General features: G+C 35.3%; 14 protein-coding genes across 19 annotated transcripts; 8 read left to right on the forward strand and 6 right to left on the reverse strand.

Annotated features, from left to right (window-relative positions):
• Positions 1–24,286: 24,286 nt before the first annotated feature.
• LOC110374840 (uncharacterized) lies at positions 24,287–26,514 on the reverse strand. Its single transcript, XM_021332736.3, has 6 exons — positions 26,413–26,514; positions 26,226–26,292; positions 25,696–25,916; positions 25,246–25,386; positions 25,094–25,174; positions 24,287–24,550 (listed from the first exon to the last, which is right to left on the reverse strand). Exons 1-6 carry the CDS (start codon positions 26,455–26,457, stop codon positions 24,287–24,289), a joined length of 819 nt encoding a protein of 272 aa, XP_021188411.3. The 5' UTR covers positions 26,458–26,514.
• A 39,570-nt stretch (positions 26,515–66,084) lies between these two features.
• Positions 66,085–70,029, forward strand: LOC110374703 (uncharacterized). The gene is made up of 9 exons (XM_021332535.3): positions 66,085–66,196; positions 66,483–66,709; positions 66,845–67,183; positions 67,280–67,420; positions 67,633–67,737; positions 67,833–68,072; positions 68,406–68,628; positions 68,731–68,923; positions 69,128–70,029. The coding sequence occupies exons 1-9, from the start codon at positions 66,085–66,087 to the stop codon at positions 69,189–69,191; spliced, it is 1,644 nt and encodes a 547-aa protein (XP_021188210.3). The 3' UTR covers positions 69,192–70,029.
• Positions 70,030–70,558: 529 nt separating this feature from the next.
• On the forward strand, positions 70,559–74,081 carry LOC110374146 (pyruvate kinase). The gene is made up of 9 exons (XM_021331734.3): positions 70,559–70,790; positions 70,959–71,185; positions 71,291–71,617; positions 71,776–71,922; positions 72,043–72,153; positions 72,255–72,497; positions 72,696–72,918; positions 73,072–73,261; positions 73,417–74,081. Exons 1-9 carry the CDS (start codon positions 70,679–70,681, stop codon positions 73,904–73,906), a joined length of 2,070 nt encoding a protein of 689 aa, XP_021187409.3. The 5' UTR covers positions 70,559–70,678; the 3' UTR covers positions 73,907–74,081.
• Positions 74,082–75,581: 1,500 nt separating this feature from the next.
• LOC110374639 (pyruvate kinase) lies at positions 75,582–78,879 on the forward strand. Its single transcript, XM_021332440.3, has 9 exons — positions 75,582–75,746; positions 76,047–76,179; positions 76,293–76,516; positions 76,708–77,037; positions 77,168–77,314; positions 77,397–77,498; positions 77,583–77,828; positions 78,078–78,300; positions 78,529–78,879. Exons 1-9 carry the CDS (start codon positions 75,708–75,710, stop codon positions 78,717–78,719), a joined length of 1,635 nt encoding a protein of 544 aa, XP_021188115.1. The 5' UTR covers positions 75,582–75,707; the 3' UTR covers positions 78,720–78,879.
• A 16,210-nt stretch (positions 78,880–95,089) lies between these two features.
• LOC110374115 (protein AAR2 homolog) lies at positions 95,090–98,649 on the forward strand. The gene is made up of 5 exons (XM_021331702.3): positions 95,090–95,387; positions 95,781–95,983; positions 96,310–96,570; positions 97,412–97,538; positions 97,626–98,649. The coding sequence occupies exons 1-5, from the start codon at positions 95,185–95,187 to the stop codon at positions 98,038–98,040; spliced, it is 1,209 nt and encodes a 402-aa protein (XP_021187377.3). The 5' UTR covers positions 95,090–95,184; the 3' UTR covers positions 98,041–98,649.
• A 153-nt stretch (positions 98,650–98,802) lies between these two features.
• On the reverse strand, positions 98,803–102,680 carry LOC110374127 (MKI67 FHA domain-interacting nucleolar phosphoprotein). Its single transcript, XM_049838800.2, has 8 exons — positions 102,489–102,680; positions 102,348–102,413; positions 102,091–102,268; positions 101,096–101,193; positions 100,728–100,789; positions 99,834–100,307; positions 99,476–99,630; positions 98,803–98,973 (listed from the first exon to the last, which is right to left on the reverse strand). Exons 1-8 carry the CDS (start codon positions 102,567–102,569, stop codon positions 98,897–98,899), a joined length of 1,191 nt encoding a protein of 396 aa, XP_049694757.2. The 5' UTR covers positions 102,570–102,680; the 3' UTR covers positions 98,803–98,896.
• A 1,514-nt stretch (positions 102,681–104,194) lies between these two features.
• On the forward strand, positions 104,195–107,032 carry LOC110374651 (PCI domain-containing protein 2 homolog). Its single transcript, XM_021332473.3, has 3 exons — positions 104,195–104,616; positions 104,763–104,931; positions 105,140–107,032. The coding sequence occupies exons 1-3, from the start codon at positions 104,401–104,403 to the stop codon at positions 105,946–105,948; spliced, it is 1,194 nt and encodes a 397-aa protein (XP_021188148.3). The 5' UTR covers positions 104,195–104,400; the 3' UTR covers positions 105,949–107,032.
• Positions 107,033–107,125: 93 nt separating this feature from the next.
• Positions 107,126–194,223, reverse strand: LOC110374820 (uncharacterized). 2 transcript variants are annotated; one of them, XM_021332710.3, is made up of 14 exons: positions 194,064–194,223; positions 172,039–172,123; positions 132,096–132,121; positions 127,265–127,301; positions 118,582–118,638; positions 117,055–117,269; positions 115,279–115,398; positions 114,418–114,543; positions 114,025–114,177; positions 110,624–110,825; positions 110,183–110,316; positions 109,755–109,884; positions 109,377–109,467; positions 107,126–109,000 (listed from the first exon to the last, which is right to left on the reverse strand). In XM_021332710.3, the coding sequence occupies exons 2-14, from the start codon at positions 172,115–172,117 to the stop codon at positions 108,865–108,867; spliced, it is 1,506 nt and encodes a 501-aa protein (XP_021188385.3). In that variant the 5' UTR covers positions 172,118–172,123; positions 194,064–194,223; the 3' UTR covers positions 107,126–108,864. The 2 variants fall into 2 exon arrangements, 1 of the variants encoding a protein (XP_021188385.3); XR_002429449.3 differs by having other exon boundaries at positions 108,858–109,000; positions 109,289–109,467.
• Positions 194,224–198,105: 3,882 nt separating this feature from the next.
• Positions 198,106–206,055, forward strand: LOC110375132 (cell division cycle and apoptosis regulator protein 1). The gene is made up of 15 exons (XM_021333135.3): positions 198,106–198,950; positions 199,767–199,924; positions 200,024–200,249; positions 200,359–200,657; positions 201,069–201,321; positions 201,618–201,771; positions 201,897–202,165; positions 202,285–202,455; positions 202,673–202,912; positions 203,222–203,457; positions 203,557–203,659; positions 203,769–203,886; positions 204,172–204,407; positions 204,689–204,804; positions 204,885–206,055. Exons 1-15 carry the CDS (start codon positions 198,300–198,302, stop codon positions 205,081–205,083), a joined length of 3,429 nt encoding a protein of 1,142 aa, XP_021188810.3. The 5' UTR covers positions 198,106–198,299; the 3' UTR covers positions 205,084–206,055.
• Positions 206,056–206,497: 442 nt separating this feature from the next.
• Positions 206,498–211,354, reverse strand: LOC110375139 (abl interactor 2). The gene is made up of 9 exons (XM_021333147.3): positions 211,187–211,354; positions 210,595–211,037; positions 210,271–210,459; positions 208,996–209,120; positions 208,487–208,562; positions 208,312–208,379; positions 207,489–207,614; positions 207,274–207,370; positions 206,498–207,146 (listed from the first exon to the last, which is right to left on the reverse strand). The coding sequence occupies exons 2-9, from the start codon at positions 211,025–211,027 to the stop codon at positions 206,983–206,985; spliced, it is 1,278 nt and encodes a 425-aa protein (XP_021188822.1). The 5' UTR covers positions 211,028–211,037; positions 211,187–211,354; the 3' UTR covers positions 206,498–206,982.
• A 403-nt stretch (positions 211,355–211,757) lies between these two features.
• Positions 211,758–220,095, forward strand: LOC110374711 (uncharacterized). Of its 5 annotated transcripts, none has more exons than XM_049839024.2 (5): positions 211,758–211,914; positions 217,093–217,300; positions 217,724–217,903; positions 218,005–218,266; positions 219,166–220,095. In XM_049839024.2, exons 2-5 carry the CDS (start codon positions 217,100–217,102, stop codon positions 219,315–219,317), a joined length of 795 nt encoding a protein of 264 aa, XP_049694981.2. In that variant the 5' UTR covers positions 211,758–211,914; positions 217,093–217,099; the 3' UTR covers positions 219,318–220,095. The 5 variants fall into 5 exon arrangements, with proteins under 5 accessions (XP_049694981.2, XP_021188247.3, XP_021188239.3 ...); XM_021332572.3 differs by lacking the exon at positions 211,758–211,914 and adding an exon at positions 216,707–216,978 and having other exon boundaries at positions 217,080–217,300; XM_021332564.3 differs by lacking the exon at positions 211,758–211,914 and adding an exon at positions 216,712–216,978.
• Positions 212,990–216,188, reverse strand: LOC110374172 (striatin-interacting protein 1). Its single transcript, XM_021331766.3, has one exon. The coding sequence runs from the start codon at positions 216,004–216,006 to the stop codon at positions 213,550–213,552; it is 2,457 nt and encodes an 818-aa protein (XP_021187441.1). The 5' UTR covers positions 216,007–216,188; the 3' UTR covers positions 212,990–213,549.
• Positions 220,096–222,677: 2,582 nt separating the features above from the next.
• LOC110374798 (uncharacterized) lies at positions 222,678–225,906 on the forward strand. The gene is made up of 6 exons (XM_049839022.2): positions 222,678–223,374; positions 223,827–224,024; positions 224,327–224,538; positions 224,903–225,111; positions 225,197–225,447; positions 225,756–225,906. Exons 1-6 carry the CDS (start codon positions 223,142–223,144, stop codon positions 225,874–225,876), a joined length of 1,224 nt encoding a protein of 407 aa, XP_049694979.2. The 5' UTR covers positions 222,678–223,141; the 3' UTR covers positions 225,877–225,906.
• Positions 225,907–226,130: 224 nt separating this feature from the next.
• LOC110374742 (homeobox protein B-H2) lies at positions 226,131–231,176 on the reverse strand. The gene is made up of 3 exons (XM_021332596.3): positions 230,493–231,176; positions 229,773–229,886; positions 226,131–227,049 (listed from the first exon to the last, which is right to left on the reverse strand). Exons 1-3 carry the CDS (start codon positions 230,983–230,985, stop codon positions 226,679–226,681), a joined length of 978 nt encoding a protein of 325 aa, XP_021188271.3. The 5' UTR covers positions 230,986–231,176; the 3' UTR covers positions 226,131–226,678.
• Positions 231,177–243,793: the final 12,617 nt, after the last annotated feature.

A 243,793-nucleotide genomic window follows, 5' to 3' on the forward strand; every position in this document is an offset into this window, starting at 1 on the left:
TTCTTTTAGCTGGCAAGCATTCCGGATGCGCTCAGGCAATGGCCGTAATAGTTTAGTTAAGAACATTCTCGTAGCCCCCAACTGCGAGTGGAAACTATAATGAAGTTAACTAAGCGACACTGGCCCAAGTCTCGGATGCGATACAATGCAAATTAATTTAGTTCCTACGTTCGCCTCTTTTTTTGTTTAATTACTTGCGATTTTTTAAGGCTGATTGTCTCGGGAAGTTTATGGGAGTTCTAGCCGGAGTACTAAAAGTATTTTCACTTCAGGCTTTTGCTGGGTAATCAAGAATTTTGTAGGCGCCTTTAAAGTGCTGCGATAAAAGAAATTGGTGTACTGTTTATACAGGCGAGCCAGACTAATTATCATGTTATAAGTAAGGTCGAATACCGTTTTCTTTTCCGTCTATTTTAATCTAAAGAACATAAAAATGGAAATAGACTTAGAATCAGCTACTACGAGACATAATACCTATATGAGTCGGTATAAATTCTCAGTCAATCTAATATCAGCTTAGCAAAATTACCTTCAAATGCCTTAATACCTTTACGTGCGACATCTAAAGAGTGGTAATAAAACACGTCTGTACACTTTGGTATAATTTCTTTATCTCGGCCCCACAGCTCGCTTTCCATTTGTCGTGCTCATCATAAAGGCGAGGGGGGGGGGATATAAATTATTATGGCGACGCGTGTTGTTCTCGAACTTTCTGAGAGCTTCGTGTTTTGTTTTGACCACTAAAATATAAGTTATGCACTAAGTAATGTGACTTGCAGAAAAACTTTGCTGTTTACGCAGTATTTAATTATGTACCTACATACTTGTAATAGATAATCCCAGTCTTTGGATGGAAATCGGAAATTTCTTGAACTATTATTTTTACAATCATTTAAAAGAAGTCCCGCTCATCTACATATATATAAGAAAGTCATGTTAGTTACACATTTTACAACTCAAGATTGGCTGAATTATTTAAGCTGAAAACAAGAGGCGAGGTAGTTTAGACCCGAGAGAAGGACATAGGATAGTTTTTGTCACCATCTGGGACGCGGGTGAAACCACGGGCAGAAGCCATGTAGTATAAAATAAAGAACAATATAGAACTTGAATATCTGTCCAAATAGAGTTAGTTTACATAATTAAGTATTTCATAGAGTAGAGCTGAAGTAATCTTAATAATAAAAGTACAATCTTCATTATTTAAATGCAAGCAATAAAAGATGCAAGACAATTCCACTCTGCAGTACCGCAATTTGTTGAATGTGTATTATTTTCATTACTACAAGTTACTTTGTTAGCAAGTGAAAAAGACATATTATTTTATATAAGTAGATAGTTTAAATTAACTTTTCTTTCAATTTAGAAAAATATATTTCACATCAAATTCTTTATCCTAAACACAAAACCAGTTTTAAAGTAAATTATGACTGGTTTAGGATCACACAGTTTAATTAAAACCGGATTCTATTGCAAACAGCAATATTCTTATATCGTCCCATAGTGCACTCCACTTAAACAATAGTGCAGTCTTTCATTAAACAATTAAATGGACTCTAGAAGTCACAATTCCTAGTGCTACCACTCAACCAACTAATTCTAAGCGCAAATCGCTAGCTAGTACCACCGGTGTCGCGAAGGTACTCTGAAAGCCCCATAAAAGCAACTTTACAAACCATTCCCTCTTTTATTGTAAAAGTTTAATAGAGAGAGGATCTGTAAATGGACCAATCAATACTTTATTGTGCTTTTCTCAGGTCCCCGTTTCAAACTGTAGGAATTGAGGTGGGGGAATATAAGTATATAAGTACATATTCCAAAGTCTCCCTTCTTACAATTGTTAAGAAAAAAGTTGTTTTTCTTTATTGCATTTGTGTATGGAATGAGATATCTTATTTTTATGCGCACGTACAGCCTTGGCCAAAAGTATTGAGCACCCATGACATCTTTCAGTTTTATACGGAATATCAAATAGAAATAAAACAAAACTTTTTTTTTATTTGTAATTTACTATTTATTCATTGAAAATTAATATTTTGTGGGTCCACCCTTTGCCTTCATTACAGCAGAAATTCTTTTTGGTAAACAGCTAACAAGATTTTTACAGTCTTCAGCAGTAATCGCATTCCATTCTAGGCGCAGGTAGCGTTTCAATTCTTCTCTGTTGTTAATTGTGTGGCGCCTAACTTGAAGCTTTAATAAACCCCATAAATGTTCTATGGGGTTCAGATCTGGCGACTGGGCAGGCCAGTCAAGAAGCTCTATGCTTTTTTCCCGAAACCATGTCATATTGCGGGCAGATTTGTGGCAAGGCGCGTTATCCTGCTGGAATTTATCAATATCCATGTTCGTGTCACTTAAATTCTTCGCCCACCCGGCGACGCACAAGGGTCACACCAGGTGTACCAAAAATCTGCAATAAAGAGAAAAATATTGAGTTCCGGAAATTAAAAGAACATCCTCTACGCGTTTAGAATTTAAATCATTTTATATTATTTTGTGAGGGCATTAAATTGACTAACTCACCTCAAAGTTTGATTCGTCTGACCTCACAACATTTGACCAATCTTCAGCGGTGAAAGTTCGGTGTTGTAAGGCCCATTTGTACCGAGCTTTTTGTTGCTCTCGGAGAGCCATGGCTTCTTCCTAGCTTTACAGCCTTTCAGACCAGCTTCCTGAAGCCTTCTACGAGTAGTTCGAGCAGAAATTGTTTTCTTCAATTGTTCTGAAAACTCAGCAGCGAGCTCTGAAGATGTTTTTTTCCTATTTCTTAAAGACTCTCTCAGTAACTGACGATCCTGACGGCCTATGGTGATGCGTTTGCGCCCGGTTCTCGGTCTATTTTGATGTGATCCAGTATCAGAGAATCGCTGAATAGCATAATGCACGGATCGGCGCGAACATTTCACAGTTTTGGAAATCTCTACTTGTGATTTCCCTTGCTCGTGCAGAAGCTGTATCTGCACTCGTTATTCTAAAGAAAGTTCGTTTAATTTTGGCATATCGCAACTATAACACTTAAATCTTTGAAATAAAATACCAAAGGCGCACTAGATCACTGGATATTGTCACAACGAGCGATGGTAGCGACCTAAAAAATAAATTCAAAAATTGTAAAAGACACATTTCTTTGCATTCAGGTGTTTTATTGTCAGCTGCGGCATAAGTCATTGTTTTAAAATCTTTGTAGATAACCGATAAAATAATACTTCAACGATAGATTCGGGTTTCTCCCATAATTACCGTGATCTAGCGAAATTTGTAAGGTGCTCAATACTTTTGGCCAAGGCTGTATGTTGTTCTGTTTTTGTTGGCTTATGTAGTTATGAAAGTAGGGGACCTGCTTGGATTTTGTGTTTAGGTACATTGATTTGCCGTGGTTAGTTTACCTACATTATAAATATGCTTCATATCACATAGATATGTATTTTTTACACAGCTAAATAAGTATACCTACACATTTTACTGAATCCCTTTTGCTTTAATGTCGTAGAATAAACTTCGAATAGTCGTGTTTATTTCACGAGTGTTTTAGCAAGATAATCCATTACCATCTGATGAGCAGTCACGGCAGTACTAAAACAGGAACCTGCAAAGCCTTAATCTACAATTCTACTTAACCAAGCAGGCTTTCAGGTTTGACTTTTCTAAAAAACCTTTTAAAACTTCCACGAAAACAGCGCAGGCTACGTTAAAAAATTAACAGAACCGAAAAATATTAATGATTGCATTATGAGAAAAAAGCGGGAATCTTAGAAGGAATGAGCTTCGCGTCTTTCCAAGTTATAAAAGGTAAAGAAAGAGCTTGCATTTAGTGAATACCCCATTCAGAGTTGGGGAAAATTCAAACCACTGCAACCGCGTATTCCCAGCACTTTACGAATGCAACTCCTTTTGATGGAATCCGTATTTTTTTTCGACAATCAGACTCGAAGAAAGTTTTTTAGTAAGTCAGACCCTTTAGAATGTTGGACAAGGCTTTTTTGAATGTAGGTAGTCACTGTAGTTGATTTAAGCAGTCGTTTTGAAAAATGATGTCTTCAAAAATCTTGGAGTGGAGCTAAAGTAAATTAAATAAATGGTTGGAATTTTAATTTACAGTTAAGTCAGATTTTATTACTGCTGCAATAAACTAAACATTGCTAACTTTTTTTTTGTTCGAAATAAAACGTCCTTATAAGTATCATAAAATTACGGAATAATGCTAAGATATTAATATGATCGTACCCCAGTCACAGCAATCCTTTCACAATACCAATGCATAGAAAATGTTCCACTTTCAGGTATTCAACGCTACCTGTATTAAAACTTAAACCGACAGTTACAAAAGTTCGCTATTATGGTGCTCTAGCCTTTCACCAAATGTTTCAGTAAAATTCTCAAGATCAAAAGACTTTCCAAGTGGTTGCTCGAAATTTCCATTATACTACTTCAAAAAGTGAATTTACATTGCCCTCAGGAATAATTTGTGATTTAAACTTCGACCTCGTAAAGTGTAAGTTTTATTTTTTTATTAAAAATAAAAATTGGTTGTTACAACTTTATTAATTACTGCCTTTATTTCGTTCTATTTCATGTTTTTGATGGGGTTTTAATGAAGAAAATATTAATATAGGCACATTAAGTAACTCAATTATTATTTCAAAAAAATATAAGATGAGCTCTAATCGCATGCTTAGCATACTACATTTTTAAACACCCATAGTAAAACCATATTTCAAACTCGAACTTACTTGGAAGTAAAAACACCGCATTCTATATACGACTCCAACGAACACTCATTGCTCATCACACAAGTACCTACATACAGCACTAAGGCAAAAGCAACAAACAAAAATCCAATACCCTCTAATCAATCGTAAACCTTTTACGTCGTCATTTCCTCTGCCGTCAACACTAGATAATTCTTAACTAACCTTCCATCTCAGTTCGGACACGTTTCTGTTTCGCAAATCTAATTTTTCTCCCGGGCGAATTCCTTTTTGAGAACTATCCGGGACTCGCTCTGGCTCAGTATTGGCAATTCCGACGAATGTTCCTATATCTGTTTCGTTCAGAAAACTTTTTGTTCCGCACTTGTATCGACATGTTGTGACGGCACGAAATATATGATGATTCGTTGCTTCGTATTAAGTCATCGGGCTGGGTTTTATTGCGACTGTCACAAGGTGGCGTGTGGATTACTTTTAGTAGAATAAACAATATTTTTGGTACACGGTGTTCAGATTATTCTCATGTCTTCGTATTTTAAATATTTTGTGTTTTATTAGATTACATTAGGTATGCCTAGATATGGAGTAGGTACTACCCAACTGGACTGTAATCACCTTAATGCACTTCTGGCCAGTATCCAGGCGGCAATTAGCTTAAATTAGTCTTTGTCATATAATTGTTGTCCTCGACTTCATTTTATAACCTACTCCTTATACATTCATGTTTCTGGTATAAAGTTTTAGGTATAAAAAAAAAACTGGGTAGGCATATGTATATTACGAAGCGCATATGTAAAGCTGTATAAAATAATAACCAGGTACACGTCCTACACCTAAATATAAAACCTGTTGTTCTTACGCTTACAGGGAAAAAATATAAAATATCTCATCACAATATTTTCTTGTATCGTACGGAGCGATAATAACTTTATGGTGCGTGTAAAATCCCCAGCAATTTGTTCGGTACATGCTCGAATTCTAGCCCTCATCTCCCAAATGTATCTATATTTATTACGGCGTGCTATGAAGGCCTTTTAAACAAAAAGAGGATGGGCGCCAAAAACTCAATTCCGACGCTTTGCTACAAGGAAAACGGGGAAATCAAGTTAACGCACACTACGACCGACGAATATTACCGAAATGCTGGGTAGATAAAGATGTTTCTGTCAAAACTACATTGTAAAAATTTTATAGAGTTGTTGACAACAAAAATATTATTTGCGTATCCCACATTGTAATATAAATAAAAATGTTCCTAATAAAAAAAAAACAGAATTTTACCAAATCTTTATAACCGTCACAAGTTTTCTTTGCAAAATTGACATGGTGCCTAGTAATTCGACCTCGTTGCTCATAAAAAAAATCATATTTCAAAAATGAGGCAACATTACATAACAGCGCATAAAAAATGTTTTTAATACAGCCCTATGGAAGCGTACAGTTAATGCAAACTAAGCGAACGAAGCAATCCTGATTAAAAAGGTTCCTTTCAAGTACACAACAAATTGGATTCACAGAAAAAACAAGGATTGATTCCGAAATAGAAAATCGTTTTATGATTTTGGGTCCGGCACCTATTGCTTGGCCGATATTCTTGCGCGACCCAATTTGTTTTGCCGTATTGACGACATTCCTGATTGCTGGATCTCTCAAGATTTTATAGTTTTCCAATAAAATAAATAGTAAAATGTTCATTAGGAAATTGCTGATGTCCTAAAACTAAACATAATACGTTGTAATAGTGGATAGTTTGTGCAAAGGACAAAATTGATCTGCAAATTCGTTTTTCGCTTATGGGTTACAGTCGCCTAAGAGATGCAGTGCAATTTGTATATTACTTATCAAAATATTCAATTGTTACTCTAGTAACTTTCCAAAAACTTTTAGTGTAATTATTTGTTAAAAGTAGTTATCACAGAAGCTTACACATTTCAGTAACGAAGTTTAAACAGCGCCAAGCGTTGCATATAAAGTTTCGAATACAACTTTGTCTCAAACATTGCTGACAAAATTATATATTAAATTCCACATGGCATACAAAATATTTGGAATACGTGGCGAAAATGTTTCCCAGCAATATAATGTTCTCGTTGAAATTACAATATTTTACTCAAAACATATTTTTAAATTACCTGCTACCTTAAATTCTATGGAATTAATAGCCTTAACGTAAAAAATTAAAATTTTTAAACGAGGTAATTGACAGATATCTTGATGGACAGATTGTGTTTTTAGCGTACCTGTTAGCTCCCTAATTACCTACATGAGGAAATATCTGACAATTTGGACTGTCATACACACGTTGAAAGTTTAAAGACGTCAAAACCTTATGTTACACAATGGGTGTCAATTCAGTCCCAAGGGTGAGTACGGGTGCAAATGTCCAAATATCATTTAACGGTTATCTGAAAGAAAATAAGTTCCCGAAAATTATACTACTCGAATAATAAAACGCAAACTCATAAGTATCCAAACAATGGTTGCTCTTATCTACATAACGCTAATCGAAAAGTTTTCTCGGCATCGCCCAGTTTTCTTACTGCAACCCGTACAGTATCGGACACTCAAGTTTTAAAAACTTTCGTAAAATATTGAAAAAACTTCCAACGATATCCTATCTTTATAGTTCGGCAGTTAAACTTGTCCTATTGGAAAACATGGGCATTAAAATAGGTAGTTCGAGTACTTAAGCGGAATTGCTTCCGAGGAATATTTTTAAGGGGGAAAATTAGTTTGAGTACTCTGGTAATATATTTGAATATTCTGTCAATTTAACTACCTCTTTATGACCAGACCATTTTGAGAAAGTACCAGAAAATTTGATCGTTCTAGTTTATACATAGATTATCATCACCTGTCCGCTGTGGGCAGTTCTTAAATAGATTGGTTTTGGCATTAGTGCTACTAGACATTTTAGTATTTTCAGGAGAGTCAAAATTGCGAGAGTATTTCAATTTATATATTAATTCTCCAAAAAAACTTCACATGGCAAAAAGATAATACCTAATTGGTTCATCTTCTAACTATTCTCAGATATTCTTTATTACTGAACTTTTCTGAATTTCAACACAAAAGGAATGTATAAATACCACATTATCAAAACAATTTAACATCATAGTTCATGTAACAAAGAAAATGTTTATCTATTAATTGTAAACCTCGAGGCAATAAGTTTTAAATAGAGCTCTCTTTGTAAAGCATTTTTTAAATATATAAAATAATAATCATAATAAAACTTTTGAACAAAGCCAGAGTGCAGCTAGAATACATTAATAATGGTATTACTTTTTAATAAGTTGATTTAAATGCAAAAGCATTTAATGTCTTGTAAATACTTTATTAACCTCATATTAATTTACAAAACGTTTGCATCTCATGAATACACAAATTGTTTTTTTTTTTCATATTTTTTCAGTGTAAAATTTATGACTTTCATTTAGGTAACGCTCATTTGAGGCAACCAATATGGTAGGTAGTTGGTAGCCATGAACAAGAAAAACTACAAACATGTATAGAAAATGTATGGTTATTATAACTACGCATAAATAAAACGTTCTAAGAATCCATATACAAAATATAAAGGCCTTACGATAATCTAATCTAAAACCTGAGCCGAAGTCTTATGAAAGGCACAATACTATTTTTGTGCGAAGTACAAAATCATATTTTCTCCGGCACCCAACTCCGGTACCTCACACGGTTTTCCTTTAATCACCTCGCGACGAAAAGGTCCAACAAATCTTTCAGGTAAACCGTATTACTTAACTAAAAGAGCAGAGGCCGTACGGAAGTGAGGCCAGAAAATATAGTCCATAATTTAATACATCTAAAGGGTAGATATCTTTTTAGGGGTACACGACAAAAAGGCGCTACCCTTATTGAATGGAAGGTCCACATTATTCACACATTATATTCGGACAACAATATAAACGTAGACATAATGGGATTGAGTTTTATTTTCGTGATGTTTAACATTTTTTTTTAGAATGTACTGTGTTGTTTGAACATTGTTTGGGAAATGACAGCACTTTTCATGCCAGCCTTTGATGAGTTTAATAATAGCGTATTTATGTAAAGAATAATTTGTGAATAAACTTTTATATTTTATATTTCAAATGAAATGACTAGGAAGCCTTTTTTATATATTTTGTTTACTTTACATACTACGATGATGCTTTGTTACTAACCGTCTGAGATAACGACTATACATTGTAGTTATTAAGGGTAAAGTATCTACTTGAATTACTACGAAACCAAATTACTTCATTGCTGTGTAAGTATAAGATTAATGGCAAATAATATGTACCTATAACAATGCAGAAAACTCATTATAAAATCTACATGTAACCCTATACGTAATCTTAGCTTAGCGGTACAGGGACCGATTTTTCAATCACACTGGAAAATTGCATTTTCCTACTTTGATGAAGCACTTCGCTATTAATCTTACTATACGAAGACATAATCCGACGATAGGAGCGGTTAAACGTCACAGACTTCAATAAATAAGTGTCGCCGACTGAAATACTGTGACTTGTGAGTCTTTGAAAAACGATATCTTTGTAAAGTTTCTGAAGCAGTAAAACATACTTATTTTTAAGCTCTTTCCTCTTACGATTAAGTCTTCAAGTCACATACGAGTACGAGTTGATTTTAAAATGAAAGGAACTACAGTCCTTTACTTGGTTCATTGTACAACCTGAATGGGATGATAAACTACTGATACACAACAGGTTTATTTCTCACTCACTTCGTAGAAATAACTACTGGAGCTGAGACAAGAATTGTCACGTAATTTCTTGATTTACTGTGGGAGTTTGTGTTGAAAATACATAGAAAATAAATTAAATAATGTTTCAGATGATCGATTTAGAATATGTTTTACATTTCAGACAAAAAAGTGGATGTTGCATAATAAAATCTTCACAAGTTCACAAGTGTTATAAAAAAAAATTTTACTTTCTTAAAGTTATTTAGTCATGTATCTTAATATTCAATTCACATAAAGTACTCTACAAGCCTATATAAAATTTATTTTTACAAAAGTGTCCAGCTATTTGCGCACGCCGATATTATATTCTGATTTGTTACACTCGCCTTAAACTTTGAGAAATGACGGAATCAAAATAAAGTGGAACATAAAAAAATCAATAGGTATATTAAGATCGTAAAAACCTCGAACCTATCAAATCAGCGTGATTTTATGATTTCCATAAAACACGGTCGATTGGTTTTCTTTTGCAATTTTTCATATTGCACCCGGGAAAGTTGGATCAATTAAAATTTTACTCAGCCCGGTGTGAATTCCGAAAAACCTATTAACATAAAACATTCGTTATTTTCAAGGCGAAGAAGTTTTATGGTTTGTAAAATATTGAGGGCATAAATAAAGCGGCTGTCTTGTATAACAGCACGTCCCCGCACCTCGGCTCTACGTAGCGTCGTATTTTATCTCGGATTCTCTTATTCGTGAAAATAAAAAATATGGATATAAAATTGCCAACGTTCACAGTTTTGTATGTTAGATGTTTTCCTGTGAGATCGCTTGTAATTGCGTATAGTTTTTATGTGAGTTTTAGTGTTCTTACTCGCAATTTTCTGATTACTGGATAAATAAGTAACGAGGTTTCAGGTCCGAAATGATGTGACTTGTGGCCTAAAATGCTTGAACTACAATCTGTCCAAACCTTCCTCCTTTTATTTATATTTTATTTCTTTTTCTCGCAAGAGTAATGTCTGCGGCAACGCAGGTATACCCACATATGAATTTTAAAATAGTCCCCGATAGTTTACGTTCGTTCCCCCAAGGAGTTGTAAATCGTTTTTTCACCAGGAATGGGGTTAACGTCACTCGTTTCTTTTTGGTTTTGCTGAAGATTTTTATCAATAACAAGTAATAATTTATGAAAATTACATGAATAGTAACCCAGTGAGTATATTCTGTATCTTGCTTAGCAAGTATTTTAATGTTAGTTGATAATTACTTGCAAAACCAAATATTTTCTAAGAGAAAATAGAAGTAAAGTAAGTAGAAAAGTAAGTAAAGTAAAGATAAGATTCCGTTGTCATAAATAAAACTCCTTCAAAAACCATTATTCCTGGAAAAATTAAGCTTCCTCATACTTACATAAAAGCAAATTACAAACAAAACATAACAGACATAATAATATGACTCACGTAAATAATTCGTTTTTGTACAACACAAAACTTACTAGCCAAACAAAGTAAAACTCTCACACTTCGCCTTTATAAAATCGATAGAAAATTTAAAAGAAAAAGCTTCAGGATCACGATTTGAATGGCCGTCCTATCAAAACAGAGGTTCGCAAGAATCATGATTTTATTCGGCACTGCGATTTATTCCTACTTGTAGTTTGATTTGATTTCGAGATCCGTTTGAAGTCCTGATTTCATTTCATTACAAATAAATTGAATGTTTATAACTTTAGTATCGCCAAATTTCAATATTGGAAACTAGTTTGTAAATTGAAAAGTTTTAAGTGATCATGACAATCTCCTCATTTCCCCTCAAAAAATATTTCTAACCTATTAAGCCAATTGGTTTCTTTCATCAGTCGATTCTATAGGTTTTATTTTAACAACGCTAGACTTACATTTGAAGTGTGTAGGTATTTCCAAATAAAAATCTACGCTAAGTGCCAGTCGCTGTTATATTCAAATCACCTACGGCCCGTGACGAGTATACCAGAGTCAACAAATAATCGTGAAGGATGACCAATATAGAGCAAAATGTATGAAACTTTGTACTGAAGCGGGCCTCAGCGATGCTCTATTATAATGTGGCCCTAAGAAAACAGAGAAGGGCTCGCGAGGCATTCGGCTTTCATTATACCCTCGTAACATGTTTGTCGGTAGTTTGATTTTATTATATTAGGTATGTGGTGATTTTGTTGGTAGAATAATTTGTGGAGAAGTGGTAGGGCACTGAAAAGTTAGCTGCTTCAGGAATAATAACTGCTTACATTTCTGAAAAAAGAATGTATGTTTCTAGTCCGATGAACTCCAAATCGTATTTTTTTCTATGAGACTTTTCTTATGTACGTAACTAAACCAATAATTTTTGTAACTTAACAATTTGTGTCTGACGCAACATTCACGTGTATGCCATAATAAAAAAAAATCTTTTAACTGTTAACCAAACAAGAGCCATCTTATTGCTTCAAAATAATAAAACAAATCTTAAATTGTAACCACAGGTACCTGCCAAACTGAAAACTATTTCCTCACGATCCAATCGTTAATTTCTGACATTAAACTGAGTTGTTAAACTTCCACGACTTTACGGTCTGTGTTAATTACAAAAGCTTACCGTTTGCGTTTACATTGTGTGAAATAATTTGTATTTAATAACAAGGAAAAAAAACATAACATGGAAAGTGAATTTAATTTCATGCAACGCAATGTTTTTTTTTTTTCGAATTGTATTACGTAACTGATAAGCCACACCCGATAAGCTTTTCAATTAAAATTCCCGCTAACTGTTTTAACACGACATTTTCTCATACTCACCGCTTTTCAGATAAACACATCTCTAAGGACCACGCGTGCCGACTGTATAATTACCTACTACTAATAAAATAATAAAGACGTTTATTACGGCAGTAACGTAGCAATGATACCTAAGTATTGTCGCTACTCCTTAGATTTTATGATCTCAGTTTGAGGATACTGGCTCATAAACTTAATTAAGTGCAAACGTAACACCTCCCGAAATGAAATGCCTTGTGTGTCGCGCCTAAGATGTTGGCGCTCTGATTGTGTTATAAAAGTTTTATTGCTTTTTAATAAGGTAATGTAAATATTGTTTTTGGTTGGTGGGGGGGATTAGTGGTTGGTAGGAATTTTGAATGACTTTAATATTAAGTAAATTACTTCGCTTAATAGTAAAAACAATCCGATTTTCGTAAATAGTATGATTTTTCTTTAATTTACCTACATCCTTTTACATTACATAATTATTTTTATAAGATACAAATTTGATGGCCACCTTTTTCTAGGTAAATGTCCTAGATTATTATTATTATTATAACACAAGCTTAATTATTACTGATAAGAATGAGATTAAGATATAAAAACTTGGCTATATGTTCCTCAATTAGTATTTAAACGATTCCCCGGCTGGAAAGAGTCTTGAGCATTTGCCAACAGATGTGGAAGACATCTTGTCTCGTATTTCCTTCGAGATATTAAAATACAGTGTAATTATGTTAGCGTTAACTTGACAAAAGTTAATATTATTTTAGTATGGAACCTGAGGGGCTTGACAAGTGTATTTTAATTTCGTATCTTTCCTGCCTCTGTCCTAAAATTCTTAATGGAAATAAACTATTTTTGTCCTAATATTTCTATGGGACATGCATGAAATTCTAACAGATGTAGTGGTCATACCAAAGTAGCTGTTTGTTAGTGAGCTCTTCAAAGCTAGCCCAAGCAACGCCGTTTGCGGAGTAAGCTAAAGCCAAAAGGATGATGCGGTCTACTTTCCTGGCCCCGAGGCTCATTGCATGTCTGAAAGCATTTTCAATTTAAGCTACACGAAAAAGATCAAAGCAAAAATGTGTGACAAATAAAATTAAAAACTTTTGCTTTAATTTTGTTGTAAACAGAATCCACGGACCGAAATTCTTGGCCTCTCTTGAATGGAATTTAAGATACGGTAGTTGGAATTTCCGAGTATCTAATAACTATCGAGTGCCTAGTTTTAGTGATATTCTATCACAAAAATTACAAAGATGCGTTAGCTTTCAGACTTACCATTGCATTGCGTCAAAGCAAAATTAATTACTGGAAAAGTATTTCTTATGCCACGCAAATAACGTCGAATTTCACTCGCTGAACTTCACTTCTTTCAAACTCCACGCAACAATGTTTAGTTATGAGCACAAAAAGGCACTCGTTCTTTCAAAATTCTAAACCAGCACGACTTGAATGGACCTTTGTCACATTATTTCATTGTATCAACTGCGTCACTGCATAGTCAAAGCCACGTAAAAAAGATGCCAGCAAATGACATTATCTTTAGAAAGTATTTTAATTCGATGAAGGAAGTTCCCGTGAAGTTCCCGTCGGCAATACGTTGTCGGACGATTTGCATTTTTATGAAAACGTTTTACGGGTCGGTCTGAGGTCCTTACCGGCGGCTTGTACGGAATGAGTTTGACTTATTATGTATAGGAGTTGCTAGTTGAATAGTTGGATATTTGATGAGGTTGCAGAGATAAGTCATTTTCGTTTGATTTTGTTAGGTACTTTTTCGTGAGTTGTGTGTACATGTTTTGAAAACAATATAAAGTCAAACCAGCTGTTATTATGTCGACGTTGAAATAAGACTCGTTGTTTCAATTTAATAATACTGCGGTGAAGATTTGATCTTTCTTTTCTAGTTAAAATATCTTCGTTCACCATTATTTTCTGAAGCATTGATGCACGCGGCGAGGTAGACGAAAGTTAATAAAATAAATACAGCTGCACTAAACGTTAAACTTAAAATAATAGTAGCTATTCCAACACAAATAGCAGCAGAATGTAATGAAATGAAAATATGATGAGTTGTTACATTATTCCAGTACTCTTCATATAAATTATCTAGCTGTAACGTTTTCAAACTTTGAAGACATTTTCTCAGTTTAACGTGAGGTATTCTCTTTATTCATCATGCATAATGTTCAGCTGCCATGTTCCCGCGTTGCTTAGAGTTCATTCGTGTTTGCAGGTGATATAAATAATTAAATGAGGCACGCCCATATCCTCAATTCCTGTTTTATGTAATACACCCATAAAAACAGCCGTAAAATGTTACGGTGGTGCATATATTACGGTAAAAAAAATATATAAAAATTTATAAATAAGGATTATGAATAAATCACTCGAATGTTAATTCCCTGTACACAATTAAAGTTAAAATTCAATATTCAGTTTATTCAATTATGATTTCTACGAAATGATTATTGTGCTGTATAAGTACTACACATGATTGAAGCTGAATATTGTATTCAAAGTTCATCGAAACCCTATATAGGTAATTCTGATAATACAGCTTTACAGTATTTCATCGAAGTATCATTCCCTATCAGTCTCTGAAATCACCAGCGTGAATGTCTCAGTTTCGAGATGGAATACTGTTGAAACCGACGAGGCCGCAAGATTTCCAGCCAGTAGCAAAGGCACGTGAATTCCCGCATAAAATGTTAAACATCTGGACGACCGACACGCTTCTAGGACAACTCCTATTCATTCGTGTACTCCTTGCGACGTTTTTTTTTTTCATCTTTTACATTTTCGTCGGCGACCTCGCTGCGTTGACTTTTGTGCCATGTTTTTTTAAAGAGGTTGGATTTTTTGGGCTTGACCCCTCTATTCTTTATAATGTTCAGCTTTTAGTTGAAGACTAGGTACTCACTCACTCATATGAGAAACGCATGTACCATCCAAAAAATCCATAGTCCAATATGAATCTAGCGATTTTTACGCACACACACAAACAAGCAGAGCTTATTAACGGTTAACACAATACGGAAATTACCGCATTCACTAAAGTTGCAGCCGGCGGTAGTGATAAATCAACACTTCCGTACTACTGTATTGCAATTACTGCATAATTATTACTGCGAAATATGAATGGAAACACGATGATATGCAACCTTTGTAAAGGTAATTATTAGCTTATTGTTCGGCAAGAGGAACCGGGACATTCTTGTTGTTTTAAATGTTCGGGTCGAAATAACTAAATGTGTGTCATGTTCTTAATACCGACCATAAAACCAAGATTGCTGCAGCCACGGTTGAAATTAAGATCGTTAACTATTTTAATTCTATCGTATGTCGAATTAACGTAATCTACTACCTAACTTACAAACTCTTCTGGAATCTCGTGAAAACTTTGGTTATATGATATAAACAAACTTTTAAGAAAAACCTCGACGTAGTACTTATCTTCCTCTGACCGCACTTAGCCCTTGTTTTTTCAACGTCTGCTAACTCATGCTTCGAAAAAATTATGAACGGGAAGTTCAAAACAGTCTTAAGAAATTTTTACTTTAATAGTAGTCGACTATTTAAACCGAAGAGCCATGAGATCCCGAACTTAAGCAATTAGTGAGCTCCAGTCAGACAGCAATTAACGGAATATGCTATTCGAAAGCAGAAAAGGTAGAAATAATTCAGCCAATAACTGGGTGCTTGCGAGCTTGACTCGTTAGTTAAATAATTCATTAACTACTAATGACCGAAATATATCAACCACTTGGCGTGCCAAGTACTTGGAGGATCGGCTGTTATAATTAACGTTTGCAGCTGATATAAGTACTCTTAGCGGTAATGAAGACGTGGAGATTGTGGTTGTAACTTTTATTGTATCAGTTTTCGGCTCTCACAGGTTTTTTTAGTACCTAAGAGGTATATTTTCTGCTCATAACTGTTACTAAGATTATGTTTTAGTTTTCATTTAAGAAGATCATTACCTAATATTATTTATAGTTCGAGATACAATGTTTGTTTGTTCTTTAACTAAATAATACCTCAATGATCTAATAAATAGGACAATGTTACACAGATATTCGTTGGTGCAAATCAGACTCTCGACGTGGTCTGTGAATACATTCATCAATCAATCGAGTTGCTTCATTTGCCATTCATCAGTTGCCATATTGAATGCAATTACTTAGGCATGTTCTTTTATTAGCTACAATATATAAATAACAAAAAGAACTAAATAATTTCATGTTTTAATTACTGTTGTTGTTTTCCGTTTCCCTGTGAGCAAACGAAAACTTTGCCTCCATAATTCACTCTGAATACCATCGGAATGTAATTAACTACTGTACCGTGTACTGTAATTAAATTGAGCTTAATGAATCTTGCGTATTTCTCTACAGTTTAATAAAAAAACTACGCATTTTTATATAATTAATTTAAGTTGTTCCGTGGAACAGATTGCGAATATTAAATACGCCGCGTTATTTGTTTGTCAATACATACTTAATTTACAATTTGTTACAGAAGAAGCATATGAAGTCATTAAATTAAGGCAATACGATTTGATCTTACAAAAAGACAACTACATGGTCTGACTTGTACTTGGCACAACACATTCAACACTCCATTCCGTATATAAACTATTGAAGTGTCTTATATATTATCTCAGCTTCATTAGATGGCTAACATTTATGTAATCTAGTAACATTTTACTCATTATAAACTTTGTAGAGATACGTAGCCTATACATTCCTGATTGATAAAATAGCCATTAACGTTAGCGGATACAAAATATCAGATTAAGAATTGCTTCAAATTCGGCAAGTGGTACTCATTTCCTTACACGTACTTCTTTGGTTCACCTCCACAAGAACGTCTGGCATTGCGTTAACTCGAGCCACGTTGAGGATAATCACCAGGAGTGCCGTCTGAAGTGGTTAACTTGTGTGTCATACGCCAGCAAAAAGTGTATTTGTATATAAATAAAAATAACTTTGAACGAACACCACAAAAACTTCAAAATGAATCTATTATGCAGTAATATGTTACACGATAACTTTAAAAGCGTCATTTTTAATGCATTTTTCTTGTAAAAACATCACATTTTCACTTTAAAAACCAACTGTATAACTAACTACACAATTTTATCTTTATAGGTAATATGAATGTAGCAAAAACTTTTATAGAGCACATTTTCTTTGACGTGCTAGGTTTTCTAAAAGCACTGAACAAGAAAAATGCGTGATGAAAATGGAAACTTGTTAGAATAATCGATTAGTCTTCATTATGCTGGGGAATATAAAATTATATCTTTACTATGCACAAAGTTACCTTGGTGATGTTCCACTTACGTCTACTTCAAACTTATTAAAAAAAATATGAGTATTTATTATAAAAGCACCTGTATTTCTTTATGATAATAAAATAACAAATATTTTTTTTGCTATAGGTAACTAATTATTGTAATAGGTATTTTAAGGATTTTGATTATAAATCAATCCCAACATGCTCTCAAGGTAGGTACCACATACCCACTTCTATAACAAGAAACCATAAAACAAATATATAGACAGTAATAGTCTCTTCCCCCTTAAATGTTAACCTCAAAATCATGTCTTCATTGAATTCAACATCTCCAGTGATTTAGCATCGTTATCTCCAAAAGGCAATAATAGAAAGCCCTAAGTGGAACGATACTTAAAGGTTGGACTAAGCGTGATTTATATTAGGCTCGGCGGAGTTTCGCGGGCCCATGTCAAGCCTGATTCCAAGAGTTTCAACCATTAATATTCATTAAAAACCTCAACTTGTTCACGTTTATTTAATTCTATCGGAACTATTTTCTTCGTAAACAGTCAAGTCTGATAATAATGTAATTCAATAAAGTCGAGTACACTTTGTATAGGATAACGCGTCTAAACTTAATTCATTACAAAACAATAGTGTTGTAGCTTGGAGTTTACTAATTTGTTTACACAATGTGTAAGTACACGAAACATGTTTGAAAGCTAGTGTTAGAACGTTTTCTACAAAGCTGTAGTTAACAATAGTATTATTGCTAAGTCAAGAGTCCATCGTATAGGAAGAGCTTGACTTGCGATTTTCAAAGTAAATTCAACATTTGGATTCTTCATGTGAAAAGTGTAAAAAGCAACGAATAAACCTGCACCGCTTTACTCGTTACATTCAATATTCGCTGCACTTCACTAGAAATTCGAATTTCATTCGCCACCGCAGATTCTCCTTCAGATATATTTCAAACACTGGAGATTCGTCCAATCCGCTATAAAAAGTATTGCAAAAAGTACAAAATAAAAATGTCACTGGCATTAGTTTTGATTCAGGCATTTTTTGAACTGACTTGGTGTGGTTTTCTTTGTGTTTATTTAATGTCGTTAAATTGTATTTTTGTAGATGGAATATTTTAACATAAAGTTATAGCAGGATTCTAAACATATATGTTATTCTTTTTACCTTTTTTTTTCAAATCTTTAAGATTTTCTGTTTCGAATTTACTTATTTTTGAGAAATTAAAAATGTTTTTAATACACGTTATTGTAATAGACAGAATATCAAAACCCCAAACTTCAAGTACAGCCGTAACATACAGCTATAATGTGGTCCGGTCACTTCCGCGCGCTTTCCGCTTAGTCTTCAATTTAATTTGATCCGACCCCCGTCTCATCCTCCTGGCAAACCGCAACATGCAATGAACGCTTCTTATAAACTCCTTTCAATCCTGCTTCTCTGACTAAACGTAAAATTGTGCAGAGACTACTTTTCTTTTCAGGTATTATTTTCCGATTTCTGTTTTGCTTTGAGGATTTTGATAAGTACTTTTTGCAGCTCGATGTTGAAAGAAATATAGTTTTAAATTGATGATCCAGAGTTTTTCCGTGTCTGAAGTATACTGTAAATGAGTAAATATCTAAAGGTTCGTAGTCAACTTCTAACTTTGCAACTCATTTAAATTCTGTAACCGATTCCATCTTTAGCATCCAGTTCAACGCCTGCAGCGTTAAAATAAATACTCATAAATGCAAAGTTTTCTTTCAGACTTTCAACCTACCGCACTTCTCCTTTAAGATCGCGAGCCGCATTAAATAAGATTTCTGTTTTATGTTGAATCAGCTTCCACTGCGTCTAGAAAACTATTTTCTATAAGTTCAGTAAATACGCTTATGGACGAGAAGTTTACAAGTTAATCAATCTTATACTTACCTACTTAAGACAAAGTTCTTCTCAAGTTTAAATACTTACGTCGAGTTATGATCGTTTATCTTTCGGTATCTTCATCTACCATGTTTTATTCTTTAGTAATAATAATTCATGATTATGAGATTCAACACCTGATCTAGATAAGTGGGTTTTAGTAAAACGTAAGTCATTATTTAGTACCACTAAAAGTTAAGACCATGAATTTACATTATGGAAAATGTATTTTAAAATGCATTTTCAAAAGTTTATGCAGCACTTTCACAAGACGATTACTAAAATAGCTTTGTTGAAAATGTTAAACATAATGTGAAGAAAATCAACCCAGGCTACCTACCTAACTACTCAAACCAAACCAAAAGTAGGACCTCAAACGAATAATCCGGTTTCCAATAACAGTTTAGTAACATTTCACTAGTTGTCAGCCACACGAGAAGGTATAAATTACCAAAATGCAGAAAAACAATATTTGAGAATGACAAAAAAGACGTATCTTTCGAACACCGAGTCCCGGTCGTCACTAGGGAAATTATGGAATATAAAATATTTGTATGATCGTCACTCCACCGAATTTCGCACGTTGTATTTTTTTCAGCCGACCCCGATAAAAAACTACGTGGAACTATAGGAAAAAGACAAAGTTTTTTGTACAAGGTGCGTAAAATTAAATGAAAATAACTTACATGTCCTGTTCACAGTAACTCAATTTTGGCACAATCCATTTTTATAACGAAAGATCTCACTTCATTCGAACAATACGCTGCAAAATGTTCTCGATATAAAATATTCGTGAAAAACTCGCAAAACGAAACTAAGACAAAAGAGAACATTTGTTGGGTTAGACACACGACAAACATAGGAAGTAAATAGAGCCAACGACTGAGTTAAAACTAAATAAACTAGTTTGAAAGTCGATAGCGGACAACGCACACAACGCATAGACAGTGTATTTGCATTTTTATTGGAACCGTTTAAAGAAACAATGGACGGATCGGTTGAAACGCTTGCCGTTTGGGAAATTCAACAGTTTTTTCTTTTGTGCCGTTTTCAGTATAAGCTTTTATCGATTTTATTTCGATATAATCTGGGCTGCTGGTGTTGTTTTAGAAAAAGTTGTACTCCATTTTGTAGATCGTTTGTGCTCGAGAACAGAACATAGAAATGTACTCACCGCTGTGTTTGCACGTACTCGTTTAAAATACGGCGTATTGAACTAAATCAACGCTAAACAGAGTGACAACTCTTTTCAATAAAAGCTGCCACAGTTGGCGCAAACGTAGTTATTCGATGTTCTTTGGGCATAAATAAAAACTTTTGGGTTAAATGTTTGTTTGATGACATATTTTATTTTCCATATCGGCCAAGCGACAGCCAGCCGCCAGAATGGACACCATAGGTACGGGTCCAATTCATAGCATTTTACATCACAAACCCACCTTTGTTCGCTAGGTATTCTTTGTTACAATATTCTTCTCGATTCAATCATTGCTTCAACATTTATGCAGTGATAAAAGCATACCCTTACTTTTCGTCGTCTTAGAATGAAAACCTCGGAAATGCATTTTTTCTCAATATTTTTTTATTGCATTTCTTGGAAGATAATCGTAAAAAATATCGAATACCAATCCTTATCCTGAAAAGTTATCTCTTGCACTTACGAGGTTTTCACTCTAAGGCGTCGTTTTGGTACTGTCAGGTAAAAGCAGGACATTGACATCACTTGCAACTTTGCGAGTATAAGTATCATTCAAAATCATATGCGACTAAAAATTCTCAATCTTCTATACGAAGCCCAAAACGCAAACCCTTGTTTGCATGTTGTCAGCTTCAAACACGGTCTTTGAATGACGTCACTGACAATGGGAAGCTCTCGACATGACGTAGAGCCATATAGCTACCCACTCTTTTTGGCAGCACAATCCTTCAAAGGAGGATGAAATGAGAGCATCTTAATATCCACGTTTTAGTCTTATTTCGTGTGACATTAGCGAGCCCTCGGCGAATGAACAAAGCTGTGGCTTATTCTGCAAAAGTTTGATGTTTATTTAAATTATTTATTTATGTGAAATATTTAACTTGTTAGTACAGGATTTGATTGTGACATCGGCACTGACTGCAACGAAATATTTCAGTCATTCAACATCACAATGGAATCATATTTCACATAGTTTCGAATATAAAAGGATCACTGAGAGTTGAAAATGGGCATAAGTACAATTTACTCTGTGCTAGTACGTTTATAATATGTTTCATTTATAATACCAACCTATTAATTCAATCACGTGAAACACTCATGGGTGACAGAAACGACTTTCGTTTTTATTCTACATTCATAAAATATTCATATTTTATATATTTTCCGAGACTCATCTTTTATGCAGAATAACCCACGAATTTGGGACGATGCATCTGAATGCAAAGGCTTCTTGTAACAGGATGCGATATCCTTTGTATGAGAATATGAAATGCATTTTAGTCTCGCGTTACGTACCTCCTTACCTTAATGAGGTCTCATGTAAATGGTACTTCATTTGGAATAGATGCACACTCATGCATTCTATAATCTGTTTATACTCAAGCAATTAGTATTGCTCACGTTTCTACCATAATTGCAAACAAATGAGTTGTTTTTAATTAAGTTTGTTAAGGGTGACTGTGACTACGAATGAAGAATGTCTAATTATGTTTTGCAGATTTGATTTTGTTGTTGCTAATGTTTAATTTATTTATGATTTAATTATGGTTTGCGTATAACCGGTGAAGTTATCTAAATATAAAGAAAATATAGACATTGGCGTAATGCAAAAACTTTTTATGTTTTCAATATCTACTAACTGCTACATATCAGCTGTTTAAATAGCCACCCATACTTTCAATTATTGGTTGGTGACCACAACACGATCCTACCTTTTCCCTCACCTGTATATTCTACGTGTAAAATTGGTTAACTAAATTGGCGAAGACTTTGTTTACAGTACGCAGTGCCGCGAACTGGCAATTAGTGGCAAACCTTTGTTTTAGTTGCACTAACAAAACACGCCTCCCGAAGCTGTCAAATGAAAATAGCTGGTACACAGCACAGTTATTTGCTTAACCAATGGATGCATTATTAATACTGCAAACACGTTAATCGGGTTAGACGACGACACGCTTAGGAAATTATTGTAATAGTTTTAATTATGAGAATAAGGTTTCAGATACGAGAAGTACTACAACATTAAAAATATACTTTGTTAACCTAATTTTGTATTTACTGCTGTTTAGTGACTTTTGATACAATGATGTTCAGCGACATTTGGATTGATTGTGTCCAGCGACTTTAGGAATATTAGTGCACATGTACTTTTGAAATACTCGTGTTTAACGACTTTTGTAAATTTCTGGTGTACAGGCTATTTTGTATCCTAGTTGCGACTATAACTTATGGCATTTTATTGTGAACAGGTGTTTTGTCATGTTGATTCTGTTCATCGACTTTTGGCGCTGACTGTACCTGCCTTGATGCGAAATTAGAAATAGTCTTTTACAATTAAATTAACATTAAAACACATAGAAGAAAGTATGTAAGTTTTAAAATAAATTTCGCAAAATATATCTTAATCAGATATTTATTCCAAATGAAACCAAAAAGTTCTGTCTACTTGACTTGTTTGCAAGAACTTATGTTACTAAAACCTTACTTATAGCTAAATAGCCATTCAACCAACATAAAATCACAATCAGCACCTTTTTTTTCCAGGGCACCTCTCAAACAACTAATTCCTCTATAATATCAATCTATGTCTTCCCCATTGCTCGGTATCCCACACGTAAAAGCATGGCGTATATACGAAACGGTGAGTATTTGGAAGCTATTACAGTACCCAGATAGTTCTTCGGTCGGAGCTAGCACCACTAATTTGGACACGAGGTTGAATAGCCCCGTGTCGAGGCCGAATTCTGTGCCAAAAGCTATGCGGGCCAGGCTCTCGTCTTGCCAGCAAATGGCGCGTTTCTCTGTAATTGCGATACATTATGCTAATGTCAGGCAGTGTTGTGTTTTTTTTTTTGGGACCGTTGATGATCGTTGTGTCACTTTTTTTGGATCTTTGCGTACTAAAGCAGATTGCACTAATACATAGATCTAGTATTGAAATACATGAAACGATGATAAACTACTGTTTTCGGAGGATTTTCTTCCCGGGCTGGGATAAAATAAATATTACTCGAGAATAGTCTAGCTTTTAGTTTCGGAACCTTTAGGGTACAAACAAAATAATTACCTCTTATTTAGTCTAATAAAACTATAAATAAAAAACACTCACCTTTATAGTATAAAGGCAATATTTTCCGATACAAATGCAACGTTCTGGCAGTCCTAAGATGCCTGGTCACAGCTAACACTCTACATGGAGGTGCTGCAAAAGACAGTATTCTGGCCGAAGCGCCCGTTGTAGTAAGCACTATTATAGCACTCGCTTCGCTGTACAATGCTGCCAGAGAAGCAGCTAAAGCTACAGTATAGGGTTGCAAAACTGGAGCCTGCATCTGTAACATTTGATTATAATACTCGCTGACCGAACAAACTTCAAATCGGTCCAGCCATTCTCGAATTTTAGTGAGAGTAACGTACAGCAATTCATAAGAAGCGAACATAAGAAGAATGAAGAATCTGATTGGGTTTACTAGGCAGATACCATCACCTATTGGGCACGAATTTTACTAAAGGTAGTCGCAATACAGAATGGGCAGATAATATTTCATCTGATGATTACGATAGTAAGACATTTAAGATAGTTAATAAGCCCCTATTGACCTATTGATATGGAAAGTTAAATTGAGCACTTTAGTCATCTGTATTTTAGTAAGTTGTTTAAAGAAAAACCCTAGGTGTACATATTTACCGGCATACTGTGTTTAAAATAATCCAAATCAGCACTTTCATCGAATTCTGTTGCAATATCAGTTCCTCTTACAAATGCTTGCATGAACTCTATAGGTATTTTTTCAAATCGATCTTTGAAGAAAACTCCATCAAATCGGTATTTAATCACGTCACTAGCTAGGAGTAGCAATTGCCGATCATTAGCAGTATCTTCATAGTAATCATTGATTACACAGGGATTCATGAAAAATACTGGTCTGCGAGACTGGAAAAAACGTACATATTTTTTTAACTATAACACATTTTTAGCACCCTAAATTGAAAAAAAACAACAAGTTCTTTTATTTTACCATCTTTTCTAAATCACAGATAGTTTTGTATTTTAAAGAGGTTCTTATTCTATTGTTACATTGTTACGTATAAATTGCCATATTCTTAGTACAGAAGTTAAAGCAAATTACAAGAAGTAATTAAACTTGCTTCGTTAACAATATTTAGGAGGTAGTCTCCAAACTTGCGAGCCTTTGTTTTTGTTGGGCCCAAATTAACATCCAGGCTATTGGTCTAGCGTCCTCAACTACCCAATAACTTTGGACAACTTATGAATTAACTAATTAGATTCTATTGTGATGTAATTGAATATCTTTTACCTAATTGTAGGTATGTTTTTCACACATACTCGTATGGTTACGTAGGTACTCGTGCACAAGAAACTCGTGCAAGTCAAAATATTTTACCTTAATAAACTTCTATTCTTATCTACTTTAAAAATGAATTAGGTAGTATATGTTACAGAGCACAAACTCACCTCTTTACATTTTCGCAGAACTTCGTGAAAATCACTATACACACTGCCCAGACTAGGATCCAAAATAATGCCATCTGTAAACTAATAAAACAAAAATTCTTTTTTAGCAACAAATGATTCTTTTCCTTTATAAAATCTAATATCTTATTAACCTTAATTAATTCATTAAGGTCCTCGATTTTAAGCGTTGGAGGCCAGAACAAAATTGGCAGGGAAGAAAATTTATCATTTCTTTTCTTGAAAGTACGCAGTTCGTCCGTCGTCATTATATCCTTTAAAATTATTATGTCAACCTGGAAGAAACTTTTTAATTAGATATTTAATACTACGTCTTTTCCTTAGAAATGTAATTCTTTGAAGTTGAATTAAATAAGGAGTAATTTTGCAGGCAGCCACGCAACATTTTATACTATTTTAATGCTACTAAGGTTATTAAACTAAACATATTACCTAATGGGTATTTATTATTGGAAAGAAGAACATGCTATTTTAATTGCATTCCAGTTCTCTCTAATCTCATATTACAAATTATTATAATTCTATTGTTTCCAATTAATAAAATTACAGTACATTTAGTTTTACACGAGAAATTACCCACTCACCCTATCATCGACTTCAATAGGATTATTAGCAGAAATAGTAACAGAGAGACCGATTGGCGTATGATAAGAACTTATTAGTATTTTTGGTACATTTTCTGCAAATTCTAAAGCACCTTTAATACTGTTGAAGTAATCAGTATCGTTTAGTGTCATGTCCACATTGAAGATATTTACTCCAGCTTTTGTGAGGGCGTTAATGTCATATCCGTCGTAGATACCATCTGTAAAAATTATACAAATTATTACTAGCCTGTAATTCTCAACTGCTATCATGCAGGGCCGCCCAAAAAAAAACTTTTTTTAATGAAATAAGCTGTGCCTTTGTACTATCTGTTCTATTTTTCTTCTTGTCTGTATTGTGTGTGTATACATAAACTATTAAATAAATAAGGTGTCCTTTTTTGACAAAATAATGGTTTAACCATTTTACTTAACCAGAATTACGTAAAGAGTACTCATTAGAAGTAAATTCAGAACAATAAGTAAGGCCGTTATTTTGTTTTAATAGATATAACTATGTGAATACGTACTGCACTCGAATATTACGTTAATCGTCTCGTAAACTATATCTTTCGTGCCCATCCAACCAAAGTGAACCTGGAAATTAAACTATACAATTTATTGTATGCTCATTAGCAAACGTATAACGTATTCTGGAATTAACAATTCCCCGTATATATTTTTTTATACAATACAGATGCTAAGCCGAATACTTACACCTTCCCTTCTTTTTGCTGTCTGAAAATGCATCCACCAAACCATTTCACAAATTTGTAACTTCTACTTCGCTTAAAATATTTGCTTGACTCTTATTTTTGATCCACCTGTCGTGACCATACAGATTTTGTACAAAACATTTATTTTTAATTTTCCAAATGGTGCAATTGTAATTACGAATAACAGCTTGTACTTCTTATTTCATGTTAATTTTAATACAACGGGGATTTATACCCCATGATTGAGGTTTGTGGGTACCCATGCATAATGTGACCACATTGAATTAATGTTCAACCATAAGCGACACCTGCAAAAAATACCACACATGCCTTCCGTAACCAATTATGGCACGCGAATCCTCAGTTATTTTAAAGAAACGATATTTTATGAGTTAAAATGTGGCTACATCCATCGTGTACGAGAGAGCACTTCAATTTATGCGCGTAATTAAGTGGAGTTTGCGATGGGGCCCGAGCTCGGCACTTTCCACCAGTAAATGGAATTTACGTACGCCTCCTTTCGAACCTATCTTGAATTTTTGGTTTAAAAATGAAAGGCGAGCGTATTGTTTGCAAACAAAAAAGAGTTGGTTTTCAAGTAGTGAGCATTCAGCGCCCATTGTGCTCCGTTATGTCAAAGAGACTGTCCAATTCCGACAACCGATTTTCTTTACTGATGTCTCTTTAGATATAATAAAATCACTTTAAAGCGAGAACACAGCAACAACGTAATGTTCAAAGCGGCAAAATAAAATTCAGTCGATGTTTTGTTGATATACACTCTATTTTTATTCCACAAATAAATAAGGTTTTAGCTTTCCACATTTTTCACAGATTTCCATTTATTATTTTCACTTCCATTTTAATATGACCGATGTGTATTTTGAATACAGCAATCAGTAAATCCGAGAATTGGTCGGATTTCATATTGCGAATTATGCTTTGAATATTCCAGTTATTTTTAATTAATTTACTTTGGTTCAGCAATTCGTATTATTTGCTAAGTTCGTAGTACCAAATTTCAGGTGGCTTAGTTAATTTGAACGTGCAATGAACCGCTATAACTTATGACTTGATTCCAAAATGAAGCTTTTACTCTATTACCGTGAGAGAAAAGGGTGGACCATAGACGCTGAATGTGCTATATTGCATCAATGTGATAATAATCTAAAAATAAATAGATAATAAAGTGGCAAGTGCACAATTGATCATCCTATCGATTTACTTAGGAATTGCATACTAATTAGGGGAAGCCCGGGCAATAAGCATAGTGCGGGTAAGAAGAATAATTGTTTTTTCCAAAAATCTATAATAGAGGGAGCTTTGGCAAATTTTCTAGACGTGTCGCGTGCGACCAGCGACGCCATGACAGTTCAACCAAAACAATACGCAAGTGCATTTGTTGTGGAAAAAATAAAAAAGAAATTTCGCTGTTTTGTTACGATTTTTATGAAGGTTTGTACATGAAAATTTTGTATAAATCATTAGTTATCTATAAAATGTTTTATTTATCCAATTGCACGTTTATTTAAGTATTATTTGTGAACGTTACTTTTAGTTTACCTACTAAAATTATTTCGAGCCTTGACTTGTTTCGAATATGAGCGCGTTGGGCAAAATGGATATGGGTAAAACGGATACCTATCCGGCAAGGTAAATAATAAGGCATATAGGCAAATAATAAAAAAGACCAAGATTTCAGAGTTAGCAGGCCCCAGCAAGACTAAAACTAAAAGACCCTCAGTCAAACAACAGAACAAAAACCCGAAACCAGATTTTTACTGTTTAGTGTGCGCTGAGAAATACACTGAACTCCCAGCCGAAGATTGAATTCAGTGTAATCAATGCAGAAGCTGGGCTCATGAAGACTGCACTTCTTATGTAGGAGTTGGCAGCTACTTCTGTGATGAATGTGAAGACTGATCTTAATTAATTCAACATTATTCTTTTTGCCCTTGGGGCGTATCCGTTTTGCCCGACCCCTCCGGGCAAAACGAATAATCGATAAGTTTTGTTAATGCTCATTATTAATATAGAAATCGTTAAAGTTTTTAAGTTTATGTGATGGTTTTCCAAAGATTATTAAACATAGTACAAATTAAAAGTACAAGGAGTTCTATTGATTAACAGATTGTGGTTTTATTAATATTATCCCTTAACATATGCGTTTTGCCCGGGCTTCCCCTAATAATAATTTTAATGCTGCCACCTATATTTTCCTACGTGGTATTCTGTGTAGATGTTAGCAACAAAAATACGTGAAATAGAATCTAGCGAGAGCAACCGTCTAAATTACCCTTGTGTTTTGAACTTAAACGAAGCGTCTGAAATTATATTATGCTTAATTTAACAATTACACTGAATGAACCTAACAATTCAAACCAATTAATTTTAATTGAATAGTTCTGTTGCTTGTTAGTTTCAATTACTTCATTTACTGAAGTGGATACTGCTATTCTAAGACGAAAAGCTATTACGCCAGGCTATCCTAAAGGAAATCTTATTTGGCCCTATTAACTTAAAATCCCTTAAAGATGAGAAAAAGTGTAACGAAATTACTGGGTTTTATATCGAGGGCACCACAGAAAGGTCTCAATTTGTAATGAAAGCTAAGAACATTATTATTTTTATCAAAACTAAAATCTTTATGAAACCAAGCATAATTATTTAAACCCTCTTGTATTTTTTGTACACAGACGTCAGACAGTCGTCACTATTCTCTGTCGTACGTAAACCTTCCCCTGAGAGATGCCAAACATCTCGAGCAGAACCTCTGGTAACATGCCATCCATTCAAATCATCAAGACATTGTCTTATGCTAGAAAAGCATCCTGCAAGGAGTCCATCAAAATTATTTTACCTTAAAGAAGCCATTGACAAAAAATCAAAATTATTTAGTACTTCAAGACACTGCCAAGCTTTTCAATCTCTACTAATATTATAATTGCGAAAGTAAATGTCTCTCTCTATCTCTGTCTGTATCTCTGTTACGCTTTCACGTCTAAACCACTAAACTGATTGTAATAAAATTTGGTACAGAGATAGAGTTGACCTTAAAACAGAACATAGTATAGTTTTTATCCCGAACCTTTGAAGAGTTCTCTTGGAAACGCGATATAACCGAACTCAACGCGGGCGAAGCCGCTGGCGGAAATTAGTCATGACATAAATGAATGGCCAATAAGTGGTCCTCAGCGATACAGGTGTGCAGATTCAGGGGACATTGGTGCAGATGAGACATTGCTTATTCGACAACACCTCTCGAACAAATATTTGTCTGATCTACCGGTAGCTTGCAGTTCTGAATGTTTGTGCATTTCAAATGTATGTTTGTTAGCACTTCTACGCTTTGGGAAAATTGTAGCGAAGAAACCGCAATCTTGCAGAGATAGGAGGAAAAATATACACGTTTTTTTTTTATATTTTGCGTAACATAAATGACGATGAATAACAATGTCGGGACTTGTTTTCACACACGGTCGGCTAGCACAATGATAAGTTATTAATTAACTTGTGTAGCTACATATAGGTACACATATTTATAAATATATATTATGATACCCAGACCATGGCCAACAAGCATGCTCATTACAAAAATGTCGATCGAACCGGGAATCAAATCCGGGACCTCAGGTTCGGCAGTCCGGCATGGTGACCATTGCGCCCGATGGCGCAATGGTCACCATGCCAGTTTTGATATTTGACTACGACCTCGATAGGTCGTAGTCAAATATCAAAACTATGTCGTACATGTAACTTTTGTGTCTCCATCATCGCGTGTAATATTACCTACATAAGAACAGTACAGCAACTGTTATAATGAAGTGAAATATTCATCAGCCACCGTCTGGAGACCTAGCTACCACCCGAAAACGTACCTCGGAACTGCCTTATTATGATTTTTAACGTCGCTTTTGTGGAATAATTGTTTTTAAATAAATAATTATACTCATTTTTTAAATAATTTCGAATGAAAATAAAGTATTTTTTCTTTTAAAACCTAAATTAAATATAAAATACGCATTTTTAAGTGTCCACAGTGAGAAACTTCATTTTTAAATATTAGAAAACATTTATTTAGTATTGTATATTAGCGCTAACCAATTTAGCTAGCCAATGAAACTATAAGTACCTATATTTAGTCTCCTAGATAATCAGCGCTCTAGGAGAATGTGTGACTGGACTGACTACGGTCACAGTATGGTTATCACACTGGAAAACTGTTACTGAATTGGAAGCTTCGTGCGTTCATAAGGAAAACTCCGACTAATTCCTATATCTATATCTCCAATTGTCAAAAACAGGATCTTCTGAACAGGTAACTAAGTAACAAAATAACTTAGCATTTTCCATTGAAAAACACATTTAATCTCCAACACCCGCAGACGTCACAATTTTCATAATTCGCCAAATTTCCCATGAGCAGACGCTTCCACTTTTATTTTTATTTAATTAAAAAACTAGCAATTATAGTAATGTACCTGTTTTCGCGAAGTAAAACTAAAGTAAACAGAATAAGCCGACGACGGTTCGAGTCGTTGAATTTTTGAGGGCCCCGTGTGAGCCCGGCGCATATTTCGGATGAAAACCTGCTGCGGTGTCGTATGAAAAAAGAGAACCTCGTTTATATACAGTTCGACATACGTCTGAAGCGACGTGTTTACGACCAGACATATCTCTCGAATTATGATTGCATTTAAAATGGAAAATGAAATGCGAGAGTGTTTTGTTATCTTTCTATTTTAATCTCGTCACTTTGGTATAAAAGTTCATTACAGTCGTCGACGATTAAAATGCTGGTAAGAATATGGTAATGAAATATTCATACTATTTCATTTTTTTTAATGCTCTTATGTTTCTTCAACTGAACTGTACCTATCAAGGAACCTACATACGGTGTTTCCATATAAGTAAACGTTTACGAGAATGATTGAAAAAGCGGTGAAAGCTAAATTCAGTGAAAACTTTGCCCAGATTGCGTTTCAAGTATTCATTGCTTTGTCGCGAACTGCAAAGCTGCAACTTTAAATGGATTCGTATCATAGAATTTTAAGTGAATCTAGTGTACCTGTTTCTGACAGAAACACGTACTAATACAATTTTTCATTGCTAGTAAAAAATATTATATGTAAGAAGACGTTCGATTCGACACTTTAAAAACATGTGCATACTTATTTTTGATATTATAATTTATATTAATTAGACTAAAGCTAATTTAATATTACATATTAGAACAATCCAAATTACCTAATTAAATTACCTATCATCAATTCATTGAAGACCCTAACATAATTTTCCTGGTACGATAACAAAACCATCAGAAAACTTTCTGCAAACATATTCATCCAATTCCAACAAATTATATTCATCCTCCCGTAAAAATGTACCACAAAGTTAGAATGCTTGTAACTTTTAGCTTACGTCAAGTTGTAACAAAGTTTTAATCTCTTATGTTATCCCGTCAACGTGTACTCGTCTAGTAATTGTGTCACGTATAAGCACTTTACATTTTTTGATTACACACCCTGTTTATACGTCTGAGCGAAACGCAGTGTTTCGAGTAGATAATGGAAATGAACTTGCATTTTTTTTTTTTGTTAAGTACTTGGGTAAGTAAAATGTTTGGTGCCATTGTTTTAATGATTTAGGTTTTGTTTATTTATTTTTAAATACCATTTTATTTGAAATAAATAAAATAATATTATATCTAATCAAAATCGAGGTCAGTTATTTAGAATTTTAGTCAGTTAGGTACTCAATATCAATACAAATTATCAAGGATGTCAAATGAATTTAACGAGAAAAAATATTACATTTTTCATTTAGGTAGGTGTCTTCCGCAAATTTTTAAACATTACTTAATTAATAGGTACCTACCTACATGAAAATGTCTACATACCTAGTACAAGTTAGCACTATTCACCAGTTCCCAAAATACGACCAGCGGTATGAAACAAAGAAAACAGGATTCTTATCCAAACTTAACACAGGTAAGAGCCCCTACAAGATTACTTATTAAGTAGATTACCGAGCACGGCAAGTCTGCCCCGACTCCGGAACCCATTCAGGGTTCGTAGACGGGCGATGAATTTTTGAGAGGCCTTCACATCGTGTGTGAGACTGGCGACTGAAAGCTTTTTTTCAGAAAAGGAATCGGCGTCACAGATAATGAGCGAGACAGACTTCTACTCAGAAAAGTACCGTAATGGAATGTTTTTGGCGTTACACGATTATGTTGGGGTGGGCTTTGTTTTAAATTTCGTTTGCGGTGCAGTGTAGGAATGATATGTAGACCACAAACGGAATTTAAACAAAGGGTTCATACGGATTTTTTACCGTTTTTGAGGTAAACAAACGTCTGTGCTAAGCTACAAAAATAATCCGACCAGTGGTAGATAAAAAGTTTTGTTATTCCTGTTTATTCGCTGAGGTCAAAAGCATAAATTCTAGACATTTTCTAGATATAAACATCAAAAGCAAAAGGCTGGTAAAATACAAGGGGATCTTTTAAAGAATTTAAGAAGATTATCGTTATTAATTTCCTACGCGTGCAAAGCCGCAAATATTTATTTATTCATCCTTCTTGCTCCTTATCTCCGTCGTTTATTTTATTTTAGATTTAACGTTGTAGGACGTATTTATCGCTGTCTCTACAGAACCATGTTTAAATATTTTAAACGGGTCGCGTAATGAAGACTTGATAAATAATTGATATTAAAGTACCATGTAGGCACTTCTGTAATGTACTGAGTAACTAACTAGACGTATTAAATATTAAAGCAAACATATTTAATACCTAAAACATAAAATTAATTTGTTTCCCTTATTTACACTCACGTTATCTAAATCTAAGAGAAAAAGGAACTTCATAAAGACATTATAATAAGTTTCCTTCCACGAAATATTATATTATTTGAATATTTTATTTGAATATCAATTTATACCAGTCAATTTCTGTTAGAAGCAGCGTTAACCAACATTGTACCAAGAATCCATTATTGCCATCCTTTTTTCAATAACGTTGTAATATAGTTGTAATAAGCGTTCAGCGAGTTAATTCTAGAAAACCACAGCTTGAGTTGGTGGCAAAGTAATATGCCCTTTATATCAAAAGTGTAAAATAAACAGCGGGCTACGCCTCCTCTGATTATAGTCCATGTTTGTGTTTATCTGTAAAACCACGGGAAATTAATTACACGGGTTGGTCAGCCTTGTGACTGTACAGGAATGTTCAGACAGTAGGCCAAGACTCTAGGATTTTCAAACTCATATTAGAGGTCGTAGATGCAAATATGAATTTATTGATTCAATTTTCATGTAAAACCAATCAACTTAATGTATATTTCACATTTTTTAGCTCGTAAAGCACACACGCAGTCAACCAAATGAATAAAATCCTGAAGATAGAAAAAGGTCTCTTTAGACCCAGTTAAAATATAACGAAAGTGAATGGTGGTTAGGATGCTAAAATAGGTTGTTTAAGATGAATAACTTACTATCAAAACCTAAGTACACATTTTAATTTGTCTTCAGTTGTACTTCTGAAGCTTAACTCTAATGCGATTATAGCTTTGCCCTTATCCGACGACTTGAAAGTTTGCTCAACAAATAATTTTAATGATAAGTATTTACTTAGGAACATAAAAATCATTTCCATGGACAAATCAACGTAAATGAAATACTTTTTATATTAAAAGGCGTGGATTTAGAATGTTTAATTATTTCGTGTTTATGCTGGCAATTATAAAAGGTACCTAATTATCTGTGGAAATATGTAATGTGATGATTTTTCAATTTTTGCAATCATTTATTTCAATTTTTTCAATCAAATATGGCTAGTGAAAATCTTGTCAAAGAAAATGATTCACAAATATCCTTTCCTTACTAATATTATAAATCGGAAAGTGAGTTTGTTTGTTTGTTTGTTTGTTCCGCTTTCACGCCGTAACTACTGAACCGATTGCTTTGAAATTTTGCAGACGTAAAGTTAGAAGTCCGGATTAAATAATAGGGTACTTTTTATCCCGAAAAAAATAGATATTCCCGAGGGAAAACAAAAATATTGTTTGCTTGATGGATGGATTGTAGATGGCGCTGTGTGTCGTTTAAAAAATGATACGATAATGAATCCTCGAAAATGAGGAATTCCCGAGGGATGACGTACAATTTGTTTTATCGTCTTAACTGTTTTTTTTTACATCTACTTATCCTGAAATAACTATAATTGAACGAATTACTAATTGGTATATGTATTAGTTAAGTTATTTAGTTCTTGAGGTATGCGATAGATGGCGCTGGGAGTTTTTAAAACGTGGTAACGATGTGTTTTTAAAATACGTAAGAAGTGGAATGATAGCTTTTTAAAACGTGGTGACGTTGTTTTTTTTAAGATACATAAGAAGTGCAATGATATCTCGCGCTTTAACCTGTAGCTCATTGTTCAATCGCGAGCTTCCCGATAGCTCGATAGATGGCGTTGTGCTTTTCTGTATCGCGTTGTTAAGGTTCGCCGCGAATTAGTCTTCTTAAGGTGTTTTGAAATACCCCAGCGGGGCCCAGCAGGGCCAAGGCCTGCCGGGGCTGCGGGTTGTTCGAAAGAGATACCGCGGCCCCTGGTACATAAAAGGCCTATGACGGAACACGACGATTTTAGTCAGTAATAGTCTGACACTCCCTCACCGCTGCTAACCCACAGCGGGAGGGGTCATTTGATGATTTTACGTCGCTAAAAAAAAAAAAAAGGTGTTTTGAAATCAGTGGGGCCCAGTAGGGCCAGGGCCAGCCGGGGCTGCGGGTTGTTCGAAAGAGTTACCGCGGCCCTGGTATATAAAAGGCCTAGGACGGAACACGACAATTTTAGTCAGTAAGAGTCTGACACTCCCTCACCGCTGCTAACCCACAGCGGGAGGGGTCTTTTGATGATTTTCTTATAGTTGTGATTTATACCGCAATATAACCGAATTCCACGCGGGCGAAGCCGCGGGCGGAAAGCTAGTAAATAAAATAATTCCAAATATTTTAGGGCTTTGTAAATTGTATTCTGCAAAACAGTGACAATATTAACTTTAAGCTCTTTGTAATTACACAAATGAAAAATAAAAGCACACGAAAAACAAATCACAAAATAACGTACTATGTGACAACAACAGACACGAGCATCGAGCATTATCCTTTAAACATACAGCAATGAATAAATACTTACCTACATCAATAGAACCGACACTGGTTGACATCTATTGACCCTCAGCCCATTCATCAAACCGCCATCTGTGGGTACAATCGGGGACAAAAACAAAGGGACTGTGCCAATCACGTCACGCTCTCGCTAAATAATAATCATTAGAGACCGATAAAACTCAAAAATAAGTCTCTGTGGTAGACAGTAACGATGTTGACAAAGGATAGGCTGACAAGATAGAAAAAAAAATTGTTTAACGAAAATATGTATCTAACACAGAATATACAAAAAAAAATGTTTAGATAAATTGATCAGTGTTTTAATTAATTTGTTGGAATGAATATCGGATATTTTCTGCTTTATACAAACAAATTGAAAACTAAGCGTTTTATAACAACAACAATTTTTATAAAATGTGCGGTATTTTGAAGATAAGGTGGAAGGCGCAAAGCCAAAAAATATCTCATTTTCTGTATGACATGTTCTTCAGCATATTACCTTGCAGCCTCAAGACTTGAAGTAGACACAACATGTCTGAACATTTGTATGCATGGTGGTGAACTCTTTGCTGAGTCGAGGATCCTTGGCGTTATTTTTTCCTTTACATTTTATGCTCTTAACGTTTTGACGCGCACTTTCGGCTTTGCATGTATCGTCCTTAATAAGCAGAGATTTCTTTTCGAATGAGAAATTTCGCTTTCAAGGAATTTCAAACAAAATTTCTGCTTTTGATTTGAAATAACAACAAAAAGCTAGTTTTCATTTTATATAAAGTTTGATTAGATCTAAAAAAAAACCCCCAGTTTTGGAAAAGTCCTGATGTGGTGTGGTCAACGAAATACAGTTCAAAACACATAAAATAATAACACACCTAAACTGTTACAAAATTTCATCCACCAAAATTCGAGTATCATGTTACATACTGTTATTGAAATTCACAGCCTAAATTAAATTTGAACTAAACAATTTATCGTACTGATCAAAAATATTTCAGCAATCCTGATTAATTTAGCAGAGTGGTAAGTTAGTTTTTGTCACAAATTAAAATTAATATCAGTTTGGAATCCCTGTCAAAGTCTAAACATTAATCATGATTAGAGTTAGACATGTTATAGATTTAGATAGCTGGATAAAGCCTTCGATATAAATTCGTGTATTATAAGTAAAATGGATCGTTTTTTTTTTTCGTTTTAAATTATATTTTCGAGAAAATCGTGATTTTCGATCGAAAAGATTTTTATTTTAACGTAAAATATAATACAATAAAAGAGTGATTAAAGTTTTTTCATGAGAATCAAACTTGTTTCAGATGTTTTTTAATCCCTTTTCTCGTATAATAAATATTATGAACTCATTTATTCCTTGTGAAAACAAAACCGACTAAAAAAGAGTGCAAAACTGTAAAAATGAATTTTATTATTATAATATGAAAATGTACTTTAAAATCATAAATTATTTATTATGCTTAGAAAACTTTTTCTCTTTGAAGTCTGGGTCTCCATCACAGTTTTTAGTATCTCTTTGGGGAGAATACTTAATTAACTGAATCAAACTTCAATATTATTTCAAGTGCTAAGTTTACAATTCAAGAAACATTATTTAAACTTACAGCTGATACCTACAAAATGTTAATAACTTCAGCGCTGTTTTAAGTCGTATTTAAATTAAATGAAACCTGAGGTTACTTCAACCTTCAAATTAAAGTCACAAAAGTTTAATTGTAACCCGTTTTATAATTGCTAATTTTTAATTTTCTTCTCGAAACGCATAATGAGTCATTCATATCTACATACTTTGTAGACGTACTCGTTAAACTTCTGGAGGCAAGATTTTTTTCTGTGTGAGGGAAACTATACAGATAAATAACTATGTGATTTTCATTGCTTGTGGCTGTATAAGTATGTTATAAAATTTTATAGTTTCCACGTTCTATTAACTCACTTAATGTTAGGATCCTTTCCTGTCACTAGCTTCAGACGCAACCAAAGTCTACCTCAACCTCAACGCAAAGGCAGCCCGCAGTACGACAATCTTTTCATAACAATACATCGGAGGTATATTCACGCTAATTATAAAACACTAAGGGACGTCATTAAAACAGTACTTAAGGAGTTACGATCTACTAAAAGCTTTGCCAAAGCTTTCTGCAGAGAACTGTTTATGCACAATGTTAGGCCGCTGTGAAATAAAAAAGTTAAAATTATGAAGCACTCATTGTAATTAAAATGACGCTTAATAGCGTATTTCTTGGCTATTACTTTTTTTAGGCACAAAAAGCTGTTCTTCTTTTGTTTTGAGGTATATCCGAAATCTTACATACGTTACTATTCTTACCTGTTTCGATGACGGTCTTACTAAATTTTTAAGTCCACTTTATCCAAAAAAAAAACTTAAATATAATTGTGATAAAAGAGATAACTTGAAACATTCATTAAACGAATTTCGTTGGAAAACAAATCGGAATACAAAGAACTTTTAAGCCAGCACTTTCTGACTGACAATCTCCAAAGCAGTACGTCAATCGTCGGTAATCGGCCGCCGTCGGCTAAATTTTGCTAAATCTCTCTATTCTCATCCGTTTCATTTCCGTTGACTTGACCGCATTTGGACTGTTACAGTTGAAATTTCATTTCGGGTTTCAAGTTGAATTCAATTCAAATTGTCATTTAAATATCGTGCACTTGAATTTATGTATAAGCTTCTGTATCTTATGACACTAACTTAACTGAATATGAAATCAATTTTATCCTACGTTAAAACTCAAAATAGGTCTGAGTACTATTTCGCAAAATACATACTTCAAGACCTTTTATTTGATTCCTAAAAACGTATGCACTCGACTTTCACGTGACATGTTGAGATAAGTCGAACCCAGATCAAATTCACACTTGATTTAATCTTGAATAAACATTCCAATGGAATCCCTTCTATCCCATCTCATGCTTATTTAAGGTCATATTATTTTTACTCGAATGGTCGCGACCATTCGATAACTGGTGCTAGACTGTGAAAATGTAGTGCAAATTAATGTTAATGAACAAAATACGCGAAAATAAATTCACGCTATGCGAATATGAACGTTAATCAAAAGTAGAAACAATTTATTTAATTAAATGAATTGCCAGTAATGCAATTATATATGAATGTATTTATTTGATTACGCAAATTGTTCTGATACTGCAGTAATTCAAATGCCGAGCTAATATATTATACTGTAATAAAAAAATATTACGTTATGTAAACTGTAAAAGTCCATTAAAATTAACTAAAAAATACTTGTGTTAACACGATAAAATTTACGTTGGCATAAGCATGTATCAGTGTATTCATAATCAGGTCTTTGTTCTCGAGTTTGACAGAGTCGAGACATCCGCCACTCGGCTCGAGTTTGGCAAGAGTCTTCGTCAGCATGCCCGAATGTACGTACACTTTAAGCTCCTTATTGTTTCTCCACATTATTTTGGATATAACTTTCACGAGCAAGCTATCGATCAAAACTTAGTGTTTGTGTTTATTTATAGTCTGTGCGTAAACTTTTTATGTGTTTTCCTTTCTTACTTACTGGAGATTTTGATACATTAATTTAACTTTTTCATCATTATGATACTATTTTAAAGTGTTATGAATGGACTTTATTTTCCACTTAATACCTACTGATTATTCAAACTTCATAGTACCTACTTAAAAACTGTATTTCTCTTGTGAGTTTTCTAATCAGACACTTAGATAATATTGAATTGGTGAAACATTTATCTCTAAATGTTTTCAGTAGAAGCAGATAAATCTCATTTTCTTTACCAATCCTTCGAAAATCCGTGCCATGTCAAAAAGTCGGTGTACTGTGATCGTGTATCGAGCTATCCCTCTCTGTAAGGACCATCTACACACTGTAGGGCACTCGACCTTCCCCAATGTAAAGGGAACTCTGTTTTAACTTCATCTTCAGGATCCTTCCCTTATTGATTACGTTCAGTCTCGCACCGTTAATTTTGAGTAGCTGCTCCAATAAACAGACTGTAAACAAGACTAGTTTTAAATGTCAAGCATTTGCCAAGTTTCGACCTTTATTGGTGATTAGTCATCTGTGTTAGATAGTTCTTGAAGAAAATTTTCTTGTTTTGATGTAAACACGGTCTAATAATAGTAATTATGATTTTAGCTATCATCTCGATACAAAACGAAAGAGGCCTTTTAAGTATTTAAAACTATGTATTTATGAAGGCTTAGTGAGATTTAAAATACTGTTAGTGTTATAACATATAATATATTTTTAAGGTTAACTGGCGTCACAACACAGTCCATATAAAGCATCATCGCTATGTATTGCCAAAATATTTATCTTTTCGAAAACTGAGCAATTTCAAGAGTCATTTATAAAACTTACCTTTTTTAGTGCGGTCCAAGGTCTAAATCCACACGAACTTATATTCTTTTGACATAACAACGCACAAAAAAGTAATTTCGCAGTTTGAAACTCCATTCCGACGGTTGTCGGTTACAACCGGGGACAACATTTGTTCGAAGCGACAAAGTTAAATAATAATAACGCGGGCAGGACGTTTTACATTACGCCAACACGAAGTTACCCCGACCTGTGGTGGAATCACGTGGAACTACTAAAAGGGTTATGCTGTTGAGTACGAAGAAATGGAGGTGGTATTTTTAGCGTGCATATTTTATTATAAGTACCACAATGAGACAATGTATGGCTGATTTACAAAAGACTTCGTTACCAGAAAGTGCTGTATTTTTTTGTTTTCTATCTATTAATAACAAACAAACAACATTTTTCAATAAACATAAGTGATCACTTATCTCAGTTTTGAAATGCTTGAATAAATCTGAAATTGTCATGATTTTGTGTCAAACATTAAGGTTTTTAATTTCAATCATGTTAAGAAACGTCTATTGACTTACAGAGAAAATAGGCCTATGCTATATATGGACTTAAGCTGATTTTGAAAATAGGCGTTACCAGCCCAGCAAGCTAAATCGCTAAAGCGAAATCTTAAAGAGAGAACATCAAAACCTTCTTAGATCCACGTAAATGTGTAATATTCGAGTGCATTGTGGTGTAACTCATATTATGGCGTCTGAGCTTGTTTATGCATATATTACGGTTGCTAAAAGGATAGCTCGAATTGGTTATAAAACATTATATGGTGTGACATGTCATCGTAAAACTGTGCTACACAATCTCTTGTGAGTTACAAAGTGCACAGTTTAGTAGTGAACTTGCTTGTGATATATGGTTATATCGTTAGTAGTATTATGAGATTTTCTGTTAACAGCATTAAATGGATTTGTAGTGAGCAGTTTAGTGTGTTTGCATTCTGAAACAGATTATAATTAATGGAGCTATTGAGGTATGGAATTTGGAAATATATTTTTTTTCATAGCCCGAACTATCCTACTACTGAGCCTTTCAATTTTGTCTCCACATCCCTCGATCCTTTCATTCTCCCGTGAATTAGGTTGTTGTTTGTTACAGCGAATCGATTTATGAATTAAATCTATAAATCAAAGTGAGGAATCCAAAAATATATAAACTAAAATTACTTCTTTAGTTGCACTACTGTTACCTTTATTTATTTTAGTTTTACCAATACAAAACATACCAATAAACCAACTCGAAATTAAATCAGTGCCAAATACAAGAAAACTTGCCACTTATTATATCTGTATAGTAAAACAATAAATAGCTGTTGAATAATTAATACGCAACCGGTGTTCCGAGTGTTTCGTCCCAGCTTTGTTACTTATCTGTTCTAAGAGTTAGATAATTGGATCAAGATCTGTTGTGTAGAAACATGTGGAATACTGCTGGTAAAGTAGACAAGCTTGAGGTGGGCAAGGCATTCTTATTTGGATACTTATTGTTAGCGATAGTGATATAATAGTGCTTGAGTAGTGTGAACGTACCTGATAAATTGTCTACGCTCAGTTTCTGAAGTAACCAGATAGTTTATTAAAAAAAAATGTTAAAAAACATAAATCAAGTGATATTATTAAGTTACCTACTAGTTTGTTATACGTTATTACATCTGAAATATATTCTTATTACTTCTTTGGCACATGAAGGTTAATTAGGGTTTTAAAATATTTAAAAAAAATGAAAAAAAAAATCTTATCACAACATTTTTCGAAAAGCATTTATGACAGTTATTTTGCTATTTAATTCTTCAGCTGCTGCGTATACAACAAAGCAGTGTGTCAAAATACTTAGTGAAAGTTGTCTTTTCGCGGGCCTATTGTGGAAGCAGTGAATTATCTCAATGAACGCTAATTAAATTTCTTTACGTCTTGCTATGCGGAAGGCGCCCCACAGCGATGCCGTTAATTCGACAAACGAATCGCTTTGTTTGTTCAAGTGATCGTGCTAAATGTGTCTCTAGTAATATAATGCTCTTGTTCGCTGCTAAGATTGAGTGAGCGATGTTAACATTGTGTTTAAGAGGAATAGTGTCCTTATGAGTGAAAAAAATAATTTATATAAAACAAATGAGTAAAAAATTAGTCAAATGTAACAACAATTTTGCCCTAACTCAAAGGTCTGTAACCATATCACTTAAAATTTTAATAACTCTAAAAAATATTTTATAGCTAGGTTTTTTTTATAAACATAGCTATAAAACTTTATTACTCAAATGTACACATATTTACACACAGCACTTAAAAGTTACTTAAACTTATAAACATACAATTATATGAATTGAAAAATCTTGGGACACATTTCAATGGACATGTGAAAATATTAAGAGTTATTCGGTGTACGTCTAGACGCCTATATCCCAAGGGATCTACCTAACTGCGGTCTAGACACTAGTCCTTTGGGCTAGGCATCCTATTCTTTCCATGTCTAAAAGGTAATTAGGTATTCATTAAGCCGCCAGCTTTTACACACAGCTGCAAAATAAATGCAACTTTGTTGGTAAATAATTACCATGATATTTCAATATTTTTTTTTTTCAGAGGACTCATCATCATGCCTAGCCTTTTCCCAACTATGTTGAGGTCGGCATCCATTCTAACTAGATGCAGCTGAGTACCAGTGTTTTACATGGAGCGACTGCCTAACTGCCCTCCACAATCCAGTGACCCGGGCAACCGCGTTACCTTTTGGACGAAGACTGCCCGTCAGACTTCTTGACTTCTGACTACCCATAACAACAGCCAAAGATGACTACAGAGAATGACAATCGCAGCCCACCAATTTATTGTGTCTTCCGAAACACAGACCAGAGAACTCTAAACCATAATATTTTTTTCTTAATCACAAGATAATTCTAGTCACGTGCTTACCTATCAACTAAAGATTCGTGTACCCCAGTCACGACTTTAGCTTATAAGTCATTGCACCCCTAGGATGTAAGCCAGTTAATTGTTATTTATATACGAACATTTTTCATAAATACGCCAGATAACAATTAAGAATTGGGGAAGGTGGTCGTGCGATGTCCAAATGTCGCTTTATCAAATTAGCTAGATTTAACCATGATTGTTTTTTTTACTTGATGACCCCTGGGTAAGAACAATTTCTCGCAGATATTTCTAAAAAATCTATGAAACGATTTTCAGATTACCTACACACCAACAAAAAAACATGAAAAGTAAAATTGGTAGCATAGGTAAATTGAAAAAACGTTTGTGCGTTATATTGCGCTTTTATTTATTCTATCTTCTAAAATTCAAACATTTTAGAATATCCATTAAGTTCACAATGAAAGATGTTCCTTCTAAAAATTCAGCAAGAATTTGCAACAATTCACATTTTAAACCTTTTGAAGTCATGGCTATTCTTGCCGAAGTACACCTTTGACCCACTTCCATAATATCCCATTCAGTCCTCAGATTCTACGACTAATTCTTTAAAGTGACGAGGGTTTCGTCTAGATATTTAAATGGAACATTGATTTCGGGGTAAAGGTATCAGTAATTTATGGAGGATTAAAATATCGGGTATTATGACCTATAAAAATATTATTTTTTTTACTACTCAAAATTATGAACTTTAAGACCTTTAATCTTATTAATAAAATCCATCTCATGTCGGATTCTGTTTCATGAGATACATTTCGTAAAAATCAAACTCTAAAATTCGATAACGGTCCTTCGTCAATCTGACATGAGGAAACCGACCACCTTGAAATAGAAAAATCCTGATTCGTAAAAATCGTCATCTCACTGTGCCACAGCTTAAAAAAGTCCCATCCAAAATAAGCGAAGATTTGCAGTCGTACAAAAGTGAAGTAGGGTGTTTTATCAGTGTATGTATTTTTGTTGAGATAGATTTGGTTAAAATCCCTAAGGGAGACGATTGCGGCAAGTGACGTCTTCTAATATTACCATTTAAACAAGTTTTATGGTAATCGCTCCGAGACCGGGAAGCTTATTTTCAACTGAATTTCGGTGAACGTTTTTCTTTCGCAAGTTTAAAGGCGAAAAGTTACAAGATTTCTGATACCAACCGTTAATAGGCTCGGATGTTGTTTTAGAATAATTTAACATTAATTAAAGAAGTTTTGCTTTCAAATTCTTGATTGGTTAATGTTATCTGTTCGATTTATTTGTATAGAAGGATAATAAAGTTTAATATTGGCTTTAAACTGTTTTGGATAAAGAGCTGTACACAATGGCCAGTGTTTTCACATTTTGTAGTGTGTTTTATTTGAAGTCTTTTCACGAGTGTCTATGATCATAAATAATTCAAAAAACAATGCTTCTAATTGAAAAAGTTTTGGCCGGCACCGAAATAAAATTTAATTGCAATTTCTTCATCATTTTATTAATTACGTTAAGATTTTTGGCGAAATGCATTCCTGTTTCCGAACGTTGTATTCCCAGTGGTCCTTTGAGCTCAATAGTTTCCATACGTTCTGAGGTTTACGACCACAGCGCGGACCATAAGTTGGGTAATGTATTAGGCGCAACGTTCCTTAGGGTTCTATATAGAGATTCTTAAAACGTAATGTATAGCTTTCTCATAATGTGGACTGACCGTACAAGTGGGTTATCGGGGTGTTATACTCATAGATTTCGGTAATGGTCTCGGTTACTTGTTAATCGTATTGAGTATTGAGTACCGGGGAATACTTCATATGTTTATTTCTTTCTTTGAATACTCTTTTGCATACGTCGTCGAAGCATTTGTTTCTGATGGATGAATAAAACGTAGGCCTATACCAAGGATCTCGTGTCATAGATGATAACTAACAATGAAACAAACTGAGTTTAGTTATTATAGAGTTATTAGGTTGATATTGACCTATTTTGAAGGTTGACGATTTATTATAATTAACATTATAAAGATACTAATTAAACTTTCAAGCTATAACACGGGCAATCAAATTCCAAGATTTATAACGAACCAGTTTAACTTTTTGCTGTTACCACCAAAGTTTTTTTTGTTTTACGCGTAAAGTTTTTATTGCCCCAACGAGTTTGAACGACTTGATTGTCTTTTACGGGGTAACAAAGGTCTGGCTAATCGTATTATGTAACTATCAGAGTGTTAAACAATGAGGTCAGTGACCCATTCGAAAATAGTTTCTTGTCTCTATCTATATTATTTTTCACTGACGAAAATATGTCTAAAACCTATGAACCTTATCGAGAGTGTAGTGGATTACAACACTATCCTAGATATAAAAATAGAAGTACTAAAGGCCAATTAAAGAGTTACACAAACTTCGATAAAAATACTTCAAGACAGCGAATCAACTGTTGCCCAAATCAGAATACCTATATCATATTCTCGTCGAAGTATATATTATTTTTATTAGCTCACATACACCCACACACTCTCAAATCCAAACACTACAGAAATATCTGCCCTTACTTCTTTAGCAGCACTAAAACTTCGATATTACCTCTAACATTATTAGTTTCACTCGTGCAATTAAGGGGCGTCTCCTTACAGACGTTTCTCCATTTGCTCGAACCTTTCAAGTATTGCCTTGTGTTGTTAAAACCGTAATCGATTCTCTGCATCGAGAACATTGAGTGTTATTGAGGTGTTTCCCTTTATCCCCGTAATGGATTTTTCATTTATTCCTTTGTTTTTTTTTGTCTCTTGCAATGTTTGTCATTTCTCCACCTTTGCAGTTTAGAAGTGTGTTTGCTCTTTCGTCTGGTTTTATAATAAGTCCTGAACTAGTCACTTCAAAAGTTTTTCCGAGAATCTTTGAACTCTTAACGTTTTTAGAATATTGAAACATTTTGTTTTGTTTATATAACCAGATATTTACTAATAAACATTTCAATGAAATTATTATTCAACGTAATGTCTGATGTTACGATATCACGGGAGATAATCCAATAATCTCCTGAGCTGTTTGTTCAATCCGTCTTAACACTCTAAATATCTTAGTAAACTTAAAGGTAAGAAGATTATGATACATTTTAGATGTATAACTTGAGCTGTTGCAGTAAAGAATGAAAGGCGTAACACAAGAAGTTTACATTCACTGCAAAAATATGGTTATACATTTTAATTATACGCTTCAGTTTAATCGTTAATAGTACAGAAACGAGCAACTTTTTAGCTACTACTTGTTAGATCCAAAGCTAAAAATAACTCCAGCACCCCAAATAGAGTTAATAAAAGGAATGAGAGCAGAACATCTCAGCTTAACTTTTTAAACGCCGGCCGCGGTCCTCCCGTGATTTATAGCGGGAGCTTCCCTATCTGTGCCCACAAACTATTTAAATTAGAATGTTGTCTCAGATAGCCATGGACGCCCCGATCTACCCATTGAGTTATATGTTGTTAGGGAACTTAGAAATGAAGGTCTTGGAAATAATCGATAACTTTACGCAATAAAGTGGACACAGTTATGTGTCAGTCGTGTTTCTTTTAATAAGTACTCAATTACTAAATGTATTGCACTCAGCTATTCAAAAAGTCACTTACTTATAATTACCTCGTACCGTATATATTTTCAGCAGAACAACCACTCCTTGCATCCCATGTGCGTTGTAAAGCACAATTAACATATTTTACAAGAAAGTAGCATTAAGCTGACTTAGCGTAGCGTTTTAGAGCCTATCTCCCGAGGTACTGATTTCAATTTCATCATCATAACTTTTTTTGTTGCCCCACTACAGGGAACAGGCTTTTCCTCATATAGAGAAGGGATGAGCGTTAATACCATGCTTGATCAACGCGGCTGACTTCATACTTGAAAGTCCAGGCTTCTTCAAGATATCTTCTTTACTTTATTCATTCATTGATGTCCAAGACTCAGAAAGAACACAGAAAATTAAGTTAAATTGATACTTTCCTGACCTGAAATCGAATTTGCATACCCGTACTTGAGAGGCTGGTACTTTTACCACTGCACCACGAATTACTTCAGTTTGACAGGCAGCTTAAATGGCTCTAGATTCCACCTATTAAACCCAAAAGAAGAACTGCAATCACATTCAAATCACATGAAAAAGGCCTAAAATTGAATTGACGACCACTTCACGAAGGTAGACAGTATGAAACCATTTCTTCATAACCTGCCAAAATCTGTATCTAGACTGGCGAAGTGTACTTAAGTGAAAAGTTTATGCGTTGCGTAATCCCGACATGTAGGTTACGCATTATCAGCTCAGCCGTGTCGCGCCAGATGACTCGACAGTTACAATATAAGCAAAACATAGAACCGCACTCACTGTCTACTTGTAGGTTTGTGGGGACTATTATGTTGGTGCGCGTTTGGTGAAAGAAAATATTTTTTGTCATTAATTTTCATTATATTTTATTTACGTACAAGACAAAAAAAAATACTACGTTTGTTTGATACATACGATGAACGTGCATAATTTCTTTACGTTTAAAAAAAAATGTGATAATTTAAATCCGGCCCTATGTCTAATGTCTATGTCTCTCCATGTTGTTCTTTCTGCATACATATTTAAGGCTTTCAAGATACTTTTTCTAGTAGTTTATTTATTCATCATCAGCCGCTATTTATTATTCAAAAAAACTTGAGGTTTATTTCCTTTTCTATAGCAGATGAGTATGACAACGTATATAAACAAAAGCAATCGAAACTTTATCTCTCAAGGTAAATATCTCTTGCTATAAGAATCGCCACCTCGCCGTACGTGTTTCCCAGGGACGCAAGGAGCACGAACATAAATTCCGGGACGCAAACTGAAGCCAGCTGTTCCGCTGTTTTGGGGAAATAAATACGGATTAGACGCGCCACGGTAAAGCGGAGTACACACTGAACGTTTGAATTATTGATCGTACGGGGTTCAGGAAGACTATAGTGTCATCGGGCGTCGGTGTCTGTCGGTCAATTAGTAGTGTTGTATCAAACTCTTTGTTCTCGTCAGGTAGAGTGTAACTGGTCTTATGGTCGATTGCATTTCAATGAAGAGTGTTTGGGTGGAGACAACTGATGGTCGTAACAGAATATATAAGGTGTGTTGATACGTTTTTGTTTCTTCAAATTGTATCTATTGCTTTCAAAATAGATTGAAGGTAAATAACATATTAACAATATCAATATCTGTAAGGAATATTAGAATACAGTGCGTATTTTTATCTGTCATAACATGGAGTATATAAAGATGCTCGGAGCAGAGACACAAAAGTTTACTAGTTACACATAAAGTTGATGATAGGCATTTGCGAGCGTGTATTCCCAGTTGTTTTGCCCAGCGCACCGACGACAAAAGAGACTTTTATTATTACTTAAATAGTTCGTGCTTCTACGGACTGTATAAAACGAACGTCTTAGTAGAATTATGTTTATAGTTCAGTTGCCTACCCGTCGTTTTACTGAGTTACTTCAGATTGTATAACTTTTGTATATTGTCTAAATGTTAAGAATATAAGGAATATTTGATAAAAATATTGATATATTCCAGGAGTAAGTACACCTTACGAAACTGCCTACCTTATAATCTTTACGTCCTGATCTCAATCTATCCTAAGGTTATCTGGATGAGACCGCTCTTATAAGACCTCGTATTACCTGACCTACTTTTATTGGCTTTAAGACAAAAAAAATTGGTGTACCTAATAAAAATCTACTATATTCTATTTTTAAGTTTCCCAATACCTATGTACAGAATATAATAAGTTTTTAAAAGGTCAAGATACCAACAAAATGAGCTTTATATGGTCCATTTTCCGCCATGGCGGTGTTAAAATAAAACTAAGTATTTGAGACATCGTAGACACGTAGAAGTGCTACGAGCTACGCGGCTACGTGGCAGAGAGATTTATTGCTACGCTCGTAGCCGACACTGAATTGAGTATCGCTAATTGTCACAATAAAGTGTTTATTGGTGCTAAATGTCCGTATTCTAGAAAGATAAAATATTCCATAAAGATTTTGGTGTCAGTCAGCAAAAGTTATTATGGGTACACAAGCTTCGTATACGATGATTATGTCAAACGTATTTGGCCTTGACTGATTATCCAATTGTTATACCTATTGTCTTAGCTAGAAATAAACAATATTTTTGTAGTTATTTCACATCCTATACAAAAGAATTTTATTTCGCGAAATGTAGCCATTTGAAAATTAAGTCCAGCCATGGAAGATGCTAACTAATTTCTTATATTCACTTAACTAATTTCCAAGCAGTATAGCGTAGAAGACAATGTAATTAAACTATCGTTTGGTATTCAGAGCTGTGAGTCAATTTAAAACGTTGAACCTCTTGGACACCTCGGATGCATATTAAATCTGCCGATCTTGTGGGAACACCGATTGATATACTGGATGCTGGAACTGCCATTTGGTAGAAAAAGGTAACTCTGTAATAAATGTTATGGACCATGTGATTAATTCGGGCATTATTTATAATGCCCGAGCATTACGAATGTCTAGCTTTATCGGGCCGAGTGATTAATAACTATCTTAACTTCATTATTTATCACATTGCACGGGCATTATTATATTGCTACATGATCGTTGGGCAATTTGATAATAAAGCTATATTTTATGCGTTGCGAGGGTGGCAGTTGTTCTAATAAATAAATCCTGTTACTTGCTACATATTTCATGATTATTGTTTTAAATTATATGTTCTATTTTAATGGGAAATAATAAGTCTAGCCACAAAATTATTAATTGGACAATTTATTGTCATCTAATTTACTAACTCGGCCTCGTTTTTCTTGATCTCATTTTTCTTGGATCGTTTTTTTTTATGGTAGAATTTAATTTGGATTCAAAACATTGTATTAAAAACTGAACTTAGTGACGAAAACGAATCGCTGCAAAACCGACTCCACGTAGTCTTGTCTGCCCTACCCCTAGAGTGCAATTCAAAACCGCGTAGGCTCGGAGGGGCGAGGCGGCCTGCGAGCTGAGGCGCAGGTAGTTGAAGCGCTCGCCGCCGCGGCTGAGGCTGGCCGGCGGAGCCGGCCAGCAAGCCGAAGCTGCGGTGGTGAGCGTGAAAACCATCTGCGACGATAAGCTCGCATGGGACCGCCGGAGCCCCGCAGCGCCGGAGCCGTGACAGAAGCCATGCTTGCTGCATGTTGCATGCTTACTTCTATGCTCTGTCAATTGATATGGGATGTGATATATTTAGTTTATTTTAAGTTAAATGTCAATAACAATAAAAAAAATGAAATTAAATATTTTTGTATTACTTTGCCCAAAAGGTCACGGGCAATATGTATAGTGCCCGGTCAATTTGATTGTTTGAATAATTACTATCAAATTGCACTCTCATATTGGGCATTATTCATAATGACCGGGCATTATGTATACTGCCCAATTTATCACTTGGTCCATAACATAAACATTATACAATGTTTTAAAATATAATTTCAAAATATGTGCAGATTTGAGGCTTTTTTTAGTTTGTTATATTTGTCTTTTGTGTTTTTTTTAAGGTTATTTGTTAAAATTACCTACAAATCAAATCAAATTTCATTTAGGCCTCAAAAAACACTTATGAATGTCAAAAATATTTGCTCATTCCAAAAGTAGCTTCCTATGGAGAAGAACAGGCAAGAAACTACAAATTATAAGTAAAGTCCAGTATATATACAAAAACTATATGGTGTAAGCAATTAACAACAGACAGTCATTATGCACCAACACACATAAGTTAAACATGGACCCAGGCATTGCTTACCCATACATCTTCCTGTACCTTATTCAAAGCACATCTATTTACTAGCCCTGACACTTCCATTGAATGCGTCTCCGCTACATCGACGGGCACATCGTCTTGCATAGCGAATGACTACAGAAATTGGCGTTGTAACAGAGCTCAGCATCTTGACTCATAGATAAATGAGTATCACAGATTTTACGGGTTAAGCTTAGATTTCCTTGAGGTAAATTGTTTTGCGTTGACCCACGAAGACAGAAAACCAAAAATTAAATAGGTAATACCATAAGATTTTAATTTTATAGTTAAATTAATTTTAAATCTGGAAAGTGACTACAAAGGCACATGTAAAGCAAACTAATTAATTTCGCTACTTTATATAAACCCACAGATAAATTGTACAAAACAGCAGACGCTTTATCTACAAAGAAAATGGAACAAAATAAAAAAGAAACTTAATGCTAACAAATGCAGTCACACTACCATCTCATTTTATTTAGTCCACTTAATATTAAAGCTTTGTACTAAACACACCAAAGAGTCGTATTCAGCGATAGTAATTAATGAAATACATACATACCCGCATGACAGTAACTTCGTGTTTACTCTGATCTCTTTGATTACTCTTAGGGCGGTTGCACAAGTTTCGAACAACCCTCTCCATACGAAGGGTAACAACCCTGAGGTTATATGTTGAACAGAAATTGATTTCAAAGTATAATATATACTATACGTCTTCGTCAATTCCCTGGAGATCTGGAAGTGCGAAAACTAAGCTTGAATACATCCGATTTTCACACGTTTCGACGCCTGAATTAATAATCAAGAACACATTTCAGTATTAATAGTATTTCGCACTGACTCATTTACATGTGTTCACTTAATAGAAGTTGTTTCTAGTTTAAAAATTTACTAGCTTAAAATATCAAATATTTTATTTGAGTCTGGTTTTCCGTCTAATTAGCAAAACTTTATGTTTAAATAAAACCAGTTTCGAAACTAAGTAGGAAAATAAGCTAAAAATAAGTGTAACTCTTTTGAAGTGGCGTCAAGCCTCCAATTTGTCTAATCCCATGTGTAGCAAAAGTTTAATGCTCTTTAATGAAGTAACTCGAACAATTTAAAGGGCTTAACAGCGTTTCGGTTGCTGTTAATTAAATATTTAATGGGGTACTTTAGTATTTATTCTGAGGGCTTCTTATTATGGGCATCTCATTAATCAATGGCATTTATTAATATTCGCTCTTTCTTTATGCATTTCGTACCTATACGCTAAGAACTAACCTAAAATGCTAGCATACATTGACAATATAATCCCCACCACAAAATATAACTACCAGCTCAGAACAAAGGACCGATGCCATATAAAGCACGAAGCAACTAGCATTAGCACGAACCGTAAATTATCTAAGCAACTGTAGGTATTCATTAAAGTCTTAAGTAAACTGTGCGACACAAAGTTCCTGTCAGTCACTGAACTGAGGTAAGTTCTCTGAGCAATTTGTGGCTTCCAACTCGTCTGCCACGCCGTGTCTAGCAAGGAGTCCACTAACTTTACTATACTAGCTTTACGGTTTAGCAGGGATGCTAAGAATTTATTGGTTTGGACGGAGTTGGACTTTGAAATTTTCGTGCTGAGTTGGCTTTGAAAGTATAAACATGGCGGGTAAATGCTGATTAAAATAAATTGGGTACTGTTTTAAGTGGTATTCGTCCAAGAAAATGTTTCTGTTCTACTGGTTTGCATTGCAAGAACTTAATTTGTCTTCGTGATAGAAAAATAGTTCGTCTAATAGCAACCATAATGAACCACACAGCAACCTTTGAAAACACCACAAAAATCCTCAAATATATTGCCAAAATTAACGATCCCAGTCATTCATACGGAATAAAAGCAAAAAAAGTACGTAAATCTCCGAACATACAAGTCAATTTGTGAGGGAGATAAAGTTTCGGGATATATTCTCTTGAAGAATAACATATGGAGTCCGTACAATGCAAGCTATAGAGGTAGTTGTGTAAGCTTCTTTAATGCGGTCCCCGGCACGCTGGTTTGAGAAAATAAGACACCCCGTAGCGGTTACGTAACTAAGTAAATCCTGACTGGCTGTCTAGTATTGGGACTTTTTATTTCACTGACACAAAGCTTGTAAAGAATGGCTATAAAAATCTTTGAGACAAGTTTATTTTGTAATTTAAAATTACTTGATATCTACCTTGGAAATTAAAATTACGAGTACAATTATTAGGCAACATTAGTATCTTAGGTACCGTAGGCATATATCAAGTGCTAAAACTCACAAGACATTCCGCCAATAACTGATGTTGTATAATATTTTTGTAATGAAAAGTAAAAATATTTGCAAATTAGTCTACTAAAGCCAATTTCATTCAATTATTTAATTCCACCACTTATCTTTCCTAATCAGTTAAAAATAGATATTTTAAGTATTTCGCCAAAATCCAGACCTTTATGTGCTACTGTGAAAATTTAATTACATTATGAATTACAAGGTCTAAAGTTGACAAAGTAATATGGCGTATAATTTGAATGAGAATAAACAGAAGCACTGCTCCTGTAAATAAATGACGTAATATGCGAGACTAATAACAAGACGTTTCGTCAATCAGTCAGCGGAATAATATTCACAGCTATGCTTTTGTAGATATAGGTATCTCATATAATCGGCTTAAATTATTTACAGGGTATATTATCTGTTAACACGTATACTTCGATCATTTATTTTATTTTCTACAATATTTTGAACAATTTTGATCGAACATTTTATAGTCCTTTGAATTTTTATATAACATGAAAAATTGTTGTCACAAAATACAGCACTTCATAAAACAGTGACACTACCACCTATCCCACTCATTAATTAAACAGCAAACATTTTAGCAACGCAATCAACAACACTTTGAACGGTGTCCATCAAAACGCCCGAGTAAATTATAAAGCACTATTAAAGGGACTTCACATAAAAGTTATGATGTTGCCCACCGTCCAGGGACCATAATAACCCCTTTCTCCCCCGGTCCATTTTAACGACTTGTATAAGATGTGCAGCTGAGACACACTATGTTATATTTTTCATTGCAAAGTCAAGGGGAAGTTGGGCAACTTTGTACTCGGTTTTACCGGGGCCAAACATTTTTGTAGCGAACTTGCAATATTTTGCGGTGGATTTAATTTAAAACGGACGCGTTTTCAGCATAAAACTTGAAGTTACTGACTTAAATATAGCAAAAATACATTTTTATTCAAGGAAACCTCTTAGACTTTTTAGGTGGAGCTATTTGCGCAAAACCAGCAAGATTACTAAATACTACGTAAGTATTAATCCACAGCGTTGTATCAACGAACCTATGAATTAATATTCTCCTTTGATGATTGGTAATGGAAATCCTTTTCAACGTCTATTTTAACACTATGGAATGCAAATAAATACATGGAAACATAAGTCCAATTACATACAAATGTTGCAAACAAACAAACAGCAAGAAAGCTTAACATTTATTTGAGCAACACATCTCAAAATTCACAGCGGCGTGAAATCTAACCCTATCATATGGTATTGTGGCAATATCTAGAGTAATAAGTTTTCGAGCACGTTTTATATTGCCCGTATGCAGAGATGGTACTCTATTTGTGTCACTTAGAAAACTGACGTACCTCGTGGCGGCACGTTGCTTGAATTATGAAACGGATGCGGTATTAAGTTTCAAGTCGATATTAATCCATCGAATGGATCAAAAGATTAAGCGATTCTTTTATAAGCAGTTTTCATTAAATATAATAATATGATGTGGTCATATTAACATTTAAAAAAAAACCCCCGACCCAAAAAAAGTATGCAATAATTATGACAAAAGGTTAAAAACGCTAAACCCTATAAAAAGCAAAAAATAACTTTTAACACTACGTAAACTAAATTTTGTCGTGTCGGGGGACCGCTCTAATTCATTACTTTAGATACGTGTTTTTTTTTAAACGAATGTTGTAATATCATTTTATTTATGTAAGTATTTATGAAGGTAAAAAGCGGTCCCCCGACACGTCAAAATTTAGTTTACGTAGTGTTAAAAGTTATTTTTTGCTTTTTATAGGGTTTAGCGTTTTTAACCTTTTGTCATAATTATTGCATACTTTTTTTGGGTCGGGGGTTTTTTTAAATTAATAATTTAATTTTATTTCATGCTTTTTAAAGGAGCTCCTTAATTTTTCTTTCTTTCATTTAATTTATTTTATCTTAAGATGGGGTCGCTATATGCGATCTCGGGCAAAGGAAGCTGTTTAACAATCCTCATGACAAACTGGCTATGGGAGAATTGCACAAACTGAAAAACAATAAAGATTAACCTTTAGACATTCTAGATTTTCAGCAAAAATATAAATCGGTTTATCCGTTTCATTTCGGCATTTCAGGGTTTCATCCGCCACATCCCATTTCCAGCATTAGGTTCTCGTCAATCAGAAACATGAAGAGAACTTGTCAAGACAATTACTAAAAGGCAGTTCAGGGTTACGTCTCCTACCTTCGTGCCCTAACAGCAGACCAGCTCAGTGGTTCCAAAAGACATTAGTGTTTCAAATTTCAGATCCCACATATACTTGCAAGTAAACAGAGCGTGTAACATTCCTATCACATCTAGCAAACGAGCTGATGACCTTGAAGACCTGAACCGATTTCCACCAAACATAGCTAAGAACACTCCCGACTGACATACCTTTTAAACAAAAAAAACCGTATTACAATCGGATCATCCGTTTGGGAGCTACGATGCCACATACACACACACACACACACACACACACACACACACACACACACAGACACGTCAAACTTATAACACCCCGTCGTTTTTGCGTCGGGGGTTAAAAACACACTGTTCAATTTGTTCAAATCTGCAATTCTTGTAAAAAAATATATAATGTCTATATTTTATTACATTCAATATCATTTAAACTTTTACCGCATTTACAATATTCTTACTTCATTCTTATCGACTCCCGCAGGTACGGTAGCAAGGTAATTTTATAGTTCTGCATAAACCTGCCCCATTATATAGCAAGCAAAACTACTAGGCCAGTAGTTATCTAGTTAACTAACTTAACTTTAACATACTATAATGAAGGCTTGACTTAGGTATATATTGTATTTCTTCTTCTAATGTATTACCCAACAAGAATTAAACAAAAGCAGTAAAAAAGAACAGAAATAATTTGGCAAACAACAAATATTCAAATAAATTAAGATAAAAACACATTTAATCTCACTTAGTAACATAAGTTGATAACATTTTTACAAAGGTGAACCTAAAAGTGAAAAGAACATTACAATAAAATAGTGTCAATATTCCTTTTCATTCACATAATTCATTGCTCTCGGCTAGCCCGAAATAATAGAGAGGGACGTTCCATCCCAAAATATTGAGGAAAATCCAGCGTTTCGTTCGGAGCCAGAAACTGAATAAGTAATGTTTATACGCGAAACCGTTATAAAAACATATAGGTAGTTGATAAAACTAAAGTAATCTATGCACCCCTAAAAACGTAAAGGCTTTCACAGTCCACTACTAGTTGACATAATAGTGATTTGTGGTCCAAGTTTCCCCGACCTCCCCTCTCTCCCGCTGACACCCAGGAGAAATAACTTGACTCGTACTTTCTTAACGAAATGATTGCCTACGTGTACGTTGTTAGCCCTATTTATTTTGGGGTGGGTTTTATTTACCCTCTCTCCCCGGTGGATAATTCAGTTTCTAAGAATTCCGTATCGACCAACTGGGACGCATAAAGTATTTTTGCTTTCTCAAGGAAGATCTTACTCAGTAAATGGAACTATTTACTTAGTTTTCTTTGGGTCATAGCTATAAATGCTCCTTGAGAGATATTCTCAGGCACATCTTAATAAATACGCATAGAATAAAATCTAGCAAAATATCATCGTTATATTTTTAATTAAAATGAAAACTTTTGATTTATATCTTCAATTTTTAAAATATTTTTCAAATATAAAAATAATTTACTTTAAAATGAATGTACCTGAACTTTACGAGGACTGAAGAACTTCAAAAGCGTTTACAGTTTCTCAGAGTTATTTCAAGAAATGTTTCATTTGGTGTGTTAAGTGGCTCGACCGCTTACTACTTAGCACTTCGTGGTCTTCAAGTGGCTATGTTAACTTCCTTTAAAATGTTTTATGAAAGTTTTGAAAATAGGAAAACGGAAAAAGAATACTTAAATTCAAAGAAAATAATTAAATGGCTCATCAAATTAAGAGCACACTGAATTATTTTCTTAATTATTTCCACTTCACTCAGCCACATCGTCTCATTTCGTGGTTTGATTACACTCTTGATAAGAAATTAGTTGGCTATGCAGATTTTTTATTCAATGTCCAAAATTTGCAGTCAGAAACTCACCTATCTAACTTCTAAGCGGAAGCCCTTCAGCCATGTAAATGGCCGTCATGTTCCGAACAGACAACATGTCGCCATTATCATAATATATCTAATTATCACTCTGTAAACTACGTCACACCGATGCATCATCACGTTATCAACCTGTCAGTGCTTAATCATATGAATTATTACTAAGATTCTGACTAATATATCATGTAAAAAGACCAATAAGATATTCAAAATTCACTATCAATACAAGGGCTATTAAAATATTTCATCATCATTCCCCGTATCTTTTCCGAAATATGCTGGGGTAGACTTCTTCCAGTTTAACCGGATGCAGCTGAATACCAATGCGTACCAGTTTACAAGGAGCGACTGCCCATCAGACCTCCTCAACGCTGTTACCCGGGCAAACAATACACTTTGGTAAGATTGTCAGGCTTACTAATTTCTGACTACCCTTATGTTTAGTGGTAGCCGGGATCTACATTTTAAAGTGCCCTCTGAAACATAGTCAACGATGTCCAAGAGACGCCTTGAAAGTACTTAGAAAAGTTCCATTGGTACTTGCCTGGCCTGAAATCGAACACACTCATACATGACAGATTGGTTCTTTACCCACTAGGCCACCACCACTTTTCACACAAATAAATATGAAGAAGGCTATGAAAATATTGTCATAGCTATTTATGTCCCCAACATCATATTGCTTATCGCACTTGCATAACTGCATCCTATAAACTTACACGACGAATAATGTGTCTGTCCTCTAATATCTCAACATGAAACAGAACGGCTTCGGCGAACAGTGTACAGAACAGATCAAATATGACGGATAATCGGCACACACTGAGATTAGCAAACACGGTCGCTATTCCGCACTCGGAGCCGTATGGACATAACACTCGACTTCTTCTATCGGAAATCCACAGAGTTCACGCATCAGGTACACTTGAGTGTCAGGCAATATTGACCGCCGTCACTGATTCTGCTGAAGTCCCTGTTTAGCTATAGATTTTTGTTTAAATCCTCTCGATATCTTAGTCTAGTAGAGCGTTAAAAAGTGGTCATGTTTTAATACCTCTCTTCATTCATTTATGGCTGGCTATTTCCGTAGATTCATTCTTGATTTGTACATATAATTTTATTTCGAGCATTAGGTCTCTTGTCGACCATCTGCCTCGACTTTTGAAAAGTCACTAAAACTATGGATACAGCATTTGTAGGATAAAATAAAAGGGAGAGTACATTAGTACATAAATTAAGATAAACTCTGTTAAAGTTGCAAACGTTCCTTACAAGTTTATATACCAGTATGCAACCGCTTCTCTGTAAGATACGCGGTATTACTTTAATCGGATTAAAACTTAGTGATTAATGAATATTATCATTGTACTGTGTCACTTAAGGGATCTGATTCAAGCTTGATACGAATTAACTTAAAACTATGTGACACAATGATCTATTATGCGCATGTAACATTATATACATTCAAAGTATTTCATCCCAAAAAATATATAAATGAAATAAGAATAAGGTCAATATGGAACAATAAGTAGATTACAGACATCTTTTTAGATGACCTTTTCATCAGAAACCATTAAAAAGGTCACCATACATCTGTACTCATCGATATTAACATATAATAAAGGCGACATAACCATATTATAATTCTCGTAAAATGTACGTCTATCGCCATAATTGTCCATTAGTTTGCGAAGCAGCCAATTACGCGTCCATTAGGCGCGAATCTCTCTAATAGCAATTTCGCCGTAGAAACTTAAGAGGCATCGTCCTATCACAGTGAATAAGATATAGTAAGGAAACTCCATAAGAAAATAAGTTGAAAATGGGTAAGTAAATTATTGTATACATTGAACTTACGGGGGAAAAACATAGCTTGTTGTACTATGCCAGTATTATAGTATAGTGCATTTATTCAAATAAAACTTTCAGCTTTGTACAAACTTTTTCGCAGTGCATACGCGAATGACCAAACAAAAGTTTTAGGTGTATAGGCTACAATAGTACAAAAGGCTCGACAGTTACGAATTTTATACTGAAAAATTAAAATAAAAGCAATTTGGAGCTCTACCCATACATGTGTCAAAGTGCAATGTTTTAACACCATGAGCTTCTCAGCATTTTTGCTATGTCACGTGACTTAAATGAATTTGGTTTACTGTATTAATCTATGCTGTGACTGAAATCTACTACGGCGAGTTTCGTATAATGAAACAAGTGACGACCCAGATAACACATTTTATTATGGAGACATAGTTTCAATAATATGTTTTCACATCATTTGACACCTACTTAATTATTTTCTCCATTCGATCCTGTATTTATTTTATTGTTGTTCATTTTCAAATGCAAACCAACAACCCGTTGCATAAATTCAAATAATAACCAGTGAAAACGAACGATGCAAGTTTGAATGTAACGGTCGCACCGCCATACTGTTTCTAACTTAAAATCCATTCGCGTCAACCGAACAATCCAGTTATGCAATTGTTTAATTGGTTAACAACCGGCGAAACATTAGAATAAAGTTGCATTGATTCGACAGTGTTTCAATTCAATTTAAATTCTGCAAAATGTTTGCTGCTATAATTGGGGTTTGTAAGTTTGGATGTTTGTGATTTCATTTAATAATTTGCGCTGTTCACACAAAGGTCACTGTATGTTTAGGTGTTTTGAAGGTCCCTGTATCAAAGTTTTGGGTACGGTTATCGTTCTTATGGTAATTTGGCCTTGACGCTCATGACGTAAGAAATTGCATTTGGGACTGCTGTAGTTCCTTGAATAGGCAATTAAAAATAATTAAATAATAGTCATAATATGAAAGTAGGTGAAATAAATATTTCGTCAGAACTATCTCTTTACAAAGGGAAGTACTAGTCCTATGTATTTTGTACACAGCTATAGCAAGACTAATATATGCAGCCATTACCAACCCTTAAAGTTTTAATTACAGTATATATGTTCAAACACGAGGTCGTGAGAGCAAGTTTGGCACTAAACCTTTTGTTCCGTTAGCTCAATCGTCTGTTATATGTTGATACACATTACACGTACCCTGAACAGCTTTTAAGAACATTATTGTGAAGTTGAAGTTGTTATATCCTAGAGAATTTTGATAACATATAACTAGACGTAATATGAAATAAGATTTTTTTTTTCATATAGACTTTTCACAAGTTATCTTCCATGTAATTGTAAAGTTTGCTCTTTGAATAGAAATCAATGTCATAAAGGTCACACTTACTAAATAAAATACAATAGAAAAAAAACTTTGTACAACAACAGCACTTAATTCTAAATTCACTTAGCATAAAACAACACCTTTCCAATGGATAGAAGTGGATAAAAGTTTGCTTTTATCCAATGAAAAAGAGCATCCAACAATACTTTAGTGGAACATTAGCCAATAGGCGTCAATACAAATAAATAGTCTCGGAACACATTAGCGAGCTAAGTGCACAACTCCATTATGGGCCTTACACACTGCTGTCACATCGTTTTGACCTATTTCTGCGATGTAACTGAATTATGTATACTTTGCTCTACGTTAGTTTATGAGAACAACTTTTGGGTGTTGCTATTTCTCAGGTTCTGTGGGATTTCAAGTTTACTTAATTGAATTTCTTATCATTATATCTATCATCATTAAATCATCTTCTAGTTTTATACCTAGGCGTACTTCATACTTTGAATCAATATTTATTCAGAACTAAAGTTAAATTATGCAGAATTTGGAAGATATCTCTTTAAAGCAACCTTTCCACGATCCCTTTTCGTTTAAAGAAGGATTATTTTACGTCGAAAAGAGTTCACTGGACGTCAATTACTGTTATTCCATCGGTTTCAGTCCATATTGGATTCAATCTAACTGTCACCACCTGATTGAAAGCCCTGGCTGTCCACGTGAACGAAAACCCTGCAAATATTTTATATTCTATGTACCTATTCACGGCGTGCTCGGAACGGATAGCTCGGTCACCAATTCAAATAGGATTGGTTTCTTGTTGGAAGCGTTTTTGGGGTCAAAAATATACGATTTTTGGTACGTAAATGTTAAAATTTTTCGAATTAAATGGAAATGTGTGCATATTTTTACTTTAATGTGATTTTCAATTTTTATTGCAATAGTAGCGGTTCTCACGGTTTCCCGGATTTCGGATTCTACTTCCCGCATATGGATAAAAAAGTAGTCTGTAAGTCGTTTTGAGATTAGGTATTTTAAAAGCTAAAACTGCAATTGGCAAATACCTTTTTTGTATACTTCTTCATAAATAAACAAAAGCTCATATAAACTTTTCTTAGCCTTAACTACGACAAAAACCGCTCATATAAAACTACATACAAGTTGGACCTAGCCAATAAAAGGTGGAGACAAGACTTTGCCTCGACGTCCCAGGGGTTGCAAACTTTTGCACGGCCCGATGATATCAAACCAGTTATTCCACCAGGAGTATCGTCTACAGTTATGGAAAAAAAGATCCAAACCTCCTTTTGTAATCAAACTTCAAAAGTTTCAAAAGTGGATGTTAACAACTATGTACATAGTTTTGTTACGAAAAATTACGGCGTACTTACTAACTTCACTCGCAGTTTTGCCCGCGACCCGAGGAACTAGTTCTGGCACATGGATAAAAAGTAGCCAAGATGTCATTCTGATGTATGAGCTTTATGATGTAATACTTTATTTATTTATTTATTTATTTATTTATTTATTACACTCTGGAGGACTTACAGCTTAAACTAACTAAAAATAGAAGCCAACCTAAACTACGGAAAGCCAATTACAAGTCCTCACGTATAGCAACAGACTTACAATTAAGAAGTGAGCATATCAATATTTACACAGCCATTACAGCTTATTATACAAGGTAATTGCAAGGATCAATTAGTATTAACTAGAAACCTTTAGTTAACAAACAAAAAGTACTAAATAATAAAAATATTATAAACATTTCTAAAAACTAGGGAAACAATCAAAGTGCTACTTAAAAAACTTTAGGCTAATGCGTCTTCTGGCCGACGCCACGCTAGTCGTAAAGGGATCAAAGTCATACTGCTTACATATATTGTTGAACTGTCTACCCGCTCGTATAATAAAACTATTCTGTCTGTAATTTGTTGATGCTAGAGGCACACGTAGGGGTGGGTTATTGCGGAATAATTTTTGCGGTACATTAAAGTAAAATTTAGATAGAAGTTCGGGGCTGTCAATATAGTTATTGAAGATTTTTAATACGTACAGAAAGTCGGCAATCTCACGTCGATCTTTGAGAGGTAATAAATGATATTTCTTGCAGAGTCGAAGATAATCGATGGAGTGATAAGGAATTTTTTGATGAAAACAAAGATATTTAATGAAGCGTCTCTGGATGTTTTCTATGCGGTCGATGTACTTGTGGTAACGTGGGTTCCATATCTGAGACGCATACTCAAGCTGACTTCTAACAAAGGTGCAGTACAGAATTTTTAGTGTTTTAGCGTTATTAAAGCACTTAGAGAGACGCATGATAAACCCAAGCAATTTAGAGGCTTTTTTGATAATAATGTCAATGTGGGTGTCAAAAACTAATTTACTATCTTGATACACACCTAAGTCACGAATGGTATCGCACCTTGGCAAAGTCTGGCCCGATAAGATGTAGGTGGTGACTAGAGCGGCACGTTTCCTAGTGTAAGTAATTACTGAACACTTAGATGGATTCAGATCGAGTTTATTAGCCCTACAGTAGTCTTCAAGACGGTATAGATCAGCCTGAAGTGCTAATCCATCTTCAACCGATGATATTTTGGCAAAGATTTTCATGTCATCGGCGAAACACAGCAATTTGGATGATTGCAGGCACAGATCGATATCGTTCACATAGATCACAAATAAAAAGGGTCCAAGTAACGAACCTTGAGGCACTCCGCTAGGCACTGACACCCAACTAGATATATAATTATTAATCACTACAGCCTGCGATCTATTATTAATATATGAGGAAAACCACCTTAACAGGTCCCCACGAATACCTATAGAGCTTAGCTTCTTGATCAAAGTGTCATGATCAATACGATCGAATGCTTTGCTATAATCAGTGTAAACCACATCGACCTGGCTACCATCATCCATAGCCTTAGTAATAAAATCATTAAACAAAATGAGATTAGTAGTTGTAGACCGTCCCTTCAAAAAACCATGCTGGAAGGAGCCAAGCGAAGGCGCAAGAGCAGGGTATAACTGATTATAGATAATACGCTCAAATAATTTAGCTATAATGCACAGTTTAGATATGGGCCTATAGTTAGTAACTTCAGTTTTAGACCCCTTCTTGTGGACCGGTGTAATAAACGCAGATTTCCACATTCTGGGGACAACACCTTGAGATAAGGATTTGGAAAACAGAATAGAGATAGGTAATGCAATCGCAGATGCACATTCAATAAGAAATTTAGAAGATATTTTATCAGGACCAGCTCCTTTAGATGGGTCTAGACTGCGGAGTAGGTCGGTCACAACATTAATTTTGATTTCAATGTTAGAAATATCAGAGGGACTTACAGTAGTGTTTGTGGAGGAAACTGGGGCTGTGTTGGGACTATTCATAGAACTGGGCTCGAGAAAAGTGGAAAGGAAATAAGAGGAAAAAGCCTCACAAATGGAATCACCAGTGAGTAATAAATCATTATTGTATTTTAGTGTACTAGGCATAGCATTAGAATTGCAACGATTTTTAACAAATGTCCAAAAATATTTAGGGTTATTTTTAATAGATGCTTCAGTTTGATTCAGGTAAGAGTTATAGCATGAGGCTTCCATAGTCTTGACTCTTTCTCGTAAGTACTTATAAGTTAATTCGTCGGATTTATTACCATAAGTCTTGAATTTTTTAAGATTTTTGTATTTTTCCTTGATGGTTCTAATGAGCGATTTACTGAACCAGATGGGGTAGGTATTATTACGAACAAGCTTCTGCGGTATATACTTATTTTGTAAGTCCTTAATAGTATCTATAAAGTACGAAACTGAGCCGTCCAGAGATCGAGTCGAAAACTCTTGTTCCCAATTGACTGCCAAAATTTCTTTATTAATTAATACAAAATCGGCTTTGCTATAAACATATCTTAGCCGCGGTGCATGGTCCAAGGAAGGCATTTCAAACAAGTCGATATTGACTAACAAGGCGGGATGATAGGGATCAATAGTGACTAGCGGGTCAATGCACTCAGTAACACAGGCTAATTTATTTGAGAGGACCAAATCCAACAATTTCCCATAACTATTAGTCACTCCATTGTATTGTTGAAGACCCAGAGTGCATAACTCGTCGGCGATACATAAAGTGGTTCTTGCATGAAAGACAAACAATCATCCAATATTCCATACCCATATACAGGGATTCTCTTTCACGTTTAAGCTAATGAAATTGAGCACCTATTAATGTGTAGGTCTGTACTAAATATTATACACGTGATCCATTACAATGAATGTGCTTCTCGCTAAAGGTATAATTGTCACAAAAATATCTTAACACCGAGCTTATCAGATTACCACAATTAATAAAGATAAATAAAATTACTTTCTTAATAAATATTTATGAGGATAATTGGTACAAATTAAGACATTACCGGGAAATTTTCTGCGGGTAAAATTAGAACGGCTAATATGAGCGTGCGGGAGTGCCATTGTAATTGCGCAATAAACGATAAAAGGGTGACGTCACGGGGCAAGGATAGGATAACATATTTTCTTAATTACTGTGTATATTTCTTGGTGATAAGTAATTTTTGGTGGATGCAGACTCCATCTTAAGTTAATTATTATTTTATTTTGAGTCAAAAACAAGAGTGTGAAGTTGTGCCTATTTCAATATAACTGTTATACGATATCAAAGTACATAAACTTCAAGAGCATGTTTTCTGCGCTTTAAGCTCATTATGCTTCAAAACTGAGCACTATTAAAAAGAGTTCGACCAAACCCTATAGGTAATCATAACGTTTCACATCAAAAATGCCTCGCTTAAAGTTACTTATAAATCATTATCCTTGAAAATGTAACTCATACTTATTTCAAGATCCCCAAGGAAGTTGTACATAGAAGCAAACGCCTGAGACGTAAATAAATCTTGGAAGATACAAGCGTTCTTGCACGGTCTAACTGAAAATCAACATTGGCGCGACCCTTGTTTGTCCATTAGCTTGCCGCTAACTGTGCAAATAACAAAAGAATGGCCGACAAACGTTGACAATGTTTGTTAGCATTTTGATGAAAATTTTGTGCTTACTTTGTGTTGGGTGTAGTCTTTATCTTGCAGGGAAACGTTAATTTTTCAAAGGGATCCGTGGTGGCATTACAGTCTTTATAGAAAAGATTATTATTTCATATTCATACATTATGTATTTGCATTCCATAATGTTACAATAGATGTTGACAATTTATTTATTTTATTTAATGCTTCTGCACATTTTGTACAAGGGCGGACTTAGGCGTTTTCTACCAGTCTACTTTTGGGTGGTGGAGAAATAGCAGTGGTAGGTGCAAAGGTTATATATTTAGCAGCGTAAAGTAAAATATGTAGAATCACTACGATTGAAACATGTTAATTAAACCTCCATAAACAATTGTATTGCATCTGCTTTTTATATACCTATTTCATGTCAATGCCTATTTCCTAGCTGTCTAGTTCTTTGCATTACTAAACTGTCGGCAAATGACATCTTCATATTTATAAACATGTACAATATATGAACAATTCAACTTTTTTTTAAACGTATATTTTTTATATTTACTTTTTGAAAGCAATTTTACAACCGTTTGAAGGAATTTAAGCCCTCGTGAGTATTTGAACTCTATAAACAAACACAGAATGAATTAAGTACCAAAATAACCGATAGGTACCTATTGATTTAGCTATTAGAAGACTCTCAGTATCCTTCTCAAAAACAAGTTTAATAGACACGTGAACCTTTTATTTTTTAACAATATCAATTATTTCCAGAAAATGAACTATTCATATAAGGTTCGGGACGCGTGTGGACCACGGTTCGAAAGAGCTATTTTAACGGAAGGAAATAAACGGCACTATAATTCAACACCTTTCATTCTCACGTTTTGTAAGTAGTACTGCAATTAAAATACTTACGGCCAGTTTCTTCATCAAAAGTTAAAGTTATGGCTAAAGTAATGTCTAAAGTAAAAGTAACGGTTAAATTCAATTTTTCTATTAGTTTTGCTGTCACTTTAGCCTTGAAAAAACGAATTTGACCGTTACTTTTACTTTAGACATTACTTTAACTTTAACTTTTGATGAAGAAACTGGCCGTTAGTTGAGCTATGAATAGTATCCGTGTAATCGGCATAGCTGAATTATTTCAACTAATGATTACCTTCCTTCCGCAGGCGAGACAGTCATAACAGAATTTGACATAAACGCCTTTATAGAATTGGGTCTAAAGATAGTAAGATTCAAAATGACTGATTTGTCGGAGGCAGAAAAAATTAAGTTACTTTATTTATTGAAAAGGGCAGTTAATTGGTGTTGTGAGAAATACAACGTCTCGACCTGGCCAGTAACTCTTTCTGCTGATGTTCCTAATGCTTGCATTAAAACAGGATCTTTGGAAGATGTAAGTAGGTATAGCCTTTTATAACCCTTTTCAACCTACATATTTCTATATACACAGAGATTTAGTAAATAACCGAGTTTTCGGGTAGACATATATGAAAACGATAATAATTATGAAATAACTCAAATTTTGCAGCAAAAGTGTATGCCTAAAGGAATGGAAATAAGAGAGAATTCCATTGTGAGAATTACATCTGATAAGGAGTTTATAGACAAATGTAACAGTGAGCAAATTTATGTTGACGACCCATATATGTTGCCCTGTTTGGTTCCTGGCATCGAAATAACTATTAACTTTGGATCAATAGTAATGGTTGTTATTGAAAAACTGGATGATAAGAATGTTAAATGCAGAGTCACATGTGGTGGCTACATGCAAAACTTTTGTTTTGTTTGTTTTCGGGGATTGATACATATAAAACCAGCGTTGATTGAGAAGGATTTGGAAGTTATCGAATTTGCAAAAACGCTTAAGGTATTTATCATCTAAATTTATTATCTCTTATCCTTGAGTCTTTGTATGTATAGGTACTGCGGATAATGAATAAATTTTGTTAATATAATGTTTCAGTTCGACATCATAACCATAAATTCGGTGCGGACTGCACTAACCGTGAAGCGAGTCAGAGAAATGACAAAAGAATACAAACCTTTGGTGTTGAGCGCTATATGCGAACAACAGGGTTTGGATAATATTGACAGCATTGTCGATGTAAGTTATCGAAATTATGACTCATAATAAGTAGCATTTTGGGCAACCAAAAAAATATAATAAACTTTCAGAAGCTATGAATATTACTAAGAATCGGAATAGAAGAGTGTATTGATTATTTTGTTTCAGTTTTACTCTCGTAATTTCTTTTAATTCAGTAGTGCACAACTATGTTATTTTGCATACATATATAATTATTAATTTATTTTCAGGCCTCGGATGGGATTATTCTGGCTGGAGAGTTTGTATTTTTTGAAGTTAAAGACAAATATAAAATAATAACTATACAGTTATATGTTAGTGCTAAATGTAGACTGGTAATACTTCATGTTGTTTATTTTCCTACATCATCTAAACAATAAATGTAAAATGATAAAGCCAATAGAAAATTAAAAATTTTATCTATTCGCAGAAGGGCAAGCCACTATACTTATCCGGAAAGATTCTGCAAAGCGTACTCAGAACGGGAAATGCAAATAGATGCGATATTAATGATATTACTAATGCAGTGTTGGAAAGCAGTGGGTTTGTGTTGCGGTCATTCAAAGATCCGGGCAATATGGTCAAAGCTTTACGGACCTTGAGCGACATCTGTTTAATAGTGGAACCTTTGACCCGGTATGATACAACCTTCATGAGACTTGCGATGGAGGTTTGTAACCCACTTGATATGTTAAAAGTTGTCAATGACATTACAGCAGTACAGTTTAGAAGAAGAGTTTCTAGTCAGCAAATGTTGCCTGCTGTTGGTGCCCCAGACTTTTACTGACTGACAGTCATATTTGTACAATCTGGAACCCTTTGTGTACCAAGACCGTGGTAATAACCCTGCAGTACTGTCAGCCCCAGTGGTGCTTCTGCTACACCTAAAGTGGCAAAGACCTAGATAATCCAAGAAAGTGGCCTATCCTCAATGCAATTATGATCCTTTCTAGTAACAGAATATTACAAATAGAGGATTTATTTAAGCATAACTCCTTTTTAGTACAAGAAGCCTGCGACAGCAGCTCAAGCCGCTGTTGTGTCAGCTGTGTTGTTAGCCAGAATCACCCATTCTGCGGTCATCATCGTTCCGACTGTCACTGGCAGGACGGTCAGGCAAGTGGCCCATATGACTTCGGAAAATATCATTATTGCTATCACTTCAAGTATCATAGTTGCCAAACAACTACAGCTATTCAAAGGAGTCATTGCTATCGTTTATGACAGTGAGTGTATTTTTTAACCTCATGTTTACTAATTCGACTACGGCTACTTATCATGTTTAATTGTACTTTCATGTGTGCCCTATTTGGCAATTCTATTTTTAGAAAAGCCACTCACAGGCTGGCAAAATGAAATGGAAGCTCGTTTGAAGTTCGCCGTTTCCTCTGGTCTGAAATTTGAAGTTCTGAACTGTGGTAGCCCCTACGTGGTTCTTAGAAAAAGTTTACCGACCTCCTCTTATTGTGACCAAGTCAGCACTCTCTCAGCTCTCTCTGATACAGATATTGTGCGATTAGAGTAAGTTCTGATCTTTATTAACTACTTACTTACCTTTTCGTACAAAAAGGTTTAACGCCCATTTTCCAGATAGGTATTGAACTTTGCATATATTGAAAATTAAACAATGAAAACCACTGTGAACATTAAAATAAACAGTATAGACTAGCTAGACATCATACAAATGCAATTTAGAAAAAAATAACATACAAATATTATTTTCAGGGTCGAAAGAAGGAAGGAAGTTACTAAAATACAAAAAGAGCTCATCAGTGAAAATATCAAATAATTATTCAGTAACCTATTTGTGGAGTATCAGGACAAGCAAGGACTATGGACGAGCAATTGAAGTGAATTTATATGTACACTCAACACCTCAACCTGTACCTACACTATACATATAAAACTATAGAGGAATAAGGAATAGTTATTTGTTATACAAGAGTGCAAAGTTGTTGTTGAGCAAGCGAAGGATTCTAAAATTGAAACACGAGCGTAGCGAGTGTTTCAATAATTAGAATCCTGAGCGATAGCGAGGGAATCAAAAGAGCACAAGGTGAAAAATCTTTGCACTCGAGTGCAACACGCAACTTTTCATCCCACCTCATCGAGGAAATTACTAAATACAAATAAAAACAAAATGGCGCGCACATATGAGTATCAAATTAAAAAGAAGTACTTATTAAAGTTCATTTATTTGAAAACTCAGTTTAAAAATGAAATGAGGTTAAAAGTCTATGTAAAAACAATAATTAAAATTACTTAATTAATTGAATAATTAATTTAAGCAGTATTTTATTTGTTTAATATGTATTTGTTTGAAAAGTCTTATCAAGATTGTCACAAATGGAGTATTGCACACGATGTTCTAAATTCAAATCACTTTGCCGCTCTAGAGGATAAAAACGGCTTTTGCGCTCAGATATCAAAGAGTAAAACTACTCTTTCCGAGATGGTGGGATGAAAAGAAGATTTGCTTGATTATAATCGATTTACCTTCCAAAAAATTTTACGGGGACTTTTTTTCATATCCATATGACACAACTCAGTGCGCTCCCGAATATTTATTTTTATCAAATCATGTTTTAATGTACATCTTTATTTTTGAATTTTGTATGTTTTTTCAATTGGTATATTACATTCTGTTTATTTTTATTTTTTAGTTTTACTTTTTTTTATTAATTTAAGTGTTTTATTTCCACATTCAGTATCTACAACCAGTTGCACTACTTATTTAATTATAACTGAACTGAGAAGAAGATAACTGAGTTATATTGTAAGAAAAAGTAGGTTTGGTTTATAGTTGCATGGTGCAACCCAACCCTGGAGTACAAAGTACATCAGTAAAAGATGAAAAGTGATGAAAGCATTATAATACAATGTTCGACTGCTTTTGCCTCAAAGACTTTTGTGTATATCTACATATATCTGTGGCGGGCTATATTATACAAACTTGTTTGTTTCAAACAAACTTCCTTGAGTAAAAGCATTTTTATCCAGGTCGGCAAAGTCGTCCTTCGAAACGCGAACAAAACCACAGGAAACAGCTATATAGTATAAAAGAAAAAAAAACATCCACAACCGCCAAAACCTCAACGATACAGAAACCTCTGACAGAAAACCTTCTTTTCTTTTCCAAAGAATTCTCTATGACATATCTATACGTCAATGAGCTTACAGATTTTATAAAATTCTTACTTTGTATTGATAATTTATTTTATTTTCATAGAATAATTTCTTATTTTTACTGTAGTAGATAATTATACCGGCCTCAATATGGATATTGAAGCGGATAATATGGAATTTGGGAACATCGACATCGCAAATGTTAAACATGTAACAGGGCGCCCATTTAGACACAGACGGAGTCTTATATTTGTTACAATTGGTAAACAATAGAATATTCTAGATCGTCTACGTAATCTCCAAAAAGTAAACGCATTGATTGCTTCTGCCATGCATGCATTACCCTGTACATATAGTTCTGGCGTAGCTTCCAGTATAGCTGGAATTACTATTTTAATAGCAGATATAATTAGCGCTTCTTCATTTTCAGCGGATGCACAAATACAACTAGTAGACATTGAAAAAATGATGGAAATGGGCATGAACGTGGCACGGTTCAAAACATCACATAGTACCAAAACTGATAAAGTAAAATTGATAAACAGGTTTGATAGAGCGGCATCGTTTTTGGCTCGAAAATATGGACTACTTGAATGGCCCTGTGCGACTTGTGTTGAACTTAAAACGAGTGTCGTTCAAACAGGACTTTTGGAAGAGGTAATCCTTCTATTAGTAATTTAGACAAATAGTATCGTTATGCCTTCTTTACGCTACACTTGCCCGTTGTTTAAACCATGAATGAGTATTCACGACATATTTCAGGATGTCACGAAATTATACATAAATGAAGGCAGTGAAGTCATACTGACAACAGAAATATCGGAATTCGATAAATGCAACGAAAAGAGTATATTCGTTGATAACCCTTACTTGACGTCCGATGTAACATTAGGAATGACAATTAATATATCCCAAGACGAAATAATTATGGAGTGCATAGCAAAGTACGACAATGCCGTAAAATGTAAGGTTGTTAAAGGCGGTTATTTACAAAATATGGCCTACGTGTGTATGAGGGGTGCTGTAAGAACTCGCCCTTATATATCGAAGAAGGATTTGCATCTTATTAGATTTGCTGTTGAATACCAAGTAAGTAGGGACTTCTATATTTAAGTAAGGACCATTCATCTATATTTTTAGTTGTAGGCACTGTAATATATGAACACACTTGTAAGTATCTGCATTCATGACGACGCTTTGTCGCGTAAGTATTAAAAATTAAGATGCTCACAACTAAATGTTTCCAGGTGGACATGATAATTATAAATTACCCACGAAATATTGCAACTATCTCGAGGATAAAGAAGTACCTTGGATCCAAACTTAAAAGGCCCATTATCATTACTGGTATCTCTACTCAAGAAGGACTAACCAGCATAGATGACTTTGTTAGAGTAAGATTTTCATTTTATTAAATTATCCTACAAAAGATGTCCGGTTACAAACCTAAATAATTCCTTGCCTTTTCAAACTATGACAGTGAAAAGTATTGCACAATCTGTATTTTTTTTCAGGAAGCAGATGGCATATTGCTATCGAGAGAGTTTTTGGCTTATGAAGTTGAACCAGCTTTGTATAATCGCATGGGTCATATACAGAGCATCATTGCAGGAAAATGTCGACAGGTACCTATAATTTGCCCTTATCATAATTTGCAGCAATGGATTTCTCAATATGAATTGCGAAACCTATATATGAACACGATGATTTTGATCTGACTTTTTAGGCCGGCAAACCATTTTACATATCAGGTGAAGTATTCCAAGAAGCCCTATTGACTGGCCAAATAAGCACTCGAGAAATATCTGACGTTACAAATGCCATATTAGAAGGTGCATCTGGTTTCGCCCTCAGTGAATCACCAGATATAAACTATATGTGTGATGCTATGAAAATGATGAACGAACTATGTGCTACTGTGGAACCGCTTTGTATGAATAGGACTGAATTTTGGCAGCTTGTTTCTCAGGTAAGAACAATAGGACACTGTAACAGTGTCTTTTGTTCTTAGTTCTTTGCATACTGATAGACTCTCTCTACGCTAAAAATTACACCCCTTGTATGCCTCGAGACATAATTGATCTTCAATTGTTCTCTTATTAGCGGCATTCAAGCAGTTAAAAAAATGTTATCGTCAGCAACAAAATATCTATTGCCTTTTTTTCAGATAAAAATGCCAGTGAATGCCGCCGAAGCCAGTGCTGTATCTTGTGCTGTCGTTGCTAATCAGACTAATGCTCGACTCATAATAGTGCCGACGGTCACCGGCCGTACGGCCTACCTTCTGAATTGGTTGCGGCCAAATAGTATAGTCATTGGTGTCAGCACCAAAATCAGAACCATACGATTACTAAAAACCTTTAGAAGTGTTATACCGCTTTTGTATAAAGGTAAACGTGATAGTTCATCTACATCAAAATAGGCGGCTTAGTATATTTGGTTGTACTTTTTTCTACCGTTTGTTATTGGTGCAAAAGATAACTTTTGTGGCGAAGGTGATCAATTTTCATTCCGATACAATCTAACTAAACAAAACACTTCAGGCTCACCACGCAGAACGTGGTTCAGCACTGTTCAAGCCCGGATTGACTTCGCGCTGCAGTATGCTGTCGAAAAGCACTGGATTATGTACGGAGATGCCTACATCACCCTAGAAAAGGGAACTGAAGGCAGCTCTTTTTGCGATGCCGTTAGAGTTTGGAATGTGACCATGACAGAGAAAAACACGGTTGAGTGAGTATTAAATATGTAAGAATAAATATCTACAGAGAAAAAGCAACAAAACCATTGATGCGAAACTTTGTGCTAACTAACAAAGTTTTTATATAAAGTATTAAAAAAAACAATAATGGTATGGGTATACATAATAATATAACGTCTATTTTCAGATGCCCCGAATCTTACCACGATTTCGATATCAACTCCTACGCTCCCGTACCTGTAAGTAAAAAGAAGAATAAAACAGACTCCGCTGAAACATTGACAACTGAAATAGTGAAAACTGAAACAGTGACAACTGAAACAGTGACCACTGAAACAGTGACCACTGAAACAGTGACAACTGAAACAGTGAAAACTGAAACAGTGAAAACCACATTGGTGATAGAAAAGAAAGAAATAACTGAAGAAAAAACTACTGTTGATAAAACTGATGAGCTTAGAGTTAGTGAAGAAGATACTAAAGATACAACGGCTACTGTAGGAACAGATGAGGCTAATCTAGAAATTGAAGAGGAAGGAAGTAAAGGGCAAGAAGAAATAAAAGCAGAAGCAGAAAGTAAAGAGGAGGGGGCAGGCGAAGAAGAAGAACGACAAGCAGAAGGAGAAGAAGAAGAAAACTTAGAAGGAGAAGATGAAATAGAAGAGAGTGCTGATTAGAACCAACGAGCGGAACTAATTTTATGCATAGACTCGTGGGTGATTCAATGTTACGTGATTATTTAATAGCATGTGATGTTGGTTCGGCTTAAAGTCCCTTAACGTCTATCATCAGAGAGCTTATTTATTTCGTAGTATATTTTCCATAGCGCTAGTAGTAAACTAGTTTCAGCATAACTTTGCGTGTTTTATTTATTTACAATTTGCTGCAAAAAAAATAGGTATCACATGATTCGTGTATTAACAGATTATTAACAGATTTAATTCGTAAATTCCAGCCATTTCAATATTCCAACAACGTATTAAACACAAAATAGTCTGGTTTAAAATAAACCAAATAGAACTATTCATACACCATAAAATATAAAGCAAGCATTTTCTGTAGTTCAACGAAAAGTGGAATATATTTGACTTGAATATATTTTCGCATCACGATTCGTGAATTTCATTGTAACTCTTGATGTGGGCCTTTGGGAGACGGTGTGAGTCTGAACACAAAAGGTTTACGTATCAGAAGGACGAGAATTTTATAGATTGTGCCTCCCTTGAGCCCGTGATACTATCAGACATGTACGTAACGGTGGCAGCTATAGGAATTGGAGACCACAAGGAAATCATTGAGTACATTTTGTTTACAGGCTTCCGAACAAGTATGGATATTTTTACAATGAGTACTATATAAGGTATGTACTTAGAAAATTCGTTGTATACGAAGTGACTATTGGACAGGATTATTCGTCAATTCATTCCATGGAAGTTGTATCTTATGATTTCAAAGTGAAGCCATCAGAGATAAACTTATGTACCTAAACTTGAAATAGTTTTTCGAGCCTCGCCCGATAGCACCCTGCAATTGTTTAACTAACCCAGTTGAATGATGTTGAGACGCTCATTGATTACCGTCTTCAGCAGAAATTATGTATGATCGATACCTAATAATTAATGCAGACTGAATATTGACACACACGGCATGCTCGCAGAAAGGAATCCTCATAATAACCTGCATTTCTGTAACGGGTTTACAATAAACGTTGAAGTTTGTAAGAATTAATGTATGGAGGCAATATGTTTACTCCTCTGTCAAGGAAAACCACTGCATGGAAATGTGGCTTATGTCAGTTATGGCGGCTGAAACTGTGGGCTGAAGCTAATAAAGCTATAGTTACTTGCTTGTACTATACACAACTATACATCGTTAGACTCTATTCAGAACGGCAACTCTTATTGAATATTTAGATTTACAACCAACACCAAGACGATTATTAAAAGCCTTTAACGCGGCTTGGAATTCTTTCATCGCTTTACGTGTTTATCTTTCTTTTCCCTAATGGTTAAACCACAAATAAAACTCTGCATTGTTTATTTACCTGATCTTTATTTATTTTTGTCAACGTTGTTCGCAGCAGCTGCGGCCTCGGGTACTTGTTTATCATTCAGCTTAACCCCAATTGGAATGGTACTGATCCACCTGACTTTTGTACACATTCTAATCCTTGATTTCCCTAAGGGTATTCGGATTAGGAAAGACTAATCGCTGAGTGTAAATAAACGCCGCGCCGTTATGGTTTTATTTTGGTAATTAATGCAGTGTAAATATATTTTATAACATCAAATAATTTGAAGGGTTACTAGAACCTTCTTCTTTGTGATCAAAAGAGTACAATTTTCTCTTTGACCCACTTAATGACACTGACAAAGTTGACATATTTTTTCAGTATCTGTAAAGAAATTTGTATTAAATTGATTTATAGTTTTACTGTAAAGTTTATAGTTATAATTTATTTTATATACCATTTTAACAATGGTCTGGCCAACAGAACATGATATTAAACTTGCTGAAGTAAGTATTTTAATAAAGTTATTTAGGAGTAAGTACCTTCTGGCCGAGGGCCGTTTCCAAAACCATATATTTTAAATTTTGAATACATAGATCACATTTTGTGATTGATTTAGATGGATTTTCATATGAGTGCTGGATTTAAGAGTTTTTTTTTCATTTGAGTGCGTAAATAGTGTGGTAATGAGTGAATGACAGAAAAAAAGTTAGTCATGCAGATGACGATGAAGCACAAAAATAATAGGGTTACTTGGGGCCCTTTGTCTTGTTTTTTGGGTTGATGAAACTTGATATGTCTTGTAGTATGACGCTATGGAGTTACCTGGGCAGCAGCTGTCGGCAGCACATGCTTACACTCCACTGGACCATGTTCTGAACTTAGACATCAAAGCTCCACCTGCTTGTACGCGTCTTACAGGAATTGTTGCATCCATGGGTAAATAATAATCAATTAAATCTTTATCAATATAGTAAGAATAAATAATATACTGCTGTAAATAGTTAAAAATATATACGAAAAAGTAAATAAATATTGAATCAACACTCCAGGAAAATCAACTTACGACGTTGAAGTTCTGGAAAAGATGATAGGAGCGGGTATGAACACAGCTATGCTTAACATGAACTTTGGTTCAAGAGAAGAGCATGTGGAATGTATAAAAATGTTGCGAATTGCTGCCAAAAACTTCAGCATCAAAATGGGCAAGAACTATCCTTTATCGATAGCTATGAGGCTGTCCGGCAGAAAGATCAGAACTGGACGCATCGCTGAGGTTTGTATTTATTTATTTTAAGAAAAATAAATAACCTGTGATTTGTAAATCACCTTACGACACATCCATATTCAAAATAATTGTCATAAATGCCTATACCTTCTACTTGATGAATTCAATAATACTTTCTGGAATGCAACCCCGAACACTTATTTATAAATTTTCGTTGATAAGCCAACGCTCAATTTCAGACTTTCGGTGAATCGGTCGAATTAAAACCTGGCGAGGTTGTAAGATTAACTACGGATGAAACATATAAAGAACGTTGTTCCACATACACGGTATACGTAGATTTCATGTCTTTCGCCGAACAAATGAATAAAGGAGATTTCATTTTATTGGACAATGAGACTATCATGTTGAAAGTAGAAATGATTTCATCAACAACGTTGACGTGTAAAATTGAACGAGGAGGAGTTTTAGGATCCTACAAAGATGTGTTTGTGCCTAATGTTATATTGAATATGCCAAATTATACTGAGAAAGACAAACTTGATATCGAAATGGCAATTAATAACCAGGTATCTATGATTTTATCTTATTATGTACCTAGTTTAAAATATGTTGCTGCCTACAATGTTCATAGATAAATAATACCTGCACACGGTTAATGGGAAAGCAGTATTAAAAAAAATACTCTTTTGTTTTCAGGTCGATGTTATTATTGCGTCATTTGTAAACACTGCCAGCTGTATCCTGGAATTAAGAGCTATATTAGGAGATAAGGGCAAAAAACTCGCTGTCGTAGCTAATATACAAACAATTGAAGGTTTTCGTAATTTTGACTCCATAATGCTGGTAATTAAATCGCACCAAAGATAAAACTGTAAAACTTATTTTGAGATTGGTTCATATTTGTACCTTATTTTCAAATTTTCAGGAAGCAAATGGTGTAATGATATCGCGACAAGAACTAGGATCTGATATCACTCCAAAGAAGCTAGTGATAGCACAGAAGAATATGATTGCTCGAGCAAACAGAGTGAGTTGAGAGACCCAATGTTATAGTTTATAGCGAATGTGATGATCACCGTGAAATTCCATATACCTTTTTCCTTATTCACAGGTGAATTGTCCAATCTGTGTGAGTGCCCACATTTTGAGTAGCATGAGATTCAAGAAGATTCCTCTACGAGCTGAACTACTGGACATTGCTAACTGTATCCTGGACGGTGTTGATAGTCTGGTACTTTGCGCCGAAACAGCTGTAGGTCAATACCCTGTGGAAGCAGTTGCAGTTATGAGCAATACTTGTAAAGAAGCAGAAGCTTGTGTCTGGACTAAGCAAGTTTTCTATGATTTTATTGACAAGGTAATGTTAACCTTTTCATATATTTAATTATTTGTAGTTTTGATATAATGTTGTAGTATTTACCTCGTAAAGGTCACATTAAAAAAGGGAGACATTTGTAATAGTAACGTGGGTGTGGTATTTCGCGCTTCGAGAGCTAGGGGAACAACTGCTTTTTGTTACCAGTATTATCAATTCCTTATAATACCAGTTAATGGTACTGATGGTTTTATTTCAAATGTTATTATCTATTTGCTTATTCTATTCCAGACGCCATTACCATGTGACCAATCAACGGGCGCTGCAATGGCAGGAGTGTTAGCAGCACAAAGGTCCATTGCAGCGGCCATAATCGTTGTGACCACTTCTGGCAAATCAGCACAGACAGTTGCGAAGTTCAGGCCTCGTTGTCCTATACTAGCGGTAACAAGATACGCTATGGTGGCACGCCAACTTCACATGTGGAGAGGAATTGTCCCCATCATCTACGAAGGTAATTTTTAGAATGCCTACATATTATGGTAATTGAAAATAGTATCATTTTAAATAATGTAACAAATCAGAAGACAGTCAATCCATAAAACTTATTAAGACCGACTCATAAGCATCAGATATACGTAGATATAAACAGTTTATTGATTCTCTAAATTCAATCTAGCTGTGAAAATGTGAAATTCGTACATTTAAATAAAGTTTCCAATTCCGTACATTTATTTTCCAGATGCTCCAGAAACGGAGTGGGCAGCGGACCTCGAAAAACGTGTAAATTTCGTTATCAAATGGTCTATCGAGAGAGGGTTCATAAGGATCGGTGATCCGATAGTCATCGTATCTGGATGGAGACAAGGATCGGGGTTCACGAACACTATGCGAGTGGTTTATGCCACAGCTGATACCATCACCGTATTGTAAACACATTCCTCTTCAATGTGTCAGATAGTTTCATTTAGGTAGTCGCGTATTAAACATCAAAAATAACATTAATGACGAAACCTTTTACATCTATTCGTTTTAGGTGGTGCTTTTAGTAGTATTTACAAGTGTTTTCGGAAATAAAAATGTTCGATCTAGACTCTGAGTTCGCTTTAGCCTGCTTTAAAATTTTAGGAGTGGTCTAGCGTTCGTCCGGCAAATGTCTATTGAGAATTTTAAATTCTCTCTCGAACGTAACGTAGCTTACTTTGACTGAATATCTATGGACCGTTTCAAAGCTTAGCGGAGTGTCCGGGTGACGGAATGACGCTAGCGATCAGCATCAAAGGGTTAACTCCACTTGCTGGCCGACGAGGCAATTTGCAAAGCTCTCTGAGGTGCCCAAATTGAATTTATGTAATCTTGCCTTCACACTACCTGCATACAGCAAAAGAAGATTGCCAACTCTCGTTCCTAACGAAGTTTCAGATGCCAACTAAGTCATTATAAGATGGACATCAATTTCGTACCTCCATGCATTATCGGGCTTAATAATACGTAAGTGACGTAATCAAATCAAGTTTTTATCACTTCAAATTATACATAATGTTAAAGGAACCGCATACCTACCTGTATATAAATTGTTAGATGTAATTATCAAAAATGAAAAGATTTTCACTTACACAAAATGATACCCGCATTGAGCAAGCGTGGTGATTAATGCTCATTCCTTCTCCGTGTGAGAGGCCTATGCCCAGCAGTGGGACGATAAAAAGGCTGTAACAGTAACATTAACAACAATGTTGACAGGTACAGTACGAATCTATGCTTACAGCTGAAGGTATGCCCAAAATATTTTACCATGTTTAATAAAATGTAATATTCCATGACGGTCCCAATTTGCTGGCGGACCACTCCGTACGTAAGTACGTCGTTGCATAGAGATAGCCAATATTGCCATCTGCCGGCCACACGTAACCCACGACTAACGGCAAAAGGTATCCTGTATCAATAAACAGTTTGCTAAAAAGATTGATTTTAAAGTGAACGTAGAGATTAGCACAATTCTCTTTCATATTCCAATTACGAAATTAAACTACCTACTTTTAATCCAAGTTACGTAATACGCAACACAACCACCAAAGTTGTCTATAAAGGTTTATCATGAAGGCAACTGAAGGCCAAGCGCTAGAACTAACAATGTACCTCCCACCAGGGGTCGACCATCCCAGCACATCGTCTGTAACGGATGCAATTACACCCTTAGCTCCGATGTTAGCCGAACGCCGCGTCGGTCACATTGTGACTCCGTACCTAGCACAGGGCAATTTGCACAAAAGGTATTTCCAGTACTCCAGTATCCAATTGGACGCTAAACCCTGATCGGTTCGTTGAAGCTACTTTGGGATGTAAGCGTTTCAATGTGACATTGATATCGGTAAATCCGCCGCGATTCTCGATGTAATTGAAACATAATAGGCTGGATTTGTTATCAAATACTGACATCGAGGGCGCCCATTTCAGGGCGATACGTGTGTCGTGTAATCGTTTTCGTTAACGTTAAATTCGAAATCTATTTCACCGGCATCTACTTTATCATCAGTGTTTAATGTATTTTTATAAGATTCCTGTAACAGGTAATAAAATCCCTGAGAAATTACTCATACAGAACCCCACCAAATAACTGTTTGAAAAGCGTGAAGAAACTTAGTTTGTTATAAAATAAAAATGGTCTTGGCGATCCTATCTATCGGAAAACCAAAAAGGTCTATTAAAATCTTTGGAGCTTTCGTAATCGTAAACGAGGTTACTCACAAAGAAATAACAAGCGAACAAAAGGCGAGATACGAAATAAAAATTCCGGTAATAAAGGTAGCGAATAGCACTTTTGGAGGCATCAAGTCGAGATGGGCGACTAAATTGTAATGTTTACAAGTTAAATTAGATGAACGCTATGGAAGTTATTCATAATGGAGGAAACTCACCTTTTTGGTGTGGTGGTCTCTAAGATTACGCACAATTTGTTTTGACAGGATATTCTGCTTGCTCTTGGCTGCAACCAAGATTTTCTCCCCTACGTACCTATTTGAGTACTTAATTTGATATTCGCAGTCGGCAAATAACGGAATTAAAAATAACTTTGTTTGTGTCGGCTACATTTTCCCTACGTGATTTAATAAAAGGTAGGTCCTTTTCTACCATGCTATGTTTTAGCAGGAAATACATAATAATGATGCAATTACGTTGCCGTACTATTGTTTTGCAAAGTTATATCTATTGTTATACTTCCGAGCTTAGACTATGAAGGTTTTTATGTACTTTGACCTCAGTCCTTTTTAGCCACAATCAATTTTAATAATCCATCCTTATGTAATCATTCATTTTAATATCAGCCTACTGCCGTCCACTGCTGAGCACATCTTCTCACGTGACTGAAATCCCTTGTAAAGCAACAAATTATTGCAACACTGAATAATTCTCCACTCGTAAACAGCAATCAGACGATGTGAATTATTACTAAATACGGTAGGTGTATTCAAAGGAAGCTGGGATAATGACCTCAGTACCGTCTAACAGACTGGCTAAGCCGCGTAATGTAGTAATCAATTAGTACAATGAATAAATTATCGCTACCGGTGGTTACCACTAGTGTTTATATGTATATGTATACCTATAAACCTTGTGGTATTAATAATATACCTTTGGGTATGATGGTAGCAGGTATCCTGAATTATTTACAGAAGAAGCTGTAGATAGGTACTATCTTTGGCTGTTGAACATGTTTTTCCGAATGCATCACTTACACCAACCCATTGCAATTATAATAGGTACAAATGCGGCCCAATTAGACCACCTGTTTGGGATATCTACAATGCCGCAGACTGTCATATTCAAAAAATCACAAAGTACAAACTTCCCTTTAGCGTAGTCATGCTTATTAAAATAATTACCATATTTTTAACAAGCTCGCTGAATCCTTTCTCCGAGGTTATTACCGTACCACCAAGTTAATGAGTTAACCGAGTGCGCAATATTAGGCAACCTTAGTCACATAGGGATCCTACGGTCTGCCGCAGGACAAATTATATGGCAGAAACTTTGCCACGGGGATTTGAAGGATAACTACTCTAACATAAAAGCGATTTTAGCATGCCAGTTACTTAGATTTTAGGTAACTGGCCATTTATAGTTTCAGTAAAGTGTTGTTTCACTCACACGAATGATGTTGAGATATTTAGTTTCATGGGCTAAGAAGTCCTGAGATCTCAGCTCAAGGAATTACTGTGGGCATTCAGAAAATTGTTCGAGAGATGTGGGAAATTATTCCATGAGAACAATTAGAAACGTACTTTATATGATTTCCCAGTGGACTCTAGTAACGATTCAGGAATTCTTCATCTACGGGTTAAGCAGTAGGTACCAAAGCCAGCTTCCGTTAAATTAATTAATTGGCTTCAATCCTCTGGAATTAATAGTATTAAATTGCTCAGTTGTTCACCAATTAAAATTCTGTCTCATATGTTTTAGAATTATAAAAGATCCCTGCAGCTATTATTTTACTTAACCAATGATTTTCAGTGCCGGTTTTTGTGACTCATCATCTCCCATTTCACACTCCAATTTCTTTCCTCCTTAAATCCATGAATTACTCAACACTGGTAGGACCCATAATTGAACAGTCTCAAAGTGTTCATATTCTACTGACAAGAGTATTTTGAGACCTATTCCCCTCAGCATACGATGAGTAATTAAGTTACCAATACGCCCATCACAAACGAACACATAGGAACATAATGATTGCATCGATGTAATGCAATCAATACGCATCCCTTGTGTTAATTTAGATGGTCGGATATCTCTCAGCGTATTCCCTATGAGTTCCAGCGAAGAGTTCCAACATGATTGAGAACGATCATTTATCGTGTGCTCTGGATGTTAAAAATAAAGCTGTGGTCGGATTTTTGTATGGATTATGATAGAGATATTCATTTCACATTAATGAAGATCAGTGAATAAAAATGTTGGTTGACAGGTAACTAAGGCGTAGGTCTGGTGCAGTGGTGTCAAAATTTCAATGTAGGTACCCAAAGACCTGATCGGGAAGTGAGTAAGCGAAAATACTTAAATATCTAAGATACCAAGCCGCAAACTATTATGTAAAACATCCTCTATTCAAAGCATAGACCCAGGAAATTGAATAAAATTTTGTCGAAAATGTCCATTATTTACGTGGTCATAAAACGAGGCCTGATAAGGACTGCTCCGGTTACCGACGACGCTTTATATCACAGGATACAACACTATTTATCTATCCAATATTTCAATGAAGAAACTGTTTTGGAATAAAGGTCAGCGTCAAAGTCTTGCACATTTTTTTTATAAGTAACTGCAAATGAAACTGCGACATACTCTCATGTCCATTATTTTTTCAAATCAGTTACCTACATCCACTATTGGATACAGGAACTGGATGTCCATCTCAATTCTGAATAGCAAATCTATGGATAACAACATCCTTGCTGAAAGGGTGTATAACCTTTTTTGGGCACTTCATCAGCATTGAACGACCATAAAGCAAAACGGCGTTCCCAAACCATCATATCCCGGAACCTAAATTCACACGTGGTCGACTGTACGACCCACTCGACCGAACGTACCAGCGCATGGGTCCCAATGCTTAGTGGGAACTGAGTCCACTATTTCATGGACAGATGAACATTAATTGTGCCTAAATCTATTCACCTATTTGAACTTGATAGCCTTCAGTTAAAATTTACGTTGCTATTTAACATCTCAAAGCCAAACCCTTCTTATCCCTGACTTAGGACTGAGATTACACACGTCAAGTTTCTACCGTCGGTGACTAGGCGTTGACGAATGACTAGGCTTATAGAGGCTTATAGAACGCTAGCATTACCTCCTACTAATCTATACGGGTATAGGTTCTAGATTATATAAATACCAAGATTCTAGAATATTCTGAAACTCAAGATATTTGATATTTTGATTAAAATTCTTCGCTCTTTGAACAGCTATTTATTTTAGAATTCAATTACTTTCCGTTCAACATAAAATTTAAGATTTGAAATAAATAAGACCGTGCTTCTTAATCTTTGTTTATTTACTTAATAGATTTATTTATTACCACACAACAGTAATTGAGGGAACATTATTAGGTAAGAAGATGAATGACAAAATACAAATGAAGCAACCGTAAAGAGTCCCACAAGAAGAATCCAATTACAATTCTTTCTCACATAAACACACAGAAAATGCACCACAAACACAATCAGACAAATTATTCCACATATGTCTGCACATTGTTACATTCCAGTAACTACAGGTGTCCTACAAATTTCTTTTCCGGCGCAATGAACTAACAACACAGGCATTCTGGGAAGCTTTGTGTTCAAGACGGATACGTGTACCGCTCTTATGTGGCAAGGCTTTGAGCCTTATTGTTCAAGATGTTGCTTTATTTAAGGCATTTGCATGCGATAATATCTTCGTACCTTTGTGGATTCAAAAATGTGTTGGAATATGAATTTGTGTAGGTAGACAATGCTGTGTTTATTGCAGATCTGTCCCATCCAAAAAAGCGGTTTACTGTTTGTAAACTTATAATTAAGTATGGAAGATTCAGATTTAAGGTAATGCAGTGGAGACTCAAATAAAAATCCTAGATATCTGTTCGAGATGGTAAAGCTATTATGTTAATTCAAAAAAGCATTTTCGCTCTGACCTCATTGGATTACTGCAGTGAACCTATAATTCGTATGAACACATTTATCCGGGTAACTCGAGTATTAGGATAATACGCGTTTTTCGCAGCAAATGCACGGTCTTGGGTGTTTTTATTTACTTGATTATTTCAGTTCAGTAATTAGGATATCAATCTGTCATGCTAGTATGTCGGTAATGTAATAATCCATTAAATTCCATAGCTTTAATGGTATAAACGATCAAACACAAACAGATATGACTATCCAACATGTTTCTTATCGAAAAAAAGTTGTAAAATTGTAATCCTTGGAATGTAAGCCAAATCTAGAAAAACGCTGTACCTAACCCTTTTCAGACCTAAATCCTTTTGATTTAAGCATTTCACATTTTAGTATAGTCAACACAGCTTTTTGCATTTTAACACGTCACTCAGCCAGACAGGTGCAAAAAGGTAAAAGGACAAAAGGGGATAATAAGGGGGATTGAAGTGGGGGCCACAGAGAGAGTGTGCCCTATCGTCCTCACGGCCGGGCCTCGAGAGCGCGGCTGCGGCTGAGAGGACTCCCTCAAGGCAATTGGGAATGCTTACAGCACGTTTAGTTTGGGATCTTACCAAATATAATATAATATTGAGCTGTATATATTTGTTGTCATGCTACATCGAGCACTTGAAAGTGAAGTCGAATTCGAAGGGTGTTAAGAAGATTCAGGGCGACATTAGATTCCTACTCCATATGGAGAGCATACATCTGTAGGTAAACAAAAAACATTTTGCCGTATTTCGCTTTTAAGAAGCAATACTACGCTATTACGTTACAAGATAATTACTAATAAGAGTTAAAAACAAACAGAATCTGCGAAGAAATAAAGAGCAAATGTTACCAGAATGTGTACATAGATGATATCCTTAATTATTGTGGTCCCGGGAAAAGCTACTCGTATTTTCAAGAGGAAAGGCGCTAATATTATAGCGTCGGCAAGAACGCGGGCTTAGCCTTTAACTACAGTGCTAGTGAGGTACTATATTATGCGATAGTAGGCGTAAAGCAGTTAGCGGTATTCTGGATATCTTAGCACGAACTATAGCAGACTAGATTTTATTATTAAGATTATGCAACTTTTTCTTAAATTGCTAAAGTTATATTATATACCAATGATAGCATAGCAATTCATTTACAAACGAACCCCAAGTATAATGATGAAGGTGACATTCTTGTTATCTCTCACGTGATACATGTCCCCGACACAGGACCCCCAGAAGGCTTTGTCACTCTTTCTATCTTGAGCAGCAATTTTTATGTTCTTTTAAGTATAACCAGCCGTATTCAACCTCAATATTCAAGTGTTAATTCAGCTACAACGGGAACGTTCTCTCTCGAAATACAAAAAAATATAGCTTTGGCATCTCACTGCCGTGTACCAACCACCTAAACTCCCAGCTTCATACATTTTTTGTATAGTACGCGTGAATCGAGCTGCTGGCTAATGAGGCGCGTTACGATACATTCATTTCTTCACGCCGACACTAGTTCGTTAGTCAGCACTATGCAGACGAGGCGTAATGATACGCACGCGTTTTGTCCAACGAAAATGTTTCACGAGGAAATATTCTTTTTTAGAATTTTGTAGGAGTATGGCAGAGCTGTCGTGGTTAGTCATTTTTTTAAGGATGTGGTGTTGTTATAGCCTGGATTAGATAGCTTAGATTCTGGATGAGTAAATGAGGAGATACTGAACAATGCGATACCTTACAAGTTGGATTACCTAATGTACACGTATTAGGTTAAATACATATAATAAATTATATCTACTTGATTGATTGATGGAAAGAGATGATTAAAAATCTAAACATGAACAGCCATTAAGATTGAAGCTTCGGTGCGACAAAGTAGTCATCTTAACCTATCTCACTTCCCCTCGAATCTCTCTAATTCTCTCACACTAGAATCAGCAACAGTTTAGCTTCTCCATGACCCATGGGCAAGTATGTTTGCATTCAATTGATTCTGTCTAGACAATCCAGACAATCGGACATCAAAATTGGCAAACGGCTGTCTCATTGTTCGATATAATTTATGATCGAGAATCAAATTCAGATCAAAGTGAAGAGAGATGAATAAAATGTTAATGTTGACTATCTCAGTGTCCTTAATGTCTTGAGTTATGGTGGACTATATGCTCACTTTACACCATTCTTTATATTGTCATCATTTGCCTAGCCTTTTCCTTAATATGTTGCGGTCGGCTTCCAATCTAAACGGATGGTGCTCAGTACAAGTGTCTTTTAGAACGAGCGACTGCATGTCTCTATATTGTCATATTCAAGCAAAAACTAGACTTGAACTAGTACAAAAATTAAAACAATGTCAACTAACGCCAGGCAACTTAATAAAAAGAGCCACCGCATTACAAAAGCTGCTTCAGCAAATAAAATAATTGTAAGTAAGGATTTATGCTTACTTCCCTGTACACTGCGCACTTCCAACAAATCACCATTACCACTAGAAGCACAATAAAATTAACGTGCATTATATACGAAACACAAAAGGTTGGTAGCGTAAGACTATTTCAGCTCTAATGAGACCATCTACTTTAACATTTGTCCTCAAAAGGCCACCAGTGCAAAAAATACTCAATTAGTGTCTTACAAAATGATGTTACTAATTAACTTGATCGAGTTCTCTTATTCCAGGATTTTATTTTTTTGCTGCACTGACAGTTCAGTGTTAAGAGATTGAAATAAGATTACCTAAGTTCTGGAATCTTTTGGGAAACAAATCGAATTTTCAACATTGAATTTACGGGATTTACGGCGCTGCGTCGACAGTTTATTGAATACTATATCCTGTATGTCGCTTATCTACATGCACATACTCGAAGCGTTTGATTTTGAATTCACAATGTATTTTCTAAAGGATACATAATACCTACCTATATCTTTTGTTTTTTTTTTTTTGTTCTTTGTGTGAGCATCGTCAGAAGCAGCACCTTTGTTCTTTTTTTCGTGAAAGGTGCAATGAAGAATAACATCCGTTCACAATTTTAATACTTTAGTTGAGCGGTTAGTGCTTGGTAGGTAAAAGTACCTATATAACAGAAGACTTTTTTTAGAATATTTAAATATATTTTACAGAAACTTAGAAAACAATCGAACGTCAAATACTATTATATCAAGGCACGATCTTAAAACATTGTAAATTTTCTTCAATGAAAATTCCGGACACAATCGTCTTCTTCCAAGAATTCCAATAAGTTTAACCAGCTTTAAATGTTACAATGTAAAGTTTTGATGTTTGTTAACCAATTCCGTAGTTTTCGAATGAATTGAGAAATTTAGTGCACGAACTTAATCGGAATCAACACGTAGTATTTTTAGTTTCCAGTACCTTTCACGCAAATGAAGCCGCAGGCCAAACTTTTATTTTTTTTTACCAATGAAACAGGGACAAGCTTTAAAGTGGAATCATAGATATAATATTACTAAACAAGATTGCGCACGCTCAAAATATATATTTACGAAAATGAACTCTATTCTAACGCAATAAGGTACTAAATTGGTTGCATAATACACAGAGGCAAATCCGAGCCGAGAGGGATAGTTCGAACGGAGGCTGTTTGTCTCTTTCTAACACCTTGCCAGCATAAAAAAATGTTGTGATCAAAAGTTTTGTCTTCCCAAAAAACAATTGAATCACTTATATTTTTATCTTATTTTAACAATTGTAAGTCAACAAATTAATAAAAATCGCATTAATTTATTCGTATTTATTATTAAAACATAAACAACATAAATTTTTATTTTGCTTTTTTTTTATTTTCTAGCGGTAACCCTGAACATTCTTGGAGCGTAATCAGCATTTAAAATTTTGTTTATATTTTTTGTATTAAATCAATTTAAACTATTAAAATAGTGAAAAAGTGTTGCGTTTATACTTCTAAAAGTGAATCCTATGGGGGTTGCAGTATATCGTTCCACAGGTTAGCTAATATTAACATTTTCGTAAATCAAACAACTAGGGTGCCCATGAATTCTTGTAATGAGTCAAAATATGGGTGATGGATTTTAAAACTGTTGTACTATTGTTATAGCTTCCCAAAAAATGAAGGAAGGCGACATAAAAGGCTTAGCAGTCTATATGTGAAGCAAAAATACAGACAAATCCGTCTTCACTTCGAATCTCCCTGCTTTTATACGGCTAATTCCCGCTAATTTTTAAAAGCAGATATTAGTATCTTAAGGTCACAAACTGAGTAAGTTAAAACTTCAATACCAATCTGTGTTTAATAATCTTAGCAAATTCGGATTTGTCTCACATAGCTTAATCTCATAGTCACCCTATTAGAAAGGGACAAACAGCCTCGGTACTAACTGTTTCACTCGGCTCGTTTTTTGGGTATAGGTGCGCAGTCCTGTTTACTAATATTATGTCTATGAGTGGAATTGTCAGTTTTATTTGTTGCCATCTCGTTCCAATGTTCCAACTTTTCAATACAATTTTAACCCTTTCTAAATTTTCGTTTAGCTTTCACGTTGTAACTGTTTTTGCTGAATTTAAAATTTTAATAAAACTGCTTTTGAGCTTTGTATTTTTGTAACAAAAGGTATTTTGTTATATTGATTTGGGCTGAACGGGTTTTACCTACGCAACAATAAAAAAAAAAGTTTTTGGTCAGTGGGTCGTCTTTTTTCGAACATAGGTAGTAAACAGAATAAAAATGTGCGAAGATTAGAACACTTTGTAATAAGTACATTGCATAATTCACTTACCTATGTTGTAGGAGCGGCAACGTCGCAAACGCAACAATATTTTGGCAAATCAAACGCGGCAAACTTAACGGCAACCTTTATTTTGATCGCTAGCCAGGGTCATTGACACTTACATACTGTCTCTGCTTTACACACGATGTTCTAAATCTGAATTATGAAAACAAAAAAAATCCTGTGGCTAAACCACAACCACTGAATGGATTTGGTGTTTTTTTTTTTGAATTCGTAATAGAACACCATATTTATGTGATAGGATTTAATGTGATTAGGCACACCCGATCAGCCTGCGTTTGCGTTTGTTGGAAGCTGTGTTTAACATGACAGTCCCAAGTTAACTACATATTTGAATAATTTGCCATTTTCTAAAACACAAAAGCTTAGAAGGTGATTCATATTTCTAGTTCTTTTGCTTCAAAGCTTCAACTAACCTACTTCAAACTATGTAACTCTAAAAAAAACTAGGTAAATCGGACTCGCAATCCAGCGAATCCAACCTTAGTGTTATACAAACAAAGCGTTACATAACACCAATCAATCTATTGCTATTGTTACAACAGTCCTCAGAACAAATGGCAGTTACTATTGGGAAACAAACCGTTCGATTCCGGGTCGGATCCGATCCCACAATCCCGCGGATTGTGGACGAATTCAATTTTCTTCGCGTCGATAACTGAAACAATAACATGTCCAACCACTCTGGTTAGAAATACGAGTTTCGAGGTATTATGTACAACAATGTTTCGAAATCCATACATAGTTAGTTGGTGACCTAAAATAATACACTCAGTACCTGTTTGCGAGCAAAGCCACTAATGCAGTCTTAGTACTTAAAAAGTAGAAATTAACTCAAAATTAATTTTAAGTAGTACCTACTGGTATATAATACTGGTATTCCTAAAAGAACCAGTAATACAATTTACCTTCACAGACATAATACATATTTTTTTGTTAACAGAATTTTATTTGTCCAGCAAAACAACTCGTCATAGTCTGAGCAAGCTAGAAGTATGTAGCTATACACCTAATGATCAAAAAGATAATGTTTTATGACAGGTCGCGTGGACAGAACTCCCGGCAACTTTTAATTACTTCTTAGTCCTCTCCTATCCTGACGAGTCATGGTAAGTGTCTACCACTTAAAGAGATACAACTGATTACAGAGAAATATTTTCAAAAATATGAAGCGTACATAGAGCGGACCCCGTCACGAGATGAACGCTAAGAAGAAGAAGAAGAAGAAGAAGAATGAAGCGTACTTAAACTCATCAGATGTCGTTCATACAGAAGAGAAATTTCCAAATCAGTCCAGGTATGTACGAAAAATCGAGTTACAAACTAAACAAATATCTAACAGTAACCTACATAACGCCCACTGTTTGCAGTAAACACAAGTTGCCTGGACGGAAATATAAACGATATTAAATAGATGATCTCTTCATAATTAGATAAAAACAAAATTATGAACTCGTTCTCTGTGCTTTCTGCAAAAGGCACAAAACTTTGCAATAAAAGAATTCCCATAGTATCGAACAGTACCTACTACACTATACGTAGAACCAAATGACTGATTAATACTTTGAAATTAATCAACCCAGTTATTGGATTCATTGAGATGTTTCAACAAGATTATCAATTTTGTTAATCAAATACACCTCCAAATATTGTAACATCAACGGCTGATTTAAATATTTCTTTGATCCTCATAATTTTTCGCAGGTAATTATTTATCAACATAAGTACACAAAAATTATTAAGCTTTTGGATTACCTACAGTTACTATGTGACTAGAAATATTATTACCTATACTCATGATTTTTTTTATATAAAAAAGGTAATAATGGATACATTAAAATTACTTCTATAACATGACTAGGCATTAAAGTTCATGGAAAATCCATTACCTACAGGCACTTCATATAGTTTCCACTTACACATCAAGTGACTCTACCACACTAACACAAACATAATAAGCCGTCCTTCTAGTTACACTGACGAGTCAACAGTATATAATAATATAGAAGTTCTACTGAGTTTCAGTGCAGTGTACTTGCAATGTCTCTACAAAGGTATCTACCTACTAATTACACCATGATCCCTCCTGTGTGAGAATAGGAAAGCGACTTAACATGCCTTTTACTTTCCGGAGCTGAGAAAAAGTTACGACCATCATCATTTTTGATAAATTTCTAAACTGCTGCTTGGAAAGACCTAGAATAGACATATATTTACTAGTATGTAGATAGGAACATGTCTACATAATAATCTTAATAAATTATTTAAGGAAACTACAATATGCATCTCTTTGAAATAATGATCTTTAATTATTTTTCAATTTCAATGCTTAGATCTTTGTTCAATGCGCATCTTCTGCCTACCAGCACATATTACTTAATACATAGTTACTATCAGCGCTTAATGCTTATGGATGGATGTAGGTAATACAAATCAAATCAAAAGTTTTGAACACTCGCACTCCTAATTTGAACTACATACATTGGTCAATCACAGGAGCTGTTCTAATAAATTAATAAAACAATTTAAACTAAAGGTCCAACTCACGTTAATTATGTTAACCGCTTCGAAAGCGGCACGGTCAGTGGCCTAGTTGTTGAAGTTCCAACTAGTATTTTGTTAGTTGGTTACCGTAGTTAATGGCAGTGTAAACTCCGCCTTATATAACCTCGCTAGAGTGAGTTTCGTAAATGGCTAACGATAGTACTGCAACGTTTTTTGAGAATGTTATGAATCTTTCTGAGGTAAGTTGTTTGTACTTACTTTTGGTTTATTACTGCGAAAACAACAGATTTCTTTACGTTTTGATAAATAAAGTAGGAATAGCTCAATGTAAAATAAATTACTTCCATATATATATTTTTTTACTTGAAATCAATAAAACCTGAAAAATCTTTAAATTCTCGTTTTTGTTTTTCATAGGGTTTGTACCTACCTATTAAAAAAATAAGATGAATTGAAAACAGATTCATTTCAAACATTACCAACGTTTTTTTGAAAACTTCATAAGCTTTGGACTACGAGAACGTATCACTGCAAACAAAAAACTAAGATACATAAAGGCAAGCCCATCTTTAACCATTACATTATTCCTCCTGAGATTTCTTCCGTAGAGCGAACTATCAAACTTACATCCATTGTACCCTGTAAGAATTACATCTCCAAGGCTATTTGGTGTTTAGATAGGTCTCTAACATAAACTAGTTGCGTCGCTACTCTGGCTGAGTTAGGGGAACTTTTAATAGTGTTCATGTCTCCCGAGTGCTTCGGAGACGTGCTGTCGATGTACATTAATGTTCAGGTTACTAAGTTATTATATCGATGTGTGCTTATTACGTGGTTCTCTTTGCAGGTGTTGTGAAAATACCTAGCTGAAAGTAAAGTTGCAATAAAGTATGTCTGCTGTAGTTACCCAGGCTTATTTATTTTCATTTTATTTTTATTTTTTTAGCCAGAACTGTCCCACTGCTGGGCCTCCCCATTTTGTCTCCACATCTGTCGATCCTTTGATAGCTCCCACCAATCAGGGTATTTTCATTATTTCTTCTTTTCTTATCTAACATGTAGTAGAAAATTACTGAAAATTACGCACAGAAAACAACTGGAACAATTCCGTCCATTGGGTTTTCAATTTACACTAATGTTACTTCATTCATATTTCAGCTCGCTCGAAAAATAAGGTGCGATTTTTAGCTACGTAGCGAAGTAGGTTTTTTCTCAGTTTTCATCATCCCTCGCGGCCAAATCCTGCTGTCTACGAGCAGGAATGCCCCTGAGACTTCGTATCCTTAAATTTCCGATGAAAACAAAGAATCCGTGAATATAGGTCCGCGAGAGCGAGCGAATGGAAATTTACATCCTAATTTCCCAGGTGTATACCCACTGAGTCTCTATTCGTCAGCGTTATCAAAAATCGGATATATCGAGACCCTGCAGTGTGAAAGGACGGACGATAATTCGATTACATCGTACCTACCAATTGGCAGCTTTTTGTTTGATAAACGTAAGTCCATTCGAAACGCTGCGCTGCAATGCCCGGCATTTTAAGGATGAAGGAATATGCCCAAACTGTGCTCAGGTACTAACTAATAGCTGGTGGTAGACAGCCCATTTATAGAGGAAGGCTTATAGGCTACTTTTTATCCAGGTGCTCAGAGTCTCGCGTCTCTTGGGAGCTCTTGTGGAACTGATTTTAATAAGTTTTTGTAATGAATATGTAGTAATTTGATATCACTTGTTATAAAAATGAAGGTATACATTATTTTTCCTATAATTTCTGGCGTACTTTCTTGCCTTCCTAAAGGGTTTCATCCTACTTTAAATTACTTTTTGAAAATCCTAAAAGCACCCATCTACCGAGATAGGTGCTCTGCAATCACTCCATCAAAAAATTGTGTCACTTCAATTTTCACCACTCATATTGATGAATTTTGAAGCCAGTCAATTTTCGGGAGGCACACCGATTGACGGACAGACACCAAGGAACTAATGCCACTCAAACAATTCCAACATGGCATGGCAGCAATGAAACGCAACGAAGTTTCAAACGTAAACCTGGGCTCACAGACATCCATATTTTTCGGGAAACAGGGAAAACTGCGTAGACGAACGACGTAGGTAGACACATCAAAAAAGCTGCATTCAACGTTTGACATACTTCGCTCTTTCCCTTTTATACGTTTTTTAATGATACGAGGCTTTTTATTATTTGCATTGCCTGGAGAGAAAACAAAACATTTCCAATTAGAAGACAGATACGGTGATAATTAAAACCACAAACTAAAGCCGAAATTCATTATAGTAGGATAGTCTGGTAGGTAAGTACATAAAATCCACTAATTGCAAGCGACAGCTAAACTAAAGCGCTTTTCTGATTGCCGCTCCGTCTCGCCGCCGCTAGTGGTGCTCGAGACGCTGAATTCGTCACCTGTTGAAAATAATTAGTCAAAAAAATCAGTACTAAAACAAAAATGCAGGTGCTGCGTAATACTCAACATCTAGCTTTCTGTGTTAACCTCTCGACGTGAGAACTCGAAAAAATTCAGACTAAATTTTCGGTGGGAATTTTTCAACGAACGCAAACTATTCGAACGAACGAGTGTGCTCGCTCGTCTGACGAAATCACAAGTGGAAAACAAACCTCTTTGGGATCGGTGCAATTTTCGTACATTTAGGGACCAATGTACGTGCTCTTACCGGATTTTAATATCGAGGACATGAGTGGATATGTATAAGTAGGCACCTGCGGTAAATGAGAGTAACGCTAACGAAACCAGTCATGCGTGAGAAATCAATGCTATGAACCTACGCTGCCTACGCATATCGTACACACCTACCTACCTACTTAAATGTAACATATGAAGAGTTTGAAGAACAGCTTTACTTAGCAGGGACTTCTTCCCAAATTCATTCAGTTTAACATTAATGTTACCTACCTACATCTTACCTATACAATTTTGGTAATTTGAGATTTTTTAGAGCTCTTGTTCAGGACGTGTTTTATTTAACACAGTACGTTTTGCTGTACTTTGAAATAAAAACAGGATCTCGCTCAGAACAATAATTATTATTATTCTGATGAGGGATCTCTCGTCTCGCTATGATCTTATCCTTTTTCCGTTCCGACTACCTCGCGTGTCGCGTTCCAGTGCCGCTAGAACAAGAATGCAACAGTGAACATAACAAGTAAATGACATTATATTTTAACAGAAAACTTGTAACAAAACAAAACAAAAGATATTGTGTTGTTATTACAATTAAACAAATAAGTGATTACATTGCTTTTTCTGCAGTTTAGTAATGATAATGTAAGCATTAAATAAATTAACAACTTCACTTCTCTGAATTTAAACCTGGACCACGACAAAACGTCAAGCAACTTGACATTTCCCGGATGTAAACATATTGATTGGTTGTATTTTTATCACATTTTATTGATTTGCATCAGGACATCGGCACAAAATGGACCAAGAAACCGCGAAAAAGCTTTTGGTGGAAGGAGGAACATTTGTGTTCCTTGGAGTTCCTCAAGAAACTCAATTTGGTATCGATATGCAATGTTGGAACACCGAGGAGGATTTTCGCGGAATTAAAATGATACCACCTGGATTACACTACATTCATTTCTCTGGAGTGAGCAAAGGGACCGGGGATGTCTCGCCCAGGTAAGGGTGGATTATAAAAGCTCTCTTTATGTTTATTTATGTTGATGTCAAGGACAACAAAATATTTACATGTTATAAACAGGTATTACCACACCTGCCTTTTCACAATGATTTGTTTTCCAGACCAGATAATACCAGATAAAGGTCTAATCATAGTATAAATAGCAAAGTCTGCCCAGCCATATCCCTATAATGTTAGGTTAGCTTCCAGTCTACTAAATATCTAAATTAAAATTATACCTAGTGTCCTAATTTTGTAATGTCTTTTGTAAACCACAAAGCAAAATAAAACTGGTCTGACAATATCCAGAATTCCATATAACAAGTCAGTATACATTTCTAAATACAAATCACAGTTAAATAATATTGGTTTTCCTTCTGAAATGTTTCCAGATCAGGCTTTATGCACTACTTCCACAAAAAAGAGTTTCTAGTCAAAATGTGGGATAAAAACACAGAGGATATGAGCAAAGACGAGATCACAGAAGAAAGCATTCAACGCCTCAAAGACAATCTGTTAAACTTGGATCGCCATCTTGCACCATATCCATATGAGATATGGCAGAAGTGGAAGCTACTGACTTCGCAAATACCAGGTACAATCTCAAACTAAAATCCAGTTAAAACTTTAGTGTATTATGATGTAGGAATGTTTTTGTACAACAAGATTTAAACATGTACCCCATATATAAAATAATATTCATGTTATTCACTCTTGTAAGGCTACATAGTGCTTTATCATACATTAAAAAAGCTAAATCAAGTTCAAATAATCATAATTCTATTAAAACTATAGTAACTTAGATCTTTAAACAACAATAAAAATAAAACAAAATTATGATCTACATAAAACGAAATTTATCTTTACACCTTCAATCGCAGGCATGTTATAGTCTACATTTATTAATAAAACTGATTACAGCTGAACTAGCCGCAAAGCTATCACCAGAAAACGGTATGATTCGAGCATCGGTAGAACTCCTTTCAATGACTGATGAAGAGAGACCAAGAGGAGTGAAAACTACAGCTTCTATGGAAAGTCAAGATAGTACAGAAGACTCTACGAAAGAAGGGGATGAAAAAGAGGAGCCAGCTGCAGGACAGTCTGATGCTAAACGAGCTAAGAGGATCACTCAAGAAGAGAAAGAAGATGCAATGTTACCACATTTGAAACCTGCACCAGGTAAATATTTGACTGTAAATGATGAATACAAGTTCTTCATGCATTTTATAAGTTTCTGGTGTCAAAGTACCTAGTTAATGTTTACAATCTTTCTGTTTCATTCAGGTAATTGAGTATTAATTGTACTTGACATGCATGTATAGTATAAACTAATTCAAACCAGTTACTTTACAAGGAAACTGCATTAATTTATTTTATTGATTTTCCTGCTTCCTTATCAGACAGATCTTTATTGTCTGGTAGCTAGCTAACATAGCTTGATAGTTTTCATTTGAATTTAAGGTTTTTACTATGGAAGTAATCTGTACATTATTTTAAAGAAACCTAAATCTATATTTACATACTTGATAGTTTGTATTTCTCAAAATAAAAAATTCTGTTGAAATGGCTAAAAAGCAAAGTATTTCAAAGTTTTTCTTTTTAAGGACTACTCATAAGATAACTCTGCCTGCCTACTCATTCAAGTCTTTTGTGGCGATAAATGCCACAGTTGAAGTTCAAAGACTAGTAAATGATCCTAATGGCGCATCCACACATGCCCGGCGGCACGGCCGGCGGCATGACCGGCGGCCGTGCCGCCGGCATTTGCCGCATCTCAGCCGCGGCACGCGCGGCTTTTGGTTGCCGGCGGCAGTTTGCTTGCGGTTTCGATACGGAGTGCAGAGATACTGAATGCAGGCCGCCGGCAACCGCCGGTAAAGCCGGCGGCCTGCATTCAGCGGCAAGGCGGTCTGAAACCCGGCGGCATAAGCCGGCGGCATGTGTGGATGCGCCATTAATATGTGTACAGAAATGTTACTGCCTGCAAAATCTATTTAACCCATTGACTTTGTTCACTCAGGTATGTCCATGAGGTTCACAGAAATACCGCGGGACAAATACCCACCAGGATCAACACCAGAAGAGATTACTAAACATTACTTGGACCAGTCATATTCTTTAGAGCTTATGATTGCACAGCATGACGAGTGAGTATACCTCTTATTATTATTTAACGATATCAACAATATGTCTCTAATATAGGTAAGTCTTAACGACTTGGTTTCTATTTTCAGGCCACTCCATATAATAGGCGAACTCCAATTCGCCTACTTATGCTTCCTTATCGGACATTCCCTCGAGGCTTTCGAACACTGGAAAAACCTTGTCATCCTCATGTGTTCTTGCGATGACGCCATCCACAAGTACCGCAGCGTATTCTTCCATTTCATCAGAACAATTGAAGTACAAATTGAAGAAATGCCAGAAGATTTCTTAGCTGATATTGTCATGAACAAAAATTTAGTATACAAAAAACTTAGAGAATTCTTCCGTACAGCACATGTGAGCAAAGTCGACGGTCGTCTTCTTACAATGATTGAAAGATTCAAGGATAATTTGACGGACAAACTGCAGTGGGATTTTACTGGCTTAGATGCTGATGAAGAAGACGAAAGACCTGTTATAGTACAGCTAAATGAGGCAGAGTAAATTAAGTATAATAATATAGATTTATTAATGTTTAGTTCATTTGACTTGGACTATTTTAAGGACTGCCTTACTGAGACAGTGTGATGACTAAATGGGCTGTACCTACAGCGGACAGCCAATTTCACACAAAGCAATGTATATTTTTAATAAAATTTGTTGAACAAAATCTAGATGTTGTGTGTGAACAAATACAAAACTTCAGTGAGGCTATCTTAAAAAATAAGTTTGATTGACAAGGATTTTTTAAGTACAAATAAATCATTGTAGTTGTTTTGTCTGCATAATGCAGACGAAAACACACTAATAGAACCTTGTTGCAATTTTTTGCTTTCATAGTCAATCAATATTTTACTTCTAAGTACCTATACAATATTCCCTCTAAATGTACCCTTCAAGGTAGATTCAAGTCTATGTAGTTGTGTACTATGTACATTTATATTGAATTTTTAAAATTATCTATCGATAAGTACCTAGTGTCCTGTGAACCCCGCCGCACATATCAATATGTCTCATTATTGCAATATACCCTATGGTAGATTTTCATGGTGGTTTTGTCTATGTAATATCAAATGTTAGAAAATGAAATAAATAGTACTGGTAAAAATATGTGTATATTCAGTTGTACATACTTCCCAAAGGATTCAAAGGTCATTAACCCACAGAGTAGTTAAGTGCTGTCCCCTGGGTACCAACTATCTTTATGCCAAATTAACTACATCTCAATCGGTCTAGTAATTTTACAGTAAAATCAAAACAAACAAATTCAATTTCGCATTTAATTTCATAATAGGTACTAAGGATACATCTATGGGTAAAAAACAACGTTTCTGGAAAGTTTCTTTATTCATGAATACCATTAATGTTTCTTTCTATAAGCTTTCTTCATCGGCTTTTGGCCATGTTTCTCATATTTAGCTTTCTTGGGTGACATATCTAAAAAACAAGAAACATTGGTTATTATGTAAGTCAAGAAATTGCATTCATATATGTAGATTTATGACGGGCCCTTACGAATATGACGTAAGGCAACAAGTGCACATTGTCCGTAGGTAGGGCTGCCATCTCGAATTTCGCCAAACCCGGACAAACATTTAAAAAACCCGCACATTTGGCGTAAATCGCATTTTTTCCCCGAACGAGTACGATTTTGTTCAAACAAAATAATACCTATTTTGTTATCCATTTACTATTAACATTTACTTAAATTCAATGAGGTACTTTCTTACATTAAAAGTGTCCGGGTTTTCCCTGGAAGCTTATAAAAAACCCACCCTTATTCAAAACGAGGACAAATCCAGGGAAACCCGGACGGATGGCAGCCCTATCCGTAGGTCCCTTACCTATTGCAAATCTGGCTCAAGAGCACTGCTTGATTGGTAATACTATGGTTAGTACTTTTAACATATTAACATAGACAAGAAAGAAGGAAACTTACTCCGAGGCATTTTACGTTTAACTTCAACATGCTTCCTTGTATCCTTCTTTTTTGGTCGACCTCTTTGAGCTACTTTTTTTCCTGGTGGCCTTCCTCTAGGTCTCTTTTTTGGGGGTACTTCATCATCGTCATCCTCGTCGTCATCATCATCATCACTAAAATATAATATGATCAATATATATGGATAATTTTGGTAGCTTATAGTTTGTAGCTTGTCAAGCACAGGTAAAATTTTAAAAAGTAATTTTTGCATTCTAAAATTCTACAAGAAAAGTGGCACAAAAGAAACAACTGTAAAGACTGTTGTTCCATTCAGTTATTTTCAAATTAAATATTTATAGTATCAATGAGAATTTACCTATCTGATGGACTTGTAGCCTCATCACTTGCAGCATCATCATTTCCTGACTCGTCTTCTTCTTCACTCGCATATGATGAGCCGCCATGACTTTTATCTAGTAGTTTATCATATTCCATTGAACCGTCACTATCCTCACAAGAATCACATGATACTCTTATAAATTTTGGTGGTAGCACACCAGCTCTCTTCAACCTTTCTTCCTTTTCTTTTTGGGTTTTGTAATCAACATCTTTCTTCTTTTTAGGTTTAGGTTCCGGTTTTTTCTTAATTTCATCATTCTTCTTTACTTCTTTTTTGTTTCTGTCTGGGAAACCAAATCTAGCTTGTTTGGGCTGGATCTCTTGATTACCATCGTTATTTTGGTTTTCTGGCTTTACCATATCATCTATCAGTGCTTGTGGCACATCTACTGGTGCAAAGAAATCATAATTTATTCCCACTTTACTAAGTTTCTCCTTAGTCTTATTTAAGCTGGAAACAAAATTTAAAATGTCAACAGGAAAAATATGTAGCATTAATTTCACAAGACAATAAATCATGGCTTGAATGCAGGATACAGTACTACTGTCATGCATATGTGCAACTGTATGAGTGCAGAGCAGCAAATGTGTGTTGCTATAAATGGCTGGTAACGATTATACCCTTACAACTTACAAATTGCTCCCTTATTTCAAAATTAAGGCCTGTCTGCACTATGGCTTTGCAACCATTTCATACTAATATATGAATACCATTTTTTTTCTAACTCATCTTTACTGTTACATAGATTACGCCTTTGCTGCATGTGCATGAGACTAGTACTGCTTATGCCCATATTTTAAGGTCATTGATTTCCACAAAAAAACACCTGATTCCAAAATTTAATAAAATCTTTGTGAAGAAAAAACTTACTTAGACAAGATTTTGCTAGCCCTTTTAAGTTCTCCAGCATCATCTTTATCTGTATTAAATTCCTAGAAATAAAAAAATACATATTTGAAAAATATTTGTGAGGTACGCTTCGCTACATCACCCGCAAGCTAACCTCCCCACTCAGAGACATTGAATGATTACTTAAGACGTTTCTTTAGTGACGGAATGTCATACAAATCCTTCAGTAAGGAATGGCTTAAGTAACCATTAAATGTCTCTGAGTGGGTACGTAAGTATCACTTAGCTCCTATTTTCACACCACTATCGCTGTTTTATTTAAACATTGCCTTCATTGCTACTACATATTTTATATTAGAACTGCTGTGTGGTTATTGTATAAATCATACCTTCTTTGATGTCAACCTTAACTGACTTGTTGGATTGTTAACACTATTCCAGTGCTTTCTGAATGCGCGTCTTTGTTTTTCAGGAGGTATGTACTCAGCTGAAAAAAAAAAACAAATTATTTAAATATAGGAAAAGCCTGCATAATCACTTGCATCCTGTAACTACTGCCCAACATCATCTGCCAACATGTGACTCTAGCTACATAAGTAACACATTTTCACTTAGTAAGACTGGTTGTCAGACTTAATGGCTTCTGACTATCCTCATATCAGCTTCCAAAGGTGTTCAAATTGCAGCTGGGTCCCACCAATTTACCGTGCCTTCCAAAGAACACCAACTTGTCATGTCAAGATGGTCACCTTTATTATATTTTATTTAGAAAATAACCAATCCCAACTCCTGTTTCTCCTCCAACATGTATCTGTGGTGATCTAAGGGGAGGCCTATGTTCAGCAGGAGACATCCTATGGCTGAGATGATGATGATGAACACTTGTTTTAACCTTATGATTGATTAGTCCACACAGCTTTGACTAAACCACAAACTTACTACTCTCCTCCTCGTATAAGGATAAAAGTAGGCTGTATTATTGGATGAGCTTTTTACATGTAAAATTTTACCAAAAACTTCATTAGTTTTTAGCAACCGTCCACTCACAGCTGCACTTGCCTTCTGAGGTACCTACTACTTCCTAGATATAGCCTCTATAGCTATGTATGTGCAAGATAGTGGAACAAAGTATCAAAACATTCCTGTTTATCTATTTATTAAAATTAGTTCCCCTTTTCATTGAAGATTCATTCTCAAGAATGTGCTCACCTATTCAAACCAAATGTTGCGGCTATGTTTGGACTATTTAAGAAATGGTTTATGTGAAGTTTGCACAAAATCGGTCAAGCGGTTCATCATTTATCACATTGTTTGGGTCAGGGTGTGCAAAGTATGTGCAAAGGATACAGGAATTTTCATCAAAACGTCTAGCTTGTAACATTACCTTTGATTAATCTTTTGCCCATGAGATAATTGTTCATAGTTTCAGCAACAATTTGACCCACTGCTGGCTCTTTAAATTCCACAAAGGCATAACCTTTAGAGTTTCCCGTCCGTTTGGACCTAATCACTCTGGCGTTGGTTACTACACCAAACTGCTTGAAGTACTCTGTCATTTGATGCTGAAATTGCAATTTAATTTTTTATACGTTGTTGGAAAATAATATAGAAAACATGACCTTCTATAAATAAAGAGCTAACCTCGTAAAATCCATGTGGAATATGATAAATAAAGGCCTTTCCACGCTCAGCTTTTCCTTCATTTTTCTAATGAAAATAAAAAATCAACACATGAAGCATGTTATCATAACCCCAATTTAAAAATGAAATACAAATACTCACTTTGATCAGTTTTTTAATACCTCTGATAGATTTTACAAACTTTTTTTGTTTTTCTGAGTCTAAGGCTACATTTTCTTCCATTTTAATTTCCGATTTTTGGAAAAAAACGCTCAGACACACGTGTTTTTATATAAAACAAAAATTTTGATTTACACAATGGACTGTCAAGTCCTTCACGTCAAATGTTGCCGGCTGTCATTTCATTCCATCGACAATATTTCATTCCCTCAAAAAAACCACAGACTAGCAAGAGAGGTTCTCATTCCCCAAACAAAAAGTCACCCCTCCGAAAAAAGCGCTCCCCAGAGATGGTATTAGTCAAGATGGGTTGTGGACGCATTAACAAAAATGAATCTAACTGAAATAAACGAAAAAGAAATATTTAACGAAAAATAAACTATCAAAAAAAATTACTATCAAAATGTAATTCGCTAAATCCGTTGTTCGTATTTCCTAAATAAGCACTTAACTGACGCCGGTAAAGAATCTTGACAGGATTTTTTACACATAGAAATACATATTTAATAAATAAACTACTTGGTATAAATAATGTTTCAATGGATTTTGTTTTTGTTAAATATTTATATTTTTTTAGCCATATTTTATTTTTAAACAAAGTTCTACCGACACAGTGGGAATGGGGACAGCATTGGCCTTAGTTATATGATGATGATGTCCTCCCAGCCGATTATCGGCTATGGCGGCTGTTCTCATTTAAGGAGATCAGCCAATTGCGCAGGACATATTATAGTGCACAAGCATTTGCGCAGACACAGGTGCACTCCCTATTCCTTCACTCTCATAACCCGATGGGACGGCAATCCGACACGACCGGAGAGAGATCAGGCGCAGGACCGACATTTACGTGCTCTCCGATGCACGGGTGTATCAATCACCAAATTCCAGGCTCCGGGCTGCTTTGTGAAAGTCTTCTAAAACCCACAAAGCGATTTGGCCCGACTCGGGAATCCAACCCGAGACCACGTGCTCAGCAGCCGCACTTGCGACAGCTAGACCAACGAGGCAGTTCTTAGTTCTTAGTTATATAAAATATCAACGTCAGATACAAACTTGTACTTCGTCACCGTCACGTCTCGTCGTTTCTGTAGAATTTTCAGTCACTGCGTGCGATACTAATAGATGACTACGAGACGGCTAAAGTCACGACTTTATCGCGTAGTAATCTGTCATGGGTGTATGTATAAAGGCCCCAGTACACGTTGGCCTGTGTTGGGCCAAGCTGTGCAATGCACAAATGTAGGCCACGATCAAATGGTGTTTACACATTGGCGCATGGCTCATTCCTGCCTGGCAAACCACTTGCGATGGACGTCGAAGTAATTAAGGCTTCGGCTATTTATTTGTACACTACTACATATATTTATATTATACTACACTACTATATATATTTATATTATACTACACTACTATATTTACTACTATATTTATTTTTACACGCAATACAAAAGTGTATTTTATCCTCAGCGGTCGGTGACGAACTAAACATTGGCCGAATGTGTAAACACCACACGCCAAGCTGGGCCAAGATTCCTTTGATGTGTGCCCAAAAAACCGACAACTCGCCGAATGCGCGCCAACCTTGACAAATGTCCGCCAACCTGCACCAATACCCCGTGTACACATTGGTGATGGCATGTATTGGCCGCACTTGGGCCAACTGCCTTAAAAAAAATACTTGACATTTCTGCTTCTCCGAAGTCTGTCAAACTGTGTCTGTAGAAGTGAAAATTGTGAAGAGGAAAGGACTAAAATAATAAACATTTAGTTAGATCATTTTAACCATATTTTAGATGTATTCAATTTACGCCACGGTGTAAAGGTGGAACTAAGCTAACAGCTTGCTCGTTCAGTGGCCATGATTTTATAGAGGAACTGTAAATAATTTATCAAAATGTCGTCGTTTACCGGCAGTCTCAACCAATACATTCAATTTGTGGAGCGCATGTTTAGAACCTCTCAAGGGATTCTCCTGGCGCGTCTTCTATCTTTACGAGATGAACATGTTGGGAATAGGAATTTACGATCGAGTGACATCGCTTCTCTTGTCGAGGGGAACTGTGTTGCTCCGCTGGACGAAATTATCATCAGTCATCTGCTGTGTGTTAGAGTAAGTAAAATAGACATAGGCCTTTTATGAAGGAAACATCAAGTGTCGATTATTAGATTTTTCATAAATTATGATGACCAAAACAACACATTCTTGTAAGCCATCTAAATCTAGATGTTACAGACCCGTTTTGTTTATGATTTCAGTCCCTATACATGAAAGACTTCATGGAGGCCTATACTCACCAGAGTGCGTGTGTAGCTGCAGTGGTGAAGCTGTTACAAGCTCAGAAAGAGGTGAACTGGGGGTTACAATTGATGTACACAGTGTGCCTGGATCTTAGGCTTGTGGCACAGAGAGCTGAAGCTTGTTGCCGTAAGTATTTTGTTTGTTAGAAATTTGGTTTAACATGCACTTCAATACTTGCACCTTGAAAATAGTTATAATTATAGATCAATATTTTTATATTTTGATTACTTTTGTCACCACTACTATTAATTTCATTACCAAGTGTTCTAATTCTACCTGGCAATCTCCATGTGGTTTTGTTACCCCTCAATTTATAATAATTATTTATTTTCAGCTCAAAGCAATGGCAAGATACTTGAAAAAGCTGCAGAGAGTTTGCTGGCTTGCTTTCGAGTATGTGCTGCAGATAACCGCTCATCTGATGCTGACACTAAGAGGCTGGGAATGTTAACCCTTGTCAATCAGCTCCTTAAAGTATACTTTAGGATTAATAAATTACATCTGTGCAAACCCCTGATAAGAGCGATAGATTCTTCACCCTTTAAGGACCAGTTTCCTTTAGCTCAACAAATTACATACAGATATTTTGTTGGACGAAAAGCCATGTTTGATTCAGACTACAGATCTGCTGATGAATACCTATCATTTGCATTCCAAAATTGTCATCGAAAGAGTATTAAGAATAAGCGACTAATTCTTACCTACTTGGTGCCTGTAAAAATGCTGTTAGGCTTCATGCCATCTATACATTTGCTGCAGAAGTATGACTTGATGCAGTTTTGGGATCTTGTCTCGGCTGTAAAGAACGGTGATCTGAGAGGCATTGACCAAGTCATGGAAGAGCATGAGAGCTTCTTCATTAGTGCTGGTATCTATTTAATTGTGGAAAAGTTGAAGATCACTGCCTATAGGAATTTATTCAGGAAGGTTTATGTCGCGGAAAATACTCATCAAATTGATATAGCAAGCTTCCAAGCTGCTCTTCAAATAATGGGACATGATGATGTAGATTCTGATGAAACACAGTGCATTGTGGCAAACTTGATTTATGATGGTAAAATTAAGGGTTACATTTCATATCAACATAAGAAGGTGGTTGTCAGCAAGCAGAATGCATTTCCTCCTTTATCTAGTTTATATTAGTTTAGCGAAGGCCCTAGCGGGGCGGAGCAAGCACAAGATTCAGATTAAATATGTTGCATGTATCAGACAGTATAACAGATAGCAATCATACATTTTGGTGTCAACTTTACTATTGAGACTTCGATAGAATTATTCCAAAATCCTTATTCTTATATCTATGATTAAGTATGTTTATAGATTCAATCATATTGATAAACTCACAAATACATTTTCCACATTCAATAAGTAAACTGCCAAAGACTATGATGCTATCTCACATATTGTCTCAGGGTTTGGAAGTAATAGATGGTTATTCCGAATATGGAATTGATTGCTCAGGAATGTCTTGCTCCCCTCGCCATTTATTAGGGCCTTTAGTTTAAGATAGTGTTAGTTAGATGATAGTATTTTTGTACCAATTTTGTACTTTGATACAGTGAAGTGGTAAGTAGACCTGTCGGACAGTTGTAGCTGGCTTACGCACAAGTAGTGATTTCTTTGTAAGAAACAGTGCTTATTATACTGGTGCATGATTATTATTGATAGAATTTAGTAATTTTAAATGTGTATGCCTGCCTACTTTTGTTTTACAATAGCCATTGTATATTCTTATTTTATTCTCAAGTTAGGAATGCTGCTTTTAATGTGCCAAAGAAAATAACTTTGAAGGTGTAACCCATATTCATTATTATGGTGAGCTTTATTGAAATGGAATATCATCCACTCACTTTTACCAAACCATATTTAGATTGGTATTTTACTTGTGAAACGAAAGTAGGCCCACTGGAAAATTTACAACTCCAGTCATAAAGTATAATGGATTTTGAACTACATAATATTTTGTATTGCATGTAGATTATAATGTCGAAAGTTATTATGAATAACATTGTCAATTTGCAGTGTTATAGGCACTTTAAACAGGACTAATGTTGCTGTGTTAGATTTAGTCGCAACAGTTAATCTCAAACGAATTATGTGAAAGTATATTACCCAAATATGTGAAAATATGTGTACTTAGATGTACAATTAACTTTTTAAACATACACTTGTATCAATAGTAGAAATGGTATCAAATAAAATGAATACAGATATACAACTAAACTCATCATTTACTTTTATTTTCTAAATATGTATAAAACTAATATATTATAATATATATGACTTTAACAAGATAATTGTTATTGAAATGAAAGTCGAATGACATTAAAACATTTTTTATTAAATCCACAATATATTTCAAAGAATAATATAAATATAATAAATTTTGCTAACCACTAATATACCGACAATGCTGAATATAATGTAAGTCTTAAGATATAGAACGTGATTCTTGTGATTTAAATTGAAAGTCACAGTTCTAAACTATACATACAGTTACTTAAACATTAATAGATTTGGTATGCAGCTGAAAGTTGAAAGATTTGAAATGTGCAATGCTGTGTGTTCGTTCCTTTATTTTTTATATAAAAATTACGTGCTATACTTCCTGATAATCAGTACGGTTTTAGGTATGATTTGACACCCTTCTGTACTTTCCTTCACATAGCACCTATATTTATTTTTAACTCGATATCCAAAGCTATTTTCGTCGTTTTACACCTCATATACAAATAAATGTTTATTTTTTTAAATATTTTTGTCTATAGATATGTTTTTTAGTATTGATATGCATTTCTTTGTGGTTCTTTGATGATGCATGTAAGCTCTTGTTTTTTCCAAGGGAACACAACATTGCACATTGAAGTACCTTCTTTTCACCGCCACGCTTATGCATCAATGTCAACATGGAAACTAGTAGTTACTGCAAAGAAATTGTAAAATGTCATTGTATCATAACAGAGCTTTATTTGTTTGAAATGCAAACAAGCCAATTTTTTTGCACAGCGTGGCAATGAAAAGGTTTAGAATATTTGGTAGAAAAATATGAAGGAATATTATACTAACTATTAAATATATTTCAATATTATCTTACATTTAGCACTTATATTCATCTACAACAAATCAAGCTAAACGAGAATGTCTTACATGCAAAGCTAACAGATATTTACCTTTATAATGTAGGTAGGTACTTAGATTTTATAATTTAATTGATGTAATATATTTATGATACTGTAATAAGTCTCTTGGGGTATACAATAGAGGATTTTAGACTCGTCTCTACGCAACTTAAATAGTCTTTTAGACTTTGACATCAAAGGGAAGGGGCAGAGATCATCACTGTTATTTACTTTGTCTGCCAATCATAGGCCTCTCTCTCCTAACATCAGACATTAAATGGTCTTACATCTTACCTAATCTGGTCAACTTTAAGTCAACCTATAAATATAGATTTTTTTTCAAGGTTGGGATTGAAATTTCATAAAATATATTTCACATTACTAACCTACCTTAACACGTTTAACTTTTAATACTAAGTTAAAAACAATATTGGCTGCTTTAAAAGTATAAGAGATCAAGTGTTTCTTTTTGTTAACTTCAGGATTATTATACATTTATTTCGATTATTATATGAGTATACAAGAAGATTAGGATATGACGGGACAATAAATGCGTGAACTATCTAAGGAACACCTAGACATAGGTATGAAATATGTACTAAGCTGGCTTACGAAGATACGACACTACATATAAAATCTATTAATACAAAAAGTTTATTTGGACTTTGTGGCACTCGAATTAGCTATATACTGAGTAAACTGAGATATACAATATACCACCACATATCATATTTATTTTAATTATAAATACAACTTATAATGGATAACTTTAAAATTATAATGAGAGTTCTTTAATTTATAAAATTTTAGCTTCGTAACTGAGGAACTATACATAACGTTTGTTTTGTGTAAAATGCAATCTCCAATCAATATATATTCTCAAAAGCTTTCTTAACTAAATAAGTGTCATATCTTCGCAGTTATTTATGTTGTGTAAGTATTAATATTGATAATTTTCTGGGTAACCCGTCGTGTGGTGTGATTGGCCTTTCAGAAGCTCGTTTTTGTACGCAGTAAGAATTTCACGAGACAGGTTCGGCTTTTCTGTTTTGATGTCGTAGTAATGTCCCATAAACCTGTTGAAAATCCATTTTATTAATAAAATATTACGCGTCCAACTACGTCTTAAGAAATATTTTGAAAAATTAGAAGATAGTTTATAAGATAAATTTGAGTAGAAGTATTTATGAAGCTACAGTGGTGATACGCAGTGTAAAAAGATTTAGAACAAAAAGCAACTCCCAAGTCTGAATTATTCTTAAGGGGCCAAAACAAATGCGAAACAATTTTGAAATTACAATTGTATCGTCCAAATAACATTAATTTGTTACAACAAAACCGGTTTAAATCGGTTAGTGACTTACTTCGTCGTGGATTTTTGCTTTTATTCTTGTGTGTGCGAAAGTGTGGCCACTACAGCATTATTCTAGAGTAAATGGATAAAGTGTTTGCCTATTAGCCTGGGTGGCGGCCATCGCGTCGCGGGACGACAGGTACTCCGGGTGATCGCTTATTGTGTCCGTCAGAGCTGCGATCATTAAGTCTGAAACACGAGACAACAAAATATTATATACATTGAATATTAAGAAGGACATGTTTTGAGCACCTTCCCTCCAACCTTCTTTACCTTTCAATCAAGCCTAACTAGTATAATAACTTAGGAATATACGCCCATTAATTATAGCTGATGGATGGAGCACAAAATGGCCGAGTATACCTACTCAAGTTAGCGAAACGAATCTCTTCTTTATGATAAGTTGTGTAATTATTAGGTAATCCTGAATGACTTTAATACTAGTTACTGAAGTAAAAGAAAATGTATTTTCTTACCAAGTACTTTCTTCTCAATAGTGCGCGAAAGTTGTCCCCTCTCCGCCTGAAGCTCAAGGAAGGCCATGAATCGTCGAGTAGCCGACCGCGCGGAAGCAGGGTCTCGTGATAAAGACTGAGAAAACATCATCTGGAACACAGAAAGTAGGTATATAGTCCTTTTATTAAGTATTTACTAGTAGGTATTACTAAACTACATGATATATTGACGATGGCAATGTACAAAGTGTTTAAAACTAAGGGTCGATTTTGCAATCATCAGTTAACTTCTATCCGAAGAATATCTATGGCGGTTTGTCTAATTTTCTATACAGAAGCTGTTGAAACGTTTGAGCATATCCTTCAGATGAAAGTTACCTATCTGGCGGTTGAAAAATCGGCCCTAAGACGATTAGTTGGTAAAGATGTTCTTTTAAAGATCTTTGTACCTTGGCCAGCTGATAAATAATCTCTTCCAGCGTGTATTCATTGTATGGGATGCTAGTTGGCTTATTCAATTTCTCCATAATTTCTTCATACTCTTCGTCAGCGAATTGGCCGTCACGCTCGTATTCTTGTGCTCCTGAAAATTATTTAAGTCAAGAAAATGCTTATCACGTGAACAAATATTTGAAATCAGTCTTTAGACTATGTTAATAGTCTATTCTAGTTTTCAGTATTTGTTGTGAAGATTTCAACTGTCTCACTAGCATGGTTCACGAGATACAGCCTGGTGACAGACGGACAGCGAAATCTTTGCAACAGGGTCCCAATTTTCCCTTCAGTTGCCAAACTCTTAAAATCCTCTTGACATAACGTCAGTCTGCACTAAGATTTTTTTTTACATTCCTTAAACCTGATAAAACTGGATTTTTTTACCAAATACTTACTCAAATTGCTCTGCTGCATCATAGGATCGTAGGTCCTCTTCATAGCTTCGGGCCGCAGATCACTACTGACGGGCAAAGCTGGGACGGGCGACAGATTGTTGCTCAGCTCCCAGTTCTTGTTGGCAATCGTTCGGATGATGTCGGGGCTGCTGCCGAATGGGAACGACTGGAGAGATGGGCTGCTGGTGCGGTATGGGTATTCCTGGAGATTTTAGGAACGAGGTTTTAATACGGCGAAGGTTGTCCATGACCTATGAGTGTAGTAAGGTACTTAGTTGTATCGTTTGGGCCTTAATGCAACTGTAACTCTTTGGATTCAATAAAAGAACACACGAGCTATCAAAATTTATAGATTTTTATGCCTACTCGCAACTCGTAATGAAAATAGACTTGTAATTAATTGTACATCAATGAGCTGAAAGATATTGTGTGCATATCTTTCCCTTTCAGTGAATATTGTAATCAAGTCTACCTGCGAAAAGTCTGAATTCTTGTCTACAAACACACATGGATTTGTTGTTTACACAAACAAGTAAGCAATCTATGTTGTCATTTATATTTTATGGTATCACAAACACTTTTATGAACACTAAAGATTCATTAACACTAGCGAGTGTACCAAATGTGACACATGGGTCTAATAGACACATAAAACGGAGTATTTACGTCTCGAAACGACGTGAGAGCTAAATGAACTCCTTTAATAGGAACCAGTTAATTTTTATCGTCAATGTTTCGGAGATAAAGTTTATGATCGTAAAAGGAGTGATTATTAAAATAATTTGGCGAATATAATAGCAGTTTCCTGAATTAAATTAGCTACCGGAACACCTAAAGTTAAACGACTGAAGTTGTAAAACAGCGGTTTGTAGATTCTACGTAGCCACGTGCTACGCCTTAGCTAGCTCGTAGCAGTGCTACGAGATCCCGTAGCGCATTAAAATAGATAAGCAAAGTGTCGTAAAAAATTACGTTAGTGAAAATTATAAACTTGTAGCTTGAACTAGTTTAGCAGGAGTCTTTTCAATTCTGGTGAAGTGATTAAGCAATACATTTTTGAGATTATGAGTATTATCTGATCAAATAAGATTAGTTGTAAAACGAGATAATAAGTACATATAATACTTTATAAACAGTACTAGCTTTTATACTTTATAGTTGTAAAACCAAAAACCTATTTAAAAACAGCCTAAGATTTTAATACTACTCAAAATTCTCTCCACAAAAATGATTAAAAATTTTAATATCCAAATATCTACAATCTACAGTTAGCAGAATTCTAGCTAACAATATAGGTACAAAGCAGTATCATTTCGAAGTAATTTCCATTGTGACTTAGGTGGGCGTCCCAACGCCTACGCTCACAAAACCAACTTGTTTTTCTCCAAGAACTTGGTTCGTTGATACCGCAAAGCGTTGAGTGACATTTAATTACAGTTTTTTGAGCTTAATACTATAAATAAACGAGACTCGTGTCAGTAGTTACTCAGACTATGTAAACAGAGTTTTAATAAAAGCAACGCTTATGCTTTCAATTTTAATCAGAGCGTAATAAAGTTTATGTTATGTCTTGATTTAATGAATGTCTTGATGTATTCTCACAGTGATGGGGTATTTTTATAGTGTAGTGGTAATTTATTACAAAAACATAAAATTATTAATTTAGCACGGTTCTATCAGAGCAGCAAAGTACACATTATTATAGTTACAATAAATTCTGGTAGTTGCTACTGAAGCATTACTTTTCAAAGGCTTATAAGTTCGCGAATATAATATCAAAAAAATTCAGCAATTCCTAAAACATCCCACATTGCCTTTGCAACATACTTGACCTAATTAACCTTATGAGGCCAAAAAACCCAAGTTGAATCGCCAATATTGTATTCTCAGTCTAACCAAATCAACTGACGTTACCACGTGCCGTCAGCCACTCAACGAAGAGCTTAGTTCCATCAGCTTCGAATTAATTCAGGTCACGAGTCTACACATTCAAATGATCCAGACTCCTAGAAAGGGACAGACCCATACAAGACCTATAGCGCCATCCTACTCACGCACTGATCTCTGGATGACTATCATACGGATAGAAATGGCACTGCGTCACCAACATAAGACCTATAATTCAAACTAAACAGGATTTGCGGAAAACCGCTTTAATTAAACATTGAAAAACTTTTATTCAGTTTTTCATTAAGGAATGCTTAATTGCTATGCAAACTTTTTGTTCTATTAAGCGAATGGGGCGGAATAATAAATAGCTTGAGCACTTTTTCTGTCCTTTTGATCTTGTTTGGATTTTATCGTTGTATCCGCTCGTGGTAAACCTATGTGGTCTTTGTTTAATCACCCTGCAGCGGAAAGCACAGGAATTGTGAATACACCTTCTCGTCGATGTCTGATTTGCATCAACCACAAGTGAAATGTTGATAAATATTGGATTCGGAAAAGATGATTCAAGATCTTGTTTAAATTATTTTAACCAAATTAATTAACTTAACTTTTCACACGATTAAAACGTTATACGTACGAGTATAATTTTTTTTTTTTTTGCCAATACAGACACAAAGCAAGGCAAGCCATATACAATGTTTAAGTGCGTCACTTAAAACTTCTGCTAGATTTCTAATTGTAGGTACTTTTATAACTCTAACGTCCTTTTTACCTGTACACAAAACTTTAAGTGGTTTTTGGCCAATTCGTAACAACAAAGTCGATTTCTACGTTTCGTTTATTTAGACAACTTTGAAATTAGTTAACAAAGTACTGAAACCTTGTCAGTTTTCATTAGAGATGTTTATGAATTTTGTGATTCTGTAGTATATTTTAGCATTTTTTTAAACAAAGTCAGATCGTATAACTGTGAAATAAAATCTCCCTTTTTAAAATTAGGATGACTTTTTAACTTTTTGTTTGAGCAAAACTAATAATATCTTAATCAACTCAAACAAGAAAACGTCATTAAATACTGCAGAAATCCAATCAAAGCTCGTTAAAAAACCAAGCATTCACTTTGTATGCAAAGAAGGTCACGGAAGTTCCCCGAACTTCGACTTTTGCCGATAGCTAAATTAACCTTACTTTAAAGTCTTAAACAACCAGCAGGTCTGATGGCAGAATTTTCTTTAGAAATAAACAGCATCTTTGTACCTACTCAGTTTTGCTATGCCATTTCCATTTTTTTTATAGTGTCTACATACATTATAAAATCTATACTAATATTATAAAGCTGAACAGTTTTTTTGGTTGCTTGAACGCGCTAATCTAAGAAAATACTTGTCCGATTTGAAAAAAACCTTTCAATGTTACATAGCCCATTTATCGAGGATTAATTTTTTATCGGGTTCGTGCAGACGTTCCTACAAAACAGTTGGCAGAAGCTAGTAAATAAATAAGTTCCTTACCTTCGCTTCGGCTTGCTCTATAAGCATGCTCCTCAACTTCTCCTGTTGAGCGCTCTCCTCGGCTGCCCTCAAATTCTGAGAATAGTGCGCTCGCAGGTAATCAATGTTGAATTTGATCTCTTGTAGAAAGCCGATAGCCTCTTCCTTTGACATCTGGAAATTAATAGAATAATTGAATTTGTATTTACTTTTCATTCTTAACAAAGAAAGGTTCAACTGCCCACTCGAACTTGAAACTGTACTCAGCAAAAACATGGTTCGGGCTATTAATCTCATACATAGCTAAATTACCTCTGAGAGAATCGAAACAGATAAAAGGCAAGCAAGTGGTAAAAAATTGTGAAAAACTATTGGATGTCGTATGTATCTTCAAGGATATTTATTATAACTTACCATTCCTTCCTGAAGAAAAGCCTCAATAGCCGTAGTTACGCCTCGCTCGTCTCCTGTCCAGAAAACGTACTCCGCCATATCTAGGGGAGAGTACTGGACGCCCGAGTATGCGGCGTAATGATCCATCTGTTTAACAGAACAAGCACCTTTTTACATAACTGTGACGACAATAAACAGGACTTTTTGTCATTATATGAAAATCATAAGGAGTGCTTTTGTAGGTAGGTATCTGAAATCCCTTGTAAAAATGAGCCTTGCAGAATAAATCAGTATTCAAATGCTGTTATGTAATTTTTGCTTGTTATTTATTCTTTACTGGTTCATACGATATTATTATTCAAAACGCGGAAGAAAATAAGTTCAATTAGATTTAAACGGGACGGCGTCACACGCATACGTGTCAAGTTAAATCCTTTTTATTGAATCCAAATGTCGTGAATCCGCTGGTATGGTACAAATAAAAAACAAAATGGGTTACGCTGGGCAAATTGTAAAAGCGAGCTAAGGGAAATGAGAAGAAAATTAGGTGTAATAGAAAATGTCGACTGAAGGACGCAGCGTCAGAAACGTGCATTGCACACCTGATCTAATTGTTGGTGTTTCAGCTCTTTGGTTCACTCTATGCATGGTTTTAACCGACTTACACAAAAAAGGAGGTTCTAAGTTTGACCTGCATGTATGTATGTTTGTGCGCGATTATTTTACGTTTGGCTGAACCGATTTTGGTGCGGTTTTCAGCTCGGTATGTATCAGACTTCTTAGAGTTATTGAAGTTGGTTTGACTTTTTTGTAAAAAGTTTTCACATGTGAAATTGAGACACCTACCAAAGACTTGAGGTAAATCTATAAAGGTATTCTTACGTTATTCTTAGTTTCCTTGGTAATGTCTGCGTTGAAAGCTCTTCGCACAGCCGTGTGGGGGCCCGTCGGAACGTTGGTTGCTTGTCCCGGCTGTACCAGGCGAGCGGCCCCGTGGAATACCTGAGAAGAAAAATATTTCATTACAACCAGCACGTGTCAACTGTCCAGTCTAGTCTACTGTAGAACTAATGGCACTAAGCTGGGCATAATCTTAAAATTCTCTTCCTTTAAATCCTGCTTTAAAATATCATAATAAAAATGAAGGTATTTAAATAAATGTAAATGGGTCAATACATGAATGTAAAGCAGATCATATTCAATCATTTTTAATTGAAAACACTCGTTACTTAATAAAATGAACAACCCGTTGATTGCATTTGAGAGATTATCCTGATTACATCCGTAAAATAATTACAATCTCATAATCAGATATGTCCGGAATTCAATATTAAAATTAATTAGTATTTCAGTTATTAAATTAACGGTTATGGCATTCTGTATTCCCGTTATTCATAAAATTATTTTTTCAATTCAATTTTTGGGTCGAATGACTTTTTTCTCTAACAGAAAACATCGCTTGGCCTCTAATCTAGCGACTGCCGTCGCTAAGCAATTTAGCCGAAGACGGTTGAAGGCAAGATATTGCGAACAAAGTGATAAATGGTGAGGAAGTAGAAGCAATATGTTCGATGCCGAGGCGTGGGTGTTCGATTCTATTTATTGAAATAGGGGTGATTGTACTAAAACCAGTTTATCACTACAACGACACGATTAACTTTAACTCCCGGTTTCTTTCAATTGAATTCGGTAGATGTCGGTGATTTTTGGTGTTTTGTTTATTTTTGAAAATTCACAGCATACCGTAAAAATATTTCCAGTGATATTTACCTATATAAAAAAGAACTACTTCTAAGTTCGCTTAAATCATGCCATTCATAATTTTGTTATAAGTTACACGATTATAAATCGGGTACTCGAAATTAAGCCACCTTCCCCCGTACCGTACCTTGGCCTTCAGCATTAATTTTCATCCTTAACTTTCCAGTAAGAACTCTAATTTCACATCCTAACCAACCTACTCTTTGGGTTTAACCCCCATGAAACAATATCACCGACATACATATTTTCAATTTAAATTAGTCGTAACAGGAATAAACGTAGACGCAAAATATTTTTTTTTTTAGAATTAACGCAACCTCACATATGGTATTATAAAAATGCTTTGTTTTCTTTTATCACACCCACACGACACTCGATAAAAATGAACGATCGCAGACACATGATCCGATCTAACAATGGAACTAGTACATCTTGATGTATGCAAATGTCATCGGTTTTCCAATAGACTTCCATTTTCATTTCAGTTTACAATAGATTTTCCAGTACACGGCGATCTATTGAAATGTTGAGAGCTCATAGTTCTGCGTTCGAGAGATGATTGAATATGTTCTCGCGGGTACGCTTACAAGGCTCCTTTGTATATGTTGTTAGTGAAGTTTGTGTGGGATGGAAACCTGCATGTTCGTATTATACGAAACTCGCTCAAATTGGCATGAGAGTTGTGTGTTACTCTTACAACAAAGAGAGATTCTCATCCAAATATAACAAGTTTTGGGGCAATTAGGTTCTTTCCAGCAGTGTACAAATGCAATTTGGGTATATACGAAATCAATTTTTTAGACCTAAATGTACTGGTACCTATATATTTTGTAATGCTTACTTATAGATAATGTAATTTTCCCGACTTTTGACTACGTATTTTAGCGTTACTCTTACCTTCGTAGTAACTTCCTCACTCGCCGCGGTAGTGGGTACAGTCGCGTCATGCACGCTCACATGTCCGCCATCTTGTACAAGCACGCGATGAACACCTTCAGAGGGCACGTCAAGCTGCGCCTGAGCGTGCACATGCGGCTTCTCATTCCCTACTGCGTCAGCTGATGCATGTTGTTCTAGCCTTGAAACTAGTTCCCCGTTGGCTTGTACTGCATCTAAAAAATAAATGAAATGTTATCTATACTTCAATACTTACTAATATTATAAAGAGGCAATCTTTGGAACCGCTGGTCGGATTCCTAAAATTCTTTCACTGATAGCTACAATGTTCCCGAGTCATCACCCTCCGAGCCTTTTCCCAACTAAGTTGGGGTCGGCTTCAAGTCTAACCGGAATCAGCTGAGTACCAGTGCTTGCAGCTGAGTACAATGTTCCTGAGTGCATAGGCTATATTCTATCCCGGTATGGGCAGTAGTTCCCACAGGACGCGGGTGAAACCGCGGGAAAACGGCTAGTTCTGAATAAGTTACAACTATTAACTCATGAATAAGTTAGAGAACTACTACTGCAGTTATCGATCGGTCAGTGTCTACTTGCTGTAAGAACTTGACATTTGTTTTGATGACCATGACCTTGGAAACATTTCAGTAACAAAGGTCAAAACTTAAAATGACAATAAGAAGAGCATTTTACATATTTAAATAATCAAATTAACTAATTCAAAAGTATGTTTAGTAAAGAGTGATTTACCGAGTCTTTTGAAAAGCCTCGTTAGTATCAAAATGTCAACACTACAATAGATCTAAAAGCCATGGCCGTGATGAAACAACAGTTGTTTTCCGAGCACAGATAAGGCGCTATTAGGAGCTCATACTCAGCTATCTAGTCTGTGATGCTATCGCTTTTAGCTTTGTTCGCGTGATAACGAGCGTGTCATTGGGTTGCTTTCCGCGTCGCGTGAATACGTTAAATGTTCCGACATAAAGCTTTATAAAATACTCTGTGATGTTCTAAGAGAAATACTTTGAATGGAACACGAGTATGATTTAATATGATTATGTTGTAATGCGATTTGTACGCTTGATTTGAGACAAGTTATTGACGATGTAAGCACATTAAACCAATGTATAATAACTTAGTGTATAATTTTTAAATTGCATTATCATTTTGTTAATAAAAAATGAGAATCATCATATTTCTCAGCTACATCCAGTTAAACTGGAAGCCGACCCCAACATAGTTGCGAAAGAAGGCTCGGAGGATGATGATGGATGATTCTCATTTTGTTAATAAAAATTTAGCTAAATAATTAAATCTTTAAAACAACTGAGTAGGATTTTACTTACTAAAAATCGTAACTGTTCTACAATTTCCAAGAATTGATAAATTCTTACTAGAAGCGACGACGACTGCTAATCTTGACTAGCGCTATTCAATTATTCGTTCTGCAGTTCTCAGTATATTTAATTACCGGTAGAACAGTGATAGAATTAAGCTGGAAATGTAACAATATTAGTGGTTACTTACCAAGTCGGTGATATTCTACGTGCTCGCTATTCATCTCCCCTTCCTTACCGGACTCAGCTGTAATATGATTTAAAATTAGTTTCCATTTTCTGCGGAAAACGTTCGAAAGCTCAGCTCGATCATTCTTTATCGGATTTTGAATTGAAAAATTGATTTATAGAATTGTTCAAATTGACGTTATTGTATGTGTCTTGTTCAATTTCTGTGTGAGATGAAGCCTTTTGTTTGTGTTAGTTCAACATGCTGTTAATATCCGTTTTATGTCGATGATTAATTTCATTTCGAAGTTAAATTCAAAAACAGATATTTATTAGTAAGTAAATGTGTCAGAGTCTGAAGTTTAAAAATCCAGTAAGGTATGTATTGTCAGTAAACAAAAAAATCTGGAATGTTGACGGAAAAGCCGATTTGAGAATTTATTGACACGAATATAGCATACCTATTTATAGATACGCGAGTACATGTATCACATCCTAAAATATTTCACCACCTTAAGTGATTAATTGGCATCATTTATTTGACAGATTGTACAAACCAAACATAATTGATGAAATTATTGCGACAACGATTTACCCGTCAACAGGGAATGTCCCTACTATTTGATCAACATATGTTTACATTTCCATCATTAACCCAATTCGGCCTCAAAGAGGTGAGTGATCGATCAAGTGAGAGGGATGATTGATCGATCATCAATTAGGTATACCAGTTTTCCGAAACATTGTGAAGTAAAATATTCTGGGTTCTTATAGACTGCATGAAAGTAACCTACGAGTAAATTCAGGAGTAAAGGATCTTAAACATTCAATTTGTGGTATATTGTTTACCTATTCGTAAATAAATATGACATAAAAACTAAAATTATAATCGTACATGAAGCTTTTACATTAGCATTTTATTTTTTATTTCCCCTCAAATTAAATATCCTCGTTAACTATACAAAATAAAAAGTACAAAAGCCAATCTTTTCTCACCAATATTAATTGGCGTTCCTGTAAACTCAACACTTTTGAACCCAATTATGGCGTGACCTTTTTCGTACGTGTGGCATGAATCAAGATAAAAAAGCATGGAAGGATAACCAGAGACATAAACCTATCTAATTAAATAAATCTACTGACCCGGTTTAGGAACTTGATCGGCTGAAGGTGAAAGCGGTTTGCTACCGACCTTTATGAATATTTAGAACAAGGTGGTTGGTCTATAGGTGTCTATTCTATCTTTGTGGTCTATTTTCTATACTTTAGGTACTATGTTTGTCTACACTTTTATTTTAATGTAATCTCAATTGTAACAATTAAATTTTTCCATCGATACAGCAAGAAAGTTCGAGTCCAACGATATACCTAAATCTCATTCATTTTAGACAAAATGAACCATACCATAATACCGGTATCGTTATGTAAAAATATGCGGGTCACCACAAAACTTACGTGTATTGTAGCTACAAAAAGTTGCCGTTTGCCTCTTGAAAATCCCTAAGTTGTGTTTACGTCAACAAGGTGTGGGAAATAGGGGGATTGGGGTGGTAGTATGCGGCTGAACCTCCATTTTCTATATTTCTCACACACTAAGTTATTTTTAGCTCACAATACTTTATTGCTACTTTCCTACATTTTATATAGCACTTTCGGTGAATGGGCTATTTTGGTGCGAGAATAGGTAGGTACATTAAGTAGCACTACCGAAGCTTCGGTTACGGCCAACTATAAATATCTCTCTGGAAATAAGTTATAAAAGTGCAAATAGCAGCAAAAAAGGGGAAAGTTTTATAGAAAAAGGATTGATTTCTTGTTACACGTGTTTCAAGTTCTATTATTGTCTGTGGAACACTTCAAAGCTTGTGGTAACGTTCAATTTGTGAAAACAATTGGGTTACAAGATATAGGTATTTGAACAAGCAATAATGTTCAGTAAAACGAAGAGCAACATTATACGAGTACCTATTATCAAGCAATTTTGTTCCAGTATTTTAAAAGTTGTTTTATGTCTGTCCATCAATTTTGAAGATGGCAAGTTGTTCTATTTGATACCTAAATTTTAAATCCGGTAAATCGACAGCATAATCAATCAAAATATCAGATTAAAAGCCTACTGGGCCTATTTTTTTTTTAAAGTTCAACTAAGGATTAAGTTCAACTAATGAGGTCAAACTATGTTCGTTACAGTAAACATTGTTCTGTTTAACAGCAATTAGCGAGCAAATTATGAGTTATTAACGTAATCATTCAACGATGAAAATTGCTTCGCTATGAATTAAATATTACAAATTAATTAACTGGTTACCTGTAGCTGTCATTGAGCGTATAAATTAAATCGGTTAACAGAATCTGCAGTTGTAAGTTTAATATAATTAAGGTCAAAGTTATAATCCTTTGCTTTCTAAGTTTGAGGGCAATGCTCCAGAATTCGCTTTTAATGAGTTTCTAGCTATAAATCATGTATCTAGTCAGACTCTATTCACCTGTACCTAATATCTGTTCATTTCGTCATTAATCAGAACAGTCTATAGTCCATTGTGTATTGAGTAGCTTCATTAAGCATAATGATTTTCACAGTGAATTTTCATTGTACTAAATCATCGTTTTTTTGTATATTCCATAATGACACAAAATAGTTCAAAGAATCAATATAAAGGCATTCCCCATATTCCCAGAAATAAGCAAATGAACATAGTGATAGTTTGTATTGCCAACCATTTTACGGCTAGATATTCCGACTCACTTTGACAAACTTGATTCAATTTTCAACCTCAGTGATTTCATTGATAGCAAGAGGAAGAGCTTATTTACTTAGAATCGATTGTAATATTTTATGAAACATGCTCTAAGTATCAGATAAGAAACCACACGAAGGACAGCTGCTAATCAGAAAAACTTAAACATTATTTCTTGCATTGAAAAGTTAATAGTTAAAATCTCCAGTGAATCAAAATAACAGGTATTTTTAGATCAGAATAAAATCACCATTCCGTGAAAAGCAGCCCCTATTTATTATACGTTCATGCTTCGATTGACCACGTCGCCGCGCGAAGATCGCATACAAATCGCTTTAGAAATAACGACCAAATAACTCACATTTAAAACGTGTAAGATTGGGGTAGAACGAAATTCTTGGAGCACATGCCATGAATACTTCAAATTATACGCATAAGTTCACAGGTATTTTTATCCTTTAGCCGTATAAATCTATTTTATTAGCGGTACATTCTTTTCGTTCCCAACCTTTGGGTAAAACGAAAAAGATATACATACCTATAGGACCTTTCAGCGTCGTAGGTCGAAAGATTGCATGAAGAAGGTTGACATAAAATGGATGTGACAAACGAAGTGATCAATTGGACATTATTCATAATTTCCGTACCGAAGGACAATTTGCCGAAAAGGGACTTGAGACATGAAATGCACATTTAGCGACTTTATGAACATCAGCTTTATATTTTTACATATTATACGAATGCTGTAAAATGTTTTCTATTTTAAGTTATTCTGCTAATACTATTTTTAGTATTTTTACCTTTTGGTCGTAAAGATAAATGTCAAAGGTGCATGAACGACTGCTATTTTTAGTTTTAAATTTTATAAAAATCGTGAACTATTTCTCCTCCACCTAAAGGTTGAATCGTACAGGACGCCTATGGCGTTAACGCCTTTGCACATTGTGTTGTGAAATGCGTCTATAAAGTATAATAAATAAATAAACGTATAAGTAAAATATGCATTGATATAAACGATACAACTTCTTCTGCACCGAGTGTTCTCTTAAAAGCATTTCCATATTGCAACTTCAAACTTCGGTGTTTTAATGATAAAATAATATCTTATGCTTTTTGAAAACTTTTCCAAGTTGTAGTGAGAATAGTAATTTATAAAATGAACAATTTGCAGGATCACATATTTAGAGTTATACCTCAGACAAGTTCTCATTCAATCAATTCAGTGGGATCATCACGAGAATTTAAATAGAATTAATTCTACGTTTAATATGGCCAAAATACAAATTATTTGGCCATTTAAAACTCGAGTACCTACCGTCACAATGCCATGCTATTTTTGGAACAAAACCTCTTCAATCTTTGAATTGAAATAGACTAAATATCTAGACACACGGCAGTGTGTCCGCCAAGTTCGAGCAAAAAAAGCGACACACCGGCCGTGGGTTATATTACACGAACCATTTCGGGCCAAATTCGACCCCCCTATAACTCAAAATCTATTTTATTTACGCATATCAAATTTCTAATATCTGTTGAGACCCCCTCACTTATCTAAAATACAAAATTTCATTAATATACCTATTGTAGGTCTTGAGATATTGACGTCAGAAAATCGCTATTTTTACTATACACTCACTGACTGACTGACTGACTCACTCATCAAAAACCTAGACCACTTCCAACGGTCGTATTGACTTGAAATTTGGCATGGAGGTAGGTCTTTATGTCAAGGTAAAGGAAAAAATCTGAAAATGGCCAAGTGTGAGTCGGTTTCAAAATAATGAAGGTATTTATACCCCTAAGGAACTAAAACGAACTAAATTTATCTATATTTATATAATATATCTTCGAATGGTCGTACCGATCTGAAATTCGTTAGAAAGGTTTGTATTTAGTCAAAGTAAAGTAAAAATCTGAAAACGGCCAAGTGTGAGTCACTTTCGAAAATAACGAATGTGTAACTTTGATCCACGAACATAATATATGATAACATGTCATGTCAGTCAGTTGGTAAATCTAGGCCATTTAGTTATTCTAGTTTATTTCTTTGTAAGAAGCATAGTGCATATTCAAAACTTAATAATAAGAAAACAATAAAATAAACAACCTTACAAAAATAAATGAAATCCCACCCAAAACAAAAATGTGAAAGACTGCCAAGTTCGATGAAATGGGAATACTTCGCCTATAAAAGAAGTGAGATCTGAATAAGTACCAAGTTCCATACACATACCTTAGTTAAAAATAGTTACTTTTTAATGATGTTACTTGGCAAGTTTTAATAGAAAATTAAATACTTGATTCATTGCGTTTAGTAGGTTTATAACAAGGTGTGTGAAAACTTGCCAAGTAACATCATTAAAAAGTAACTATTTTTAACTAAGGTATGTGTATGGAACTTGGTACTTATTCAGATCTCACTTCTTTTATAGGCGAAGTATTCCCATTTCATCGAACTTGGCAGTCTTTCACATTTTTGTTTTGGGTGGTAGAATTTACTCAGACAATAATTTAATTCTTGAAGCACGAGACGAGACCAAACACTGGAAACGCCTTCTTTACAGGAAAATGAGTAGGTAGTAGTAAGTACTATTCAAATAAAACACCTTTTACTACCTTGAATAACTTAGTAATACAAACAACCATATTTTAATTATATCTATACTGTATAAATTTTACCCCTTCTGTTTATTTAGTGAAGCCAAACTTTCTTGTTTACAACTCCAAACAAATAACACGTGTGTTTTATAACAAAAACTGATTTATTTTGCAGAAAATTTTCGAAGGAAAGTTTTTCCTGCTGTTGTGGTTACAAACTTTTCCTACTACGAAATTACAAGAAGCTGCTTATTTCAAAATACGTTACGAAACTGTTCTCAACCAAACATTGGCAATGAAATATGAAAAATGCTTTCAAATTAATGTGATATTAGTGTGATGATACTTTTACACTTTGTAGGACCTAATGTCCTCTAACAACATGAACATCCAGCTCTGGTATAATATTCATGGTCCTTGCAAGTTAACCCATAATCTAATGACAGACTTAGATCCACACCTCTATAGTATTAAGCCCAGTCTCCCTGCTACCTAGCTCTACATAAATCAGTAGTATTAATTATGTATTTCTCACAGTACACCTACTCGTATTAACGTTAAGCCGCGCTTGACCGATCACGACCCAAATGTACTGATTGTGGGCTCTTGGGAAGGGACAACACGTGTTTACACACGGTCAATCAATCATGATTGATGTATGCGTGATACCCGTGTAATGTCTATTTGGACCATAAGTTCAACAGGTGTTAGACGGTCGGTGGTAGGTGGGTTTGTTTCCAAAAGTAGGAATTAGGTTCGGTTTTTAACCTATTACTTATCATTAAATCAATTCGGACCTCTCAAGGACAACCTAGTTTTCCGCTAGTATTTTTTATTATGTAGGTAAATGTTCCAAAAAGCAACGTTCCGAAACCTTTACATTGACAGGAATTTATTAGATGCTATTCTAATTCAAATTGTATTGAATCAAGTAGGTATGTATGATATATTGAGACCACTTTAACAATATGAATATGAGATGAAAGTACGTATCGTCATGTCAATATTGCGGATATATAAAGCAGAAAGTTATTTCATATTTATCTGAAGTGTTTTGTCTATCTGACTTTATATCGGTGCGGTATTCTCTATGTTATTAGGAATATAGGAGTATGCTTTGAAGTATCGACGAATGTAATATAAAACACAGCTGTTTTTCATTTCTATATCGAGAAAATTGTACTTCATTAACTAAATAGATGACTGACGACTTCATTTTTAAATAATCTAACATTGATGCCTTACCTGACTAAAAGACAAAGGACATTGTTAAAACTGGCCTATGAACCAACACGCATGAAACATTTACTATAATTACTAGCTCTTTTAATAATATACATTACATATAATGAAATAGAACGGACACTTGTTAATTTCGAAAACATTTTAAAAAGTATTCACTTCCGTCTTTAGCTTCCATCTTGACAGTTCTATTGATTTTTGGTTCCATTTGAGACTTATTATAGGCAAAGGTATTATAACTCATACAGCCAAGTCTGTGTAACAGCACTCTTAGAGTTTGAAACAGATAAGCGTCAGTATTCTCAATACTTTATATATAATGATTTTTACTTACACAGTCCGATTAGATGTCCCGGAACCGTAATTAGCCATAATGTATCAAAAATCTCGATTGAAAGAGCTGTTTGAAACGAGCATTAATTTCGACACTGACAGTTGATGAATAATTGACAGATGACAACATTGACATTTTGACAGTTATTGCTACATACCGGATGTTTTTATTGACGATTTATTGATGATTATAACCTCAAAACCCGAAATTGTTTTCATTTTTTCAGAATTCTCATAAGTGTCCGTTGTTTTAATTTAGGTTCAATCGAATATATACATTATCTACAACCCAAAGAGTAAATACAGCTTTCTGTTGGGTCTTAGGCGAACTATGTATGGACGACGAACAATGTCCATTAATTTAGATTTCAACAACAGAACGCAGTCATCTGTATTCATGAATGTTTCATGAATAAATTAATTGAATATTTCAGTTGAGGAGCCGATTCACCTTAACTTGTTAAACGGTTGTCAGAAAATAAAAAATATCATCGAGTATTACTTGATTATCGAATCACTGTAAAAAATATTTATCCACATTTCATAAAATGGAAAATACATGTATTTAATGAACGGCTCTGCTAAAGCCTTTTCTCACACAGAAAAAAAAGTTTAAGTAGATCTGGTTGATATGTTAAAAATCTTTTTGGATAGTACTACCGAGCTTGTAATTAATGGGTATAATTTAGGCGGTCACCAAAAATATTTTAAAGACTCTAAGCTGAGGCACCAAATAAAATAAACAACTCCAAAAAAAATAAATTGACTTTATCAAAAGGGCACTAAAGTATATAATGTTATGATCCAAAAAAAATAAAATAACATCAGAAAAATCGCAAATCTCGCACAAATATTATTTTTGGTTCCCAAAATGGATTAATGGTCACCAAATTCTATCCAACTAAAAGATTAATATTACTACCAAAAATCAAAGTTAGTGACGAAAACGAATCGCTGCAAAACCGACTCCACGTAGTCTTGTCTGCCCTACCCCTAGAGTGCAATTCAAAACCGCGTAGGCGCGGAGGGGCGAGGCGGCTTGCGAGCTGAGGCGCAGGTAGTTTTAAGGCTCGCCGCTGCGGCTGAGGCTGGCCGGCGGAGCCGGCCAGCAAGCCGAAGCTGCGGTGGTGAGCGTGAAAACCATCTGCGACGATAAGCTCGCATGGGACCGCCGGAGCCCCGCAGCGCCGGAGCCGTGACAGAAGCCATGCTTGCTGCATGCGTTGCGTGCTTACATTTTAAACGCACTGAGTTACACACAAATTCATATAACAATAAATAAGCGACGTACGTTTGGGAACCCTAGTATATTAATTGGTATTTGGGAAATATTCTAGCGATCGTTAGCTTTTTTAGTCTAACAAAAATGACCAAATTAGGAGTCATGGTATTACATAATTGGTAAAATCTAAGTAGTGACAATATATAATATTTGGTCTAAAGTGTATTTTAAAGGCGTCCATATATTTTTTTAGTAGTCAATAATACGAAAAAATGGTTTTATCTAATAATATTTTTGGAAACGTTATTTGGTGACCATTTATCCATTTTGGTAACCGTTTAGAATTTTTTTGGTAGTAAAATAGGTACTTTTTTGGGTGGCGTTTAAACACAAGCCGTAATTAATTACCTCAATCTCTCTATAGCTATCATTACACGATCCTTTTAACAAAACGAGGGTCTCACCTACAGATTGGGTATTGGATAACTACCTCTACAATAAATCCACGCGTGATTAGTCACACGCTTGTTGTGTAACTATAGGTATGTAGGTATATAAAAAGGGAAACTCACCCATTTTTAGTTTTTCAAGTTGCTCCACTGGTACGTCCTGAAACAAAAAGGATTTAATGTTCAATGTTTGTAAAACTTAATACGTCATTAAGCACATGAAGTTACAGCACATCTTTTTAGTGAGAACGACCTAAGAAACATTTGATAGATGTACGTAAGACGATGTGACTGGAAATAATGATAATTTTAAGATTACGCTTACATTTATCTATACTTCATAGATGCAGGAGACATTCCAAGCCAAGCCCAAATATACCTACTTGGCAAGATGAGGATGATAGACGTAAAAGTACGTATTACTATATTATAAACGGTAAAATTACACTTCATATAAAGTACGCTATATTCAGTTCATATTTGTAGCTGCGTCCAATTAATTAGAGATGTGGTTATCAACGTTTATTTGCGCGGAGCAGTCAGGATATCGGTTTATTGTCTCCCGTAGCTGCGTGGGCTGCGTAATACCGTGCACGGGAGCCTTAATTACTAACTTCAGTACAGAAATGTTAAAGGTCACGCTGGTTAAGAGTTGTTTGTGGTTGATTTATTTTCTACTGTAGATTAATCAAGTAAATAATGCTTTATTTATGGTGTAATCGAATATTTATTTAACAGTTTATGTAAATATTGTTTTACTACTTCAATCAAAAATGAATCATTCTAATTGATCTTTAGTGTGCTGGTGATCAATCAATAGAACAGAATGTTAGAAACTGATTATCTAGAGGTACCTATAATACCTACCTATAAGTACTATTGCCCCATTTGATAAACATTGCGTTTCGAAAACATACATTATATGCAAATTCTGTTTACTTCTCTAGGTCATGATTGCATTTTATCCTATATAAAACGTCCTAGGAATCCTTTGAGAATTAAGTTAAATCTCTGGCTCTCTATTTATATGGCTGACCCTATTCCATGAAGGCTAGTGGCTACGCAACATGTGTTTCTAACCAAGGTCAACTGTCTCCCAACGGCATAGATAATAGTATTTCGAGCTTTTTATGTGACAGAGGATGGTACATATTTTATTAAAGTTGATGCGACAAATCTTTTAAAATATGGACTAAAATAACGAAATTTTGCGCTGGTGTTCGTGTAAAGGTTAACAAAGAATATCAAACCTCGAAATAATCCTGGTACTCTATCTCATAATATTACATAGATGTGATATTTACATCATGTCAGTTTCAGATATTTACATCACATAGGTACTGCCACTTTCATGTCAAAGCCGAAGCAAAAAATATTTTATCATGAAAATAAAAATTTACTAATATTAGGTAGGTATATTATTTCTTGACGCAAATTTTGGAAAAGAACACACTTCGCATTTTTTTATATTACAAATATTACAAGAATGTAATTTATACCTGTATTTTACAACAGAAATCTTTAGCTCAGGGGATAAATAATACAAAATGCCATAAGCGTGTGAAAATTAAATTCCATCTTCATCATTCTAGAAGCAAATAAGATAATTGCGAGGGCCGACGAAAACACCAAAAATATCTTTCGCTAAAGTAATATAATCCTATTTGCATGCTGCGGGAATCGCTGACTTGAATATTAAAGAGCTACTATTAGGAAGGGCCCTTTTATTTTAGGCTTTAGGGCTGTGCTTTAGGGCTTCTGTTATTAATTGTTCTTCGAGGTTATTTTTGAAAATCATATTTGAAGGTCACTTGCATCCCGGTGTATTCTGCCAAAACCCCATAAAAAGTAGCCTATTACCAACTCTAAACGATGGTTAAACGTGAACGTGTTATTTAGTTATTAAACGACTTCATGTATTTGGCCAAAATATTCACGGAGGTTGGCTGATTTTCATAAAGAGGTTTTGTTGCTGAAACTACTAAATTGATTTGAAAAATCAACCCACTGTTGGGAAGCCACACTATCCCTGGGTAAAATAGGCTATATTTTATCCCGTACGGAAAGAAGTTCCCCAGTTCGCGAGTGAAACTGCGAGATACCGTTTCTTAAAAAAAGGAAAACAGAATTAAGCTTGATCTCAGTACTCCCGAGGAAAGATAAGCGTCAAATGAAAGCACTCGTTATACTCGAAGCATTTCAAGTACTTTTGATGCAAATCGAGAAAAAATCTCCGAGCTGAAAATACCAATTCTTTTATACGATCAGTGATAATCCTCATTTTATGCGTCAATTGACTTTTTAAATGGATTCGCGTTTATTTTTGCTCACCTCTTTACTAAATGTATTTAATTTGAATATAGAAACCTTATTAGTACAATAAAAATGAGAAAAACGTTTGAGTATTAAATAAAAGTTACATATAATAAAAGAACGAATCTTTTATCACGAATTCCCAATCACAAATGTGCTATAAATAATCTTTTTAATTCATACATATTCAAATCACACGTATTGGAATCGATTCATCCAAAAATAGCCTCCCAATACCCAAAATCTGTTACATTTTATCGAGATCAATCAACCGTAACTACCCAAAGGAACAATAATTTTATTTTACCCAAAAACGTTTTTGACCTCCAACAATCTAAAATTTTTGCATACCAAATTAAATCCGCGGCGATAAGGACTAACGTTTTATTCAACCATTGAAATAATCCATTCAAAGTAAGTATTAGGCAAACCATAAATGTTAATAGAACGAAAGCAAACAAAACACGAGGTCTCCGATTAACCTTTAAAAAAACGACGAGTAAGATTTTTATTTACCTACTTCTGTGAAAGGTGAAAGCTATTTCAGCTTTTAGATTTTTTTCATCTCCTAACAATGTGGTCTTAAACAATGCTATTGTTATTACACTTTTTCTTCGTCCGTATCTCTGCAGCCATTTAAAAATTGTTTATTAGCGCTTAAACCGACTATTAATGTAGTTATTTTTGGAATAGGTACGAGTACCAGACAGGTCGTGCACACGTAGGTTTGAAGTGCTTATGTGTTCACAGAGTGGAAAAACGATCGGCATAATGAAGGTAAAATATCTCCTTTCGCACGCCCTATGTACCCATTTTTATTACGATTTTTTTCGCCGTGAAAGTAAGACTGACCCTTTGTTACTTATATATTTTTCGATTAGTTGTTTATACTATAAACATATATATATATATATAGGACTATAAGAATATAATTCCACGAAGGACGACCAACTTATGTGCCAAAGTTGAATTATCTAACTTTCTATGTAAAACACTTCAGTATGTAAACAACTAGTTGTGGCAGTCTCGTTAGCTTGCCTGACTCATACAAATACAATTTCATGTTCAAGTAAATACAGCGTGGGTGTATAAAAATGTATGCAATGTGCTAACTTCTAGGTAAACAAGCTTAGGGGGTTTACATAAAAATATTATCTACCTACAGAATGTACTGCTGGCTTTACACGGATGGTAAATGCAATTACCCGTAACAAGGGTAGGCATAATTACCAGACGGCTTTATTCCCTTGACGTAAGAGCGTGTATTGTTTAGCATGGCACGTCGTAAATTAAGAATATTCTAGCTGCTATAAATAGTCGCAGATAAACTTGGCTTAGTATCATAATATTCTGGATATAGGTAGGTATATACGCCATCGTTACCTTAGGGTTTAATTGCACTCCAAGGAATCACTATTCGAAAATTTCACTATGCTGCTTAGACTAAAAAGTACTAAGTACTAATTAGGAAGAAATACTGAGCAAGTTTCAATTGACATTTCTTAGGGATATGATCAAATCAAAATTAAATAGACGCAAAAAATCCACCCCATAGCAATGGTTTGCAAAAAGGTATTCAAAATATGTTGGTTAAATTATATCAAAAATCTGTAAAGAGCCTAGATTTCTTGCTCTCAAGTACCTACGTTCATTCTATCTCAGACTATGAATTATTCAGAACGTATCCTCAAAATGGATAACGTTGAGATTTTTTGTGAGTTATTAAAAAGCTTGCTTCAAGAGATTATATGTGGATATAAAAAATCTGTGCTTAGTTATAGTTGACTGGGCAACCCCGTACCCCTAGGTAAGAATGGTTGTCAGATTTACTGGACTACCCGTAACGACTGCCAAAGATATTCAAATGACAGCAGGGTCGTAATTGTAAGAAGGTATAAACATTACTTTTAATATCTACCCTGCACTGTAATAAAATGAATAGCGGAAGATAAACAAAGAGTTTTCACATGTATACTTAAATTACTAGTAGAACACACACATTCACATTGTGTAGATTGTCCTCAAAGGTACAATTATCGTTTATTGCACAAATGCTTGCAGCTGTTTTTCACGTCTTCGAAGATCCCAAAAGGGAATCGGCGCGCGAACAGTAAGTGACAGAAAAACAGCTGATTTTCCTCTACCTGACTTCGAGATATATTTTTATTCGACTTAATAGAGAGGATTTTATGGGCTTTATATTATAGGAGATAATTTATTGGAGAGAGATTATCAAGAGATTTTACATCGCCCCGGTCTTCAGTAAATCAATAAGTTCTGGAATTTCTGCGATATAAATCTTAATAAAAAACTACAAAGTATCTTAACCATAACTCATTAATCTTAGAAAATGACGTTCGAAATAAAAAATCTTTTATTAAAAATAAAATAGCGCAAGTAAATCGAATTTCAAATAAATCTCTATTTATAAATTGTTATGCTCATAGGAGAAAATATTTTTATTCTAACTAGAAATTAGATTCGCAGAAATCGAGACATACTTCGTCTCTATGATATTTAAAAATTCTGATGTAAATATAGTCAGCAATATTATTGAAGTTAGGTCTCTCTTGAGTATAGTGCCTCGTGGAGGAATATTTTAATATTGGATGTAATGTATAAAGTGAAGGATGCTACTTACCGATTTGCCGCTCGATCCGTCATTGCCTGAAACATAACAGAAAGCAACTATTAGATAACGTTTTATTTAAACATTGAAAACAACAGATGTCTAGCAAGGTGCTAGTAACAGGTAAAATACATGAAATTCCAAGAAGTCCTGAGATGAAATCCTCTATTATTCAGGATCAATTTTAAGTAAAAATGCGACACGTTTTCCACCGACCTTTTCTTGTAGAAAGGTCGCATATAACACTATTTTCCATAACGTATCTAGTTATTTGTTTTATAATTATAGACTTTGTTTTGATGCGTGTAAGGTTTCCAGTTGGTTGCGCTTGTGAGTCCCGTCTTCGCGGTCCACCGCACATTTAGGACGTAAGCTTTGATCGTACACGCGACACTAACTTTCAAATAGTTTGATATCATATTCTATTAATTATTAAGTAGACTGGTTTTATGAAGAACATTGACGATGCAGGTAAAAAGGACAGACAGCTGTGAGACTGAAAATTGCTATGATATATCTAGTCATTTAGCAGTCAACCTCATCATCATCTCCCTAGCCTTTTCCCTACCATGTTGGGGTTGGCTTCCAGTCTTACCGGATGCGGCTGAATTACCAGTGTTTTACAAGGAGCGACTGCATCCAGCATTCAACCTATGTACATTTTTCGGAAGCGAATTTAGTGTCTCTTTTAAGACGAGAGAATATTTTCGCCACCGCTACTGAGTACTCAACTAAGCTAAGTACTATAACTTTCTTTACTTCAATAAATACTTAAGGTTACTGTTATCCCTGAAGCTTTGGCGCTAATAATGCGTGGGTGTTGTTATTGTGTTTCTGTTAAGTAATCTATTTATCGGCGTCTACGCTTATACCTAATAGACGCCTGTGGGAGCCGGCGCGCCATGAACTAAAATATTTTTTTGTTGGTCAATTTACTTAGTGTTATTGGAAATGTCTGCAGTTTTGGCAGTATGAGGAAAACATAGGATAATTATTACCTACGTAAAAAGGTTTCTCTAGACTATCTATTTTTTATATAATCTGTATCGAAGGTAATGTACCAGAATATTGTCTTGACAACCGATGTAGCAGAAATTATACTCCATCTGTCGGTCCCATTACTTTGACAAGGGTCTTCCTTCCGAACTCTTTTTTTTCTTGTCTAACTTTTCGTGATCTTTGTAAGACTGTTCGGTTCCGCATTCACAACAAATCAAGACAAGGCAACTGTATTTATCAATGAGTACATATTTGTTGGGGTAGTATGCTTAATGTATGTAATCTCTTATGGCTCAGCTGTATCAAATATAGGTCAATTTCACACTGGGTTAACATAATTGGAGCAAGGGTAATAGCTAGTGTTTTCATGCCGGGTAAACATGTTGTGTAATTTTATGAAAATATAAAACTATAACTATATTGAATTACCCTCATTACATTTTACCTATCGTCTTGGTCTTATCTACAACTGCCACTGCAGGGAAATGGTAAAGGCTCTATGCCTATCTTTAAAGCTAATTAAATTAACGAAAGCCGCAAGTTATAAGATCTACTATATATTTTTTATGACTTATCTATATATTCGTTTTCAACTCGATAAGTATTTATTTCATTTCTATCTTACGACACAACCACAGACTTAGAAGCATACAGAATTAAACAGTAGAATCTAGACACACGGCAGTGTGTCCGCCAAGTTCGAGCAAAAAAAGCGACACACCGGCCGTGGGTTATATTACACGAACCATTTCGGGCCAAATTCGACCCCCCTGTAACTCAAAATCTATTTTATTTACGCATATCAAATTTCTAGTATCTGTTGAGACCCCCTCACTTATCTAAAATACAAAATTTCATTAATATACCTATTGTAGGTCTTGAGATATTGACGTCAGAAAATCGCTATTTTTACTATACACTCACTGACTGACTGATTCACTGACTCACTCATCAAAAACCTAGACCACTTCCAATGGTCGTATTGACTTGAAATTTGGCATGGAGGTAGGTCTTTATGTCAAGGTAAAGGGAAAAATCTGAAAATGGCCAAGTGTGAGTCGGTTTCAAAATAATGAAGGTGTTTTATACTCGGTGTAAATTTATACCCCTAAGGAACTAAAACGAACTAATTTTATCTGTATTTATATAATATATCTTCGAATGGTACAAAGGTTTGTATTTAGTCAAAGTAAAGTAAAAATCTAAAAACGGCCAAGTGTGAATCACTTTCGAAAATAACGAATGTGTAACTTTGATCCACGAACATAATATGAGATAACATGTCATGTCAGTCAGTTGGTAAATCTAGTCCATTTAGTTAATCTAGTTCATTTCTTTGTAAGAAACATAGTGCATATTAAAAAATCTTAAAGAAAGTACAAATGAGACATTTCTTTAACTAACTTCATCATAAGAAAAAAATAAAATAAACAACCTTACAAAAATAAATGAAATCCCACCCAAAACAAAAATGTGAAAGACTGCCAAGTTCGATAATATGGGAATGCTTCGCCTATAAAAGAAGTGAGATCTGAATAAGTACCAAGTTCCATACACATACCTCAGTTAAAAATAGTTGCTTTTTAATGATGTTACTTGGCAAGTTTTAATAGAAAATTAAATACTTGATTCATTGCGTTTAGTAGGTTTATAACAAGGTGTATGAAAACTTGCCAAGTTACATCATTAAAAAGCAACTATTTTTAACTGAGGTATGTGTATGGAACTTGGTACTTATTCAGATCTCACTTCTTTTATAGGCGAAGCATTCCCATATTATCGAACTTGGCAGTCTTTCACATTTTTGTTTTGGGTGGGATAACAATTTACTGTGTCTCTGTCGAAATGTAGTAGGTAGTTCTCTGTCGTCACATACAACTACATAATACTGAAGCCGCAAATAAATGTCTGCTAGTCTGACGGTAATGAAATTAGTGTCAGATACTGGTGTCGAAATTTCACAGTTCGTGAAATGGCTCTGGTGATGTAAGTGGGTTTAGACTGAATTACACGCAAGTTTATATACGAGTAGTATAAAATGTAACTGTGTAAACGAATGTTTGTTCTTTTTGTTATTTTAAAATGTTGCTGTTTTAGTATAATACAAAAGTTACTCAGTTCGCTGAATAACTGTGCTGGCTAAGCACTGAAACGATTAACAAAATTATATTACGTTATTAACTTATTATCATTTCATTAGTTATGCTGACCTTAAACTATTAGCAGCCAAGGATATATTCAAGCGCCTTGTTGACATTTGCCGTGATCCAAGGGCTGGCTTTTATTTCGCATCCTACGTGGCAATGCTGCCAGCATTCTGGGTAAGGGGTAAGGCAAATCGAGTGATAGCAATGAGGACCAATTTTTTTATGCGCTTTAAGGCTTACAGATTTTGTTTATATTAAAAAAAACATGTCCCGATATTGCTCGTTATCATTATAGGTACCTCTAACTGTAATACCAACTAGTTTCAATATTCCTTCCATTATATCCATTGTGAGAGTCCTAAATACACACCTGTAGAAATTATAAGACCTGACAAACATACCTACCTACATATTTAATTCCCACTTTGTTAAGTAATATAACTAAAATGAGATACCTAAATGAATGCTTTGATTTTTGACCTGTAAAAGTAAATTAGGTTAATTATGTATTTTTACTTTAATTAAAACGTCTGAAGTACCTACTTCATTTCAAGTAGTTAATTAAAGTTTATTTTGTACAACTTATAAAGAATTTAAAATAAGCTGATTCGTTTTGCGACGTTTATTTATTCTATTAATGAGCAGTTTTCCTGTTGAATACTGGGGTACCAGTCTAGCACATTTCAACTTGGTCAATGTTTTGCTGAGTTATCATGTCTAAGAAATAGAGCTGAGAAAACACTTGCTCAGAGTACATTATTTTATTATACTACAAGTTTATATAAAGTGGATTTTTTTTTAATTTTTATCCTTGGCTTAAGGAATTTACTGAACCTATTAGAAACATTCTTTCACTGTCAGAAAGCTGAACTCTTCCCGAGTAGTATAGCCTATATTTTATCCCGGTGCCCGTAGTTTCCATTGAACGCAGGTGAAATTACGGGAAAACTTACTCCTTAATAAAAAAAAAGATATAAGTATTCCTTCCTGGAACCAAAGTAACAGGATACATTCCTGAATCAAACTTATTCGCAATTAGTTAGCAAACTTTCCGAGCAGAATTCTTCTGAAAAACAATACGTCTTCATTGACCTACAGGGAGTTTTATTGCAAATGTTAGAAGGATAAATATAAAGTTTCGTAGTAGTTGTTACAAATAGTAGCTCCACAAGTTGGGCAATTGAGCTGAAAGCTGTTCTCACATATAAATGAGGAAATTAGGTGTTTCTGTATTGTGTGTGTGTGTCGGCGGAGTGTGTTTGAGATTTAATGCTTGATTTACAAGCTAGCATGCAGTGAAACTAGTTTTGATATGCTGATTCAGTGAGAGTTTTTGTTTTGGACTTCGGGTTGTCTGTGTTTTTAATTGATAAAAAATGCATACTTATCATTGTCATGAATTATTTTCTGATTATAAAAGTGTCGTTTCTGTAATAACGTCATTCTTATCAAACGTTACTATTACCTGTAATGTTATTCAATCTAATTTCTGAAATACAAAAAATAAAAGAGTTTATTTAATCAGCACCTAAACAGGTAAGAATGTGCCCTAACTAATTCGTATTTACTTAACATCTTTCAGGGCCACGGAACATTAATTTCATTAGCCATCAGACGCAGAAGGCAGTCAGCTGCAAATAGCACAGACCGGATGTTAGCACAGATATTACCGAGATTGCGCCACTACGCCATTTCCGGTGCGAGAAGCCTTACAAATAGTTCATAGTATTAGTTACTAGCTGGTGCCCGCGACTTCGTCTGCGCAGGTTTAGTATTTCGAACAATATGTTTACAAATTGTAGCCTATGTGTTATTCTGATGTATAAGCTATATTATTGTAAAGTTTCATTAAAATCCATTCAGTAGTTTTTGCGTGAAAGAGTAACAAACATCCATACATCCATACATCCATACATACAAACTTTCGCGTTTATAATATTAGTAGGATATCGAGGTAGTGTTTGCGGAGAAAGTTACGTGAACAGTAACAAAGTTATGTTTTACTACCTTGACATTCATGACTTACAATTATAAAGTTAAATGTTCCGAAGCGGTTAAAATAGTTATTAGTTTAAACGGAACAATGAAGTGTTTGAAAGTTGTTCTATCGGTAGGTGGGTTCATTAAAATGCTAATAGCTTTAGTGGGTGTTATATTACGAAGCTCCATAAGCTTAGCCTTAGCCATTTTTACAGATATTATTTTAAAAATACTTCGGCCAGTTTCATTCCATCAAAAGCCTTTGCTTTTCATCAAAAACATTATAAATAGACAGGACGCCCAAAAGCCAGTAATACAAAGATTAAAAATAGCTCATTCAAGCATTCCTCTCACAAAAATTCAGACATTCTTACAATATGATCTTCCATTCATCTGAATGAAAACATGATCCATAATGTATATCTTTGGTAGTATGTTACATATGACCGTATTTAATCAAAACGAGGCAGCAACTGCACAATAACAAGCACTAGACTATAAATCATCAACATGCAAAATCGCTGAAATCATAATAAGCTGAAAGTACCAGCAACTACTTAACACGTTAGCATTCCTCGTCCTGTTCACGATGACACTAATTAGCATAATCATATCAGCAGCAGACGCGACCGCGGGTCTTTGACCAGATAATGGCTTATATAAAACCTCAGATAGTAACCTGAGCTTTAGTTCAAAATTAGACCCTGAAAGTGTCTAGTCATTCTAGTAATCATTATAGAGAGTGACGAGCGAATCTTTAGTTTGAATCGAAGAAAATTGCATAAAACATATGTGGTATAAATAGTTTGAAATTTAAGTCGATAAAGTTATTGGAAATGGTGGAATTTAGAGAATTTGTGGAAATATAAATATCTAGCAGAATTTTCACTTGGTGATGCGGTTGTGAGGTATTACAAGCTAGCCACCACTAATTATAATTATGTCGACGATATTAAGTTTTGATCAATTGCAAATCTACAGGGCACATTGATGATTACGTGCGATAGCAACTCATAAGAGAAATAATATGTATCTTTATTACCAGAAGCAAGTTCGTGAGAACCCTTCGTCCATTCACACCACGAAAATTCGTGCTTTACTCATATTCTTCTCGTCTAAATATAGAATGACACGACACAAAAGGGACAGGCATACGAGCACTTATTTTTCGTCAATTGTTTTACAGTATCGAGGTCGCAAGTGAAAAGGTTATTATGTCAAACATAAGTGAACGTAGGTAATATCATTTTACCAAAATTGTGTAAAATGTGACACTGCGTAGGAGCTTTGCGAAACGAAACGTAATTCCCACAGAGGACAATTTACAAAAGAAGCGTGGGTGGACATTTCATAAAAATTAGTTGTTGTTTCCTTAACAACGTCGTAAGCAAAAGTAATTTCGACACGAAACATCGGAATGTTAATATTAATTTATTGTGGATATCACGAGGGAGCTTATTTTTTGTGGAAACGTTGCAAGTAATATTTATTGTCTCACATTTTTGTTTCTCGATATCTACGTATATATCTATAGCTTTCGGTTATTCTTCCATTTCCAAAGATTTTTATAATTTGAATTCAGTCTAATGTGAATAACTAATTTAAGGTTAAGTTATTTTAACCATTATGCATGACTTTCAAAAATAGACCACACAGACTTGCGTTTAAAACGTACCTTTCAGAAAAAACGTCGGCCCCTTGGCAACTTTACAAAGAAATGCAAATACACAACATAACTCTAACAATTTACATAAAGTTATATGGGTACCCACTTATTTAAAATTATTTACATGTAAAAAGAGAAGATTTATTAAAATCCTTGCTAAAATGAAACGGGTGTGTGTTCACACGCTTTCTGACTGAGGTCATAAAGGTTGTGTACCTAACCCTTTGGTGAAATTTATAATTAAAGGTCTCACCTATCTGACCGAAATATCACGAAGAAAAAACATAAATATTAATTAGCATTAATAGGATTATACTTGATGTACGACTGCTATAACTCCTGTATTGTACTTGAAACCCAATGAAGTTTAACACTTTGGTAGCCATGATATGAACCCATGCATTGTACACTTCTGTGTAGGTCGGATAGATAATAATTTAGCCTAATTCATCAGCACCAATAACAAATTATGGAAAATAGTATGGTTCGCATCAGTAATTTTAATTAGGTCTAACTTCGTCAAAATGCCTAGAATACTAATTATAGACACGTCTAATACAAAAAAAGAAAACTAAAACAGTTTGACAGTTATCTTTTAGTCTAAAAGAAGATCTACTGGACGTAGTAATTTTTACAAGTATTTACTCTGTATCTTTCTAGGTCACTCGAGATGATCGCTGCTTTATTTTTTCAACAAAATACCATGTCTGTGCTGAGTGAAATTGTCGAAATTGATGAAACGTAATACATAGCACGAATTAATTTATACATATAGGTAAACTGTACAGCCATAAACAGCGATGTTATTTCCTGAACAACAAAATATCAGTAGGCTTGTTAACCTCGCTTGAACAAAACAGTATTAGGTACTTGTTCGGGAAATAAATTACCGAAAATTAAGATTCCTTTCAGAATATTTAGGAATTTTATAAAAATTATTTATTTATTAATCCGATGTTCTGATGTTTCACCTCAACTCTGAGCGACGAACAATTTACTTTATTGACTTCAATTTATTTTGTTATAGGTACCTACGTATAATATCAGAAAGGTTCTTCATTGAGTTAAATTCAGTAAAAGCAAGCAATTAAGGGTATAAAAGTGCATTATTTCGTTATTTCAAAAGTTAGTTATTCTTCTCTTTCAATATAAAAGGAAACTTTGTACTTCCTTTTTGACTTTTTTACTATGTACTTAAAATATTCGTTCAAAATACTGATCTCCTGAAAATGCTTTCGAAAGGATTTACTCAAAACCGCTTTAACCTTTTCAAAAACAGTTTATTGTCGAAAAGGTGTCGAACAACTCTAAACTTTAAATCCCTTGTCGGATGAGCATTTGGATAAATTGTTATTTAATAAGCTCTGGTATTTTAGAGGTAAATATTCCATTTTAAGGCCGTCCACGACTTTAACACTAAAGTTAGAAACAAAATACCCGACTGCACACTAAAAAAAGAGTAAAACAAGCCCCACAATAATATTGATCAATCAAATGCTAAAAACTAATTATGTAATACCGTTTAAACAATACCTATATTAAAATACACTACAATATGTGTTCGTAATCGATAGTTAAATAAACAGAAACTTATTTTGAATACAAATTTACTGAATATAATTTATAAATATTGATGGAAAGCATCGCAGGCGGGGACCAACAGAGGCTTATTTATAGTCATTTCGGTTGTGCACCATTTAGCAGAATTTTCGTTGGTGGCGGTCAAGGTGGTCCCCGCCTGCGATGCTTTCCATCAATATTTATAAATTATATTCAGTAAATTTGTATTCAAAATAAGTTTCTGTTTATTTAACTATCGATTACGAACACATATTGTAGTGTATTTTAATATAGGTATTGTTTAATATAGGTATTTTAATATGGGTATTTTGGTTTTTTAATAATAATTCTTTTATTTATAACTTTTTAGCTGTTTTTATTTAACGAAAATGTTGTAGATGTAGAAGACTATGTACCTTACTTTACCTTACTTTACCTTATGCGTGTGCCCGCATTCGGGCTGTATACTCGAGCATATCCCCCTCCGCACCGCGCCGCGCGCCGCATGCCAGGCCACGCCCTATCTTTTTGCTTGCTAACGCATGAGTTGCTTTGCGTTGACGCAGAATTAACATGTTCCCGTGGGAATTTTGAGAAAAAACGTATCCTATATTAATTACTACCGCATACATATTTTTTTAAAGGGAAATTTAGAAAAAATATCCCGTGGGACTTTTAGGATAAAATGTATCCTATGACACTCCCGTGATCAAGACAAATCTAACGATACCTCATACATCAAAATCCATCAAGCCGTTTAGGCTACAGGAGGTCACAAAGGAACAGACATACATACATACTTACATACACTCGAAAAACATTACCCTCCTTCTTTGGCAGTCGGGTAAAAATGGCTTTCTGCCAGCATTTGTTTTACTTTATTATAATTTCAAAAGCAAGCTTTTACATGTACTTCAACAAATTGCTGGTCAAACGAGTTCAAAACATTTTAAAACTTAGTTTTTATGTTTTGATAATTCCAGTTTTATTGTTATTTTTTGCATTCGCAAATTGTGCACTTAAATGTTAAAACTATTTCTGAGCTTTACTTTAATTTTATATTTCTCGTATATTTGTGGTTGCAAGGGTTTTTATTTTGCATACGTTTAGACGTCACAGTATCTAAATCTATGTTTCTCAAATGAGAATCTATTCGAATATCTACAACATAAAAAAAAACTATTTTCACTGAACTGTTTCCACTAACATCATAGAAAAGCTGGAATGCTTTCTATGATGTTTTTTTTTTATTCATTGTAGTTTCCAAATTATAATTACCATATTTTGTAAGTATACAATACTTAGCATTTGTAATCTAAAAACTCCTGACATTTCGAATTACTTCCAAAAGTTTTGTGCAACCAACCAAGTGTAAGATGATTCACTTATCAAACATTAGGTATTGGACAAAAGAAGCTGCGATATTAAGACAAATGGAATTGTACCTTATCTATTTGAAGCAGTCCAACATTCATTTATCTGCGATGGAAAAAACAGATTGTGTGATGTTGATTATTCTGAGACGAAAGCTCTTGCGGCTTTTCTCTCAGAACCGTAAAATAACAACGAATATATTTTAGCCTTCATTTTTTTCAGTATAATTCTTCAAGCTTCAGGTTATCATGCAAAATAAACGTTGTGGATTTCATGGTTGATAACAATTAGACACTGTCCAGAGAGTTACAAGGTAGGTAAATGAAAACATATCTAGGTCATGTAAAAAGATCTGAAATTGAAAGTGGACATGCGAATAATCCTTGAATAGGTCATGGCAAAAGTTGCTATATTCTAACTTTATATTATTTTAGAGATACTTCATCAATTTTGTTGCACTATATTTTCTGATAGACTCAAGAAAGTAATACCCAAGACTATATAACTTCGGACGTGTAATATAATCAGGAAGAGCACTCCCAAATATGGAATGAATAGGAACGTGCAACGGCTACAAACAAAAGCGTAAACCAAACATAATGTTTGAGCAAGATGACGAAATATCCCTTTCAGAGAGAAAGCCTTGGGGCGACCAAAAAGTGTCCTGTTTCACAGTCTTCCTTGAAAATATATTTGTTTTACGTTTTCACGTCTTACGTACGTGATGACAACCTTGTTTGAACGGCCAAGCTGAAAAAATGTGTACAATCTCAATATGTCAGATTTTCCAACGCGAATATTGACCCATGAAGAGATAAGATTTAAAAATATCAGTTCTGAACCCAAACAGACCAATTTACTATTTATTTATCAATATTAAATTCTGCTGAGATGTCTTTTGGAAGCGTTCTATCCATTCTCACGCGTAGAAAAGCACGAATTCTCAAAAATCAAACCATCTGGAAAAGCGAAATAACTTTTCCTCAAAGACATCATATGCGCAATTTAGTTCAAAGCACGTTTTTACCCAAACTGGAAGTAATAACTACATAAATTATAGCAGGATCTTTTTGTAACAGAATACAATTTAGATTTTTTGGGAGTAAGCTCAATTTCTTATTTTGTACAAAGGAGAAAAAAATATCGCGCCCATTTCTTTCCGAACTTTTTTCCAATTACTCAAGACGGTGTCATTTTATTCGGTAACAGTTGTCGCTTACACTTACCATCTCAAGGTTGACCTTGGACAGTCAAATTAATCCATGATGAACACAACACGATAACACGTTTCAAGTGTTGTATGAACAGATAGGTAGGTACCCACCTGAGTTTCGCTACCTATATGGAGTGATAGTCATATTATAATTTTTGTTACTCATGTCACGTTAATTGTTAAAGTTAAAAAAAAAAACTCTATTTTCATAAATCAACATAAAAATATTCTAGGAAATACTGAAACACAATTTTCAGAAATCAGCATTTGTCACAATATTCTATGAAATACTGAAAGACAAAATAAATGATAGAACCCGCCTCGTGTCATGACTAAGCCGTGTTATTTACGCAGATCAACAGGCATTACGCAGTAGGTACAGAGCTATAACGTTCTGTGGAAGATACCATTACGGCTCAATCAAACGGTATCGGCACTTGATCCCGACTTTCCTTATATTAACCTTGAAGTTTCCATTGCACGCGACCTTGCCAGCTTTAACGATGTTCTGTAAACTGTCTTTTAACGATAATATTCGGACAAGGTCAATAACCTTCGCCAAATATTACATTTGAAATACATAAGCCAATATTATCATATTTTGTATCTATATCATCCGTTAATTACTCAGGGTTAGAATGACCCGGCTGATACGAGGTTTATTGTACTCTCGTGCACGGATCATGAATGACACACCCTGAAGGGGTGGATGACCTGCAAAAGTGGTCCAAAAATAAATTTCATAGATCGTGTTTAGCGCGAAGTGGCATCCAACATTTTATGTTAGAAGCAAATAGTAACATGACATGGGTGTTTTGCACCTGTCCATCTATATTTAGTTTACCTTATCCAACGGTTGGATCTTTATGACTATGAGCACCTGCTATTTTTAGACTTTGTTTCCGCATCGATCCGAGACCCTTGTCAAACCTTTTTTTACAGTTTCATGGTCCACAATCCATGCTAGGTACAAGTTCGTCAATTTTGTGTACCTATATGTTTTTACTTGTGCTTTTCATTAGGAGTTGACGTGTTAATTTTTTTTAATGCTTTCCTTTAAAAATATTTTTTTATTTCATAATTTACATTAAACAAAATAAGAAACAGGATTTCACCGACTTAACAGGAATATTGTTTCGTTTTTGTTGATTTACCGCAAATAGAAAATCTATTTTCAATTTCCTTCTTGCCGACATGATTAATCCCTTGTTGATGGTTGGCTTGGCTGACGGTCCTTCAGATGAAAAAACAAACAGACATTATCATATTCTACGAAATACAGCTTTTGAATAAAATTGCTTCGGGTAGCGAGTGTTTGCAGTTGTCTTGATCTCAATCATGACAGTGATTACTGTTTCACAAAAATAGAAAAAAATTATTATAAATTATTTTTTCTGAATAAAAGTTTATCAGAAGATAAACTTTTATTCAGAAAAAATAATTTTCTTTTCGAAAAATTAACGCAGATTTTATTATAATCTCAACAGTACTTTGTTTGTCGAAAAATTAAATTGTTATAGTCGTATGTTGTACAAGGTACATGATACGTAAAACTTTCAATCGTCATAATCCGTATTTCATGACACGACAACGGGCAACGAGGGTCGAGAGACATAAAATCGTCAGCAATTTGAGATCGTAAACTTTATTTTCTATTACGTTCAAAAGTGAGGGGCATACGTGCTTAGCATAGTTACGTGTTGGACCAATATGTTTGGTGTCACGTACTGAGGCGTGGGCGAAACTTGTCGTGAATGTCGGGGAAAACTTGCAGCGTTCACTGGATGATGCGTCTTTGTGTTACGTAAAGAAAATGTGTTTTTATTGTTGTATATGTAATACGGAATGAGAAGACTTCTTTGCATCTGTTTGCATAGTAGACGCTTCCGATGAAACCGTTGCTAAATCCAACACAGTAATTTTATTTCATCATGTAAAAATTTTTGACATATATTAAAATGTAAAGGTAATGAAGGATATGCTAGGCTATAATATATTTTGTTTTGACGAAAATGAGAAGCACAATATCTATTAAGTTAACTTTATAAATGTGATTTAATAATAAATGTAAATGTCTAAATAATTATAAAGTATCAAACTTGGCTAATAAAAAAACTTTCAGCTGCTCTAAAAACTTTCAGAGGAAGTTATAAAAAATATGGTCCATTAAATATTGTTGGTTACAACTTTATTATTTTAAAAAGTTTGACTCCTGACCTTAGTAAAAACCTCTGTATATATTTCATTATTCAATAAAGGTCAGCTTTCAATTTTTTCAGTGGATCTTTATTATTTAAAAGCTAACAAGATAAACATTATTTTTTAATATCTTGAACAGTTATATAAATCTAGTTGTAATAAGTTGAGGCAAACCGACCATCAGAAAAGCGATGTACGAACAAATTCAAGCGGAATAGTGGTACGGTTGTACCCCAAAATAATTTGTATTCGTGCTCACCAGACCGTAACCACTTGGAATCCATGCGGAATTTTCGTACAGTAGGTAGTATTTACTGATATTTATTGGCCTTAGGGTAGGTGGTATGTGGAAAGCAAAGCAAACGGTTACTGGAGTGTTTCCTGCGATTTGATTTTATCTATGGACACGTGAGCTGACTATCCTGAAAAATGTGATCAACTGAAATAATTTTCTAAGAAATCTCAGCCAGTGGGGAAAACACTTTGTGTCATAATTATTTACATTTCAGTGAATTCTTTTAGGTACGTAAGCCATATTATAAGACTCAGCATTTTGCTCGTGGAGTTCTTATTGCAAAATCAAACGACGCTTAGCAATCACCTTTTTACTGTGTTTTAAAAGGTTTTCCTACCCACGCACAGCTACACAGAATTCCATTGTCTACACCCTGCGACAAACATTGCGGATCAAATGATACACTTCAAAAATGACTTTATATTAACAGGTTTAAGATACAGTTTCCTTTGCTCTTAATTTCAAAGTTTCACTTGCCTGAAGGTTTCGCTTTCAGTTCGTTTAAGTATTCAAAATATTGAATCTTCTATATTATTTGACTTTTGGAATTTTACTCGAGATATTTCATTCCAGCCTCAGGAAGTATTTTGTTTAGAACTGTAAATACATTTACGAACCTTTGAAACAGGCCAAAGAAGCGTCTAAATATCTTACGTGCTTGATTTGAAGATGGCAGCTTTTCGCATTTAAATTCTTTAGTCGCAAAGGCAACATGCCAAAAACCTTAACCTCTTGTTTACACACAAAGTTTTTATAAAGCAAAATTACCCGATCTATAATAATAAACAATCTCGAAAGCTACTCTTGCTTTATTAAATTATACTGAAATTATTCCGAATTAATATTAATAGACCAGCTATTGTTCCGTAAATATCGGAGCTATAAATATGGGATGTTTACAATACGTAGGTGCTTTTATTTATTCGGCGTGGACTATGAGGGAATGGCAATGAACGTGAAGTAAATAACGGAAGGTCTACATATGTACATATGTGGCCGTACCACCCACACACGCCAGGTTTCGAACAAAACACTATCCGCCTAGATCCAAGATTTATGAGCCTTTACCCTTAAAGATAAGGGCCAAAGAACACAGCAATATGTTTACTTATTCATCTCAATATACTTGTTCTTTTTTGTTTGGAAATATGAAGGCTATTTTATCGTGAAACAGACTCCTTAACATATTTTCTTTCCCTAAGGAATGTTAGTCTTCGGTTTACCAGGATTTGCGGAAATATCCTTATTACCCCCATGAATAAAATATTAGTATTTATAATCTCTTTGTAGATTACAGTTATTACCTCTATACATACAGGCAATCAGGGGATTAGTGCAAGCAGTGATCAGGCATCATGTAATTGATAAGGTTTTGATAGCAACTTAAATATAAGTACGACTATATGTACCTTTACACGTATCTTTCTATAAAACAGAGGTAATTTACAAAGGTACCAAATGGAGGGGAACCACGTATTCAGCTTCAATGAGCCTGGTAGAACATACGTCAATAGCAGATTACAAACAGATAGAACTATACGGAACAAATACTCCAGACGTCCGTATTCTAAAGTCAATCGAGAGTCGGTCCATTGTGCTGTTAAGTGGCATTACAGCTGTGTTCCCACTTTAGTGCAACGGTGTGTAGGTGGTGAAATGAACGGAATAATACCTATAATGCTGGCCTGTACCTACGTAGAAGTAGGCACCGCATATAGGTAATTTCTAAACTACGTAGAGGCCACTTTTAGGAGATTAGCTTTGTTGCTTTATTTTTTTTAATTCACACATAAATATATAGGAACTTTTGTTAAATTAATATAGGTATGTGTCTCCTTTTTCCCATCCATACTTCATAACATTTTGTTTTTCCCGCTCCGTTGGTATCTTCGAAGTCGTATCACAAGTAAATAATAGGATCATTATGAAAGATTTTTACGTAAATATATTTTGTTGGAACATTTTACTTCAAATACCAAAGACAATGTTCTCAAGACTTCACAAGAGAAAATGTGCAGAGAAATGTCTATTCAATTCTTAAGAAGTTTATTAAGAAGCACGTACGTTGTTTGCAGATTTTGCGACTAGAAATATTCCACAAATTGTTCGTATAAAGTAAAATTCCACTCGGTAACAACGTTGTTTGTTTGTATTTGTTCAAGCTGGATCTCGTATTTGCTTAAGATTCTCAGAATGGCTTTTACTATATAGCACATTACAAAATATCGTAAGTGTACCAAGGACAATGAAGAATTAAAAATAAGGGTTAACTATAAGATACTGTACAAAGTTTTTAGCAAGTATTTTTTTTGGCTTATTTCGGGTTAGTGGTTTTAAATCTTTGTGATAGGCATCCTTCTGTCCATATATTTGTTACTTGTGATATAACGGCAGATAGAAGACTATGGAACGAGAAAACATAATGCTACGCCGACTCCAAGTAGGATTGAGATAAGGGCAGGAGGATGAGGATGATGAGGCATCCTTCTGTTATATGTAACCATTGTAATTTTTGGCGCAGTCAGATAAAAGTGAAAACCTGTTCATCGCATACATGACTTATAAAATATAGAATTATCTCTGTCCTGGGTTCATAAAACCAAATATTTGTTCGTCCGAGGCTGACATTACCGACACCGAGTTATGTAAACGAGCGCCAAAACCCTCTGCCGAGTGAGCACGCAATAACGTGACAATTACGTAAAATATTCTATTTCAAAGGTTTTTTGGTTCTGTGTTATCTCTTGGTTATATGGGAAAAGGGATACGATTTTAAACCAAATGAGGAATTTAAATTGTAATACAAAAATCTAATCGTGTTAGGTTAGAAAAACATAGTTAATCACGTAAAAAAATAAACATAAAAACTACTTCTTGAAAACATTTACGTTGACACACCCGCGAGTACGTAGTTATTTACACGTATTATATAATACATCGGCATTCAATTCTAGTCAAAGAAAAAAGTCGCCTTTTTCAGTTAAAAATTACTTATTTGATCTTAACAGGATATTAAGATTCAAAAGGACGTTGAAGGCGATTACAATTTAATTGTAAAACAGCCGAAACTAATTAACGACCTAAATAAAAGTAGTAAATTGGTAGTTACTAAAAGACCACAATACTAGCTATTTCCCGCAGTTTCACCAGCCTCACTGGGGAACTAAATCTTGCGCAATTACAATTTATTCCACACGCCTCTTAAATTAAAAACTATTTTATTTAAACTTTCAAACTCTTCTTTTCCTTAAAGTTTCCAACTATTTAACGCAGTCTTATTCGGCCCACCTGACCCATATTCCTAAGTTCATTATAAAATACTGCACCTCGTTTATAAAACTCTTCACAATGGCCGCCATTACCGCTCCATAGACTGTAATTAAGTCAATTAAATAGTTCACCTAATGAAGGTGCTGCTATTAAAAGTTGAAAAACTAGTTGAATAGGCCGGCCCATTGTTGTATAACGTTATAATTAGGCCGTGATTTATACTGCGCCTATTAAATCATATTGTAACACTTACCTACTTTATTTTTGTTGAAAGTTGTAATTAAAGTTAATGCCTACATTTATGTTATCCTTTGCGGTGGAAACTCTGATTAAATGTTACTTAAAAATTACTTTCAAAATATAAGATAATATGGCGTGACAATTTTCTAATAAAAATAAGATAGATAAAGATAAAAGCTTAAGAGTCAAAGGGACGAAAGCTCTTAAAGTTTTATCAGTAAGACAGCTAATCAATACAAAGTGGTTCTGGTATAAACAGGATTTAACAAAATTGAAAGAAAAATATGTATAAAAGAAAGTGTTTCAATGTTCATCATCATCATCATCTTAATTTACACCTACTCGTGTAAGACAGACACTAAGAGAGAACATTTCTTTTCAACATTTATATAATTTTTCGCACCACTTTGAACAATTTACAAATCCACATTTCTGCATTCACACTTTGAACTTTTATCAAAGAAAACACAATAACCCAATATAAAATATAGAAAGAAGCCTTTAGAGAGCAGGTATATAACAAAACATATGTACATATTTTTAACAAACAAAATGAACAATTATAATAGCGTTGTTACAACATATAAAATTCAAAAGATTTTAGTTTCTGTTTTTCATACAGTCACACTTATCACGAGCCAATTAAAGCTACATTCTCAAAGACTTACATTCATGAGTCCAATGGACACTCAACAGGTCTTTACGATCAAAACCGACCAATGGAGCGAGTGATTGCTCTATTGCTGCTCCAATCGAACGACATCGACCTAATGATGCTCTTACATTTTCCTGCTCCGTTTTTATTGTACGGAAATTACTATCGGAATACGCATAAAACATCCTGCTTAGTCAATATGATATGTGATTCATATCTAATTTGCTATCCATCCATTTTTTATAATATTTATAAGGCTCTAAAGACAGATTGAAGATGAAAGACGTAGGCTTTCAAAGGTTGTTTTTCTTCATCGTCTTAGCCTAAAATTTCTTGTAAATCCCTGTAGTTTTCTTATAATAAAAATCTAGGCATAAGCTCGCTTAGGTTTTTATACTTAAGTCTAACCAAACAACTTCAAGGCGTTAATAGAAACAAAATAAAAATAGCATCTTTAGTATTCAAGTCTCTAACGACCACCGCATACTGAATAAAGAACTCTTGTCAGCTCATTCTATTTGCGGCGTATTTTGTTTAAATCGCGGCCAAGGACGGAATATTTCACAAAACCCCCTCGTGTATACCCTTCAGCAATGTCAACCCTTATATAGCTGGTACACTGTATAAATACAATTAATACTACAGTAATTAAACTTGTGGTTAGTGCTTGTTCTGCTGTTCAAAAAGTTATTTGATTTCTATCTTGTACGAGGTTTTCAACATTCTGCAGAGTACTGTAGGCGGTTAGTTCTGTAAGCCTCGTGTAACTTAAGTCAGGTCCTGTTTAATTAATCAACAATCAAGCTAAACAAATAAAGCACATTTCCAACTGCCACAAGCGTATCTAACTGAAAATCTAATTACAATTCCCAGGAAACTCGCACTGCTACTAGGAATGGCATTTACCATATGGATTAACCCATAACAACATAACATGGTCTCTTGTTGAAACTAGTGACGGGAATCGAAATTGATGGCAAGGAACGTGGGCAGCAAATATTTGCATAACGGAATGGATCGTATGGCAAAGATGGATACAAAACTTTGTATTTTTTTTTCACGATGAACCTGACTGTAATTTCCACACCCGCTCAAGTGTGGAAATTAAAACGCGAGTGAAACTCATCCCGTGATCCTAACGAACTTTTTGCGCTTGAAATGTTACTTTTTATCGAAAAACTGATCCGGAGAGAGGAGGTTTAAAACACGGCATCAAAGGAAATTGGTCACCTTTTTGTTGATAACGTCTATTGATTGAATTAATCTTGAGTTTCATCCCGTATACACGGAGGCGGATTTTATGCTATAAGGCATTCTCTATCAATTAACTGTTCCTGCATCGAAGTGAAGTTGCAAAATTGGTTTGACTGGCTTCAGTCGCAACAAGTAAACAACTCAATTTTCCGCCCAGTGCATGCGATCAAAATACTTAAAGACCAACACAAAGGACTATATTCTGAGATAAATCAATACGCTTCAAAAATTAAATTCCAATCTCTTTATGATTTTAGTAAAAATAATAACAGCAATTGCTTTTATTCCTAGGAGTAATCAATATGGAATGAGAAACTGACGCTGTGTCAGTATTATTCAATCACAATTCAATGAGCCAGAGATTTCATCACACCCACATGCACCCGTGGGGTAGTGGTCGGATAAATCTGTCAATCAAGCATAGCAATGTTACATTTTATATCAAAGGCTTGTAGTATTTTACTGGCATTTGTATTATTGAAAGGGTTTGGATATCAAAAGCCCATAAAAATCAAAGTTCACACATCTCCTTTCGCAGGTTGTCTGACAGAATCGGTAGAAATTAGTTGTTACTTTGTTCTCAATTGTATTATGTCATTTATTATTGTGTTTTACAGTGTTTACATAAATTATAAAATAAATGAAGACAATAAATGATGGATAGTACATAATAATACATTACAATTCAAACCTAGCTAATTTGTAATACCTACAAGTATAAACTTAATATATGGAACATGAACTAAACTAACAGAAAATAGACATTGCATTGACCAAAAAAATACAGTTAGGCATTTATGCCAGCATTCCAATTTCAGTAAACATATTGCAGAGACAGCTACGATGGCACTCGAATATAATTGTCTGAGAGCCCCGAACTAATGGCAATGGCGTGAATATAGAGTGGTTATGAATGTCACTTGGAATTTAAACACAAAATCGTGTACTTTATTTTGCTTCTCACGCTTTGTGGTATAAATATAGGTAAAAAAAATACTTAAGTATAGTACATAAGTACATATGGGCAATTAATACCTAAAAGCGTGGTGATTAAAGCTCAATCCTTCTTTGTGTGTGAGAGAGAGAGAGGCCTGTGCCCAGCAGTGGGACGATAAAAAGGCTGATGAAGATAACTAATTACGTACATAATCAATCTAGAAAATAATCCCCGTTTCAAAAATCAAACCATATAAAATAGGCCTGGATATCAACAATATCAACAAGGAGATTAGAAGAGGCTTAGAAAAGTAGAGATAAACTATGTCATCAGCTTATGGAGTACATAAGTTGTGACTTACAAAGGAGTAGATTTTCCGCGTTATACGACTAAGTATAGCTTGTTGCGTCGGTCGTAAACAGGTTTATAGCTTCCGTATATCATAAGCAGAGTAAATTTCCCCATGATGATATACTTAGTACAGTTTTATTGACTTCTAAAGTGTATAACGTTCAGTAGTTAGGTAGTACCCGTTGATCGGTATTTTGAAAAGTATGACTGTAATGCCAATGTATTACATAATTATCGAATTCATAACTTCCTTAACAGAAAAGGAATATATGCATCAAAATGATTTTTTAATCAATTGAATTAGTAATTATCATAAATAAATGATATTTGACTTGATTAGAAAAGTTAGTCTGTAGTCGTGTGCAATGAGAAAAGTTTACTTACCTACGTCAACTAATAAAACAACTCAATACCTAGAATTATAATGTACCAACGTAACATACTTCGAATCTTCCAAGAAATCCTGAAGTAAGTTCAATGTATACAATCCCCTGAAGGCACAAACTTGCGATTTACTTTATAAAACACACTTCACAAGGTGAGTAAACTTGAATGAGCTGAAAATATGACTAAGCAAATGTTAATTTAGAGCTTCAAAGAGAACTTTTTTCAACTTTTCAACCGCTTTGATGAATGCTTGGCGATCCAGTGCTGAACCGAGTCGCATCGCAATGTAAGGAATTTCAAACGTTTTCCGAAACTAGATGTGACAAGCTAGCATAAAACCGCACTCTGAATTCCGTGTTCACAGAAATTGTTGTGGAATAAAACTGAATTCGTTTGTAAAAAGTGAGGTTCTCTTGATATGTCAACTTTGTGTTTGAATGTTCAAATAGCGTTTAACCCTCCTAAATTATAGGCGTTGTACAAAACCATTTTATATTTCCACGAAAAATAGCAAACTTTTTAATATTCCAAGTAACGGGACCTGGAATATAAAGGGTTTTAATTGATATTTTAGTTATGTTGTAAAAGTATAGATATCAAAAAACCGGCCAAGTGCGAGTCGGACTCGTGCACGAAGGGTTCCGTAAATTACAGTTAAATCAACCTATCTCAAAAACTATAAGAGATACTTTGATCAAACCAAAAATCGTTGAAAGAGTTAATTAGCATGCATCACCTCTATTTTTTTTAGAATTTTATACCCCGTAGTTATAAAAATAGAGGGGGGGGGACATACTTTTTACGACTTTGAGAGCTGATATCTCAAAAACCGTTCACTTTAAGAAAAATGTTTTTTAGAAAACTTTATATCATTTTAAAAGACCTTTCCATTGATACCCCACACGGGTATGTACATCGAAAAAAAAAATTTCATCCCTCAGTTACATGTATGGGGGGCCCCACCCCCAATTCTTTTTTTTACTATTTAGTGTCATATTTTTGTAGCGGTTCATACAACACATATTCCCATCAAATTTCATCACTGTAGTACTTATAGTTTCCGAGTAAATCGGCTGTGACAGACGGACAGACGGACAGACGGACAGACGGACATGACGAAACTATAAGGGTTCCGTTTTTGCCATTTTGGCTACGGAACCCTAAAAAGGTGGTAGCATATTAATACATATGAATACAACGTTATCCTTTACAAATCGCTATACGAATAAATTATGTAGACAAAACAATTGTTATATGTCATATAATTTCGTAAGATTGAAACAAACAATGAATGGTTCATTGGCAGCAGAAATTCGAAATGCTTTTGATTCCGTACTTTCTTTGGCTTTAAAACTTTGAATTTTGCACAAAGGAAACTAAGCCGACTCTGTTTCTATTCCTGTCACCGTTTGAATTTCAAAACAGTCGGAAAATTGACTGTATAATCTCCTGAAGTTTGCCGAATATCAGGGCTATAATAATTTAGTAAAATGTCAAAATATTTATGAAGTTAACAGAATAGCAACACAATGAACCAGAGTTGAAAGGCTGTTAGCAAGGCATGTCAAAGAGCAACTTTATGAAAGGATTGTGGATGTTATAATTGCGAGTATAAATATAACAGTTTTTAAATAATTGGATGCTCAGAAGAGCAGATTAAAACTCACGCAGTTTATTGACCACAGACCACCTACGTACTAATGTAGGAATTAAAATAACATCTTTATAAATTATATAAGAACTAAGATTGTTTAGGTTAATTAAAGAAAAACAAAACAAAAATAGCATTTGAATACTCTCATTATTGTTACAAACGCCTACTAACTAAAGTTAAAGGTTCTAGTTAAGGTTCTTGCCCTCAAATTATTATTGTTGTTATTATCTTATTAATAAATATAAAATTAAATTAATAAATAAGCAATCAAAATTAATGTTTAGTTTGCGAACAAGTTACAATTTTGAGCCGTATTGTTTTAGTAAACTACAGTGTTATTAGTGTAAATAAAACACATTTATTTTAAAAGGAGGTCATTTTAATAGGGATTTTGGTTTATACACTCAAATATTTTTATTGTGTCTTAGTAATATCGTAAAGTGTAAATTACCTTTAACAAAGTGAAAGTTGCAAGTAAGTCTAGAAACATGCACTTTTAAAGCTAATCGAATTCTATTACGTGCTTAATTGGACGATTTAAACGAAGCTGACTTTGCAAAGCCATTAATTCAACACTATTATCATGATCATCAATGTCTTCTTTCAATTAAGTTTAACAAATAAACTGTCACCGTAGGTATTCTACACAAACTTCAGCTTATTCGAGTATTTCAGTATCTCATGTTTAAACAATTATGAAAGCGTGCTTCAGACTAAAACAATAAGTAGGACATTGCCTGACAATCTGTTGTGAAACAAACCTTTAAATTAATACAAGTTTAGGATATTATCTTCTATAGAATATTGAATTTGTAAAGGACGGAATTTGGAAGTCACGTGGACTAGTAAATTAGTTTTCGGACACGTTTGGTGAAACCTTCAACCCTTCAAAAACAAATAAATAGATGTTACGTAATTGTTGTTTAGTGTGTTTTTCGTACGGCATAAACCAATGAATAGCATTATGTAGGTAATGTAGATATTAATTCTAAAAAATGTTCAGACACCGTAACTAATAATAAATACTTATTTATCGTAATATTTATCGAAGTCGATTTCACTAGAAATTATGATTTCTCGCATCTGGATAAAACACCCATTCCACCCTCAAGGTACCTATCTCCAAGCCACATCTCTATTGATTCATCCATTTCACCATGTATGCCTTTAAATAACTGACGCTCCCATTTAAAATATGCAGAATTTTCCAAGCTTAAAGTAGTGTCCCCTGTCGATAGTCCGACCATATAAATCCTCTTATGGTCTGCCCACATATTTGAGTTCAAAGACAATTTATCCTCAGTGCTTGACATTTACAACGTAAACCGTTTCACGGTAGCTGCTCGGTAACAAAGTCACAGGCTTTCAATAAACAGGTTCCGTCAGAGGGCTATTGTACATTGTGTGTGGATTACAGTACCTACATGTTTGCTCAGTGCCTCCATTGAAGGCTAATGGGGGACTACGTAGCTGGTAGTTTGCTCTTAAAGCGGTGAAGCTTGAATGTGACGGAACCACTATTTTAGTACATGGCATGTGGTTTTAAGCCTTATTATGTTGTACAGGTAGTATACGTTGAAATTAATCAGTGAGAAAGGTGCGGTACTTAAGGGGTTACATGAATGCTCCAGAATGTCTGCTAACGAGAAGAGATGGCGAGACATCGTGAGGCGATCTACATCTGCCACAATTTACAACAAATGAAATGTTGACCACGACCACTGTAAAGAGTGCTACGACTGATATGATGTTGAGGCACATGATTTACGTATGTATGGGTATCTACTATCAAAATGTTATTTTAAATTGTATCTCTTGTGATTAGTTCAAGACGACATCAGTCAATATGTAAAGTTTTTAGACCATCATCCCAATCACGCTCAGCTTCGTTTGTGTAAACAATTCGGTTTATCTTTAAAAGCACGCTGTTTATTTCATTACAGCCAGAGTGAAGCATTTAACAAAGCTTTTTATTAAATTATTCAATACATATAGGTTTTATTAAATTTTATTTGCTTTTGTAAACAAATAATGTAACAATGACATTGATTTGAAATCACGATGTTTCTTCAAGCATATCAACTTCGCAATAACAATAACTGAATAACAAATTCAATGGGAGCCCTTGAAAGTTGTATAGAGAATATAATAAAATCTGTCCGTAATTTCTGTGTAGAGACATGATTTTACGAAAAAAAGGACTCATATCAAAAGCAGATTTGGATTATTTATTTTATTTCAACAAAAGAATTGGGCATAGTTAGAATTAATTCAGTCAGCAAAAAGCATGATCATGATGACTTAGATTGATGAAATTATCCCTTAGTAATTATATCAACATTTTAAGACCCCAAACATAAACCTATAATCATCCGATATGGCTCGTAAAACACAAGTTGGCAACCAGCCTGTGACGTCACATCTCACGATTATATGCGTGACGTGAAAGGGGTGATAAATATGTTTCTTTTTCTACACCCTGTTGACGCATGTAAGAGATTATATTGAATGTTTTATGATATAGTGTTACTATGTGTGCTGCTTTTATTGTCTATGGTAATATATTGGAAGATTCGAGACTCATTTCTATTCACTTGTTGCTCCACTTTTTTCTTTGCCGCCTGTTGCGTGCCTGAGATTAATGGTGTCTACAATTTCCTTAATGATTTGCTCCATTTAGGAAAGTATCCATATTTTTAGACTTAATCGTTACGATCAAAAATATCTTAAACAATCATTAGTGCTCGTTTATGTTCACCTAAAACTTTTAGGTAATGAAATTTTTCGTTTTCTGGAGTTACTATGTTTTCACGTTACGTAAACAACTCTAAATTGTTGCAAACATGTTTTCGTTTTCCCAATCAAACAAATGAAAGTTAAACTTTATGCCGCAACAAAGGACGGCACAGATTCCAATATAAACACAAACAATTTATGTTACTTGTTAAGGTTTCTGCACCCTTGGCTTAATAAATAAGTAAACAAGCTGCCCTAACATATTTTAATAGAGTTTTGTAATTAATTTCAAGATTGCACTCGACTTATAATTAAATTTTTGCATGATACTCGTTTTAAGTTAGTGTATTTTTTTTATTATATAGATAAGTAGTTTCTGAACTCTCTTGGAATCATCATCTATGATATAAATATTTTTTATTGCTAAAGAGAACCGCATACTGTCACTATGAGGAGAAAATCGACTAATCTAGGGATAGGAGAATTTCTTGCAGACTAATAATTTCAATAGGTACAGAAATACGTAATCCTCTACATTTGGTAAGCAGCAGAGGAAATACGATACAAAGTGTATTTGAACTTAGAAAACGAGTTTACAAAGTTTTAAAGTAAGTGACATACGTGATATGAGAAACTTATGTAAAGACAGTGTTCTAGAATATTCTAAGAGTTTCAGAGAAGCACTACAAAATGAATTTAAAGTTTAAGTTTAGTTTTGCATATTAATAAGATATTTCGAAATCTCTTGAGGAATATTTAATGAGTGCAATCGCGACATAATTTATAAGTTTATGTAATAACTTTGTGTTGCTTCAGTTTAAATTAAATACTTATAGATGCAACAGCTGCGGTAAAGCACTTGCGTTCTATTGAGTCTTAGAACTTAGACAGTTTTCTTTTGTTTACGCCTACACACTGTCTTATGGACTGTGTGTGGGCGTTGTTTTTATTTCTGAAATTGAAAAAGTGATGGTTTTCAGCCAGTGTCAGCCCTAAACGGTTGTTTTGTCCGAACATCTGCTTCTCAAGCAATTTGTAGGCGCTAAGTGACGTTTATTGCTAAACTTATTCAATTCTCTTTCGGTCGACTTCGTTGTATAATTCAATAGACAAGCTATCAAACCTGACCTTTATGACTGACAGGTTAACGATCTTGTCTATTTATGTTGAAGCAAACAGCAACCAAAATCTTCTATTACTTAGAGAAAATACCTACGTATCAAAGAACTGTATAATTTCTAGCATCTAAACTTTTGCCTCTAGTTATTCGACTAAAACTCCAAAATTCTCGGGTCTATTTATAACCCAAAAACCATCAACAGGTCAAACAAAACGTGCCTGCCGACTAATTGAATGAGACACCTGTAGTTTATCTAACTAAACTATCGTAGAATCATTTATCTGGATCTCTAAAAGGTCGATTCGAATGTTTTACAAATAAATCTGGACCCTCTGAATTAGGGCAAGACAGAGGTAACATTTTAACTCAAGCTTGCTAAAATAGGTTGCTACATAGACTGAGACATCGATTAGTTTGATTTCGATAATGTTTTATTATGGAAATATTCTAAGATAGAATTGTGTTGCTGAGTTTGTTCCATCGTTTCTTAGTCCCAGCTAAAACATATAGGAAGTGGTGAAGGGCGGGCGTCTTTTGTAAACCTGACCTTCAAAAAGTCCTGATTTTCAGTGTACTTTGAATCAATGACTTTTTATCTTTTTTAAGGTTCTCATAATTTCAAATCTCAGTTACTTATCTCTATGATATTGCTAGCGCCTGACGATTCAAATTATACAAACATAAAATCAGATTAAAGCCATCTTCGGTCACTGTGTACCTACACATTCATTAGCCGACGTGTGATTAATGGTCACGTGCACAAAGCTACCAGTTATACACTGGTTTAACGAACGGTTTAAGCTGGCTTATCTGTCGACACATCGTTATCGAGGCACGTTAGCTAGATTATGCCTACAATACACACAAATACATTTGCGTATTTGTGTATTATACATTTGAGTATTTGAAACTTGCATAATCAACGAAAATGCTGAAAAACTAAGAGCTATGAGTATTGCATTGATAAATGCACGCGAATAAAGTTGTGGGCAACCGGCTATTTATATTACATTCAAGTAATATTTACCCACATATTTATGTAGTTAAGAATTTTATACAAAATTCTGTTACTTAGGTGAGATATGCTTTACATAATTTAACCTAACTAAACACCTGTAGTACCGTGTTAATGCAAATAAATATTATTATTCTTAAAAAAATATAGGTAAACGTTATTTCGTTGACGTTCCTAGTGTTCACGTCATGTCACGTCTTTTTCATTTCCAAATATTATTTTACGTATAACCAGTAGATACATACGCGTTTTGTTACAGCAACGTTTGCTACTCGAATACCAATAGAAAGTCGTTCGGATTGTGTTTGACGATTCTTGATAACACGATTGGATTGCACTCTTTGAGCTGTCTATTTTGGTATTTCCACGGAGCTTTACTTCACAATTCTGCTAGCAAATTGAACAAATCAAAACATTTTAGAATAGAATGCACTTTCGAGTGAAGAAACAAAAACAATATAAAATATTCAGACCTTTGAAAAAGCCGGATTTTTTAGAACTGTCGGTACGTTGTTATATTTCATTCGTAGAAGGCACAATAGTTTTTTGAACTCGGCAATCAAATGACACATACTTTATACTTCCTTGAAATAGTTTTTAAAATGTATACTTTTTTCTTCTTTTATTTTTGCTTATGGCCTTCGATATTCGAACAAATTTGAAAATTCATATTTTGACTAATTTGCTTTCAGGTTCGAAACTACAAACAGTCTTGAGAACGACAGAACCTTGAAGTTTTTATGTTAAGTAAAAAGTTGCCACTAAAGTAAGCCCTTGAGATAAAATAAAACCCTTTTACAAAGTCTAAGTCCTGACCTAGAAATGGAATGAATGTTAGAAAGCTTACAATTTATCTCTAGTGTCCCAAGAAAGTCCTAAAACGTGTACTTCATTAAAATTATGCTAATGTGGTATTATAGGAAAACTAGGTTGTAGAAAATTGGGGAAGCAAAACTGTACCTATGCGGACACCTATAATCATTCACCAACAAAGACAATACAAGTACATATATAATATCACATTTTTATATAACACCCGAGTTACCCATTTCTGCCAGATGCCACTTCCAGTACCTAGTCAATAATTCAGAAGAAGTGACAACAATCAATATAATTGGCTGCCGCTTCACAGCTCTCTGAGTATGTATGACTGCCGCACTTATGGCCTGCTTAGTCATTATTCCACTACACTAGGTCCTTTAACAAAGTTATTACAGTTCTCGGAAGTAATAAAGTCCCATTTAGTTTATAGTTCCCCGCGTGTATACCCATATCCCGAAGCAACTAAATATTATGCTGAATGAAACCTGTTTTAAGTTCAAAAATTACCCTGGACTATTCTTACTAGCTGAACGTAAATTAGAATAATAAGAAGAGATAATCATGTCTTACTAGTCACAAAATTTTACATAATAGATTAAGACGGGGCTAGATTTAATTCTATGTTATCAAATACTAGCTACCCGCCTGGCTTCGTACGGGATAACATTATTTCCTCACCATTTAATGTATGTTAGTATACATATAAACCTTCCTCTTCAATCACTCAATCAATTAAAAAAAAACCGCATCAAAATCGGTTACGTAGTTTTGAAGATTTAAACGTATTCTTGTACGCTACATATATACGGGGACATAGGGACAGAACGACTTTGTTTTATACAATGTGGAGATTTTACATGCTTGTAGTTTGCATGACATTTTCCACGTCACGCAACCTTGACCACCCAGGTATCAGTGACATGTTCGCGTAGGCGTGAATTAGGAATCAATAACGCCTGCATGATAAAAGGGACAGCCTGTGGATATAAATAGCCTTTTCAGACTCAGTACATACCTAATGTAGCTTTTTGTGTATTTTTGCCCAGGACGCCAATTCTGGACAGGGCTAGATTCAACCGCAATTTCGACCTAATTACACTATAACAGAACTTTTGTAAAGATGTGTTTTAAAGGGCAACACTGAAATCATATTCTTAACTACGTGTGTAACTCCTGAGCCCTGTCAGACAAAATTTTCATAATTGTTATTAAATAAGAATAGAATTAAACACTTTACAAACACCCTACCTTTTTCCTTAGCCGATAGGCGTATTAAGTCACTAATAGTAGATTTTCCGGAACAAATATAACAAAATGCTTCTTCATACAACATTACTTGGTATACAGCCTAGCTCACACTGTATGTAATAACATTATAACTACAATTAATATCCAGTGCTACCATAATTACCGAACGTAATTGTTTTATAAATGGCATCACGTGCGCGAAACGTAAAATTTCATTACATATAAAGTTTTACAGTCGCATAGAACATTAATATTGTTATGTTGTTTTTAATTGAACATGTACCCACGCTTCAATTCAGCGCTCTTGTCTCTGAAATATGGAAATTTCGTTAAATACTTGGTAAAACAATGCGTAGATGTAACAAGTTTCTATTAAAATGCATGTTTTAAAGTTAAATGAAAGCTGCGCTGTACCCGTATAAAACTATAGACGTATATTTAGTAAAATGTTTCAACATTGTATAAGTGTTTATCAATAAAGCTCTTTCATTTTTCTTGTTATACATATTATGTATCTAGTGTATATCATGCCCTTTGTCATAACTAACATGGTTTTAATTCAATACTGAACCATATTCGTAGCTTTCATCGCAACTTTGCACTTCATAATGAATGCCAAGCATATTTACAAAGCGATAAGGAGTGTAGTGTGTTATTAGCAAGCGATAAGCTTACCCGCATACTACATACAACGTACTGAGTACTTTGATATATGGTCACCTTATACTTTACACCCTATACTCTCTATACACACTCTATAGGTACTTTATACACTCTAAATTCTACAAAACTCATTGAAACATTATTGAGTAAACGTACGTATTTCTTAGCACCAGTAGAATTCCGTTGCCATTAATAAAAACAAATTCATATAGGACAGTTTTAGTTTTAATAGGTTCCATAGAGTAGGTTTAAAGTCTACTCGCCATGTGTACAGAAAATTAGTTATTTCAGTAGCTGGATCGTCAATAATCCTAGGAATTTACGTCCCCCGTCTGTCGACGATGTAGGCTATTAAACACTGTATGCGAGGAAGCGACGACGTCGACGGTAAGATAAAACTTCATGACACTATTCACATACGTTATAGCTTAGACTAATCCTAGCAAGCTATACCGAAGAAAATTTTTGTTCTAGCGTTTATGGTGCTTTTAGAATTTCTGCATTGCTTTGTTTTTGAATGCATGAACTTGACATTCTGGATATATGGTGGCAGAGGCTATGACTTAAAAGCATGAAGTCGCAGCTCGTCTTTTGGCTGGCTCGAAGTTCTGTATATGAAGTCTAATTTAGCTGCTTAGATAAAAAGGCGTGAAAGCATTGGCAAATACCAGAACTTAGTGCAATAAACCCTTAATAATTAGCCTCAAAACATGCTATTCTGTTTTGACATAAAACTATTGTTGCCTTTAATACCTACTAACTTTATTTATAATCCTGGTACATAAATTAATAAAATTATATCGCGACAGATGTTTCGAGAATAAAAGTTGAATGGTAACAACTTTAAGCGCTTTAACTTTTTTAATATCACTGCGTAACTGCAGACTAGTTTAACGAAGTTTCATTAAAACTGTGTCGTACGTGGCATTAATTTGTGATACGCAATACTTTATGTGATTTACTTTTGTATAGAATTACCTAGAATTACGAGAAAGTTTTCTTTTGAAGTAATAATCTTTTGAAATGTTTGTTTAAAAATTAAGTCGATTACATTTTGCACTATTAAGGCATCAAACTCGTCGCCTCCAACACGTATCTGTGGAGATCAAAGGGGGAGGCCTATGTTCAGCAGTGGACGACCTATGGCTGAGATGATGATGATGATGAAGGCATCAAACGTAGATGAAGCACCTGGTACCGATGTCGTAATAAATTGAAATATAGAAACAAGTTAAAGCCACGCTCACCAAGAAGCATTGCAAAATTATGGGTATTAGAAATGATATGTCAATGTGTGTTAGAAGAACTGATAGTTGCCGATGAGGTTAATTTGTACGATAAGTTTCAGCTTCACACTCAGTAAATTCAGTAACCACTATTTCAGTTGAATTATTGATTCAGTTATATCAAATTCAGTGGCCCATAAGTTTTTGACAGCTGAGCTTAATAATCCTAAAGTTACTAGATATACGATAAGCTAACCCGGTATGACTTTGGGAGCGGATGTTGAAAAGGTCGTAACAGCCAGCTTTTTATTGTCCCCACATAATCTTATGACATACGAAATGTCTGGATTCAACCTTGACCTTTCATCTTGTTTCAGTGGTTTTCAGCGCTAAGGTCTGTGAAGGGAAGCATTTATCTTAACTAAGGAGAAAATACCAGTCATATTTTTTATCCCATTTCACATATTTTAATAAAACTATGTGTTAATTAATGTTAATAGTCTAATTTAATATACATCTTGAACATACTTAATACATGTATAAATATTTTGATAAATATTTGATGCAAGGCATAGTATCCAATACAGGTTCCAATTCTGATAAAAAAAAAGGTGGCCCTGAATTAAAATTTTATTTTCAGAGACATCATACTCGAGCCCTTTACAATTTGCCAAAAACAAGGTTTACAAGGTAATAAAAGAAATAATTCAGTACAAGTTGAGTTTCCATTACTGACGGTCGTGTTAATGAATATTTCACGATACCGAGCCGAAACGTGTTCTGTATGTATGAAATAATTGAGTTATTTACTACCAAAGAGACTGTTTATAACCGAATATAGTTGGCTCTATATTTAGACGGAATAATGTATGAGACGAAATCAAATCTTGTGGCAAGTTATTTTTGTTCCAGTGAAGGAAAACTTCTTATGTACTAAATGCTATTTATTTCACTCAATGTTTAACCTGTTTTTTTTCATCTCTTAACAACTCTTATTGATGACTTTAAAACAGTAAATAATCTTAAACTGAATCAACAGAAATACAGAACTCTACAGAAGGAATAAAACTGTAGTTACATGTAACCCATTTAACTAGATAGAGAATACTTATTTTACTGTAAACTAGCCTTAATCCTTAAACATTTACCTACACAAAATAAACCTAAAGTTCAAGGACATCCGAACTTCCTATTACATTCAACCCTTATAATATCAACTTACGCTAACAAGACTCTTTTATTTAAAAAACCAGTTCAACCGAATAATTAAGAACTAGGTTTGCTTCACAGTAATTATAAACTGCTCCCCATTAAATTGGGCGGCCATCTTGTAATTGCCAATTTTGTTTTTCATTATTAATTGTAAGGCCAAAGCCTTTGATACCGAAAAAAGTGTTAGTTAAAACCCGGGTACAATTACACAAAAAAAACTTGATAGGCATAAAAACTAAAGGTCATTATAGGTTACTAAAAATACTTTGCCCCCTGAAATAAAAAAAAAACGTTTTTTTTAACACAATATTCAGAATATATCGCTCTTTATACTGAATTTGAATTGAAGAAATATCATGAGCTAAATAAATAACATCTCATAAACATATTGTTCTGACATATATTGGTTTATATGTAATAGGGGAAACTGAATCCCTTCAGCTCAGAAAATGTTTTCTACACCCACGATGCTGTCATGACTGACAAATATGAGCGCTGTAAAAATGTTTCTTTGCATCCTCGATTAATATTTTTATTTTATACTCACATTCAATACAGTGAAAAATATTTATTGTTTATCTTCAATCGGAATACGACCTATTTCTCGCGCAGATGTAACTTTCCGGTTCAGATAAGAAAGAAAATAAAGTACAATTCTTTGAGTTATTCGAACAAAGCATACTACGTAGGTTCTACGAAATCCGTAGACCGTGCTACGGCGTAGCAAAGTAGAACGCTTCACAATCCCAGAGTTTGAATATAAAAATAGTCAACAAGCGAACGTTGCTGCGCATAAAAGCCTACAGAATAATACGAAAAGTTGTGCCTGTCCATTAATTATAACAGTATACTTAGCACAACTTTATAGTTAACAAGTTTAATAAATGTTACGAACAAAGTGAAAGCCGCGGTTAATTATAATTTTGATTTAAATAATAAACACTGAATTAAATACAAAGCCCACATAACTATATTTAATAACTACAAACACACAGACCCTTGTAATATGTCCTATATATACTAAACATTTATTACATAAAACCTTCGAGGTTAAATTCTTACTTCACACCAAAGAGTTCATATGCATTTAAGATAAACCAGCGTCATCATACTCCCCCCGATATCATTTCCTTTAACAGGAAAGCAGGAAGTTTACCTATCGACGTGTTTCATACAATTTTCAACATCAAGCCCATGCGAGCAGATTACAAGAAGGACCTTTTTACTGAATAGCGAACACAGGAAACGTAGTACGGGTGATGTAATAAGTCTGTACGGTTGGCATATAGGATATTTTTTTATTAGATTATAGTGTCCTGAAAAGCTTGTGTCGACTTTTATTATTATTCATTTCACTTATGTTTTGTTGTATGGACTACCAATGCAGGGTAAGTATCAGTTTGGATTGAATAAATATACTATTATTAGTGGGTTGCAGCATTTCATTATAACTATGACTGAACAGTTTTAGCATTGGTTATGGTTTGGTCGAATGGTTAAGTTACCTTAATGAACGGAGAATCAATAAATCATTTCTGTTTAGCATGACAAACTTCAGCAAACAAGATTCGAACTCGTAAAATAACGATACTAAATGAATTGAAAGTCATTAAAAATAAACCATAAGAAAACTGCTTCATATCAGTGCGCTTACATGTCGGGAGGTTGCAAAATTAGGACATCGGAGATTGCTCTTTACATGTCTTAGGAAAACCACACGGCACTTTCAAGCCAGACCACATCGCATATGCGTCATTTCTAAACAAAATGGAACCAGGTCCCGCCTCCCGGGGCAACCAACGTCTGGAATTCTATGACAGTGTTTTAGTGCAAATGCGTTCCTTGCGCAGCTGTCAGTTTGATTTATTTTCAAGTTTCTAAATTCCATCTAATTCTATATATGGACATTTTTATAAAACTAGAATTGGCATTTTATTTTGTTAAAGTAATACATGATACATTTTTCTCTCCTAGGTATCAAATAAAAGGTAAAATATTATTTGTATTCAGGCTAAGCATTCTTATATTTCTGTAGTTAAAACCACGTAATTCTTAAGTACTTTAGAATTAATGTAGACATTAATATGAAATGTATCAACTTAATTACTATACTACGAATACACGACTGGTTTAATATGCTTTATTCTTAAGTCTAATTGAGAATCATCGTTCTAAATAAATAAAGATAATAAATATCAACGTTAGGACTTATCTTACTCGTTATCAGGGCGTACGTAATTAAAACCAACGAACACAAATTAAGTTACAGAGGGATTACGTCTGAATCCAGGATTTATATGATTAAGTAATAAACAGATCTTGCTGTGGCGTATGATTTGTTAAATACGTAAGTATTGTATGAATATTTTTTTATGGTAAGAGCGCTTAAACACTAGCATACAACAATTGCGATGGCGCGTAAAAGTTGAGGGTGTAATAGAACCTTTTTAAAGGTTGTTTCATAAAAGAAAATTTTCACACCTTGCATACGATTAGCCTCAAACTGTTCTACACAGAAAGCTATTACCTACTTTTTAACAATTTTCTACGTGATAGAACTTCAGGTTAATTTAAAGTTTCCACCACAGGAACTTATAGTATTTATGCAAAGTGAAAACTAATTCAAAGCAAGCCTGTCCTGTATTATTAAAGCTACGATTATGTTTACAATGCCAGTGGTTCTAACTGTCTACTAGGCTACCTAATATTTACTGTGAAATGAAATTCACAAACGTGAAAATGCCCAAGTGTTTGCAAGAAAACACGTGACTTCTGGCTAATTCCTAGAAATATGTAAAAAATTTGAAGATTGCCTTGAGTTTTTTCCATGAAAGCCCATGCAATAGGGACAAAAACTGGAAAAATTCTTGACTTTTCTAAGTAATCGTGAAGTCGGCTTTCCTGTTTTTGAGGTTTATTTGTTTAATCGTGTTTCTAAGAACGTGAAATTGCTTGTGGAATGTGGTTTACAAGTTGTCTTACATGTGTATCTTTCTCGTATCTAAAGGAAATAACGTTTCTGACTGTTCCCTGGAGAGTTTCGTAGGTACACTTTTCTCTGTATTATATATTTTACACATTTTCAGCATATTTGTCTCGCAGACTTTGAGTATTGGAAAATACGTGATTTATTTACCAATAAATATTATGCCCTTTTGTCTTATAAGCTGGTTTATTGCGAATAAAAACTTGGAAAAATATTCATAGCATTAGCATTTAAAGTGTGGAAAATTCTAGAACATGCAAACAAATAGGTCTTAATACGAGTTTTATTTGCTCGCTGTAAAATAAATCGGTTGAAGTAATTGCTATAATATTATTGCAAAATAGTTAAATCACGTAGTCCTAAGTGTTGAAATATTGCAATATTTGTTTCTTATCGATTTTGGAATAAAAATAAAAGAAAATCAAATGAAATATCCTAGCTTGACAGCATGGTACCCTGTACTTGCAACAAAGCATTTTTGATTGAATATAACGGAAATAAAGGTGAATGAATGGACCCAAATGTAAGTTTTGAACTGATAAGTACTCGTTTCCTCAGTCTTCTGTAGTCACATGAACACGCTCACACTAAACTTACCGCACAACAGAAAATAAAAACACTCGTAAAATTAACCACTAAATGAAATGGACCCGTTCACGAACCGGTTGTAAAATTCAAAGTACGCTGTCCTAGATGTTCCGTAGTACTCCACAATATATAATTATCACTTACTTTCAGTACTAAAAAACAAAAGTCAAGTGAAAATTTTAACAAGTAATTATTAAAGAAAAGTACGCCTTGTATTCCAAAAAATAGTGGGTCGACAAATTGAAAGGTCAAGTTACTTCGTCGAAACCTAAATAGGTAAGTCCCTTTTTTCATGTTTTCTCTCCATTTATCGGCTTGTGATTATGATTAAGGTACAGCTCGTTGTTAATTATTTGTTCCCTGCAAAGGTTAAGTGAAAGTTGAAAATTAGAGTCAAAAGAAATTGCAATAGCAGAACTTGAAATAATTTAATCTCTTAATCAATAGACTACGAATGACAATAGCTGTGACGTTATTTGTAGATAGATTTCAGAACAAATTTTAAAGAGTATAACAGCATTAAACTAAAAACCAGTAACATTACCGTTTTAACCTAAATAATAAACGATGTTTCTACGAATATTCAAAGTACAATTTGCCGAAGTGGGTGCGAGATCTTTCAGCCCTCTCTTCTCAATAACATTCACCTTATTGTTGACCTTGACCCTAAATGTCAGTGTAGAACTTCTTTCTGTTGAACTGTTGCATCTTATTGAAAGTCTGTTATAAGTTTAAAAGGATATTAAAAGATGAAGAGTCAATCATTAATATTACCCAAAGTCTTAGTACGAAATGACACGATACTAAGTACGTATTTCGTGCTAACATGGCTGCCCAAATTTAGACCAAATGCAATACGAACATACATAATATTGGAACTAGGAAGCCTAGCATGTAAATAACAAGCAACTTATAAAAGAAAGTTCGTTACAGGCTGGAATTCAATCCACTGTAGTTACCTAACGACTAATTTCACAAACTTTACCTACTACGATACACAACTTGGTAGAATTTAGATGCCGACGTCACAACCATTGACGTAAACCATGGATGCCTTAATTAAACGTCTCGGGTTCTGCCAAGGTTACTACCATTCTGTTACTCGTAAATTGTTAGATTTATATGAAGATATTCGATAAACAAGTTTTTTTTTTATATCTTTTGAAGAAATAGAAAAAAGAAATGAGGAAGAGAAGAATCGTAGACAGCGCGTCTCTGAAAAAACTTTTGAAGTTATCATCATTTCAGGACTTTTTTTCGTCAAAAAATTACAAATTATGGCTGACCGAGATTAAAACAAGTAAAAGTTACCAAGATTTCATGAAGAATGCGTTCTGAAATGTTTGTTCTCCCGTCTGAAACTTTGACAGCTGTCAAACTTTAAGTTTATCTTGCAATTATCGGGCGACTGTCAATCTCAGCTGTACCAATATTTGTATAAATTAGAACTATTAACAATCTACAACGTAGGTACCTACTTTGGTGTTGCATAATTTAAACTTTCTATGCGTTTAGACTTTGGAATTGTTTTGTTATCTTCAGGTCAACGACAGTTCTGTTATTGCTAAATGAAAATATAGAGTAACCCATTATTGTGTTTAATACATTAAAACATTATATAAGTTATTATATTAATTAATTATTAGTGCGCGGTGGACTTAAAAGCGTGGTATACCGCAGGCATGTGTATGTATTAACAATATCATTAATTAAAAGCGGATGGGGCATTATGTGAAATAAATCAGAATGTTAATATCAATTAAAGTGTTTTGTTTTTAAGAAAAATCAGTGTTTTATTTCGTCCACATGATTATGTCATGCATAACAAGGAAAGGCGTATTGAAAGAAAACAACTGTGGAAAAATAACCCACGGAAGAATCAATGTCAAAAACAGCAGATATGTGCTTACATAATCGCTGTTACGTAAAAATAATCCTATTGGATTAGGAGTGGATTTTCAGGTAGCCGACGTGGATCCCGTTGATCTACCTGAAAAGGTTTCTTTGTAAATCGTTTAATGAAAACAACTTCAAAAGGAGGTAATTCTCAAATCGGTTGTTTGGGTTGGCTACGTTTAATGCAAGCGATTTCTTTTACTAGACTTTTAACTTAGTGTTTCATAAAATATTTGTCACTTCATATTTTCACGTCATACTGCACAGTTTCAGAGATAGAAAATATAAGTTTATGGCACTATGTATCCGGTGACTGTCAGACTGCATCGACATTTTCTATCAGAAAAGTGCCAGCTTGCAGCTTGGCGATATTTATGATGACCGTCGACCGAATACCGGCCTTGCGCTCATATTTTGGATTGGAGTGGGCAACTAGATTTCCTGTACGTAATTCCAATCCCGTCGTAGATTTTAATTAAGCCAGATGTTTGTAGGTACGTAACCTTAAAATGAATATTGAATATTTGTCCTGTAAAAATAAAATTATTTTGAACCTAATCTAAAAACCTGTCAATATGCAAATATAGTAAAGAATAGATCTTTAAAAGAGCCAAGATAACATCAAAAGTTATTTGAAAGTGTAACTTGGATTATAAAACTTATTGATATCGAACCTAGTTTCCATTACGCGAAGAGATTGGCTGTCAAAGCCATAAGCCCAGTACGTTCGGCGAGGATAATGTACCTGACATATGGAGATGCGTCACAAAGATTCTTCACTCGTGTATATGGGTATTATGATTCAAACTAGACAAATACAACGTCATTTACAGGTAATTTTCTGCATTTCATAAGGTGCTTATAATCTTAAGTGTCTTCTTCACTTCTTATTAAATAGATTCTCTACAAACTACTTCATCTTTAAAGTACAGTCAGCATCAAAAGTAGCTGAACAAATCAACATTTTCAAATGTATCTAACATATTAAATAGTCATCATTTCTTGAAAATACATAAGAGTATATAATTTACTTATCATCCTAAACTACATAAGTAGATGAGTACTATAGTAATTATCGGTGACACGGTGTTCAGCAGTTTCGAAAATTTTGTTTTGTACAGCTACTTTTGATGCTGACTGTACATCAAGCAGCTTCTTGGTGAAAAATTACTTATGTATTTCTAGATTGAGGATAAGGACTATCTCAACGTTAATGCTTGTATATTTAATTAGCTACGTAGTGCTATTATTGAAATACTTCTTTCAGTTTTCTCATATCCAACAGCACCATTTTTTACCAACCATTATTTATTTAGCGATGCTTTAAATGCATCTCAAAAGATGCATTTAACGCTTATTTTAAACTGTCCTAAAATTTCAGCTTTGAGAGTAAAATTGAAAATTTTGAAAGTTCGTGACACTATGCTGCAGTGAGAGCTAAAGTACTTAACAAAACCTATTTACATAGGACTAAGAACTTTGAATGTTCCAAAAGTTTATCTTTTGGTTAAGTCTATAGAAACGGTGTAAATTATCTTCTAGATACCTTTGTCTTTTATTTTAGTACATACAATCAAATTAAAATACAAAATTTGAACATACAACTTCAATTAAATATTTTAAAAGCAAATTGATGTCTAAATATTTTGTTCCCTAATGTTATTTACCTGTTAATCATAATGTGGATCCAACACAAAGATACATCCTTAACAAAAAATATTTTAACGAAAAGGAACATTAATTCCTGCACTCATTTGTGAAGCAAAATTAAATTTTACACTTCTTGCAAACGAAAATGGTTCCTTAAAACGATTGCAGTGTCGTAATGTACAACGCTTCCTCGAATTTAATTTAATTAGCTTTTACAGAACAGAAGAAATACGGATATCCATTTCATTCGTTCAAAAGATTATGTTACATTTAATTACAGGAAAGCAGCTAATTGTTATTGTTCTCGTTACTTTGACAGTATTTCAAATACCAGAAACAATTTTGGCGTAAGCATTGACTTTGTTCTTCCTACGGCAACACTCGCGGCAACAATTTACAAAATATTACGTAGCAAAATTACGCATTTAATCGCAAAATTCTTACTATAAAATATAAAATAGCACTATTTTAAAAATGAACAATCCAGACGTTCGTTTCAATAAAACTCTTCACAGATAACTTTAACGAGATATTGACCTTTCTCTCTCGATAGTTTCAAACAACCTTACAAATTGTGTGAACTGTTTGGTTAGGAGCAGAAGTCAAACATACCTGTGTGCGCTGGAGCTGCGAGCACGTGAGACGAACTCACGAGGACTAACGCGAGCGTAAGGAACCACATCGCTGCCATCGCGAACTGTTGACAAAAGAAATAAATATTTATACGGTGACAAGCAAAATTATAGCATCAGGACATCACAGAAAACGTATGAGAGACGAAAAAATAAAGATGATGTAATTTTTCTCACGATTTTTTTTATTAATATATCGGTTTTTGTCACGACTTATTCACATTCTATTTACATCAAATACCAATTCATTCCAAATTCTTAAGGGCAAACTCGTTAGTACGTGTATTTTACTGCCATCAATACATTCGAACCTTGTCCTGTGATATCATATTTCCTCGAACACTGAAGAGGAAATACCTACACACAGTAATGGAAACCGCGGAAGCCGTTTTGTTCAATAATACTCTAAGAAAGAAGCTGACGTGGGCTTTGCGTGTGGTAAAGTTCAGAAGACATACAAGTACAAAGTAGCAATATGAGCATAAAGGGTTATCGATAAACAATACAAAGAAGGGCAAGTACCTATAAGCCTACCCTGACTTTCTTTTGTTTTGTAGGCTTACGAAATACAAACAAATACTGTGTTGTATTTTTTGATCATCAATAGTTTTAGCGCAGATATCAGTGAACCTTTGGTCACCGAGATTGGCGTCTTAGTACAGTTTTTTTTATGCCAATGTAAAAAAGGAAAAGTTGGAAAAAAAGCTAAAAGCTAAAATTCTATATACATACATTTTAAATGCTAAAAAGCAAGCATATAACGATAAATAAATGGCAGCATTTCAAGGAGCATAGCTACGTTCACATGCAAGGCATGTTACGGGCTCGATGCTCGATGAAATCGTGAGCCAAATACCATTATGATAGTGGCAGTATTAGACCAGTACAGGAATACTGACGAAGCAAATCAACATCCATTTGGCACATTGTTTGTTCTGCGGCCGGTCAGTCGACATGTACCTTTTGAATCCAATTGTACCGTCTGCATGTGGGTAACCACAAACGTGGCTTTGGACGTCTTAGCTGTCATGGATGTATATTCTCCTGTATGGTATCTAATGTAATGAGTTTTTGTGGTAAGTGTATCTTCTGAACTGTAGATAGAAAAGGGAGGGTTTTACTGAGAAAGTTTTAGTGGAAAATTTATGTAGAAGAAAACGTTTCTTCAATAAAAATATCCCGGCATAATATTTGTCGACTAAAAATCAATTCATATTTTTTCAATAGACACCCTCCCAAAAATGTTCAATGTCCGAATTTTTTCTCAAGTTATCTTGTTAAAAATAGGAATCAATCAAAAAGTTTTGATGGATTTTGCAGACTCAATTATCCCCAATTTAAAGTTGTTGTCAAGTCTCACTAGATGTTCTTAGGAATGACTTCTGTATGACTTCTGAAACTTTAATTACTGCGCTATTACTTGATTAGTTGGTCACTAAGATTTTGTTTGGTGTAAGCAGTTTCTAAAAGTTGGACTGTATAACCTTCTAAGTCGATTGTAAGGAGTGCATTGCCATCAAAATCGCTGTAGCTGCCTAATCAGGCGTAAGTTCTTAAGCATGAAAACCTTTTAAATACTTGTTTGTTAAGTTTATTTATACTTTGTTTTAAATTAATGATTTAGCTAGTACACAACATAATTATTTCTCAAAGGGTTTTTATTTTTGAGTAGATTTTGCAGCATCACCATACCTTATTGCGCCGTTGGTGAAAAAGTCATGCTAAACAAAGGCTATCTAATACATACAAACGAATAAAATTAACCTCTTCATTGATGTTCGGACACAGAATAATATAGACTACCATCACTCCTGGAACATATTCACTCCTGAAATCCTTGTACATTACGGGATATTGTGTAGGAACTACATAATAGAGTATCAAAGCGTGTAATAAATAGCTTAGATATACGGTAATATGTTAAGTTACAGGTGCGCCAATATATCTATTCACGGTCTGTTGACGCAATCGACGTATAAGGTACATGTCTATATTACACTTTCTTTGTTTTAACGCTTTACTTAAGTAGAGTGGTTTTAATGAGTGTTACATTAAGCCCTGCTAAGATATTTACCATACAATGTACAGACTTTTGTACTCAACATAGGCTTATATTTCTTGAAGAAGTACGGTAGCCATATTTCGCAGCCGCGTTGTTACTCTCTTAACATAATTCATTTTCCTAATGGAAAACACTTTGGCCATATCAAGAGTCGAAGGACTTCACGCTGAGCCCTTTTGTTTCCGCAAAACGGTGGTAGTCGTTCTTATAATTGTGTCAATCACATAATCTCAATAGGAACTATATAATTGTTCTGATAAGGTCTTTTTGTTATTAAACTGTAACTTAATAGGTGAATTAAATGTTATTAATGATACCTAATTTTTCTCTATATTTCGCGTAACACAATTGTTTAAAAACTACCATAAGTATTTACTACCCCACATCTACACCATTAACAACCCAAAGTAAATGATCCATACTCCTCTAGACAAAATTACTCAGACCGCTTTGATGACTGCTGATTAAATCGAACTACAAAACAACGAGTAACTACTTTCATGTAATACAAACACAAGGCTCTAGTACGAAATTTTTGTGGATTTTATTAACTACCAAAGTGTGAACAATATTGTTCATATGTCAGAAAAACATCCAAATAGAGAATCCATTGCTGTTTGGGAAGTCGGTTAAAATAATCACTAGCGATGTTCCAATATTCATGATACTTCAGCGCAAGCATTTTAAAAGACTACGCCGTAGCAGGTCGTAGCCGTCTACGGCGTAGCACGCCAATAGTTGGCATTGTTTGTTTTCATTAGCTATAAGGAAACGATATTATTTTATACTTTTCAATGCGGTTTCTTCTTTGCCGTGTTTCTCACTATTTTTTATTAGATACCCACTAGAATATAATTTTGCGGATACCTCAACATTTATAAAAGAAATATGTCGTATTTGTGTCATCGCGTTATTAAAGTTTCAAGCAAAATAAATGACAAAACTTGATAGTGAGTCGCTTCATGTATAAAATACTTTCATATCCAATAATTTACATTTATGTTGCGGTTATCATATTTTATCACCTATCAGCATTAAACGATAAACACATGACGGATGCTTTTAATAGCTTCTATAAATAATGCGCCATAACACAGTAAAAATCCACAAGATATAAATTACAAAAGGTTATATTTTTCATTTTATATTTTTGTACAAAGGTACGTTGATATTAAAGCAATTATTCACGCCTTATAACATACTAGCCGGCTTTGAAGGGATAAAAATATATTCTAAAAAACCTTTCTTCATGAATGACTTAACTTATTCATGAACACCTATGATAATAAATGTTAAGTAGCTAGAAAATCCGATCAAGTGAAAGATTCGTAGTCTTCCAAGCTTTACACAGCTAGACGCTATGGACTGAACCCGGTGGAGGCAAATCATCGGCTCCAGATGGAACCCTTCTACTGACCACAATCCACAGATATGAGAGACCGACCACAGAGAGAGAGAGCTCAAAAATATATCACAGTCGACGCAACTTCTTCTTCTTATCCAGTGGGCTGCAGGTTTTAAATCACCTAGCATAAGCCCTGGTGTCAGAGTTTTCTCAAATTCACCTGACAGCCTCTGACATGGCAAGTCCATAACGACTGCTTCTGAGTAGCCTTAGGCACGATAGTGTAACACCACCAACTTCCAGACTCTGTGCTGCTTTGTGATAGTTTATAAGACCCACAAAGCGATTTCGGCCTGTTGGGATTACTGAGTCAAAGTGAAAGTCAAATCATTTATTTCATTTAGGCCTTCACAAGCACTTATAAACGTCAAAAAATATAAATAAAGTTGATTCTAATTGCCCATTCCAAAAGTAGCTTCTTATGGAGAAGAACGAGCAAGAAGCTCCATGAGACTGAGATTTGAAAGTCCTAACACATTTTGTTCAAAACAAATTCGTTCACAAAATACCAGTGTGAAACATAACAGGATTATCGAAACGCATACCTACGTAAAATCCAGTCGTTTTAACCTTTAGTTTTGCTGTAATGGAGTTTTGTAAAGCCAACGCATCGGATTTTCGATAGTTGTTAAGCCGTGATAACCCTCGTCACGCCGAGTGCTGTTGACGTGGAGCCGATCAACCAATGTCTGAACATTTTAGTTTTAAAGAGAACAGAAAGCTTATTTTATTGGGAAATAAAATTTGTTGAATTTGGACCTTGTTTGAGAGCCAATACGGGTACAGTTCCGTATGTAGTTTGCTTTAGTGTTTAATTTCAGTTCAAAAATAGTGATGGAATTAATCAGGGTAGATATTTTTAAAATTCAGATGTTACGTAATATTTTTAGAACCTTAATATTATAATTCTTACATGAATCCCTAGATATTTACAAAATATCATCTTTTTGCTCAGTATTTTATGAAATAGCGAGAGCTTTTTAATTTAGCCTTCAACTTTTTTCAGTGATAGTGATACCTGCCACGAGAGAAATTTCAATTTGCAAACAAGTTTTTTCTGAAGGAAAATATTAGCTTATAAATAAAAAGTAAGCGATATTTTTAAATGCCACTTAATGCTGGAAAGTGACCAAAAAGTGGATGTTCGAATAAGTTAAAAAAAAAACCTAGATTGGGATGATTCATAATTGCGAACTAAAATCTCATGTCAAGTGCGTTTTCATTACTTCTTAATCTCCACAAACATTGTAGTAACAGTTACTATATCAAAGTAATGATGTCACTTTAATAATAAATGCAATATCCGCCGCAGAAAATAACATTCCAGTATAGAATAACCACAACGATCGCAAAACCACGCGTCCTGATTCATAAATAGGTCTCAACGTGCGCTGGTCTACTGACCTACTTCAGAGTTCATTACCTCCTTGCACGAACCTTTAAAAAAAAGATCAGGTACTACAACAATTATTCCAAATTCAAAATTTAGCTGCAGATCACAGATGATATGAAAAACAATAAAGGCATCCCCAGATATGAGCATGCGGCCTGATATTAATTTGTAGGTCCCGTGCTGGGCTGGTTTAGTGACCCAGTTCACCGGTTGTTCCCCTTACCCCCCGTGACCCGCTCCCCTGTGCCCCGGGACAGCTCCTGCAATGGTTGATCGAAGCGTGATTAAAATCGCTTTGGTGCAACACAGCTGCGAATTGAAAAAGGATTGCTCGATTTTCCAGGACGTGTTGACCTTTGCAAAATGTCCGAGCATTTCTTCGGGAAATGCATAAATTGTTTTCCTACAGTTTGTTGGTTTTTCTGTAGGTATTTATGAAAGGTAGTGTGGTGTATAGGACAAATATTTTACCGAACATTATCTATCGTAGTATTACACGTTATTGTGGTACCGAAAGCACTTTCACTTTAATTAGAGCAACCGCTATTCAACCACATTGTAAACATTCATCATATCTTAAGGAATTGATTAAACGTAGAGCATATTAATGTTTGTAGACGAAGTAATACCACTACGTTGAACGTAGTTTATCTCAGACTGGCTGGCAGTCTAGATAGTCTCATTAATTCCTAAGTTACATCTGTCTTGAGGGTGCGAACTGCTGGAGATTAGAATTAAATACTTGTGAAACTATTTTAATCTATGAATAAAAAAAATTGTGAGTATATTTTCAGTGCCAAAAGAAACTACTAGTCATCATCTATAAAGCAGGATAACTTAAACTTGTAACAAGCCTAGGCAAACCAGGAACATAGTTAAAAATCTACAAGTTCGCGAGCTCCGACAAAGTTTCAAAGTAATTTATGTTTTGTTTGTAAACAAGCAACGACTTGCTGTAGATCGGACGCATTAATATTCATTTGATGCTAATCCGAGCACAGTAAGTTTAGCGATGAGGAAAACTATACTTCCCTAATAATTTAAGCTTTCATAGCAGGCTATTGTGACGTCATACACTGTGACAGTTTAATTACATACTCCATTTTCCGTCCATATTGTTGCATCGGCTTTTCACGGAACCTTTGACATTTTCGTCTCGGATATTTCATGTGAAAGTGATGAAAGTGATGAAGTCTTATCAGACATGTATTTTGTGGCCTTCATTATCTAACTATATTGAATTTAATTATTAAAATGAATTAATAATTTAAATGAATTAAAAATTTTATTCAAACACAAAAAAGAATTGTTTCGTCCTGAATTGATTGACCTCACTTTGTCGATACTCAGAATCGAGTTTCCAATTAACTTTTCAATTATGAAAGTATTTAATATTCATAATTATGGCTTTAACCTTAATATTTCTTAGTATTGAATCGGAATGTACATTTCAATGACTTAGTATTAGAAGTTAGAACTAAGTAACAAATCCGAAAGAACAGCAAACATTCTTGACTTTCAAAAGATGTTTCTTTGTACTACTTAAGCAGTACAGAAACAAAGATGATTACAAACGCTGTAAAAAACGACATCAAAAGTTCGCGAAGTCTTTGTTGACTTTAACCATTTACGCAATTTGGCAGAATTATTATTTCGTTGCTAGGTAAATATTTTTGGAAAAGTTTTTCTAGCATCTTGAATACAAAATTATGTTAAAGTTAAAAATAAGCCTTCTTTGGAGATATCGGGACATTGCATGAGCACATAGCACGTTCGGTCTTTCAAGTTAAGTATATTTAGTTATATGTGAGACCCCTATGGACTTTAAACTCGGTCTCAAAGTAATGCACGCCAACGAGGCAAATGTCTAGATAAAGTTACGGTTCCTAACGTCCTTAGAGGCTTGAAGGCGAAAAATATCTGACCTAGTCGTGAGAGCTGTTACTGGTACCTACTTCCTCAATATTGGTAAAATGAAATTGAGTATTGAATAACTCCCGTCTGCATAGTCAATGTCCACAAGTGATTTCTTTTCAATTCAATGAAATATTCGGTTTTGTGATAAGTAAATAGCACACAACATTAAAAAGAGCAATTATGATAAAACTAACAATCTTGCTATGTACTTAAATCGAACACCGAAAAATCGATCCAGCTGTTTCGCTTTGTAACATAAAAGTCGTAAGACTCAAAGATGTATTAGTATAAATCCGTTCAAATACACGTAATATTGTATCCATTCGTCTGACATCCATTTTGCTTGATGTGTACCATTTTATTTTACGGATAATATGTGACTGTAAGTATACTCCGTGTATCTAAAGGAGAGATCCAATTTTGTTCCTCTTAAATTACAATTGAAAGCTGGATATAGGATTTACTTCGGAAACCGTTTCATGAAGCTTTTTGACTCTGGTGGAAGAAGTATGATTGGATAGCTTTCTACGAGCGTGTGTGTATTTAACCGTTTATATAGGTGAACAATTTCAAAGTCAATTGGTATCGAGTTAGGCGTTAGCAACTTTTGTTGAAGTGGAATGGAACGCAAGCGAGCGATGCTGAGCGAATATACTCCAATAGGAACTCCCCACTATTCCACATCTCATTTCCTGTCGCCGATTCAGTTCACCTTAATCGAAATTCAACTTAAATAGGTGAAGATAGGGTCATTAATTCAGTTTTTGCACTGAAAACGAACCATAAACCAGTGAATACATTTTCCCAATTCATTCATTGTCAAGTCCTCACTGAAACTGCTTGTCATTCATTCATCAGGCCAGCTTTAATTAAAACTTACCGTACTTACAGTATCTTTGTATATTGGATGAAGTTAAATAAATCCAGGGGTTTTGTGTGAATATGTATTATTCTAAATCTTTATAATTGTGGTTTGGATTCCGTATTCTAGTTTTAAGATAATGTTTTAATTGCGTGTAAAATTTTTGACATAAAAAAAACACAAATATTTCATCACTGGAGCATTTTTCTAAAACAAATTCATGTAAATACAAATGTAGCACAGAATTATACTACTCGTTACCGAACATAGAAGAATTGAAATGCTTCTAATAGAGACAGACAGCAAACAATATAAATACTTTTTTCTCCCTACTTCTGCTTAAGTCACTCGCTTTCCTAAACACTGTTTACGTAACACTTTCAGCTAGTCTGAGCGTTAAACTTGCTCATAAACAAAAGATGTTCAGCCAATCTGAAACCAGACGTCGGCATTACACTTTGAGACAAGTATACAAATCGTCTATTCAGCAACGTTTTGCAATTCAGAAAACTTTCCACACGGTAAACTCTAAAGGGAAAATTGTTTACACGTGGTTTACTTGTGCATCGAATAAGGGTTGTTACCTTATTAAGATTATTCATTTAAGTGGTTGAAATCGTATGTCATGTTAGAGTACATTTGATTGAAATCACGAATGATTCCTGTCCTGATAGCATGAAAAACATAACACGCCTGTGAGCGCAGTCGTGTGGCAATATTTCTCTATAGAAATCTGTGTAAATGAAAATTTCAGCCACATGTCTGATCAATCAGAGAGTAAAATAAAAACAAATACGTCCCAAAAAAAACTTTTATCTAACGTCCCTTAATTTGGGTTAAACTTATATAATAGACCAGTTCTTCTAATCCATATTAAAATGGATTACCTGACAGTCTACCTTATACACTTTATGTACCCGGTTACGGCATAATACAGCTTAAGCAGTGCTTTACTTACATTTTTAAGGGCTTCCCAAACGTTTCATAAACTGTACTATGTGTTACTACTACGTAGTTTTAGGTTAAACTGTGCTGGTACATACAATATTTATTTTATTATATGTGGCATGCATAACATCCTACCTAATTGTCTATTCAACGGCATTTGTTAAGATGTACATCCATTGTCACGGAAAGAAATAGTTTCAATGTTTTTTACTAACATAATACGGTACTGTGTTTTGAAAAACAAACAAGCGAAGTCTGCTTTCCCCACTAGTCTCTCGTAGGGTGAAAAACAAGGAAACATGCAATTTAACCGCAATTGGAAGGAGGATTTTAGCTTATTGACAGTGAATGGGCTCACAATAAACCGGACAATTGAGCACAGCAATTGGAAGAGTAGGGATTGTGTTTCATGACTACTATAGTTCTTGGTACTTCTACAAGTAAGTAGGTATATCTTTGCATAAAAAATACTTATTCATATTCCAATATTTATTAGAGTCATACTAATGTAGTTAATCCTAGTAGCATAGTGTACGAGCCGCTAGCCCGTACAGAAGAGATGTAGTATGTGAGGTGGTGGTGAGGTTGGTTGTTGCAGCAGACGGGATGTAGTCAGGGAGTAAAACCGCTGTATTGTGTCCGTGCTACCGGAGTGATTTTATTGTTTACACTGTCTTACAAAATATTAACCTAAATAATATCGACTACGCGTGTAAGCTAGGTCAGCATAATCGACAAAACAATTTAATGCTAAGTAATCTAAAAAGTAAAACAAGTAATATTAACTGGCGATGCTCGTACATCTTGCCAACAACAAAAAAAATAAACAGAAAAGATTTTCCTAGCAGAAAAGATCAGTTAGACATAATAAGTGAGGAAATAAAAATGTTAAAAATAAAACATAAAGTAATTTACATGGTAACAAATAAGGGAAAGATTAGGACGTGCTCGGTTCAGCTCGGACTGACATAGGAGACGTTCCACATTCCGTCTTGATATTGCTTCGGCTGTCTCGTAGGTGCCCGAAGCTATCTTCTGTTGCCGATTCCTGCGCCCGTGCAGGTGTCCTGCTCTCCGAAGTTCCCATCATTTCAATTTCCTCCTTGCGTTCGTGAGCTTGAGGTGAACAGGCGCACTGTTCTCGTGCGGTCCTCAACTTGAAGAAGATCCAAATGCTGAACAGTATTCCACAGATTGTCATGAAACCGTAAAGAACATAATGGTGTTGTTCCGCATCTGTTGACCTTATTGTTTGTATATCTTGTTGATCTTTTATCAGCTCTATTTTCTTCTTCAGAGTATCGAGTTGTTCTTCATGCGTTTCTATTGTCATATTCGTCAAGTAGGCAATGTTGCTATTACTTGAAACTAAATGGTTTATGCTTGTCTCGGGTACGTAAACATCGTCGTCATTGTCCAATTCCATTTTGCTTTGTAGATTATAGTGCGAGTGAATAAGGTGATTGTCACCACGCATCATGCATCCTGTCGCTAAGGCAATCGTGCCCGTATTTCGTAGTGTCTGTGACGTAATTCCAGCTGGACAAAAAATGCGCATAGTGCATTCCTCGCAACACCGAAACAACCACGTGTTCTTGTTGTGTAGTTTGATCCAGTCATTCGTGCAACTTGATATTCTTGTGCGGCAACTGGATGCTACTCGGTTGTTTATTATGTCTGCTTCGCAAATGTTTGTTGCAGTTTTTATTTCATATATAGGTAGGTCAAAATTGCATAACAGCTGATTTGTGTTGATATGTATGCACGATAGCAGTTGTTGTTCGTGCAACGGTATTATCATGTCCTTTCTCAAGTTCACGGCCATATATTTAGCTGTAGGTATTATGCTGACCATGGAGCTTCCTTTTATGTTGCTAATGGGTATAACTTGCGTTAATTCATATTGTTCGTCTGTCACCAAAGGAATGGTCACTTCAAATATAAGGAAGTCTTCTATAAGTTTTCCGTGAACACTTGATAGTTTGTACATTTTTCTGATGCATTTAAGACTGCTTGTACAGGGTAGCGATAATCCTTTAGGCACCTTTCCTGATATAATGTTTAGTTGTTTTTCGAACGCATCAGGTCTCAACAAGTGAGTGTCGACCTTGCCGCTGTGAATGTCTGTAATGAGGTCGATCAATGTACCTTGTATTCTTCGTAAGTTATCAATCATCATGTTCGCGGCTACTGCAGTGGCGACAATGAAAGTTGCCTTGTCTTGTTCTGTTTTCAATTGCTGAATGCACTCTCTTAGCTGTTTATTGATTACGATGAACTGTCGGTTCATTACTTGCTCGTTCCTTTTCAGTAGATTGTATTCGCCTTCAATGATCGATGTTTGGTTTTTGTAGAGATTAAGCAAGTGATCCTCGTTGCTTTGTATCAATTTTATGTCCTTACTGTATTTCTCAGCGAATTTATCATCGAGCACTCCAAACAAGGAGTTGGCAATGTTGCCTATCCCGTTTATAAGACCTCGTCGTGCACGCTTCCCGTGCTCATCTTTTAAGACTTGATGATAATGCCTTAGCTCACGCAATTCGTGCTCGAATTGTGTTGATATAGCAAAGTAGGCGGTATTTCGCTGATCGAGTTCTTGTAATTGTGTGACATATTGTTCAACAGCGGAAACACTTCTCCAATATGTTGACATGTTGTAATAAATAACTAATCGCCAATCGTCTTGAATTATCTGAACGTCTGCGCTTTTATCGAAGAATACAAGGCGGGCCGGATCGAGAGCTGTGACGTTAACTAATTGTTGAACGGACGGTGCCACACACATTGTCATGAACAGCAACATCGTACTCAAGCAACTTGTGAAGATTCCTTTCTTTGCACTTGCAGGTCTCTGTCGACTGTGCCGCGATGGTGGAGCTGAAGTCGACTCCCTTAGTGTGTTATCAGGCTCTTCAGAAGGTTTCTCAAGTTGGCGTGTTGTTTCAATGGGTAATCTTGACACCTTGGTTATCGGCCGCTTCATAATACTTGACTTGGTTTTTAAAGTCACTACTCGTACTAAGTCATCAGCTCCCGGATGCGTTTCTGTGACGCGTCCCAGTAACCACCTTGCAGGGGGGATCTGATCCTCCTTTATAAGGACAACATCACCCACTGCAATGTTTTGTGTGCGAGTTTGCCATTTTCCTCGTACTTGGAGTGTTTGTAAGTAATCTTGGGACCACTTTTTCCAAAATTCCTTGTACATTTTTTCCGTCAGTCGCCATCGTATGGTTAATGTTGTATTGTCAAATTCTGATGTCATAGGTGGCGCCAGCACCGGACCGCCGACTAAAAAGTGCCCTGGTGTTAAGTAGTCCAAGTCATCGGGGTCGTTTGTTAGAGCGACAAGTGGCCGAGAGTTGAGGCATGCTTCGATTTGTGACAGGAATGTGTTGAATTCCTCGTACGTCAATTTTTGTTCGCCAATAACACGTTTAAGGTGGTGTTTCATGCTTTTGACTGCAGCTTCCCATAACCCTCCAGCCGTTGGCCATGCTGGAGCATTGAAATGCCACTCAATGCCACATTCTGAGATGTTTTTTAGGAGGTCGTTTTTGTTTAGTAGTTGCAATGCCTCTTGGCGTTCCTTAGCTAGAGCTCGTGCTGCGCCAACGAAGTTTGTTCCGTTGTCACTGTAGACATGTTTCGGTGTTCCCCGTCGTGCGCAAAGTCGCTTCAACGCTGCCAAAAATGTTGCGGTGCTGAGGTCTGAGACTAACTCGAGATGTGCGGCTTTGGTACATAGACAAACAAAAATAGCAATGTATGCCTTCACTGTTTTTATGCCGCGGCCTTTGTTTGCCTTTATTTCAACATGGCCTGTAAAATCCACACCTGTATGTGTGAACGGCCACGACGGCGTAACTCGAGCCGGCGGTAAATCCGCCATCAGCTGATTGCTGCGTTGACTTTTATAACGATGACACATTATGCATTTATTTAATTGGTTTTTAATTGTTTTCATTCCACCAAGAATCCAGTATTTGTTTCGAAGATGTCCCAAGTTAAGCCTGGCACCACCATGAAGCGTTTGTTTATGGGCTTGTTCAATCAACAGTTCTGATAATTTGTGGTTGTTGGGCAAAATAATTGGATGTTTTTGCGAGTTACTTAATTTGGCATGTTCAAGCCTTCCACCCTCTCTAAGAATGCCTTGGTTGTCTAAAATTGGACACAAGTTCAAGAGTTTACTAGTGGCCCGTACTTTCTTGTATTTCTGCATGTATGCAATATCGTCGCCAAATGACTTGTTTTGTACACTTTTGATGATCGTGTATTCAGCTAATTGTAAGTCTTCGGTCGTTAGCTGAGTTGTCCGTTTTGCCTTTGCTACGTCACGTGAGTTGTTTATGAATCGTAGTATCCAACTTACGGTTCTCGTTACACGAGTAATCGAACTGTGTTCTTGCAAAAGGGTCTCAATAAGTGGTATTTGGCTTGTTTGTGTTGCACAACTTTGTTCCCGGCTCCTTTGCTCCTCGTTGGTTTCAAAATTCTCTTGTTTGGGAATGTTGTTGTTTTGGAGCCAGGCGGGGCCATGCCACCATAGCGTATGGTTCCTAAGGTCGGCTGGCAAGACTCCTCTGCTTGCGCAATCTGCTGGATTTTCTTGCGATTTGACGTGTCTCCATACGTCAGATGGAATAATCTGTTTAATCTTTTCTACTCTGTTAGCCACGAAGCTCTTCCAACGCTTCACATCACCCTGTAACCACCCTAGTACCACCATCGAGTCTGTCCTACAGTAGGTTGTAACCTTTTGTTGTGTGTTGATTGAGTCCTGGACCTTTTTGATAAGTTGGGCGAGTAGGGCCGCCCCACATAACTCTAAACGAGGAAGAGAGATGGGTTTCTTCAGCGGAGCTAGTTTGGTTTTTGCTGCCACTAGTCGAATCAGCTGTTGCCCTTCCTTATCAGTGGATTTGCAGTAAACAACACATCCGTAAGCTCGTTCAGATGAATCGCAAAAGCCATATATTTCGAACGGCAGCTCTGTGTTGCCAATCCATCGTGGTATGTAAATATCGTGAATGTAGTTCATCTGTTGGCGGAATTGCTCCCATTCTAGTTGTATGTTCAGGGGTAGCTCCTCATCCCAGCCTGCCGTTGTTTTCCAAGCTTGTTGAAAGATCAATTTGGCCCGTAGTGTGACTGGCGAGAGCCAACCTAATGGGTCATACAATTTGGATATATCGGACAGCAATGTGCGTTTAGTATTGACGTCACGCTTGTTGATCAGCGCTATTCGTTTATATGTAAATTGATCCGTGCGCGGATTCCATGTTATGCCTAATGTTTTGTTTGTTTCTAAGTCTTTGAAATCAAACATTCCTTGACTGACTAGGTCATTTGGCAAATTCTCGAGTAGGCATTTATTGTTGCTAGTCCACTTTCGAAGATTGAATCCACCGCCCTTCAACATGGTTATTAGTTCATGTTGAGCCTTCTTTGCGGTGACGATGTCGTTGCAGCCTCCCAGGAGATCGTCGACATACAGCTGATTTGAGAGCATCTCTCCTGCCAGAGGAAATTCAGCGCCGTCATCTTTGATCAATTGTTGGATTGTGCGCATGGCCAAAAATGGCGCTGATTTGGTGCCATATGTCACTGTAGTCAGTTGAAATTCTTGTAGTGGTTCTGTAGCAGAATTTCGCCAGATTATTTTCTGTAAGTGTTGGTCCGTTTCCTGAAGTCGAATCTGCCGATAAAATTTCTCGATATCGGCTGTAAATACGTATTGAAACGCTCTCCAGCGCAGGATCATGGCTTGAATGTCTTGTTGCAAATTGGGTCCGCATTCCATGAGTTCGTTCAAACTACGTCCAGTGGTCGTGACTGCCGACGCGTTGAATACCACGCGTAACTTTGTTGTAGTTGAATCAGGTCGTAGTACTCCGTGGTGAGGTAAAAAGCAACTGGGTGCTGTCAGCATGGTGCATGGTCTCATGTGCTCGAGAGCTATGTACTCGTCAATGAAGGCCTTGTAGCTGGCTGCAAAGGATTCGTCTCGAGCAAATCGTTTTTCCAGTTGTTTGAATTGAGCTACCGCTTGTGGTTTTGATTGTCCCAGATGTTGATCAAAGTCTTGTTTCATGGGTATTCTCACTGCGTATCGCCCATCTTCAAGCCTTCTTGTTGTTTGAGTGTACAGTAACTCACAGTACTCTGCCTCGACTGTTAAGTCATCGTTTTGAGCTGTGATCTCTTCCATCTCCCAAAATCGAGAGATGTCCTCAGTATTTACTACTACATGGCAGTTAAATGTTTTGGTGTTTCCAACTAAAACCCATCCGAGCTTTGTTTGTTGCGCAATCGGTGCGTGTATGGTTCCTCGGAGGATATTGTTCATGATAATATCGGCGTATACTCCCGCATCGAGCAGGATATCAACTGGCCGAGATAGGTTGAAATGTGGATCAGCCAGGTGGATATTTTGTATGTGAGGCCAGTTTTGTTTCTCAAAGGAATAGTTGGGCAGATTGTTAAGTAATTTTGCCATGACCAGTGCCTGTGTTGTAAACTGGTAGTCCCCATAAAGTGACTCGCATTCCAGCTGAACCGTTCCGTTGCTATGACTTATAAAGGTTCCGACTCCGGATACCGTTGAATTTTGGTTGTATCTCCGAAGCCCAAGTCGTTGCACAGCAGACTCAGTAATAAGGTTTAATTGAGATCCTTGATCTAGAAGGCATCTTAAGGTTGTGTAAGTTCCATCGATGGCTCTGACCTTGAGCATGACTGTTGAGAGCAGAACTTCGTTAAAATTTCCTGACACGTGATTCGCTGTGCCTTGTGACGTTGACGGCTTATTGTTGGTTCGTTGACCGTTGGGTACAGTAATTAGTGCTGTGTCACGGAACATATCATGTAAAGTGGTATGATGTGCATTGTTGCACACTCTACACCTTTTTTGCGAGTTGCATTTATTTTCTTTGTGTGTAAACATGCAATTCTTGCAAATGCTCAATTGCTCGAGTGACCTTAATTTAAGTTCCGGGCTCATTTCTTGAAATGATGAACACTTAATTAAGAGGTGATTTGTTTTGCAGATAGGACAATTTTTGTCGGAGCTTGTGTGATTTGCCTTGGGTGTCCTTTTGTATTTGTAGACGTCCCTGTGGAATGATGTAGCCTCCTTGTCCTGAAATGAGGATGCTTGTTTGTTGAAGTTAGATGGATTTCTTTTCTTCGTTGTAGATTCTAGCGCTGTAAACTTGTTCTCGATAAACTGAGTAAATTCTTCACACACAGGAAGCTCTCTGGGATGTTTTCTCGATTCCATGTAATCGGAGTAGGTCTGAGAGTCGAGTTTACCCCCAAGAATGTGTACTAGAATGGGATCCCACGTAGTAGTGTCTATGCCTAAGTTGCGAAGGGCGTGCACTACTTCCAAACTAGTGTCGTGTAAACGCTTCAACTCGTAAGCATTTTGATGTTGACTTGTTGGCTGACTCATGAGGGTTTGCATCTGTTTCGTGAAGAGTAGCTGTCGATTGTTGTACCTGTGGTTAAGAAGTTCCCAGCAGGAATCGTAGTTGGTTTCCGAAACAGATAAATGTTGCACCAAGCGCTCAGCCTCTCCCTTTAGTTTTCCCTTCAAATGCTGCATCTTTTGGGCTTTTGAGAAGGTAGGGTTCTTGTGGATCGCAGCGACGTATAGGTCTAGGAATGTCGGCCACTGAGCGTAATTCCCCGAAAATACCGGTATTTCGATTTTCGGTGCGCTGTCACGTTGCTGTACCGCGAGATTTAGTTTGCGGTTAAGATCTCGCTTTGTTGACTCGTAGGTTCCTTCATACTTTGAAAACTCAAGCTCATAGGTTACGTCACTGCCGACGAGAATGTTGTCGAGTTTCCAATGTACTTCGTCGATCACCTTCCATCGGGCTTCGAGCGTCTTGAGTTTGTCCTCAATATCCCATTTTTCAGTCAAGTCAGCCATAACCATGTTACGGGTGAAGCGTGAGAAAGCTCTGAAATTGGTTGCTTGTTGTGTTTTGAGCTCGTCCGACTTTGAAAGGATTCCAACATTCTTTATGGGTTCACCTTGATTCCCGAAAGTTTCAGAATCCTTGTCGCCAGGAGCATAAGAGGGCCAGGCTTGCAACTTCTGTAGTATTGTTAGGTACTCACCTTTGACCCGCTCGTATACTTGAGTGGCGTAGTAGTCATTTGACTGGTTTTCAGCGTCTTGCAGAATCCTATGGTTCATCTCAAACTCATTCCAGTGAGCCTTGAGATTATCCAATCTAACCTTGATGTATGTAGTGTTTTTGCGGTCAGGACCATCCTTCCCGAAGTTGACACCGATTTTCCTGATGCCTTCAGCAATGATTTCCTGCCGTTTTAGAAGTTCTTGTTGCTTAGCGTCCATTGTAGTTGTGGGACACTAACTCCTGTTGACTTCAATAGCTTCCGGATCGCTCTCTGTTGGCGTAGCCTGTTGTGATCGCAGGATCAGAAGATATCTCGAGTACGATATGTGCGCCTTCTCAATTCAACTGGGGCGACCCGCTTGTGGGAGACCAGGTGAACCGATTCGCTATCGCAAATAGAAATACTTCGTACCTGAGACAAGGTGCAGGACTGTGGTACCAGTTGCGACGATCCGGCTCGAAGGACCAAAATGTACGAGCCGCTAGCCCGTACAGAAGAGATGTAGTATGTGAGGTGGTGGTGAGGTTGGTTGTTGCAGCAGACGGGATGTAGTCAGGGAGTAAAACCGCTGTATTGTGTCCGTGCTACCGGAGTGATTTTATTGTTTACACTGTCTTACAAAATATTAACCTAAATAATATCGACTACGCGTGTAAGCTAGGTCAGCATAATCGACAAAACAATTTAATGCTAAGTAATCTAAAAAGTAAAACAAGTAATATTAACTGGCGATGCTCGTACACATAGAATGACGGAATCTCTCTTAACACGAAACCGTGCAATATTGAACATCATAATCCAAATGAAAAGCACTGCCTGAGTGATATTATACCAGCGGAGGCCGAACATTAAAACTATTTGTATCATATAATATAGCGATCACTCGTGTGAAAGAAAAGTGATTGATTGCCAATCTGCTCCATTTCGCAGTTCATCGGACAGGAGTGCGGGAATTATTCGAGTTAATCCGCAAAATACCTACAAAATAAATGGAAAAACATATAAGCCTGTTGCTTTTACGTTAGGTACCGACAGGTTATCATCGAATCCAGGAGCTAAGTATGATGTATCTGTGTATATAAGGCTCAACATGTATAAAGCCTTATTAATATTGTCGGTTCACCATCTGTTCTAATGTTCTCATGAATATGTATCATGCTTGTTTAAAGACTCATTCGTCATAATAAACAGAGAGCCTACGTGATAAAATCTTCCCCGAATAGTATCAGTACCAGACAGTACATTTTTTTTTCTCTATTATTTGAAGGTTGCTACAGACATACTATTTGTACTTTTCAATTCTAAAACTGGTACTTATATAGCAAGATGGACACATATTTTAATGAATTCTAATATCTATACTTTGTGCCTTTTGTTAGTTGTAGTATACATACATATATACGATTAATTTTAGATTTATAACGAATTGTAAAAACCTATGCGTATATTATAAAAAAAAACTCAATTTTTATAAATCGCCAGTTAAAACTACGCTATATTTCAGCGACCTTGACGTCATCAGAACATTAATTACAGTTGCCGACGCCCCCAATTAAGTGCTTATACTAACTGCAAACTCGGCACTTCTAATGCGGCCGCGATGAAATTAATGATTGGCACTTATCCGATTTCAAAAGCTCACCGCTACGTTATAGCTTCAAATAATTTCAAAATAGAAGACTATTTATATTGTAAGTTATCACCCAGATAGGATAAGTACTAAAACGAAATATATTAATTTGATTTGCTTACATAGTTACGCTATCATTAAAGGGGTTTCCTTTTTACAAAAGGCATGATTACCTATTTAGAACTTTAATAAGTTACGTGAAAAAAACTGAAAATATTTAAGATCGATATTGTTGGCTGAATTGTACCAATTTCTAGAGGAAACCTGCTATAAAAGGAAATGAACAGATCATCGGGTAGGTATATCGGAGAGGAAATTACATTTCGTGAACTCAAATATAGTAACATTAACAAGCTTGCCTTGTAAGTATTTGAATTATAGAGATAAGAATTTGTTCTGTAATAAATCCAATATTCTAAAAATAATGTTATAGGTAATAGAAGAAAATATTATGAAGTCGTTAGATATCAGAGGTAATGTTATTAAAATCTAAGATTATTAATTTTTATATTTTACTTATTATTGAGTCCTAAAGTTATTGCGCGCTGTCACACTAGCAGATTTTCTTACGCGACTTACTTCGTTCGGCAAAATGCTCGAATGTTCGGCAAAGTTGCCTCGCGGAAAAACCGAACTGAAAATCCTCTAGTGTGAAAGCGTTTTTAGAAATATATTTTGTAATTTTCAACCGTACCGAACAACCGTAGGGTATCTAGTAATTCATTATATATTTTTCCGAAGATTTCAAACACGATAATACTTAATGAGGCAATATCGTTTTAATGGAAATACACGAATTAGGAAATGCTCCACCAATACAAACACATGTTATCCTCTTAAATTAAATGGGTTTACAAACTCTTCCGTCAATATTAATTTGTCAAGTGCTTACTTATTGGATCTGCTCTCGAAGAGTTGTTCTATAGCTTATACTTATTTTTTTTAATTCGTCCAAAATTTTCACAGGTTTTTGAAATATTGGTATTGATGATACCTATTTTTTGTTTTGTAATTAGTAATAATCACCTAGTACTTATTAAAAAAAAACCTTCATCTACTAAATTACTATTGATTAGCTAAAAATTACAAAATTGGGTAGAGTAGCGATATTCTCTACAGCTAAATATGTATACTTAGATAGGTTCAAAGCCTCAAACATTTTTCATTTCGTAGGATAATATAACTTTCGAACGAATTTTAATATTCATTTTTCGTTGTTCTTATTTTACATTGACTTTTAATTAAAACTTTCATACATTTTAAAATAAATTGGATTACCTAGTAATTAAAGTTTGAACACCTGAATAATTTTAAATTTAACATACATATTTATCAAATAGGACTATGAATCTTAAAGTACTTTATTATATACATAATTTCAAATAAAAAACTTTATATCGTTTTGCATCATTATATACTTAAACGACGTACCCAAATACTTGATGACAATGATAAGTATGTACCTATGCCTATCATTGTTTCCGTGCTATCAGAAGAAAAACTCATGAGTAAATCATAAAAGGCTGAGGCCTGAGGCTAGTAAAATATCCCAAGACAATACAATATGTTTATATCATATCTCATACCCATACATACAGCTATAATCTAGTATCTACACACTCAATATGTCTTCCCCTCCGGCCAATCTCCGCTTACCATAAGACACCACGCTCGAGCAAACATAGATTAATTTCTTTCATCTCGGCTATGATTAAAATCCTTTGTATAACAGTATAATAGACCATTCATAAGGGCTCTTACTTATTATCCTTCGATAACAAGAGACCATCGGATAAAATTCCCTTACATGTGTATGAAAATATTATTAGGTAAGACTAATATTCTATGTCAACGATGTTGTATATGTATGTTGTAAGTAGTTATTATAACAATAAACTGTTGCACAAAAAAGTCTTTTTTTTATCATTTTCTTTTTGTCTTTACGGTTTGATATTCAGTTCAGGTTTATATTTCAGCGTTCAAGGATAATGTCTCGAGAAGTAGGACTCTTAATACATTATGAAGTAACTATGTTTGTTTACTGCTGAATTGTTTTGTAAAAGACGGTTTATAATGTGTTTCACAGTGCTGAAACAACATTCCGTCCACTAAAATTCTCTGCTAAATTAATGTACCGGACCAAATATGTACCTCCAAGAGACCGCGGCTAAGCTACGTAAGTAACTACCATCTAACTTAGAATTAAGTTCAGAACTTGTAAAATGTTTACTGTCCTGAACAATTTGGTCGAACATTACTGAACTGGAAAATTTAACTACAATAACGCATGGAGAAACATCGGTTCTATAAAAATAAACTAGGTACGTGAATAAGCAAGTATCGGGGAATACTAAATTCGCGACATTCAGAAGTATGAATGTGTAAAAATAACTTTTATCACCAACTGTACCTGTTGATATTTTTATATTCTTGTTTGTAAATTGAACTGTACGTACAAGGTACATACAGATATAACCTTTATAAATTGGATTATAATCTGAAGCAAATATAGGCAGGCAATTTATTTCCATCATAAGACTGAAATTACATTTTCTGTAGGCATAATAACGTGAGCTAAAGTTTAGTATACGTGGCTCATTGCAAATAATTCTGATCCAAAATGGTGACGATGTCGATTTTGCACGTTCGAAGGAATAACGTTTCCTTACATTTAATTATAGGTATCGTATATTACTACCACAGTAGATTCTAAAAGATAACATATATTGGTATCTAATAGTGGTTTGTTCCTATATGTAATACTCGTCTGGTTCTTTCAAAGGCCTGCGGTTACGTACTATAGACTCTACGGTACTGAAAACACCGGCGGGATACCGATAATTTTTGTGCGAGTAACCTACGTGCGTGATATTCTATTTTATATTTTTCGGTTGTTATGTAGCTTGGACTTTAAATACGTTATAGGTACCTACAATAGTCCAGTGACCAAAGAGAGCCCTTTGAACCGTTTATAAAACGATATTTATTGAATAATTCTCTTCCATTGTGCGCTGTTGTCATCAAGCGTCAAATGAGTTTTGGGGACACGAATATTATAACCATCATTTCTGTACAAACAATAAATATAAAACAATAATATTTGGAAATAATACCGGTTGACGAACGAAAACGGCCACTCGCTTATTTAATGAAAAATCCTATTGCGATTTTTTGGGAATATACTGTGCTGAAAAGTGATTGAAAATAATCAGGAGTAAAAGTAATCAGAAGAAATCATTCACATTTTAAAATACAATTAACATGCCTAAAATATTATTCCAACAGAAAGAAAAATAAAACCGTTTAAAAACTGAAATTGTAATTTTTTCAGCTTTGTTTTCTGCTGATAAAATGTCGTACATATTAAATATGTAATCACCACTAAATCAGCTTAAACATGTAAATGAGGATAAAACAAAAAAAAAACGAGACCACAAAACTAAGTATGCGAAACAAGTATGAAACAAATAAAAGAAGGCCAAGTACAAAGCTCAACTTAATAAAACAAACCTACTTTGAACAATCAACCGCCAAAAAAGTTAAAAAAAAAAAAACTTTTTACCAAAAACAGCGAGAGGTGGTGCGTTAATTTTATCTGTGTAATTTTAACTACGTCGTTACTTACCGGGGTCGAGTTCCCGCGTTATTTGTCTTCTGCTCGGATCTGCGATACGTCTGCCCGCTGTAACAGCGTGCCGCGTTGTGTTATTCAAGATTCTCACTCCCCTTCGCGAATAATGGCGACGCTATCTAGGGCGCATGTGCCACCCTATGACGTCAATGGTTTCGTTCAAAAAGCATACAGGTTGGTGTTTCATATACCGCAGTTGGCGCGAGCGCGTGATACTAATAGCTTTCAAGTTAGAGCGCAGTTTTTCAAGTTACCAGCTGTCCGGTTTGATATATGGGAGGTTGAGTTATAGCCATAGCTGTCAGTTTATAGTAGGTACTAGGTACCTGCTTACCGTGTTTATACATTATACGCGTATGCTATCATATTAAAATTTGTTGCTATAGGAAAGACTAGCAGTTTTTGTAGTCGGTGCCTTTAGGACGCAAACAAACAAATGTTTCCTCTTTATTATAATAGGATGAACGCATCTATCGGAAACGAATGAGCCGACCGCACCAAAGGAATCGTCTTGATTCAGTTAGCATTTTGGCTTTGTTCTGAGATTATTATCTTGTTTCTTACAACTGATTCTCTCTGATCTGATATTGAAAAATGAAAGACAAGGATGTTAACTTAAGTTAAATTGTGCATGCATACATAAGAAGGTATAAAAGGACGTACATAGGGGTAGTAGATAAGGGAGTAGATATATATGATGAACATAAGGGTAGTACATAAGGAAGTAGATAAGCAAGTAATAAAAACGTAAGAACGTATATATAACGAAGTACATAAGGGTGTTTATAAGGAAGTAGGTACGTAGGTGTACATAGGGGTAATATATTAAGGAGTTTATATGGGAATTACATAAGGGAATACATATATAACTTTATAACAGTAGTAGGTACTTACATAAATTATTATTTTCATTTTTATGTACTCCCTTAAGTACTCCTTTATGAAAATTTCACTTCTACATACTTCTTCCATTGTTCAATATTAGGTCAGAGAGAATCAGTCGGGAAAGACGAGATAAATATTGTGGTTGTTATGTAAGAATATCAAAGCCAAAATGCTTAATTGAATCGAAAACTCAGCTATAACCTTACTTTAGCCACATATTTGCGGCTGCACCTAGGTATAGCTATGATGAAGGCTACAATTAAGTTTAATTTTAAGTCAAGTTTATATTTATATGTCTACCAAAAACAAAATTACCTAAATAAAGCGTACACAATAGACGGCGGCCCTGCCACTTTTTATTGCATAACGCTGAGCATCGATAACATTATCTACATTTTCTCCCATCCACTAGTGTAGGTATTTCATAATATGAACAACATTCATTTAGCCTGACGAGCAAATGAAAAGATAATCGTTTGACAGTACGAGTAAGTAAACATTTGAACTTCTAATCCCCTCATCCCTTTTGAATTAAAGGGTTTGCCCTAAAGCAAATTAGATGCATGGTACCGAACATAACATTACGTAATACACCCTCAAAGGGTCAAACTGTCCCGATTGTGGTAAACCGGGCTCAACAAGTAAGGGTGGGTCCTTGCTAAGATCAACAGCCTCTTTGAGTTTTTATGAGAAATTTTCTGTGAGCCTCAATTTACAAAATGAATTCTGAATAAGAATTTTCTCAATCCGGTAGCTGTTCGTTTTCACGTTTGCGTTGCACACGCAAAAAATACAGGGTTACTTGTAAGTAGACCGCATCCTTTCATGAGGTGATAGTACAGGTCAATACGGACAAAGGAGATGGCCGAAAAAACACCCAGAGTCGACAGGAACTTCATATGTATGATTGGATTCAGTATAATTTGTGGATTTTAAAAAGTATTTCAAATCATCTAAAAACCATGGGGTTCTCTTTTTATAACGTTTTTTCGATCAAGATTTTAGTTCACAAAAAAGTTTACTTTTACTGTTTGATGTTCGTTAGAAGTTGAATGCAGACTCGTGATTGGACCGTTTTGCTAAGTCATTTGTTATATTTGACAATGTCACATGGCGCGATTTTCAATGACAATTTCTCCAAAAACATTTCATAGCTAGTTGTGAAGGTTGCATGTAACTGCGAAACCTCTCCAAGTAGGTAAGGTCGGTGCTTAATCGCATCTGGAGTGGTTAAATACAAGACCTTTTAATCACCAGGCCAACTCTGAAACTACGGGGATATTACTAGTGGCTTGTATAATGTTAGTTTACTTTGCTTTTTTATGTCCTTTGATGTTAATAATCTTTAAAATCAACATATATTCAACATAACCTATTTTTGCGATAATATGAAATAGCTCCTAAACCCCATGGATTTCAGTCTGGATTTTTTGGCACCATCAAAGGTCTATCATAAAGAACCTATTGGTAACCATTTCATTGCTGTCGATTCTGGGTTTTTTTTCTATGAAAATTTGGCCATCTCCTTTGACCATAATAATACAAATTTATATTTTGCTTAGACGACTTGTTAAGAAAAGATTTTGAAATTCGATTATCTTGAAACGGGTTAACTTTTGCCCAGTGTACCTATCCCATGGTCAAATTTGTTTCCGCTCAGATTTTATAGGATTTTATCCGAACGATGTATAAACAACGCACATCGCCAGACAACCAGGCATACAATAATAATACCGACCATACATACAGTAAATACGATAAACCGAGGTATGGTATATATGTTACAGCCATAGTGATTAAATATATATTATTCATAATCACTGGTCATTATGTACAATACCCAAATTGACCTGACACAGTGATAAATTAATCACTTTATCTGGATATTATTGATAATAGCAGGTCAAAGTTAGCCAAAGTAATAAATGTGGTATAACCAACTTACTACTGACTAATTCTTAAAAACGGTTGAAGTTATTATCGACTTTTTTATGATAAATCATCAAATGATTTCTCCCGCTGTGGGTCAGCATGGTCAGCAGCGTGAAGGAGTGTCAGACTGTTAGTGACTTAAACCCAATGGGGTTTGCTGAATCTCTTCGTGGAGCGCGTGGAACAACGCACGCTGCCGAGACGGGCCCGTGTCTTCTAAGAGACGGAAGGACGATGAGCTACCGAAACTCACCGCCCACAGATCCACGCCTACGATGGCCGGGAGACGTCACTCGACACCCGGGGCGCCCTGGTGCCTTCCACGTCCATGGCAGCAGCTGGGATGAGAGGTGTTAACTTCTCTAGCGTCTGCATGAGACGAAGGCATCCCATTACCTCTCACCCCGGACCGTGGCTTGAACCAGGTCCGGGCACGAGACGTCGCCGCTGCCTATTGCCTCGATGAGGACACGGCGGTGACCTTCCCAGGCAGGCAGGGCACACCAGGACTGTGGGGTTCACCGTGTCCTCCGGGCCGTCCGTATAGTGGGCCCGAGGCACACCTCAAAGAGGGGACTTTTCTCTACTATTATGGCGTGCCCTGCACTGGGCTAACTGGCCTTTTTCGAATTATATTAAGGTCAGCTACCAGACACGTAGTTAACATGAAATAATAGTGTTTACCTACTTGTTTTATTTATTACATTATCCAAGTCTATGGAGATATTATATAAAATTGCTAGTTAATTTGATTAATTCTGTGTCAATTATCACTTTATCCAAATTGAGTAGATATTACAAATATTAGCTAGATAATATATATAATATTCAGACTTATTAGACGTTACATCATGGTTACATCATAATGGGTATTCACAAAAAAAAACTGAAATTTCCGATATCGTGATAAACCGATTTACACCCCCAAAAACCGTTATTCCCCACTATCTGACCTCAGCGATGGTCAAAAATCTGTGCGTGGTATATTTTTCTTACGTTTTTTGGCATATTATCTTCCTTTACCAATGGGTTTCATCCCACTATATTTTAGTTTTACTTTGTACAAATTTTAAAGGCACTGGCTATATTAATTAATGTGGTATAATCAAGGATTCTGGAGTGGGAGTGGGAATGGGTATAATTTTATTAAAACATAGGGCGTAGGGCATAGAGAATAGAATTTTAGAGCGAGTGACATAGAGTGTTGGTAATGGCAACACTCACTACCGCTGCATCCGGCGTCGAATAGTAAAGTTGTTTGTGTGTGTGTGGTGTGAATGCGAATTTTCGTTTGCAAGCGTGGTTATACAATTTGGTGAATATTTTGCATTTCAAAACAATTTCGCTGCAGTGCCAGTTAGTAAAATCTAGGTTGTGTTTTTATTTTATGGAGTTATAGTCGATAAAATTAACATGCAATCAGGAAGCGGACCAAAAAATCCGCCATGGGCTCGGTCAAACGTGAATACAAATATGACCGGCATGAATCCGCAAATCATGGATCCCAATGCAATGATGACGCAACAGGGGATGATGCAGTTTCAACAAACACAAGCTGTATTTAATCCTAGCATGATGCAAGCACAAAGCGGCATGGCCATGCCAATGGCAGGACAAATGCCGATGAACCAAATGGCTCAAGGTCAAATGTATCCAGGAAATGTTGTGGCTTACCCAACGCCGCGAGCTATGAATCCCGGAATGTATCAAAACACACAATCAAGTCAGTCGTCAAACAACACTGATCAGCGCGTATTTACCGGCACGGTAACAAAAACTCACAATGATTTTGGTTTTGTTGATCACGATGTTTTTTACCAAACATCAGTTTGCGCTAAGGGAATCATACCTAAGGTTAATGACAGAGTACTCGTCGAAGCTAATTACAATCCAAATATGCCTTTCAAATGGAATGCAACAAGAGTTCAAGTTCTTCCGAAGACTGGTCCCAACCAGAAGTCCAATGCTCCAAAGAGTAATAATTACAATGCTGTGCCTCCTCCAGCCAACAAGAAGTCATTACCATCACGACGCGATGATCGCCCGCCGCGCAGGGATGACAGGGTAAGCATAATATTCCTTCTATCACTGTAGAATGTTACTACCTTAACAACAACAACAGGATTTATGATATTGAAAACATTCCATTGCATAATCTAATGCAATAGTGCTAACCTAAATGTGAGTAAATAAAAAATGGAATGTAAAAGATGAATTGTCATGGGTATATTTAGAATATTGAAATACATATAGTGGTGTTTAAATTAATGGCGTTCACGGCTGATTTCAGCCATGGTGGCTACTCTCATTTAAGGAGATCAGTCAGCTGCGCAGAACATATTATAGTGCACGATCATTTGCGCAGACACAGGTGCACTCGCTATTCCTTCACTCTCATATCCCAATGGGACGGCAATCCGACACAACCGGAAAGAGATCAGTCGCAAGACTGACATTTATGTGCTCTCCTACCAACTTCCAGACCAAGGGCTGCTATGTGAAAGTTAAAGTAAACCCACAAAGCAATTTCGGCAGATCTGGGAATCAAACCCGATACCTCGAGCACAGTAGCCACGCTTGCGATCACTAAACCAACAAGGCAGTCAAATTATCTATACTAATATTATAAAGCTGAAGAGTTTGTTTGTTTGTTTGAACGCGCTAATCTCAGGAACTACTAGTCCGATTTGAACATTCTTTCGGTGTTAGATAGCCCATTTATCGAGGAAGGCTATAGGCTACTTTTATCCAGGTTTGTGCAGAGGTTCCCACGGGATGCGGGTGAAACCGCTGGCATTAAACATAAAATGCAGTTATAACACATTTCTTTGAACATGTCTTAAAAACAAAAAAGTTTATGTTCAAATCTTGTGTTTTCAGTTCACACAGAAGAGGTCGCGTTCAAGGAGTCGCTCCAGGTCTCGTGACCGTCGTGACAGCCGCAGCCGTCGTGACTCTCCTCCACGCAAACGCCCAGTTGTGCATCAACCTTCACCCATAAAATATGTTGTCCGAGTACCTAGGATGCCACTTGATATGTAAGTTTTTATTTGAAATGTTGTCTTGTTTGTTTTCTTTAAGAAATACCACACACCAAGTAGAAATAACTAACTATCATAATTTGCTCTCCATTTCAGAGCAAAGATGGATGTGCCTGCTTTGTCACAAAGATATACCAATTTGTATGTGCCATCTGATTTCTTTAATGCTCAAGTGAAATGGGGTGAAACATTCCCACCGCAGACACCGTTCTCCATCAACAACCCCTGTGCTTATCATATTATGAACAAAGAAGTGGAAAACCCTCTTCCCAATGATGCAGTTCTAGAACCACCTGATGCAGATTACAGGTTTTCAGCCAAAGTAAGATTAACTTTTGTACTACAGTGTTAAATAATTTCTATCGTAATATATTAAAGCAATATTTTTATTCAAATATTTATTATTAATAATAATAATGTGTTTTTTTAAGGTAATGTTAATCAGCATGCCAACTCTAGAGGCCCTATATCAGAAATGTGGACTTACGAAAGTTGATGACAAGGACAAGGGACGCTCCAGCTCCAGTAAAAATCCTTTACATCCTACCAGACTAATTAAGTTCCTTGTGGGTCAGAAAGGGAAAGGTGGTGAAAATTTTGCTATAGGTGGACCTTGGAGCCCGTCTTTGGATGGTGAAAATCCTCAGTCCGATCCAAAAGTTTTGGTGAAGACTGCTATACGTACTTGCAAAGCTTTAACAGGAGTGGACTTATCCTCATGTACACAATGGTAAGTGTCCTGTTATTATTTATGTGGTCAACTAACTCTGCTACACTGCAATTTTATCAATGAAATCTAAGTTGGGCTGGGAGTTTCTTCTGGAGATATTATCATAGCATGAGCAGTATTGATCAGTGAACCTACCAACTTATTGACTGTCTGCCCTACATACAGAAGAAGCTTTGACCCATCGTCGTTCTTTATATTAGTCATGGTACACACATTCTTTAAGTGAGAGTATGAAGGCGTTAGTACATCGTGGATGGCGCAACTCATTGGATGCAGACTCGATGTACTGCATACCAAAACAGCAGTTTGTTTTACTCTCGTAGCGGATGTGTGGTGTCCATGTCTGCGGTCGGGTGGGCGGCGCGCGCGTTGCGCTGTGAGTATTCCACTATAACTGTATTACCCATGCAGGTACCGAATGGTGGAGTTTTACTACTGGCGCGAGGGAAGCGGCGGCAAGTCGCGGCTCGAGTGTGTGGTGTTGTTCCTGCCCGACGTGTGGTCGGCGCAACCGTCGCGTATCGACTGGACCACAGTACAGGAGCAGTATAAGGCGGCCTGCGATGTGGCCATCCGAAAACTCGACGGCGATCAACCGGCGTCCAGCAAGCCAGAGCAGCAAGTGGCGGCGCCGGCCGACACTCCGGCGGACAAATCGCAAATTGTTTGTTCCCAGTTTTGTTTAGTTACGTTTCCGGCTGCGCGTGCTTCTAAAATATTGGAAGAGCAACGTGCCAGTGCTGCCGACTACAAGCAGTTGTTGCCATGCTGACATCGCCCGGAAATAGATAATATTATTATAATCACTACCTTCTTACTCTTCACAGAATTAATTTAAAAATCCTCTTCTAACTCTTAAATCTAAAGTAAATTAATAAATAACTCAGCTTTTTTTTAAATTGACCCTGAGTTTCTTTTGGAAATCTGATATGAAAATTAATTTTCTTGTACAATTTTTAGGAGAAAGATCTGGATAGTAGCACCATAACTATAGACGAAAATGATGATGATGAGGAAAAACCTGAACCAACGCATTATTCAAAAATAGATCTAAGGTCTATAAAGGTTGAACAGTTACGACAAGAACTACGTGCTCGCAACGTTAGTTGTAAAGGTACAGTTCAGATTGTTATTAGTAGATTAGTTAGTGGATGTCCTATGGCTGAGATGATGGTGATGAGATTAGTAATTTTATTTTTCATTCAAATCACTAAAGGCAATTTATATAATTTGTAACAGGGCTGAGGGCTCAGCTAGTTTCTCGTCTGTCAAAAATATTGAAAACTGAAGAGGCTGAGGACAAGAAAGATGATGTGATGGAGCTAGAGGATGATGAACAGGAACAAGATAAAAAGGCAGAAACTCTGGAAGAGGAAAAAATTGAAATTAAAGATGAGGAAGAGGAAAAGAAAAGTGAAACTAAAACTGAGAAAGATGAGAAAAAAGAAGAAAAAGTTGAAAAAGAAGAGAAGAAAACTGAGAAGGAAATAGAAGAAGAAAAGAGAAAGGTAGTTGGTTCTGTAAAGATATAATGTGGTATTTGTAAAACACTTAAGTTTTCGCTACCAATAACTCGTTTGATCTTCATTATTCTTTACTTTATAACACCAATTTATTTATTTAACAGTTGGAGAAAGAAAAGCAGTTGCGTAAGTCTCGCTACGAGATCCCAACGACCCCACATATCTTAGTGCACCCATCCAATACGGCGAAGGGAGGGAAATTCAACTGCAATGTTGCCACACTTTCACTCTTGCTGGACTACCGTATCACTGACAACAAGGAACATAGCTTTGAGGTTGGTTGCTCGTATAATTGTTTTAGTATGTACGATAACTATAACGATATCCAAACCATATCTAGCTATGTACTTGGCGGTTACTGTTATAGGGTAAAATTTACTGTTAATGGCGAAACAGCCATCTGATTCATGTAAAGAAACTTAGTTGAAAATTTTTTATATTTTTTTTTTCCACCATGGATCCTTATAAAGATATAAACTTTTTATGCCACAGTTATTCGTGTTTGCCGAACTTTTCAACGAGATGCTGATGCGGGACTTCGGCTTCTATATCTACAAAACTCTTTACACATTACCTGAAAAAGCAGAAGAGGTCAAAGAGAAGAAAGAGGGTGACGACAAAGCTGAGAAAAAGGTTGAGGAGAAGAAGGAGGATAAGAAAGATGAAAAGCGTGACGACAAACGTGATGATAAGCGTGATGACAGGAGAGATTCACGCAGAAAGGAGAGGAAGGTAAGATACTGGCTGTTGACATCATAGATTACATAACCAACTATACAGTAAAAAAAACCATTCAAACCTAGAAGAATGTCAGACTACAAATAAAAAAGATTTGTAAATCAAAATCTCTTGTGTGTCTGCCCATTTTGCATTTGGGGTTGGATTTTCATGTCCAAGTAAGGAAATGTGTTGCTTCTGATCCCTCCGTAATTGCTGTTCCAACCTATAATGAAACTTTCTTTCATCATATTTTGTCAGTCTCCTTACTTAGACTTCAATGACTAGACTTGTACTCATGTACTAATATTTTTTTGCAAACAGGATAGCCCCAGTGACGATGAACGCAGTAGTTCGCCCAAGCGTCGCAGCCGTGGAGTGGAATTGCCACCCGACCCATACCTATTACTGTCTCTAGTCTACTTTGACACGTCCCGAGGTGGCAGCATGACCAAGAAAGATCTACAGAACTTGTTCATGAGCCTTGGCCTACAACTGTCGCGCTCACAAATCAGAGCTGTGCTTGAAAAGGTGTGCGTGAAGGAAATGTTCAACTACAAGTAAGTTAACTTCTGTATTATTCTTGTTGAAAGATAATTTATGATTTCACATTATAATAGTATGTTGATAGAAACTTTAATATTTTATTTTACTTTTAGAATTCTAATCCAAACTATCAGAGATGTTGCATCGGGTTCACCAGAGGCAATTCAAGATTTACCATTAGACAGCACAATTATGGGTACTGAAGTGCCTTCTCATGTAAGTATTAGTTTCCATTAGTGGAATAAATAAATACTACATGATATGCTTCTGTTTTCCTCTCTTCACTTTACATATTTCCAAAACTAATCACATATTTACTCTCTAGATTGCAGAATTAGAAGAAACTATTGCAGCAGGCAATCGAAACTTATTGCCTATTTTCAACGCATCAAGTGATGGTTCTGGTGAACAGTCTAGTGACACAAAGGATGTCAGCGAGTCAGGTAAATCACTCATATATTAACTTGCACAGGTTGATTATAAAAATAAGACTTAAAGTTTTGAAAATCATTGGACTATAATATACACTTGATAATCGAACTTACCAACAGTGAAATAATTTTTCAAATTGGTTCATTAGTTTTAGGAACAAGGAAATAATGTTCCTCTTACTACATTTATATAGATAACAAACTTTTTCACATTGTTTCCAAACTTACCAGTACATGGTCAGAATAGGGTTTTACTCAATACCCAGTAATATTTGACATTGTTGTTCTTGTATCCAGGCATGGTGATGTACAAGTCTCGGCTGGTGGACGTGGGCGCGCTGGTCCGCGCGGAGGCCCGGAGCGCGGCGGGGCGCGCGCGGCTGGAGGCGGCGCTCGAGAGCACGCGCGCCGCGCTCAAGGCAGCTCGCGCCGCCGCCGCCTCCACGCAGCAGGCTGAACGCGGCGCACAGACGCAGGTGTCCGACCTCAGCGCCAGTCTCGCTGCTGCGAGGGCTAGGATCGCCTCGCTTACGGTATGTGTTACTGTATTGTTATATAAAAGTCATATCAAGATTGTTTATGTTTAATTAAGCACCTACTCAACTGTGGTACATAATCCTGTCTGTTTGTTTTTCTGCCCATTTCATAACTGTTTCGAACCGTCTTCCATTCTCTCTCACTCTTTTCCATCGTTATTAATTTAGCCTGTTTTTGACAAAATACGACCTACTAATGCCTAGTTCCTGTAAACTAAAAACAACTCGTCTTGCTTATGTATGTTTTGGATTTACGAATACTTTTCTTAAACTTGCAGGCTAGCTCAAAAATATTCCATTCGGCGTTGAAGAGTATTCAGTCCAAAGTTGAAGCTGTAGTCAATATCAAGTACGAGGATGATGATGTTGTAGAAATTGTTAATGGACCTGCACAGTAAGTGAAATAATCTTTATTGTCTTACAATGCCAAAAATTTTATTGTCAAATATACTCAAGTATGTCTTTGTTTTATAGAAATGCAAAGGACGTGAAAAAGGAAACTTCTAATGCGAAACAAGAAAAGAACGAGACACCAGCCACTAATGAAACTGAAAATGAAACAAAATCAGAGGAGAAAGTCGATGCTGAAGAGAACAAAGATGAAACCGCAACCAAAAGTCAAGAAACTGAAATAACAGTTGCGGAAAATATGGATCTAGATGATAAGGAATAGTATAAGTTATATGACAAGCCGTACAGTTGATCTAGGTTTTAAATATTTTTCTACACTGTACTGCATATTCTAAACTCATAGATAATGTATTCATAAGTCAAATTAAAATTAGCGTCTTCTTATACTGTGTCGGATTATACCTATTAATTTCGTGATATTTTAGACGTAATAAACTCAAAATTTATTTTGATTGATTCTTGAACCTTGCAAACCATTATGCAAATAAATTGTTTACCTTTAGACAGATTCCAGTCTTCTTCCAAAACTTGGAATAACAGGTACTTAAATGTTGGCTATCATAAACCCTATTTTCTGAAAGTGCATTTATGGTTACGGTAATTTTGTATGAGGAGTTTCGATATTCCTAAGGTATACATAAGTTGTAACTGGTGCCACATATTTTCGGCGAATGTTTTTTTGGGCCTAAAATGCTATAAATATAACGCACAGTGACATGGCGGATCGCAGGTTGATTACCGACGTATGAAGTAAATTGTTGTAGTGACAAATAAGGTCATTCGTACACTAGGCAACGCAAGCCTTCGATACCAGACGATTTCGATCTGTCATTATGACTAGACAATACAATTTCTTGTAGTTACAAACACACACACACAAGCATGTGCTATTTTGTTTTATGTTACACACGTAGTTGTACAGATTAGGGTATCGAAGATTTGCTTTACTTTGTGTTCGAAGGAGATACTCTAAATCATTTGCAAATCTGAATGTAAAAATAATAGTTTTTTAAAGATGGTGTATTGGTGAACCAAAACAAAGATAGATCTAACATTCAGATTTCAGATAAAATGTACCTATTGCGTGATCTTACCAAAATATTTGTTTCTTGATGTGTGACATTTTATAATATAGTGGAGTATTAGATAAAAGGCATTTTAGTGCTTTTATTCGACTAGATTTAAGTATTTCTGTCATGTGCATTTAAAAATGCAATATAAAAATTCACAAATATTGAAGTTGTTTTCACTTCTATCCTGTTTTTCATCCGTATCGGATTCGTTAAAGCTGACTGACGCTTCACTTTCGCTCCATGTTCGCCCGACTAGACTTGAATGACAAAAAAAATTGCTGATCATCGCAGGGCAGACAAGATTGTCAAAATATGCTTAACCGGCCTTTCCTGACAGAAGGGCCTTACAAAAATTGGCTAAATCCAAATGAAGTCTTTAAAAATTGACCAAAACATTTTTCTTTCATTTGGCGTCACTTTGTATCTGTACTAAGTATTTATACATCCATGCTCGACGCTCGTATCGGAACAACAACGTCGGATCGTTCCACCAATTCATTCGGCATTCGTATTTCATTTCATGTTCAGAGGTTGACTTGCATCTAATTTCCGTAACACTGCATTTTTAATTGTGATTTAAGGAATGTAATAAACATGCAACAATACAGTTTTAAATGTTTATTTCGTAAATGTATTCCTTATTTTAGAAACTGCTTCCTTCAAATAATTATTTCAACCGTTATAATAGAGCAATTATCTTGAACTTGTTTACATAATCTCTACATATAATTCCATAATATCATTAAATAGTAAAAATAAGTTCCATATAATATTCTAGATAAAAGTTATTACAAACAGGTATTAGTAACTCAGTACATACTTGATTTATTTGGAATACGTCGTGAATACGAAGATATAATCTAATTTACACGATTAAAAATTCTAGATAATATTTTACTTACAGGCTAGGATCAAGAAATATGTAGCAGGTATAGGTACAGATAGAATACTTATATGAACATTTGTTTTCAAATAAACTTTTGTATACAGGCATGTCGATAGATCGACAGTGCAAATACTATTATCTATTTCCTAGTGTGCGAAGTGACGATGTCAAAAAAACAGGTACAACTGATTGGATGTTAGCATTACACGCAGGGCTCTACATAGTTTCCTGGGAAGAGTCCTGTCACTCCATCCATTACACCTTCCCACCAGCCATCGTCGTTTTTCTTCAACACGTAGATCACGGCACTCTCTTGGAATGATAACTCGTCCTCTTTATCGGCATAGTAATCGTATATTGCGACCACTGAAACAATTGATATGATTGAATCTTCCTACACATTGTTGGGTTACAAATGATGTCATCATCGCGTGCTTAGCCGTTTAGTTGAATGAATGTTTAATATAAGGATGTGATCCTAAAGTTATATTACCTTTCTCAATGTAGTTCTTTGGCACCCATCCAGGCAAATCTTCTTCATCTGGCACTATGGCAGGAACTGCGTTTGTGTATGGAGTGCCCATCTTATTCTAAAGAGAAAATAAAGGAAAACTATTAGGTTGGTTATATTATGCCAGTGGATTGTATACAAGGAGTTAAGTAGGTGGCTCCTCTAATGGATAGCCGCTTAAAATAAAAAAATCGTACATTCATATGGTGAGGTCTGCCGAAGCCGTCGTGAGCCAACTCATCGTCCATTGGCGGCGGTGGCAGTGGAGGCGACACGGAGCCGCCGCGGATGGAACCGCCTCCCGCAGACGATGACGAAGCGCGCTGAAATTGTAGGTTTATGTCATGCAAGTGCCGAACATTTAACGGTATACGACTAGATATTTTAGGATGAGTGTCAAATCTTTTTATGTGGCTCTTATGCAAAAAATAAATAAATGATTTGAGTTTTCATATTATTCAGTTTAGATTTAGCTCATCATCTCATCCTAAAATAATCAAAATAAAAATAGTTTGGGCGAAAAGCTGAAGCATGCTATAAATGCATAAAACCAGATAGAACGGAGAGCAGCAAGTACCACATTTGTTGGGTAAGGTCATAAGACTCCATCCATAGGTAATGTGTAAGGTTGACATGACAACAGAAACTTAGGTCAACCACTTATACAACGAAAATAGGTGTTTTTACATGTGCAAACAAACTGCAATCTGTTCAAATTGGCTACCCAAGATATAGCCATATTTCGCTTTCAACCTCTATAGTAATAGAAGTGGGATCACTACAATGGTTTAGGGTAGATTATGAACTCACGACTTCCCAATCGCTGATGTTGGGCTATTGGATCTAGTCAACAGAAATTTCAGTAAATTATATAGCACTTCAATTAGTTGTACTTGCTTCACATTGGGTAGCAGTGTAATTTTCTGTAGATACTGATTTTATCCATAAAATGTGCCGCAAGTACAAAAGCTGTTACAACAGATTTTGTAAATTACAGTTTAAAAGTGAAATAACACAAACCTGTCCAGGCAAGCTCATGGAATGTTGGCTGTGTTCACCATCGGAACCAATCAGTGGGGATGGTGGGGCTGAAAAAAGAATAAGAAGTAAAATAATTCAAGGGATACTTGGCCCTAACATAGATAGACATCTTTTTCAAATAACATTTTTATAAGGACATATCATAATTACTCACGTGGCATACTGGAATGTAAATCTTGCTGTGAATAGTTTGACGGAGCTTGATGCTGATTTGGATGCACCATTCCCACCTAAAACATTCATAAAATTTATGAATTGAAAGATATGCTTTCATAAACATAACATCAACAAAATTATAGAAGCAATATGTATAACTAGCTTCCTCCAGCGGCTTCGCCCGCGTGGTGTGTTGATAAAAAGTAGCCTATGTGTTAATCCAGGGCATCACCTATCTACATACGCAATTTCAATCAAATCGGTCCAGCTGTTTTTGCGGGATTGAATAACAAACATACATCCATACATTCTCACAAACTTTCACTATACACATTTATAATATAAGTAGGATATGCTTTGATATAAAGATGACATGAATAGGAAGGGAGTGAGTGTCAGTATGACAAGTGACAGGGGAAAATGGAAGAAAATGACATATTGCACCAACCCCAAGTAAAATTGGGAACAGGGCAGGAGAAAGAAAGATGTATAATATGCTTTTCTTACTTGAGGCTGTGCCACAGGCAGGGTTGAGTAACCAGGTGGGCGACGCGGGTAGTTTGGTGCATAGTGCGAGGGCACTTGAGGCGGCGCCACAGCTGGCGGCGTGCGGTACTCACGGGATGATTTGCCTGTAATGAAGTTACAAATGTACTTTGACATAGTTACATGGTTTTATTGACACTTACGGCCGATCCCAATATCCTATCTGTTTGTCGATTTTTACATTAGTCTGATACAAGTAGGGCTGCCATCCGTCTGGGTTTCCCCGGATTTGTCTTCGTTTGGGGGCCGTCCGGGCGGAGTTTCAAGAAGTCAAAATCAAAATCAAATTGCTTTTATTTCAAATAGGCCTTTGCAGGCTCTTATGAAACGTCAAATTAGTTGCACGGTTCCAAAAGTTGGTCTCATGGAGAAGAGCCAGCAAGAAACTCCATAGACACTCTTTTAAAAAGTAATATTTTCACAAACATTCTATTACATAACAATAGTAAGCTGATAAAATTATACAATGCAACTGAAAGGTAAACAGTAAATCAATACAATCCAAAGAGAAAAGAAAAAGACGTTTTATTGCCAGGGAAGCCACACATGGAGAAATGAGTTATCGCCATATAATATCTTTATCGTCAACGAAGTCTTGAATTTTATAATAAGCTTTTTTAATGAGGGTGGATTTTACAGTGTTCTTAAATTTTATATCCGTGAGATCGGTTACACACTTAGGCAGCTTGTTGTAAAAACGGACACAGTTCCCTAAAAACGATTTATTCGATTTCGTTAATCTGAATCTCGGAACTACTAGTTTGTGCTTAAGTGTCCGGGGAAAACCTGGACACTTTTCATGTAAGGACTTACCTCATTGAATTTAAGTATATGTTAATAGTAAATGGATAACAAATTAGGTGTTTTGTTTAGAAAAAATCATACTCGTTCTGAGAAAAAATGTGATTTATGAGAAATGTCCGGGTTTTTTAAATGTTTGTCCGGGTTTGGCGAAATTCGAGATGGCAGCCCTAGATACAAGTAACATCAAATTCCTATCTATGAGAATGGCTATTAGACAGGTTTAAGTCATCTTTTATCTGGGTGTACCCTTGGGAGGATGTTGAAATTGTGAGGAACAACTAGAATTACAAAAAATCTTACAAGTCTCCTTGCTCCTTCTATCTAGCTCCTTCCTACCAATATTTTTTAAGCATACAATTTTGGCTATTTCATCCTAAGCATGTACTTATAAAAGTAACTTTTAAAATAATAAGTTTTTTGTGACAAGCTTACCCAGAGTGCCACGTCCCAAGGTGCCAGTGTTGGCAGCAGCCGCAGCTCTCACAGCAGCCGGTGGGGTGGGAGGTTTGGTGGTGGGTGCAGGCAGCGTGGCAGCACTGGGAGTAGAGCCTGACCGCCGGCCTCTAGGAGTCCCACTGGTTGCTCCATTCCAGCGAGCACCATGCCCAATGTCATCCAATGCTGAGAAAAAATAAGGTTTAATGTAAGCATCTTATGTTTAACCTTCTCAAAACTAGGTTGGAGTACACACCTAATAACAACTGGTTATTCCAAGATTTGATGTTAATGTTTTTAAAAAATAGTACATGTTCTCACCTGTGTAATCAATACTCTTCCTCACATATTTGATAGGTTTCTCTGGGTTAGCAGGAGCAATGATTTTGTACTGCCTGTTGGTAACTTTGTTAGCAGTCAACACCCCAATCTCCCTTCTTGCCACTTTCTCCTTGTGAATGGCAACAGTTTGAGCGATATGGTTCATTTGCCCTTCCATTTCAGCCAACTGCATAGTTTGTAATTCCAACAGTTGTAAGAAGTTATATGCAAGAGTGTTGATTTGATATGCTACACTAGCCAATGATTGTGTTGTGTAGTTCTTGGTACTCTCCAGAGCGAGTCTCTTGTTCTCGGACTGAAAATAATTAGCTTCGCAGTAATCAGCTACACGCTCGAGATTCGTGTGGCTGTCTGTTAGATGGGTGCGCCCCTCCGGGATCTCGGTCTGCAGTAACGCAGCTAGCTCGGCCATTTTGCTGTGGCTAAAATCAGTCAATACGAACTATTACACGTGTTTGTGGTATTAAAACATTTGTATAGCGTAATTATGAAAAATTAATGTACAGGATACAATACAAATCAATCATTACATGACCCACAGGAAGTTAGCAAAAGGGATATCAATTCTTACCTTGTAATAAACGCTGGGCACGAATAGCACGACGTTTAAACTAAAGGAGCATATTATTGAAGATAGAATAAACTAACTATGATTTAAAATCAACTTTCAAGTTTCAACTCAATATACTACGAAAAACAAAATAAATCCAAGTTTTGGGTGGGTGGGACGTTGCATACACAGATAAAAAACTAGACATTGCATCAAGCGACCCACAGACAAAATATTGACTGCTTTGACGTTTAATTTCGAGGGTTACCACCAGTTACCACCTGTGTTTATTGGTTTATTTAGATTTAGGAAAAAGCTAAATCTAGATTCCTAGAAACCCATGCCAGGGGCCCAGAAATATACCCCATGTATATTCTTTTTGTATGTACGCAATAAAATCAAAACCAGCTGAACTACCACAATCGATTTTCTAAGACAAATGAGAGTGATTTTTAGGAATGCGGATGGTTTATGTAGTAAATAATTTATCCTAGTGAAGTTACTTTCAAACTAAAGAATTATACGCGCAATACGGAAAGATACTAAGTACTTACTTCTTTTATCGTCCTATCGTGTCACTTCTTCACTACTTCATCAAAATCGGTTCAGCCGTTCTGGAGTTACAGGGTAAAGGACACGACTTTCTTTTACAATCGTTATAACAAGTTCAGTACCTGTGAAGCCCCCGGAAGTGTTTAGGTACTGCACAATACAAATTATGGAAATGTTCGGGTTTTGATCATATGCAGGTATATATTTTTAAACCATAGGCACAGATTACTACAGATACTTCACTCAGTAGAAAACTTCCAATACCTATTACGATAATTGCCTACTCCTTCGCGTCAGCAACCACTGTATGCTAAAATGCGCCTAAATGCTCAAGCGTACAGCAGTGATTGCTTCGCACCGCGCGATTCCACAGCAAGCGCAGGGCTGCCTCTTCGGTAAAATTAAATTAACATAACTTTTTATCTATGTTATTGAGAACTGTGAATATGTTCTGACTTTTATGTGGCAGTTAAAAATTTTATCATCTATAAAATATTTAACCAACTTAAAAAAAAGGAGGTGATTAGACATAGGTACAGGCCAAACTGAGAAGTTTGACTTGTATGGTTTGTAGGTATGTATGTTTGTGCGCGATAATCTCGCGTTTGGCTAAACCGATATCGATTCGATTTTCAGAAAAGGATTTGTTACATTTAGGAGAACGTTTTAAAATAAGTATAATACTTCTTAGTTTGATGATGATCTTCGGAGATGTTCACTAGAAATGAAAAAAAAAGCCTTAAAAAAAGAGAACCGACTTCAAATAAGGCACAAAGCCGTAAGAAATAATTTGTTTTTTTTTTTTTTTATGTTGGTGCTAACAGCTGGTAATTACGAATCGAAAAAGCACCGACATCAAAAAATAAATTATTTCTTACGGTTTAGTGTTTTGAAGTCGGTTCTCTTTTTTAAACTTTGTTTTATTATTTTTGTAAGTTTGTTTTGTTTTATATACCTATTGGTGCTGCCTGTAGAAGAAACCTAGATAAAACATAATTATATACATCAGTGTGTAGGTAAAATAAAAAAATCTTTAAAGTTACAGCACATAAGGCACCACACGGCATCGTAATGCGCGTACGAACGAACAGCACTATTAGAAGTCGGTTAAAAATTGAACGGCGTGCGCGCGCTTCGCTTGTGAAAACCGCAACTGAATTTGATCCGCCGGCGGACCGAGACCGCTCGGCTGGGCGGTAGGCACTTATAGCGCACAAGTACATGGAGTGACGGAGGCCTGCCATAGGTACAAATGAAAGAACAAAACAGCAATGTAAATTTAAAATTTTATTTAGATGTAGCTAATGTATATGTATGTAGGTATTAAGCATGTTCAAAATACTAACATATCAAATCTTTCAATTTCATTATAGGTTCCAGAAATTGTTTCACAAATCATTTATAGTTATGGTCAGTTCAGTTCTGTTTTGTGTGACTTTAGTTACTAATACATGATTTTAATATACATAATTCATTATCCACAAGCTCTAAAATGTTAACTACAATAACATACACACATTTTACATCTAGTCTGACTAAAATAATGTATATTCATAATAATTTAGCTTCAAGTTAATATTTAGTAATGTATTTGTTTTACACAAGAACTCTGTCATGATAGATTTATTTAAATATTAAAAAAATACTCAGTGTAACTTAATTAAGTAACTACAATAATTAGACAGATTTATAAGAAAACATTTTAAGAAAGTTTATGCAATTTTCTATTTAATAAAACATGCTTCTGAATAAGAGATATTTAAAAATTATAAACTATCTGTACAAAAACATAAAAGTTGTTTTACATGAAATCTAATGAGTAATATAACATTTCATGCAGTCAGTAATACATCCCAGTTTATTTCATTGTTATAAACTTCTTGTTCAAGCCATAATTCATAATTATCTTTGAATTCTTCATCAAGTTCAATATTTGCTTCTAATACACTATTTATATCTGTCTCAAGTGGAGTCAAATCAATTTCTTGCTCCCCACCAGATCCATATCTTCTGCTGTTGAAGCGGTCAACGCTTACTCGCAGGGCACACTCCTCGTCTTGGAAATCCCATGGTCTTGCATCAACATCATTACCAAACGCCCAGTCATCATTCAATCTGTGTCTTACTTTAGAATATATTGCACTGATTGTTTTCATATTGGTTTTTCTCCACTGGCGGCCCAGATACTTGGTCTGCATTTTAAGTAGTTTTAATACATAAAACTGCATCAAAGCGTGTCTTACTTTCAATGTGCGTTTTAAGATAGGTGCACTTTTGAATACAACAAGCATCATTATTCTTGCATTCTTCCATTTAGTTAACTTATTCAAAATCCTTAATAGATTGATGCATGAGAATACATTCCTCCATGAGTATGGGACAGTTGAATCACCAATATCCAGACATTCCTTTGTCAGTTCTGGTTGTTCTCCAATCACACAAGCTGGGAAGTCAAATATGGGTATAGTGTTCTTAGCTCCAACATATGACAAAATGTTTTGATTGAAGAATTTTAGCACTAATGGCATACAGTTGGCATAAACCAGATGCTGTGCCATAAACTCAAATTGATATACATGATTTAATTTTAAATGTTTCAAAAGCAGTAATAATATTGCAGTAACTGCTTTAACAATGATTTCTTTATGTCTGTTTACATCAATGCCAAGCTTGAGGGACTGGAGAACAGTCATGGGCATTTCCTCAGGTAATAAGTCAGCCATTATGTTGATGGAATAAGTTTTGGCAGTAGATGTGGGTGCTGCTGCCAAAAGGATTTTTAAAAGTGCAATCATGTACTGTGGTAAATTGGGTAGCATAGCTTTATATAAGACTTCCACTTCAGTTTCTTCAACTTCTTTTTCTCCTCTTGTGAGTGGGCTTCGAGCTATCTCAAGTTCTCTTTCTGCCTGTAATTCTGAGAGACTGGTGTACACATGTTTTTTGAGTATGTCTATTCCTTCGTGTATGGGCTGTGGTAATCCTGCTGTTGTTTGTCGATCTCCAGGAAGGGAATACCCGACAAACTTGATTCTGACATTATCAAGAAACATGTCAATATCTTTCTGGCGCACTTTAGATTGCCATGGAAGACTTCGTGGGAGTGGAGGTGGGGGAGGTGGACTGTCAAACTGTTTGAAATACATGTAGTAGGGGCAATTAGGATTATTTTCTGATTGTGAACCCTCACTTGGGATAGACTGAAATTCCATTGAATAATCTTCTGAGCCATTGCCTGTTTCTTCTTTGTCCACAAAAATTTGCTCATCTGATTCATCTAGTGAGGTTTGTTTCATAAATAGGTGTCTGCGAATTTTGCCTTCTCGTTCATTTTCTTTCAATAGTTTTCTTTGGCCAGGATTTTGATTCTCAAGCATATCAGCTGCACTGGGAGGTGGAGAACTCGCTCTCATACCTTTGATGATCTCAATAGTATCTTCTGATAGAGGAGGCAGGTCATACTTCTCCCTAAGCCTAGCTTTGCGTTCCTTAAGTTCCTTTGACCCTCCTAAATAAACAAGTAAAACTTTCCATAGAAGAAGGAGCACTTTTTTCATAGGAAAGTGGGGTGTGGTTCCAGCACACAGATGTGTCACCATGCTCAACAGCTTCACTGGTAGTAGTTCTTCTCCAAACGGTGCTCCCAGCTCTTCCTTAAAGTTTTTAACTAAATGTTTGTATTCAGTTTCAGGATTGTCTTTTTCTGTTCTCATATATTCTGTGATAAGATACAGAACTGATAGAATAACTCGTAAGTTTGTTGAGTCAGCAAGAGATTCTGCAAGCTTCCTGGAAGCTATAGCAGAACTGCTTCGTACAATTTCGAGGTTCAATAATTCGACAAAAGCAGAAAACGTCCCCATATCGTACAGCATCATGACATTGACACGGGCCCAGTGTGCTTGCTCGGCATCAGACTGCATCTCCGCCCAGCAGCCTTGCGCTAAATACAGTATACAGCGAGTAGCGCGCATACGTATCTCACTCACAGCAACATCCAAGTGCTCCAATAACTTCATGACTACGGTGCGCTGCTGTTTATTTGTTAATCTTTGCCAACTTGGTGGATAGTTGAACTCTTCCATGATGTCTTCAAACGCTTTAACATTGAGCTGGTATTCTGGATGCTCGGTGTAACTGTATAATTCGGCTATTTCGTTGGCTTGAGTGTCACAGTCGTCGTACACGAAATCGAGCTCGGGGCTCTCCATATCGTTAACACAATCCCCTTCTTCCATGGGGCGGCGAACATCAGGCCCTCCGCGGCGGCCGTTGCCGTTAGTGCCCATTTTGTACAAATTTATGGACAATATTTAATCCATAATATGATTTCACATTTCAGAATTGTAATATAAAGTAAAGAAATACTGAGATTTATGTAAAAAGAGCGATTTTAAGACAAGTTTTCTCGTCTTTTACGAAACCACAGACAACACATGGAATTGGAATTGTTACAGATACTAACATGCACAGACCGAGACTTTTGGAGAGTAGGGTTTCCACAGAGTAATTATTGTTTTCCTGAAGAAAGGCATGTATATTGTATTAGGAGGAATTCAGTTTCAATTATTATTAAAATATGATATTCAATGGCTATGCTCTAAATATTTTTAAGCCTTTCCAAGATTTAAGAGTCTGTGGTTAAGCCCACACCGTTACTATAGGTACGCTTATTTTTTTCATGAGCTTTCTCTGCTGTAGCAGGTACTTTCTTTTGTCCCCACCTATTTATACTCAGTACATAAGATTGTTTATTGAAGTGTAAATACTTCCTTTATATGCTACCTTATGTTTCCGCTTATGTAGGAACCCCATATGGAGAATGAAATGTCGTAATTGAAAATCTCCTAAGACGCCTTGTTAGTTTACTATAATAGTAACCGTTTGTTTTGCCTTATAATATAATATATTATCAGGCAAAACTATTATTTCAGCGGCCTTATTCGCTAACTTTCCGATTCTCAGTTGACAACTGGCTGCAGGTGTCAACTGAACTTTGATGTCAACCGACAATATCATATCTATTCTCTTTCGCATGAAGTGGATATCAGTGGCAGTCGTTTCATACCGGAACCACACTTCGCTATACGTTATTTGTTACGCGATTACGCTGTATTCGTTCTAATATTTGTTAGGTAAGCCAACTACAAACACGGCATCTACACTTCATACATCACGGTCGCTAACGCGAAAACTACGATGACTATCAGTACACAGTACATTTGACAACTCAATTTTTTATCGACTGTTATACTGCTAAGGTGGAAAGTCCTTTTTAGCATTATATTGCTACGTTTGAGACGTTATACATATAAAAAACATCTGTGGTTAGATGTGGCGGTAAAATTCAATATAAGTTTAGTATTATTATTTAGGATCACCATGGCACCTCGCAGAAAAGTGACCCTGAGACAAATGGAGCTGCTTCTTGAGTTCGTCCATTCCCATCGCAACATAGCGTTGGGCCGGCCTCCGCCAGGTCCTCGGGGAGTGCGCGAGACTCGAGAAGCATGGCGATCAATCTCAGCGTCACTTAACTGTATCCTCGGTGGGGCGCGCAAAACGTCGGATCAATGGCGCAGGGTACGTTTACTTCTTTAATTTAAAAGCAGCATTTTAGCAAGTTTGTATGTTGGCACGTCTCATAACACACTTTTTCCACTTCCTTTTTATTTTGGAAACTTGCTTTGCATCTGTAAAACTTAATAATATCAATTCATTGATAACTTATTTTTATTTTTCTAAGTTCTTGACGACCTCGGTGGCGCAATAGTCACCATGCCGGACTGCCGCCGTACCTGAGGTTCCGGGTTCGATTCCCGGTTCGGTCGACATCGACTATATTTAGTTTATCAGTTGTCTTAGCAACCATAACACAAGATAATTAATAATTACCATGGGACTTATCTGACCGTGTGTGAAAAGGTGTCCCGACATGATTTTGTCACTAAAACAATATATCCTTGGTTGCATGTGTAATTAACTGGTAACTGTTTTTTTTGTCAGTACTGGATTGAATACAAGGCCAAAACCAAGAGTAAGGCAGCAGACTCACGCAGGAGTGCATCTCGAACTGGTGGTGGGCCTAACAAGCTGGTTCCTCTTAATTATATAGAGAAAAAGGTGCTGGCTTTGTTGGGCCCTGTTGTGGTTGAGGGATTGCCTGGTGTGCGCTTGCCAAAAGACGTTAGTTTAATTTCATATATTTTATATGTCAATAACTAATATTTTATTTGTCAGAATATGTGCGTTCTTCACAAATATTGAATTGAATAGTTTTTCTACAGATATTGTCACTTGGTGACCCACTCAGCTCCCAGCCATCAACGTCAGGAACGCCTACAAATGCCTCACAGCCTCCAGCCTCTCCTAAGCCGTCATCCTCTACCTATAATGAGCAGGCAATGAAGGTTGAATGGCTTGATGACTGTCTCCTGTCTGATGCAGAGGAGACGCAGCCTGTGGAGCAGATGCCTGCTGCAGAGGCTGTGGAGCAAAAACCTGCTGCACGGGAGGTGGAGCCCCCACTATCCAGTGAGGCTGCTGATAGTGAGTATTTCTTAATTATTAAATTAAAAACAGCTTTATATTTTACTAGCTGTTGCCCGCAACTTCGTCTGCGTGGGTAAGTTTCATACAAACTTTCATCCCCTATTTTATCCCCTTGGGGGTAGAATTGATCAAAATCCTTTCTTAGCGGATGCCAATTGAAATTTCAGCCCGATCCGTCCAGTGGTTTCAGCTGTGCGTTGATAGATCACTATGTCAGTCAGTCAGTCACCTTTGAGTTTTATATATTTAGATTTTCACTAGGCCATGCGTTAAACAAGTAAGAATTAAATTTGTTTGTATTATATGTAATTAAGATGTATTATCCTATAGTTAAATCATTGTAAAAAGCCTATTTTTCTAGGGAATGCTGAAAGAGATGGTCCACATCGTCCAGCCCCAAACCAGCGTCAACCAACATAATATTTCAATAACAAAAATTTTGATAAAGCTTCCTACTACTATTATACATATATATTAACTGCCTCGTTGGTCTAGCTGTCGCAAGTGCGGCTGCTGAGCACGAGGTCTCGGGTTCGATTCCCGAGTCGGGCCGAAATCGCTTTGTGGGTTTTAGAAGACTTTCACAAAGCAGCCCGGAGCCTGGAATTTGGTGATTGATACACCCGTGCATCGGAGAGCACGTAAATGTCGGTCCTGCGCCTGATCTCTCTCCGGTCGTGTCGGATTTGCCGTCCCATCGGGTTATGAGAGTGAAGGAATAGGGAGTGCACCTGTGTCTGCGCAAATGCTTGTGCACTATAATATGTCCTGCGCAATTGGCTGATCTCCCGAAATGAGAACAGCCGCCGTAGCCGATAATCGGCTAGGAGGACATCATACATATATGTATGTACTTAAACCAAAAAGAAAAATAGTCACATTTATTATTTTTTCAGATCCCAGAGAGGGGTCAATACCACGTTGGGCCTTTGACATGGAGTTGAGGCGCATCCAGGTGGAGACCAGACTAGTCGAAGCAGTGGAGGGCATACTTGGGGTCTTGAAAGACATTCGGGACGACTACCGTCGGCAAACATACCGGAGATGATTACTACCTCATTGGTCCAGTGGTCACTCTGTGAAAACAATGTATCCTTCACTCACCCCCTCTAACTTCGAGGGTCCAAAGTTAGAGGTGTTTGAAAAATATGAACTAAGTTTGTAATTTAACCGTATTTGCAATTATTTCAATTTCGGTTACATGATTTTTTACCTTAGATTTTGCAGTGTGGTCCAACACGCTCTTGGCCGTTTTTTTTTAAACTAACTTTTGAAACAAAATTTTGCTACTTGGGTTCTTTGCCACTAGGCCATCACGATTGGATGGAATCTGCAGTTAATGGAAGAAAATACGAGTTTGTGTGAAATTTAATGTAAAAAGGCGGGAATTTCCTAGTATGGTGTTGCCAAATGAGTAATTATTGTTGCTATAAAAAAAACACTAAATTGGTAGAAAAACCTTTAATATTAGTTTCAACAAGTTTCAATTAGCCTAATTTACAATGTTATTTTTAAAATAACATTAAATACAAATCACAATCATTTTGTGGAGTTTTCTACTGTCTAGTCCTATTGTTATACAATGGCACAATATTTCGGACTGAATTAGAATTTTAAGAACTTTCAGATCAATTGATAAGATGTCGCTGCATTTTGAATGGTAATTTAAAACCCCTTGAAGCAATTAGGGGATTGTCATTTTTTGTTGAATAAAGATATAAGCTTGTATCTTTGTTTCTTTTAAATATAAAAGACTCCTTACATAAAACCTAAATTCTACTTCTTACTTAGGAACCTGAAGAGAATTACGGAAGATTTTTTTTTCTCTAAAACACAGTTTTCATGCCATCTCTAATATCACCCGAGACTGCAATTAGCATTGTACAAAAATATTTGGAATCTTAACTATCAACTTAGAACTAAATAATAATTGAAAAAGGCTCATATTGATATTGTAACTTAAGTCATATAGAGAAAGCTGGTAGCAGTTGCCTATCCACCAGTGAAAATTTAAGTCCATTCAGGCAAATAGCATATTTGGAATTATAACTATCAACTTAAAACTAAATAATAATTGAAAAAGCACATATTGATATTGTAACTTAACTAAAGTCATGTAGAAAAAGCTGGTAACAGCAGTGCATATTGAAGCCTATTCAGGCGAATAGCATATTTGGACTTTTAACTATCAACCTAGAACTAAATAATAATTGAAAAAGGCACATACCTATTGATATTGTAACTTAACTAACTAGTCATATAGAGAAAGCTGGTACCTAGCAGTTGCCTATCCACCAGTGAATACTAAAGCCCATTCAGGCGAATAGCATATTTGGAATTATAACTATCAACTTAGAACTTAAACTTACTCTTCACCAACAAAGTGCTCAATTTGAGCCAGCGCTGATATATTAACGCCAGCTACCAGCTTTCATTCTACATACATACTGCGGCAGTCAGATCTATTAATCCCAATATTCAAAATCCGGATCGTTTTCTGGCGAATATTCCTTCTCTAGCAAAGGTCTGGGCGTAGTACGAGCTCCAGCACTAAGAGACTGCGGTTTCGAATGATCAGGCTTCGGCAGTCTGCTTGGGCAATTAAGGCAATGTTGTTTGATCAAATAGTCTGGATACCGATGAGTAGCATTAAATGGGCATATTTGAAGCTTTGGCCCATTTTTTTCGCATTTAATAAGGTGGTGCTGGATACGAGACTTGAGTACACGATGGCATTTGTTATAAGGACAGGTCACAAAATCCTCGTCGTTCATCATTTTTGAACTGGAAAGAACGATCTGAGTATCGAAGCTGGTTATGTTTATAGTAAAAAATATACTAACATAAATTAAAAGTTCGCACGCCGAATGATAATCCTTGTTATGACGTTTCAACTGACAGTTGTATTAGTGAGTGATGCGAAAAAATTTCAAACAGTTTCGATATACTACAGTTATATTAGGCAAAAAAATGTTATGGCAATTCATTCAGCCAGGTCATTCAACATAATAAGCTTTGAATAAGCAATATTTATTTATTTTGAAAAATAAATTACGCACATTAATGGACATAAAACAGAAGATAAAAAAGTAACAGCCTCTTTTCTCTATTTCTTATTCAAATTTTATTTATTTTTTATTCAAATTGCATAAATAAAAAAAAAATGGAAAAATATTTAAAAGGAGGCATCGAGCTTCACAGACCTACCGTATTTTTTTTATTCAGTCTTGTCATGTCTTGTCTATCGGTTTTGTCTTCTTGTCACATTTTTTTTTGGTATGGCATCTCGCAGTTCAGCCTAGGAGGCCGTGTACTGCTTAACCGGACTTATAAAGAAAGCTGGAAAAAGCTGTAAACTTATAAGCGCTTATCGGCGCTTGACAGCGAACGCGAGCAAAATTAAAAACCTGCTTAGAAACCTCTGGCACCCCTTATTATTTTTGTTTTAAGCCCTTAACATTTTTGGCTACTGAACACGTAATTTTGAACTTCAGATACAATTTTATGTAGGTTAGTTCTAGAATGTTTAGCCAAACTGCTTTTTTTCAGGTGTTCAATTATTATGATGATAAATTACAAAAAAAAAAACATCTGTAAACATTAGGAAAAAAAGGTCAAATAGAAAAAACAATGTTGAAATGAAAATTACGGAAAAAAAAAAATAATTCTAGCTCCTAAAGTACAAAAAATCGCTGAACATACATGGGGGTGATTCGGATAGACCATAGCATAGAATTTCTAAATTTTTCTTTTGGAAGCTTATGGATGGGCCACCCTGTATATAACCTACTCCACCATAATTTCAGAGTGTTTATGTTTATGTAATATTGGTATTTATTATTTAACTTTTTAGTGATATGAAGATATTTTATTTTCTGATCTGACGCCCTGGATATTTGAGATTGAGTATTGTTAGTTATCAGTACATCAATTTCCAGCCAGCTTGACACACTCATCCTTCCAGAATATCTCTTCCCGAGGATAAGTGTGACATTCCCCGATGCCTGATCGCGGACCATGGTAGATCACTCACTAACGAATTTTTTAAACTACGTAGATACGCTTCGTTGTGTTTTGTAAGTTGGTTTCAATATTTATGCGTTAACTTTTTATTTTTGAGTTAATCTAAGTTCTTTGTTAAGGAAGACGGTAACGACAGATGGCTTCTCATGTTTGTAGTACCTACTTATGTAGTAAGTTACGAAATATTAATAAACCATTAGTTACCCTTTTAATATCAATAGCAGAATAAACTAAGCCACATAATATCTAATCCGAGACCACTGACCAATTATATTAATGATAACTACACCCTCGCAAAATCTGTTTACCCGCCGCAGATAAAAAGCTTTTTAATGGTGCGGGTGCAATATGGTTTGTTCTCACGTCAAACGTCTCCGATATGACATCCGAACATTTGTAATACAACAATGGATCTTTTACCCCCAAGGGGGTATTAAAGAGCCACGGGGGTCGGGTAGGGGTGCTTTATAATAGATTCTATACCTTTCATACCTACCTGCGAGGTATGGTTGAGACGTTTGCGATTAGGCACTGAATCTAATAATTTCTCGCACATCCAATCTTAACTTAGGTACCTAGCAGCTTAGGCACATACATAACATCGTGATAATGATAAAGCCTTACCAATTACCTTAATTTCTTTAGCTATGAACAGCCAACTTGTTTCAAGATCACATTTACTTACCGTTATAAACATTTATGATTATCTTAACTTCAACGCTTATCTGCGGACCATTTTCCGCTTTATAACTCGAATAATATTTTTGTCCAAGATACTCATGGTGTGGTGTGCCATTTGTTGTTCTACTGTAAGCCTAGAAGCACACGACATTTGATCATAGGTACAAAATGTACAAAATACTCACAGTTGTTTTCCAATATTTGATGATCGTGTCTTGTAAAATGTTTGAAAGTGAATTAAATGTGAATGATATACTTCGTTCTGATCTGATGCCAACGTTCTTTATGGTGGATGGTGAAACAGAAGATGTTCAAACAGTTAATAATACGCTTAGCAAACCTGTAGAGCAGTCAGTTAATGGATCTATTGATGCGGCACTGTCGACACTCGCTTTTCACAGGTACCTGACGATGTTTTTTTGTCTTTAATATGTTTATCACTAAAGCAGAATAGGTAAGGTGAACAACGTAACCACTATTGGGTGGTATTTGGAGATTTCTTAGAGAGACGAGGCGAGATAGGTAAGATTTAAGTAGTTGCTTATTCAATATATCAAAAAAAGAGAAAATAACTGTTTGTTACTCCTAATTACAAGACGAATCCAGCAATTAAGACACTGAACCTTACTCAAAATAATTATGGTGTTGAAAGTAAATATATTATTTGATAGAAGTGGTTTTCATTATCCTCGGGACCCGGGACCTACTTTAGTCGTTGTATGAGCTCAATCTATAAGACTAGGCAGATGACGTTACCGCTTAACCATATCGAATTAAGAACCTATATTTTATTCCTCTATTGGTCCTCTCACTACCTCTTTAATAGTAAGAAATTTTAATATATTGCTTACAGAAAAATGATGAACGAATTTCATTGTCGCAACTACATAGCCGATCAAATTTTGGATGAAATGGGAAAAAGTGTTCTGCAAAATAGGATCGGAAGGCCATTCACTGAAGTTAAAGATAACGTGCTTATGCGGAGACAAGATTTGAGGAATAATGTGATGTTTGACGTTGGCTCCGCTAACTACCAAGAGTGGCTGGCCAAGTAAGATTAACCACATTTCTTCAAACAGGGAAAATAGGTTCTTGCTTTACCAGTTTACTTTCTTTAAAGCCTTGAAACGTCGCTTTGCTGCACGAACGTTGGCTTTAATTAACTGCTTACTTTCGTTGCCGAAATTTGACAACTTCTCATTCGTAAATTACTTACAACGTGAAGTCTGTTTTGTAGCACGAATTCTGCATACTATTTACAGTACAGAGACTTAGATATACCTATGCAGATACAAACCATGATATTTACTATGTAGATATCATGCACTGTTTAAAGTACATATTTAATTATAGGGTGGCAGCACTTAACGATGTCCACAACGTAGCCAATATTGCCGCAAATACTGGCAACGGCAACGTTTCCCTAGCAGGGGCTTCAGCAGCCCCGTCGGCGCCTCAAGTACCAACGCTTCAAACAAGAGAAGGCTATGAAGTGTATGAGGGAGGCAAGGAGTTCACAGGCTATGGAGCTCCCGATGTACCACCGCCGGATCTTGCTAAGTATAGTAAGGGTAATGAAATGGAGACAAGTAACGCAACATATGAACTTTATACCAACTGCACAATACATTAGCGCTATTTTTGCACATAGACATTACACGTAGACATAAAAAGGATGAAGAAGAAAGCTGAATTATGGAATACAAAGAACTCTGTTGAACAGAATTTATATTGATAAATAGAAAGCCTTCTGGTAGTTCTCATTAGTTGGCACACTTTGTAAAGAAAGAAGAGTGAATCCCACTTAAAAAATTAGGGATCTCAATTGCAATACCTGTTTGATTTTAGAAATCGAAGCCTGTATTATCTCACTACCACTTTCTTCTACAATAAGTACTTGTCATGTGCTTATCAAATCAACATTTTCAGGTGGTGGTTACGAGTATTCCATGCCTCCTCCTCCACCGCCTCTATACCATCACCCGGCGGCAGTTCAACAAACCCACGTGGTTGAAGAATATGTAGAACATGACAGTCATAGTCTTGGTTTAGCTGATCTGTTCGACATATCGCTTACGGGGATCGCTTTCTTGTCTTTCGGCATGTTTATTCTGCAAGTACTCATGTGTATCACCATGGTGAGAGACATTCTGTATTCTGAAAGCTATATAAAGTTTAGGTATATGGAAGCTAATTTTATTCTCACTAAAATATTACTTTCAGAATCCACAGCAACCTCAAGTAATGCAAATGGTGGACAACGGCGGTGATACGGTCAACGTGGATGACGTATTTCGGGTTAAGCGGGAGACACACGAGAGCACTACCATTCCTTCAGTGAACAAGATGGCTCGTTACGCACTGTTGGCACTGCGGCCGCGCTCCACGCCTTGTCTGTACCGAGCCTTATGTGTGGGGAATAAGAAAGCTCGGGATCTACGTGATAGCAATTGGTACTGGTTACCAGTTTGGCAGTAAGTATTCGAACACTCGGCAACACGGCTGTTCGTTTTGTTGATCGCCTTAAAAAAAATAAGTAACCTAGAAGTGATGTTCTTTGAAAGAATAATTTCGTTCGTTACAACTATTTATTTACTACTTACTCTTTACGGTTTTTCCACAAAAACATACCTTAATCAACTTAAGATATTCAGAGCGTATGTCCTGTATATCCCTTATATGTCCCTGCTTATTTTCTGCGAAGTGATTAGGTATCCTGAAAATTTCTAGGAGTCTAAAAAAAGCTCTTTTTTGAATCGTTGCTATTTTTATTACTTCACAGTGCGGGAGTAGCATGGACCCGCGGTGGAGCACTAGGTGCCCTTCGAGCTGCGACCCTGGGACTTGGCGGAGCTGACTGCGATATCCACTATCCGAGAGCACATTGCACTACCAACTCCTAACAATACCTATGTTGTTTCTCGTTACGTGTTAATTTAAGTACAATGTTTTTTGTAATATTAGAATGTCTTTGACACTCCATAATTATTGACTGCATGCATACATTTCATTATGATACACGCGATTACCTACGTTGTAAAATATTAAAGTTAAGAAAATATTTGTTAAAGAAATTAAGGCAATAAAAGAAATGTATCTATCAGTATCTAATATTTTATTGCATGTAATATTGCTTATGTATTTGCTAAAATTATAACAATACATACATCTCAGTTTACATTATGAACATTACCTATTTTAACTTATTTATTACACGCTACAGATAATATCAATCTACATCATCTACTAACTTAAAATTACAAAAGAATATAATTAGGTTCCTACTTACCTAGTAGCATGTCTATTACTTACCTTTAAATTTCGTGTTGTGACGAAACCTTATGTTTATTACTACTTTAACGTTAAGACAACATAATCCTGCGCGTGTTATATTTGACACCTCCGATTTAGGACCAACGGTGACAAAAGTAGCAAGTTAAGTAATTATGTACAGTTCGCGAAGCAATCAAAATAGTTAACACGCTATTAAAACACTTGGAAACAGAACAAAACTGTTGCTGGAATTACTAAATAGGGGGCCGTTAAAATAATGTATGAGTAAACTAATTTGTAAGCGAAACATTTCAGTTTTACCAATGAGGCTACGATGGACTATCAAAAAAAATTACCAACGTAGCTTTGATGTCACCAGTATGCTGTCCTCGAATTAATATTTTTCGCCTTAATTCTATGTGCAGTGTTTCCCTAAGGTGGCGAAGACGGCAATGTTACCGGTGTAAAGACACAACTTAGAGGCGTGTACGCGTACGGATTCAACAGTGAGTAAGCCGGCGGGGCGTGGCCGAAAATCTGCCCCGGGAACAACCCTTGACGCTGCGCTATCTTCAAACGAGAAGTCAACTGCTTCTTCCACTTTGTCCTTCTGTTCTGAAACCACGTCTTTATCTGTACCTCAGTGAGACCTAAAGCTTTTGATAGTTCCATCCTCTTCGATACGCTTAGATACTTGTCGATTTTAAATTCGGCTTCCAATCGTTCTAGTTGTTTCGCGCTGTATGCTTGCCGCGGCTTTCTCTCTGGTCCCGCTCTACGTGGTCGTCTATTATTCTTGTCATCTACAAAAGAAAAATTGCATGTTAAGCTACTTAATTGTAATTCTGTGTTTTCTGTTTGTGCGAATAAAACTTGCACGTTCATAGTTTTGAGGTTTTGAAAGCATCTCCTTCATTTACAAAGTAGCTGCTCTCGCTAAAACAAATACGTAGTAAAGTTTTTTCGAACACTAATCGGAATTATGACAGGCTCTCGTTAAGTGGCTATAAACACAATCAGTCTGTTTGTGCAGCGACTGCGCAGTTTGACATCTCGCGTGTCAACACGGCATTGTGGTCGGTGATGTGCGATGGTCTTACTAACCGACTGCTAACTATTTACGTAAGCATTTTACGAGCATCCAGGTTTTTCAGTGCATTTCAAAATTTAGTATATGTTAAAGAATAAGAAATATGTTAAGTTACACTCAATGAAATATTTGTTCACTCAATGTAATGTTCCGTTTTTTACACATACGAAAATGAAATGTTAAGAAGTTCTTTTAAGTTACTCAATTTGTAAAAAAATCGACTAGACCATACACATTAAATACACACAATACTTTTTAATAAGAGTTTAATCAGGTTTTAATATTTAAACTCGTAACATTAATTAAAAATTAACTTAATTCAAACAATTAACATGAAAACTCCTTATAAAATCTAAAATTTGCACGCATCTACAATTAGAAAATTGTTGATCAACAGTTTGTACGGTGCAAGCTTCTCTAAAAATATTTCTATAAAACCTGTAAATAATGGCATATATCTGAGCTTGTAAAATATTCTTTTCTGTAAGTTTCTTAGGCCATAGTTGAAGAACAGAATTATTACAGGATTGCATAAATAAGAATTTACAGAAGATAACTCTTTCATAACCAATGCCGTTATAGCCTAGGTAAATGCCAAAGCTAGGTCGTGACTCGTGACCAACCTATTTGATAACTTATTAGAACCTATAATGTAATTTTCTGGAAATCTTGAATGGAGTATCATAAGATTCGTTCAGCTTTTCGCATTCTATTTAATTGTCCAAGGTCCAAAGTCATGTGCCCAAACACGAGCTTCCATTTCAGTATTTCATGAACAATTAACAACATTATTGACGGAGTCTATTTCTCAGTATGTAGTGCATAGGTGTGGTGTAAACTCAATTCCTGGATGGAGTTCGATCACAGCAGGGTCCGCGTTAAGGCGATGCATAAACACCAGAGCTTTGTTGGTAATTATCGTCGCGGCAGCTGTTTGCCGACACCTCGGTGCGAAGTCTCGACCACCGTCCGACGGCTGGCGACATTTCGTCGAATGTGCCCTCGTACTAATCGCGCGAACCATAACGCTATGTGTAACCAACTTGTTGGATGTTACAATTAGTTAGAACAGTCAACAAATCGTGTTAACACCAGTTTTTACAAGATACGCTAGCGTGTGTCACTGAATTTAAAATGTTCACAGATTCACATATGATTATCTACTTTATTGCCCATTTCCTGTCGTTAAGATCTTGCAAAAGTCTGCCCATTGTTGAATTGCGAAATACAAATAAATTATTTTTGAAAACTGATAATAGATCAATTTGCAGGTGCATCGAAATGATTTACACTCTTTGTATGAAAAGAAAATACAGTTTGCTCACGAATTTAGTATGCGGATGTGGACTATAAAAATAGCCTCAAAATAGGTAGCCATAACGTTTAAAAAAGCAGTGGGCTGTCGACAATCTTCTCGTTTGTTTCCAGCAGTCTGCATCAAATAAAGTGAAAGAATGTCAAATGTCAATGCAGTTGTGTCGCTTCGAGTTGACATAGAAAGTTTGAGTTCGGACCCCCGGGCTATTCCCGGACGTTACACACTCACACTAATTTTATAGCCACCGAAATTCCTTCACTGCTGGGCCAACAAATGTGACAAAACTGATGTTGAGTAAGTATACAGATTTACTGGAACGCTAACGTTCGGTATTTGACTTACGGTATTAATGATTCATCGTCATTGCTCATCAAAGATCATATTTAGATACGTGGCACACTTAACTCTTTCCCAATTAGAGATTTTAAGATGTAGCGGTATTGCCTTGGTTTACTTTGTGGGGAATTTAAATAATAAAAGTACTTTCATTATAATGTAATAAATAGGTCGTAGGCGGAAAATCGATATATCAATTATGGGCTTTGAGCAATGATAATAAAGAATAGAAAGGTAATTAAATAATATTACGTGTGAGGGATGATTGCGTGCGAATTAGGCGTGCGAAGCATCACACCGGGCGAAGTGCACGCTATTGTAACGCACGCATACGGCGGTATCGTAACACCAAAGTTATTTAATGTATTAAGTATTGGGGAGATGTAGTATGGTAACTGATCATTTTTACTGCTTTTAATAAGCTTTAAATAAAAGGAGCTTATTAAGAAGGAAACAAATGGGAAAGAACAGTAAGTAACCAACTTTAAAACGTTTTGTACCTATTTGTAACAAAATAGAAATTACTTGATTTTAATATTGGTTATGAAGTAAAAGTTATCATTATTCTTGGTCCAGCTTATTTTAAGCGCTTACCTTACATAGGTTAAGTAGGTATTTCTTTTTGTGCCCAATAACGAGGATAGATGTTTAATCCGATAATAGTCTGCCATTGTTAACCATACCGATGTACTTACTTATAAATAAGCATATTGTATAAAACTTATAAATAAGCAGTCTCAAAATATGATTTTAAATAAAAGTTATTTTAATAATATATTTACCGTAAAGGGCGGCGGAGGGTTGATGCGTGGCTAGCCAATGCGCATACGCATGACCAGCCAACAATCCCGCGTCGTTCAGCGCGTTCAGATCCGGACACGTTGACGTTGATGATACTGGTATAAGAATTTATATTTTACATACTTTCATGCTAAGAATCACAGAATGCTAAAATTATTTTATAGGAAAGTTAGTAAGCGGTACACCTAGCACTTTCTATAGAGTACTTACTTAGTTCTAAGTCCACAAAATAGATTGATCGTTAGTGAAAGAATAAATTAAATAGACTTCATATACTTTTTTATGTAATCATGTTCCAATTAGGCCTATTATAAAAAAATTAAAATGGTCTGCTAAGGAATTATCCTTCATTCTGTTCGTGGTTTTTCGAGTTTTCTTCGTAATCTATACCAATAGATACGTATTATAATTAAGTCTGTGAATTAAGGAGCTAGAGGAACTATTGAACCGATTTTGGTGAGTAAATATATTTTATTCGGGTACAAGGTATACCTGAGGGAAGGTTTCCTATACAATTAATTAACTTAGATATGTTATTCATATTTTAGATTATAATAACTAACGTTATTTTGTCCTACTTATTGGAACCCGGCGGACAGAGTTCATCAAAATTGGGCTACTTGTCGTACCAAGACGAAAGTGATGCTACCGTAGCGATCTTAGCCGTTCGTTCCCTTGATTAGTTAGTATAAAATTCTTACCATTATGTTCATCAGCAGTCTCCTCGATGTTGTCACCATCATCAGCGCGTAAGTCACTAACAAGTTTCGAACTATTGCTTTTATTATTCCCTAATATACTGTCTATAAGAAACGTTTTACTTTTACCGTGAATAACACTGTTCACTGACTCTTTCGAACTATTGTGAGAAGATTCACTACTATTGCACAGATTTCTAAGATTGTCCAAAGCATGAGTTGGGAATATTACGCGACTTGATTCCAAAAAACATCTTTTATCTGGATTTAATAGGGGACTTAAACCGTTTTTAATATTTTTAGTTTCAGTGTTCCGATGGCTTGATTGTTCACTGTTATCACAAATATCTATTGTTTCGTTTTCACTATCATATTCGGTTTCTGATTCACAATCGTAACTAGAGTCTCTCTCGGCACTACACAGTACACTATTATCTTCTCGTTTACATAAGTATTCGTTTTCACATGTGCTAGAAATATCATCTATCGTATCCATTTTGCTCGATAACTGTTAAATTATAACTTCATAATCGTAAATATTACGCCTATAATGTCACTTCACTAAACGTTGGCCGCGGAGATTAAACCCAAGACTAAATTCTTAGCTTCGAGTTTGCCGGAAACTGATAATTGCATCCGAAAATAGGTGGTGCCAAGAGATCGGCCGTGGTGGCTGTAGGTATGAACGAGATGAGATTCTCAAACGCTACTGGCTGGTCGCCGAATGGAGGGGATGGCGCCATCTTAAGTAGGTGGGGCTTCGATAACCGCCTGTGAAAATTCACACCTTTCTTTTATTTGATAACACGTTATGTCAGAGCTCTTTAGCTCACAAAGGATCTCTAAAAGCTTATGATGAGGTGAGGATCCAATTTCTACCGGTTATTGTTTGATTAATGTCGCAGATTTAAGTGATTTATTGTAAACGATCCGAGTTGCTTAATGCGCTGCTGGTGGGGGTAAACTAGTAGATTTCAAATATTGTTAGAGGTTTGAAAGATAGCTATTGTTTAAATGAATTTACGGTATTAATTGATATTTTGAGAAAATCTGTTTTAACAGACTGTAATTTTTTTTATATTATCAATTGTCAAAGTTGTCTTCACCTAGGTATAAATAAAAATATAAAATTATTATCTATGTGAAATAGTTATCTTTTGAGAAACGTGTCCTTTTTTAGGATTCAGTTATTCATTCCTCAACAATAACCTCGCGTACAACCTCTAGAGGCATTCGAAAATTAGATACCTATCTTGATTTTTTAGTTTCCATCACGAAGTTTCTTTGGTCGTTGTAGAAAAAGGAAAAAAAAGAATACCAGTTCAGTTCACATTTCGTTACCTAATCAATAAACTGCAACTACTTACCCATTTAAGTAATCATTATTGTCATCATAGCTCTATACCCTTAGCTTGTTTGGGGTAAGGCATCTTTCTACCTAAGTGTAGAAAATTTATCCAATTTGAGACCACCTTTTACATTCAGCGCTCCCTTTGCGCTTTCACGGGAAACATCTACCTAAACTGGAACCATACCCGGAGGAAAGTCTGCACATTTCCCTCACACGCAAAAGCTCTTACTACATTTCGCTTTCCACCGCTAGATGGCGCTGATGTTAGGCAAACTTACGTAGAGTAATGCTATCAATAGATAGCGTAACTTACCATTTTATTACGAGGGGCTTTCACAAGAGTGGTTTCACCGTCTCTTCGCTTTTAATATTGCTTATAAATGACGATAGATGTCGCTGTGGTACTTCTCTAGCTCAGATTGTCATCAGCGTATAAAAAGGCGGGAACCGAGATTCGTGCAGATAGAGTTTTATAAGGACTAACTTTTTTATTTGAATCCAGACTGCAAACACCGACAAACAAAGTTTTTTTATAGTTTTGTGTTGGTTTTGCTGCGCTCAAAACATTAGTTTTCTCATTACGTAGCTATTTAGAAATGTTCTGTGTATAATTTAAGTTAAATAAATATTCACGTTATATAACTGCATTTACAGTATTTACACTGAATCTCGTATGAATTATAACTTGAACTAAACTCAAAATATTTCATTACTAAAAACTGCGACTGCTACCGTTTCAATCCGTGAAAGGGTGAACGAGTGACGTCGGGAAGCGGAAAACTAGTCGTTAGCACAAATGTCGATATTAACCGGAATGCCACCAAGTTTTGCGTTTGTGTCGAATCTCTCTTTATAAAGTATTTGGACGGCTTTTGGAAGATGGCATGAGAATTTGTGGTTTGAAACAGCAAAACAAGAAGTTTGATTGAGTTGTGTTGTTGATTTTATTGTCATTAAATTCTTTGTTAATATTTATTTAGGTATACATGAGATTTTAAAAGTAAGTTTCCTCTAGGTTTCTAATAGACAATATAATTTTAAATCTTCAAAATTAGAGATAGTAAGTTCAACAACAATCTTTGCTACACCTCCGTAAAGAAAACAAAACACAAAACTATTACATAAACAAAAGCCAAACTACAATAGTAATGATGACGTCACAAACACGTAAACAGCTACATTACATGTTCTAAAACAGAGCAGTCACAGTGAATAAGGCTTTAGCGTTTGTCGAAGTATGGACAACACGACGGAAATGTCACGTTGGGATCCCTTGCGTTCCTCGTACGCTGGTCGTAACGCTACGGTCTCGGCTTGAAGGAATCTTGTCATGTATGTATATTGGTAGGTCCATATTATGTTGACGTTTTGTGTTCGTACCTCTACAAGGTTTTGCTGTACTTGCCTGTATCAAGTGATTCTATTCCTATTTATCCGACTGCCAAGGAGGATTATGTTTTTGAAATTTTGATTTAAATCCTATGACACATTAGAATCTGCCTTGGGTTAACTACTTACATAGTTTTAACTATTGTATCGAGAAAGATGTGATTTCTTTTAGTTTCTGATGTCGATTCTGATGCACTGATGTCGATAATACTTATATTACCTGTGTTAAAAATTCTTCGCATTGTCGGAAAGAGTCCTAGTTTAAACCCTCGGCGAACATAAGCATACTGTGTAAATATGGATAAAGTAACGTGAAGGCACCTAAGCACCTACTCAAAAGTGTAGCCTAAAGAAGATATTAGGTAGGCTCACTTTATAAGGGGTGAGAAACATGTCGTTAGCTATACAGAGTGTTTATGGCTGTGAAAAGATCATTTTGCAAGATATGCCATAAAACCAGTATTTTAATAAAAAAGAAACCAAATAGATTCCTGGTTCTTGTATGTTAATATAATTTTAGATACATATTTCATGTTTTTTTGTAAGTTAAACTATGTAGTTTATTGGAACCAATTCATGTACCTAAAACTAATTTAAAATGTACTATCACCAGTTTTGACTAAACGCCCTCACCCGCATAACAACAGTGCGCAATTTTTTTGCTTCAAATGTGAAGTGATCCATTCGTTATCATTTGTTCGCCGAAATACCAAAGAAACAACCTATATATATCAATGTGGTTTGTGTGAATGAATATGTGGGATCCGTTTTCACTTTCGTCACTGATAACATGTCAGGTAACGTTGCCTTTTAATAGGAAATGTGATACCGTTTGAGGTATATTTTTATTTATTTGTTAGCTTAGGGCTTTTCTAAGAAATTGTTCTCGTGAAAATTCTTTGAAGTCGTGAAGGACTTCAAGTTTAGAATTACTTTTCTGACCAAAATCTAGTCTTTGAAATCTTTTTAACAATGTATTTTTTGTACACTGTTAAATTCTGTGTACTAAACATTACGTTGAAAGTCCTTTAGCAATAGACTAAGACATAAACAGTAAGTCTATCTTTCAACTTTACTAGCTAGAGGTAGTTCGACAGTCCATATCATATATTTTTTTGAAAACAACGACAATATTCACCAAGTTCTTCCAAAGTTTTATACGTTCAATGTAAACTACGCAAACAACAGGGCGCTGTAAGTAACAAACATTTTTATACCACAGCGTTGTGACAAGGGTCGTATTGTCGCACTATTGGACATGTTCTGAATCAGAGTAGGTCTGCCCATTGAAATAACTTCACGTCAGAGATACTATTTGATGTGCCAGCTATTCAGCTATTAATAACTGTATTTTGTATTTGTAAGTTAGTAGATTTAGTTGTGTTTTGCACACAATGTACTTGAAGAGACTCATCGTTAGGTAGTGTGAATTTTAACTGATTTGTATATTTGTTTTAGAGTTTTGGATATCAGTTCCTGTGGTTACAGTGCTGGCCTATGTTACCATAAGTTACTTAGGCAGACATACGTGCAAAATCTAAGAATTTATTTAAACACATCAAGGGCCTGGATCTCAAAAAAAACTGAGAATAACTTAATATATAATCAGCCCCTGTCCATTTATTATTGCAAGACATGCACCAAAGTTACCAGAAATTCTACAGATTAGGGACTCGCTTGCAAACCCCTGGGGTCCCGAAATCCTTGAACTTGTACATACAATTCCAACAGTTACACGTGTTAGCAAGGTTTGCAATGTCTATTTACATATTTACTGTGTGCTATTTTTGGGGTTCAACCGGACAAGTTGAATCATTTATCGTTGTTTGTAAACTTTGACTGTATTTCGTATAGTATCGTGCCGTATCTGTGATAAACTAACAATGTCATGGTTTGTTGTTGCTTTTGTATTTTTTACACAAAACAAAGGCACATACAAGTAATTTTACAATAGACAAAAAGGTTATTCTTTTTAAATATGAATTAAAGTGTCAGTAACTAACAAAGCTTAATTAAAAAAAGAATGAGTTTCTCATTTGTTGAAATAAAAGTATTCCAAATTCAAAAAAGCATAGGTTTTCGATTTGACATAGATGCACAGCACAACAAAACAAAGTCGTTCACAATAAAAAGGTTCTATTCTTCGTAAAATCGACGATGCGTATACAATACAACATTTTTGATAGAACAAAGACAGCAAAAGATTCAGTTGAAACTCGGCAAAAGATACAGTTTCTTAGAAGAGTATCGACGTGAACATATTTGTCAACTAGCTTACTCTCAGTGAAAATTTGTCGTTTTATTTCCTAACATTTTTGAAATAAAATATGTTGGTATTCTTGTAGACGTGTAGACAGCAATGTAAGGATATATTGTGGTTTCTTTAGATAAATGTAGTACTTTTACTTCTTACGTTCTCACTTTACATAAGATGTGATCCTTTATTTATGAAGGGGTAATGTGTGCACTTGAAAAGCAAACAATTTCATTCATAACTATGAATAGACACTGTCAGTACTCAAAAAACTGTGGAAAAATAGTTTTTTGTAAAGGCATTTACTTTGATACGGATAATTCAAGAATTTCATTCAAATAATGGATACACAACAGACACTCAATAACCATAATTGTTAATTAATACACAGTAATTTCCGCAGATAAATAACATGTAACGCTTCTCTAAAATACAAACACGACGAAGACTGAAAGGCTCACAAAACCCGAGTTTTAAATACACATCCCAAGAGGATAATTGTGGGTCTCGCAAAGGAATCAAAATACTCCTTTAAATATGCGGTGTGCCGACATTACTTTGCACCTGCTACGTTTTTGGTTAACATTGTTTTGCGAGTCTTGTTCATTAATTTAAATTATTTGCTTTGTAAATAGAGTAAGCACGTAGGCACGATATGTTAATGAAATTGATGGTAAGTATGCTACGATCGAATTAAGACTTGGTAAGTATTGAGTAGACTTCGCAAACATGCAAACATATTTTATACTGTGCGTCCCCTTATAAAAACTGAAGTAAAAAAATATTCTTTAAGAAAATGCGGTTCTAAGGCTTTAATTTCCCGTAGCGTTCACTCAAAAATTGCACATCCATCATCTTCAATAGATCCTTCAGGTAAGTAAACCTTTTACCAACGCTGCTGAGCATAAATATAAATTCGCAATAAAATTGCACTTTCCAACGTGAAACACTACTGGAAGATTATAATCAGTTGAATGGGTAGCTCTTACGTGTCCATATATATTTTTAAACGTAAAGGGCTTTTATGGAAGTGAAAATCGAAATAGCGTAGAACATGAACTTGATATAATATGTGTGTGGCCTGTTTCTGCAGAGTGTCTAAACTGAACTCGTTACTACTGGTCTCAAGGGGGATGTTAGTGCTTTTACCGCTGGAGAGACAAAAGCTTGAGCGATGGAAGCGCCGCGTGATAGAGATGTATGTTACTCCGGCTGCAAATGTAGACTTTTTGTTTCTATTACGGACACTACGCTGGCCAGAGATTGAGAGAGCTCTTGCACTGTAAATACGGAAGTACATTTTGTACCACAAATGAATATTTGTCTAAATGAAGGCAGGGAAATCATTTTTCGCTTTCGGAAAACAGTTGGTATTCAAGCACAGTTCTCATTAGTCCTAGCATTGTAGATGAGAACTTCATCATTTAATTCAATTTTGTAAACTTATTTAAACGATAGAATGAGTCGTTTATGAAATTAAAATTGTAGTAAAAGGCACTTTAGTAGATAAATTACGCTTTTAATGTTGTGTAACAAGAAACAGAGTGCTATAAAGTGGCATCCAAGGACAATATCTACGTAATGACTCACCTTTTTTCCACAGAGCAGCGACAGTCGCACGTGCATGGGTGCTGATGTCAATTGACACAATTCTAACCCCCGTTAGGGCTAAAAGTAACATATTCAGTTAGGTATAAATAAACCGTTCACGGAGAATGATCAACAAGTGCCACATTACGGGGACATTTCGCTCGGCCGCCATTGTATTGTGTTCGCGACAATGTATGTAGATTGTGGAACTTGAATGCAGTAAACGTTTAGTTATTATCTGATTATTACGGTTCTGGAACTTCGATTATTATGGCGAACAGGTACGTTAATGCTTTCTTCAAGTAAATAGATTACCTAAAGACGAAGACCTAGTTTTATGTCTCAGTACTAAGTACATTCGTAATACACTGTCAAGTAGATTTGATTAATTTACGTCTGACGTACGGGTATTCATCCTTTACTACGTTTTATAGGTTTTGAACAAAACGTAAATAACTTGAACGGTACAAGTTACAAGCGACCGGATTTTGATGTTGCATGTAGAGATAAAAACAATAAATCTATTTGATTAATTCGGTATTTGTTCCTATATGCATGAGTAATAAAAGGTTGTATTTTCTAAAGCCAATTTAAATCAAAAAGCTATCAAAAACAATAGTTTTAAACCTCATTATTATAATGTTACCTGAAAGAGCTTTAAGCTTCAATGTACCCACACAAACTTGTTGAAAAGGCTTATTGTAATGAAAAGATAAAATTACAACAGTATTATTTGGAAAGGTACTTTGAAATTCCTTCATCCTTGTGTGCGTAAAGGTAATTAATTTACTGAGTTTAGAAGTAACGTATACGTATTTATACTTACGTGTAATCTGCCTAACCTAGATAATATGTTTCACGTAAACAGTATGATTAAAGTTACGAACAATGCTAATAAAAATCATTAAAGTACAGAACAAATGCTATTGCTGTTATGTACTTGGTTTATTTTACAAATAACATATACGACATGCATTAAACTGAAATCAGCCACAACACTAATCACGCAAGTCTTAAAACAACCAGCTACTCCAGGTAATAGCGTAACCATAAAATATTGTTTATTATGATAAATAGTTCTACATTTATCAGCTAAAAATAGTTCCGTCTGTATTGTGTGCTGTAAATATTTTGTTAGCAGAAAGTGCTGTGAAAATGTTTAACGTTGGGTAATTTTTCAGGTTAACACGTATTTTCTGGTTGCATCCCGCTCCCGCTACAAAATTCAGCTGCGGGAAAGGTGGATTCCCAATACAGCTGTCCCGAGGGAGGATGTCGCAAATATACCCGTCACGCAGGCTCACGACGTGAAATATTCCTTCAGTGTTTTATATGATGCTACCTTTTTATGCACGCCGCTGTCGGTTACGAATATTAGAAGTAAGGTTCTCCTTTCTATCGCTTTGCCGACCCGCAATATTGCTGGCGTCTTAATGAAAAAGGCCACGTTCAAGATAAAGATAAAAAAATTAAAAGAAATTCTATTTTCACTTTCTTTGAAATTTTCAACGGCGCGCGGTTCTTATACCGAATATCTCATTAATTATGTAAATCGTTGATGTTAATACACTGACTGACGTTATTAATGTAGGTGAGAGAAAATTGTATTATTCTTACCAAACTATTGTAGAGAATTATAAATGATGTTTTGATTATACTCTTTGCATTTTTTCTCCATTATTGTTGCTGTTACGAGCTGTATATTCAGTCTACGAGACATTTTTCAGTACATATTTATGCGCGACGCGTACATTCTTCCATGCTTCGACGAAAAGTACATTTTGTAACGTAAGGAAGAACTTTTGTTTACGGAAATTGAGTACACGTAACACCACACTCATCTATGTTTGTTTTATGTATATGTTACTTATGTGTTTTTAATTCCTTAAAATTCAAATCACAATTTATTTACATATTATGTATATGAATAAAAATTAGTTTCGTAAACAATGACACGTATTGATTTGTATAACTCTGAAACTCTAAAGATTCGATACTATACCTAACACATGATTTTGCAAACAGAAACATTTCATACCCACCCCTCATTCTTGATACTGACCGAATGTAAGCTCTAAATCAACAACACACCACCTATCATACTTACATCATTATGAAATACCGTAAATATTTACATTGAGAAGATATCAATACTTACATGTGTTTACTAGAACAGAAATCATGCAATTTTACGAGTGTCGGCACCATTATCCTAGTTTCTGGACTTCCAATACCTACTTGGAGGGTAAACAAACTATTTGTACGTGGCTAATGATCCGATTATCAGAATAGACGATTATAGTAACGTGCTCACTTCGTAACGTAGACAACCCTGTAGTTACTAAGTCGTTCGTGGAAAATATCTGTAATGCGCGTTCGGTAAGAGAATGACGATATATCAGTTTTATAAATAAGTTATTAAGACATTGAGGGTTGTTATGTGTTACCGGGAAGGTATTTACAGACTCTAGAAGAACTAAAATACTTATTTGTTCTATATCCTAGAAACTAGGAGTTATGTATCTATTTCGTTCGCTATTCAAACTCCTTACTGTGCCCTGCCTTTATCATAAAGCGTAATAAAAAAAACGCAATTACTTTTTATAATTCCGTTTTAATATTGTCATGCTTATGCGAGAAATCTTTTCTAAAAGCCGTACGATCTGAAGAAATTGGTTTATATTAAAGGCAAGGCAGGGTATCCTGTATCAAAGCTCACCTACATGGGAATCGGTCTCGAGGGAACGTTTCACCAAATTGACAATATGAGAACATTCCAATACGGGTTTCGGTTACTTTATCAATCTTAATTCAAAGTACTTTATATATCGGATGAAATATTAACTCAATGTTAACAAATGTGTTTGGTACCTACATTTATATATAAGAAATATAATATATTAGCTGTTCCCGCGGTTTCACCCACGTTCCGGGAGAACCCCTTTCCGAAACCGGGCAAAAACTATCACTAAGCCAAATCTCTGTGGCTCCCTAGAAGACTATCTTTGTACCAAATGTCATTTTTATGGTTTCAGTAGTGTTATCGAAAATACAGTTAATTTAGCATTTATAATATTAGTAAGGGTAGTGATAGCCGAGAAATTTTTTCTCGATTGGCTCGAATAATTTCAAGATTTTTTTCCCACTTTCTTATTATTTACGACTTAAGCTCCATATCACGCTTGATGATTTCATCAAAACGCCCACAAAATAGTTCTTTAAACATATCCTAGGCAATCATTAATCTTGCAACCAGTAAATCTGTTGCGGTGCAATTCTACGAAAGTTGTCTGTGTAATTATTCCTTTGGCATCTTGATGTAGTGTTCAGAACTTTGCTACTCAAAGTGCACCTGCTTGTAAGTAGACTATAACCGATTTCCCATGAGTTTGCACTGGAAACTTTCACGTGAAGGGAAATGGTGGTCGTATATTTACTGTATCTGTTCGAATGGCCTCGGGATATAACTTTGTATGATAACTGTAAGTTTATATAAAAATACTTAATCTTGAAACTATCAGACTCCACATTCGCAGATCCCTAAGTATCTCAACGGTAGGTTACGATTCAACAAAATGGCAAATTATTTTTCCTTGGCTAGTGACTTAACTATTTTGCCTACAGACTTATTTCTAGAAGTCAAAATTTAAATATAATGTATAATTAAAGTTTCTACCTTTTAAAATGGTCATTGTTCTGTCTATCCGTTATTTAGCCCACTGGGGCTCCAAACCTCGGCGTTAGCTACGCGTGTTAATTATTCCTATCAACAGCCTCACCTCATCAGGATTATTTAATTAATTTCTACCTTTACGGATCCGCTCGTTCCGGTCGTTTATCTGGTCTACCGTCTACTACAGGTTACTCGACAATAGGTGCACACGGCGAGTCGCATTTTGTTTATTTTTACTATTATAGTCGCGGAGCTTTCACCGTGTACTGTAGTGTGGCTCGTTTCATTGTTTTTTGTAAGATACGGCTACATCTATTCGTTATAGGTATGTTTATGTCTATTCTTTTTAATTTCACCAAGTTTTGTACGTTCAGTGTGTAGGTTTGGTAGTAGGTACAAGCGGGTTGATTTGTTTGCAGGATCTAAGTATGTGATGTTTCAGTTCATTCTAATACTAGTAAAGAAAGAAGAAATAAATCTAGTTCTTAAGTAATGCTGATTAGTCCCTCTGTAGTAATTTGATAAAATTGGAAATGATAGCTAAGTATAGATAACTCGTGCAAAGTTATGAATGTTTATTAAATCTCCTACTCCATTTAACACCTATAAAACGCATCAACAAAAATATTCACTATCATAGCATATCACCGGATTCGATCACACAAAGAGACATAAAAGGAACATCATATTATCATTGTTATCGGTTAGTAGAACAAATTCTACGGAACAGAATGTCGAATAACTGGCATTTTTCACCGAATATAAGCTGAAACTTTTCCATCGCTACGTCTAAGTCGCGTCATTCCACAAATTGTGACCCTTCTCGTTATGTACGTTGCAAAAATGTTCCCAACTTTATAAAGCCGTCGTCAAACGGGCGCAGTATGCCGCGTGGTCGGCATCGACGCGGTAACGCAATAATTGGCTTATGCGCCATCACTAATTGAAGCGATTAACGACTTTACGCTTAGTTTAATAGGAACTATAATTGCGTTTATGTCTCTTCATTGTCGACATCCTCATAATGTTACGCACGGTAGTAAATGCAATATTGCAAATTGGCGTTTTAGATAATTATCGCATTGAAATTGTACAGAAAATTAAAGTGATGTAATAAATATTTTAGATATGAAAATAAGTTTATTTATTAGTAATGATTTTACCCAAAAATGGGCAAAACTAATTGAGATGAGATTCAAAAGATTTTTAGGGCCCTGGAGACTGGAGGAGTAATTTAGAAACGGTAATTGAAAATTATTTTAACCGTAATAGAACTAATAATATTGGGAGTAGTTAGTAATTAAGTGGAAGTCTTAGTAAACATGTAGGCGTAGGCTTTACAGGGTTATGAACCTTACGAGTCTATTACACATATTAAGTGAAGTAGGTATCCTCGGAGTATTAACATCACGTTTCCACTTTCCATATACATACGCCTACGTGTCACCCACGCATTAATGATAACAACTTTGAAAAACTTGTCTACAGTTTTCTCCAAAAGGATTAAAAATCAAACACTTTCTGAATAGGTATGTATGTAGGTTTTTACAACGCTTTCAAACTAGCAGATTTTCCGCATGGTATTTCCGAGCGACCACGATGTGACAGAGAGTAAACAATTGACATCTAAAATTGTACAAAAATGCCATTTAAATCCGCGGGACAGATTTTTGCCACTCATTAGGTGACGCGCGTATATGCTAGATTTTTGATATGTGCGGAAAAACCGAGTGAAAATCCGCCTTTGTGAAAACGCTAATGTTATTGCCTGCTGTCTCATATCCAAAAATACTTCTATCCAGAACATTCCAAGCAATGTATAGTAGGATGCAACGATCTCAATCGGGGAAAAAAAATTGCAGTCGTATAAAAAGCCATTTCCAACCTCCTTGCAGGCGGAAGACAGAAAGATTAAACGAGAATTGGAACTAACTACTGAGAACAGATGGTAATATTAGCAAGTCTGACTGTAAAACACTTCGTAATATGATTTTGCAGAAGCTAATTAGAACGGTAATGTTTCTTCTCTTGGACATTAACGTTAAAGTAGGGTTTCGTTTCGGTTTAGTCGGTTGCTATCTTTGGCTTTGTCTGATGTTGTTTACTTTTTACCCGACTGCCAAGAAGGTATACTTCCAATATCGATTTTAGTTGATTTTGAAACGATTTATATAAAAAAGGAATTGAATTAAGGAATCATGTTTTTCTAAAGTTTCTTTCTATTTTTAGATGATTGCTTGAAAGGATCAAAATTTTGTTAAGTATTAATATACCTAGTGAAATGAGCATACTCAGTCTATTCTGACTGCGTGTTTCTTCCTTGCATTTTACAGCGAACATAAATAACTTTTTTAATAGTGGGTGTACAAAATGTCGTATGCCTTCATTTTTAAGAAGGGGCTGCATTTCCCTTTTATTTTTATAGCGAGCATGTATCATGTACGTATTTCGCATGTATAATGTTACAACGTAGCTGTTAATATTCATTGGATGCTTTGGCAATTGGGATTATGTTAATCCTTATTGTATAACCAGGTATTAAGAACAGTACATACGGGAAGAACACGTTATAAACAATTTTAATTAAAATTTTATAAATCACCAGATTAAAAACGAGATTAGCAGACCTACTAATAGACTCCGAGTTTTAGAATAAAATACTTTTTCATAAAGATTATGCAGATTATGCTGTAGTAGCCGTTTTCCCGTGGTTTTACCCGCGTTCCGTGGGAACTACTAACCGTACCGGATTAAAATATAGCATATGCTACTTGGGAAGATTGTAGCTTTCCAACTCAGAAATAATTTTTCAAATCGGTTCTGTATCTAGCATTCCCAGCCTTTTGAGTACAAAAATATAAAATAATATTTTGTCTTTATTATATCTATAAGTCTAGTTAGGAGTATAGATAATATTTACATTAATTTTAAAAATTAAAAATAAACTTATATGTACAACTTAAAACTAATACATTGCATCAAAAAATTGCTCCTCATCGCTGTCACCGGGTAATGTACCCAGAAGGCTGGCAGCATATGTGAAATAT

Source organism: Helicoverpa armigera, chromosome 12, assembly GCF_030705265.1.
Source record: "Helicoverpa armigera isolate CAAS_96S chromosome 12, ASM3070526v1, whole genome shotgun sequence".
NCBI classification, from domain to species: Eukaryota; Metazoa; Arthropoda; class Insecta; order Lepidoptera; family Noctuidae; genus Helicoverpa; species Helicoverpa armigera.

What these genes read in the sequence shown, in the direction of transcription:
- LOC110374840 (XM_021332736.3), bottom strand. Translation starts at nt 26,457, where the DNA reads ATGGTTTGGTGGATGCATTTTCAGACAGCAAAAAGAAGGGAAGGT. An exon ending in TAACGTAATATTCGAGTGCA is followed by an intron (nt 25,917 to 26,225) that starts GTACGTATTCAC and finishes TAATTTTTACAG; the next exon opens with ATGGTATCTACGACGGATAT. An exon ending in ACCTTAATGAATTAATTAAG is followed by an intron (nt 25,175 to 25,245) that starts GTTAATAAGATA and finishes TTGTTTTATTAG; the next exon opens with TTTACAGATGGCATTATTTT.
- LOC110374703 (XM_021332535.3), top strand. Translation starts at nt 66,085, where the DNA reads ATGAACTATTCATATAAGGTTCGGGACGCGTGTGGACCACGGTTCGAA. An exon ending in ACCTTTCATTCTCACGTTTT is followed by an intron (nt 66,197 to 66,482) that starts GTAAGTAGTACT and finishes TTCCTTCCGCAG; the next exon opens with GCGAGACAGTCATAACAGAA. An exon ending in TCATGAGACTTGCGATGGAG is followed by an intron (nt 68,073 to 68,405) that starts GTTTGTAACCCA and finishes ACTCCTTTTTAG; the next exon opens with TACAAGAAGCCTGCGACAGC.
- LOC110374146 (XM_021331734.3), top strand. Translation starts at nt 70,679, where the DNA reads ATGGATATTGAAGCGGATAATATGGAATTTGGGAACATCGACATCGCA. An exon ending in GATTTGCTGTTGAATACCAA is followed by an intron (nt 71,618 to 71,775) that starts GTAAGTAGGGAC and finishes AAATGTTTCCAG; the next exon opens with GTGGACATGATAATTATAAA. An exon ending in TATACCGCTTTTGTATAAAG is followed by an intron (nt 72,919 to 73,071) that starts GTAAACGTGATA and finishes AAAACACTTCAG; the next exon opens with GCTCACCACGCAGAACGTGG.
- LOC110374639 (XM_021332440.3), top strand. Translation starts at nt 75,708, where the DNA reads ATGGTCTGGCCAACAGAACATGATATTAAACTTGCTGAA. An exon ending in TGATTGCTCGAGCAAACAGA is followed by an intron (nt 77,499 to 77,582) that starts GTGAGTTGAGAG and finishes CCTTATTCACAG; the next exon opens with GTGAATTGTCCAATCTGTGT. An exon ending in TCTATGATTTTATTGACAAG is followed by an intron (nt 77,829 to 78,077) that starts GTAATGTTAACC and finishes ATTCTATTCCAG; the next exon opens with ACGCCATTACCATGTGACCA.
- LOC110374115 (XM_021331702.3), top strand. Translation starts at nt 95,185, where the DNA reads ATGGACCAAGAAACCGCGAAAAAGCTTTTGGTGGAAGGAGGAACATTT. An exon ending in ACATTTGAAACCTGCACCAG is followed by an intron (nt 96,571 to 97,411) that starts GTAAATATTTGA and finishes TTGTTCACTCAG; the next exon opens with GTATGTCCATGAGGTTCACA. An exon ending in ATGATTGCACAGCATGACGA is followed by an intron (nt 97,539 to 97,625) that starts GTGAGTATACCT and finishes TTCTATTTTCAG; the next exon opens with GCCACTCCATATAATAGGCG.
- LOC110374127 (XM_049838800.2), bottom strand. Translation starts at nt 102,569, where the DNA reads ATGGAAGAAAATGTAGCCTTAGACTCAGAAAAACAAAAAAAGTTTGTA. An exon ending in GGGCAAAAGATTAATCAAAG is followed by an intron (nt 101,194 to 102,090) that starts GTAATGTTACAA and finishes TTTTTTTTTCAG; the next exon opens with CTGAGTACATACCTCCTGAA. An exon ending in TAAACGTAAAATGCCTCGGA is followed by an intron (nt 98,974 to 99,475) that starts GTAAGTTTCCTT and finishes CTTGTTTTTTAG; the next exon opens with ATATGTCACCCAAGAAAGCT.
- LOC110374651 (XM_021332473.3), top strand. Translation starts at nt 104,401, where the DNA reads ATGTCGTCGTTTACCGGCAGTCTCAACCAATACATTCAATTTGTGGAG. An exon ending in GTCATCTGCTGTGTGTTAGA is followed by an intron (nt 104,617 to 104,762) that starts GTAAGTAAAATA and finishes TTATGATTTCAG; the next exon opens with TCCCTATACATGAAAGACTT. An exon ending in GAGAGCTGAAGCTTGTTGCC is followed by an intron (nt 104,932 to 105,139) that starts GTAAGTATTTTG and finishes ATTTATTTTCAG; the next exon opens with CTCAAAGCAATGGCAAGATA.
- LOC110374820 (XM_021332710.3), bottom strand. Translation starts at nt 172,117, where the DNA reads ATGGCAGCGATGTGGTTCCTTACGCTCGCGTTAGTCCTCGTGAGTTCG. An exon ending in GTGAGGAAGTTACTACGAAG is followed by an intron (nt 115,399 to 117,054) that starts GTAAGAGTAACG and finishes TTTTCTTCTCAG; the next exon opens with GTATTCCACGGGGCCGCTCG. An exon ending in TTATTTATCAGCTGGCCAAG is followed by an intron (nt 109,885 to 110,182) that starts GTACAAAGATCT and finishes TCTGTGTTCCAG; the next exon opens with ATGATGTTTTCTCAGTCTTT.
- LOC110375132 (XM_021333135.3), top strand. Translation starts at nt 198,300, where the DNA reads ATGCAATCAGGAAGCGGACCAAAAAATCCGCCATGGGCTCGGTCAAAC. An exon ending in CGCCGCGCAGGGATGACAGG is followed by an intron (nt 198,951 to 199,766) that starts GTAAGCATAATA and finishes TTGTGTTTTCAG; the next exon opens with TTCACACAGAAGAGGTCGCG. An exon ending in CTAGGATCGCCTCGCTTACG is followed by an intron (nt 204,408 to 204,688) that starts GTATGTGTTACT and finishes TTAAACTTGCAG; the next exon opens with GCTAGCTCAAAAATATTCCA.
- LOC110375139 (XM_021333147.3), bottom strand. Translation starts at nt 211,027, where the DNA reads ATGGCCGAGCTAGCTGCGTTACTGCAGACCGAGATCCCGGAGGGGCGC. An exon ending in GAAGAGTATTGATTACACAG is followed by an intron (nt 210,460 to 210,594) that starts GTGAGAACATGT and finishes ATTTTTTCTCAG; the next exon opens with CATTGGATGACATTGGGCAT. An exon ending in TTTACATTCCAGTATGCCAC is followed by an intron (nt 208,380 to 208,486) that starts GTGAGTAATTAT and finishes TTCTTTTTTCAG; the next exon opens with CCCCACCATCCCCACTGATT.
- LOC110374172 (XM_021331766.3), bottom strand. Translation starts at nt 216,006, where the DNA reads ATGGGCACTAACGGCAACGGCCGCCGCGGAGGGCCTGATGTTCGCCGC.
- LOC110374711 (XM_049839024.2), top strand. Translation starts at nt 217,100, where the DNA reads ATGGCACCTCGCAGAAAAGTGACCCTGAGACAAATGGAGCTGCTTCTT. An exon ending in GTGTGCGCTTGCCAAAAGAC is followed by an intron (nt 217,904 to 218,004) that starts GTTAGTTTAATT and finishes GTTTTTCTACAG; the next exon opens with ATATTGTCACTTGGTGACCC. An exon ending in ATCCAGTGAGGCTGCTGATA is followed by an intron (nt 218,267 to 219,165) that starts GTGAGTATTTCT and finishes TTATTTTTTCAG; the next exon opens with ATCCCAGAGAGGGGTCAATA.
- LOC110374798 (XM_049839022.2), top strand. Translation starts at nt 223,142, where the DNA reads ATGTACAAAATACTCACAGTTGTTTTCCAATATTTGATGATCGTGTCT. An exon ending in TCGACACTCGCTTTTCACAG is followed by an intron (nt 223,375 to 223,826) that starts GTACCTGACGAT and finishes TATTGCTTACAG; the next exon opens with AAAAATGATGAACGAATTTC. An exon ending in TACCAAGAGTGGCTGGCCAA is followed by an intron (nt 224,025 to 224,326) that starts GTAAGATTAACC and finishes ATTTAATTATAG; the next exon opens with GGTGGCAGCACTTAACGATG.
- LOC110374742 (XM_021332596.3), bottom strand. Translation starts at nt 230,985, where the DNA reads ATGGATACGATAGATGATATTTCTAGCACATGTGAAAACGAATACTTA. An exon ending in GACTGCTGATGAACATAATG is followed by an intron (nt 229,887 to 230,492) that starts GTAAGAATTTTA and finishes TTCTTATACCAG; the next exon opens with TATCATCAACGTCAACGTGT. An exon ending in ACCCTCCGCCGCCCTTTACG is followed by an intron (nt 227,050 to 229,772) that starts GTAAATATATTA and finishes TTTCTTTTGTAG; the next exon opens with ATGACAAGAATAATAGACGA.